At 44.8% G+C, this 260,689-nt stretch overlaps 1 protein-coding gene and 1 long non-coding RNA gene across 6 annotated transcripts; one reads left to right on the plus strand and one right to left on the minus strand.

Annotated features, from left to right (window-relative positions):
• Positions 1 to 105,832: 105,832 nt before the first annotated feature.
• Positions 105,833 to 121,691, plus strand: LOC121004685. The gene is made up of 3 exons (XR_005779809.1): positions 105,833 to 107,078; positions 111,558 to 111,562; positions 121,681 to 121,691. It is a non-coding gene; the product is annotated as an uncharacterized LOC121004685 (long non-coding RNA).
• Positions 108,356 to 219,442, minus strand: BMPR1A (bone morphogenetic protein receptor type 1A). 5 transcript variants are annotated; one of them, XM_040436971.1, is made up of 13 exons: positions 219,313 to 219,442; positions 175,659 to 175,717; positions 156,863 to 157,018; positions 124,654 to 124,816; positions 123,987 to 124,089; positions 121,768 to 121,867; positions 120,470 to 120,572; positions 120,065 to 120,203; positions 116,463 to 116,655; positions 114,075 to 114,372; positions 111,114 to 111,289; positions 110,779 to 110,909; positions 108,356 to 108,909 (listed from the first exon to the last, which is right to left on the minus strand). In XM_040436971.1, exons 3-13 carry the CDS (start codon positions 156,945 to 156,947, stop codon positions 108,784 to 108,786), a joined length of 1,617 nt encoding a protein of 538 aa, XP_040292905.1. In that variant the 5' UTR covers positions 156,948 to 157,018; positions 175,659 to 175,717; positions 219,313 to 219,442; the 3' UTR covers positions 108,356 to 108,783. The 5 variants fall into 5 exon arrangements, with proteins under 5 accessions (XP_040292905.1, XP_040292908.1, XP_040292904.1 ...); XM_040436974.1 differs by having other exon boundaries at positions 120,470 to 120,569; positions 175,621 to 175,717; XM_040436970.1 differs by having other exon boundaries at positions 175,621 to 175,717.
• Positions 219,443 to 260,689: the final 41,247 nt, after the last annotated feature.

Here is a 260,689-nt window from a genome sequence, read left to right on the forward strand (position 1 = left end):
GTGCCTGGAAGCCAAGAGTCACACCAGTCCTGCACTGCTTTCAGCTCTGCGGTCACAGGCCGATCAGTGGCTAACCCCGCTCAATTTGACAGTTGGTAAAGTGGTGTGCGACAACAGTGCCAATCTGCTGAGCGTGCTGAAACAGGGCAAAATGACACACGGGCCGTGCATGGCACACGTCCTGAACTTAGTCGTGCAGCGATTCGTTGACAAATACCCTGGGGCAGGGCCGGCCTTTGGGGTGTGCGAGCTGTGCGGCCGCACAGGGCGCCATGGCAACAGGGGCGCCCGGCCGTCAACACAGCTTGCAGTCGGTCTCTTACAGCAGACCGGCCCGAGATTGTGTGAGGCGAGCCTAGCGAGCTGAGCCGCTGCAGCTGCCAGGTCAGGTTCCGGAGCGTGAAGGAGGAGCTTAGGGGCGCAGCTCCAAGTGCTTCGCCTTCACAGAGAGCCGCGAAAGGATCCGCTCAATGTGTGAGGGCGGCGGCCGGTGCTCTGCAGACAGGAAGGGAGCAGAAGACTTCAAATAGTGAGTACCTGTTCTTATTGTTTTTTTTATTTTTTATTTACCAAATATCTTTCATTAAATGGGGGAAAGGTCTAATTAAGAGGGCAGGGGACAGGATAAGGGTGACAGACACTGGGTATGATTAAGGGGCAGGGGACTGGATAAGGATGACAGACACTGGGTATGATTAAGGGGGCAGGGGACTGGATAAGGGTGACAGACACTGGGTATGATTAAGGGGGCAGGGGACTGGATAAGGGTGACAGACACTGGGTATGATTAAGGGGGCAGGGGACTGGATAAGGGTGACAGACACTGGGTATGATTAAGGGGGGCAGGGGACTGGGTAAAGGTGACAGGGTATGATTAAGGGGGGCAGTGGACTGGCTATGGGTGACACCGGGTATGATTTAGGGGGGCAGGGTCTAATTGAGGGGGCAGGGGACTGGGTAAGGGGGACACTGGGTATGATTAAGAAGGGCAGGGGACTGGGTAAAGGTGACAGGGTATGATTAAGGGGTGCTGGGGACTGGCTCTGGGTGGCACTGGGTATGATTAAGGGGGCAGGGGACTGGGCAAAGGTGACAGGGTATGATTAAGGGGGGCAGGAGACTGGCTATGGGTGACACTGGGTATGATTGTACTTGTTTGCTCTTGCGCTTAAATTATCTGTAATAAAAAAAAAAAACAGTTTGTTACAAAGATTGTTTTCCTCTTTGTGTATGTTTACGTGAACCGGGAAAGGGGGGGGGGGGGGACAAGATTAGCTCGCACAGGGCGCCTGAACACTTAAGGCCAGCCCTGCCCTGGGGTCCAGGATGTCTTGCGGCAGGCCAGGAAAATCTTTGGCCATTTTAGAATATATTACACGGCCATGGCTCGCCTTGCTGACATTCAGCGGTGACAACACCTGCCCGTCAGACGTCTGATTTGTGACAGCCCGACGTGCTGGAACTCCACCTTGTATATGCTTGATAGGCTGCTCCAGCAGCCACGTGCCATTAACGACTACCTGTACGAACTCTGCAGCAGGACAGGTTCTGAGAAGCTTGGTTTCATTTCACAGGCCAGTGGCTGCTCAAGCGCGAGGCATGCAGACATCTGCGGCCATTTGATGAGATCACCAAATTGGTCAGTCGCAGCCAGGGCGCCATCAGCGAAATCGTACCTTACGCCTTTTTTCTGGAGCGTGCATTGCATCGTGTCATTGAGCAAGCCATCGAGGAGCCAGAGCTGGAAGATGAGGAAGTCGCAATGCTGAATGAATTCCCAGGGGGTGCTACTTCATCTGAGACAAGACACCAGGAGTCTGAAGAGGAGTCAGAGGAGGATGGTGCCTGGGGGGAGGAGGAGGAGCAAGACGAGCAGGCTTTAAACTTTTCGGGGATCCCTGGTGTTGTCCGTGGATGGGGGGAGGAGACCGAGGATGACATTCTCCTGGGCGATGAGCAGGAGCCAGGGCGCTCCACCGCTTCCAATTTAGTGCAAATGGGGGCCTTTATGCTCCAGTGTTTGAGGAGCGACCCCAGTATAAAAAGCATAAAGGGCAAGGACCAGAACTGCGTGGCAACTGTCCTGATTAAGGGGGTTATTCACCCCTGAAACGCGGAGACAATGAAGTCAGTGGATTTATACGTTCGACTTTTCTCAACCTACGTCTGACTTCAGCTCCAGCACCTGTATTTTTGGGCACAGGCAGGAACCCAGGCTGCAGCCAAGCCCCCGTTTGTTGGTCGGGATATATACCAGCAGGAGCCTGTATAGCTGTTGTGACTACCTCATAACAGTCTCTGGTAAGCGAATTAATTATGTATATACAATAATATTTGCAGCAACACCACACATGAGGCGCTGTCCTCTCTCTCTTTTTTCTCTCTTCTTGCATTGGGTGGCAATGTACATAGACCCCCGGTAAAAAAACGAAATGGCGGACATGTTACCGGGCTGTTAGATTCCAGCATTTCCAGGCCTTGCTGCGAGAGATGCTGCATTCTGCTGTTGCGGGCGCTGGCCAACAGTAAAATTGTTATATGGTGACCGCCTAATGTACCTCCAGCCACATAATCACTTGTTCTTTTCTGTACGGTGAATGCCTAATGTTTGGGCACGTACTCCACTGGCCTGAAGTAAAATTGTCATCCAATGACCGTCTAATATACCTCCAGCCACATAATCACTTGATCTTTTCTGTCCGGTGAATGTCTAATGTTTGGGGCCTATACTCCACTGGCATGTAGCAAAATTGTTATCAAATGACCGCCTAATACACCTCCAGCCACATAATCACTTGATCTTTTTTGTCCGGTAAATGCAAAATATTTAGGGCCTGTACTCCACTGCCCTGCAGTAAAATTTATATCCATTGACCGTCTAATATACCTCCAGCCACATAATCACTTAATCTTTACTGTACGGTGAATGCATAAATTTTGGGGCCTGTACTCTAACTGACCAACAGTAAAATTGTTATACGGTGACTACCTAATGTACCTCCAGCCACATAATCACTTGTTCTTTTCTGTACGGTGAATGCCTAATGTTTGGGGCCTGTACTCCACGGGCCTGCAGTAAAATTGATATCCATTGACCGTCTAACATACCTCCAGCCACATAATTACTTGATCTTTTCTATCCGGTGAATGCCTAATGTTTGAGACCTGTACTTCACTGGCTTGCAGTAAAATTTTATCCAATGATCGGCTAATATACCTCCAGCCACATAATGACTTGTTCTTTTCTGTACAGTGAATGCCTAATGTTTGGGGCCTGTACTCCACTGGCCTGCAGTAAAATTGATATCCAATTACCGTCTAATATACTTCCAGACACATATTCACTTGCTCTTTTCTGTACGGTGAATGCCTAAGGCCCCTTTCACACGGGCGAGTATTCCGCGCGGGTGCAATGCGTGAGGTGAACGCATTGCACCCGCACTGAATCCTGACCCATTCATTTCTATGGGGCTGTGCACATGAGCAGTGATTTTCACGCATCACTTATGCGTTGCGTGAAAATCGCAGCATGCTCTATATTGTGCATTTATCACGCAACGCAGGCCGCATAGAAGTGAATGGGGCTGCGTGAAAATCGCAAGCATCCGCAAGCAAGTGCGGATGCAGTGCGATTTTCACGCACGGTTGCTAGGAGACGATCGGGATGGAGACCCGATCATTATTATTTTCCCTTATAACATGGTTATAAGGGAAAATAATAGCATTCTTAATACAGAATGCATAGTACAATAGGGCTGGAGGGTTTAAAAAAAAATTAAAAAAAATATAACTCACCTTAATACACTTGCTCGCGCAGCCCAGCTTCTCTTCTGTCTTCTTTTTTGCTGTGTGCAGGAAAAGGACCTGTGGTGACGTCACTCCGGTCATCACATGGTCCGTCACATGATCTTTTACCATGGTGATTGATCATGTGATGGACCATGTGATGACCGGAGTGACGTCATCACAGGTCCTTTTCCTGCACACAGCAAAAAAGAAGACAGAAGAGAAGCCGGGCTGCGCGAACAAGTGGATTAAGGTGAGTTAAATTTTTTTTTATTTTTTTTTAACCCCTCCAGCGCTATTGTACTATGCATTCTGTATTAAGAATGCTATTATTTTCCCTTATAACCATGTTATAAGGGAAAATAATACAATCTACCCAGCACCTAACCCAAACCCGAACTTCTGTGAAGAAGTTCGGGTTTGGGTACCAAACATGCTGATTTTTCTCACGCGAGTGCAAAACGCATTACAATGTTTTGCACTCGCGCGGAAAAATCGCGCATGTTCCCGCAACGCACCCGCACCTTTTCCCGCAACGCCGTGTGAAAGAGGCCTAATTGTTGAGGCCTCTGAGGAATTCAATACCTATGACGACCACGTGTTATTGAATTTCACCTATTATCATTTGGGGTTTATTCAATAGGGGGATTTTGTTAGCCATGTTTTTAATCCTATTTTATATTATTAGTTCGTTTAAACATATGTATTTGACATGTATTTGTACTGGCCTGCAGTAAAATTGATATTCAATGACCATCTAATATACCTCCAGTCACATAATTACTTACATTTTTCTGTCCCATGAATGCCTAATGTTTGGTGCCTGTACTCCACTGGCCTGAAGTAAAATTGATATCCAATGACCGTCTAATATACTTTCAACCACATAATCACTTGATGTTTTCTGTCTGGTGAATGCCTAATGTTTGGGGCCTGTACTCCACGGGCCTGCAGTAAAATTGATATCCAATGACCGTCTAATATACCTCCAGCCGCATAATAACTTGATCTTTTCTGTACGATGAATGCTTAATGTTTGGGGCCTGTACTCCAGTGGGCTATAGTAAAATTGTTATTCAGTGACCGCATAATGTACCTTGAGCCACATAGTCACAATTTCTTTTATGTCAGGCCTAATTTTTAGGGCCCATACTCCCGTGGCCTAAAATAAAAGACACATAAAAATGGCCCATGATTAAAATACATATTTTTTGTGGGAATTTTTGTCATTGATTCCCCTCTAGTATGTCACTGTCCATGTTGTGGGACTATTTGTTCACTTCTAGTAAGTATTTAGTGGCTGCAAATATGACCTGAAGGTTTTTCAGGTTCGCCTGCCATTAAAGTGAATGGGGCCCACCGCGAACTTGCAGTTCGCGAACATTTGATCATGTTCGCGAATCGCCCCGGCCGATGTTAGTCCATCACTACCCCCCAATGACACTCTGAACTCTGCATAGAGCAGCACACATTCATAGATCTGTGTCTGCTATAAACAAATCCCCTATTTCCCACTTACAGTCTCCTACAGCTCATTACTGCCACACACCTGAGAAATCAGTCCAGTGCAGAGGAGTCCTTCTCTCCAGCAACCACAGTTTTCTGACAGCAGGGAAGGCAGGCGGAGGCAGACACCTTCTCTCCTCCTTCACAGCCAGCAGCCGAAGTAGTCTAGAAGATACTGTGGGGCCTCCTTTACAATGTACACCAGTAGGAGGCTGCATCACTGCGCAATACTGCCACCTAGTGGCTACAATAATTATCTCTCCTAAGAAACAAGAGAAATACTTACTCCTTTATCTTATCTCGGGCATAGGAGACTGGGGGCCCACCAAGGAATCCCTGCCTCTCCGGTGGGCCAGTCTGAGCCTAACAACATATGTCATATCTAATAGTCTAGTTTGAATTGAGAAATAATACAGTGTATTTTAGATTCCATTTATTCAAGAGGGGAGAGAAAACTTTCTATGAATGGCACTATGAGGGGCACACTATGGATGGCACTGTGGGGCACAGTGGATAGCAGTGTGGGACACTCTGGATGGCACTATGGATGTCATTGTTATGGAAGAGCAGGATGATATTCACACAATAGATTTTACGGCATGCATCCTTTCTGCCTTCCATTCACTTCAATGAGAAGCAGCGTTGAGGATAGCAGAGCGGCGGCTTTTAACGACGACCTTGCTAAGAGGGGATCCTTGAATGGGAGACAGAAAGAACGTGGCAGCTAGTGGGTTTTCTGTCAAATTTTGGTGCAGTTGTCCACACCCAAGGTTCAGCGATAAAACCTGCCCTGCGAACGGCCTCTAATAGGGCTCATGCACATGACCGTATTCATTTTGCGGTCTGCAAATCGTGGATCGGTGACATTCATGTGCTTCCAACATCCATATGTCTTTTTCGCAAGAGATAGAACAGGTCCTATCCTGGTGCTCAAAATGCGAACCACAAAATCATTAATGCTGATGATGGTATCCTTATTTTGCAGATCCACAATTTGCACACCACGAAACAGATACAATCATGTGACTTTTGGCATATAGCCTTTGTGTGGTTGTCTATTGTATGTCATAGATAATTGGAGTCCAAGACGCATCCAGCCATCCTCTTAATGCTGTTTCTAAACCATTTTGATGGGGTTTTCATCAATTTCTAACCTTTTTTTGAGAACCAGACACCCTCTCTTCTTCAGAGCAGGGGGTGCCTGGTTTGCTGCTTGGGTCTCCCATTGAATTTCATTGTATTAAATTATACTCGAGCACCTGCTTCGGCCAAGCATGCTCGCTCAACACTAGTAGTGATGTTCTTTGGTCACTGTAATGCCCCAGCTGTGTTCCAGAGTACCTGGGTCAATTTCTTGTTGTATGAAATGGATGATATTTTGTTATTTTCCACGAATTGGTCGTCTCATTTTATACATGTGAGGAAAGTCCTTCAAAAAATGAGGGACCATAATTTGTTTGTGAAATTTAGTAAATGTGAGTTCGGTGACAGAGAAGTCTCCTTCCTGGGTTATATCATGTCACCCCCAAATTTCTACATGTATCCTGCTAAAGTGTGAGCCGTAGTTGATTCGGTCAGGCCTACCTCTCTCAAAGCCCTTCAACGATTCTTTGGGTTTACAAATTATTATATGAAATTCATTTTAAAAAAAATGCAGTTATTGCCAAACCTTTGACTGGCATAACCAGGAAGGGGGCAGATCTTCTCCATTGGTCTCCACATTGGTCTCCTGAGGCTCTGTCCTCCTTTGATACACTTAAAGAAAGTTTCATACAGGCACCTGTACTCATTCAGCTGGATGTTACAAAACCTTTCATTGTTGAGGTGGATGCTTCTGAGGTAGGAGTCAGTGCTGTATTACCTCAGGGGTCGTCCTCCTTAACTAAATTGTATCCATGTGCATTTTTGTCCAGAAAACTCTGCTGAGAGGAGTTATGATATTGGCAATCGGGAACTGTTGGACATTAAATGGGCCTTTGAGGAGTGACGACACTTCTTAGAGGGGGCTTCAGCAGCAAATTATGATGCTTACGGAAATCAAGAACTTGATTTATCCGGATACTGCTAAACGTCTGAATCCTAGGCAAGCACATGGGGCCTTGTTCTTTACCTGGTTTAACTTTATTGTTACTTTTCATCCTAGGTCCTGTAATGGGAAGGCAGATGCCATATCACATAGTTTTGGGACTTGTGAGTCTATTGTATACTGAATCTGGTAACACTCTTCCCCCTGGTGTTGTCATTGCTAACGTTATTCCTGATCTTGCCGCCAAAATATGATGTTGTCAGAATCTGGCTCCTAGAAACCCTCTCTCTGGTAAATTGTTTGTTCTTACAAATCTTCACCTTTTGAAGGTTTTGGAGGAATCTCATTGCTCTGTACTGGCACGTCATCCGGGTATTGCTGACTAAATATCTGGTCTCTAAAGCCTACTAGTGGACTACTTGGTCACCAAATGTTGTTGCCTTTGTCTCGGCATGTGATGTGTATGCTAGGGCAAAGGTACCCAGGAGACATCCTGCGGGTTTACTTTGCCCCTCGCCCATTCCACAGAGATTTCATTATGAACTTTCCACACACCTGGCAAAAGATGGTTGTCCGGGAGGTCATTGATAGGTTCTCTAAGATGTGTCATCTGATTCTATTAATAATACTTCCTGAAGCCAAAGAATTGGCTGCTTGTCGACAATATTATTAAATTACATGGGATACCTGAGTACATTGTCTCCGACAGAGGTGTCCAGTTTGTCTTGAGATTCTGGAGAGAATTAATGAACAGGTTAGGGATCAAACTCTCCTTCTCATCTGCGTTCCATCCTGAGACAAATGGACAAACTGAAAGGGTCAACCAGATTTTGCAGTGGTTCTTAAGATGCTTTGTTTCTGACTGTCAGAACGAGTGGAAGAGGTTTTTGTCCCTAGTGGAGTTTGCTACTAACAATCACGTCAGATCCACTAATTACATTTCACCTTTTTATTGTAATTATGGCTTTAATCCATGCTTTTCTTCAATCACTGGGTCAAATTCTATGAATCCTGCTTTAGATGCTATCATAAATGATCTGTGCACAGTTTGGCCCCAGGCCCGCAAGAGCCCTGAAAAAGCTCAAAGCACCCAATCCAACAAGCTAACAATAAGCATTCTTTAGGTCCAAATTTTGTGTTGAGAGAACTCATCTGGCTTTCTGCAAAAAGTTTGCATCTCAAAGTACCAACTGGTAAATAGTGTTGAGCGCGAATATTCGAATATCGAATTTTTTTCGCGAATATCGGCACTTCGCTAATTCGCGAATATTTCGAATATAGTGATATAAATTCGATATTTCGAATATTCGTATTTTTTTTTTTTTTTTTATTGTTATATTTTTTTCTTCCCCACTTCCCTAAAGTTGTTCTTACCTGTCCTTTGGATTCCTGGCTTCCTGGCTGCTCCAGTCAGTGCCCGTTGCCGCTTCTGCCGACTTCCGTGCTCATGGAGCGTCCCCATCACCATGGGAACGTCTCCATATACTAGAATGTACTGTCGGATTTGAGAATTACGTGAAAAATCGCAATTCGATTATTTCAAGATATAATAATCAAATTTCGATTTTAACTTAGCACTGCTATATTTAATTCTAGCCTAATATGGAATAAAGCAGTGCTAAGTTAAAATCGAAATTCGATTATTATAACTTAATTTTTTTTTTTTTTTTTTATTGTTATATTTTTTTCTTTCCCACTTCCCTAAAGTTGTTCTTACCTGTCCTTTGGATTCCTGGCTTCCTGGCTGCTCCAGTCAGTGCCCGTTGCCGCTTCTGCCGACTTCGGTGCTCATGGAGCGTCCCCATCACCATAGGAACGTCTCCATATACTAGAATGTACTGTCGGATTTGAGAATTACGTGAAAAATCGCAATTTGATTATTTCAAGTTATAATAATCGAATTTCGATTTTAACTTAGCACTGCTATATTTAATTCTAGCCTAATATGGAATATAGCAGTGCTAAGTTAAAATCGAAATTCGATTATTATAACTTAAATATTTTTTTTTTTCTTTATTGTTATATTTTTTTCTTTCCCACTTCCCTAAAGTTGTTCTTACCTGTCCTTTGGATTCCTGGCTTCCTGGCTGCTCCAGTCAGTGCGAAATTCGATTATTATAACTTGAATTAATCGAATTGCGATTTCAACTTGGACCTGGTTTACTATGGTTGGCTTGGTAGAATTAGCGAATATGACGAATGTATTCGTCATATTCCACAAAACGAATATAACGAATGTATTCGTCATATTCCACAAAACGAAGATAACGAAGTATCCTGCATCTTCGTTTTAGCTACCTATTCATCAACTTCGCTAATTCTAGCAATCATATAGGAAAGTTTACTATAGAGACAGCTAAGTTTAATTCGCTATGCGATTATATGACTGCTTTTTAAAAAAAAAAAATAGAATAATTATAATACCTGATAATTATTATAATTATTCTATTTATAAAAAAAAGCAAAGTAATATAATCGCATAGCGAATTAAACTTAGCTGTCTCTATAGTAAACTTTCCTATATGATTGCTAGAATTAGCGAAGTTGATGAATAGGTAGCTAAAACGAAGATGCAGAATACTTCGTTATCTTCGCTTTGTGGAATATGACGAATACATTCGTTATATTCGTTTTGTGGAATATGACGAATGCATTCGTCATATTCGCTAATTCTACCAAGCCAACCATAGTAAACCAGGTCCAAGTGGAAATCGCAATTCGATTAATTCAAGTTATAATAATCGAATTTCGATTTTAACTTAGCACTGCTATATTCCATATTAGGCTAGAATTAAATATAGCAGTGCTAAGTTAAAATCGAAATTCGATTATTATAACTTGAAATAATCGAATTGCGATTTTTCATGTAATTCTCAAATCCGACAGTACATTCTAGTATATGGAGACGTTCCCATGGTGATGGGGACGCTCCATGAGCACGGAAGTCGGCAGAAGCGGCAACGGGCACTGACTGGAGCAGCCAGGAAGCCAGGAATCCAAAGGACAGGTAAGGACAACTTTAGGGAAGTGGGAAAGAAAAAAATATAACAATAAAAAAATAAAAAATAAAAATAAAAATTCAAGTTATAATAATCGAATTTCGATTTTAACTTAGCACTGCTTTATTCCATATTAAGCTAGAATTAACGAAGATGGAATATAGCAGTGCTAAGTTAAAATCGAAATTCGATTATTATAACTTGAATTAATCGCATTGCTATTTCAATAGGAGAGTAGCCTTTAAGTTAAAATCGCAATACGCGATTATTTAAATCGCATATTAATCGCGATAACAAGAATAATGACGAATATTCGATTTCGACGAATATAAAACGAATATTCTATCGAATATTCGCGAATTTCGTCAAAATCAAATATGGCACCTGCCGCTCATCACTAATGGTAAACTTTCTCCTAAGTTTATTGGACCATATAAAATAACATCTATTATAAACATAATATCTTTTCGCCTTCAATTGCCATCCTCATTCAGGATACATGATGTTTTTCATAAATCATTGCTTGACTCTTGGCCGGTTCGTTGAATTTTTCAGAAAAATTTGCTTTGATCCAAATTTATTTGTGGCAAGTCATCATTAAAAAATGGCCATTTCCTGGCCGCTGAGAGCCTGTATAGTGCTGTAGAACACTGTGCCTTGTAGTAACACGCATAGGTAGTCTGCTTTGGTAGTGAAATAACACTGTGAGTCTGTATGACATGCAGATAACAGGCGTCACTCTTAGAATCACTACACACTTCACTTATTAGGGCAGTCATGGGGCCAAAACTGACCAAATAACCAAGTATGAACTCGGCCTTACAGGTTGATGTTAGTGCCAAGAAGAAGCCCACTCCTTTTACACCATCGCCAGATGATTCCACATAGATGTTATCAAAACCTGTTCTATTAAATGCGTATACAAGTAGAGCCCCCCAGACAGAGTTGCTGATTAATTTGCCCTTCCTCTGATCTGTCAGAACATTAACCCACAAAAAACGGTTCCTGTCTGTGGAGCATATGCCTTCACTCTTTCAGCATTTGCTCAATAATCCATCAGCATTGCTAATGCCCAAAAAAATACGAGTGGATGTAAAACAAAGATGACATGTTAATGGAAAATTTGCAAGTCTTCTGTGTATTTCACCCACTCCTGCTTTTGGCTACCAAATCACAAGCCAATTCAGATGGGACCATACAGGCCTTAGAGCTGCACAGACCGGTGTGTCTCAATTTTCCTTCCTTCTGACAGATCAGAAGAAAGGTCAAATAAATGATGATGTCAGCCAGGCCGAAAGGCAAAATAGTGGACCAGTCATGAAGTAGGGAGGGAACAGCATGAGAAGTCCACAGAGTGGACCTATGACATGGTCTGGAGTTGGCAGAAGTATGAGGAGGCCACCAAATGGCACAATGACAAAGTCTGGAGTTGGCAGCAGTATGAGGAGGCCACCGAGTGGCACAATGACAGAGTCTGGAGGTGGCGGCAGTATGAGGAGGCCACCGAGTGGCACAATGACAGAGTCTGGAGGTGGAGGATGCAGCACCAGCATCAGGAGAAGGCCACTGAGTGGCACAATGAGAGTTTGTAGATGGCAGCAGTATGATGAGACCACCGAGTAGCACAATGACAGTGTCTGGAGGTGGCGGCAGTATGAGGCCTCCAAGTGGCACAATGACTGAGTCTTCAGGTGGTGGCAGCATTAGGAGGTTGTCATTGTTTTCATGTACTTTTGTATATTTTTTGTCTCATAATATATATTTTCCTCACACTTTCTGACGTCAAACGACCTCACACGACGTCATTCGGTCCATACAGTCACCCATCATTTTTACTGAAAAAAAAAAACACTTTGAAAGAGTGGCACAATGACAGAGTCTGTAGATGGCAGCAGTATGATGATGCCACCGAGTGGCAAGGGGACATATTTTGGAGGTGGCGGCAGCATCCGGAGACCACAGAGTGGCAAGGTGACATAGTGTGGAGATTATTAAGGTTCAAATAGCCTGGCGGCTAATAGGTTCCCGTTTAAGGTCTGTTTTAAAATGTAACATTTATTTGGTATTCTTTAAAAAATTACGGGAAAATAGAAAAGAAAAAGAATATAAAAATTCCAGTGCTCTGGTGCTTGGTGACAGTAATGATTCTATTTGATTTATTATTACTGCTTATATTTGCAGTCTCTATCCCTTATATATCTACAGCTCTGTCCTGAGGAATTGATCAAGTTGTATTGCCCTGCTTCAGTTTGACAGGAATATCTACAACCCAAGCCTGAGGTATAGATCTCTGTCAATCCTGCATCAGAGTGGATCGAGTCTATGTCGCTCTTATCCCTTAATTCCTCTTAAGAGATTGAGCGTAACTATTTGTCTCGGCAAACCCAGTGTCTGCAGCGCACCGGGGGCCGGACTCCAAGCACACCGCACTGTCTCTAAAACCTAAACTTGCAACTCCCCCGACATGTTTCACCACCGATGTGGCATCTTCAGGGGCTAAGGAGCTACTAACAACAAGATCGCCATGTAGTTTGACCTTTATATATCATATGGGTGGGTCGTTGTCTAACCATATCCCCTATGATTCGCCGGCGATCTGTTGATAGTCATTAAGGTTGGCCAATAGAAATCCATTTGGTACACAGTCAGTCGCGGACTAACCTGTGTTAGTAGCCAGTGTGCGCTTGCGTGTGAACTTGTGACTTTACCTTATCCTCTCCGTTCCGGGACCTGTCTCACTGAGGTAGATTCTCCGCACGAGCACTAAGTATAGGCGCGTGCGCACAGCTCACCAATTTTTATATTCTTTTTCTTTTCTATTTTCCCGTAATTTTTTAAAGAATACCAAATAAATGTTACATTTTAAAACAGACCCTAAACGGGAACCTATTAGCCGCCAGGCTATTTGAACCTTAATAATTTAAATCCCGGGTCCAAAGGGTCCTTGAAAGGAAATTTTGAAAGGAGGTTAACCCTCCGACGACTTTGACCCCTATACAGTGAGGAAACTCACTGATAGGTTTTCCTAAAACTGGATGAATGCTGACGGATGGAACATAATAATCATATCCGAGGGTAGTGAGCAGAGAGCTACCTTTAAAAGGGTTAATATATGACCTGATGGTATAATAGGAATTACTAGGGTATGGCAGGCTTTCTAAAACAGAAATTAAGCCTGGAAAACCTCACCATTGAGGCAAATCAGGTATTCTCGAATGCTCATATACCTCTGGGCCAAACAGACATAAGTGGTGCGTTCAGAAATCTAAATAATACGTACAGCAAACATATAAGATCGTGGTGGGAAATAGCCAGTCTGGAAACATACATCCAGCAGGGGATGATATATAGAGGACTACGTATTCCTCTAAGACCTAATGTGCATCTGGAGGATACACAGTTCACTAAGGGTTGGGAGAGCCTGTTAACTGAGTGCTCACTAAGATTGTTTAAATATTTGGCGGATTATGAGAAAGGCTTCTTTCAAAAAATAGATCAGCAGTTAGAGAAAGAAATTCAAGAAATACAAGACTTTAATCAACACCCTGAGTTCCCTGATCTTGAACAGAAAATAAAGAAAAATATAGATCTACTACAACACGAAATTAAAGAAAGAAAGCATAGGAAATATATCAGGGACCGTACCGATTTTGAGACGGACAGAGTATATATCTGGAGAAATAGAGGGACAAATAGGGCCCCACAACGCAGATATTTTGAGAACTCTGAAACAGAGACCTCAGGTACAGAGGGTTCAAATTATAGCTCAAGTACACAGGGAAATAGAGCTAAAGGTATCAAACGTAAAACTAAAAAAAGACAATATCCGCCAAAAAAACAATCGTTGGAGAGACGAGAATCGTTTCAATCATGCTCCGAAGGAGCAATAAGGAAACAGGCTACTGCAAATCCGAGTACCTCAACGGTCAACATAAATACAAATCCCATGTTAACCTATCCATCACTATCTTCACAACCATTCTCCTTTGGTTCGTCTCAGGGGGGGAACATGGGACAAAACCAAACGGCCTATCAGCCCCTTGGTATACCATGTCAGATCACTACCTCTCTGTCTCAGACCAACATGAGTGCAAAGGAGAGAGCCCCCCCTATTGCCCCCCTTTTTTTAGGACAACCAGGGGTACAGTTGAGGGACAGGGAAAAATGGGGTTACAGCAAGTAACTGAAATAATGTCAGAAACGGGTTCACAACAGACACTTTTAAGTAAGGGTCTTACCTTTGCGCCAGTCCCTCAGTGCGACAAGTTCCTTTGGATCAAGGATATAAATCTTTTCGCCCGGAAATTAGCCCTACACAAAGTACACAAACAAGAACAAAATGATGTACGCAAGACATTTGAAAATGAAAAAAGATGTGTAGAGACTCTAGAAGATCTATTGAAAGAGAGTGAAGGGCATCAGATTATCCCGGATCCACCCTTCTCGACTTTAAAACCTAAATCGAGGATTACTCCAAATTTTACACAATTTCAAGAGATAGAAACTTTTGTACATCTTGTGACCCAAGATATAAAATCCCTAAAAATGAGGAAGGGTCACATAAATTCCAATTTGAGTAATCAGGAACATGAAGCCCTAGAGACCCTAAAGAAAAGTGGAAATATAATAATAAAACCGAGTGATAAGGGGGGTAACATAGTCATACAAGACAAAAATGACTTTGTAGAGATGGTCTTGAGACTTCTTAGAGATAGGAAAACTTATAAAGTTTTTTCTCATGACCCTACAAAGGAATATATGAGTGAACTAAAAAATTTCCTCACAGATGCACTCCAGGCAAATATCATCTCCAAGGATGAATACCAGTATCTGTTTAATAAAAATCCTACCGTCTCCACATTCGATGCCTTACCAAAGGTACATAAGAATAAGAAACCCATCCCTGGGAGACCGATAGTTTCAGGGAATGAAAACCTGACGAAAGCTCTGAGCGAATACGTTGATCAAATAATGAGACCCTTTGTGACCGCCTTGCCCTCATATATTAGGGACACTAAAGATTTACTTTTAAAAATTAATGATATCACTGTCACCCCTAATACTATTCTAGCAAGTCTAGATGTCGAGTCACTTTATAGTAATATTCAGCACTCCTTAGGAATACACGCGGTGGAATCTTATCTGAATACAAAAAGTAAAAATTTCCAAAAACATAATGAATTTGTTTTATTAGCACTTAGATTTATTTTGGAGCACAATTATTTTATGTTTCAGGAACACTTTTATCACCAAATAAATGGGACTGCGATGGGGACGTCATGTGCCCCGACGTATGCAAATTTATTTTTAGGGTGGTGGAAAAATAATTCTGTATTCACAGATGAGATGTCGTCATATGTCTGTCACATTTTATTTTGGGGCAGATATATTGACGACATACTCATATTATGGGATGGCGGTCACATCTTGTTTCAGGAATTCGCTCAGAGACTTAATAATAACAATATAGGGATGAGATACACCTTTGAGGTTCAGAATGAGGAGATAGTATTTCTTGATCTCAAAATAAAAAAATCAGAAGATGGTCATCTTGTTACTGAGGTCCACAGGAAAGCTACGGCAACGAATAGTTATTTACACTGGAATAGTTGGCATCCACTCCCCCTGAAAAGAGGAATACCAACAGGCCAATACCTGAGGGCACGCAGGAACTGCTCGGATGAAATGGCCTTCAGGAGAGAGAGTGAAAAACTATTCCAGAGGTTTAAAAGGCGAGGTTACCCGACTAGACCCCTGAAGAAAGCTTATAACAGAGCCAAGAGCCTGAATAGGGAAGATCTATTGAAAACAACAATCCATAAAAAAAGTGAAGTCATCAGGTGCATTGGAACTTTTGATGGATATAATGATGAGATATGCCGTATAATTAAAAAATACTGGCATATAATACGATCTGATAGAGATCTAGGGATGGTTCTCACCCCATATCCATCTATAACATACAGAAGAGGTCCGAATTTAAAGGGTTTCTATCACTTGGTATGACATAATTAGCTGTCAGACACTAGCGATCCGCTAGTGTCTGCTCTGGCCAACCATCCTACTATAATCACTTGTGGGGCAGCGGTTTTGCTAAAAAACTAACTTTTATAAATATGCTAATGAGCCTCTAGGTGCTATGTGGGCGTCATTAGCACCTAGAGGCTCCGTCTACCTTCATACACAGCCGCCGCCCAGCGCGTCCCTCCAGCCCGCCCATGTCCTCCTCCGTGTGACGCAGCGGCCGAATTCTCGCGCATGCGCCGTGCGCGGCTGTATTCGGCGCATTTGAGATGTGAGCTCGGAGCGGTCAGACATTCAATGCGCATGCGCCGAATACATCCGCGCATGCGCATTGAATGTCTGACCGCTCCGAGCTCAGACATCTCAAATGCGCCGAATACAGCCGCGCACGGCGCATGCGCGAGAATTCGGCCGCTGCGTCACACGGAGGAGGACATGGGCGGGCTGGAGGGACGCGCTGGGCGGCGGCTGTGTATGAAGGTAGACGGAGCCTCTAGGTGCTAATGACGCCCACATAGCACCTAGAGGCTCATTAGTATATTTATAAAAGTTAGTTTTTTAGCAAAACCGCTGCCCCACAAGTGATTATAGTAGGATGGTTGGCCAGAGCAGACACTAGCGGATTGCTAGTGTCTGACAACTAATTATGTCATACCAAGTGATAGAAACCCTTTAAAGGACCAGCTGGTCCATAGTCACCTGATGGAAGAAAAAACTCAACTTACCAGTAAAAAGGAGAAGTATAAGGGGTCATCACCATGTGGGAACTTCTCCTTTTGCAAATACATACCTCGCATCAAGAGATTTACAAACCCTGAAATGAAACATGCCCGAAATTGTATGTGGGTAAAACCATACAAGAGCTGAGACGTCGAATCTCTGGACATTTAAGCACCATTGAAACAGATAAAGACACTCCTCTGGCCAGACATGTTAAATACATACATGGGAACCAGAGTTCGATACTAAGATTCTGGGGAATAGAAAAGGTATCCATGGGACCAAGAGGTGGTAATCTAGACAAAAAACTGTTACAATGTGAAGCCTGTTGGATTGACAGATTAAATACGATGAGTCCCTATGGACTGAATGAAGGGTTTTCATTCACAGCATTCATCTAGTATTAAATTATATTTGTATATAAAAAGGAAACCTAGTAGACTCAATTATTAGTATATATAAGTTAATGAATAAAAAATAAGGAATAAAAGGAAGATTTTTAGAGAAAACTGCTCTGGCCAATTACCATCTCGATCAGTGTTACTTATAGGATTTCCAGAGTGCAGTGTGCATGCCATAATCTATATCATGCAGAAGAAGAAAGAAGATGAACCTTTGGATGGCGCTGTCAGCAGGAGTCGGAAGCAGGTAGGTATTGGTAACAATACTTTTTTATTTTCAGTCAACGTGTTTCAGGGGCGGAGAGCCCCCTTCATCAGGACAGTATACAATATAAATTTGTATACTGTCCTGATGAAGGGGGCTCTCCGCCCCTGAAACGCGTTGACTGAAAATAAAAAAGTATTGTTACCAATACCTACCTGCTTCCGACTCCTGCTGACAGCGCCATCCAAAGGTTCATCTTCTTTCTTCTTCTGCAACTTACTTCTCCCCGACGAATGCCTCCAAGGCACGGGGCTGGAACCTAGGCAGCAGCGCAGGCACCCCGCACGCTGATCGGGAAAATCAGCACAAGCTTCATATAGGTGTTGTGACTTTTCACAACATCTTCTGGTAAGAGTTTTTTATCTACCTCTTGCACCTATTATTAGACAATACCACACATGAGGCGCTGCCTCCTATCTCTCTTTTATCTCCATAATCTATATCATATAAGAGCAAAGTGTATATTAATAGGTCAGAGTGGGGATCGGGATTATATGGGGGTACATTATATTCAGTACCATAGCAATAAGCTTTGGGAATTGATTTGATTGGTATATACTGAAGGACACAAAAATTGAATATCTGAGATAATAGTAACAATATCTCCCGTAAATAGGATGACTGTGATATCCTTTATGAGTATACTGTATCCCCAGGCTCTCCCTCCTTACTCTTTTTCTTCCCTTTCCCTTCTCCTCTCTGGGAAAACAGCATGAGTTTACACCTACATGCTGCAGTTCTCCCAATCCCTAAGTGAATAAAATGGATAATAAGTGCAACAATCCAGGAATACTGCATGAATTTACACCTACATGCTGGAAGTCGCCTATATCCCTATGTGAACGAAATGGATAATAAGTGCAATAAATCCCCTTAATACACATGAGGTGAAAACACACCCTGTAAAATCTCCAACAATAGGGACACCAAATGCACCCAAAAACATAGGTCTGGGAGAGTCCTGTAGAATCCTGTAAATTGACAGACTAACAGGCTGCACATGCGTAGGAGGAATCCCTCAGAGATATAATTAGAGTATGGACGCATGCGCCTCGATTTCAACCTGGTGAAATAAGTGGAGAGGATAAACGGATCTTAAGAATGGCTGAGTGTGGACGCATGCGCATAGACATCCGTATCGTGGGTTTTAGCAATTCACGAACTAAGTATGTAGGCATGCGCAGTAGGGATAACCTGTGGGCAAGCGAAGTGGTGAGCTGTGCGCACGCGCCTATACTTAGTGCTCGTGCGGAGAATCTACCTCAGTGAGACAGGTCCCGGAACGGAGAGGATAAGGTAAAGTCACAAGTTCACACGCAAGCGCACACTGGCTACTAACACAGGTTAGTCCGCGACTGACTGTGTACCAAATGGATTTCTATTGGCCAACCTTAATGACTATCAACAGATCGCCGGCGAATCATAGGGGATATGGTTAGACAACGACCCACCCATATGATATATAAAGGTCAAACTACATGGCGATCTTGTTGTTAGTAGCTCCTTAGCCCCTGAAGACGCCACATCGGTGGGGAAACATGTCGGGGGAGCTGCAAGTTTAGGTTTTAGAGACAGTGCGGTGTGCTTGGAGTCCGGCCCCCGGTGCGCTGCAGACACTGGGTTTGCCGAGACAAATAGTTACGCTCAATCTCTTAAGAGGAATTAAGGGATAAGAGCGACATAGACTCGATCCACTCTGATGCAGGATTGACAGAGATCTATACCTCAGGCTTGGGTTGTAGATATTCCTGTCAAACTGAAGCAGGGCAATACAACTTGATCAATTCCTCAGGACAGAGCTGTAGATATATAAAGGATAGAGACTGCAAATATAAGCAGTAATAATAAATCTAATAGAATCATTACTGTCACCAAGCACCAGAGCACTGGAATTTTTATATTCTTTTTCTTTTCTATTTTCCCGTAATTTTTTAAAGAATACCAAATAAATGTTACATTTTAAAACAGACCTTAAACGGGAACCTATTAGCCGCCAGGCTATTTGAACCTTAATAATTTAAATCCCGGGTCCAAAGGGTCCTTGAAAGGAAATAGTGTGGAGATGGCAGCAGCATGAGGAGATCACAGAGTGGCAAGGCGACATAGTGTGGAGATGGCAGTAGCAGCAGAATCAGGAGACCACATAGTGGCAAGGTGACATAGTGTGGATATGGAAGCATCAGGAGGCCACAGAGTGGCAAGGTGACATAGTGTGGATATAGCAGTAGCAGCAGGATACCACAGAGTGGCAAGGTGACATAATCTGGAGATGGCAGCAGCAGCATGAGGAGACCACAGAGTGGCAAGGTGACATAGTTTAGAGGTGGCGGTAGCATCAGGAGACCACTGAGTGGCAAGTTGACAGTGTGGATATGGCAGCAGCAGCAGGATACCACAGAGTGGCAAGGTGACAGGGCGTCGCTAGGTTAAAACATTCGGGGCACGGGCCCCTGATGTTTTTTCCCAGGCCCAGAATGTACTGTCTGCCAGATAGATCCAACTGTATTGCCATCCTCAGAATTGCAATACAATTGAATCTAATGCCTTGCAAGAGCTGAAAGACCTGTGATGACATCACAATCCATGTGATCAGTTCTAAATGCAGTAGCTGAAAAGGACCTGCGATGATGTCACCATTATGTGACCAGTGCAGGAGAGTACTGCTCAGCAGTGAAGAGAAGTCCTGGGAAGAAGCTGTGGTGAGGTCTGCTACATGAGGAGAGGTAAGTGAAGGGGTAGATTACTCAGTGTGAGAGGCAGAGCAATGTTGGGAGTTGTAGTTATTTAGCTGGGACTGTATGTTAGTGCTGAAGTTATTTACGTGGGACAGTGGGGTGGAGTGATGTTATTTACATGGGACTGTATATTGATGGTGGCTGGGGAGGGGGTGATGTTATTTACATGGGACTGTATTTTGGAGAGGGCTGTAGATAGAGAGGGATGTTATTTATATGGGACTGCATATTGGAGGGGACTGTATATTGGAGGGGTCTGGAGAGAGGGTGTGATGGTATTTACATGGGACTCTATGACGGAGGAGGGAAATAATATTATTTACATGGGACTGTATGGTGGAGGGGCTGAGGAATAATAATTTCTGAGGACAGTAAACGGAGGAATATAACTACAGGGGGCACTGCAGGTAGCATTTTGCATACTGGGGGTGCTTCAAGGCAAGCATTATAACAGTAGGGGCAATATAAATACTGGGGGCACTGTGTGGGCATTATAACAGTAGGGGGCGATATAAATACTGGGGCACTTCAGGGTGAGCATTATAACAGTAGGGGGTATTATAAATACTGGGGGCACTATGAGGACATTTTAAATCCAGGGAACATTAAGCGTTCTTATAACTACTGGGGGCTAGATAGGAGGGACTTATAGATCCACATTATTTCTATTACGAGCATTATGGGGGGCCTAATTACTATTGAGGGGTCTATAGAGAGCTTTATTACCACTGGGATAGCAATAGGGGTGCCTTATTTCTACTAGGGGCTCTGTAAGGACATTATTAATACCGGAGGGCTCTTCTACTAATGGAGCCACTCTTGGGGAGCACTATCACTGTTGGGGGCACTGTAGGGGGCAGTATTACTAATGAGAGCATTCTAGAAGGGGATTACTATTGGTGGGACTATGAGAAGTACTATTACTATGGGGGAAACTCATTTTTCTTCAGGATAGTATTTGGGGGGTAGAGAAAAGTAAGGAAGCTAAGATGTCTGTGTTTCACACTCTGCAGAGACGAGGCGCGGCTGAGAGAAGTTGTCCGACCGAATGGAGAAGATGATGACAGAGAAGATCTACATCAGAGGAGACGTCACCTGGGAGGCACTGGATGTGAAAGGTATGTGCTGCTGTATAACTGTATAGCAAGTACAGTAAAATATCTTCAGTGCTAGTGTTTGAAGGTGGAGTGGTTGGGGGGGGGGTCGATTGGTTGACTTTGGGAATTGGGCAATATTAATTGGGGCTTGGGCCCCGGATCTTTTGAGACCCTAGCAACCCCCTAGTGTGGAGATGGGAGCAACATGAGGAGACCACAGAGTGGCAAGGTGACATAATGTGGAGATGGCAGCATCAGCATCAGGAGACCACAGAGTGGCAAGGTGACATAGTGTGGATATGGCAGCAGCATGAGGAGGCCACAAAGTGGCAAGTTGACAGTGTGGTGATGGCAGCAGCAGCTGCATCAGGAGACCACAAAGTGACACGGTAACATAGTGGGGCGGTGGGTGGCAATAGCAGTACCCGCTGACAAAGGTGGGTGCAAGAAGGAACACTTGGCATCAGATGTGTGGATTCAGGCGGGTTGCAGCATCAGAATAGTAGCTGAGGCAGGTAGCTAGAAGAAACCAGTCTCTTGTCGAATTGTTGGTGTAGCACCATGGATGATCTAGTCTGATGCATCAGGCATTGGTCTGTGGAAATTCTGGCTAATCCACGCCTGATTCATCTTGATGCAGTGTCCCACTATGTGCAATATGTGGCCACTTTAAACTGTTGCTAAATGTCATATCAAATGTATTGTGGTATCATGCTCCAATTCCGTTTAACAGGCTGGCAGTGTCATTTACCTTTATTCGCCCCTAGGTGGTGCTGGCACCAATTACATATATAGCTGGGGAAGTGTCAAGTCAGTGTGTGTGCTGAGGATGAGAATGAAGAGAGGAGGAAGTTAATGGAGGAGGTGGAAATTAGTTTTTCCACCAAAATAATTCACAAAAGATTTTACCACATATAACTACAGCGCTTAACGCTGAATACAATTTTTTTTTCCACCGAAATAATTCACAAAAGATTTTAACGCATATAAGTGCAGCGCTTCACGCTGAATACAATTTTTATTTCTACCGAAATAAGTCACAAAAGATTTTACTGCATATAAGTACAGCGCTTAACGCTGAATGCAATTTTTTTCCCACCAAAATAAGTTGCAACACCCCAGAGTTGTGTTACTAAACTCTTCTACACCGCTACAATCTGTTAAAAGCCTCTATGTCATCTGATGTAATGTCACACTTTGTCATCTGATGTAATTTTACATTATATCTTCACAGATGTGCATAAAACCTTGTTAAAGGGAATCTGTCACCTGCTTTTAGCATTTTAAGCTGTCACCATCGCTATGTTCACTAAAGTACCTTATTTCCAGCAGTCTTCTTTTTACTTGATTTCGTTTTGTCCTTTTGATATAAAAGCGCTTTTTATGATATGCTAATGAGGGTCCAAGGTGCCCAGAGGGGCGTTTTTTTTCCCTCTCCGGTGCCCAGTGACCACCCCTGCAGTGCCCAAGAACACCTCCTGATCCTGAAATAACCTCCCACAGCCCGGCAAACGGTTCCGCCCCCTCCCCACGTCATAGTCTACCTTCTATAAATGCCCCGTCCTTCTTCCTGTCGGCAGCCAGAAAACTCGCGCAGGCGCAGTACCGCCTGCGGCCTGCGCGATCATCAACCTCCTGAGGGCAACAGCCTCAAAAGTCTCACTGGGCATGCGCCAAGCCCAGTGATGTAACCTGAGCGCTGTTGCCCTGAGGAGGTTGATGATCGCGCAGGCGCAGGCCGCAGGCGGTACTGCGCCTGCGCGAGTTTTCTGGCCGCCGACAGGAAGAAGGACGGGACCCACATTAGCATATCATAAAAAGCGCTTTTATATCAAAAGGACAAAACGAAATCAAGTAAAAAGAAGACTGCTGGAAATAAGGTACTTTAGTGAACATAGCGATGGTGACAGCTTAAAATGCTAAAAGTAGGTGACAGATTCCCTTTACCTCTAATTATTGCTGTCATTTTCCATGTTCACCAGCAGGTGGCAGCAATGGTCTGGTAAGGACTTAGGTTCAGTTTAGTATTTCTAAGGGCTCTTTCACACTTGCGTTGTTCTTTTCCGGCATAGAGTTCCGTCGTCGGGGCTCTATGCCGGAAAATCCTGATCAGGATTATCCCAATGCATTCTGAATGGAGAGAAATCCGTTCAGGATGCATCAGGATGTCTTCAGTTCAGGACCGGAACGTTTTTTGGCCGGAGAAAATACTGCAGCATGCTGCGCTTTTTGCTCCGGCCAAAAATCCTGAACACTTACGGCAAGGCCGGATCCGGAATTAATGCCCATTGAAAGGCATTAATCCGGATCCGGCCTTAAGCTAAACGTCGTTTCGCCGCATTACCGGATCCGACGTTTAGCTTTTTCTGAATGGTTACCATGGCTGCCAGGACGCTAAAGTCCTGTTTGCCATGGTAAAGTGTAGTGGGGAGCGGGGGAGCAGTATACTTACCGTCCGTGCGGCTCCCGGGGCGCTTCAGAGTGACGTCAGGGCGCCCCACGCGCATGGATGACGTGATCGCATGGATCACGTCATCCATGCGCATGGGGCGCTCTGACGTCATTCTGGAGCGCCCCGGGAGCCACACGGACGGTAAGTATACTGCTCCCCCGCTCCCCACTACTACTATGGCAACCAGGACTTTAATAGCGTCCTGGCTGCCATAGTAACACTGAATGCATTTTGAAGATGGATCAGTCTTCAAATGCTTTCAGTTCACTTGCGGTGTTACGGATCCGGCAGGCACTTCCGGCAAATGGAGTACACAACGGATCCGGACAACGCAAGTGTGAAAGAGCCCTAAGCTGGAATAGTTCATTCCAGCTTAGCTCCCCCTCTGTGAGCAGAGTGGACTGTGTCCACATCCTGCAGCATGGGGAGAGAAGGAAGTTAGAGGTGAGTGCAGCCCACCCCCTTCTAGGGGTAGGGTGTGCGTTAAGGAGCTCCCAGATATAGGGAACCAAACCAGGATCTTGTCTCGACTGAGACATTGATCCCCATCCCCAGCCTGAGCCCTTCAGCCTCAGCTGGATGAAGCAAGCAGACAAACTCCAGTTCCAGGAAGAAAGCATACCCTGAGAAGATAACTGTGAGTATAGTCCAGAGACCCAGGAGAAGTCATATTCCTCCTCAGCTAGTCAGTCCCCATACAGCAGAAGATAGAAAGTGCAGAAGCCAAATTCCTGCCACAGTATAGAGCTACAAAGCAGACATCCTTTCCTGCAAGCTCCAGGATGATAGAGCAGAAGATAAATTCCTGCCAACCATTGCCAATACCTGCTGGGACCCAAGACAAAAGCGTTACATTGCCTGGATGAAAGTTTGCAATCAGTAAAGACAAGTTTGAACTTCACCTAAAAGTCTGGATCTCAATTTCTGCTGCAAATTCCTCTATTACTCCTACTATCACTACACTCAATTTATTGCAAGTGAGCCAGGATCCAGGAGTCCAGCCGTACCAAGGTAAGAGACACTGTTGACACAATTACCACTACCATACAGAGACATTACACCACTCTGGCATTCCTAACCTGGGGCGTGAGTTATAACACCTTAGAGGGCCCTGTGACAGTACCCTGTGCACGCTGCAATTGGCGTCACAAACAAAACTATAGACTATTAGACCCATATCCTGACCCACTGCATAATTTGGCGTCAGTGCAACTATACCCCGCATCCTGCTCATTGCAAAGTCACAAAAGATTTTAACACATACTGTATAACTGCAGCGCTGAACGCTGAATGACATTTGTTTTTCCACCGAAATACTTTAATAAAGATTTTACCACATATAACGGAACACGGAGCTGGAAAGGGTCTTTGGATTCCCCCCGCATTATACAAACGTCTCATAAATGAACCGCTGCTCCAACAGCAGCTCCTGGGAAGGTCATGGAGCGTCCTGGTCATCCGGCATCTATTCGCTCCGCTGAAGGATTATTTTGAAAGTGTGTAGAAGCCACACGGGACCCCCACGCTTCAGACTTATCATGGAGACATCATGGAGATTTAACCGCATATAACTTCAGCGCTGAACGCTAAATAAATAAAAATTTTCGACCGATGGTCATCCGGCTTCTATTTGCTCCGCTGAAGGATTATTTTGAAAGTGTGTAGAAGCCACACGGGACCCCCACGCTTCAGACTTATCATGGAGACATCATGGAGATTAAACCGCATATAACTTCAGCGCTGACCGCTAAATAAATAACATTTTTCGACCAAAACAATAAATAATACAATAAAGATTTTACCACATGTAACCGCCGTACTGACTGATTGCTACCGCCGCTACTTCCGTGAACCCCTGCTACTTCCCGGGTAGGTAGGAGGCTGCTGCGAAGCAGGCGCGCTACCCCGGGCACGATTGGCTCCTGACCTCCCACTGCTGCCACCCTGATGACTCCCAGCCATGCTTTTAACACATATATAACCGCCGACGTGAACTGAGAATATATTCTTTTGTACTGAAATAGGCAAGTTAACACTTTCAGCAGAAATAAATGCACCAGTGAAGTGGCTGGGGACTGATGAAAGGCTAGGGACTGATAAGAGGCTAGGGACTGATAAGAGGCTAGGGGCTGATGAAAGGCTGGGAAGTGATGAAAGGCTGGGGTTCTAAAGATAAGAGGCATGGGGGTCTCATTTATTTTGGGGCTCTTATCTGAGGTCTGATTGGGGGTCATTCACTTTGGGGTCTGAGCTGAGATCTGATTGGGGGGTCTGATCGGAGGTCTTATTGGGGTCTTATTAACATTGAGGGGTATGATTAGGGCTGTCAGCTGAGGTCTGATTAATATTGGGGGTCTGATTGCTGGTCTGACCTTAGGTCTAATGAAAAATATTTTATTTCTTATTGTCCTCCTCTAAAACTTAGGTGCGTCTTATACGGTATATATTTTTTTACTGTAATACGCCCCTATATGCTTTTATCAGAAATAACTGCAACAGTGCAGTGCTTATATATTTTTCTTGCTGTACTATAATACGCCTCTATACGCTTTCTACAGAAAAAACTGCAGAAGTGAAATGCGTATATATTTTTCTTGTAGTACTGAATAAGATACTAAGACATAAGCCTCTAAAGGCTTTCCAACATAACAATTGCAGCCCAATAATAAAAAGCTGGAATGACAGAACTGTCTAATGACTATTTGGATCCCCAAATAATCGTTCCCTAAACTTGTAAATCACTTTCCTATCAATGTCCCTAGCTCCTTATGACATCTCTCCCTGCACTAAGATGCTGTGAAATGATTCCTCCCTATCCTTTCCCTGCACTTATAAATCGTTTTTACTGTCTTTTTTTTCCCACAATCGTTTTTCCAAATAGCTGTCCCTAGTGCCTTCACACGTCTGTCCCTGCACTCTGAATGCTGGAAAATGGCAGAATCTAATATGGCTGCCGTATTTATAGGGCTGTGGCATCACAGGGCTGACTGGCTGCTGATTGGCTGCATGTAGGCATGTCAATCTGGGTGATCCCGCTTTCCCAGAGCTCTTTGCCCCATGTCCTCAGTCCTCACATGTGTAGCCACCATTTTAGGAAAAATGTGCTTCGTTGCCACGAAGCGAGAGGAAATTAGCATTCGTTGCGAATAAAATTTTTCCTGAAATTCTAAACGAATTCCACTTCGTCAGCTTCAATTCCCTCATCTCTGTCGGAGAGTTCAGGGCTCTCTGCAGTACCTAATTCATTGGAAGGTATATAGTGCTGAGGAGAGAACATGGGTGCTCAGGATGTTTATGGCCCTCATTTAATAAGAAAGTTTCAACTCAAATTTCCCTCAAAGCCTGCTCCCCAGGTTGAGGGTCAGATGACCCCTCTTAAGAGGGGGGGTAATGTCACACACTCGCCTGACTTAGCTCCAGCGGCGCAATCTCCGGTTTGGCGTGGCCGCTCCGGTAGAGACACACTGCAAACCCACGCCCCTGGTGACACAACATCATCCATAGCAACAGGATGCAATGCTCTGTTTCTTCCCACAGCGGGTAAGTGCCTGAAGAGATTATCAGTGGGCTGATTGCTCAGCTGCTCTATTCCTATGTGCTAGTGCAGGTATGACCAACCTGCGGCTCTCCAGCCTACAGCAGGGCATGGTGGGAACTGTAGTTTCACAACATCTGTAGAGCCACAGGTTGGCCATCCCTGTGCTAGTGTTTATGACTAATGGAGCGTCGATAATGGGCGCCATACACCAGTGCCAATGATAGTCTATGACTCACTAGCTGTATTCCTGAGCTTATTGGATTGCTCACTCCTCTGTCTCTCCTTTGGTACTGCGTTGTCCGTCTGGTTCTGATCTCAGCTTGTCTTCTGACTAGTCTCTGTCTCTCATTTAGTACTGCATAGCCTGTCTGCTACTGACCCATTTACGTACAACCCTGCTTTTGTGTTGTTTTGTCTCTTGGTATTTGTCTGTCTCTGCATGTAAGTAGCGCAGGAGCTGTTGACCAGTTGCAGTCTTTCTACCTAGGGCTTCAACTTCAATGGGCATTCGGATCCGGAAACAAATGGATTTCCGGATCCGGTAGGCAGTTCTGGCAACGGAACTGCCTGCCCAAGACAGTATAGTAAAAGAAGACATTAGATACACAGCTCTGCAGGCAGTATCACACACAACAGGCAATGTTACAGCCACAGCAGGCTGTACCATATATAGTATATAGGATTATATACAGATTTAGTTTGATGTGCTTGCTGTTTATTGCACTTTGGAGATGGTGAAGGAAGAGCCTGTGGACTGTCAGTGATGTGATGCAGCAAGAGACAAGACACTAGCAGGATTCATGTGTGGGTGTAGTAACATGGCACAGGAGGTGTAGTGGGCATGGCTATTGCAGACTGAACAATATGGCAGACGGGGCCAGCCTGCAACTCATCACTCTGCAGAGCAGCTAAGCTTGTTTATGAATAAAGCTAGATAGTGAAGAAAACAGGAAGCTCTGAATGTAAACAGACCTGCCAAGATACTCAGATGCCCAGACAGGGGGAGGAAAGTACAGAGATGAAAAAAAGGAATTAGGGGCATATATGTCCATTGTGAGCACATAAAAATAGTTTTGATTTTGCGACTGGACAACCTCTTTAAATCTTTTGATTTATTATCCCTGGAATATGATCTTCCAAAGAGTATGAATTAGTATCAAATAAGATCTTGGTTAAAAGAAAATGGTTGGGATAAATATATTTATTTCAAGCTTTTGTGAAATTGGGTTTTCTTTTAAATAAAGTATATACTAAATCTGCTGCCTCAAAAATATATCAAATGTTGATGAGATCTGACAGCCTTGTTTCCTCTGACTGCTCTTTCTGTATTTTCAGGGCTTCTTGTCCAAGCCCATCTTCTTGCTCTCTCTTCAGCAGGAGACGACTCGTCATCACTGAAGTCACACGCTCTTGCCAGCCTTCCTTGTTCCTGTTGCGCATTCGATGGGACCGCCGTTCGTCTCTGACAGCCATCCGTCTGCTGATGTCAGTGTATAGGCTTCTGTGTCAAGCCTTTATTTTACTAACTCATGCACAGTACTATGTAAGTACTGCGCATGAGTCAGAACATAGCGATCAGCTTCTGTGCTGTCCCTATGCTGTGAATGTCACTGTGGGCCAGTTTGGATGCCACTGGGGCACAACAGATGTCACTGTGGGGCATCATACCTGTCACTATAGGGCACTGTGGATGTCACTGTGGGGCATTATAAATGCCACTGTGGGCCAGTATGATTGTCACTGTGTGGAACTGTGGATGTCACTGGGGCCCTGTGGGTGTCACTATGCGACAGTATGAATGTCACTCTGGGGCAGCATGAATGTCTCTGTTGGGGACTATGGATGTCAATATGAGACAGTTTGAAAATCCCTGTGAGGCTGTATGAATGTCACTGTGGGGCACTGTGGATGTCACTGGGGCACTGTGGATGTCAATATGGTACAGTATGAGTGTCACTGTGAGGCAGTAAGAATGTCACTGTGGGGCACTGTAAATGTCACTGTGGGGCAGTATGAATATTACTGTGGAGCACTTTCGTCACTGTGGGGCACTTTGGATTTCACTGGGGGTTTTGATATTGCATATTCAAGCTGTTTATTGCACTCTGGAGATGTGAGGGGGAGGCTTGTGGACTGTCAGTGATGTGATGCAGCAAGAGAAAAGACACTAGCAGGATTCATGTGTGGTTGTAGTAACATGGCACAGGAGGTGTAGTGGGCATGGCTATTGCAGACGGAACAATATGGCAGACGGGGCCAGCCTGCAACTCATCACTCTGCAGAGCAGCTAAGCTTGTTTATGAATAAAGCTAGATAGTGAAGAAAACAGGAAGCTCTGAATGTAAACAGACCTGCCAAGATACTCAGATGCCCAGACAGGGGGAGGAAAGTACAGAGATGAAAAAAAGGAATTAGGGGCATATATGTGCATTGTGAGCACATAAAAATAGTTTTGATTTTGCGACTGGACAACCTCTTTAAATCTTTTGATTTATTATCCCTGGAATATGATCTTCCAAAGAGTATGAATTAGTATCAAATAAGATCTTGGTTAAAAGAAAATGGTTGGGATAAATATATTTATTTCAAGCTTTTGTGAAATTGGGTTTTCTTTTAAATAAAGTATATACTAAATCTGCTGCCTCAAAAATATATCAAATGTTGATGAGATCTGACAGCCTTGTTTCCTCTCTATATGATAAAGAAAATTGGGGATTCTCAGAATAAAGGCTCATGCCTACGAATGTAAGGGCTCCGTGCCCATGCTGTGGACTGAAAATTGTGGTCCGCAATGCACGGGCACAGACCGTGGAGCAACCGCATGTGGATCGCGGACCCATTCACTTGAATGGGGTCCACGGTCCGCACTGCATGCACTACTCTTTTGCGGTGCAGAGGCATGCCAAGAAACACCAAGGAAGCACTCCGTAGTGCTTATGTGGGGTTCCGATCCGTTCCTCCGTTCAGCATCTCTGTGATTGCGGACCCATTCAAGTGAATGGTTCCGCGATCCGTGATGAGGAATGGACACGGCCGTTGCCCGTGTACTGGGGACCCGCTGTATGCGGGCCGCAATAGGGCCACGGAGGGCACACGGTCGTGTGCATGAGCCCTAACTGGAATAGGATATTGAATAATATCCTCGCTATGTATTTGTTTTTGTCGCAGAGCATTTTCTAGAAGTATATGGTGTATAGGGTTCACTTGTATTCCTCTAAGTAAAAAAAAAAATCATTTTCATTTTTCGCTTCCTGCCTACCCAGAGACATAACATTTTTATTTTTCTGTTCATATAGCCGTATGAGCGCTTGTTTTTTTGTGGGAAAAGTTGTTCTTTCTAATGACTTTATTATTGCATACGATGTAGTAGGAAGTGGGAAAAAAATTCAAAATGGCGTCGAATTTGAAAAAAAATTAAATTTGGCTACAGTTTTATGGGTTTTGTTTTTGCAGCATTCACTATGTGGTAAAGCTGACATTTTCCAGGTCAATACTGTTACAGCAATACCACATATGTATAGTTTTTCTTTTAGCTTTAATAATGAAAAAAAAAAAAAAACATTTGAAAAATTTATTTTTTCTGGACAATGCCGTAGTCTGACCCCCATAATTTTTTTTTATAGTTATGTCTATGAAGATGGGTGAGGGCTCATTTTTTTGTGGGACAATCTGTAGTTTTTGATAATACCATTTTGAGGTGTGCATAACTTTTTGATTACCTTTTATTAAATTTTTTGGGAAGTAAAGTAATGAAAAAACAGCAAATCGACCATTTTTTCCGTTACACCATTCACCGTATGGGCTAAGATTTTTAATATTTTAATAGTGCGGATATTTTCACAAAAGTTTATGCCCATGATATTTTTTTGTTTATTTTTGATTTTGATTTTGGGGAAAGGTTGTTGATTTGAATTTCGATATATATTTTTTATATTTTTTTATATTTTACAAAACTTTTTTTACTTTTTGTTAGGTCCCAAACTGGACCCTAACTTACATTCATCAGATTACAATTTGTATAGGATAATGGAATTTGCAACATTAAACTATAGAGAATCACCAAATTACAGTTCAGTGCTGCCACCTGCTGGACTGAACTGTAATATACAAGTAATGAGCCTGGAAGCCTAGTACAGGCTCATTACTATGTATGAATGCATTCCCCAATCTCCATCCGGTTAAGGCATTTATTACCTAGAAGCGCACTCTTCCAGGTTTTAACCCTATCAGACGCCGAGGTCACATTTCACCACAGCATCTGAGATGTTAAGTGTCTGCTGTCGACATTACCGCCGCTTACAGGTTTTAACTGCATGTGTTTGCTGTATGAAACAGGAGGCACACAACGGCTATGGCACTATCTCTGCTCCGGAGCAGGCACCATCTTTAAAGACTCAACATCCTCCATACATGTACATTGGATGTCGAGAAGAGGTTAAAGGAGTTGTCCCGTCCCAAAATCAAAATTATTTTTATGTGCTCCTAACCCCCCTCATGATGCATATATACCTAATACCTGTTTTTCATGTCTAGGCTTTCCCTTCCCCTACCTATGCCTTTGGGCATCTATATTCAGGAGAGCAGACCCTGCACATATAGTTTGCTGCTCCTAGTTACCTCTGTGTGCAACAGCAACCAATAAGAGGAGGAGCCCTCACAGCTATATGTACCACCTAATCAAAGTTGCATGTGGGATAGGTGGGGTGCACAAGAATGCTACTCCCCAGATAATAGGAGCGCATTCACATTTGAAGGTGCCACTCCTTCAAGCACATCAATTTATCAAAAATCACAGCAAAAGATACAAAACATCCTGCACGATATGATAACTAAATATGCTGCATGTACATGGCAACATTTATAAGGGAAAAATCACGGAAAATAATGCACTAAGTCAATGGATGCAAACATAATACAGTGAGGAACAGAGGTATTTGAACACCCTGCGATTTTGCAAGTTCTCCCACTTAAAAATCATGGAGGGGTCTGAAATTCACATTGTAGGTGCATTCCCACTCTGAGAGACAGAATAAAAAAATTAAAAAATCAGGAAATCACACTGAATGATTTTTAAAGAATTTATTTGTTTTGCACTGCTGAACATAAGTATTTGAACTCCTGGGAAACAGCAAGAATTCTGGCTCTCAAAGACCTGTTACTGTGCCTTTATAAAGTCCACCTCTACTCCACTCATTAATCTAACTTAGTAGCATCTGTCTGTGCTCTTTAAAGACACCTGTCACCCCACAGTCAGTCAGACGCCAACTACTACCATGGGCAGAGCCAAAGAGCTGTCAAAAGACACCAGAGACAAAATTGTGGACCTCCACAAGGGTGGAAAGGGCTACGGGGCAATTGCCAAGCAGCTTGGTGAAAATAGATAAACTGTTGGAGCAATTGTTAGAAAACGGAAGAGGCTAAAGATGACTCTCCGTCTCCCTCGGACCGGGGCTCCATGCAAGATCTCACCTCGTGGGGTATCACTGATAATAAGAAAGATGAGGAATCAGCCCAGAACTACAAGGTAGGAGCTGGTCAATGATATGAAGAGATCTGGGACCACAGTTTCAAAGGTCACTGTCAGTAGAACACTACGCCGTTATGGTTTCAAATCATGCATTGCAGGAAGGTTCCCCTGCTCAAGTCATCACATGTCCAGGCCCGGCTGAAGTTTGCCAATGACCATCTGGATGATCCATAGGGGGCATGGGAGAAAGTCATGTGGTCAGACGAGACCAAAGTAGAACTTTTTGGTCTAAACTTCACTCGTCGTGTTTGTGGAGGAAAAAGAAGGATGAGTTGCATCCCAAGAACACCATCCCTACTGTGAAGCATGGGGGGGGGGGGGGGGTAACATCATGCTTTGGGGGTGCTTTTCTGTGAAGGGGACAGGATGACTGCACTGTATTAAGGAGAGGATGAATGGGGCCATTTATTGTGAAATTATGAGCAACAACCTCATTCCCTCAGTCAAAGCATTGAAGATGGGTCATGGCTGGGTCTTCCAACATGACAATGACCCAAAGCACACAGCCAGGATAACCAAGGAGTGGTTCCGTAAGAAGCATATCAAGGTTCTGGAGTGGCCTAGCCAGTCTCCAGACCTAAATCCAATAGAACATCTTTGGAGGGAGCTGAAACTCTGTGTTGCTAAGCGACAGCCCCGAAACCTGACAGATCTAGAGGAGATCTGTGTGAAGGAGTGGGCCAAAATCCCTGTTGCAGTGTGTGCAAACCTGGTCAAGAACTACAGGAAACGTCTGACCTCTGTAATTGCAAACAAAGGATTCTGTACCAAACATTAACACTGATTTTCTCAGCTGTTCAAATACTTATATTCAGCAGTGCAAGACAAATACATTCTTTAAAAATCATACAATGTGATTTCCTTATTTTTTTTATTTTTTTATTCTCTCTCTCAGTGTAGGAATGCACCTACAATGTGAATTTCAGACCCCTCTATGATTTCTAAGTGGGAGAACTTGCAAAATCGCAGGGTGTTCAATTAGTTCTGTTCCTCACTGTATATGGACTAAGCCCTCATTCTGGTATGATAAAATCTGAGACTCTTAGCCAATATATTTTGATCAAAACACATCTGTGCCCACCTACCCCTGCTAAGGTGATCTCAGTCAGACAGGTCCTACTCTAAACCTACCTATGCCGTTGGGCATCTATATTCAGGAGAGCTGACCCTGCACACATAGTGTGCTGCTCCTAGTTCCCCTGTGGGGCATCAGACATTCCTGGCAGATCTGTTTACATCCAAAGATTCCTGTTTTCTTCACTACCTACCTAGCTGATGAGTTGCAGGCTGGCCTCGTCTGCCATATTGTTCCGTCTGCAATAACCATGCCCACTACACCTCCTGTGGCCATGTTACTACAACCACACATGAATCCTGCTAGTGTCTTTTCTCTTGCTGCATCACATCACTGACAGTCCACAAGCCTCCCCCTCACATCTCCAGAGTGCAATAAACAGCTTGAATATGCAATATCAAAACCCCCAGTGAAATCCAAAGTGCCCCACAGTGACGAAAGTGCTCCACAGTAATATTCATACTGCCCCACAGTGACATTTACAGTGCCCCACAGTGACATTCTTACTGCCTCACAGTGACACTCATACTGTACCATATTGACATCCACAGTGCCCCAGTGACATCCACAGTGCCCCACAGTGACATTCATACAGCCTCACAGGGATTTTCAAACTGTCTCATATTGACATCCATAGTCCCCAACAGAGACATTCATGCTGCCCCAGAGTGACATTCATACTGTCGCATAGTGACACCCACAGGGCCCCAGTGACATCCACAGTTCCACACAGTGACAATCATACTGGCCCACAGTGGCATTTATAATGCCCCACAGTGACATCCACAGTGCCCTATAGTGACAGGTATGATGCCCCACAGTGACATCTGTTGTGCCCCAGTGGCATCCAAACTGGCCCACAGTGACATTCACAGCATAGGGACAGCACAGAAGCTGATCGCTATGTTCTGACTCATGCGCAGTACTTACATAGTACTGTGCATGAGTTAGTAAAATAAAGGCTTGACACAGAAGCCTATACACTGACATCAGCAGACGGATGGCTGTCAGAGACGAACGGCGGTCCCATCGAATGCGCAACAGGAACAAGGAAGGCTGGCAGGAGCGTGTGACTTCAGTGATGACGAGTCGTCTCCTGCTGAAGAGAGAGCAAGAAGATGGGCTTGGACAAGAAGCCCTGAAAATACAGAAAGAGCAGTCACGAGACTGTGGAGAGGATCCTGGAAATGCCGCTGCTGCTAGTGATAAGTATGGCTCTCCCAATCTTCTCTTCACAGCTTGGACTGAGTCCACATTTTTCATCTTAGGGCCAGAGAACCCCTTTAAGGCTGCAGGTTTTAATAAATGGAAATTTAGATGGAATCAAGTATTGGTTAAATAAATTTGTGTCTCTCTCTTTCTCTTTCTCCCTCTTCTTAAAAGGGTGGGATCAGTTTGTGGATTTTTGTGGCTAAATATAACTATATTTGTATATTAATTATTGATTTATTGAGTTATTTTGATATTATGAAATAAAGAAAAGTTGAAAAGAAAAAAAAAAAGATTATCCACAAGAAACTGCTAACCTTCCTAGTTTTCAACACACTAGACAAATAGAACTGTTTTACTGCATCTTTCCCCTTGATATCACACTTTGTTGCCAGCAGAAAAAAATCTAGCCTTTCTATTAGGGACAGATCTCCCACTGCGAACACAAAGAACTTGTTTATAGATGTCTGGCAGAAATGGTCAAAGAAGAGAGAAAGCAGATAACTTTCAGACCTCATCACCACCCCTGACATGTCTGTTTTAGTAAAAAAAATAAAAAAAAATTTAAAATATATATATAGTAGGGATTTCCCAAATGGTAGCCTTCGGATAAATACACAGCAGCCTTTATTCGGTGAAAATTAAAGTAATAAATGTCTTTTATTGTTGGCACACAAGTCAACAGGCGGTAGTGATCGGCTTACTCCAACCGACACTTAAAGAAAAAAACAATTCAGTCCCGTATCTGGTAACATCACACAGGTATTATTAACCACCTCAGCCCCCAGTGCTTAAACACCCTGAAAGACCAGGCCACTTTTTACACTTCTGACCTACACTACTTTCACCGTTTATTGCTCGGTCATGCAACTTACCACCCAAATGAATTTTACCTCCTTTTCTTCTCACTAATAGAGCTTTCATTTGGTGGTATTTCATTGCTGCTGACATTTTTACTTTTTTTGTTATTAATCAAAATTTAACGATTTCTTTGCAAAAAAATGACATTTTTCACTTTCAGTTGTAAAATTTTGCAAAAAAAACGACATCCATATATAAATTTTGCTCTAAATTTATTGTTCTACATGTCTTTGATAAAAAAAAATGTTTGGGTAAAAAAAAAATGGTTTGGGTAAAAGTTATAGCGTTTACAAACTATGGTACAAAAATGTGAATTTCCGCTTTTTGAAGCAGCTCTGACTTTCTGAGCACCTGTCATGTTTCCTGAGGTTCTACAATGCCCAGACAGTACAAACACCCCACAAATGACCCCATTTCGGAAAGTACACACCCTAAGGTATTCGCTGATGGGCATAGTGAGTTCATAGAACTTTTTATTTTTTGTCACAAGTTAGTGGAAAATGATGATTTTTTTTTTTTTTTTCCTTTTCTTACAAAGTTTCATATTCCACTAACTTGTGACAAAAAATAAAAACTTCTATGAACTCACTATGCCCATCACGAAATACCTTGGGGTCTCTTCTTTCCAAAATGGGGTCACTTGTGGGGTGGTTATACTGCCCTGGCATTCTAGGGGCCCAAATGTGTGGTAAGGAGTTTGAAATCAAATTCTGTAAAAAATGACCTGTGAAATCCGAAAGATGCTCTTTGGAATATGGGCCCCTTTGCCCACCTAGGCTGCAAAAAAGTGTCACACATCTGGTATCTCCGTACTCAGGAGAAGGTGGGGAATGTGTTTTGGGGTGTCATTTTATATATACCCATGCTGGGTGAGAGAAATATCTTGGTCAAATGCCAACTTTGTATAAAAAAATTGGAAAAGTTGTCTTTTGCCAAGATATTTCTCTCACCCAGCATGGGTATATGTAAAATGACACCCCAAAACACATTCCCCAACTTCTCCTGAGTACGGAGATACCAGATGTGTGACACTTTTTTGCAGCCTAGGTGGGCAAAGGGGCCCATATTCCAAAGAGCACCTTTCGGATTTCACAGGTCATTTTTTACAGAATTTGATTTCAAACTCCTTACCACACATTTGGGCCCCTAGAATGCCAGGGCAGTATAACTACCCCACAAGTGACCCCATTTTGGAAAGAAGACACCCCAAGGTATTCCGTGAGGGGCATGGAAAGTTCCTAGAATTTTTTATTTTTTGTCACAAGTTAGTGGAAAATGATGATTTTTTTTTTATTTATTTTTTTCATACAAAGTCTCATATTCCACTAACTTGTGACAAAAAATAAAAACTTCCATGAACTCACTATGCCCATCAGTGCATACCTTGGGGTCTCTTCTTTCCAAAATGGGGTCACTTGTGGGGTAGTTATACTGCCCTGGCATTCTAGGGGCCCAAATGTGTGGTAAGGAGTTTGAAATCAAATTCTCTAAAAAATGACCTGTGAAATCCGAAAGGTGCTCTTTGGAATATGGGCCCCTTTGCCCACCTAGGCTGCAAAAAAGTGTCACACATCTGGTATCTCCGTACTCAGGAGAAGTTGAGGAATGTGTTTTGGGGTGTCTTTTTACATATACCCATGCTGGGTGAGATAAATATCTTGGTCAAATGCCAACTTTGTATAAAAAAATGGGAAAAGTTGTCTTTTGCCAAGATATTTCTCTCACCCATCATGGGTATATGTAAAATGACACCCCAAAACACATTCCCCAACTTCTCCTGAGTACGGAGATACCAGAGGTGTGACACTTTTTTGCAGCCTAGGTGGGCAAAGGGGCCCATATTCCAAAGAGCACCTTTCGGATTTCACAGGTCATTTTTTACAGAATTTGATTTCAAACTCCTTACCACACATTTGGGCCCCTAGAATGCCAGGGCAGTATAACTACCCCACAAGTGACCCCATTTTGGAAAGAAGAGACCCCAAGGTATTCGCTGATGGGCATAGTGAGTTTATGGAAGTTTTTATTTTTTGTCACAAGTTAGTGGAATATGAGACTTTGTATGAAAAAAAAAAAATAAAAAAAATCAGCATTTTCCACTAACTTGTGACAAAAAATAAAAAATTCTAGGAACTCGCCATGCCCCTCACGGAATACCTTGGGGTGTCTTCTTTCCAAAATGGGGTCACTTGTGGGGTAGTTATACTGCCCTGGCATTTTCCAGGGGCCCTAATATGTGGTAAGTAGGTAAATGACCTGTGAAATCCTAAAGGTGCTCTTTGGAATATGGGCCCCTTTGCCCACCTAGGCTGCAAAAAAGTGTCACACATGTGGTATCGCCGTATTCAGGAGAAGTTGGGGAATGTGTTTTGGGGTGTCATTTTACATATACCCTTGCTGGGTGAGAGAAATATCTTGACAAAAGACAACTTTTCCCATTTTTTTATACAAAGTTGGCATTTGACCAAGATATTTCTCTCACCCAGCATGGGTATATGTAAAATGACACCCCAAAACACATTCCCCAACTTCTCCTGAGTACGGCGATACCAGATGTGTGACACTTTTTTGCAGCCTAGATGCGCAATGGTGCCCAAATTCCTTTTAGGAGGGCATTTTTAGACATTTGGATACCAGACTTCTTCTCACGCTTTGGGGCCCATAGAATGCCAGGGCAGTATAAATACCCCACATGTGACCCCAATTTGGAAAGAAGACACCCCAAGGTATTCAATGAGGGGCATGGCGAGTTCATAGAAATTTTTTTTTTTTGGCACAAGTTAGCGGAAATTGATATTTTTAATTTTTTTCTCACAAAGTCTCCCGTTCCGCTAACTTGGGACAAAAATTTCAATCTTTCATGGACTCAATATGCCCCTCACGGAATACCTGGGGGTGTCTTCTTTCCGAAATGGGGTCACATGTGGGGTATTTATACTGCCCTGGCATTCTAGGGGCCCTAAAGCGTGAGAAGAAGTCTGGAATATAAATGTCTAAAAAATTTTACGCATTTGGATTCCGTGAGGGGCATGGTGAGTTCATGTGAGATTTTATTTTTTGACACAAGTTAGTGGAATATGAGACTTTGTAAGAAAAAAAAAAAATAATTCCGCTAACTTGGGCCAAAAAAATGTCTGAATGGAGCCTTACAGAGGGGTGATAAATGACAGGGGGGGTGATCAATGACAGGGGGGTGATCAATGACAGGGGGGTGATCAGGGAGTCTATATGGGGTGATAACCACAGTCATTGATCACGCCCGTGTAAGGCTTCATTCAGACGTCCGGATGCGTTTTGCGGATCCGATCCATCTATCAGTGGATCCGTAAAAATCATGCGGACATCTGAATGGAGCTCTACAGGGGGGTAATCAATGACAGGGGGTGATCAGGGAGTCTATATGGGGTGATCACCACAGTCATTGATCATGCCCCTGTAAGGCTTCATTCAGACGTCCGGATGCATTTTGCGGATCCGATCCATCTATCAGTGGATCCGTAAAAATCATGCGGACGTCTGAATGGAGCTTTACAGGGGGGTAATCAATGACAGGGGGGTGATCAGGGAGTCTATATGGGGTGATCACCACAGTCATTGATCACGCCCCTGTAAGGCTTCATTCAGACGTCCGGATGCGTTTTGCGGATCCGATCCATCTATCAGTGCATCCGTAAAAATCATGCGGACATCTGAATGGAGCTTTACAGGGGGTTGATCAATGACAGGGGTGTAATCAATGACAGGGGGGTGATCAGGGAGTCTATATGGGGTGATAACCACAGTCATTGATCATGCCCCTGTAAGGCTTCATTCAGACGTCCGTATGCGTTTTGCGGATCCGATCCATCTATCAGTGCATCCGTAAAAATAATGCGGACATCTGAATGGAGCTTTACAGGGGGGTGATCAATGACAGGGGTGTAATCAATGACAGGGGGGTGATCAGGGAGTCTATATGGGGTGATAACCACAGTCATTGATCATGCCCCTGTAAGGCTTCATTCAGACGTCCGTATGCGTTTTGCGGATCCGATCCATCTATCAGTGCATCCGTAAAAATCATGCGGACATCTGAATGGAGCTTTACAGGGGGGTGATCAATGACAGGGGTGTAATCAATGACAGGGGGGTGATCAGGGAGTCTATATGGGGTGATCACCACAGTCATTGATCATGCCCCTGTAAGGCTTCATTCAGACGTCCGGATGCGTTTTGCGGATCCGATCCATCTATCAGTGCATCCGTAAAAATCATGCGGACATCTGAATGGAGCTTTACAGGGGGGTGATCAATGACAGGGGTGTAATCAATGACAGGGGGGTGATCAGGGAGTCTATATGGGGTGATCACCACAGTCATTGATCATGCCCCTGTAAGGCTTCATTCAGACGTCCGGATGCGTTTTGCGGATCCGATCCATCTATCAGTGCATCCGTAAAAATCATGCGGACATCTGAATGGAGCTTTACAGGGGGGTGATCAATGACAGGGGTGTAATCAATGACAGGGGGGTGATCAGGGAGTCTATATGGGGTGATCACCACAGTCATTGATCATGCCCCTGTAAGGCTTCATTCAGACGTCCGGATGCGTTTTGCGGATCCGATCCATCTATCAGTGCATCCGTAAAAATCATGCGGACATCTGAATGGAGCTTTACAGGGGGGTGATCAGGGAGTCTATATGGGGTGATCACCACAGTCATTGATCATGCCCCTGTAAGGCTTCATTCAGACGTCCGGATGCGTTTTGCGGATCCGATCCATCTATCAGTGGATCCGTAAAAATCATGCGGACGTCTGAATGGAGCTTTACAGGGGGGTGATCAATGACAGGGGGGTAATCAATGACAGGGGGGTGATCAGGGAGTCTATATGGGGTGATCACCACAGTCATTGATCACGCCCCTGTAAGGCTTCATTCAGACGTCCGGATGCGTTTTGCGGATCCGATCCATCTATCAGTGGATCCGTAAAAATCATGCGGACGTCTGAATGGAGCTTTACAGGGGGGTGATCAATGACAGGGGGGTAATCAATGACAGGGGGGTGATCAGGGAGTCTATATGGGGTGATCAGGGGTGATCAGGGGCTAATAAGGGGTTAATAAGTGACGGGGGGGGGTGTAGTGTAGTGTAGTGGTGCTTGGTGCTACTTTACTGAGCTACCTGTGTCCTCTGGTGGTCGATCCAAACAAAGGGGACCACCAGAGGACCAGGTAGCAGGTATATTAGACGCTGTTATCAAAACAGCGTCTAATATACCTGTTAGGGGTTAAAAAAAACACATCTCCAGCCTGCCAGCGAACGATCGCCGCTGGCAGGCTGGAGATCAACTCTCTTACCTTCCGTTCCTGTGAGCGCGCGCGCCTGTGTGCGCGCGTTCACAGGAAATCTCGCGTCTCGCGAGAGGACGCGCCGGCGCGTCCAGGAGGAATAAATCAACCACCTCCAGGACGCGTCTGTGCGTACAGCGGTCCGGAGGTGGTTAAGGCACAGTACCATAATCCCCACGGAGTGGAGGGGGATCTTGCTTTGTCATCCATCTCTCGGCAGAGACCCTTCGGCTTTCACTCAGCTCAAAAAACACGCAACTATCCAGAGCTCCAACGTCAGCCAGGTAATCACACACACACACCACCTGACCCTGCTGGCTGACTTTTTGTAAGCCAGTCAAAACCTATCCTCGACCGTGGGGAGTAGCCACCCGTTCAGCACTATGGCTACTCCCAGTAAGAGCAGTCCCAGATTAGCTTTTCACAGCTATGCTAACTACCAAAGTGTCCATCAGCAATTGCTGCGGACATATGCACTACTGGCTCCTACTTCACCAGGGCCAGGAACCTCGGTGACACATATCTTCCATCTACGACGGTCCCTTGCTCCTTTCTACATACCCCCCCCCCCTTTGCCCAAAGCCGGGGGTCTGGGCAACTCCAGCAAACATGCAGTGTACTCTGGATAGGGCATCCGCATTTCCTTGTAGTCTGCCCGGCCTATGCTCTACCGAAAACCTAAAGTCCTGTAGGGCTAGAAACCAACGGGTGACACGGGCATTCTTACCCTTTTTCTCGCTTAACCATTGCAGAGGGGCATGATCCGAGACCAGTGTAAATCTCCCAGGAGGTAGTATCGGAGATAATCAAGGGTCCACTTAATGGCCAAGCATTCCCTTACAATTATAGAGTAATTCCACTCTGCCGGGGACAGTTTTCTGCTGAGGTAACACACGGGATGTTCCTCCTCATTTATGACTTGAGACATTACTGCCCCTAGGCCTACTTCTGATGCATCTGTCTGAACAATAAATTCCCGGAAGAAGTCAGGGGCTACCAAGATGGGCTGTCTACAGAGGGCGGACTTAAGTTTTTGGAAGGCCTCTTCAGCCTCTGGGGACCACTTGATCACAGCAGACTTCCCCCCTTTTGTAAGGTCTGTCAGGGGTACTGCTATTTCTGCAAACTTAGGAACAAATCTCCTGTAGTATCCCACAATACCGAGAAAGGCTTTGACCTGTTTCTTGGTAAGTGGGTGGGGTTATTTTTGGATAGCTTCCACTTTAGTTACTTGGAGTTTTATTATTCCTCTTCCTATGATATATCCCAAGTATCAAGCCTCTTCCAACCCCATGGCACATTTACTTGAATTTATAGTGAATCCGGCCTTTCATAGTTCATCTAGGATGCTTTGAACTTTACTGAGGTGACTCTCCCAATCTTGACGGAAGATCACTATATCATCCAAGTAAGCGGCCGTATATTCCCGGTGTGGGCATAAGATTTGGTCCATAGCTCTCTGGAAGGTGGCAGGGCCCCTTGCAACCCAAACGGCATCCTAACGTACTGGAAGGACCCTTACGGTGTAGAAAACGCTGTTTTTCCCCTAGATTCTCTCGACAACTGAATTTTCCAGTATCCCTTTTTAAGATCCAGGGTCGTTATGTATCGAGCTGGCCCTAGTCTCTCAATAAGCTCATCCACCCGGGGCATGGGATAAGCATCGACTTTTGACACCTGGTTTAATTTGCGGTAGTCATTTCAAAACTGCCATTCTTCATTGGACTTCGGGACTAGACCACCCACTTTTCGAATCCTCAATTACCCCCAGTTTTAAAATTCTCTGTACCTCTTTGGAAACTATCTCCCTTCGGGCCTCGGGTATCCTGTACGGGTTTTAAATTTACTCGCGCCTGAGGTTCCGTTAGAATGTCATGTTCCATGACCTTGGTTAAGCCAGGGGTTTCTGTAAACAAGTCCCTATTCTGCTGTAACAGGAGCTGGCATTGGTATTTTTGGTAAGGGGGCAGGGTTTTGGCAATTTTTACATTGTCAATGGTGGCGTCTGGTTGGCTCTCAGGAGGGTCCCTATCCTTCCATGGTTTTAGCAAGTTGATGTGGTAGATTTGATAGGGCTTTCTCCTACCTGGCTGATGTACCCAGTAGTTAACTTCGCCCACCCTTTCAGTTACCTCATAGGGCCCTTGCCACTTGGCCAGGAACTTTCTCTCTACTGTAGGGACTAAGACTAGAACCCGGTCCCCTGGACTGAACTGTTTAAGACGGGCTGTCCTGTTGTATATGTTCGCTTGCGCCTCCTGTGCCTGGAGCATATGCTCTTTCACAATAGGTGTTATTTGAGCTATTCGCTCCTGCAATGTAGTAACATGTTCAAATACACTTTTGTAAGGCGTGACCTCACTCTCACAGGTCTCCTTAGCGATATCTAATAGGCCTCGTGGATGCCTTCCATACAACAATTCAAAAGGCACTTGGGGTACCTCTCGGATTGGGAAAAGTAGATAAGGCAACAGGTAATCCCAATCTCGGCCATCTTTCTCGACAACTTTTTTAAACATGGCCTTCAAAGTTTTATTGAAGCATTTCACCAGGCCATCTGTCTGTGGGTGGTACACTGAGGTACGCAAATGGGTAATTTGTAATACCTTGCAGAGATCCTGCAAAAATCTGGAACAGTTCTCTGGCAATAACTTTAGAGGTAGCTTTCCTCAAGGGCCCCACCTCAGGGTATCGGGTAGCATAATCTATTACCACTAATATATATTAGTGCCCCCTAGCAGATTTTACCAAAGGCCTGACTAAATCCATCGCAATTCTCTCGAATGATGTCTCGAGAGAGGTTACTTGGCACATAGGGCAGGATTGGCAGTAATCCTTAATTTCTCTGTAACACCCGGGCGAATAAAACCTCTGCAAAACCCTTTCAAGGGTTTTATCAGCCCCTGAGTGTCCCCCTAATACATGGCTATGTGCTAGGTCCATTACCATGCATTAGTATTGTGGGGTTTTGCTCTGGTAAACAGGCTATCGGACACAGTATAGAGGCAATCACAAAGTCTTTAACTTAAACAGTTCGATGTTTATGCACACATAAGGAAAAACACAAATGACCGTTCACAGTCTTAGTGTTTGTTTACACCATGCAATGTCCATAGAACAAAATCTTCACCTAGGTAGCATTTTTCCACCCACAGTCCACAGCAGGCTTTAGGGGCCTGTTTCCCGGCATGCGGCTCTCAGCCCTTTAGCATGGCACAACTTTACAGGTCCCAAAACACAGAGACTCCCCAGCTGCTCTATCAGATGGAGGATAAACCACACCCAGCTGAGATTGCTGGCTGGGTTTTTTATATAAGCCAAAAAGACCCGGCCTGGAGCGTGGGGAGAGGCCACCCACCCAGCACTTTGACTACTCCCAGTAAGAGCCGGCCCGGATCAGCTTTACAGCCATACTAACAAAAAAAAAACTGTGTCAGTCAGCACTAGCTGCCGATGACACTTAATACTACTGGCTATTACCTCACCGATGCCAGGAATCTCGGTGACACATACCTTCCATCAATGACGGCCCCTTGCACCTTCCTACATACCTCCCCCTTTGTTCAACCTTGAGGGGGTGATCACCCGCCAGACAGTGTACCCAGCACAGGGCATCTGTGTTTCCCTGTAACCTGCCTGCCTTATGTTCCACGGAAAACTTTAAGTTTTGTAAAGATAAGAACCATCTGGTGACCCGAGCAGTCCTCTCTTTGGCTTGGATCATCCACTTGAGAGGGGAGTGGTTGGTCACTAGATGGAACTTTCTCCCCAACAGATAATAGCGGAGAGACTCGAGTGTCCACTTGATGGCCAGGCACTCTCTCTCCACTATACTGTACCTAGTCTCGGCTGGGGTAAGCTTCCGGTTTAGGAAAACAACAGGATGTTCCTCCCCATTGATGTCCTGAGAGAGTACAGCTCAGAGGCCTACTTCAGAGGCATCGGTCTGTACCACAAACTCCCTCTTGAAGTCAAGCGTCACCAATACCGGGGACTCACACAGGGCAGACTTCAAAGCTGAGAAAGCCTTTTCCGCCTTCTGATTCCGCTGAACCGTAACTGACTTGCGTCCTTTCAAAAGACCTGTCAATGGTGCGGCGACTGTAGAAAAAATGGGGACAAACCTCATATAGTACCCCACCATACCCAGGAACGACTTTACTTGCCGAGTAGTGACAGGTCGGGGCCAATTCCTAATTGCCTCAATTTTGTTCACCTGAGGTTTGATAGTTCCGCGCCCAATTACATACCCCAGGTACTTGGTCTCTTCTAACCCTATTGCGCACTTTTTTGGGTTAGCGGTTAAGCCAGCCTTCCTAAGGAAGTCCACTACAGCCTGTACTTTAGGTAGGTGACTTTCCCAGTCAGTGCTGTGGATAACGATATCGTCCAGGTACGCCGAAGCGTACTGACGATGTGGACGGAGTACAATGTCCATTAGCCTTTGAAACGTGGCGGGAGCGCCATGTAGACCAAAGGGTAATACCTTGTACTGATACATCCCCTCCGGTGTGATGAAAGCCGTTTTTTCCTTGGCAGCCTCCATCAAGGGTACCTGCCAGTACCCTTTAGTGAGGTCCAACACAGAAAAATATCGGGCTTGGCCAAACTTCTCAATAAGCTCATCCACTCGGGGCATGGGATATGCGTCAAACTTGGACACCTCATTAAGTTTGCGGAAGTAGTTACAGAACCGCAATATCCCGTTCGGCTTGGGTATTAAGACTATCGGACTGGCTCATTCACTTTTTGACTCCTCAATGACACCTAGCTGGAGCATTAGCTGCACTTCCTCTGTGATGGCTTGTCGGCGAGCCTCGGGTACCCGGTATGGTTTTAACCCTTTGAGGACAATAAGATTACTGTCATCAATATAAAAATAATTATATTTTTTTCCCTTTAAGAATGTATTTGAACAATAAATAAAGCTAGATCCATTTGTTGTTAAGAACTAATATTTTGACTCAAACCAAAAAAAGTATTTTAAGTTCTTATTTAGATGATACAGGCAATTAAAAACATGGGACAAATACGTCCCTTGGTCGGTCCTCAAAGGGTTAACCGGACTTTTGCCTGAGGCTCAGTGATAATTTCATGTCGGACAATGGAAGTGCGTCCAGGAAGGTCCGAGAACACATCCGTGTTCCGACTAATGAACTCCCTGGCTTCCTGAGCCTATTTAGAGAAGAGGCTGTCAGCAATTCTCACTGTGGCAGCCGCTTCCCTTGCTTCAGACAGAGGGGCCGAAACCACTTCCCCTAGGAACCGTGGTCGTGGGCTGTCTTCCATACAGGTTTCCCCATCTTTCCAGGGTTTGAGCAGATTTACATGGTACACCTGCTCCGGCTTTCCTCTCCCTGGCTGGTGTACCTTGTAATCTACCTCTCCAATTTTTTCAAGAACCTCATAGGGCCCCTGCCACCTAGCTAGGAACTTACTGTCTACGGTTGGTACCAGAACCAATATCCGATCACCCGGGTTAAAGGTCCGGACCCGAGCCTGCCGACTATAGATCCTACTCTGGGCTCGCTGCGCTGCCTCCATATGCTCCCTAACCAGAGGTAAAACTGTTTCCATCCGTTCTTTAAGTCCCCATGAATGCACACAACGCCGACCTTTCGGCCAGTATACTCGACAGGCCGCACCAGGGCAGCTCTTACCAGGGACACCAGAATCACTGAATTCAGCAGTGCCACGGCCAGAGTGTCCCCCATTTCCACCTGGCACAGGTGGCTATTGTCTACAGTCTCGGAGGTACCTGTGCCACACAGCTTCCTGGCATACAATGAGTGGCGGTAGCCATAGTTGGTATCCATGGGGACAGTCGGCCCTTATGTGTCAAGGCATGTGACACCGCCAGCAAATCACCGGGGCTGGGTCAGCAGGGGATACGTCCTGGGCGGGTTTGGCTGGCACAGGCCTTAGGGTCTGTGGTGGAGATTTCCGGGGTTTGATTGGCCCCCTGCCAAAAGAACCCCCCTGCAGATTTCATGTGGCCTCGTAGCGCTCCACCATGTCGACCATCTCTAAGGCATTACCTGGAGACACCTTGCCAATCCAGTGCTGGAGAGAGTATGGCAAAGCCTTCCAAAACACATCCGCCAGCAGACAGTCCAGCATAGTAGTGGGAGTCAATATGTCACGCTGCAGCCATTTCTGCAACCGTTGTAGCAGGTCATAATATTGTGGTCTGGCGGGTTCAGCTGAGTTAAATTCCCACTGGTGCACCCGCTGAGCCCGGACCAAAACATTTACCCCAGTTTCGCCAGGATCTCACCTTTTACGGACGGGTAGTCGTCCGCTTGATCATCGGGGAGATCAAAAAACACTTGCTGGGGTCCAGACGCCAAGGTAGTCTCAGGGTAGTTTCTCCCTCACGGCCACCTTTTAGAACATCGCCAGATAGGTCTCGACGTCATCCGAAGGGGACATCTTAGGGATCACCGCACGGACAGTTTTTCGGGCATTGTGGACGTTCTGGGACGCTCCAGCCGCTTGCAACACCATTACATGCCTCCACGAGGGCTTTCACGACCGCCTCCATTTTATCCGCGGACCAGGGTCGGAACTTAATATAGGACCCTGCCTCACTGCGTTTTGCTCTGGTAGACAGGCTAGCGGAAGCAGTATAGAGGCAATCACAAAGTCTTTTACTTAACCTCTTAAGGACTCAGCCCTATTTCACCTTAAGGACTTGGCCATTTTTTGCAAAGCTGACCAGTGTCACTTTAAGTGCTGATAACTTTAAAACGCTTTGACTTATCCAGGCCATTCTGAGATTGTTTTTTCGTCACATATTGTACTTCATGACACTGGTAAAATGAAGTCCAAAAAAAAATCATTTTTATTTATAACAAAATACCAAATTTACCCAAATCTTTTTTTAAATTGCAAATTTCCAAGTTTCAATTTCTCTACTTCTATAATACATAGTAATACCTCCAAAAATAGTTATTACTTTACATTCCCCATATGTCTACTTCATGTTTGGATCATTTTGGGAATGATATTTTATTTTTTTGGGATGTTACAAGGCTTAGAAGTTTAGAAGCAAATCTTGAAATTTTTCAGAAATTTTCAAAAACCCAATTTTTAGGGACCAGTTCAGGTCTGAAGTCACTTTGCGAGGCTTACATAATAGAAACCACCCAAAAATGACCCCATTCTATAAACTACACCCCTCAAGGTATTCAAAAATTATTTTACAAACTTTCCTAACCTTTTAGGTGTTCCACAAGAATTAATGGAAAATAGAGATACAATTTCAAAATTTCACTTTTTTGGCAGATTTTCCATTTTAATAATTTTTTTCCAGTTACAAAGCAAGGGTTAACAGCCAAACCAAACTCAATATTTATGGCCCTGATTCTGTAGTTTACAGAAACACCCCATATGTGGTCGTAAACCGCTGTACGGGCACACGCCAGGGCGCAGAATGAAAGGAATGCCATACGGTTTTTGGAAGGCAGGTTTTGCTGGACTGTTTTTTTTGACACCCATGTCCCATTTGAAGCCCCCTGATGCACCCCTAGAGAAGAAACTCCATAAAAGTGACCCCATCTAAGAAACTACACCCCTCAAGGTATTCAAAACTGATTTTACAAATGTCGTTAACCCTTTAGGTGTTCCACAAGAATTAATGGAAAATAGAGATACAATTTCAAAATTTCACTTTTTTGGCAGATTTTCCATTAAAATAATTTTTTTCCGGTTGCAAAGCAAGTGTTAACAGCCAAACCAAACTCAATATTTATGGCTCTGATTCTGAAGTTTACAGAAACACCCCATATGTGGTCGTAAACAGCTGTACAGGCAAACTGCAGGGGGCGCAGAAGGAAAGGAATGCCATACGGTTTTTGGAAGGCAGATTTTGCTGGACTGTTTTTTTTTACACCATGTCCCATTTGAAGATAAGATGACGGTTTTATTGGCACTATTTTGGGGTGCGTGTGACTTTTTGATCGCTTGCTATTACACTTTTTGTGATGTAAGGTGACAAAAAATGGTTTATTTAGCACAGTTTTTATTTTAAATTTTTTACGGTGTTCATATGAGGGGTTATGTCATGCGATATTTTTATAGAGCCGGTCGATACGAACGCGGCGATACCAAATATGTATACTTTTTTTTTTTATGTAAGTTTTACACTATAACAGCTTTTTTCAAACAAAAAAAATGATGTTTTAGTGTCTCCATATTCTGAGCCATAGTTTTTTTATTTTTTGGGCGATTGTCTCAGGTAGGGGCTCGTTTTTTGCGGGATGAGGTGATGGTTAGATTGGTACTATTTTGGTGGGCAAACGCCTTTTTGATCGCTTGCTGTTGTACTTTTTGTGATGTAAGGTGACAATTTTTATTTTATTTAGCACAGTTTTATTTTTAATTTTTTACGGTGGATAGATCATCAGCATCTGATCGGCGGGGGTCCGATACCCGGGACCCCCACCGATCAGCTGTTTGAGAAGGCAGCGGCGCTCCAGCCTTCTCACTGTTTACCGCTGGCCCAGTGACGTCACGACTAGTGTCACTGGCCTGGGGGCAGCTAAGCTCCGTTCCCTTGAATGGAGCTTAGCCCCGCCCAGGCCAGTTGATACAAGTCTTGACGTCACTCGGCCAGCGGTAAACAGTGAGAAGGCTGCGGCGCTGCTGGAGCACCGCTGCCTTCTCAAACAGCTGATGGGCGGGGGTCCCGGGTGTTGGACCCCCGCCGATCAGATGCTGATGATCTATCCATAGGAAGATTTCTATCTTTATTCAGCAGGACCTGCGCTGACGTCACCGAGCTAACCACGTGGTGAGCGCGATTACTTCATCAAAGGTCCTTTGGCAGGTCCTGAAAAAAGAAGAAAAATTAAGATGTCGGCTGTGCGAACAACAGGATGAGGTGAGTTAATTTTATTATTTTTTTTAACCCCTAAAGCCACATTTTAGTAAGCATTCTGTATTCAGAATGCTATTATTTTCCCTTATAAACATGTTATAAGGGAAAATAATAAAATATACAGAACACCTAACCCAAACCCGAACTTCAGTGAAGAAGTCCGGGTTCGTGTCTGGGTACCACAGTTTTCTATCACGCGCGTGCAAAACGCATTGCACCCGCACAATAAAAACTGAACATCGGAACGCAATCACAGTCAAAACTGACTGCAATTGTGTACCTACTCACACAATTTTCCCTGATCGCAGACGCAACACATCCGGACCTAATCCGGACACGCTCGTCTGCAAGGGGCCTTAGGGCTGCAATTTGCTCCGACAGTAGGCGGTTCGTCTCCTGCTGATGGGCATTAGCCTGCCGTTGAGCCTGCAAAGCCTCTGCATGAGCCCTTTGCTGTTGCTCCAAGGCCTGTCACTGCTGCTCCAATGCCTGTTGCTGCTGCAGATTGCTCTGCACCATCTGCTTGATAATATCCTCCATTTTCACCGACTGTTGTTGAAGCTCCGCTGCTGCTTTAACCCAAGACATCAATTGGAAAACTTCAACAAAAAAAAGTCCATTCAGTAATTTTGGCTACTGGCCCTTTAAGAGTCCAACCAGAGGAAAAAAAACTGCTTCTGACATTTTAACTTGTTACTGCTTCAAGCAATCCTGGGTGTGCCTGCCTCCGACACCAATTGTAGGGATTTCCCAAATGGTAGCCTTCGGATAAATACACAGCAGCTTTTATTCAGTGAAAATTAAAGTAATAAATGTCTTTTATTGTTGGCACACAACAAGTCAACAGGCGGCAGTGATCGGCTTACTCCAACCGACACTTAAAGAATAAAACAATTCAGTCCTGTATCTGGTGACATCACACAGGTATTATTAAAGCACAGTACCGTAATCCCCACGGAGTGGAGGGGGATCTTGCTTTGTCCTCCGTCTCTCGGCAGAGACCCTCCGGCTTTCACTCAGCTCCAAAAACACCCAACTATCCAGAGCTCCACCGTCAGCCAGGTAATCACACACACACCACCTGACCCTGCTGGCTGACTTTTGGTAAGCCAGTCAAAGCCCGACCTGGACGGATCCGTTTGGCTCCGCACGGCCAGGCGGACACCAAAACGACTTTTTTTTCATGTCCGTGGATCCTCCAAAAATCAAGGAAGACCCACGGACGATAAAAAACGGTCACGGATCACGGAAAAACGGGACCCGTTTTTGCGGACCGCAAAAAAATACGTTCGTGTGCAGGAGGCCTTAATGATATGAAAACTGAGTTTTTAAAATAATGTATATAAAAAAAATCATGTTGTGAAGAAAAAAACTAACTAGTAACATAGTATTATGAGCTATTTTTTATGTTTTGCCCAGTGTTAGAACATCATAAGTACTGTGATGTGAAAGAGGCCCTCTACTGGAACAATCAGGACACAGTAGTGTTAAACGGATTCTGTCACCAGGTTTTACCCCTGTCAGCTAAACATATGCTGATGTTCAGGGCGTCTTCACGATTCCTAATGTGGGCTTATAAATGTCATCTGTGGGCTTATTTAGCTAAAAAACAGCTATTACTAACCTGTCAGTCAAACAAATAAGGTGCCCAAGGGGATGTTAATGGGTGCAAGATGCCCGCCGCACCCACCGCTGTTTGTGCCCAGCGCCGCCTCCAAATCCTCTGTGCCGCCTCTCGCTCTCCCTCCCCTCCTTCTGCTGTAAGATCTTGCGCTTGCGCACAGGGCTCTGCCTGATGCGCCCGTGCGGACTTCTCCATTTGGCTTCTTACAGCGAAGTGCGCATGCGCCGGCACTTCGCTCAACCCCTGTATGCGCGAGATCTTGCAGCAGGAGGAGGGGGAGGGAGGGAGAGCGAGAGGCGGCACAGAGGATTAGGAGGCGGCGCAGAAGTCTGGAAAGGCGCCGCTGGGCACGAACGGCGGCGGGTGCGGCCGGCACCTTGCATCACTTCACATCCCCTTGGGCACCTTATTTGTTTGACTGACAGGTTAGTAATAGCTGTTTTTTAGCTAAATAAGCCCACAGATGACATTTATAAGCCCACATTAGGAATCGTGAAGACGCCCTGAACATCAGCATATGTTTAGCTGACAGGGGTAAAACCTGGTGACAGAATCCCTTTAACACTACTGTGTCCTGATTGTTCCAGTAGAGGGCCTCTTTCACATCACAGTACTTATGATGTTCTAACACTGGGCAAAACATAAAAAATAGCTCATAATACTATGTTACTAGTTGGTTTTTTTCTTCACAACATGATTTTTTTTATATACATTATTTTAAAAACTCAGTTTTCATATCATTAAGGCCTCCTGCACACGAACGTATTTTTTTGCGGTCCGCAAAAACGGGTCCCGTTTTTCCGTGATCCGTGACCGTTTTTTATCGTCCGTGGGTCTTCCTTGATTTTTGGAGGATCCACGGACATGAAAAAAAAGTCGTTTTGGTGTCCGCCTGGCCGTGCGGAGCCAAACGGATCCGTCCTGATTTACAATGCAAGTCAATGGGGACGGATCCGTTTGACGTTGACACAATATGGTGCCATTTCAAACGGATCCGTCCCTATTGACTTTCAATGTAAAGTCTGGAGTCCCTTTTATACCATCGGATCGGAGTTTTCTCCAATCCGATGGTATATTTTAACTTGAAGCGTCCCCATCACCATGGGAACGCCCCTATGTTAGAATATACTGTCGGATATGAGTTAGATCGTGAAACCTCATTTCCGACAGTATATTCTAACACAGAGGCGTTCCCATGGTGATGGGGACGCTTCTAGTTAGAATATACTACAAACTGTGTACATGACTGCCCCCTGCTGCCTAGCAGCATCCGAACTCTTACAGGGGGCCGTGATCAGCACAATTAACCCCTCAAGTGCCGCACCTGAAGGGGTTAATTGTACTATCATATCCCCCTGTAAGAGATCAGGGCTGCCAGGCAGCAGGGGGCAGACCCCCCCCCCCTCCCCAGTTTGAATATCTATTGTAATAAATCGTTGGTGGCACAGTGTGCGGCCCCCCCCCCCTTCCTCCCTCTATTGTAATAAATCGTTGGTGGCACAGTGTGCGCCCCCCCGCCCCCCCTTCCTCCCTCTATTGTAATAAATCGTTGGTGGCACAGTGTGCGGCCCCCCCCCTTCCTCCCTCTATTGTAATAAATCGTTGGTGGCACAGTGTGCGCCCCCCCGCCCCCCCTTCCTCCCTCTATTGTAATAAATCGTTGGTGGCACAGTGTGCGCCCCCCCGCCCCCCCTTCCTCCCTCTATTGTAATAAATCGTTGGTGGCACAGTGTGCGCCCCCCATCGGCCCCCCCCTCCCTCTATAGCATTAACAACATTGGTGGCCAGTGTGCGGCCTCCCATCTCCCCCCCCCCATCCCCCCCCGATCATTGGTGGCAGCGGGTCACTAGCAAAGATTCATACTTACCTGGGAGAGGCGATGTTCGTGTCCGGCCGGGAGCTCCTCCTACTGGTAAGTGACAGTTCCTTTAGCAATGCGCCGCACAGACCTGAGGCTGTCACTTACCAGTAGGTGGAGCTCCCGGCCGGACACGAACATCGCAGCAGCCGGTAAGTATGAATCTTCTACTACTGTACTATTGCTATGTAACCATGGCAACCAGGACTGTAGTAGCGTCCTGGTTGGCATGGTTACCGATCGGAGCCCCAGCGATTAAACTGGGACTCCGATCGGAACTCCGCTGCCACCAATGATGATGGGGGGGGGGGGGGAGAGATGGGAGGCCGCACACTGGCCACCAATGTTGTTAATGCTATAGAGGGAGGGGGGGCCGATGGGGGGCGCACACTGTGCCACCAACGAATTATTACAATAGAGGGAGGGAGGGGGGGGGGCGCACACTGTGCCACCAACGAATAATTACAATAGAGGGGGGGGGGGGGCCGTACTGGCCATCAATGATATTCAAACTGGGGAGGGGGGGGGGGGTCTGCCCCCTGCTGCCTGGCAGCCCTGATCTCTTACAGGGGGATATGATAGTACAATTAACCCTTTCAGGTGCCGCACCTGAAGGGGTTAATTGTGCTGATCACGGCCCCCTGTAAGAGATCGGGTGCTGCCAGGCAGCAGGGGGCAGTCTTGTACACAGTTTGTAGTGTATTCTAACTAGAAGCGTCCCCATCACCATGGGAACGCTTCTGTGTTAGAATATACTGTCGGTTCTGAGTTTTCACGAAGTGAAAACTCAGCTTTGAAAAAGCTTTATGCAGACGGATCTTCGGATCCGTCTGTATAAAAAGTAACCTACGGCCACGGATCACGGACACGGATGCCAATCTTGTGTGCATCCATGTTCTTTCACGGACCCATTGACTTGAATGGGTCCGTGAACCGTTGGCCGTGAAAAAAATAGGACAGGTCATATTTTTTTTACGGCCATGAAACACGGATCACGGATGCGGCTGCAAAACGGTGCATTTTCCGTTTTTTCCACGGACCCATTGAAAGTCAATGGGTCCGCGAAAAAAAACGGAAAACGGCACAACGGCCACGGGTGCACACAACGGTCGTGTGCAGGAGGCCTAAAGGGGTTATCCAACCCCCATAATGACCCCCAATTCCCGAGCCCCTCATATAGGTTATACTTACCCAGCTCCCCGTCACCCGTGTCACTTCTGATCCCTGCACGGCCGCCGCTGCATCTCCCTGTCGCATGGATCAAAACATCTGCTGAAGGGGGAGCATCCAATAGCAAGCCGTATCGGGCACGAGCCTCCCTAGCATCTCAGGGGGTCATTATAGGGGTTGGATAACCCCTATAAAGAGAACTTCTCACTATGAAATGCAGTGCAATCTGCAGGCAGCAGATTGATATACAGTTGCAGGAAAAAGTATGTGAACCCTTCGGAATGATCTGGATTTCTGCACAAATTGGTCATAAAATGTGATCGGATCTTCATCTAAGTCACAACAATAGACAATCAAAGTCTGCTTAAACTAATAACACACAAAGAATTAAATGTTACCATGTTTTTATATTGAACACACCATGTAAACATTCACAGTGCAGGTGGAAAAAGTATGTGAACCCTTGGATTTAATAACTGGTTGAACCTCCTTTGGCAGAATAACTTCAACCAAACGTTTGCTGTAGTTGCAGATCAGACGTGCACAACGGTCAGGAGTAATTCTTGACCATTCCTCTTTACAGAACTGTTTCGGTTCAGCAATATTCTTGGGATGTCTGGTGTGAATCGCTTTCTTGAGGTCATACCACAGCATCTCAATCGGGTTGAGGTCAGGACTCTGACTGGGCCACTCCAGAAGGCATATTTTCTTCTGTTTCCATTCTGTTGTTGATTTACTTCTATGCTTTGGGTCGTTGTCCTGTTGCAACACCCATCTTCTGTTGAGCTTCAGCTGGTGGACAGATGACCTTAAGTTGTCCTGCAAAATGTCTTGATAAACTTGGGAATTCATTTTTCCTTCGATGATAGCAATCCGTCCAGGACCTGACGCAGCAAAGCAGCCCCAAACCATGATGCCCCCCAGGGCTGGGACAAGGCCATTTGGTGCCCAGGGCGAAGATGGCAAACTGCGCCCCCCCCCCCCCCCCCCCCGTTTTTAAGAAAGAATCAATGTTGTTTCAAAACAAGAATATACTTAAAGCAATAGAACAAAGGACTGTGGGACTTTGAAAGTCACAGACACTATAAAGTTCCCCCCCATCATCATGTGCCAGTATAAAGTCCCCCCCATCATCATGTGCCAGTTTTGTAAAAAGCCCACCCAATGTGCCAGTAACACTATTCTAAAAAAAAACAAAAAAAAAACACTTATACTTACATAAGTGTCAGCGATGCGATGCAGCCTCTTCCTGTGTCCCACGCTGTAATGTAAGGCTCAGGCGGCACGATGACGTCATTGCGCCGGCCTCTGATAGGCTGCCGGCCTAGTGCCTGCAGCCAGGGGCGTACATAAAAATCACTGGGCCCCATAGCAGGAATCTAAATTGGGCCCCCATTCCCCTTTTATAGCCCCTCCCTTTGTTCCATGAACTATTCTTGCTGCTGCGTTTTATAATTTATGCCATCAGGGCCGGAATGGGATTACAAAACAGCCCTGGCACACAAAAGAGGTATAATAGATGCAGATGTATATTATATACAGCAGTGTACAGTTATGTGAGGTACGCGGTATAATAGATGCAGTGTGTACAGGTATATAGTATATTCCCTAGTGTTCTGATATGTGAGGTACAGGGTATAATAGATGCAGTGTGTACAGGTATATAGTATATACAGCAGTGTACTGATATGTGAGGTACGGGGTATAATATATGCAGTGTATACAGTATATACAGTAGTGTAATATGTGAGGTACGAGGTATAATAGATGCAGTGTGTACAGGTATATAGTAAATACAGCAGTGTATTGACACCTCGTACCTCACATATCAGTACACTGCTGTATATACTATATATCTGTACACACTGCATCTATTATACCTCGTACCTCACATATATAGTATATACAGAAGTGTACTGATATCTGTACACACAGCATCTATTATACCTCATACCTCACATATCAGTGCACTGCGGTATATACTATATATCTGTACATATTGCATGTATAATACTGTGTAATATATGCAGTGTGTGTGCATGTATGTGTGTGTATATATATATATATATATATATATATATATATACAGAGCAGTGTATTGATGTGACACATAGAAGGTATAATACTGTAGATGCAGTGTTTATAGAAATATGTGGTCAGTTATGCATTATAGTCACTGTGAGGTACATGAGGTAGTGGTAACTGTCTGAAGTAGTATACATGAGTGAGCAATGAGTAAAAACAGGGCATGGAGGGGGGGGGGGGTAAATGATGAAAAGTGGAGGACCTCCTCTTACCTCTCCATTCCAGTCTGTATGGATCAATACAGAGCTGCTTGTGAACTTTTAATACTTGCTGTTAGGGGTTGAAGGACCTGTGATGATGTCATCACAGGTCCTGGCAGATGTACCTTTGAAACCTAGGAACTACACCATTTTTGGTGCAGTTCCTTTGCTAGATTCTGCAGGACCTGTGATGTTGAAGATGATGTCATCACAGGTCCTGGCAGATGCACTGTTCTAACCTGGGAACTACACTTTACACTGTACAGTTCCCTTACAGGACCTGTGATGACATCATCAAAGGTCCTTTAGCTTTAGAAAGGTAAACAGGAGTAATTAGGGGGTGGGGCCTCTCCTCCACTTCGGTGCCTGCCTGCAGCCTATCAGAGGAAAGGGAAGGGACACGCCTCTCCCTCCCCTGCACCTCCGCTGGCACAGACAGTTTACAATGGAGATGAGCGCAATGGAAGCGCTCATCTCCCTGTGCCCGGCGGCGGCTGCTCACTTGGGGGGGGGTCATTTTAGTTGGGGGGGCACATGGGGGGGCACAGCATGATGTAGGGGGGGCCGTGGCTGGCACTTCACCTGCGCCCCCCCTCCTGTCCGCAAATGGTAGCGCCCAGGGCACCCGCTCCTTCGGCCCCTGCCTTGTACCGGCCCTGATGCCCCCACCACCATACATCACAGTTGGGATGGGTTTTGATGTTGGTGTGCTGTGCATCTTTTTCTCCACACATAGTTTTGTGTGTTTCTTCCAAACAACTCAACTTTGGTTTCATCTGTCCACAGAATATTTTGCCAGTACTGCTGTGGAACATCCAGGTGCTCTTATGCAAACTGTAAACGTGCAGCAATGTTTTTTTGGACAGCAGTGGCTTCCTCTGTGGTATCCTCCCATTAAATCCATTCTTGTTTAGTGTTTTACGTATCGTAGATTCGCTAACAGGGATGTTAGCATATGCCAGAGACTTTTGTAAGTCTTTAGCTGACACTCTAGGATTCTTCTTCACCTCATTGAGCAGTCTGCGCTGTGCTCTTGCAGTCATCTTTACAGGACGGACACTCCTAGGGAGAGTAGCAGCAGTGCTGAACTTTCTCCATTTATAGACAATTTGTCTTACCGTGGACTGATGAACAGCAAGGCTTTTGGAGATACTTTTATGACCCTTTCCAGCTTTATGCAAGACAACAATTCTTAATCGTAGGTCTTCTGAGAGCTCTTTTGTGCGAGGCATCATTCACATCAGGCAATGCTTCTTGTGAAAAGCAAACCCAGAACTGGTGTGTGTTTTTTATAGGGCAGGGCAGCTGTAACCAACACCTCCAATCTCATCTCATTGATTGGACTCCAGTTGGCTGACACCTCACTCCAATTAGCTCTTGGCGATGTCATTAGTCTAGGGGTTCACATAATTTTTCCACCTGCACTGTGAATGTTTACATGGTGTGTTCAATAAAAACATGGCAACATTTAATTCTTTGTGTGTTATTAGTTTAAGCAGACTGTGATTGTCTATTGTTGTGACTTAGATGAAGATCAGATCACATTTTATGACCAATTTGTGCAGAAATCCATATAATTCCAAAGGGTTCACATACTTTTTCTTGCAACTGTATAGTTTGATGGATAAAGATTCAGAAAAATATATTTAGTTCATTAAGATTTCTGCTCTGATTTCAGTGGTCAAGTGGGCCATGTTATCATTCAGTGACAGACATCTATATATACACTTATAGAGGGAATTGTATCAGTCGCTGATCAGACCTCATATGACAACTGAACGTACAAGTAAAAAAATGTGCAGAATTTTTTCTCACAATATCAGTCTGCCATAAAAAAGCACTAGAATTTTTCCACATCATTTTTTCTGGCTCTTAGGGTACTTTCACACTTGCGGCAGAGGATTCCGGCAGGCAGTTCCGTCGCCAGCAATCCTGACGCAAACGGATGGCATTTGTATACGGATCCGGATGCGGATCTGTCTGACAAATGCATTGAAATACCGAATCCGTCTCTCCGAAGTCATCCGGAAAAACGGATCCGGTATTTATTTATGCATTTTTAAAGGTCTGCGCATGCGCAGACCGGAAGAACTGATCAGTTTTAATAGAACACTTACCGTAATGCCGGATCCAGCACTAATACATTTCAATGGAAATTAATTCCGGCAAGAGTTCAGGATTTTTGTCCGGAGAGAAAATTGCAGCATGCTGTGGTATTTTCTCCGGCCAAAAAACGTAAGAGGGACTGAACTGATGCATCCTGATACATACTGAACAGAATGCTCTCCATTCAGAATGCATTAGGATAAAACTGATCCGTTTTTTCCGGTAATAAGCTCCTGTGACGGAACTCAACATCGGAAAAGAAAAACGCTAGTGTTAAAGTACCCTAAGGCCTCATGCACACGACCGTTGTGTGCACCCGTGGCCGTTGTGCCGTTTTCCGTTTTTTTTTCGCGGACCCATTGACTTTCAATGGGTCCGTGGAAAAATCGGAAAATGCACCGTTTTGCAGCCGCATCCGTGATCCGTGTTTCCTGGCCGTGAAAAAAATATGACCTGTCCTATTTTTTTCACGGCCAACGGTTCACGGACCCATTCAAGTCAATGGGTCCGTGAAAGAACACGGATGCACACAAGATTGGCATCCGTGTCCGTGATCCGTGGCCGTAGGTTACTTTTTATACAGACGGATCCGAAGATCCGTCTGCATAAAAGCTTTTTCATAGCTGAGTTTTCACTTCGTGAAAACTCAGAACCGACAGTATATTCTAACACAGAAGCGTTCCCATGGTGATGGGGACGCTTCTAGTTAGAATACACTACAAACTGTGTACAAGACTGCCCCCTGCTGCCTGGCAGCACCCGATCTCTTACAGGGGGCCGTGATCAGCACAATTAACCCCTTCAGGTGCGGCACCTGAAAGGGTTAATTGTACTATCATATCCCCCTGTAAGAGATCAGGGCTGCCAGGCAGCAGGGGGCAGACCCCCCCCCCCCCCCTCCCCAGTTTGAATATCATTGGTGGCCAGTGCGGCCCCCCCCTCCCTCTATTGTAATAATTCGTTGGTGGCACAGTGTGCGCCCCCCCCCCCCTTCCTCCCTCTATTGTAATAAATCGTTGGTGGCACAGTGTGCGCCCCCCATTGCCCCCCCCCCCTCTATAGCATTAACAACGTTGGTGGCCAGTGTGCAGCCTCCCATCTCCCCCCCCCTCCCCCCCATCATCATTGGTGGCAGCGGAGTTCCGATCGGAGTCCCAGTTTAATCGCTGGGGCTCCGATCGGTAACCATGGCAACCAGGACGCTACTACAGTCCTCGTTGCCATGGTTACTTAGCAATAGTACAATAGTAGAAGATTAATACTTACCTGCTGCTGCGATGTTCGTGTCCGGCCGGGAGCTCCACCTACTGGTAAGTGACAGTGACAGGTCTGTGCGGCGCATTGCTAAATGAACCGTCACTTACCAGTAGGAGGAGCTCCCGGCCGGACACGAACATCACAGCTCCCAGGTAAGTATGAATCTTGTACTATTGCTAGTAACCCGCTGCCACCAATGATCAGAGGGGGGGGGGGGGGCGCAAGATGGGAGGCCGCACACTGGCCACCAATGTTGTTAATGCTATAGAGGGAGGGGGGCCAATGATTGCCACCAACGATTTATTACAATAGAGGGAGGAAGGGGGGGGGCGCACACTGTGCCACCAACGAATTATTACAATAGAGGGAGGAAGGGGGGGGGGAGGGCGGGGGGGGGGCACACTGTGCCACCAACGAATTATTACAATAGAGGGAGGAAGGGGGGGGCGCACACTGTGCCACCAACGATTTATTACAATGGAGGAAGGGGGGGGGGGGGCCGCACTGGCCACCAATGATATTCAAACTGGGGAGGGGGGGGGGGGTCTGCCCCCTGCTGCCTGGCAGCCCTGATCTCTTACAGGGGGATATGATAGTACAATTAACCCCTTCAGGTGCGGCACCTGAGGGGTTAATTGTGCTGATCACGGCCCCCTGTAAGAGATCGGATGCTGCTAGGCAGCAGGGGGCAGTCATGTACACAGTTTGTAGTATATTCTAACTAGAAGCGTCCCCATCACCATGGGAACGCCTCTGTGTTAGAATATACTGTCGGAAATGAGGTTTCACGATCTAACTCATATCCGACAGTATATTCTAACATAGAGGCGTTCCCATGGTGATGGGGACGCTTCAAGTTAAAATATACCATCGGATTGGAGAAAACTCCGATCTGATGGTATAAAAGGGACTCCGGACTTTACATTGAAAGTCAATGGGGACGGATCCGTTTGAAATGGCACCATATTGTGTCAACGTCAAACGGATCCGTCCCCATTGACTTGCATTGTAATTCAGGACGGATCCGTTTGGCTCCGCACGGCCAGGCGGACACCAAAATGACTTTTTTTTTCATGTCCGTGGATCCGCCAAAAATCAAGGAAGACCCACGGACGAAAAAAACGGTCACGGATCACGGACCTACGGACCCTGTTTTTGCGGACCGTGAAAAAAAAACGTTCGTGTGCATGAGGCCTTAGAGTGCTGTTTTTGGATTACCATGTTTGCATGGTGTTTTTCCTGGCTTTTCCTATAGAGAAGGTGGATGAAATAATGCCTGAAAAAAACCTCCATTGCTTCAAAATGCTGCATTTTTGTTATTGCCACTAACAAAAAAAAATGCTTGTGTATCCTGCGTTTCATGTTTCCCACAGAATTTCAGCTAACAAGCAGAGCTGGCCTTTTTTTTCCCCCAGAAAAAATAGCACCAATAATCATATGTGCAAAAACATGACAAAAAGTACAAAAATGCTAGAAAAAGACACAAAAAAAACCTATGTGTGAATTCAACCTAAAGTTGGAAACTTAGTAAGGATCTCTCCCTGTATTCTAACAAGCATCTGTAACGATGTGCCCCTGTAGTATGGTGAATGTATAGTATCTCCAGCTACTATCATGTTTGTTTCATGGAGAAACTTTTGTCTTTTAAACAGTGAACGATATGGTAGATTGTGGGCAATGTCATGTGTTAGTCTACATACTGTATACTTGTTATGTCAAGTAGTACATGCCTGGACTTTTTATACAGTTACAAATTAATTGTTAGTATTACTGATATAGCAGTTTGGGGGGAAAAAATCTCTACACGTTTCCTATTGATCAGTATACATGTAAATATGTCCATATTGTATGGCCATTATTAAAAAGTGTCTCTTTAAGATTTCACAAACCTTCTCTAAGACGGCTCAATGCTGCCACTAACTGGTGAAATGTAAAAAATTCATCACATGGGATAGTCGTCTGTATTTAATGTCATCCTATCATTCCAGAAAATGTAATCGAATTCTACAAAATCCAAAAAATTTAATGAGGTTAAAATAAGTGGATATAAAGTAGAATGTGGGCATTGCTTAATAGAAACTATTGATTTTACAAAGCGTCAGCGTAATCATCCTCCCAGAGTTAGGGCAAGTTCACATCTTCAAAAAGACTAGACAAAGAAGTCCTGTATGCAGGACTGGTACAAAAACAGGATTCTGAACGGAAATGGACTCCATTATTGTCATTGGAGTCTGCTTAGCTCCATTGGTCTCAGTTATGTGCCGAAGCAAAACAATGGAGGTATAAAACTGTGGTGTGAAAGTGGCCTAAGAACTTTTTTCGTGAGCTAACCGGACAGCACATGAACCCATACAAGTCAATGCGCTATTCCCAATCTGTTTTTTTAAAGGATCAGTGTGATTGATTCAAGAAACATACTGCATGTCCTATTCTGGTCCATTTTGGTGGATCAGAACAGGCATTTCATTTGATGGGAATGAGAAAAGAAACTTAATATATTTGCTTTTCATGGATCAGTTATTTTGAGGTTGTAAAACTAGATATGTTCATTTGAATATGCTCTAAAAGCAGTCTTTATATTAGATAGCTGTTGGTCAAACAAGCATTTATCTGACAGCTATCTATCTCAACCCCCAGCTGAGCATGCACATATTCTCAATGGGGAGAGTGGTGTAAGCAGATGCAGACCGTTATGCAATGGATTATCTCTTGACAGCAAAAGGATCGGACATGTTGATCAAATGCAGGAGTGTGTGTGGACCGCCACATTCGGGACCATAAATGAAATTTTGGTGCCCGGGTACCGAACCCGAACACGGATTCTGGTGCTAAAGTCTGTGTCTGGGTTAGTTGCTCGTAGTTTAAATAAAGATTGTTGAAAGGCTGCAGCGCAGCCAATCAGCAAGTGTTCAAGCGGTGGGCATTTGGAAGCCATCACACTCATGCCTAGTATAAATGCTGGATCACATGGTGCGCCGCCATTCTGCTCTGACTGGTTTCGGGACAGGACGCTGCTGCAGGCATGGAGGGTGTTAGGCCTTTATTTTTAAAAAGTGTGCTAGTGACCTGTAGGCATTATTGATCGGTGCAATACAGCTTCTTTGCACCAGTGAGACAGAAATACCATAATTAATCATGCAGTTCAGTCTGAGGATGACCTGTTGGCATTTTTATTTGGTGCAATCCTACTCCTTTGCACCAGTGACAGGGAGATATAATAGTTAATCAGTCTGTTAATTGTGTGGGTGAGACATATCTATTTTTTTTTTGGGTGAAAAAACCTTTACTTGCCACTGTCACAGGGATATATACTAGTTAATAAGCCTGTTAATTGGGTTGGTGTGACCTACGGTACCTATTTTTTGGGGGGTGAAAAAAACTGTACTTGCCACAGTTACAGGGAAGTATGATAGTTTATCAGCCTGTTCATTGGGTTGGTGAGACTTACCTATTTTTTGTGTTTAAAAAAACTGTACTTGCCACTGTAACAGGGAAATATAATAGTCAATCAGTCTGTTAATTGAGTGGAATTAATTAATTGAGTGTAGTGTTTCTGTGAAAGTCATGAATTAAAAAAAAAATTAGGAACACCACCTTCATCCCTCTAACTATTGTTTTATTTTTATTTTTTAATTTAGAACACCCCTTTGGCATCCGTCTTACTGTAGTAGGAGAAAAATTCTACTAATATATAGTCCCCAAATAGGGGACGTATGAGATCTTAAACTGAGACAAAAATTTTTACCTAGTTTTAACCCAGGACATACAAGCACCAAACTGTCACGCCGTGGCCCTTAGCAACCTGACACAGAATTGACGGACACATGAAAAAAAACAGAAACAGTGTTGGCTTCGTTCCTGCCTCCTCCACCTACACATCTGCCTCCTCCTCCACTTGGACCTCCACCTCCTGGCTCCAGATTATTATGTCTTATATTGGCAGAGTAGAGAAATATACCGGCCAAACCCCCAAAAATGGCTAAAGGTCACACACAGAATTGACAGACACATAAAAAATAAAAAAACTGAGAGAGTGTTGGCTACCTCCTCCACCTCCTCTGCCTCTGACACCTACACCGCTATATCCACAGCCTCCTCAACTTACTACTTCATTTGGACCTCGGCCTCTTGGTTCAAGATTACAATTTTTTTATTTGATGTATTTTATGTTATTTTAAGTCATTTCAATATCCACATTTGTTTTCACCCACTTTGGAGCCTTTTGCAGACCTCTAGCCCTTTCTATGACTTTTTTACAGCCATTTTAGAGACCCAAAGTTCAGGTCCCCATTGACTTTAATGAGGTTCGTTCTTCAGGGATAAATTTGGGCCAAGTTCGAAACCCGAACTGAACTTTGAAACAAAGTTCGTCCGAACCCCTCAAAACCAGGAATTCGGCGGTCCGCTCATCCCTTCTTAGAACAAGAAGATATGATTTTTTTACCCATTAGGAGTTTTTTTGCCTTCATTTTGGCATGTTTCTGCCTCAAAATCAACTTCAAAAAAAGCCTTAAAACAGCATCCTATTCATTTTAATAGGAAGCAGCACTTGTTTTTTTTCCATGTGGAAAAAAGCAGCATGCCCTATCTTGGGTTGGAATCCGCACTAAATCTAGTAACATAGTTTTTTAGGCTGAAAAAAGACATCTGTCCATCCAGTTCAGCCTGCTATCCTGCAAGTTGATCCAGAGGAAGGCAAAAAACCCTGTGAGGTAGAAGCCAATTTTCCTCACTTTAGGGGAAAAAATTCCTTCCCGACTCCAATCAGGCAATCAGAATAACTCCCTGGATCAATAACCCTTCTGTACAGGAGTGGCTACAGAGCACCCGAGCACAATAGAAGCTAGTGGGAGAACCCGAGCATTAAACCAGGCACCCCCTGCTCTGAAGAGGGGAGGGTGCCGGGTCCCACTGAGGTCTATGCAGAAGATTGCTGTACATTGGGGGAATCCCCCGGTGTGAGTCCGCGCTTAGGAGTCCCTGCTCTGACTCCATATATAGCTATGTCCATATATGAAGTCAGTGCTTGGGGACACCCAGTGTGTTTAAATCTAATTTAGCCTCTATTTCGGAAAAGTTTCTGCCGGGATTTTAACTCACAACCTTCTACATAAGAGACAAGAACCTTAACCACTCAGCTATAAAGCTGAATGATAAACTGTGTCAGAAAAACCTCATAGTAGTTTCTCCTGTAGTAAGTATTCCTATACAGCAGAAGTATAATTTTATATTTAACTGCAGGTTAACAGAAACATTTCAAAAATAGAAGCTAAATTTAATTTAAATAGCTACATTTTTAGCCATAATATAATTACATATATTCAAATAAATGGGCCACAGCACTATTTCTAAGACTGGCAATGGTGGGTGCACGTCCGAGTTGTGTTCTGTAGCTCCACCTCAAGAACTGTAGATATCACACAAATGTTTAGACAGCACTCTGTGGTAATGATGATAATAAGTGATAATTTATTTCATATTATTTCAGCCGGAAACAGTGGTACATCAGTTGCTTGCAACGTTTCTGGCTAACATACGCCCTTCATCAGGCTGCAAAAAAACATAAAATACAAGAAATAGTATTTTAACAGTAGAATATTCTTAAGACAAGATTTTACAGCATTACAAAAAATCTGTTCCAATAGACATGATTAGTAAAGCGAGACATAATTCAATTGTATGTGCTATATACATAGTAACATGCTTCGTGGCATATACAGTCAGGTCCATAAATATTGGGAAATCGACACAATTGTAACATTTTTGGCTCTATACACCACCATAATGGATTTGAAATGAAAGGAACAAGATGTGCTTTAACTGCAGACTGTCAGCTTTAATTTGAAGGTATTTACATCCAAATAAGGTGAACGGTATAGGAATTGCAACAGTTTGTTTATGTGGCTGTCATGGCCCATGGACAGGTGGGAACAAGAGTTGGGGACCACTCAATTGAGACGGCCTTGACGCGGTGAGTGGCTTACTATGCTTTGGCCAAAATATAAACCAATGTCTCATCCAGCATGGAGGGCAGAATGCTGGATGTAGTGTGCGATCACATTTGCATTTTCCGTTTGTATATGTATTTCGCCATAGTGATCTGCACCTACAGGCAGGTTGTGCTGACTCAACCCCCTATTTTTTTAGTTTGTATATGTGCCTCCCACTTGTTAAGGAACCAAAAGTAATGGGACAATTGTCTTCTCAGATGTTCCATGGCCAGGTGTGTGTTATTCTCTCATTATTCCAATTACAATGAGCATATAAAAGGTCCAGAGTTCATTTCAAGTGTGCTATTTGCATTTGGAATCTGTTGCTGTCAACTCTCAAGATGAGATCCAAAGAGCTGTCACTATCAGTGAAGCAAGCCATCATTAGGCTGAAAAAACAAAACAAACCCATCAGAGAGATAGCAAAAACATTAGGCGTGGCCAAAACAACTGTTTGGAACATTCTTAAAAAGAAGGAACGCCCCGGTGAGCTCAGCAACATCAAAAGACCCGAAAGACCACGGAAAACAACTTTGGTGGATGACCGAAGAATTCTTTCCCTGGTGAAGAAAACACCCTTCACAACAGTTGGCCAGATCAAGAACACTCTCCAGGAGGTAGGTGTATGTGTGTCAAAGTCCACAATCAAGAGAAGACTTCACCAGAGTGAATACAGAGGGTTCACCACAAGATGTAAACCATTGGTGATTCTCAAAAACAGGAAGGCCAGATTAGAGTTTACCAAACAACATAAAAAAAAGCATTCACAGTTCTGGAACAACATCCTATGGACAGATGAGACTAAGTTCAACTTGTACCAGAGTGATGGGAAGAGAAGAGTATGTAGAAGGAAAGGATCTGCTCATGATCCTAAGCATACCACCTCATCAGTGAAGCATGGTGGTGGTAGTGTCATGGCGTGGGCATGTATCGCTGCCAATGTAACTGGTTCTTTTGTATTTATTGATGATGTGACTGCTGACAAAAGCATCAGGATGAATTCTGAAGTCTTTCGGGCAATATTATCTGCTGATATTCAGCCAAATGCTTCAGAACTCATTGGACGGCGCTTCACAGTGCAAATGGACAATGACCCAAAGCATACTGCAAAAGCAACCAAAGAGTTTTTTAAGGGAAAGAAGTGGAATGTTATGCAATGGCCAAGTCAATCACCTGTCCTGAATCTGATTGAGCATGCATTTCACTTGCTGAAGACAAAACTGAAGGGAAAATGCCCCAAGAACAAGCAGGAACTGATGACAGTTGCAGTAGAGGCCTGGCAGGGCATCACCAGGGATGAAACCCAGTGTCTGGTGATGTCTATGCGTTCCAGACTTCAGGCTGTAATTGACTGCAAAGGATTTGCAACCAAGTATTACAAAGTGAAAATTTGATTTATGATTATTATTTTGTCCCATTACTTTTGGTCCCTTAACAAGTGGGAGGCACATATGCAAACTGTTGTAATTCCTACACCGTTCACCTGATTTGGATGTAAATACCCTCACATTAAAGCTGACATTTTGCAGTTAAAGCACATCTTGTTCCTTTCATTTCAAATCCATTGTGGTGGTGTATAGAGCCAAAAATGTTACAATTGTGTCGATGTCCCAATATTTATGGACCTGACTGTACATAATTCAATTGCATGTACATAGGTTTTTTTTCCATGTGGAAAAAAGCAGCATGCCCTATCTTGGGTTGGAATCCGCACTAAATCTAGTAACATCGTTTTTAAGGCTGAAAAATGACATCTGTCCATCCAGTTCAGCCTGCTATCCTGCAAGTTGATCCAGAGGAAGGCAAAAAAACCCTGTGAGGTAGAAGCCAATTTTTTCTCACTTTAGGGGAAAAAATTCCTTCCCGACTCAGGCAATCAGAATAACTCCCTGGATCAATAACCCTTCTCTACAGGAGTGGACTAGGAACTAAAAGTGGCCCTGGAAAAAAAATCATAAAAGTGGCCCTATGTTGTAGGTAGGTCAAAACTGACAGAAGGTGGGGCAACATAATTGGGCAGAGCCAACAGAAGTGGACAGAGCCTGCAATACCATAGTGAAGAGCAATATACCACCCCAGCTGAACCAACTACCTTAGTGCAGCACAAAATATTGCCACCTCTGTCACACTATTCAACTGTATTGCTGAACTGAGGACATAGATGCAGTTTAATTAAGCAGGAACCTGTGGCTCCTGGCGAGGTGCATATGTACCAGGACGGCTGCTGTGAGGAGGGCTTGAGTGGCCTTCTTAGGCATCGGCCCACCGGGAGATTTCCCTGTAGGGTCTATGGCCAATCCACCCCTGCTTCTCTAGAAATCGAATAACTATTACCCATAACATTATTACACTCCAGAAATACATCCAGACCCCTCTTGAACTCTTTTAGTGAATTCACCATCACCACCTCCTCAGGCAGAGAGTTCCATAGTATCACTGCTCTTACCATAAAGAATCCTCTTCTTTGTTTGTGTACAAACCTTCTTTCCTCCAGACGCAGAGGATGTCCCCTCGTCACAGTCCTAGGGATAAATAGATGATGGGAGAGATCTCTGTGCTGACCCCTGATATTTTTACATACCGTATTTTTCGCCCTTTAAGACGCACCGGCCCATAAGACGCACCTAGGTTTTTGAGGAGGAATATAAGAAAAAAATATTTTTAACCAAAAGGTGTGCTTTTTGGTGGGTTTTGAACTAATGGTGGTCTGTCCATGACACTACTATGGGGGATCTGTGGGTGGTACTGTAATGGGGGGGATCTGTGGGTGGTACTGTTATGGGGGGGATCTGTGGGTGCCACTGTTATGGGGGGATCTGTGGATGGCACTGTTATGGGGGATCTGTGGATGGCACTGTTATGGGGGGGTCTGAGGGAGGCACTGTTATGGGGGGATCTTAGGGGGGCACTGTTATGGGGGATCTGTGGATGGCACTGTTATGGGGGGTGATCTGTGGATGGCACTGTTAGGGGGGGTGATCTGTGGATGGCACTGTTATGGGGGGGTGATCTGTGGATGGCACTGTTATGGGGGGGTGATCTGTGGATGGCACTGTTATGGAGGGGGATCTGTGGATGGCACTGTTATGGGGGGTGTATCTGTGGATGGCACTGCTATACATGTGTCACACACAGATCCCCCACCCCATAAAAGTGCCATCCACATATCCCCCATTCCATAATATTGACATCCACAGATAACCCCCCCATAACAGTGCCATCCACAGATAACCCACCCCCCATAACAGTGCCATCCACATATCCCCCACCCCATAATAGTGCCATCCACATATGCCCTAATATACCTGTGGGAGGGGCCGGTGTCATGCAAATGCGGCGGGGCCGGTGTGGTCACTGTACTCCGGCACCACCGCTCACTCACTGCTTTATTGTCTAAACATTTTATAATAATAGCTTTCATTGAAGTTCCGATCCCCAGCGCCATCTGTACTACTTACTAAATGTCCTGTAGCAGGCAGAGCAGGGCGGGTGGCCGTAACTCACTGACGTCACATGCCTGCGCCGCCTACTTCATTCATTAAGTAGGCGGCGCAGGCAAGTGACGTCTGTGAGTTAAGGCCGCCCGCCCACTCTGCTCTGCCTGCTACAGGACATTTAGTAAGTAGTACAGATGGGGCTGAGGATCGGATCGGAACTTCAATGAAAGCTATTATTATAAAATGTTTAGGCATTAAGGAAGTGAGTGAGCGGAGGGGCCGGAGTACAGTGACCGCACCGCCCCGCCGCATTTGCATGACACCGGCGGCACAGAGTTAGTTTTACTAAATGCCGAGCGCAGCGAGCCCGATGCGTGGCGAGCGAAGCGAGCCCGCGAGGGTACAAATTAATGTAGATGCTGTATTTTAATGGAGATGACTGTCACTTTAAGAAGTCTTTATACCCCCGCGAGGGTACAAATTAATGTAGATGCTGTATTTTAATGGAGATGACTGTCACTTTAAGAAGTCTCTATACCACACGCGCGGTGTGCGAACTACTGCAGTGGAGGCTGCAGGAATGATTCGAGGAAGTACGCTTGTGCGCTTGTGTGCTTGCGCAGCGCGCCACGTGACTTCCGCTATAGACTTTCGGCAAACTATAGACTTTCAGCAGAACACCGGCACTAACTAGGAGTGCAGAGCGCCATATTAAATACCCTTCAGGGAATGCCAATTGGTGGCTAAACATCACATGTCTGCCGAGATGGGTGGAACTATTCCAAACAGAGGCTTGGAATGCAGGAAGGGTTTAAGCCTGCTGGGCTATCTGAATCAAACGCAGGGGAGGCGTGTTGAGTGTATGCAAACAAGGTATGTGACGCGCACGTCACGTGATCGCGCCGTCCGATCAATTAAAATAAAGTAGGAAGGATCGATGAGCACAGAATGGGCATGTAAGTATACATGCAAATAGAGCATATGACGCACACGTCACGTGATCGTACCGTCTGATTTAACTACAGAAAGAGCCCAAAAAAAAGTATAACACGTCCTGGCCGACGTGATTAACTATAAGCAGGCGCTAAGCAGGAGAAAAGGGCATAAATGCAGCATCTCTGCAAAATAAGAAAAGAGATACAGGCCACACATAATAGCGCATGCGCCAAGTGAAGAGTGATCCACCAGCAGCCATCTTGGAAGATGGCAGAGTAAGGGCACCAGGGAGGGTTCATCATATAGCTAAGAAGAGCAAATTTTATAGGGATAAAGATGTCTAGAGCATGACAAAAATAGCCATATGATTACATATAGTTATGGGTATAACCATACATAATTCAATGACCATTCCCCATTACAAAAAGCCATCAGTACATATGGACAAAAATATTGCACAACACTTGCATTGTATTCCACATCCATAATAAACAATAGGTCACTCATATAAGACGCATGAAGTGCTTGAAGTTCTATTGGACCGTAGAATCTGCTTGGACCGTAGAATGTGATTGGCGGATGTCTCCACCCGCTACTGGACAATTCCGGACCTACAAAATGAAAACGAAAAAGAAAACAACATTAGAAATTCTCAGAAAGCAATATAGGCGACATTACTCATCCAAAAGATAGTCCCTATTGAGTCCAATAGGTTGTAAGGTACACAGGCGGCGAATCCACATCATCTCTCTAACTCGTAGCTTGACGGTCGCCTCCTCTTCTCAGGGGAGGAATCCAGTCCATCACCTGAAATCGGAGTTGGCTAATTGCATGTTCTGTACAATAAAGTGCTCAACTAGTGGAGCATCGTTTTTTTTAGTTCGAATATTAGACTTATGCTGACAAATACGCTCCTTGATTTTTTGGATGGTCTGGCCTACATAACCAAGGCCACAAGGTCATTTGATTAAGTAGATCACATAATTGGTTTGACATGAAAAGTGACCCTTGATGTTATATGTTTTCCCTAAAATGGGATGGGTTAAAGTCGGTCCCTTGGTGACATTACTACATTGGGCACATGCGAGACATGGGTACATACCATTAATAGAGGAGCCTGTGATAGTGGTCTGAATAGTGTTGCCCTTGCTACTCCCAAGATCTGATCTGACAAGCATATCCCTGATATTTTTAGCCCTCTTGTAGGACATCAGTGGCATTTCATGAAAAATATTAGGGAAATTGTTAGTAAGGATGTGCCAATGATTGTACACAATCTTTTTTATGTCCATACTCTGGTGTGAGAAGGTTGTCACACACGGGATACGTTTCTGAGTAAGTTTGTTAGTTAGTAATTAAGGCGTCAACAAATTACCTCTTGGAATCTCTGCTACTTTACGTATATGTTTATGAAGAATGTGGGCCGGAAAACCCCTCGCAATGAATTTTTGTGACATTTCATTCAACCTTGCTTCAACAATGGACGGATCCGACACAATACGCTCAACTCTCATCAACTGTGATCGTGGTAGCGACCAAATGAGGCCTGGGGGATGGAAACTGTTAAATTTAAGCAGGCTATTTTTGTCCGTTGGCTTTGTGTATAGGTCAGTAATAATGATATTGTCTCTTACCTTGAGACAAACATCCAGAAAGGAGATTTCCGACTGACTTAAAGAGGACCTTTCACTAGAATAAAAAATCTAAACTAAGCATACAGACATGGAGAGCGGCGCCCAGGGATCTCCCAGCACTTACTATTATCCCTGGGCGCCGCTCCGTTCTCCCGGTATAGGCTCCGGTAGCTTCATATGTTCAGTTCAACTGGGTGAAGCCTGCCGGCGTGTCCTTCTGCCAGGCTGTAGCGCTGGCCAATCGCAGCGCTCAGCTCATAGCCTGAGAGAGAAAAAAAAAACTGTTTTAAAAAACTGCTGAACCCCTTTAATGCCCTGGGAAGTCCTGCAATATTGATTCTATCCGAGTACACAAGTCTCACACAATGTAAACACTCACATACAGTCAGGTCCATATATATTTGGACAGAGACAACATTTTTCTAATTTTTGTTCTGTACATTACCACAATGGATTTTGAACAAAACAATTCAGATGCAGTTGAAGTTCAGACTTTCAGCTTTAATTCAGTGGGTTGAACAAAATGATTGCATAAAAATGGGAGGAACTAAAGCATTTTTTAAACTCAATCCCTTCATTTCAGGGGCTCAAAAGTAATTGGACAAATATAATATTTGTAAATAAAATGTCAATTTGTAATACTTGGTTGAAAACCCTTTGTTGGCAATGACTGCCTGAAGTCTTGAACTCATGGACATCACCAGACGCTGTGTTTCCTCCTTTTTAATGCTCTGCCAGGCCTTTACTGCAGCGGTTTTCAGCTGCTGTTTGTTTTGTGGGCCTTTCTGTCTGAAGTTTAGTCTCTAACAAGTGAAATTCATGCTCTATTGGGTTCAGATCAGGGGACTGACTTGGCCATTCAAGAATATTCCACTTCTTTGATTTAATAAACTCCTGGGTTGCTTTAGCTTTATCTTTTGGGTCTTTGTCCATCTGCATTATGAAACACCGACCAATCAGTGTGGCGGCATTTGAGCACACAATATGTCTCTGAAAACCCCAGAATTCATCCAGCTGCTTCTGTCCTGTGTCACATCATCAATAAACACTAGGGACCCAGTGCCACTGACAGCCATGCACGCCCAAGCCATCACACTGCCTCCACCGTGTTTTACAGATGATGTGGTATGCTTTGGATAATGAGCTGTACTGTGCCTTCGCCATACTTTTTTCTTTCCATCATTCTGGTAGAGGTTGATCTTGGTTTCATCTGTCCAAAGAATGTTCTTCCAGAAGTGTGCTGGTTTTTTAAGATTTTCAGTCCAATCTAGCCTTCTTATTCTTGAGTTTATGAGTGGTTTGCACCGTGCAGTGAACCCTCTGTATTTACTTTCATGCAGTCTTCTCTTTATGATAGATTTGGATATTGATACCCCTATATCCTGGAGAGTGATGTTCACTTGTTTGGCTGTTGTGAAGGGGTTTCTCTTCACTATGGTAATTATTCTGCTATAACCCACCACTGTTATCTTCCGTGGGCATCCAGGTATTTTTGCATTGTTGAGATCACCAGTGCTTGCTTTCTTTCTCTCTCAGGATGTACCAAACTGTAGATTTTGCCACTCCTAATAGTGTAGCAATTTCTCAGATTTATTTTTTCTGTTTTTGCAGTTGAAGGATGGCTTGTTTCACCTGCATGGAGAGCTACTTTGACCGCATGTTTACTTCTCAGCAAAATCTTCAAAATGCAAGCACCACACCTCAAATCCACTCCGGGCCTTTTAAGTGCTTAATTGAGAATGAAATAATGAAGGAATGTCACGACCATGGTTAACCACCTCCGGACCGCCTAACGCAGGATCGCGTTCCGGAGGTGGCAGCCCTGCGCAGAGTCACGCATATATGCGTCATCTCGCGATGGGCGAGATTTCCTGTGAACGCGCGCACACAGGCGCGCGCGCTCACAGGAACGGAAGGTAAGAGAGTTGATCTCCAGCCTGCCAGCGGCGATCGTTCGCTGGCAGGCTGGAGATGTGTTTTTTTTAACCCCTAACAGGTATATTAGACGCTGTTTTGATAACAGCGTCTAATATACCTGCTACCTGGTCCTCTGGTGGTCCCCTTTGTTTGGATCGACCACCAGAGGACACAGGTAGCTCAGTAAAGTCCCACCAAGCACCACTACACTACACTACACCCCCCCCCCGTCACTTATTAACCCCTTATTAGCCCCTGATCACCCCTGATCACCCCATATAGACTCCCTGATCACCCCCCTGTCATTGATCACCCCCCTGTCATTGATTACCCCCCTGTAAAGCTCCATTCAGATGTCCGCATGATTTTTACGGATCCACTGATAGATGGATCGGATCCGCAAAACGCATCCGGACGTCTGAATGAAGCCTTACAGGGGCGTGATCAATGACTGTGGTTATCACCCCATATAGACTCCCTGATCACCCCCCCTGTCATTGATTACACCCCTGTCATTGATCAACCCCCTGTAAAGCTCCATTCAGATGTCCGCATGATTTTTACGAATGCACTGATAGATGGATCCGATCCGCAAAACGCATCCGGACGTCTGAATGAAGCCTTACAGGGGCGTGATCAATGACTGTGGTGATCACCCCATATAGACTCCCTGATCACCCCCCTGTAAAGCTCCATTCAGATGTCCGCATGATTTTTACGGATGCACTGATAGATGGATCCGATCCGCAAAACGCATCCGGACGTCTGAATGAAGCCTTACAGGGGCGTGATCAATGACTGTGGTGATCACCCCATATAGACTCCCTGATCACCCCCCTGTCATTGATCACCCCCCTGTAAAGCTCCATTCAGATGTCCGCATGATTTTTACGGATGCACTGATAGATGGATCCGATCCGCAAAACGCATCCGGACGTCTGAATGAAGCCTTACAGGGGCATGATCAATGACTGTGGTGATCACCCCATATAGACTCCCTGATCACCCCCCTGTCATTGATCACCCCCCTGTAAAGCTCCATTCAGATGTCCGCATGATTTTTACGGATCCACTGATAGATGGATCGGATCCGCAAAACGCATCCGGACGTCTGAATGAAGCCTTACAGGGGAGTGATCAATGACTGTGGTGATCACCCCATATAGACTCCCTGATCACCCCCCTGTCATTGATTACCCCCCTGTAAAGCTCCATTCAGATGTCCGCATGATTTTTACGGATGCACTGATAGATGGATCGGATCCGCAAAACGCATCCGGACGTCTGAATGAAGCCTTACAGGGGCGTGATCAATGACTGTGGTGATCACCCCATATAGACTCCCTGATCACCCCCCTGTCATTGATCAACCCCCCTGTCATTGATCCCCCCCCCTGTCATTGATCACCCCCCTGTCATTGATCACCCCCCTGTCATTGATCACCCCTCTGTAAGGCTCCATTCAGATATTTTTTTGGCCCAAGTTAGCAGAATTTTTTTTTTTTTTCTTACAAAGTCTCATATTCCACTAACTTGTGTCAAAAAATAAAATCTCACATGAACTCACCATACCCCTCACGGAATCCAAATGCGTAAAATTTTTTAGACATTTATATTCCAGACTTCTTCTCACGCTTTAGGGCCCCTAGAATGCCAGGGCAGTATAAATACCCCACATGTGACCCCATTTCGGAAAGAAGACACCCCCAGGTATTCCGTGAGGGGCATATTGAGTCCATGAAAGATTGAAATTTTTGTCCCAAGTTAGCGGAACGGGAGACTTTGTGAGAAAAAAATTAAAAATATCAATTTCCGCTAACTTGTGCCAAAAAAAAAAAATTTCTATGAACTCGCCATGCCCCTCATTGAATACCTTGGGGTGTCTTCTTTCCAAAATGGGGTCACATGTGGGGTATTTATACTGCTCTGGCATTCTAGGGGCCCCAAAGCGTGAGAAGAAGTCTGGTATCCAAATGTCTAAAAATGCCCTCCTAAAAGGAATTTGGGCACCTTTGCGCATCTAGGCTGCAAAAAAGTGTCACACATCTGGTATCGCCGTACTCAGGAGAAGTTGGGGAATGTGTTTTGGGGTGTCATTTTACATATACCCATGCTGGGTGAGAGAAATATCTTGGTCAAATGCCAACTTTGTATAAAAAAATGGGAAAAGTTGTCTTTTGCCAAGATATTTCTCTCACCCAGCATGGGTATATGTAAAATGACACCCCAAAACACATTCCCCAACTTCTCCTGAATACGGCGATACCACATGTGTGACACTTTTTTGCAGCCTAGGTGGGCAAAGGGGCCCATATTCCAAAGAGCACCTTTAGGATTTCACAGGTCATTTACCTACTTACCACACATTAGGGCCCCTGGAAAATGCCAGGGCAGTATAACTACCCCACAAGTGACCCCATTTTGGAAAGAAGACACCCCAAGGTATTCCGTGAGGGGCATGGCGAGTTCCTAGAATTTTTTATTTTTTGTCACAAGTTAGTGGAAAATGATGATTTTTTTTTTTTTTTTTTTTCATACAAAGTCTCATATTCCACTAACTTGTGACAAAAAATAAAAAGTTCCATGAACTCACTATGCCCATCAGCGAATACCTTGGGGTCTCTTCTTTCCAAAATGGGGTCACTTGTGGGGTAGTTATACTGCCCTGGCATTCTAGGGGCCCAAATGTGTGGTAAGGAGTTTGAAATCAAATTCTGTAAAAAATGACCTGTGAAATCCGAAAGGTGCTCTTTTGAATATGGGCCCCTTTGCCCACCTAGGCTGCAAAAAAGTGTCACACATCTGGTATCTCCGTAATCGGGAGAAGTTGGGGAATGTGTTTTGGGGTGTCATTTTACATATACCCATGCTGGGTGAGAGAAATATCTTGGCAAAAGACAACTTTTCCCATTTTTTTATACAAAGTTGGCATTTGACCAAGATATTTATCTCACCCAGCATGGGTATATGTAAAAAGACACCCCAAAACACATTCCTCAACTTCTCCTGAATACAGAGATACCAGATGTGTGACACTTTTTTGCAGCCTAGGTGGGCAAAGGGGCCCACATTCCAAAGAGCACCTTTCGGATTTCACAGGTCATTTACCTACTTACCACACATTTGGGCCCCTAGAATGCCAGGGCAGTATAACTACCCCACAAGTGACCCCATTTTGGAAAGAAGAGACCCCAAGGTATTCGCTGATGGGCATAGTGAGTTCATGGAAGTTTTTATTTTTTGTCACAAGTTTGTGGAATATGAGACTTTGTATGAAAAAAAAAAATAAAAAAAAAAATCATCATTTTCCACTAACTTGTGACAAAAAATAAAAAATTCTAGGAACTCGCCATGCCCCTCACGGAATACCTTGGGGTGTCTTCTTTCCAAAATGGGGTCACTTGTGGGGTAGTTATACTGCCCTGGTATTCTAGGGGCCCAAATGTGTGGTAAGGAGTTTGAAATCAAATTCAGGAAAAAATGAGGAGTGAAATCCGAAAGGTGCTCTTTGGAATATGGGCCCCTTTGCCCACCTAGGCTGCAAAAAAGTGTCACACATCTGGTATCCCCGTACTCAGGAGAAGTTGAGGAATGTGTTTTGGGGTGTCTTTTTACATATACCCATGCTGGGTGAGATAAATATCTTGGTCAAATGACAACTTTGTATAAAAAAATGGGAAAAGTTGTCTTTTGCCAAGATATTTCTCTCACCCAGCATGGGTATATATAAAATGACACCCCAAAACACATTCCCCACCTTCTCCTGAGTACGGAGATACCAGATGTGTGACACTTTTTTGCAGCCTAGGTGGGCAAAGGGGCCCATATTCCAAAGAGCACCTTTCGGATTTCACTGGTCATTTTTTACAGAATTTGATTTCAAACTCCTTACCACACATTTGGGCCCCTAGAATGCCAGGGCAGTATAACTTCCCCACAAGTGACCCCATTTTGGAAAGAAGAGACCCCAAGGTATTCGCTGATGGGCATAGTGAGTTCATAGAACTTTTTATTTTTTGTCACAAGTTAGTGGAATATGAGACTTTGTAAGAAAAAAAAAAAAAAAAATCATAATTTTCCGCTAACTTGTGACAAAAAATAAAAAGTTCTATGAACTCACTATGCCCATCAGTGAATACCTTAGTGTGTGTACTTTCAGAAATGGGGTCATTTGTGGGGTGTTTGTACTGTCTGGGCATTATAGAACCTCAGGAAACATGACAGGTGCTCAGAAAGTCAGAGCTGCTTCAAAAAGCGGAAATTCACATTTTTGTACCATAGTTTGTAAACGCTATAACTTTTACCCAAACCATTTTTTTTTTACCCAAACATTTTTTTTTTATCAAAGACATGTAGAACTATAAATTTAGAGCAAAATTTCTATATGGATGTCGTTTTTTTTTGCAAAATTTTACAACTGAAAGTGAAAAATGTCATTTTTTTGCAAAAAAATCGTTAAATTTCGATTAATAACAAAAAAAGTAAAAATGTCAGCAGCAATGAAATACCACCAAATGAAAGCTCTATTAGTGAGAAGAAAAGGAGGTAAAATTCATTTGGGTGGTAAGTTGCATGACCGAGCAATAAATGGTGAAAGTAGTGTAGGTCAGAAGTGTAAAAAGTGGCCTGGTCTTTCAGGGTGTTTAAGCACTGGGGGCTGAGGTGGTTAAAACAATATCTTTCTTTTTTGTGTACGATAAATATCTGCAGAGAAATATGCATTTTTATTCATATGCAAATAAGCAATTGGAGCACCAGGAGGCAGGGCTGAATCGTCTGAGCACTGCTATGTAACACCCCCTGTGCACTGCACACTCCCCCCTCCAGTTGATTGACAGAGCTAGACATGCTGAGGGCAGAGCTGTGTGCTAGTAGGTAAATATCATATACACCAGGGATCAGCAACCTCCGGCACTCCAGCTGTTGTGAAACTACAACTTCCAGAATCCTCCTTTCACTTCTGTGGGAGTAACAGGAGCAACCAAGTAAGTTTGCATGCTGGGAGTTGTACTTTCACAGCATCTGGAGTGCCGAAAGTTGCTAACCCCTGATATACACTATGTACTATAGCTTCACTACACTGAGATCTGCTCAGAAAGCAAATCTACATATTACTGCTTTATTCACAGGCACAACATATGATTCTAAAGACCTCAGAAATATGTGTTAGTTTATAAGTATAGAAAAAACATTAACTCCATGTTGTGATGCTATAGCTTAGTGGTATAGTGCTTTACCATGCATGTAGAGGTCCTAAATTCAAATCCCACAAGAGGCATACATTTTCTTTCTCTTATTCAAAACCATATTAAAAAGCTATATTATAATAAATAATATATTAGTAATATGTAGATTAGCTTTCTGAGCAGATCTCAGTATGGAGAAGCTATGGGGAATATATACTGGTGTACATACAGGGGTCGCAGTTGTGACAGGGCCCGGCTGCCTGTGGAACCCTCCCCAGGCCACCCTAAACCATGTTAAAAACGGCCGCTGGCAGGGGCCCTGCTATAATCACATGTAATGGAGTGCTCTGATGGGGCCCGACATGAAGTACAGTGGCAATTTCGGGCCCCATCAGAGCACTCCAGGCCTCCATTACATGTATAATATGTGGGAGTGTGGGAGCCTGTCATCAGGGAAGAAGGTAAGTATGTTTTTTTTTTTTTTTCTAACGCTGCAGACTGGGGGCAAGGGTGGGAGGGGGGTTTGATGGTCACAACTAGAGTGAGGGGCACAAAAGTGGGCATCTCTACTGAGGGGCACCTAATCTGCCATAACTAATTTGAGGGGGCACCTAATCTGGCATAACTACTGTGAGGGGGGCACATATGAAGGCATAACTATGAGGGGGCACATATGAAGACATAACTACTGTGAGGGGGCACATAATCTGGCATAACCACTTTGAGGGGCATATCTAATGTTAGGGGCACGTAATCTGGCATAACTACTGTGAGGGGACACATAATCTGGCATTACTACTGTGAGGGGACACATAATCTGGCATTACTACTGTGAGGGGCACATAATCTGGCCATTACTACTGTGAGGGGGCACATATCTGGGCATTACTACTGTGAGGGGGCACATATTTGTCATTACTACTGTGAGGGGACAAATAATCTGGCACTACTACTGTGAGGGGACACATAATCTGGCATTACTACTGTATGGGGACACATAATCTGGCATTACTACTATGAGGGGGCACATAATCTGGGCATTACTACTGTGAGGGGGCACATATCTGGGCATTACTACTGTGAGGGAGCACATATTTGGCATTACTACTGTGAGGGGGCACATAACTGGGCATTACTACTGTGTGGGGGCACATATTTGGCATTACTACTGTGAGGGGGCACTTAACTGGGCATTACTACTGTGAGGGGACACATAATCTGGCATAACTACTGTGAGGGGGCACATATCTGGGCGTAACTACTGTGACAGGAATAAAGGTAGCCATAACTACTGTGAGGGGCCACAAGGTTGGCATTAGTACTGTGTGGTTGCATTTAGGGTAAATGTCCTAGATTACCCTGCTATACATTGGCATGGCTCAGTCTTACAGGCCAGTACATCGCCCCCTGCTGGTGATTTCACAGGGGCAGTCACCATCCCTTCCTTATGTGATTATTCTTTTTTTCTCACCACAGGGACCTTGTTCTGGATCCAGCAGACATCACGCCGACGCCAGTGACACCCTGGATGAGATAGGACCAGATTTTATTAGGACTGGGTGAGTGTAGCCATGCATTGGGTTTAGGGCTCTTTAACACAGGCGGATCCCCTGCGGGTAATCCGCTGCGTGAAAGAGAGCCTCGTCCCGTTCCGGACAGCAGAGACACGGAGCATTAACATGATTGATAATGCTCCGTGCCTCTCTGTGATCTTTTTACTACAAAATCACAGTGAGATAAAGTTGTCAACGTGATTTTGTAGCAAAAAGATCACAGTCAATCATGTTACTGCTCCGTGTCCCTGCTGTCCAGAATGGGGCTTGGCACTCATTCACGCAGCGGATTAGCTGCACGGAAAGAGCCCTTAGTAAGAAAATCTGGGGGGGGGGCCCAATCCAAAGTTTGCACTGTGGCCCATAACACTATAGTTACGCCACTGGGAATATATATGGGGTATATAGGGTAATATATATATAGGGAAAGTATATGGGGAATATATGATATTTACTTGCTAGCACACAGCTCTTTGCTGCCCTCAGCCTGATGTTTAGCCCTGTCAATCAATGGGAGGGGAGGGGTAAGCAGAGCACAGGGGTCATGTGACCAGTAAAGCAGGCAGTGTTTGAGAAGGACCTGCGATTATGTCACCATCATGTGACCAGTGCAGGAGAGGACAGCAGTGAAGAGGAGAAGTCCTGGGGGAAGAAGCTGTGGTGATGTCTGCTATATGAGGAGAGATAAATGAAGGAAGAGGCAGAGCAATGCTGGGAGTTGTGATTATTTAACTGGGACTGTATGTTAGGGCTGAAGGGAGGGATATTACAGTGGGATGCAAAAGTTTGGGCAACCTTGTTAATCGTCATGATTTTCCTGTATAAATCGATGGTTGTTACGATAAAAAATGTCAGTTAAATATATCATATAGGAGACACACACAGTGATATTTGAGAAGTGAAATGAAGTTCATTGGATTTACAGAAAGTGTGCTATAATTGTTTAAACAAAATTAGGCAGGTGCATAAATTTGGGCACTGTTCTCATTTTATTGATTCCAAAACCTTTAGAACTAATTATTGGAACTCAAATTGGCTTGGTAAGCTCAGTGACCCCTGACCTACATACACAGGTGAATCCAATTATGAGAAAGAGTATTTAAGGGGGTCAATTGTAAGTTTCCCGCCTCTTTTAATTTTCTCTGAAGAGTAGCAACATGGGGGTCTCAAAACAACTCTCAAATGACCTGAAGACAAAGATTGTTCACCATCATGGTTTAGGGGAAGGATACAGAAAGCTGTCTCAGAGATATCATCTGTCTGTTTCCACAGTTAGGAACATATTGAGGAAATGGAAGACCACAGGCTCAGTTCAAGTTAAGGCTCGAAGTGGCAGACCAAGAAAAATCTCGGATAGACAGAAGCGACGAATGGTGAGAACAGTCAGAGTCAACCCACAGACCAGCACCAAAGACCTACAACATCATCTTGCTGCAGATGGAGTCACTGTGCATCGTTCAACCATTCGGCGCACTTTACACAAGGAGATGCTGTATGCGAAAGTGATGCAGAGGAGGCCTTTTCTCTGCCCACAGCACAAAAAGTGCCGCTTGAGGTGGGCTAAAGCACATTTGGACAAGCCAGCTTCATTTTGGAATAAGGTGCTGTGGACTGATGAAACTAAAATTGAGTTATTTGGCCATAACAAGGGGCGTTATGCATGGAGGAAAAAGAACACAGCATTCCAAGAAAAACACCTGCTACCTACAGTAAAATATGGTGGTGGTTCCATCATGCTGTGGGGCTGTGTGGCCAGTGCAGGGACTGGGAATCTTGTCAAAGTTGAGGGACGCATGGATTCCACTCAGTATCAGCAGATTCTGGAGACCAATGTCCAGGAATCGGTGACAAAGCTGAAGCTGCGCCGGGGCTGGATCTTTCAACAAGATAACGACCCTAAACACTGCTCAAAATCCACTAAGGCATTTATGCAGAGGAACAAGTACAACGTTCTGGAATGGCCATCTCAGTCCCCAGACCTGAATATAATAAAAAAATCTGTGGTGTGACTTAAAGAGAGCTGTCCATGCTCGGAAGCCATCAAACCTGAATGAACTAAAGATGTTTTGTAAAGAGGAATGGTCCAAAATACCTTCAACCAGAATCCAGACTCTCATTGGAACCTACAGGAAGCGTTTAGAGGATGTAATTTCTGCAAAAGGAGGATCTACTGAATATTGATTTCATTTGTTTTTTGTGGTGTCCAAATTTATGCACCTGCCTAATTTTGTTTAAACAATTATAGCACACTTTCTGTAAATCCAATAAACTTCATTTCACTTCTCAAATATCACTGTGTGTCTCCTATATGATATATTTAACTGACATTTTTTATCGTAACAACCAACGATTTATACAGGAAAATCATGACGATTAACAAGGTTGCCCAAACTTTCGCATCCCACTGTATTTACATGGAACTGTGTGTTGGAGGTGGTTGGGGAGAGGGTCATGTTATTTGCATGGGACTGTATGTTGATGGTGGCTGTAGGACGGAGTGATGTTATTTACATGGGACTGTATGTTGGAAGGGGACGGTGGAGGGAGTGATGTTATTTAAGTGGGACTGTATGTTGATGGCGGCTGTGGGAGGGAGTGATGTTATTTACATGGGACTGAATGTTAGAGGGGGCTGTAGATAGAGAGGGATGTTATTTACATGGGACTGTATATTGGAGGGGGCTGGAGAGATGGTGTGATGTTATTTACATAGGACTCTATGGCGGAGGAAGGGAAATAGTGTTATTTACATGGGACTATATATCGGAAGGGGTGAAGGGAGGGGATTGATGTTATTTACATAGGACTATATTTTGGAGGGGGCAGGAGAGATGGTGTGATGTTATTTACATGGGACTGTATGGTGGAGGGAGGAATATAACTACAGGGGGCCCTACAGAGGGCATTATAAATACTGGGGGCACTTCAGGGAGAGCATTATAACAGTAGGGGGTGATATAAATACCGGGGGCAACGTAGGGGTATTATAAATCCAGGGGCACTATAGGCATTCTTATTACTACTGGGGGCTCTATAAGAGGGACTTATAGATCCGCCTTATTTCTACTAAGAGCACTATGGGGGGCCTTATTTCTACTGAGGGGTCTGTAGAGAGCTTTATTACCACTGGGGGAACAATAGGGGGCCTTATTTCTACTGGGGGCTCTGCAATGGTATTATTAATACTAGAAGGCTATTCTACTAATGGAGGCACTCTTGGGAGCGTTATTACTGTTGGGGGCAGTATTACTAATGAGGGCATTCTAGAAGGAAATTACCATATTATTGGTGGGACTATGAGGAGCACTATTAATATGGGGACACTCATATTTCTTCAGGATAATATTTGGGGTACTGGAGAGCACAGCAAGCAGCAGGATAACACGGTGGGGACTCCAGGTTGGGAGATGATGAAATGTGAGGAAGCTAAGATTGTCTGTGTGTCACACACTGCAGAGACGAGGCGCGGCTAAAAGAAGTTGTACAGACCAAATTGAGAAGATGATGACAGAGAAGATCTACATCGGAAGAGACATCACCTGGAGGCCCTGGATGTGACAGGTATTTGCTGCTGTATAGCAAGTACAGCAAAATGCAGTGTGTGTGGGGGAGGGTTGGCTTAGAGAACTGGGCCATATTTATTGGTGCTTGGGCCCCAGATCTTTTGAGACCCTAGCAACGCCCCTGCTTGTCATCATCCTCACCCCACCTCACTTGGTTACCTGCTTAGATGGCTCCTCTGCTGTGTCGTCTGTCATTGATAATAGAATGTGGGGCCAGAAAACAACTAAACACACTCCACAAGCCAGTTTTGAGCAAGTTGATCTCTCATCTGACCAAGTTGCTGGCAATGCGGTTGCTGTTGTACCCCTTTAGGACTCCAGATGGCGACCAAAATGGTCGCCAATGTGACTTAGAATTGCAAAATTGCACCTAGAATCTCCGCTGCTCTGCCTCTTTAAGAAGAAAAGGCTTTCATCCAGCAGACACACGCTGCAGACGTCTGCTGGGTGAAGATCCGCCCCTCACACTACCCGGCATAGAGGGTGGGCGTGGCTTGGGTTCCTGCATCTTGGGCTCCTGTCTGAAAGGATTCTGTTTCCTGCCGGCCAGTTTAATTTACATAGGTATAAAACTGTCTTTTTTGTATACCCTCCCTTTGGCCCCAACAGCTAACTTTATGTCTGTTACCGCCAGTGCTTGACTGCTATTCCCCCATCTTTTTATATCCTTATCTCAGCTGTCTCTGAGTCCTGATAGTAATGGTGAAGCAGGGAAGCAGTCTGCTTCCCTTTCCACCATTTGCCTCAACCAGCGATCCCCAGCAGCAGCGCAATGTAGTGTCAGACATGGTGCTGCTGGTCTGTGTAGCAGGGAATCAGCTGTGAGCTCGTTCTCCTATACAGCAGCCCCATGTGTAACTGTACACCGCGCTGCTGCTGGGAGGTCTGTGCTGGAGCTGGGATTGTGAGGAACTAGGTGAGTATTTAGAGTTATTTCTTTTTTTTTCTTTTGAGAGGACACATGGCTGCATAAATAGTATATAGGGGGGCACTTGGCTGCATAAATAGTATATAGGGGGCACCTGGCTGCAGAAATAGTATATGGGGGGGGCACCTGGCTGCAGAAATAGTATATGGGGGGGCACCTGGCTGCAGAAATAGTATATGGGGGGGGGGCACCTGGCTGCAGAAATAGTATATGGGGGGGGGGGCACCTGGCTGCAGAAATAGTATATAGGGGAGCACCTGGCTGCATAAATAGTATATAGGGGGGCACATGGCTGCATAAATAGTATATAGGGGGACACATGGCTGCATAAATAGTATATAGGGGGGCACCTGGCTGCAGAAATAGTATATGGGGGGGCACCTGGCTGCAGAAATAGTATATAGGGGGGCACCTGGCTGCATAAATAGTATTTAGGGGGCACATGGCTGCAGAAATAGTATATAGGGGGGCACCTGGCTGCATAAATAGTATATAGGGGGGCACCTGGCTGCAGAAATAGTATATGGGGGGGCACCTGGCTGCAGAAATAGTATATAGGGGGGCACCTGGCTGCATAAATAGTATTTAGGGGGCACATGGCTGCATAACTAGTATATAGAGGCACCTGGCTGCATAAATAGTATTTAGGGGGCACATGGCTGCATAACTAGTATATAGGGGCACCTGGCTGCAGAAATAGTATATAGGGGGCACCTGGCTGCAGAAATAGTATATAGGGGGCACCTGGCTGCAGAAATAGTATATAGGGGGCACCTGGCTGCAGAAATAGTATATAGGGGGGGGCACCTGGCTGCAGAAATAGTATTTAGGGGGCACATGGCTGCATAACTAGTATATAGAGGCACCTGGCTGCATAAATAGTATTTAGGGGGCACATGGCTGCATAACTAGTATATAGGGGGCACCTGGCTGCAGAAATAGTATATAGGGGGCACCTGGCTGCAGAAATAGTATATAGGGGGCAACTAGCTGAAGAAATAGTATATATGGGGGTCACCTGGCTGCAGAAATAGTATATAGGGGGCACCTGGCTGCAGAAATAGTATATAGGGGGCAACTGGCTGCAGAAATAGTATATAGGGGGGGCACCTGGCTGCAGAAATAGTATTTAGGGGGCACATGGCTGCATAAATAGTATATAGAGGCACCTGGCTGCATAAATAGTATATAGGGGGGCACCTGGCTGCATAAATAGTATATAGGGGGGCACCTGGCTGCATAAATAGTATATAGGGGGGCACCTGGCTGCATAAATAGTATATAGAGGGCACCTGGCTGCATAAATAGTATATAGAGGGCACCTGGCTGCAAAAATAGTATTTAGGGGGCACATGGCTGAATAAATAGTATATAGGGGGGCACCTGGCTGCATAAATAGTATATAGGGGGGCACCTGGCTGCATAAATAGTATATAGAGGGCACCTGGCTGCATAAATAGTATATAGAGGGCACCTGGCTGCATAAATAGTATTTAGGGGGCACATGGCTGAATAAATAGTATATAGAGGCACCTGGCTGCATAACTAGTATATAGGGGGCACCTGGCTGCAGAAATAGTATATAGGGGGCACCTGGCTGCAGAAATAGTATATAGGGGGCAACTAGCTGAAGAAATAGTATATATGGGGGTCACCTGGCTGCAGAAATAGTATATAGGGGGCACCTGGCTGCAGAAATAGTATATAGGGGGCAACTGGCTGCAGAAATAGTATATAGGGGGGGCACCTGGCTGCAGAAATAGTATTTAGGGGGCACATGGCTGCATAAATAGTATATAGAGGCACCTGGCTGCATAAATAGTATATAGGGGGGCACCTGGCTGCATAAATAGTATATAGGGGGGCACCTGGCTGCATAAATAGTATATAGGGGGGCACCTGGCTGCATAAATAGTATATAGAGGGCACCTGGCTGCATAAATAGTATATAGAGGGCACCTGGCTGCAAAAATAGTATTTAGGGGGCACATGGCTGAATAAATAGTATATAGGGGGGCACCTGGCTGCATAAATAGTATATAGGGGGGCACCTGGCTGCATAAATAGTATATAGAGGGCACCTGGCTGCATAAATAGTATATAGAGGGCACCTGGCTGCATAAATAGTATTTAGGGGGCACATGGCTGAATAAATAGTATATAGAGGCACCTGGCTGCATAAATAGTATATAGGGGGGCACCTGGCTGCAGAAATAGTATATATGGGGGTCACCTGGCTGCAGAAATAGTATATAGGGGCACATGGCTGCATAAATAGTATCTAGGGGTCACCTGGCTGCATAACTAGTATATAGGGGGGCACCTGGCTGCAGAAATAGTATATAGGGGGGCACCTGGCTGCAGAAATAGTATATAGGGGGGCACCTGGCTGCATAAATAGTATATAGAGGGCACCTGGCTGCAGAAATAGTATATAGGGGGGGGGGCACCTGGCTGCATAAATAGTATTTAGGGGGCACATGGCTGCATAAATAGTATATAGAGGCACCTGGCTGCATAACTAGTATATAGGGGGACACCTGACTGCAGAAATAGTATATATGGGGGTCACCTGGCTGCAGAAATAGTATATAGGGGCACCTGGCTGCATAAATAGTACACAGGGGGCACCTGGTTGCATAACTATTATATATAGGGGGGCATAACTAACATATAGGGGGGCACCTGGCTGCATAACTATTTTCGCCGGCCCCATAGAAAATGAATGGAGGGCGGCTGCGCAAGCGCAGTGTGCCCTCCTTCACCTTCAGGGCTCGGTTCTCGATATAGGTGCGGGTCCCTTAAAGGGTTTGTATACACTAATTTCTTAGACTGGCAGGACCTTTGTTGGTGATCATACTTACATGATCCCCAGTGCTGGGTCCTGGCTCCTTTGCTCCCCAGCCCCCGTTTCTTGTCTTGAGTCCCTTCATGAAAACGTCCTGTTTGACGCCGTTACAGCCAATAACTGATCACTGCTTCCCTTGCATTATGTTAAATGGTCTTGTCATGTAAGGGGAGCAGATCTCCACTGTGGCCAGTGATTGGCTGCAGCGGCATCAAGATAAAAGTTTTCATGGAGAAACCCAAGACAAGCAGCGGAGGCCTGGAAGCGAATGAGCCAAGGCCCAGCACCTAGGGATCAAGGATGCATGATCAGCAATGCAAATCTGGCTAGTCTGAGAGTTCATAGAAATTTGTGCACAACCCCTTTAAAGAAGACCTTTCACCAGAATCAAGTATGTAAACTGAATATACAGACGTGTAGAGCGGCGCCCAGGGATCCCCCTGCACTTACTCTTATCCCCGGGCGCCGCTCCGTTCTCCCGTTATAGCCTCCGGTATCTTCATAGTTAGGCTCCACCCAGGGGAACCTGCTGGCGTCTCTTTCTCCTATGCTGTAGCGCTGGCCAATCGCAGCGCTCAGCTCATACCCAGGCTATGAGCTGAGCGCTGCGATTGGCCAGCGCTACAGCATAGGAGAAGGAGACCGCGGCAGGTGGAGCCTAACTATGACTATACCGGAGGCTATAACGGGAGAACGGAGCGGCGCCCGGGGATAATAGTAAGTGCAGGGGGATCCCTGGGCGCCGCTCTACACGTCTGTATATTCAGTTTACATACTTGATTCTGATGAAAGGTCGTCTTTAACTGTGTGGGCTGTAGCCTAGAAAACCTCATGCTCCTAGGCATCCCTGTTTTTTTAATTTTTTTATTGGAACACTACAGTAGCCATGTGGGTGAGAGTAGGTGGGGGTTTTAATGGAGGAACAGTGAGGGGGTGTAATGAAGGACGGTGAGCCTGAATATTGATGGGGTTAGAAGAACGAATCAAAAGGAGAGACAAATGGGCAACTACACAAGGTAAGACATGTCTTTTTTTTCTATTTTTTATTTTAACGTAATTATATGTATTTTAAATTTTGCGACTAGAAATTGAGTTTGGCTCCTAAATTTTTCAGGTTAGGAGCCAATGGCTCCTTGATATTTTTTTTTTCTCTGGAGCACTGCACTTATTGTGGTAATTGTGGCACAATCTCGCTCCCTAAATGTAATTCTTCTTTGCCATCAATGACATTATTTGCCATATTCCATCCTTTGGACTTTTGCGCCTTCAACAGACTTTAATTCTTCTCTAAAATGTAATTATTCACTGTGCCATCAGATTCAGTTTTTGCCATATCCAATCCGAACGACTTTTGGTCAGGTGACCCTAGTGGCGCTGTTTGGCACTTTCAACAAAATGTAATTCTGGTTAACTGCCTGATTAAATATTGCTAAAAAAACTTTTATTAAATAACTATTAAAACTGAGTGATAGTTCACAAAAATATACCTTTCAGGCTGGGAACAAGATATGCAAGGGTGCAATATTAAAACGTGATATCACTTGCACCTCCAATGTTATCTGTATCCCACTAATATGTTAATGTTAAAATTTAATTCTGCTGTATGATATTTGTATTTCAGTCCAGCTGTCCGTTTTTTTTTTGTTTTTTTTCAAAAGAGTTGTTTAAAATTTCCCATTTTTTAAATGACTGTGGCCTTTCCCAGCACATAGTGTGTTCCCTGATGCCATTGACTTCTGGGCAAGCAGATTGGAAAAGAGGCCTGAACTGGCCCAGTTTGCTCTTGCTATACTGTCTTGTCTAGACTCCAATGTCATCTCAGAGATGGTTTTTAGTGCAGCAGGTGGCGGTGTTCCAACCAAATGGACAAAGTTGTCCTCCACCAATGTTCAAAACATCACTTTTTGTCAAAAGGAATCAGGCATAGATTAGTGAGGATTTTCATACACTTCCGACTAAGGTCAATGAATAGGCCAACCACTGCTGACTATAGCTATGAATCTCTGGACCCAACACACCACTGCCAGTCATCATGTTCTGTCACTGGTCCTACTGCCACTTCCACTACCCTTACACAGCCGTTACTACTACGACTACTAACCAGCCGCCCACACATCTACTTGTTCCATGCTGTGCTGCTACTGCTAGCACTACTATTTCTGCCACTATTACTCCTTCACACCCTACCCTTTCCATATCTACAGGTGCATCTCAATAAATTAGAATATCATTAAAACGTAATTTTCTTTCAGTAATTCAATTCAAAGTGAAAGTCATATATTATATAGATTCATTACACACAGTGATCTATTTCAAGCATTTATTGTTTTAAATGTCAATTATGGCTTACAGCTAATGAAAATCTAAAAGTTAATATCTCGGAAAATTTGAATATTATATACCGTAACACCAATTCAAAATTATTTTTAATACAGAAATATCAGTCTACTGAAAAGAATGTTAAGTTTATGCACTCAATACTTGGTTGGGGCTCCTTTTGCATGAATTACTGAATGAATGCAGCATGGCATGGAGGCGATAAGCATGTGTGATAGAAGCCCAGGTTGCTTTAATAGCGGCCTTCAGCTCATCTGCATTGTTGGGTCTGGTGACTCATCTTCCTCTTGACAGAATCTATGGGGTTTAGATCAGGCGAGTTTGATGGTCATTAAGCCACATTGACAGTGTGGCCAGGTGTCAAGTCCTACTGGAAAATGAAATCAGCATCTCCATAAAGCTTGTCAGCAGAGGGAAGTATGAAGTCAAGGGGGGGCGGATCCGTTTTGGATCGTGTTAATGAAAACGGATCCGCCCCCATTGAATTACATTATGTGTCAGGACGGACACCAAAACGTTGCAAGCAGCGTTTTGGTGTCCGCCTCCAGAGCGGAATGGAGGAGGAACGGAAGCAAACTGATGCATTCTGAACGGATCCTTATCAGCATTAGGGCAAAACTGATCCGTTTTGGACCGCTTGTGAGAGCCCTAAAACGGATCTCACAAGCGGAAACCAAAACGCCAGTGTGAAAGTAGCCTAATTCACAATTATCGTTAGGAAAGGCTAGGTGATGCAAATTTCAAAGCTCTATAAATACCAAGACTCCTCTAACCTTGTCCCAAAAAACAGCAGCCATGGGTTCTACTAATAAGCTGCCTAACACTCTGAAAATGAAAATTGTTGAGGCCCACAAAGCAGAAGAAGGCTATAAAAGAAGATAGCAAAGCATTTTCAGGTTGCCATTTCCTCAGTTCGAAATATTAAGAAATGGCAGTTAACAGGAAAGGCAGAGGTCAAGAGAAGGTCTGGATGACCAAGAAACATTTCAGAGACATCTGCTCGTAGGATTGCTAGAAAGGCAAATCAGAACCCCTGCTTGACTGCAAAAAACCTTCAAGAAGATTTATCAGACTCCAGAGTTGTGGTACATTGTTCTACTGTTCAACGACACCTGCCCAAATATGGCCTTCATAGAAAAGTCATCAGAAGAAAACCTCTCCTGTGTCCTCACTAGAGATGAGTGAATCAAAGCTGACAAAGTGGAATTTGATCCGAATTTCAGGAAAAATTAGATTCGCAATGAATGCGAATGTCCTCGCGCATCGTGGTAACGAATCACAATTTTCCTAAAATGGCGGCTACACATGTGAGGTCTGAGGACATGGGGCAAGGAGCTCTGGAAAGGCGGGATCACTTAGATTGACATGCCTGCATGCAGCTAATCAGCAGCCAGCCAGCCCTTTGATGTCACAGCCCTATAAATACGGCAGCTATTTTAGATTCTGCCATTTTCCAGCTTACAGAGTGCAGGGACAGACGTGTGAAGGCGCTACGGACAGCAAGTAAAAAAAACTTTATATAATATATACGCACTGCACTGTTGCAGTTATTTCTGGTGAAAGCGTATAGGGGCGTATTTCAGTACTTCACGAAATATATATACTCAGTTCACTCTTTAATTTTTTTCTGGTCAAAGCGTACAGTGGCCTAATTCAGTCGAACAAGAAATATATATTCTCAGTTCACTACTGCAGTTATTTCTGTTGAAAGCGTATAGGTTACATAGTTTTATGCATGTACTATCATTATTGTGATTATATTAAATTTAACCTGTTGGTTCCGGATATTAGAGTGCCCATCTTCTTTTTTGATTTACTATTTTGGTGCCTTGAGTGCGACATCAGATAGGTGCACCTGGCCACCCCAAACCAGGAGGTAGAGCCGTCCTTCATTTGTCATTAAGAAATATATATTCTCAGTTCACTGCTGCAGTTTTTCTGGTGAAAGCATATAGGGGCGTATTTCAGTACTACAAGAAATATATATACGCACTTCACTCTTAAATTTTTTTCTGGTCAAAGCATATAGTGGCCAATTTCAGTGCAACAAGAAGTATATATTCTCAGTTCACTGCTGCAGTTATTTCTGGTGAAAGCTTATAGGGGCGTATTTTAGTACTTCATGAAATATATATACGCAGTTCACTCAAATATTTTTCTGTTCAAAGTGTACAGTGGCCTAATTCAGTCCAACAAGAAATATATATTCTCAGTTCACTACTGCAGTTATTTCTGTTGAAAGCGTATAGGGGCGTATTTCAGTACTGCAAGAAATATATATACGCACTTCACTCTTTAATTTTTTTCTGGTCAAAGCGTACAGTGGCCTAATTCAGTCCAACAAGAAATATATATTAAATCAAAAAAGAAGATGGGCACTCTAATATCCGGAACCAACAGGTTAAATTTAATATAATCACAATAATGATAGTACATGCATAAAATTGATAAGATATATTAGACTGTTCCCACTCGGGGATATTTATAAGGACAATCGATAAATATCTATAAAATACAGGCCTGTCGCTACACAATATAATATACAATAAAATAAAACTGGTAGTGGCTACTAAGGATACACAATAGCCTATTGTAGATTGAATGGAGCCGCTAATGATGAACCTGGTCAGGTCCGTCCAATGTGTGAAACATAAAAGCTCCCGCTGGAATAGAATATTTGGCTGGGCAAATATGATCAATACATATAATACCTTGCAAAATGTGAAAAAATGTGGAATCAACACAAATACCCAATGTGCTATTAATAAAATACTTCTAAATAATATCAAAATATCGATTATATTAAGGGTGAAAAGAAAATCCAGAAAAAAATCCAAAAACCAATCACTTGTGATCCAAATCCATGTGTAGATAATTGTTCAACATAAATGAAAATCCTATAGAATAAGTCAAATTCCGTTGTGTTGCTGTGTTTAGAATAATAAATGAGTGTTTATTTGCCGCAGGATTATATTGCCCACAGCCGGCAGAAGTTCAGCGGTGTTGGCGGCAGAATACTATTGAATCTGTAGCCGCTTACATGTGGATGTGGATATAACTTTGTGTTCAAATATTGCGGTTGCAGTAGTTTACTAAAGCCACTGAGGAAGAAGGTAGCCTAACCTTCGAAACGCGTCTGGCGTGGAAAGATAGAAGTATTGGACCCTGGCAACGAACCGGCAAAACTAGAGAAAGTGCTTTCTCTGAACAAACAAGTTCCAGATCTATTGGCCATAGTCTGGTAAACTTGCGGACAACATAACACAGCCGGTGCCATTAAACTAGCTGCTTGGGCGGTGAGAGAAACGCTGATCGCAAATGGAAGTGCAGACTGTGAATTAACTACGGCGCAAACAGAGAGAGACCTGTGACCTGCTACCGGACCTCTACAAAGCGGACTATATAGAAACCGGGATATAACAGTAAGACAGTCTCGTAATTTGCGCCTATAAGGTAAGCGTGCCTTGTACTCACACTACAGACTGGACACTACCAAGCGTGAGTACTACTGCACCGCATGATACCTTAGAGAGTAATGAATATCATCGAAGATTTGGTACTGCAGTCCTCTGTTAATTGATTGAGATTAGCCCATAGTGGCAAATTGTAACTACTGCAATCGCAATATTTGAACACAAAGTTATATCCACATGTAAAGCGGCTACAGATTCAATAGTATTCTGCCGCCAACACCGCTGAACTTCTGCCGGCTGTGGGCAATATAATCCTGCAGCAAATAAACACTCATATATTATTCTAAACACAGCAACACAACGGAATTTGACTTATTCTATAGGATTTTCATTTATGTTGAACAATTATCTACACATGGATTTGGATCACAAGTGATTGGTTTTTGGATTTTTTTCTGGATTTTCTTTTCACCCTTAATATATCGATATTTTGATATTATTTAGAAGTGTTTTATTAATAGCACATTGGGTATTTGTGTTGATTCCACATTTTTTCACATTTTGCAAGGTATTATATGTATTGATCATATTTGCCCAGCCAAATATTCTATTCCAGCGGGAGCTTTTATGTTTCACACATTGGACGGACCTGACCAGGTTCATCATTAGCGGCTCCATTCAATCTACAATAGGCTATTGTGTATCCTTAGTAGCCACTACCAGTTTTATTTTATTTTATTGTATATTATATTGTGTAGCGACAGGCCTGTATTTTATAGATATTTATCGATTGTCCTTATAAATATCCCTGAGTGGGAACAGTCTAATATATCTTATCAATTTTATGCATGTACTATCATTATTGTGATTATATTAAATTTAACCTGTTGGTTCCGGATATTAGAGTGCCCATCTTCTTTTTTGATTTACTATTTTGGTGCCTTGAGTGCGACATCAGATAGGTGCACCTGGCCATTCCAAACCAGGAGGTAGAGCCGTCCTTCATTTGTCATTAAGAAATATATATTCTCAGTTCACTGCTGCAGTTTTTCTGGTAAAAGCATATAGGGGCGTATTTCAGTACTACAAGAAATATATATACGCACTTCACTCTTAAATTTTTTTCTGGTCAAAGCATATAGTGGCCAATTTCAGTGCAACAAGAAGTATATATTCTCAGTTCACTGCTGCAGTTATTTCTGGTGAAAGCTTATAGGGGCGTATTTTAGTACTTCAAGAAATATATATACGCAGTTCACTCAAATATTTTTTCTGGTCAAAGCATGTAGTGGCCAATTTCAGTGCAACAAGAAGTATATATTCTCAGTTAACTGCTGCAGTTATTTCTGATGAAAGCTTATAGGGGCGTATTTTAGTACTTCAAGAAATATATATACGCAGTTCACTCAAATATTTTTCTGGTCAAAGCGTACAGTGGCCTAATTCCGTCCAACAAGAAATATATATTCTCAGTTCACTGCTGCAGTTATTTCTGGTGAAAGCTTATACTATTATATTACAGTATTACAGTACTTCAAGAAATATAGACTCACCTAAAGAATTATTAGGAACGCCTGTTCTATTTCTCATTAATGCAATTATCTGGTCAACCAATCACATGGCAGTTGCTTCAATGCATTTACGGGTGTGGTCCTGGTCAAGACAATCTCCTGAACTCCAAACTGAATGTCAGAATGGGAAAGAAAGGTGTGATTTAAGCAATTTTGAGCGTGGCATGGTTGTTGGTGCCAGACGGGCCGGTCTGAGTATTTCACAATCTGCTCAGTTACTGGGATTTTCACGCACAACCATTTCTAGGGTTTACAAAGAATGGTGTGAAAAGGGAAAAACATCCAGTATGCGGCAGTCCTGTGGGCAAAAATGCCTTGTGGATGCTAGAGGTCAGAGGAGAATGGGCAGACTGATTCAAGCTGATAGAAGAGCAACGTTGACTGAAATAACCACTCGCTACAACCGAGGTATGCAGCAAAGCATTTGTGAAGCCACAACACGCACAACCTTGAGGCGGATGGGCTACAACAGCAGAAAACCCCACCGGGTACCACTCCTCTCCACTACAAATAGGAAAAAGAGGCTACAATTTGCACGAGCTCACCAAAATTGGACTGTTGAAGACTGGAAAAATGTTGCCTGGTCTGATGAGTCTCGATTTCTGTTGAGACATTCAAATGGTAGAGTCCGAATTTGGCGTAAACAGAATGAGAACATGTATCCATCCTCTGATGGCTACTTCCAGCAGGATAATGCACCATGTCACAAAGCTGAAATCATTTCAAATTGGTTTCTTGAACATGACAATGAGTTCACTGTACTAAAATAGCCCCCACAGTCACCAGATCTCAACCCAATAGAGCATCTTTGGGATGTGGTGGAACGGGAGCTTCGTGCCCTGGATGTGCATCCCTCAAATCTCCATCAACTGCAAGATGCTATCCTATCAATATGGGCCAACATTTCTAAAGAATGCTATCAGCACCTTGTTGAATCAATGCCACGTAGAATTAAGGCAGTTCTGAAGGCAAAAGGGGGTCCAACACCGTATTAGTATGGTGTTCCTAATAATTCTTTAGGTGAGTGTATATATGCAGTTCACTCTTAAATTTATACTGCCCAGCCAAGATGTGGAGGAGACTTCCGCCACTCCCTCCGCTAGGCGGGCAAGTAGTGATGAGGAGAGTGGCATGGGAGCTTGTGTTGCGAGTGGTCAGGCTCCTGACCCAGAGGCCTCCATGTTGTCATGCCGTTGGTTCTGCGACAATGTCCTCCTATTGCTCCTCATCCTCCACCATGTCCTCAGCCTCCACTGCAGGGACAAGTCACAGTGCCCCTCCAGCATACCATATGTGCAGGGCTCAGCGGTGTCACGCTATTCTGCACCTGGTTTGCCTTGGTGAATGGAGTCACGCAGGGGAGGAAGTGCTGCGTGTGAAGCATCAAGAAACCGAATCCTGGCTTTCTCTGCGACAACTGAAAATCGGAACCATGCTGACTGACAACAGTAAGAACATGGTGTTGGCGCTGCGTCACGGAAGGCTGAGCCATGCGCACTGCATTGCACATGTGTTCAATCTGGTTGTCAAGCGGTTCCTGAAGTCTTCCACCCATCTGCAAGACATCCTAAAAATGGCCAGGAAATACAGCCACTCGTATACCGCAAAGCACACCTTCCTTGAGCTGCAGCGCCAGAACGGCATCCCCCAACATAGGCTGAAATGCGACGTTTCCCCCCGTTGGAATTCCACCCTCCATATGTTGGACCGACTATACGAACAGAGAAAGGCCATCAGCGATTTCTTGATGATGAAAGCAGATAGGAGTACTCCACTGTGTAACTTCGATGTCAGCAAGTGGCAGCACATGCGTAACACCTGCCGTTTGCTCAGGCCCTTGAGGACGCCACATTATTTGTCAGTTGCCAGGACTACGGGACGATCGACGTCATTCCACTGCTTCATGTCCTGGAACAGATGCTGGTAACAATGGCTGGTCAGGGGACAGAAGACATGGTGCCTCGATCTCACGGCCATATGAGCAAACGGCAGGACTGAACTGGAAGAGGAGGAGGAGGGGGAGGAGGACATTGGAGCACAGGCAATGTGTTGAGAAATGGGTGGTTTTTCTACTTCGCTGACAGGACAGGAGGAGCAGGAGCAGCCAGAGGGGCTACAGGGTGATGAGGAAAATGAGGCAGAGGACCCAGACACACCGTGGCAGTATGCAGTGGAGATGGAGGTAGGGGGTCCCTCCAAATCACTTGCACAAATGGCACGATGCATGCTCACTTGCTTGCGTAGTGACAGCCGAATTGTCACCATTCGGCAGAGGGATGACTTCTAGCTCCCCAGCTTGTTGGACCCTTGCTACTGGTCCAGAATGGGGGCCTTTTTTACACCCACCGAGAGGGAGTACAAACTGAACTACTACAGAGACATCTTATGTAGTCAGTTGGCTGCTGACTATCTGCGCTATCGTCCATCGTCTTGCAGGTCTGACCGGGGGGCCCTGTGCGTTCACGTTCCACTGCCATGGCTGCTGGGGAGGCATGGGGTGACAGGAGCAGTACCAGCTCCATCAGCAGCAGCCTGAGTCTACAGTCGCTGATGAGTAGCTTTCTTCACCCGAATAGTGAAGAAACTACTCACCAGCAGCAGGACCTGAACAAGCAGGTGGTAGCATACTTGGACAGCACCCTGCCACCCCACAATGAAGATCTGCTGGACTACTGGGTAGCCAAACCGGATTTGCTGCCGCAACTAGCAGAGTTTGACCTGTAAAAGCTGTCCTGCCCGGCCAGTACTGTGGCATCAGAGTGGGTGTTTAGTGCGGCGGGGGCCATAGTTACCCCAAGGAGAACTCACCTGTCCACCCAATATGTGGAGAGACTGACCTTTGTCAAGATGAATCAGGTGTGGATTAGCCAGGATTTCCAATCACCAATACCTGATGCATCAGACTAGATCATCCATGGTGCCACACCAACACTTTGATAAAATAGACCGGTTTCTTCTGACTACCTGCCTCAGCTACTACTCTGATGCAGCAACCAGCCTGATGCCACACATCTGATGCCAAGTGCTCCTTCTTGCTCCCACCTTTGTCAGCGGGTACTGGTATTGCCACCTACCGCCCCACTCTGTTTCTGGGTCACTTTGTGGTTTCCTGATGCAGCTGCTGCTGCAATCTCCAAATCATGCCACCTTGCCACTCTGTGGTCTCCTTATGCTGCTGCCATATCCACACTATGTCACCTTGCCACTCTGTGGTCTCCTGCTGCTGCCATATCCACACTATGTAACCTTGCCACTCTGTGGTCTCCTGATTCTGCCACCACCTGCAAACTATGTCACCTTGCCACTCTGTGGCCTCCTGATGCTGCTGCCATCTCCACACTATGTCACCTTGCCACTCTGTGGTCTCCTGATGCTTCTGCTACCATCTCCACATTATGTCACCTTCCCACTCTGTGGTATCCTGATTCTGCCACCACCTCCAAACTATGTCACCTTGCCACTCTGTGGTTTCCTGCTGCTGCTGCCATATCCACACTATGTCACCTTGCCACTCTGTGGAATCCTGATGCTGCCGCCACCTCCAAACTGTGTCAACTTGCCACTCTGTGGTCTCCTCATGCTGCTGCCATCTCCACACCATGTCACCTTGCCACTATGTGGTCCCCTTGCTGCTGCCATATCCAGGCTACATCACCTTGCCACTCTGTGGTCTCCTCATGCTGCTGCCATCTCCACACTATGTCACCTTGCCACTATGTGGTCTCCTGCTGCTGCCATATCCAGGCTATGTCACCTTGCCACTCTGTGGTCCCTTCATGCTGCTGCCATCTCCACACTATGTCACCTTGCTGCTTTATGGTCTCCTGATGCTGCTGCTGCCATGTCCACAGTATGCCACCTTGCCACTCTGTGGTCTCCTCATGCTGCTGCCATCTGCACGCTATGTCACCTTGCCACTCTGTGGTCCCCTGATGCTGCATCCACCACCTCCAGACTGTTTTTTTTTCCAGTAACGTTGGGGGGTGACTGCAAAACTCATTTTGCTGTACGAACCGAATAACGTGGTGGTGAAATTTTTTCTTTCAAATTTTTTCCGCTAAAAATTATGGGTGACTGAAAAACTCCTTTTGCTGTATGGACCGAATGACGTCTGAAAGTGTGAGGAAAATATATATTATAAAAACAGCAAATATACAAAAAGTACATGAAAACAATGACATCCTCCTGATGCTTCCGCCACCTCCAGGCTCTGTCATTGTGCCACTCAGTGGCCTCAACATACTGCTGCTATCTACAGACTGTCATTGTGCCACTCGGTGGCTTTCTCCTGATGCCGCCACCTCCAGACCCTGTCATTGGGCCACTCTGTGGTCTTCTCCTGCTGCTTCCACCTCACCACTGTCATAAGTACACTCTGTGGACTTTTCATGCTGTTCCCACCCTCCCCACTTAATGACTGGTCCACTATTTTGCCTTTCGGCCTGGCTGACATTTATTTGACCTTTCTTCTGATCTGTCAGAAGGAAGGAAAAATGAGACGCACAACAGATCCTGTCTGTGTAGCAGCTGTAAGGCCTGTATGGTCCCATCAGAATTGGCAGGAGTGGGCAGAAAACACAGAAGACATGGAAATATTCCATTCACGTGTCATCTGTGTTTTACATCCACTCCTGTTTTTTTGGGCATTAGCAATACTGATGGATTATTGAGCAAATGCTGACTGAGTGAAGGCGTATGCTCCACAGACAGGATCCATTTTTTGTGGGTTATTGTTCTGACAGATCAGAGGAAGGGAAAATTAATCAGTGACTGTCTGGGGGGCTCTACTTGTATACATGTTTAATAGAACAGGTTCTGATAACATCTATGTGGAATCAGCTGGTGACGGTGTAAAAGGAGTGCGCTTCTTTTTGGCACCAACATCGACCTGTAAGGCTCAGTTCATACTTGAGTTATTTGGTCAGTTTTGGCCCCGTGACTGCCCTAATAAGTGAAGTGTGCAGTGATTCTAAGAGCGACGCCTGTCATCTGCATGTCATAAGGGCTCACAGTATTATTTCACTACCAAAGCAGACTCCCAATGCGTGTTACTACAAGGCAGTGTTCTACACCACTATAAAGGCTCTCAGCGGCCAGGAAATAGCAATTTTTTAACATGATTCGCCATGAATAAATTCGGATCGAAGCAAATTTTTCCAAAACATTTGAAAAAATTCGCTCATCTCTAGTCCACACCACAAAATTTTGTGTCAGAAGTTGTCAAAAGAACATGCATTTTGGAAAAAAGTCATGCGGACTGATGAGGTTAAAATAGAAATATTTGTCCACAAAGAGCACAGGTATGCTTGGAAAAAAAAAAAAAAGTGTACAGAATTTCATGGAAATAATGATCCTAAACACACCTCAAAATACACAATAGACAACCTTAAAAGGTGCAAGCTGAAGGTTTTACCAAGGCCCTCAGTCTCCTGATCTGAAAATCTGTGGATAGACCTCAAAACAGCAGTGAATGCAAGACAGCCCAGGAATCCCATGACAATCGTCAATGGCGACAAAACTGAACAGAACGGAATGCTCAAAAAATGCATTCCTTTCTATTTAGGCGTGTTCCCAGACCAGAGAGCAAACCGCAACATGTTGTATTTTGCTTTCAGTCCTGGGGATGCGGAGCAAAGCGGTCAATGCAAGTCAATGGGGATGGATCAGTTTTCTCTGACACAATCTACCACAAAACGAAAACGGATCTGTCCCCCATTGACTTTCAATGGAGTTAATGACTGATCCGTTTTGGCAATGTTAAAAATATGTTACAGATTAGGCTACTTTCACACTTGCGTTCGGAGCGGATCCGTCTGATGTTTCATCAGACGGATCCGCTCCGATAATGCAGACGTTCGCATCCGTTCAGAACGGATGCGTCTGCATTAAAACTTAGAAAATTTTCTAAGTGTGAAAGTTGTCTGAGCGGATCCGTTCAGACTTTACATTGTAAGTCAATGGGGAACGGATCCGCTTGAAGATTGAGCCATATGGTGTCATCTTCAAGCGGATCCGCCCCCATTGACTTACATTGTAAGTCTGGACGGATCCGCTCGCCTCCGCACGGCCAGGCGGACACCCGAACGCTGCAAGCAGCGTTCAGGTGTCCGCTCACTGAGCGGAGGCTGAACGCTGGCAGGCGGATGCATTCTCAGTGGATCCGCCTCCACTGAGAATGCATTGGGGCCAGACGGATGCGTTCGGGGCCGCTCGTGAGCCCCTTCAAACGGTGCGCACGAGCGGACACCCGAACGCTAGTGTGAAAGTAGCCTAATACAACCGGATCCGTTCAAATGCATGCAGATGGTTGTATTATCAGTAACGTTAGCGTTTTTTGCTGGACCCTGCCGGATCCAGCAAAAACACTAGTGTGAAAGTAGCCTTATTCAATTTCATAACAAGCCACTGTTTCTTCAGACAAATGACACTTGTGTGTATAAATACGGGCAGACATTCTGCCCCTCTAAAGACCTGGGGGCTAGTCTCGTAGGCTTCCGTAGCTGATGCGGCACAAAAAAAAACCAAAACATTCCCACATGTACATGAGAATGCGTGAAGGGGTCAAAGATGCAGCAAATTTATCAAACATCCTGTGATATTTAATAAATTTGGCCCAAATTACTGCAATGCAGAATCCTGCAAAACTGACTTTAAATAAGACTCCCCCTTTTTATTTTTAGTTTGCATTAGGAAAACACATGTATAATACTCTACTGCCATTTATAACTTGCACTCGTACTTGTACTGCAGGTTGTTTGGGGCAGATACCTTTGTCTCTTGTTCCATGAATAAAGAAAAGACAACAGTTTACTAAAATAAGCTTATTTACTTAGAAATGATACATTGAACATTGTATACAGAACAAAGCAATTTATGGTAAACTTAATATAAGGCACCTTTGAAACCAGATGCTGTACAAAATACATTTAGTGTTACATTTTGAAAGGTTATTCTACAGTTCTGGCATATATATATATCATCATAGTATAGTCACTGCTTTATGATAGATTCTTAACTATTTACACTTGCTACATTGCCTATAGTGTTACTTTATTGTACATTTTATCATACACAAATCAGATCAGACCTTGGTACATATGACAAAACATAGTCATAGGTTGCACAATATTTCCTTTAATCTTCAGGAAAAGAGTACAGGAACAAACAAAACAGGGTTTTGGGGGAAGCAGAACTTCAAATTTGTTAAGTTATTTTTTTGGTAAAAGCAAGGCAACCAAAACATGTTCGGCACTTTACGTGGTAATTATATTACAAAGGTCACTTAGTTTTATGTAGGATTCAGATGGAACATTTCTGATTAAATGGGTTGTGTAGGTTCTGGTGAGACAGTGGGACTGATTATTATTGGTTTTTTTAAAATTAAAACTCATTATTATCCTTCTCATTTTCTAAAGGAATTTGTGGAAAATAAAAACTAATAGTTGCTATTGGCAACTAGGCCAGTTAAAGTATTAGATAGCTTTGATAAATGAGATCCATTTCATCAAAATTCATCATCTTGTCCATGGGCAGGAAATATGGCTATACCCCACTTCCATGCACTAGAGGTACTTAAAGGGAACCTGTCAGCACGATACTGAAGTGGTATCTGCCAGCAGTATGTTAAAGAGAAGGAGTGGAGCAGATTGAAACATAGTTTTATGGAAAAAGATTCAGTATAACCTGCAATGTATTTAAATTCCTGTTCGTTCTCCACTTTGAAATCAAGGATGTGGTCCTACCAGTGAATGGCAGCTCTCTGCATACATAATCATAGAGGGAAGGCTGTCAATCACTGATCGGATCGATCAGTGACTTCAAAGTAAATACGTTTTACAGAGTCTACTCCCATAAAACGATATATCCATCTGCTCAGAGAGTCCTGCTCCATAACATGACGCCTGCAGATTGCACTATATTTTCATGGCACAGGTCCCCCTTAAAATCTGTTTCCAGTTAAGCCATTGCCCTTTAAGAATGCAGATTCTGGCCGAGTACATGCTGCCATTTTTTTTAACTTTTGTAGAAATATCCTATCCTAGTCTGCATAGGATAGGAATGGACACATGGATGCGGACAACACACTGTGTGCTGTCCACATGTCTTGTGGTCCCATTAAAATGAATGGACCTACATCCGATCTGCAAAAAATGCAGACGATGTGGAAAGAACATGCAGTTGTGTGCAGGAGGCCTTAGAAAGCAACAGAGCCAGGATCACCGCACTCAGACACAGTAAGCTTACACATCATATTAAACACTGCAAGTGTCACATTATTGCATCTGATGATAACCATTATTCTGTAGTCTCTTGCTGCTGTAAATAGTTGGTGTCATTCTCACTTAAGTTTTTTTTAATTTTTAGTATGGATCTGTTCACACACAGATAGTGATGCATTAAAACAAATGAAATGGCGAGTTGTTACATAAGGCAACTAATTGCAGTTCCTGTCTCTTCAGAAAATTAAAGTAGCTGATGCTGTACGTTTTGATTGCACTAGTGTTAATACAAGCTCTCCTATCATCTCTTTTCTGCGGTGCCATTCCTGTAATGTCAAGTTTACATTTTAAAACAAATAGTCTGATATCTCAATATTTTAGTCTAGGATCCTGAAGAAATGGGGGCCGGTGAACAGCGCCTAAGGGGCCTTTCACAAGAGCAACGATCAGGGAGAACACTCGTTCTTGATCTTTGCCCCATGTAAGCATGCCACCTATCAGCTAACAAATGAGCAAATGCTTGAATGTTGGGTGATCGTATCTTTTACGTATACAAGGGATGTTCTGCAGACAAAGTAAAACTGTATGGGACAACAGATTGTATTACCGCTCCTTCATCCCCTATACCAAGGATAAATGCAAGATAACAAGAGCTGTCATAAATCTGTAACGTGTACCAGGCAGCATATCTGGCCATGCAATTGCAGCTCTTCCCTCCACTGATGAGCAGGCCGTTATCGGAAAGGAATGATAAACTGTCTGCTCAGTCAGATGTTCAAATCCAACTTTACTCTGAGGCCGGTTTCTTAAGAGAATTCTGGTCTGGAATACACGCTCTGTGTAATGGCTGCCTTTTCTGGATCAACCATGGCTTGACAGACTGCAACTCACTGCATCAAAGTCGCTTATGATGCCGAGTCCGTGCCCGACCACAGGTCTACTGTGCTGTCCCACAAGATGCTCTGAGTAGGGGGACAGAAGACCTGGGCCTGGGCACTATGACCTAGTAAGTTCAGGTCAGCCAAGCAGTTATCCTTTTGGGAAATGTGGCCATCAGAGAGTAAAGGCCAGACCAGACAAACTCGTGTGTGGCCTTTGCCTGAATGAACATTGAGATAAACTTTTAAGTCTTTCACAAAAATGGATTCCTATAAGCAAATGTTAATATCAGTTATACCCCTGACACACTAGGACAAGACAGAACCAGAGCCGGCAATCATTAGATACTGGATTCCCTGTCAGTTAAAGGGCATTTCCATCGAGCACATTGCTGGCATATCGCTAGGATGTGCAATCAGTGTTAGTAGTGGGTCTCTAGGACCTGCACCTGTATCTCCAGAATGAAGCCCCCAAAGTGACGGAGAGCAGACCTCACATACGAGGCGTGCTCTCCATTCACCTCTTTGGGCATTCTGAAAATAGCCGTGCATGCTTGGAAGTCCCATAGTACCGCCGTGGGACTGCCAGAAATAGCCTAGTGGTGAACTGAGTGACTGGGCATGTACAGCTGCTTTTTCTTTACTCCAGGGACCTCATCCTGGAGACAGGAGCGGGTCCCAGATGTGGGACCTGCACCTGACACTGATGGAAATTGAAATTTTCAGGTACAATTTTTTTTCCATCATCATGTACAAAAACCTATTTCCTTAAAGGGTTTGTCTCATCTCGCCATTACTAAGGTGACATGAGACCTAGCAGCTGGTCGGAAAACAGTAGAGCGCTCTGACACTTGTTTCAGTAGCTCCCAATGAAGTGCATGAGAACTACAGAAACAACGTAGCACAGCAAGCTATATTGTTTCCCTAACTCATAAACCCCATAGCTTGCTGTGCTACGCGGTTTCCATCTTTCATGCACCACAATGGGAGCTACTGAAACAGAGAGCACAGGAGCACACTGCTGTTTCCCAGCCAGCTGGTGGTTAGTAATGGCGAGATGAGACAACTCTTTAAAATAAAAATTAAAGCTTGGAATACATGTAAAACCAGCTTTATGCTCTAATACAATTAAATTCCTGAATTTATTATGATAGGCCATAATATAGCTTAGTATTGTAAACGAAGGCAGGGACTGATCAATTAGCCGCACGTTCAGAAAAATTACCTAATAGAAAATACTACGGTCACACACAGCACATTTAGTAAGTATTTCTGTTCATTTCATTTTTATTCTTAGGAACCAGCTAAAGCTGCTCTCGTGTCAGGGTTTTCATGGGCAACTATTAGATGCCCTCTTATAGCCTAAACTGGACGTGGACCACTGGAGCCTGGTCTAGGTTTGGTTCAGAAGATTTGTGAGGAGGTCCATGGACTGCAGGCGTTACCATGAAAGTGGCTTTAACGGTCATAGATATGTTGTATTTCTAACATGCTAATGACCTATGCACCTTAACAATAGTGCGGCCATTAAAAGCGTTGTCAGAGATTCGCTCGGATGGGACTGACTTGCAACACCAGAAGAGTGGAGTTGTTACTTTTCCAGTCTAATCTAAATTAACAAAAAGGCAGATATATCTTCATATAAAAGGACATTAGTTAGGCCGAATTCATAGTACTGCAGGGATAGGAAATTTGAGAATAAGGCCTCATGCACAAGACCGTATGTTTGGCAGTCCATGTTGCATCCACATTTTGCGGACAGGTATAGGACATGGAATGGACGTATGCATGCGGGAAAACACACAGAGGATCTGTGTGCTTTTTGCATGCACATGTCCGCAAAGAGACAGGCCAAGGATCCATTGAAAACAAACGGGTCCACAAATAAAATGTGACGGCACACGGACTGCACACCTGTATTTTGCAGATCTGTGCATACAGGGCCTTAACTGAAGAAGGCCCATCACCAAAGTGAAATATGTGAGCTGTTTATATAGTTAAAATAGCCCTGCTTCCCTGAACATGGCATACTTAGATTTTTCTGCCCGACCCGTTTGAGTTATGCCCCTTAAAGTTATTGGGCAAGACATGCAAATCCAAAGTGGTTAGCCACAGAAGCGTGGCAACCGGTTCAGATTCTTTACAAGGGGGAAGTCTCTCCCTTGCTCCATCAGGAAAATCAAAGCAGCATGCCATACCGTGGAAAACATGGCTATTTTCTCTAGTTAACCGCTTTAGTTTGGCAGCAGGTCCTCTAAGGCCCCATTAGGTCCTGTAAAAAAGAATTTCAAACTAATACTCCTAGCAGGTGCAAGAGACTGAGCAACTGAGGTTCACGGGGACATACATATTCCACTAATACAGAATTTATTTTAAAAAAATATTTCTAGCTAATAAAATACTGAGGTAATTCTTTGCAATGGATTCGCTCCTTTTGTGTTTTTCCATCCTAATTTCAGAATTATATGATTTGGCAGAACACTGGAAATAAAAAATCAGGTCTGTTCAGATTATTTTTTTTGGGCCTTGAAGTGGACCGGTCAGATTTCCTGGCAGGCACGTTTTAGTAACTACTTGCATTTGTTGTGCTGTAGCCCGATTCTGCTATTACACATTCTATATGGTTGTCCAGGTGGACATAGCCTTTAACTCCTATAAATGTAGGAATAAATTGCCAACCACTACCATTGTGAAAACGGTGTGTCCTTGCATAATCGGTCACTGCCTTCACGGACAGGACTCCGAGACTGTGCAGGGACCCCCACAACTAGCCACACACCGCTGGCAATTCACTCCTAAACTTCTCGTATAAATAACAGAGGAACAACATAAAAGCATAACAGATGCCCCAGAGTGTTCATGTCATGGGAAACAGACATGGCAGAGTGCTGACAGGTCCTCTTTAAAGGCTATGTGCACCTGGACAACCATGTAGAATGGGTAATTGCAGAATCGGGCTACACAGGGTTTTAGGCCACATGAGAGCAGGAGATGCACCAAGAAAATACAAATGTAGTTGCAAAGATAGAAATGGCACTGAAAAGACCTGTTAGAAAGGTACTATTACGTGGGGGAGGCACATAGTGTGGTAGCAGGAATGGCGATTTGGGGCACTCATACTACGGTAGGTACCAGCTATGGTTGGTAGGTGCATAGGATAATGATACTTAGGTCATAATATCAACAACATGTTTGGCATTTTACATTTAAAAAAAATATGGCAAACAATAACTGGTGGCACACAAAAAACCTTGCTTTAGGTACATATAGTAAAAAGGCAACGCTGACATGTTTCTTCTCCACAAGGGTGCGTAAGCAAAATCTTAAAATAACTTGCTTTCATAGAAAGCAATATAGCTTGAACATGCAATTCAGTAATCATAAAACTGGAACTTTGAAGTCTGTCATAAAAGTCTTGATAAAATATAAAAACAAAAATATTCTGTTCTGACGCACACAGCGGCTCCCAGCGGTGAGGAGACGCTCCCGGCACAATATTCTACATAGTACTGAGTTATGTCTTTAGATAGCAGCCTGCAAAATGAATACGGGAGGCCGTTGAATCTTCAGTTGCCTCTTCTTGCACTTTGCTTCCTCTGTCTAGAGTCCCTTTTTTGAAGCCGGATATTTCCACTGTCAAATCTTGACATCTTGTGACTCCACCATTTTTGCAAGTGTCTTTTTGATCCTTAGAGCTGTCAGACGGGAAGCTGGATTTTGGGCCCAACACTCAGCCATTAGCTTCAAAATTGCCCGCAAGCACTGGAGAAGGAGACAACGTATTAAAAGCATGTTCTGAAACGTAAAGATGGCAATAACATATCTATTGACCAGGATTTGCATAAGGCCATTCCTGCACTCACCCTCACCACATTAACGGCGCATTTACATGCACGGATTGAGCAGGCAATTACGGAGAAGGAACCATTCCTTCCTGATAATAACACGCTAGTCAGAGGAAGCAAGAGCTACATTTACATGCAGCAATCGCCTCCACTGGACGGAGAAGTGATCATTGCTGCAGTCATTCGTCCCCATACAAATTCAGTGTTTCTAGACAGCAGATCACCGATTTTAGTGTCGGCATAAACAAATATTGCACTCAAACTTGATCATTTATCAGTTACACATTTACAAGAGCCAAGTATCAGGAATGAGAGATTGTATAAACGTTGGTTCCTGATAATCTGCCAGATAATAGTCCTGCAAAAAGGGACCTTAAAGAGGTTGTGTCACTTCAGCATTTATGAATTATGTAGAGAAAGGTAATACAAGGCACTTACTAATGTATTGTGATTGTCCATATTGCATCCTTTGTTGGCTGGCTTAATGTTCCCATCATATTATACACTGCTCCTTTCAATGGTTACGACTGCCCTGCAGTCCATCAGTGGTGGCCGTGCTTGCACACTATAGGAAAAAAGCGTCAGCCCATGCGAGATCCCACAGTCCCGGCCACCAGAGAGATCGGCACTTTCTCCTATAGTGTGCAAGCTCAGCCACTGCTGCTGGATTGCAGGGTGGTCATAACCATGGAAACGAGCAGTGTATAATGTGATGGAAAAATTAATTTAGTCCGCATATGGACAGTCACAATACTTTAGTAAGTGCCTTGTATTAACTTTCTCTACTTGATAAATGCCACTTGCTGAAGCGAGACAACCCCTTTAGCTTTCCCTGAATCTCCAAGATCACCTTCTCATGTTTAATAATCAACATAAAAAGTAGACACATATGTACAAGTGAGGTGGGCAATTCTGATCTTTCTGCAGCTCTGAATCTCCACGAGACCCAGTTTTCAACATTGCTTGGCATAAAATCCCAACCCTGGGCTACATGACCGTATGTGTTTTGCAGTCTGCAAATTGCTGATCCGCAAAAATAAATAAATTTTTGAGGACACATTGAAATGAATGGGTCCGCATCCTAATCGCAAAAAAAAACAAAAAAAACGGACCGGACACGGAAACAAACAACGTTGGTGTGCATGTAGCCTTAGACTAAGGTTGGCTAAAGCAGCAGATTTTTGGTGGGAATGGCCAACAATATATTTGATGTACTGCCAATATTCTTCCAGCAAATTGTGTGCGTGCGTGGGGGAGAGAGGTTGTGGTAGGGGTTAATCAATGTTGAATTCCCCAAACCGAGCATACATGTATATGGGATGGTCAGGAGGAACAGCTTTTGGGCTGGAAGCCATGAAGGAATATGGCCACTTTTAGCCCCATTTATAATGGGAGAGAGCATGGGTTGTCCTTTGTATGAGCAACAGGTAAACTTCTCTTCACTGTTGGCCATTGCAGTGTCGACAGCAAGCAGTGTAATTAAAGCTCCTCCGTCTCATTCACGTGTAGGAGCTGCAATTACAGTGGTCGCTAACGCAGTGTCGACGACAAGCAGGTAAACACCAAAGAAAACACAACGCTTGTACAAGCGTTGCATGCTCTTCTTACGGCTGATCGGTAGGGGTGCCAGTAGTCTACCCCCACAGATTTCATATTGACGAGCTAATCTGAGCATGGGTCATCAATTTAGACTACGTGGAGAACCCCTTTAAGTCCTTTGTAAAAATGTGGTGTTGTAAGCAATCCAAATAAACCTCAGAGCAATAGAAGAAAACGAGCCCCTTACCTCATCACTGTTCCACCTATTTGACACAGTGGGCCGTAGGCACTTAATGCACACAACTTCTCTCATGTCCTCAAAGGATGGGTCACTTGGCACCATATCATAATATGGCAACTGATATTCTTCAACAATACCTGAAAAAATTGAGAGTAGGTTTACTATAAATATTATCTTACAAGTACTTCAGCAATGCACCATCGGAATACAGGCTGCTGTAAAAGGCACTGTGATTCTACTTAACAGCCGACCTGACAGTTTATTGCTTGACAAATAACTTTAAGAAACTGCAGATATTCCCTAAGTTTCTCAGACTATCAATGGTTTATATGACGCCTTACCACCAGTGATGCAGCGACGGGTCATTTCCCAAATGATTAGGCTAAAGCTGTAGATGTCAGCCATAATGTAAGCCTGGAAATGGTTCTTATTCAGACTTTCATCCAGGACCTCAGGTGCCATGTACCGTTTTGTGCCGACACGAGTGTTCAGGGGAATATCTACTTCATGTGTGTCACTGAAAGGAAGGAGAAGCAGAAGGTTTTTGTAATGTTACATACTAAGGTTGAAATCACATGCGCAGTTTTTCATCCAACAGAAAAAAGTTTAAGTCCCTCTTTTCCAATACCGCTTGTATCCATTCCTTGCTTTCATTCAAGCATAAAGCTGCTTTTGGCATAAAAAAATCTTGAAATTAGTTTTTGCTTTTAGATTTCTGCTCACTACCAAACAAATGAGCTATAGTATAAAATGGGGCACATTTCCTAATACTATATAATACTCAGGCAGTGTAAAACTGACAGATTTCGCAGTGTCTGATGGTGGATGATAAATAGGATGCCCCTTTAAGGCCCCTATCACACAGGCGAGTATTCCGCGCGGATGCGATGCGCGAGTTGAACACATTGCACCCGCACTGAATCCTGGCCCATTCATTTTTATGGGGCTGTGCACATGAGCAGCGATTTTCACGCATCACTTGTGCGTTGCGTGAAAATCGCAGCATGCTCCTCTGTGCGTTTTTCACGTAACGCAGGCCCCATAGAAATGAATGGGGTTGCGTGAAAAACGCAAGCATCCGCAAGCAAGTGCGGATGCGGTGCGATTTTCACGCACGGTTGCTATGTGACAATTGGGATGGGGACCCGATCATTATTATTATCTGAATACAGAATGCATAGTACAATAGGGCTGGAGGAGTTAAAAAAAATTATTTAACGCCCCTTAATCCACTTGTTCGCGCAGCCGGCATCTCTTCTGTCTTCATCTGTGAGCAATAGGACCTTTGATGACGTCACTAAGCTCATCACATGGTCCATCACATGATCCATCACCAGGGTGATGGATCATGTGATGAACGCAGTGACGTCATCAAAGGTCCTATTCCTCACAGATGAAGACAGAAGAGAAGCCGGGGTGTGCGAACAAGTGGATTAAGGGGCGTTAAATTATTTTTTAACCCCTCCAGCCCTATTGTACTATGCATTCTGTATTCAGAATGCTATTTTCCCTTATAACCATGTTATAAGGGGAAATAATACAATCTAGACTACAACTAACCCAAACCTGAACTTCTGTAAACAAGTCAGGGTCTGGGTACCACAGTCGTTTTTTTTATCACGCGCGTGCAAAACTCATTGCACCCGCGCGATAAAAACTGAACGGAGCGCAATCGCAGTCAAAACTGACTGCAATTGCGTTCCTACTCGCGAGGGTTTGCCACAATGCACCGGGACGCATCCGGACACGCTTGTGTGAAAGAGGCCTAAGGCTCATTCACACAACCCTATGGTTGCCGTGCTCGTGCTATGGACCACAAATACCGGTCCGCGATGAACGGGCACAGGCTGTGTAAGCTCCGTGCTGCGGTGTGGACCCAATGTCCTCAATGGGTCAGTGATGCGCAAAATACAGTAAAAGATAGGACAAGTCCTCTTTTGCAGTGCGGAGGCCCGAACTGAAAGCCTACGGAAGGGATTCCAATCTATGCCTCCGCTCTGCCAAAGATTGGACATTTCCTATCTTTTGCAGATCGCGGACCCATTCAAGTCAATGGGTCTGCATCCACTGCACACTGCCAGCACCCACGTATTATGGACCTGCTGTTTGCGGTAAGCAACAGTGGCACAAGGGCCATACGGTTGTGTAAAATTAGCCCTTAGACCATTGATGATGAACTGTTTAGAGGCCGTGTGCCCAAAATGGAACCCAAAACCCACTTATTTATCACAGTGCCAACACAGCAATTTACCCTGAATACCAATATAGTATATCTTCCATGTACTTTATCATTTAGCTATAATAACCTGCCTACATTCAATGTGTTTATAGTGCGCCCTGCGCTGATGAATGGCAGGAAAAGTCTAAGGCATATTAGTACACCATAGACTTCTTCCAGGGCGCGGGTGCCCAGAGGGGGCTATGAGTGCCGCCTCTGGCACCCGTGCCATAGGTTCGCCACCACTGCCTTAGACTGTATAGTATAACTTTACAACACCTAATGGATGGTTACTTTACAACAGAATCATACAAAAGTTTCGCACAACCCCTTCTTGTGGCAGCCATGCCCTATTGTCATAAGTCAGAATAACCATCTAAGGTTGGTGTCAGTTATTTTTTGGGCGTTTTGAGGGGGTTTTACAGTTTTGGGAGTGCGTTAAAAAAAAAAGCAAAACTGATTTCATCCATATTTCCATTGCGGATCCGTGTTTTGCAGACTGCAAAATACATACGGTCATGTGAATGCACCCTTAGGCCACATGCACACGGCCGTTGTGCGGCCGTTCCGTGCTTTGGGGACTGCAATTGCGGTTCCCAATGCACGGGCAACATCTGTGCAGCAGGCTGGACCCATTCAACTTGAATGGGTTCATGGTCTGTCCGCACCGCAAAAAAATATGATGTCATTTATTTCTGGTGCGGAACAACGGAAAGAAAAACCACGGAAGTACTCCGTAGTGCTTCGTGACCCCGTTCTGCATTTCCGTGATGCATACGGCCAGCGACTGGATTGTCGACCCGCCGTTTGCGGGTCGCCCAACGGCCGTGTGCATGAGGCCTTATATTGAAAACTGACACGATTGGTGCATGATCTGAGTTTCTCTGTATTGACCAACAGTTGGTGCAGAAAAAAACTGAAGTGTAATTGCACCATTTACTTTAATGGGTTTGTGTGCTAGGCGGGTGCAGTCTGGACCGCACATGGACGGAAATGAATGCAGTCTGAATTGGGTGTAATACTAGTAACTGTGTAATAATGTTGGCAATACTTTCTGGGAAATCTGGCAAGTTTTAAGAATTACCTGTTAAATTTCACTGCAAGTCCCAGGTCAGCAATGCAACATGTCCAGTTTTCCTTGATCAGGATGTTTTTGCTCTTCAGATCCCTGTGTGCGATTGCTGGCTTTCCCTGAGTACCGTAAATTTCAGTGTGCAGGTGGCAGAGACCACAGGCAGCAGAAAAAGCCAATTTAAGAAGAGATCTTGTATCCAAGGTGGCACACTTGAGAAAGTCGTAGAGAGACCCATTCTCGTGATATTCTGTTATTAAATACATTTGTGTCCACGATCCAGTCCCTTTAATATCTGCAGCTATGAAACCTAAAAAAACAAAACAAAAAAAAACAATGTCGGATTTACTTTCTTTCCGTGTACTACGAGCTGTTTAAGGGCAAGTATGGGAACAGGTCTGCTCTATTAGTCACTGCAATTTCTTTTGTGCTATTTGGGCTGACTGTCGTGTTCCTGCAAGTCTTCATGGCAGACTGTCAGTCACTGGGATGTGGCTCATAACTAGGAGCCTATTGTAGCCTTTGTAAGGTTCTACAAGTCAAAATGTTTGTGCTGTCCAGGTTCATGGTTAAAAGACCTGTTCCAATATTATGCTACAGGGCAGCACAAGTTATTGACAGATCAGCTTCTAAGTCAGAGTTTTGGTTAAATTGGGTATAGACATTGGGCAGAGCCGTTGCATGAACAGGTTGAAACTTTTAAGATCCTACTTAAAGGGTTTCTGTCATGAGAAATAACATTATGTAGCTGACTGATCGATGTGCTAATGTCAGCAGTACATGACAGTGTGCTTTATAACTCCCTGCCTGCTGCCGTTCTCTTACAATAAACACTTAAAATATGCTAATGAGCCTCTAGGTGCTACTTCAGCACCTAGAGGCTCGATCTACGCACCCTTTGGCATACCCAGGTCCAGTTGATTGACTTTAGATTTCTCCTAATCATCCTGTAAATCCCACGCCTGCGTAGTCCCGTTTAGTATTCGGCACAGGCAGTGTAGGACGTGCTCCTGCTGTCGGCTTCCTCACTGTGCCGAAGGAAGGTAGCCGGCAGCAGGAGCGCGTCCTTCACTGCCTGCGCCGAATACAAAACGGGACGGCGCAGGCATGGGATTTAATGGACGATGAGGAGAACTCGGACGTCAATCAACAGGACCTGGGCATGCCAAAGGGTTCATAGACCAAGCCTTTAGGTGCTGAAGCAACGCTCTCGTAGCACCTAGAGGCTCATTAGCATATTTTAAGTGTTTATTTTAAGAGAACGGCAGCAGGGAGTTATAAAACATACCTTTATGTACTGCTGACATTAGCACATCGTTAAGGTCAGTCAGCTACATAATGTTATTTCTTATGACAGAAACCCTTTAAAAGGGTTTTCCAAGACTTTAGTACTGATTCACCATCTTCTGGATAAGTCATAAGTATCTGATTGGTGCTACTGTGAGCGCTGCGGCTTTCTCTGTGCTTACCAAGCACACAGCCGTACATTGTACAGCGGCTGTGCTTGGTGTTGTGCTCAGCCCCATTCACTTCTATGGGGCTGAGCTGCAACTAGGCCATGTGACTGACGAACGTGTCGTCACTGGCCTAGAAAAAGCTGAGAGAAGACTGCCTTCTCGAACAGATGACCAGGTGTCAGAACCCACCGATCAGATACTGATGACTATCCAGAAGATAGGTCAACAGTATTAAAGTCTTGGAAAACTCATGCATACGAGCGAGTGTGCCCCGTGCTGCGGACCACAAATCGTGGTCCGCAATGCACGGGCACCGCCCTGCGGCACACCGTTTGCGGATGCGGCCCTATTGACTTGAATGTGTCCGCAATCTGCAAGAGACCTTCTGCAACAAAAAAAATAGGACATGTTTTTTTTTTTTGCGGTGCAGAGACAAGGACTGAAATCCCACAGAAGTGCTTCATAGTGCTTCTGTAGGCTTACGATCCATGCCTCTGCATCTTGTGGACCCATTCAAGTCAATGGCGATTGCAGTCCACAATATGGGCACGGACAGCCTACAGTTGGGTGAATGAGTCGTTAAAAGAGAAAAAAAAAATATTGAAAAGCCCTAGATGCAGAATGGTGATATTAGCACTGACCCTCATGTATCCCAGTATGATTCAGACCTGCATTGAGTATTTTTATTTTTTTTGTTTAAATGCCCCAAATTAGATGCCCAAATTTCTACAAGTCTTTCTGGTTCAGTCTCAGTACAGAGAATGTCCAGCTCAAATACAGTCCTTCAGCTTGCAAAGCATTTTTATCAGTTTCATTAGGCTGTTAGGGGTGGGAAGCAACCATAAGAAATGTAAATGCAGCCCAAGGCTATGTTAATTGCCTTAACTACTGTATAAGTACAGACGAGAAGACTACTTCTTGAGGTGGCTTGAGTTTTACTTACCTAATATATTCTCATGTCTCATCAGCACAGTCTGGTAGATTTCAGTCTCTCTGAACCAGCTGGCTTCCTCAGCAGTGAAGAAGACTTTCACGGCCACTTTTTCTCCTCTCCACTTTCCCATCCAAACCTCTCCATATCGTCCCTTTCCTATCTGCCTCACCATTTGGATCTGCTTTGCAATTGTTCTCTGGACCTGTAAGGCCAAAACCATAGGTTAATCCACTTCAAAACGTGTCATAATGGTTAAGGTTTTTCATTAAGTTAAAATAGAAAAGGCAAAAGCAAGACTTTATAACCCACTACCCATGTACAATGCATTGGGAGAGTCTTCAGACCATTTCAGTTTTTTTTACATTTTGTTATGTTACGGCCTTGTGCTAAAATAAAAAATAAATCAAGTTTCCCAAAGTTCCCCATAATTTTTGCTAATTTATTAGAATTTCACATGGACATAAGTATTCAGACCCTTTGACGCTTGAAATTTAGCTCTGGGGGCTTCTCATTTCCCTTGATCATATTTTTGAGATGTTCCTACACCCCGATTGGAATCCACCGGTGGTAAATTCGTTTGATTGGACAAAATTTGTAAAGACACACCCCTGTCTATATAAGGTCTCACAGCTGACAATGCAAATCAGAACAAAAACCAAGCCATGAGGAGGAAAGAACTGCTGGGAGAGCTTGGAGATAGTATTGTGTGGAGGCACAGATCTGGAGAAGGGTAAACTGCTACACTGAAAGTTTCCAAGAGCACAGTGACCTCCATAATTCTTAAATGGAAAAAGTTTGGAACAAACAGGACTCTTCCTAGAGGTGGCTACCCCTCCAAGCTAAGTAATGGGGAAGAAGGGCCTTGGTAAGGCCTCTTTCACACGAGCATGTCCGGATGCGTTGCAGCAAACCCGCGCGAGTAGGTACGCAATTGCAGTCAGTTTTGACTGCGATTGCGTTCAGTTTTTATCACGCGGGTGCAATGCGTTTTGCACGCGCATGATAAAAAACTGAATGTGGTACCCAGGCCCGAACTTCTTCACAGGTTATAAGGGAAAATAATAGCATTCTGAATACAGAATGCATAGTACAATAGGGCTGGAGGGGTTAAAAAAAATAAAATAAATTTAACTCGCCTTAATCCACTTGTTCGCGCAGCCCAGCATCTTTTCTGTCTTGTTCTGTGAGGAATAGGACCTTCGTTGACGTCACTGCGTTCATCACATGGTCCATCACCCTGGTGATGGATCATGTGACGGACCATGTGATGAGCGTAGTGATGTCATCAAAGGTCCTATTCCTCACAGAACAAGACAGAAGAGAAGCCGGGCTGCGCGAACAAGTGGATTAAGGGGAGTTAAATTTATTTAAATTATTATTTTTTTAACCCCTCCAGCCCTATTTTACTATGCATTCTATATTCAGAATGCCATTTTCCCTTATAACCATGTTACAAGGGAAAATAATAATGATCGGGTCCCCATCCAGATTGTCTCCTAGCAACTGTGCGTGAAAATGGCACCGCATCAGCACTTGCTTGCGATTTTCACTCAACCCTATTCACTTCTATGGGGCCTGCGTTGCGTGGAAAAACACACAAAGAGGAGCATGCTGCGATTTTCACGCAACGCACAAGTGATGCGTGAAAATCACCGCTCATGTGCACAGCCCCATAGAAATGAATGGGTCCGGATTCAGTGCGGGTGCAATGCGTTCACTTCCCGCATTGCACCCGCGCGGAAAACTCGCCCGTGTGAAAGGGGCGTAAGAGAGGTGAGCATATACCTAATGGTGACTCTAGCTGAGCTCCAAAGATCCTGTGTGGAGATGGGAAAAGTTTCCAGAAGGTCAGCCATCACTACAGCACTCCAAAAATCTGGGCTATATGGCAGAGTGGCCAGAAAGAAGCCTCCCCTCAGTAGGAGACACATAAAAGCCTGCCTGGAATATATATTGTCTATCTAAAGGACCAAGAGTTCAGATATATAGTAGTTAAGTGTATACAGTGACTAGCTGCAGTTATATACACCTCCTGATACTGCCTGTCTATACCATGTATGATGATTCTCCATTGTAGTTCTCTGGGATGGAGCTTCACACTGGTCACCCTGCCTCCTTTATGTAAGAGCTGACAGGGCAGAGGGCAGACAGGTCAAGCTGTATCACATAGGACAGGGATCAGCAACCTTCATCACTCCAGCTGTTGTGAAACTACAATTCCCAGCATGCTCCATTCATTTCTATGAGAGATCTGAGAAGAGCAGAGCAAGTATGCATGCTGGGAGCTATAGTTTCACAACCGCTGGAGTGCCAGAGGTTGCCTACCCCTGACATAGGAGAACACTGAGACCCTGCAATGTGAGGGGACAGCAGTTGTGTCATGGCTGCCCTTACACAGTACAGTGTGGCGAGACCCACCCCCTCTGCAAAGCCAGGCTTGATGGGAAACATAGGATTCATTAGGAAAATAATATCTGAGGGGAGAAGGAATCAAGATGGCTGCCAACCCACAAATTAGGTTAGGGTAGGTCATCAATATCGCTTATCAGTTTTATGAAGAGAAGGCATGCGCTGTGCGAGAGTGCCGGCTCCTTCCTTCTTGCTTGCCATAGACATAGCAGCAGCAAGCAGGAAGAGGCACGGCACGTGCCTTCTCTTCATACAGCTGATCAGCGGGAGTGCTGGATGTCGGACCCCTGCCGATCTGATATTGATGACCTACCTTGAGGATAGCTCATCAATATTAAAAGCCTGGAAAACCCCTTTAATGGGAGGTACATGGTGTTATTAAATTTAAACCTCCATGCGCCTCATTAATAGTGACACCATAACTAACCCCATGTAGCCTATTATATGATAACACGATGGGGTCACTTGCTATTAATATAAGGCACATAGAGACACAGCATAAAGCACACACCTGTAAAACTGCAGGAAACCTCCTGCAGTAAGATCTGCCTGAATGCTGATAAGTTAAAGGACCTTTGATGTCATCACCATGCGACCAGTAACAAGTGGATGTTATTGGTCATATGACTATGACATCAAAGGTCCTTTACTTTATCCACATTCAGCACTGCCAGAACGCAGTGAGTTTCCCTCTCGCCTGCCCTCCTATTCTCTCCTCTCCTTCCCTGACACTTCTCCATCGGGCCACTGGGCTTTTTCATTGGTGGCAGTGGCCGGCAGTATCCCAGTGAGGAGGGAACCACAGAGCTTAGAGGGAACACTGCTACCCGACACCATATCATGTCTCAAAAATCAAACCGAAAAAAATGACATAGGCAAGGTGCTGTCTTTGAATCAAGCCGATGGTCAGTTTTTTTGTTTTGTTTTTTCGATTAGTGGCCCAGACCTACATGTGCCTCTACCGTATTCTGTAATAATGGCCTATTTTGCACTAAATACAGTTAGAAAAGAAAAAAAAAAATCCTGGAGTGCTTCTTTAAGGAAGTATTAACATTTAATATGATGCTATGTGGAGCACGATATTACAGCACATTGAATGCCTACAGCTATGTGTGCATGACGTCTAAAACGGATATCTACAAGAAACTGTTAGTAGTTGGTCAATTTCTAAACAGAAAATACTTGATAACGTTGTGCTTTACCAAGAGGGGAAGCCCAGATCCACTGCCAGAACTTTGGGACAGGTCAATGAGAGCCTTTAGTGACTCTCCAGTTGGTATAAAAGCATCATCTTGTTCCAGGTCTCTATTGTACAGCATTCTCTGGGTTGCCAGCTTGTGCCTGCAAAAAACAGAGTGGTTGCACATGCAGGTTAATTTTTAGTTCGTTTTTTTGGGGGAGCAAAAACACGACAGCCAGTGTTACATGTTGGTAAATAGGAAACTATATAACGTCCTGCAAACACCGCGTTATGACCGTTTCCTGGTGGGTTTTTTGTCCCTTGGTACTTTTTACAAATCACAGCAAAAAACCACACTAAAGTCTGATATTTATAAGGTCACATGCTAAATATACATTGGTAAATATATTTTTTATAAAGATCTTACTTGTACATGCAGGTAATGAAGATGAAGACCACCATGATTAATAAGCAGACCACAATGGATATAATCAGCGCTATGACGTGGACACTTCTGCCAAATATTCCTTCTGAAAAGAATGACCCTGTTATTCGGAACTTTGTAACAGAAGGCAGGTTAGTTACTCTGACTGTTCTGTCTAACATTATTAACTCCAATATATTCACAAGCAAGAAAAAGTGTGGACCCACTCCACTGATGCTGCACTATAACTGCTGCACGGTCTGGGGCCATCAGACTCCCGAGTAAAGTCAGCTAAGGCCCAGAATACGTTCAACACAAAAAACAAAGATATTCACCTAACCTTTGGGGTTCCAGAGCTGAGGGTCTCTACTGCTAAAGTCCACTGTGGACTGTAAGTGTGATGTCCCATCTGTTGTAACAAGCACTGCTGCTGCCATTTCTTGGCTTCAGTAGTGATGTGTCCCAAAGCAACACATGACTGATAGGACGTCGCACTTCTGGTCCACAGGAGGATGGAAGCAGTGGAAATGGGACTCTCAGAGCTGGAACAGATGACTGCATTTTTTTTTTTTTTTTTAATACACATTCCAGGTCTTTCCCAGCATTCATACGGTTTAAAAAGGACCTCAGCTAAAACCAGCCATACACGAGATACTGACTGGCTGCATTATGACCCATCAGTTGTCCATGAAATCATTCAAAAGATCAAACAATAGTCCCATTCAGTTGAATGGCACAGAACAGCTGTAATTACACTGCACTGCAATCTACTTCTTCAAACAGCTGACCGGCAGGGGTTACCTCTGCCAATTATATATTGACCACCTATCTGGAGGATAGTTCATCAGTATTGTAGTACTGCGCATCATTGTCAGGAAAAGATCATATCCTGTACATCTAGCACACCTTTAGACTTCTACTGGCTGAAGTATGTTAAAAGAATATTCTTCTGACAAAAGTAAGGATGATATGTGTCGGGGTTCCTATTTTTCAAGTCCAGTCAACTACACTTAAGTACAGCTAAATGGCAAAAACCCCTAATAATAAAATATAGGGTGAAGTCACAAGTGGCAGATTAGCTGCAGAAATTTGAGGCATAATAAAATTCCGCAAAACGGACAATAGGACATGCTATATTTTTTTGCGGGGCCTCGGAACGGAGTGCTGTCTGCATCTTTTGCGGCCCCATTGAAGTGAATGGGTCCGTACCGGAGCCGCAAAACTGCGGCTCGGATGCGGACCATAACTACGGTCGTGTGCATGAGGCCTAAGTATAATATGTAAACGCCGAGAAAAATTACCTGGTCTCCCATCCGGTGGTAGTGTGGGTTGCAAATCTTTATTGCAAAAGTCAGTCCGACAGCACTCAATTGTCCTTCGTATCTGGGCTTTGGGAGAATCCTACATTTTTCAAACAGAAGAAAAAAGGGTTACTGCCTTTCAAAAAGTGCATATGACAAATATCATACGAGACCTCTTCATATAGAGGCTCTGAAGAGGCTTGTAGATAGAGCTCTACACTTATCCATGGCCTGTGTCTGGTAGTGCATATCCTTATTAATGGGTCTGTCCAACGTGTCTGTTGACCAATTTCAGTAGCACTAGCAAAAGCTATGGAAGTAGGTCTTCTAATGCTTAAAGGGATTCTGTCACCAGGTTTCACCCCTGTCAGCTAAACATATGCTGATGTTCAGGGCCTCATCAGGATTCCTAATGTGGGCTTCTAAATGTGATCCGTAGCCTTCTTTTGCTAAAAAACTGGTTTTACTAACCTGCCACTCAAAGAAATAAGGTGCCCAAGGGGATGTCAAGGGATGCAAGGTACCGGCCGCACCCACCGTCGTTCGTGCCGAGCGCCGCCTTTGCAGACTTCTGCACCGCCTCCTAATCCTCAGTGCCACCTCTCACTCTCCCTCCCCCCTCCTCCTCCTGCTGTAAGATATCGCGCGTGCGCACAGGGCTCTGAGAGGCTGGCGCCAGAGTGCAGGTCATACCTGGGTTGAGCGAAGTGCCGACGCATGCGCACTTCGCTTTAAGAAGCCAAATCGAGAAGTCTGCACGGGCGTATCAGGCAGAGCCCTGTGCGCACGCGCGAGATCTTACAGCAGGAGGAGGGGGGATGGAGGCAGAGCGAGAGGCGGAACAGAGGATTAGGAGGCGGTGCAGAAGTCTGGAAAGGAGGCGCTGGGCACGAAAGGCGGTGGGTGAGGCCGGCACCTTGCATCCCTTGGGCATCTTATTTCTTTGAGTGACAGGTTAGTAAAACTTTTTTTTTTTTTGCAAAATAAGGCTACGGATCACATTTAGAAGCCCACATTAGGAATCCTGATGAGGCCCTGAACATCAGCATATGTTTAGCTGACAGGGGGGAAACCTGGTGACAGAATCCCTTTAAAGGGGATATTCAGCATTTTACAACAGATGGCCTAGCCTTAGGATGGGCAATCTAATGTTAGAAAGTTGGTAGTTGGACTTATGGCACAATGTTGATCAGCTATTTGAAGGTGCCCTGCAGCCAACTCCGTACTTTTAGCAGTGGCTGTTCTGGGTATTGTAGTATGACAGAATGGGACAAAGACCCTGATTTATGAACAGCATTAGGACCGATGTAAACAACAAAGAGGCTTCAGTGCTCTCCAGAGCGATGCTACCCTTCCAAACACGTGCCGACAGTTGGACCCCTCTGAACTAATTTATTGCCTACCATAACTTTAACAAGCTTAATAACCTCTGTAAAAGGGTTGGCCACCTTGAATATAATTAGTATAGGGGATATATGCAACTTAATAATCTTCAGAAGTTCTGTAACATTCTCTCAGATTTTTTTTTTTAACTACTCACTTGTCTCCAAGTCTTCCCAGACAGCTCCCATCCTATAAATGGCCACTGAGGAGGAGTACATGTTACTCCCGCTGAAACACGCTGCACCTGTGCCAGTTTCCTGGTCTTCTAGGACCTGCCTCCAGGAAGGAAGCTGCCACAGGCACAGGGCATTTAAATGGGGAGCACTGATTACTAGCCCCTCCATCAGCAGCCATTTTCAGGACAGGAGTGGAAGGGGAAGTCATAGGAAAAAACTTGGATGGTAATGGGAAGTGCCTTCATAATGTCAGAAACATTGCAGAATGGCTACCCTGGGGCAGATAATATTTAGACATCATAAAAGTCGATGAAATCCATCACAGTGGTGTCTTGGGTGGTAAGCTTTAAACCATAACTAAAAGGATGTTGCTCACCTGTACTACATCTTGTTCATTTTATGGCTCCACAAATTTGAGCCTCCTTTACTAAAACACTGGAGTTCTGGTGCAATAACACTAACCCGGCCCCAGTTACCTTCACCCACTCTTCTGTGCCGATTACATATAATGAGGCAATAAATAAGCACCGCTGTGTTGTCGCTTGCAGTTGACAGTACGCCAATGGGCACATATAATCTATGTACTAAAGCCTTATAAGTAAAGGCCAGCACACTTGTAATGTGTGGTCTCAGCAGAACATCTACTCTCAGAAATGTTACCTTGCACTGAAAATCCGAGCCTTCCAGCTTCATGCAGCCAGATGTAAGTGTAATTTCCCCATGCTCATCTTCTTCAATAATAGCAAAGCAATGTCCATTTGTACTACAAGATATAAAGGAGATGGTTACTTTTGAAGAAATAACATAGAAATGAAGAGTGTCTTGTAGCAGAAACGAATAGCTTTCTATAGAAAACAGTGAAACATTAAATATTTATTCATGCTTAATAAATGTTGAATGCATTATAAGCAGATAATAGTTGGATATTATGATAAAAAAAAATATTACAATGACATACTCCAGTTATCCAACCTGTCCAGCACAAACCTGTTCCAGGATCTACATTCCAAAGAAGAACTGGGGTGCAAAACCTGTACTGAACACTAGATGGCAGCGTATGCCTGTATTTTAGATAATGGTTGCACAGAAGAATTCAGAATATTTAGGACCGACTCTAGGGCCTTGTAAAAGGATCACTATTTCAGACATCAGTCTGAATGTCTGCCATTCTGCTTACAAGAAAATTGTATTTTAACCAATACAAATGGCACACAAACTGGTTATGAAACAAAGAGCAATAACTTTTTATATTATAATTGGGGTTGGGGGCAAGTGTTTCCATTGCCCAATACATCAAAACAGAAAATGTGAGAAATCCCCCACTTACATGCATGTATTATTTGTGGCATCTTCTGGGCAATACCCATAACAATAACAGTTTAAGAAGGGTAACGTGTCCTCGGGAGCCAATGTTACCCCATTTTCTTGCTTCTTAGGGTCAGAGTTAGATTTCATTCCAGTTCTGTGTGGCAAGATGTCAAAGTGTTGACCTAAAAATAAAGGAAAAAGCAAATACATTGATATGTATGATATATACAGAATGAATAAAATAATATTTAGTGGTTTCCAAGGGAACAAACTAGGCACCTGAAAGGGGCTGAGCTGCAGAAACAGGAACAGCCCCAGGCCCACAGCACCTACTAGAAGAAAAAATATTTACGCATCTCCGTTGCGCTTTATGTTCTTTTGCGCCATCAAGAAATCCTGTCTGTTGTACTTTTTCTTCCATCAAAATCCAGATGCAAACGGGGCACAACTGATGCTCAAAATAAAACGGATCAGAAAAACAGAAAGCTCAATACAGATCTGAAGGAACCCTAATCTACAAGCGCTTTCTTCTGTTTCAAAGTTTTTAGGGAAAAACCTAAAAAAAAAAAAACCTGAACCATTACCAATCACCAATATGTGAAACCAGACTTTGGATGGGTTCACACACTGATTTTAGTAAAGCTTTTCTTTAATTTTGCACCTGCTTTCTGATGCATTTTTGCCCTAAAAATGCTGGCTTGAGATATTAGCTGAAGGTCCATGGGAAACCTGAAATGCGGGACTCCAATAATTTAAATTTTTTTTTTTGAAAGGGGGGGGGGGGGGGGGGTCCTCTGGGGTTTGTTTAAGAATGCAGCATGTCGAAGCTCTGGTATTCTATAGGAAATAAAATGGTAGAAAAAGTGTTCAGAGTTACTTGGAAAAAAATAAATAAAAATAATAAGACATTAGAAAAGCCATCAAAACTTGTGCAGTATATAAAAAAAAACTTGGGGGTTTCTACGCCAGTACAAAGTCATGTGTGTATTACTGGCCCTTAGAGAGTACTCCAAACAAACGCAGAAAACCCAAAAAGTTATGTTTAAAATAACCAAAATCATAAGAAAGCATCAAGTAACCTCGACTATTAGCAAAAGTGTAAAGAAATCCTCTGGCAGCTAGACAAGCAGACAGGTTTTCCAGACGTACCCGAACTTCCTGCTGAAAGCATTTGGATATAAAGAGAGCATAGCGTGGAGTCCTGAGCTGTAAAGCATGTGCCAGGGGAGGACAGCTAACATCACCCTAACCACATCCATGGAATGGCACATCCACGCCGCAGGCATTAGCACATTCACAAGGACAAGCAGACCGGTTTTCCAGACGTACCCGAACTTCCTGCTGAAAGCATTTGGATATGAAGACAGCATAGCGTGGAGTCCTGCCAGGGGAGGACAGCTAACCTCACCCTAACCACATCCATGGAATGGCACATTCACAAGGGCAGACAGGTTTAAAACCAACAGCACAATTTGCTAAGGTGCGTGTTAAAAAGTACAGAAAAAAAAAAAAGGGGACTTATTTAGGCTGAAGATTGTCCTATGTTACATCAATAAGTCATATGATCATGCTCAAATGACTTACATTTATTAAGACTTTTCTACATATCACTAATAAAAAATGAGCTCACCGTCAGTGATATTGTGTGGCGTCATTTGACAGTGCCAGCAATGTGGTAAAGCGCTCATTATACATCTGTGACCCAAACAGCAGTCACCTGCTTTCTAGAGTCCTTTTATAGGGGGCTATTTCAGCCACTTGACAATGGCATCTTCTTCTGATAGACCACGGGTCTGTAGTCACTGGGGGAGGTCTAATCTTATGGGAGCCACCACCAAAAGTCCATGCGGCTACTCCGCTGAGTGCCATGTTTCAGTCACTGTTTTTCCATCTGCAGATGTATCTGGTACCACGGCTCACACCAGGTGTTAAAGGGGTTGTCTCACTTAAGCAAATAGCATTTATTACGTAAAAGGATGGTAATACAAGGCACTTACTAATGTATTGTGATTGTCCATATTGCTTCCTAGATTAATTTTTCCATCACATTATACACTGCTCGTATCCATGGGTTATGACCACCCTGCAATCCATCAGTGATGGTTGCACTTGCACACTATAGGAGAAGGCACTGTGTCTGGGACATTGGGAGTGCATATAGACACGCATGCGCAGCACCTCCCATCTTAGCCACCTCATATCTGCGCTGCAGCAGTGGCCCTAACCCCTGGATTAGAGCAGTGTATGATAGGATGGAAAAATGGATCGAGCCAGCAAAAGAGGCAATATGGACAGTCACAGTACATTAGTGCCTTGTATTACCTTTGGCCATTTGCTGACACGAGACAACCCCTATAAGTGGGCCTATTACTTTGTGACCACTGCAATATATTGGTTACAATCAATTACTTTTGCACTATAGACATAATCAGTATTACCATTAATGAAGCAGACATTACTGCAGGACTCCAGGAGTCAGATTCATTCTTACTCGCTGTCAGGCAAATAGAACTAGCTCACACCGAAATATAATACACACTAAATAGTTCCACACCATCAGCAAAATTCTAGGGGCACTTGATACCTGACCAGCGTTGCTTTGATATTTACTCAAGGATTTCACTGATGGCTTCTCAGGATAAAGAGCTGGTGCTGCGGCGTGGCTCCCATTCACTTCAATGGGAATAGTGATGCCGTAAAGAGTTCTGTCCACTACACAGTGGAAATGTGTACATCCAATGCAGATATCTGGTGCTGGAGCTACTGCAGAAATGCTGATCAGCGGGGGTCTGGGGTTGCCGGACCCCCACCAATCAGATATTGATGGCCTATTGTGAAGTTAGGCCATTTATAGTAAAATGCTGGATAACTCATTTAAAACATGAGGGCTATGAACACCTTAAGGGTACATGCACACGTTCAGGATTCATGTGTGGAGAATCCACACTGAAATCCACAGATGTTCGCAGGCAATCCGCATCAATTGGTGTGGATTTTACTAGGTAAAAGAAGAAAATCCGGTCAGGATAAAAAAAATTGACATGCTGCGGATTAAAAAATCCGCACCGCAGGCCAAAATCCGCGTGGGGAAAAAAAAAAATGCATCGTGTGCATTGAGAATTTGAAATTCTTATAAAATACAATGTACATTACCTACGGTACAGATTTTCCGCACGCAATCCTGATAGTGTGCATTTAGCTTAATTTTTTTTTTTTTTTTTTAAGGAAGATTGCATTAGACTGTTGGTCTGAGTCTCTGCCGATCAGCCGGTACCTTCCCGATTTATACTACTCTGTACAATACAGCTCAGTATTTTTAGTAGTGGATGTATCTGTTATTGCAGCTCAGTCCCATTCACTTTCATGGCACGAAGTTGTAAAGTCAGGCATAGCTGTTAGCAAAAGTCCTGAGCCGTACGTGGTAAAAGATGAAGACGCAACACTCACTGGAGCACCAAACAATTCAGAAGCAGAGAACTCCTTTCAAGTGGTTGTTCAATATGGCATATGGTTAGCAGAGTGGAAGGCTGCATCTCAAGGACCACTGTCATCAGCCATGGGAATTCTCAGAAGGGTTGTTGTGATGTGATAACTCCTTCAAAAGGGTCACTACTAGGGATGAGCGAACACAAACTTTGTGAGTTCGGGTACCCAGACCTTTCACTGAAGTCTGGGTTCGGTGTTTGGGTGACTTATTTTCCATTAAAATATATTGGATATATTGGAAAATAACAGCATTCTCTAGGCTACTTTCACACTAGCGTTTTTCTTTTCCGGCGCCGAGTTCCGTCCTAGGGGCTCAAATCCGGAAAAGAACTGATCAGTTTTATCCCCATGCATTCTGAATGGAGAGCAATCCGTTCAGGATGCATCAGGATGTCTTCAGTTCAGTCTTTTTGACTTATCAGGCTTTTCAGAAAACCGTAGCATGTTGTATTTTTACCTCTAGCCAAAAATCCGGAACACTGACTGAATGCATTTTTCCCATTGACTTGCATTAATGCCGGATCCGGCGCCGTGTGTTCTGTCAAAACGGATCCGGCTTTTGCATGTTAAACTCGAAAAATGTGCAAAAAAAGTTAAAGTCCATAAATGGCGGATCCTTTTTTTCCAATGCATTTTTTCATTGTCAACAAAATCCTGATCAGGATTCAAATGTAATCAGTTTTCACAGATCCAGCGACGCAATTGCCCGCCGGATTCAAACAACGCTAGTGTGAAGGTACCCTAAGACAGAATGCAAAATATGGCCATTTAAAAAAGGTAAAAAAAAACAAAAAAAAAAAAACAAACACACACGTCACCTCATCCACTTAATCGTGCTGCAGCTCCCCTCTCTTTGGCAGGTACTGTTCAGTGAAGATAGAAGAAGCTGCTGCAGCATGATCAAGTGGATGAGGAAGTTTTTAGTTTTTTAACCCCTGAATGGCCATATTGTTTAGCATTCTGTCTTAAGAAGCTATTATCTTCCGATATACCCAATGTTATAACTGAAAATAATAAAGTGAAGTTCGGGTCCCCGTTGACTTCAATGGGGTTCGGGTTCCGATTTTATAACTGATGACCTGACCCTTGCATTAGTACCAGATCTCCACTGAGCGAATATTAATTACCTATACTAGGGATGGGTTATTAGTTGTTTAAAGAGGACCTTTCACCAATTATTACACTGTGAACTAAGTATACAGACATGGAGAGCGGCGCCCGGGGATCTCACTGCACTTACTATTATCCCTGGGCGCCGCTCCGTTCTCCCGCTATGCCCTCTGGTATCTTCGGTCACAAAGTTATGGTAGGCGGAGTCTGCCCTTGTTCTGCTGTAGAGCTGGCCAATCGCATTGCAGAGCTCACAGCCTGGGAGAAAATAACCTCCCAGGCTGTGAGCTCTGCGCTGCGATTGGCCAGCTCTACAGCAGAACAAGGGCAGACTCCGCCTACCATAACTTTGTGACTGGTATCTCCGCCTACTATAACTTACTGAGCGAAGATACCGGAGGGCATAGCGGGAGAACGGAGCGGCGCCCGGGGATAATAGTAAATGCAGTAAGATCCCCGGGAGCCGCTCTACATGTCTGTATAGTTAGTTCACATTGTTTTAATTGGTGAAAGGTCCTCTTTAATACAAAATGATCTTAGAAGGTTTACATTTTGCAATGCCATGCTACTTAATACACATATATGGCCTCACAAATAAAAGCAAACAAATCTTTGATAAAATAAATCAACCCAAAAAAATGCAAGATTAAATTTATGCAGCTATACAAATACAATAATGCTGAAAAATCATAACCCATCAGGGCACCACAAAGTATTCTATACAAACAATATAGATAGGGCCTGATATTACACTCCCTATTTAACCACTTACCGTCACGCTAACGCCGAAAGGTGTCATTTCTGCGGCGCTCCCAGGTCACACTAACGCCAATAGGCGCCATCTCGCGTGAGCCGAGATTTCCTGTGAACGCGCGCACACAGGAACGGAAGGTAAGAGAGTTGATCTCCAGCCTGCCAGCGGCGATCGTTCGCTGGCAGGCTGGAGATGTGTTTTTTTTTAACCCCTAACAGGTATATTAGACGCCGTTTTGATAACAGCGTCTAATATACCTGCTACCTGATCCTCTGGTGGTCCCCTTTGTTTGGATCGACCACCAGAGGACACAGGTAGCTCAGTAAAGTAGCACCAAGCACCACTACACTACACTACACCCCCCTCCCCCGTCACTTATTAACCCCTTATTAGCCCCTGATCACCCCATATAGACTCCCTGATCACCCCCCTGTCATTGATTACCCCCCTGTCATTGATTACAGGGGGGTAATCAATGACAGGGGGGTAATCAATGACAGGGGGGTAAAGCTCCATTCAGACGTCCGCATGATTTTTACGGATCCACTGATAGATGGATCGGATCCGCAAAACGCATCCGGACGTCTGAATGAAGTCTTACAGGGGCGTGATCAATGACTGTGGTGATCACCCCATATAGACTCCCTGATCACCCCCCTGTCATTGATTACCCCCCTAGAATGCCAGTGCAGTATAAATACCCCACATGTGACCCCATTTCGGAAAGAAGACACCCCCAGGTATTCCGTGAGGGGCATATTGAGTCCATGAAAGATTGAAATTTTTGTCTTAAGTTAGCGGAACGGGAGACTGTGAGAAAAAAATTAAAAATATCAATTTCCGCTAACTTGTGCCAAAAAAAAAAAATTTCTATGAACTCGCCATGCCCCTCATTGAATACCTTGGGGTGTCTTCTTTCCAAAATGGGGTCACATGTGGGTTATTTATACTGCCCTGGCATTCTAGGGGCCCCAAAGCGTGAGAAGAAGTCTGGTATCCATATGTCTAAAAATGCCCTCCTAAAAGGAATTTGGGCACCTTTGCGCATCTAGGCTTCAAAAAAGTGTCACACATCTGGTATCGCCGTACTCAGGAGAAGTTGGGGAATGTGTTTTGGGGTGTCATTTTACATATACCCATGCTGGGTGAGAGAAATATCTTGGTCAAATGCCAACTTTGTATAAAAAAAAATGGGAAAAGTTGTCTTTTGCCAAGATATTTCTCTCACCCAGCAAGGGTATATGTAAAATGACACCCCAAAACACATTCCCCAACTTCTCCTGAATACGGCGATACCACATGTGTGACACTTTTTTGCAGCCTAGGTGGGCAAAGGGGCCCATATTCCAAAGAGCACCTTTAGGATTTCACAGGTCATTTACCTACTTACCACACATTAGGGCCCCTGGAAAATGCCAGGGCAGTATAACTACCCCACAAGTGACCCCATTTTGGAAAGAAGACACCCCAAGGTATTCCTTGAGGGGCATGGCGAGTTCCTAGAATTTTTTATTTTTTGTCACAAGTTAGTGGAAAATGCTGATTTTTTTTTTTTTTTTCATACAAAGTCTCATATTCCACTAACTTGTGACAAACAATAAAAACTTCCATGAACTCACTATGCCCATCAACGAATACCTTGGGGTCTCTTCTTTCCAAAATGGGGTCACTTGTGGGGTAGTTATACTGCCCTGGCATTCTAGGGGCCCAAATGTGTGGTAAGGAGTTTGAAATCAAATTCTGTAAAAAATGACCTGTGAAATCCTAAAGGTGCTCTTTGGAATATGGGCCCCTTTGCCCACCTAGGCTGCAAAAAAGTGTCACACATCTGGTATCGCCGTACTCAGGAGAAGGTGGGGAATGTGTTTTGGGGTGTCATTTTACATATACCCATGCTGGGTGAGAGAAATATCTTGGCAAAAGACAACTTTTCCCATTTCTTTTATACAAAGTTGGCATTTGACCAAGATATTTATCTCACCCAGCATGGGTATATGTAAAAAGACACCCCAAAACACATTCCTCAACTTCTCCTGAATACAGAGATACCAGATGTGTGACACTTTTTGCAGCCTAGGTGGGCAAAGGGGCCCATATTCCAAAGAGCACCTTTCGGATTTCACAGGTCATTTTTTACAGAATTTGATTTCAAACTCCTTACCACACATTCGGGCCCCTAGAATGCCAGGGCAGTATAACTACCCCACAAGTGACCCCATTTTGGAAAGAAGAGACCCCAAGGTATTTCGTGATGGGCATAGTGAGTTCATAGAAGTTTTTATTTTTTGTCACAAGTTAGTGGAATATGAGACTTTGTAAGAAAAAAAAATAAAAAAAATCATCATTTTCCGCTAACTTGTGACAAAAAATAAAAAGTTCTATGAACTCACTATGCCCATCAGCGAATACCTTAGGGTGTGTACTTTCCGAAATGGGGTCATTTGTGGGGTGTTTGTACTGTCTGGGCATTGTAGAACCTCAGGAAACATGACAGGTGCTCAGAAAGTCAGAGCTGCTTCAAAAAGCGGAAATTCACATTTTTGTACCATAGTTTGTAAACGCTATAACTTTTACCCAAACCATTTTTTTTTTACCCAAACATTTTTTTTTTTATCAAAGACATGTAGAACTATAAATTTAGAGCAAAATTTCTATATGGATCTCGTTTTTTTTTGCAAAATTTTACAACTGAAAGTGAAAAATGTCATTTTTTTGCAAAAAAATCGTTAAATTTCGATTAATAACAAAAAAAGTAAAAAATGTCAGCAGCAATGAAATACCACCAAATGAAAGCTCTATTAGTGAGAAGAAAAGGAGGTAAAATTCATTTGGGTGGTAAGTTGCATGACCGAGCAATAAACGGTGAAAGTAGGGTAGTGCCGAATTGTAAAAAAGGGCCTGGTCTTTAGGGGGGTATAAACCTGTGGTCCTTAAGTGGTTAATATATCACAAACATATACAAGGTGCATAGTGCTTCAACCAGGGTTAGGTTGGATAAACTACATCATAGGCGCCCTGCAAAAGAAAAACTTCCTAGCGATACAAATGGCAAACTACAGGCCAAGAAGAGGCTCCGTGGCCAAATGCGCGTTTCACTGACCCTTTTTTCCCATGTCATGTAAATTAGACCTTTCTATCTGTAGAAAAATCTGATGTGACCCATGCTTTGTTGTAGATCTGATAAAATGATCTTACGTGAGCCCATTAAAATCCTTTGTATTGTTAAAAACAAAAAGCCAACACAATTAATAAACGAATATAAATTTAGAGACAATTAGCCATATCTAAAAATGTCCTCTACTGAATGCTGGACTTGATCCTTCCTAAGGATATAAGACTGCATAACCTGCCACTGGAGACAAATCATCTCATGGCTAGACAACGTATAGACAAGCAAAATGCTCCAGTAATACAGATCAATACTCTTGAGGACACAAAGGCAAAGTCTTCATTTTGAGACGAATACACACTTAACCGTGTTAATGACCTCATATGAAATCACTGGCAGCTAGTAATTCACACATTCAAGAGCACATCATACAGGCTAGCTCCACACAAAGGGGAAAACACAACAAATGAAGGGCCCTTCTACTCAGACTAGGGACGAGTCAATTATCGAGAGCAAACAATCATACGATCACTTGGCCTTGAATATCACCGATCGGCGTTCATAATGGGTTCAGCATTGGCATGTGGTAAGACTGCTAAGGACTTCTTTACACTTTTGCTTATAGTCAAAGTTACTTAATGCTTTCTTATCATTTTGGTTATTTTAAACATAACATTTCGGGTTTCCTGCGTTTATCGTTAGGAATAGTCTCTAAGGGCCAGCAGTAATGCACACAACTTTGTTCTGGTGCTTTAGAACTGCCGTAGAAACCCATGTTTTTTTTTCTTCTATACTGCACGTTTTCATTGCTTTTTTAATGTCTTTATTTTCCAAGTAACTCTTAAACAGCACAGCGTACATGTTTTTACAATGTGAGCGATGGTTGCCACCCTATGGCTGCACACCAGCGTAAATCGAGGTTAAGCATCACATTTTGTATGCAAAGCCCCAAACTATGTGTACAATTGTTCTACTATATAGACTCTAAGCTATTTGACCTGCAGCTACACACAAGCCATCTTTCCTGGATAAATATCTATTTAGAACTACAGTCTTTCTGCGGTAAATGAATAAAAGGAAATGCAATTAAAAAGGTGAAGTAAAGATGAAAGACAATTGGTGTGTTGGAGTTAAAAGAAGAATACAAGAAGCCTGAGCACGTGGCAAGGAATTCTGGAAAACACATCACACAACTTGTGTCCACATGTTTTCCCCCCTTGTTTTATTGCCTTAGCAGTCACAAAGGAGTCTGAGGTCTGGCAATGCGTTCTGAATCAGCCTTTTTTTCCCAACAGCTGCTTTTATTTCCTTTCTTGATGTTTTCTTAAGTGAACGACTTTATCCAGCCCCGCCCCCACACCCGGCTTCTAAGCTCCACATCGAGACCATGAAGGTCCACAGAGGGCAAGAGATAATAGCCTCCAGCCTCTCCACTGTTCTGATACTCTACAGTCATTTGTGCATAGCTGTTCAATTGTGGTTGCTCCTTATTGATCCTCACATCTTCAAATACTACTGTTAAAGGGAGGCTTCTAAAACTGGAAAAGATTTCAAGGCATGGTCAAATAAAAAAAGAAAGTTGTTTCTGAAACAAAAAAGCTAAGCTAAATGTGTTATATAAAACCCTAATATTCTTACTGGGCAGTACATTGTTGCAGGGCAGTCTTTAATATTGACCAGACCACCATTTTTCAGCCATTTCTCATCTCCGCAGTTTGACAAACAAAATCTTAGTTTACTACTTTTCCATCATCCTCCCATCTTCTGGACAAATCATCCTACCACCCCCAATACTGTGCTCCCCAATACTATACTGCAGAAAAAGTAATAATAATAGTACCATGCAGATAGTGTCCTTCAATAATTATTGGCACACTGCGCCCTAAAATAATTGCACCCAATAGTGTAAACAATGTCCCCCAAAAATAATTGTGGTAAGCTGATACTGTGCCAAGGTGCCCCCACAGTAATAGTGCTCCCAAAAGTCCCAACAATGGGAATAATTCTCTGCTAGAGCACACATGGTAGTAATAGTGCTCCTACAGTGCCCATACTAGTAATCATGTTCCCATAGACCCGCAGTAGTAATAAAGCCCATCATAATACCCCCCAGTTGTAAAAATTCTCCTTATGTGCCAGTGCAAAAAAATAAAAATCTTTAATGCCCCCAGTTGAGCTAATGTACCAGTATAAAATGCCCCATATAGTGCCCCAGTAGATGCCCTCAGTGTCCCCTATACTTTGCAAGTATAAAATACCCCTTCTTAGCGCCCTCCATAGATAAGCCCATAGTACTCCTCTCTTCCCTTCCCCATACGGTAGTACCCATAATGTGCCCCAGTATAAAATGCCCCTGTACAGAGCCCCCCCATTTAAAATACCCCTTCTTTGTGGCCCCAGTAGAAGCCCCCATAGTGTCCCTCTCCTCCTTCCCCCATATAAAATACCCCTTTGTGACCTCAGTAGATGCCCCCAATAATGTGCCACTAAGTGCCCTCAGAGCCACCCAATGTGCCAGTAAAAAGTGCCACCAATAATGTGCCAGTAAAAAGTGCCCCCATAGATGCCCCCCCACAGTGCCCTCCAATAATGTGCCCCCAAATAATGCTCCAGTATCAAGTGACCCATAGATGCCCCCCATTCATGTGCCAGTAGTAGTACCCCCCATAGATGCCCCCAATCATGTGCCAGTAGTAGTACCATATAAAAAAATAAAAAATAAAACACTTATACTTACCTCCATCAGGCTGGCAGCGATGCAGGCCTCTTCCAGCCTGTGCCCCGCACTGTACGGCTTAGGCGGCGTGATTAAGTCATCGCGCTGCCTGCACCGGCCAGCCTATCAGAGAAACGGGGAAGGGAGACGCCTCTCCCTCCCCTGCCGCAGCACTTCCATCTGTATTGCCATCTGTATTGCTGACCGGTACCCATTAAAGTGAATGGGCCCGCGATCCGATGCGGCTGACCTACGGCCGGCGATCGTGCATTGCAGCCCGCTATTTGCGGGCCGCAGCACAGGCACGGGTCACACACGTTCGTGTGAACTCGGCCTTAAGTTTGCAAAAGACCATAAGGATTAGACCAAAGATGACTGGAGAAGGTCATCTATTCTTATGAGCCCTAATTTCCGCTTTGCCCAATACTTGGTCAAGTAATAGTGAGACTGAGACCTGGAGAGGCCTTCAAGCCACAGTACTCTGTAAAAATGAATATCAACTTGTTTTCTAAGCATGATTTGAGGTCTGATAACTGGAACCATTTTTTTATTTTGACAATTTGTCATTTTCTAAGATGCTTCAAAATACTACATTTTTATCTGAAATTTGGGAGCGTTGTCAGAATTTAAACACATGTAATTGTAAAACTAGAGAGCAATATCTATTCTATCCATCCTATCTATTCGTTCTTTGGCCGACTGCACGTGTCCTGAACAGGACGGCATACAGCTAGAGGCCTAAATAAGGCATGATAGCAATTCTGTACATACAGATATGTCGCTCAACTGGTCTCTATGGGAGAAGGCTCTTCATCACTTCCATGAGACTAAGGCTACTTTCACACCTGCGTTAGGTGCAGATCCGTCTGGTATCTGCACAGACGGATCCGCACCTATAATGCAAACGCTTGTATTCGTTCAGAACGTATCCGTTTGCATTACCATGAACAAAAAAAAATAATGCAAACGGATCCGTTTTGACTTGCACTGAAAGTCCATGGGAGGCGGATCAGTTTTCAATTGCACCATATTGTGCAAGTCAGGACGGATCCGTTTGGCTCCGCATCGCCAGGCGGACACGAGGCTGAATGGAGGCACACTGATGCATTCTGAACGGATCCTTATCCATTCAGAATGCATTGGGGCTGAACCGATCCGTTTTGGGCCGCTTGTAAGAGCCCTGAAACTGATCTCACAAGCGGACCCAGAAACGGCAGTGTGAAAGTAGCCTAATCTAGGATATTTCTATCACTTAATTTCCATTCATTCCAGCTACATAGAGAACACCCACCAGCTGCACTATCTATACAGATAAAACAGATACAGTAATCTGCTGAGCAAGCATTTCCTGTCTGTCGTGAGGGACCAGGGAAGTGTCACAATGGTAGCAGCATGGGATCACTGGAGGGGTGCACGATTAATTTTTTTTTTATTACACTCAGTCTTTAAAAACATGATCTGCAGGACAACCCTTTTAAATCGAATTAATGACAGTAAAATTAAATACATGATCCATTATATAAATTAGGGCTGCACGATATGGGAATTTTGTGCGATTGCAATTAGGGCCCTAAAAAATTGCGATAACGGTATGCGATGCGATATTTTAAAGGGAATTGTGCTAGAGGTCTATTTGCTTGGATTTTCCCATATGAGCCGCTGACGCAGCTGGGGAGGACACCGTTATGGGGGACCGGCGGAGGACACCGTTATGGGGGACCGGCGGAGGACACCGTTATGGGGGACCGGCGGAGGACACCGTTATGGGGGACCGGCGGAGGACACCGTTATGGGGGACCGGCGGAGGACACCGTTATGGGGGACCGGCGGAGGACACCGTTATGGGGGACCGGCGGAGGACACCGTTATGGGGGACCGGCGGAGGACACCGTTATGGGGGACGTGTGCTATGACACATGGGGCCACGAGGGGGGTCAGCATAAGACACATATAGCATCTTATGCTGGTCCCCCTCATGGCCCTGTGTGTCCCCTCATGTGTCCTAAACTGCGCACATAACTCTCCTATTCATAAAATGGCCAGCCTCTGTACTTTCACTATGAATGCACTGCAGAGAGCGGCAGCGAGCGAGCCGGCCGGCGCGTGACTGACTGATCCATGTCACGCTCCTCCCACTTCATTCAGGAAGCAGGAGCGTGACTAAGTGACGTCAGTCACGCGCCGGCCAGCCACCTCGCTCGCTGCAGTGCATTCATCGTGAAAGTAAGTACAGAGGCTGGCCATTTTATCAATAGGACAGAGGACATTTTATCAATAGGGGCCCTTTCATATATAATCGCAGCATTTTCGGGTCGGCCAAATCGCATTTGCAGATTATCGCGATTCGATTATTTTTGCGATATATCGTGCAGCCCTAATATAAATAGCTGCGTCATGGGCACTGAAGTGTTGTAACCAATAAATGCCGTGCAGTGCATTGAGGCAACTAGCGGTAGCTGCGGCTTAAACTCGCATAATAGCACCCTATTTTTCCCTGTGCAAACTGTTGACAGGATACTGGTCAGTGTTAGCTACTTTTAAACTTGGATATGAACCGCTTTACAGTCAGTCACTCTTAAGGTCCTTTTACATGGGCCAGTGCCCAAGTGAATATCAAGAATGAACCAAACATTCCCAATAATTGCCCTGTTTACACATAGCAATCATCTCCTCTGTATGGTTTGGGTATCATTAATAAAACATGTCTAGCTTGCATTAGGGCTTAGACAGGTTGAATTTGCACAATTAAAGCCATTATCGCCCATTACTTATAAAGCAAAGCTATGACCTAATTGAAGCCATGTGTTACTGGTCTGCAATTTCATTTTACACAAACCTCTGCTTTGACAAGCTTTTCTGTCCAGTGCCATGTTCCACTAAGAGAATACACATCTCGGGGGCAGCAGCAAATTAGGAGTGTGAGCTTACAAGGGCTTCCAAATGTCGAGGAGAAAGAGCGTGTGTCCATGAAACTAATCATTTTCTGTGTGTCACAGGTGAAGTAGAAGACTAAGCAAATAAACAATATCTTATAGTCGAACAAGTGTGCATTTATGTTTGTCAAGGTGATAAAGTGAACTTTCCTTTGGGTCTGATTTGCTTGGCGCCATTGGAGGAACTCTTTATTTTCTTAGCATAAGCTTGAAATGAGACCTGGACCCCAGCACCAAGTGCCATTGAAAACATGTGACTGGCAAAGAAACAGGATTGAAAACCAGAAGACATCCTGGAAAACATTGCTGAGATGGGCAGAACTCTGTAGCATTTTGAAGGCATTTAGGATGTAACCTAGCCTGTGTGAAACTGGTCAGAAGCTGGTAATTGTCATATGGTGAGCAACTTGTTGTTAATAGTCCGTTTACAAGGTTGTCGCCTTCAGTACATTACATCAAAAGATTGCCAACAAGGCCTCCATCAATCTCTGCGTGAAGAGACAACCAATGTTGGTCACACCAGACAATGCTAACTATTGGCACATGCCCATAGACCCAGTCTATAGTTCGTAATAAGCAACTTTCCAAGGATGCCAGTTCACACCTCAACTAAAGATACCCGCTTTTAATTAACACGTCACCTCTTGTCACAAAAAGGCAGAAAAAAAAAATGGTCTGCCTCATTCTATTCTATATAAATTCTACAAAAATGGGTTTACTGGAAACTAGTTTCTTAGTGATTATGCACTACCTCAGAAAAAAAGGCAGGACACATAGGGCAAGTATACACTTAGCATTCACAAGGCATTCTGGTTTTCAGTCACATTACAGCTGCATCATGTGACCTTGCCCATATATTAAGTGCTCCCAACCTAGTGAAGATCAAGTGGCCGGTAGCACCCATGCCCACACTTGCTGGTGGTGAATAGCCAACTGCATAGACACTGGGGCAGATTTATTGTTGGAAATGTGCAAGAATGCTAGCGCAACTGGCGTACATGGCTTGTACCACATTTATTAAAGAGAACCTGTCAAGAAAAAAATGCAATGCAATCTGAAAGCAGCATGTTCTAGAGGAGAAGCTGGGCAGATTTATATACTGTATTTTTCGCTTTATAAGACACTTTTTTCCCCTCCAAAGCGGAGGAGAAAGGTAGTGCGTCTTATAAAACGAATGTGGCCCAAATGAGTAACTTAATGCGGTTCAGGAGCTCACACTAACTGCTACTGAGCTGCCATAAAACAATGGGAGAACAGGCAGGAGGACGGACGGGGAACGCACTTACGGCACTCTTCAGTGAAGCCGCCAGCCCGTGCATACAGTGCAGCACTAAGCAGCGGGCTGGCGGTTTCACTGATGACCAAGTGCTGTGCCCGATCTCCATGTGAGCTGGTCCTGGAGTGTCCGGACCAGTACCGTAACTGTCTGCAGGCTGGCGGCATCTCTGTATGCCATATAGTGCCGCCAGCCTGCATTACCGTAGTACAGCGTCGTTTATGTGCGTCGCCCCAGTGTCGTCGCCCCACACACTTTCTCCTCTGCCCCCCAATTACAGAACAGTCCCTGGACAGTGTTCATTTTAAACATACTGTAACTATAACCCCCCTTTTAATTCAAACTTGTAATTTATACATTTATATCTGCAGCCCTGTAAAGTGCTATCGGTACAGGGAGGAGGAGTTATCAGGGACTGACAGCTATTTTGATGGTGAGCTTCTCTACTGTAGCGGGTTGATATGTTCTTGCAAACCTTTGGAGCCGATGTTTACCTCTAGCATGAATGGCAGGTGGTGGCCTGCAGTTTCCACATCACTTCTTCGCAATGGTACCATTTTTCCACTGACTATACACTTTCACCACAGCTGCATGTGAACAGTTCACAAACTGCAGTTTCAGAAATACTGCCACCCTTGGACCAAAATCCATCCCTTTTTGCAACTCTTTTACGCATGACAGCAATGTGCAGACAGCTGTGTGTGTGTATGATATACACTCACCTAAAGAATTATTAGGAACACCTGTTCTATTTCTCATTAATGCACTTATCTAGTCAACCAATCACATGGCAGTTGCTTCAATGCATTTAGGGGTGTGGTCCTGGTCAAGACAATCTCCTGAACTCCAAACTGAATGTCAGAATGGGAAAGAAAGGTGATTTAAGCAATTTTGAGCGTGGCATGGTTGTTGGTGCCAGACGGGCCGGTCTGAGTATTTCACAATTTGCTCAGTTACTGGGATTTTCACGCTCAACCATTTCTAGGGTTTACAAAGAATGGTGTGAAAAGGGAAAAACATCCAGTATGCGGCAGTCCTGTGGGCAAAAATGCCTTGTGGATGCTAGAGGTCAGAGGAGAATGGGCCGACTGATTCAAGCTGATAGAAGAGCAACGTTGACTGAAATAACCACTCGTTACAACCGAGGTATGCAGCAAAGCATTTGTGAAGCCACAACATGCACAACCTTGAGGCGGATGGGCTACAACAGCAGAAGACCGCACCGGGTACCACTCATCTCCACTACAAATAGGAAAAAGGGGCTACAATTTGCACGAGCTCACCAAAATTGGACTGTTGAAGACTGGAAAAATGTTGCCTGGTCTGATGAGTCTCGATTTCTGTTGAGACATTCAAATGGTAGAGTCTGAATTTGGCGTAAACAGAATGAGAACATGTATCCATCCTCGGATGGCTACTTCCAGCAGGATAATGCACCATGTCACAAAGCTCGAATCATTTCAAATTGGTTTCTTGAACATGACAATGAGTTCACTGTACTAAAATGGCTCCCACAGTCACCAGATCTCAACCCAATAGAGCATCTTTGGGATGTGGTGGAACGGGAGCTTCGTGCCCTGGATGTGCATCCCTCAAACCTCCATCAACTGCAAGATGCTATCCTATCAATATGGGCCAACATTTCTAAAGAATGCTATCAGCACCTTGTGGAATCAATGCCACGTAGAATTAAGGCAGTTCTGAAGGCAAAAGGGGGTCCAACACCGTATTAGTATGGTGTTCCTAATAATTCTTTAGGTGAGTGTATAATGTGACGTGACTGTATATTAGAGGATACATTACTGGCTGTAAAGTTAAGTGCTGTATTCTCCTGCATGTTTGGTAGCACGAAATGCAATTCAAAAAGTAAATCCTTATGTGGTGCTGCACTATTCTTTCTGCAAATCTGAAGGAACTGCTTGCTGACAGAGGCTTAGAACACAGCGTACAACAGTGGAACGAGACTAGCCTTAACAGTTTGCTTCTTTGGGGCACCCTGCTCAAACCTCTACTCACTAGGGGATACTTGGTGTGAAAAGTTTGAGAATCACTGCATTAGACCACTCTTTAGAGCAGACCACCATTTCTGCAGCAGAGACATGAATGGAATGACAAGTATGGGTGAACCAGACTCCGCTGTCTTCCACTCAGGACTTCAGTCTTGGCTTTAACACATTACTTTACCCCCAGTCAAGGACAGCCATTTCTCTGCAACCAGGTCCTATAGGAATAAAGTATATTTTTTGTCTCTACTCCATGGTGTAAGTTACCTTCTGACAAGGACCAACAGTATGCTTCCACACATACACAGTATGTGACCCAAACTTTATCATCTCTTATGGCATGTCATACTGTCACTACAATCAGAAATACACGACTTCTGTTTTTGCATTCTTACCACATCATGCAGGGGTTCATTTCATTCTCCTTTTGAGAGTTGTGGATGACAGAATGATAAGATGACAATTGTGGCAGAGAAAACTCTAACATTTCACTTTAATTAACGGGGAAAGAATTTATGATGGGAAATCATACAGCATGACACTGACTGATGCACTGAACTGTCATGAACTATAATAATTTCATGGAAAAGCCACATGGGATTATCTGAACAGAAATTTCCTACAACAGGCAGGAAAAACTGAGGCTTAAAAACTCAAAAAGAATCTCCCAGCTCCGAAACCCCCCAAAAAAGTGGAGTATAGTGTAAGTGATGCCGAGCGTGGTTATGAAATCTTTATTTTCACACTTACATTCTGATGCTGAGGTCCCATTAACCTGCAGTAAAATGCACTCTGAGGACTACAGAGCTCACACACTGAGGACTCAGAGGAGTCCTCTGCATTTTACTGCTGGTTTGTCAGAACATAGCATCAGAACACAAGCAAGCATGAGGATAAAAATTGCATAATTGGGAGCACCGCATCAGAATGTGAGCGTCAGGCCTCATGCACATGGCCGTTCAGGTCAGCATCTGAGCCGGGTGCGGACCCATTCACTTCAATGGAGCCGCAAAAGATGCAGACAGCACTCATTGTGCTATCCGCAGCCGTTGCTCCATTAGGTAGCCCTACAAAAAAAAAAAAACACAACATGTCCTATTCTTGTCCGTTTTGCGGACAATAGGCATTTCTACAATGGGCCGCCTGTTTCGTTTCGCAAATTGCAGAAGGCACACGGGCGGCTTTCGTATTTTGTGAATCCACAATTTGCGGACCGCAAAAAAAACCTGAACGGTCATGTGGAGAACACCAACACCATGATCTCCATTATAGTCCCCATATTAGAATGCTGCTTACCATATAGCTGTTCGTCGCTTATTTTCGCAAAAAAAAAAAAACAACCTTTATTCAATATGTTAATTAGGTTCGAAGGTGCCCAGAGGCAGCGTTCATGTGGCCGGTGCCCAGGCCGCTTCGCTTTTCATATGAAACCCCTCCCCTTTCACCCCTCTGGCCCTCCTGAGGTTCTTCAGAAATCCAGCGCCATTCAAAAGATTTTCCACGCCTGTGCACTTCATTCCCCATTATGGGCAGAGGCAAAAGAACGTTTAATGCGCATGTGCCTGCCCGTACATCTAGCCGGCCGTGTGCCTCTGCCCATAATGAGAAATGAAGTGTGCAGGCGAAGCAAATCTTTTGAACGGCGCTGGTGCTTGATTTATGAAGAACCTAGGGTGGGCCAGAGGGGTGAAACGGGAGGGGTTTCATATGAAAAGCGACGAGAGGCCCAGGCACCGGCTGCATGAACCCTGCCTCTGCGCACCTTCAGAACCTAATAACATTGAATAAATGTGTTTTTTTTAAGCAAAAATAAGCAACGGACAGCTATATGGTAAGCAGCATTCTAATATAGGGACTATAATGGAGATCATGGTGTTAGTGTTCAATAATGGTCAGTTTAGGTGAAAGACTCCCTTTAAAGATACAAAATCACACACCTGAACTCTGCAACACTCGGTCAGGTCCATAAAGATTGGGACAGACAATTCTAACATTGTTGGCTCTATACACCACAACGGATTTGAAATTAAACGAACAAGATTTGCTTTAACTGCAGACTGTCAGCTTTAATTTGAGGGTATTTACATCCAAATCAGGTGAACGGTGTAGGAATTACAACAGTTTGCATATGTGCCAAAACAACTCTTTGGAACATTCTTAAGGATGAGCGCACTGGTGAGCTCAGCAACACCAAAAGACCCGGAAGACCACGGAATACAACTGTGGTAGATGACCGAAGAATTCTTTCCTGGTGAAGAAAACACCCTTCACAACAGTTGGCCAGATCAAGAACACTCAAGGAGGTAGGTGTATGTGTGGCAAAGTCAACAATCAAGAGAAGACTTCACCAGAGTGAATACAGAGGGTTCACCACAAGATGTAAACCATTGGTGAGCCTCAAAAACAGGAAGGCCAGATTAGAGTTTGCCAAACGACATCTAAAAAAGCCTTCACAGTTCTGGAACATCATCTTATGGACAGATGAGACCAAGATCAACTTGTACCAGAGTGATGGGAAGAGAAGAGTATGGAGAAGGAAAGGAACTGCTCATAATCCTAAGCATACCACCTCATCAGTGAAGCATGGTGGTGGTAGTGTCATGGCGTGGGCATGTATGGCTGCCAATGGAACTGGTTCTTATATTGATGTGACTGCGGACAAAAGCAGCAGGATGAATTCTGAAGTGTTTCTGGCAATATTATCTGCTCATATTCGGCCAAATGCTTCAGAACTTATTGGACAGTGGTTCACAGTGCAGATGGCCAATGACCCAAAGCATACTGCAAAAGCAACCAAAGAGTTTAAGGGAAAGAAGTGGAATGTTATGCAATGGCCAAGCCAATCACCTGACCTGAATCCGATTGAGCATGCATTTCACTTGCTGAAGACAAAACTGAAGGGAAAATTCCCCAAGAACAAGCAGGAACTGAAGACAGTTGCAGTAGAGGCCTGGCAGAGAATCAGCAGGGATGAAACCCAACGTCTGGTGATGTCTATGCGTTCCAGACTTCAGGCTGTAATTGACTGCAAAGGATTTGCAATCATTAAAAAGTGAAAGTTTGATTTAGGATTATTATTCTGTCCCATTACTTTTGGTCTCTTAACAAGTGGGAGGCACATATGCAAACTGTTGTAATTCCTACATCGTTCACCTGATTTGGATGTAAATACCCTCAAATTAAAGCTGACAGTGTGCAGTTAAAGCACATCTTGTTCATTTCAAATCCATTGTGGTGGCATATAGAGCCAAAAATGTTAGAAATGTGTCGATGTCTCAATATTTATGGACCGACTACTATACACCAGTACTCTCTCAAGCAGGTACAGATGTGGAACATCAACATTCGTGCAGATGTCACAAAAGGCAAAACGTAAACTCAAGATGTTAAATACTTATTAAGCTGTGCATTACTGATATGAATGAAGCAGGTGAAGTAATTATAGGGTTTTAGAGATATTTAGAGTGAGGACTTTACATTCATAGAGTACAACCAAAGCAGTCAAACTGCAATGACTAGTTGGTTCCTGGGATTTTACCAGTCTTTGCATTCTTAGGGTCCATGGTGCAAAGATCAAAGAGGGAACCTCCGATTCTATTCATCTAATGAGAAGTTTTACAAATGACGTATGAAAGTAGCTGATGTAACAAATACAAAGCTTTCGGAAAGTCTTCAGACCCTTTTACTTTTTCACATTTTGTTACGTTGCAGCCTTGTGCTAAAATTTATGACAGTGAAAAAGGTTAGAAATCTCTGCTAATTTATTAAGATGTATTAAAAAGGAAAAATGAAAATGTTGCATTGACACAAGTTGAGCGAAGCTTAATCCGAAGTCACTTCGTACAGTATGCTGAAGTTTTGAACGGAGTAGGCATCGGCTGATATAGATTTTTTAGGGCCGATACAGATACTTTGTGAACTTTCAGGCCGATAGCCGATAATTTATACCGATATTCTGTGAAATTTCATTTTTGAAAAAGAAAAAATTCCTACACAAATCTGCTGAAAATGAATATTTTTATTGTTAATGTTTTTATTGTTTATTATTATTATTATTATTTTTTTTACTAACTTTTAGCCCCCTTAGGGACTAGAACCGTTGTCCTATTCACCCTGATAGACCTCTATCAGGGTGAATAGGATCTCACACTGTCCCTGCTGCCCTGTGCTTTGTGCACACAGCAGCAAGGGAGCTGACTATGGCAGCCAGGGCTTCAATAGCGTCCTGGTTGCCATGGTAACTGATCAGAGCCCCAGGCTTACACTGCTGGGGCTCCGATCGGAGGGGAGAGGGGAACCTGTGGCCACTGCCACCAATTATTAAAACTGGGATGGCTTGGGTGGGGCGGCGCACTGCGCCACCAATGTTTTTAATATGGGGGTGGGGGTGGGGGGCGCACTGCACCACCAATGAACATAAATCTCTCATTTATTCATATACACTAGGCGGGAGCTGGCTGCAGAATCCCAGCTGGCTCCCGACCTCTATGAGCGGTAGCTGCGATCCGCGGCACCTGAGGGGTTAACTATCGCAGATCGCAGCTACCGCTCATAGAGGTCGGGAGTCGGCTATGTGATTCTGCAGCTAGCTCCCGCCTCCTGTTCAATTTGAATGAATGAGTAAGTTAACATCATTGGTGGCGCAGTGGCCACAGCCCCTCCTCTTCCCATCTGTCTCTTTATTCGCGGCAGCGGCATCACAGGGGGGAGGGAGACACCGCTTCCTTCTCTCCTGTGCTGCTGAGGGAACACGGAGAGCGCTGACAGCAGCGCGATCCTTGTTCCCAATAAGTTATCGGAATATCGGCAAAATAGATGCCGATAACTGTCAAAATCCTGAATATCGGTAAAACCGATTATCGGTCGATCCCTAGTACGGAGGTCCATCTCCGTACAGTATTAGAATGTATGGGCTCTGATGAGTCGAAGTAAGTTATTCACTAGGTCGCGTGTGACTTTAAAAATCAACTACCGAAGTTATTTAACAAAGTGGAAAACCACTTTAAAACTTGAAACCGAACTCTGCTTCGGTTCCAACTAGTACCAGTTTCAAGTTTTAAAGTGGTTTTCCACTTTAAAGGGAGTCTGTCACCAGCATCACACTTTAACCCTTACCATAGCTCCCTAGCATGCTTACAGTTAATAAAAACGTTACCTCTGGCATCAATCCTGGACTTATAGAACCATCAAAAACGATCTTTATAAGATATACAAATGAGGGCTCGCAAGTGCCCAGGGGCGGCGTTACTCTCTTAGGTGCCCTGCTTGCTCAGCCTTTTCATTGCGTCCGCCCGCCCATCCTTTCCCTCTGACCGCCTATCTACCAACTTGTTGTTCTGCCGATATCCCGCGCCTGCGCACTCATTCCTTTGGCCGGCGCATGCGCACTGCAATGCCCATTCCTTGTACGGCATCACAGTAATTAATGCGCATCCGCCGATGGACCGCCTCCTTTGTTGTGTTTTTGCGTCGTTAGCCGGCGTTAACTCTGAGGCATAAAATCAGGGCTGTGGAGTCGGTAGATAATGGTCCGCCTCAGACTCCTCTGTATTTAATATGCAAATGTATTTTATACATTCCTTGAAGGAAAGAAAGGCAACATACATGTCATTACCAGAGAACTACTGGCTAGGAAGCTGCTGCCTTCTCCTTTGTGTGCTGATCTTCTGCTGAAGATAGGGCAGTGGGGGGATACAGGAAGGGGCATTTATTGTAAAACATGATTTCCCTAGTAGAATCCCATAGTCATGTTTAAAGTTTAAAGGGCTTCTGTCACCCCACTAAACTTTTTTTTTTTTTGTGTACTTATAATACCTATTCTGCGATATATCTATACATTATGTTATTAATCATTTTCGTTCAGTAGATATGTCAAAAAACGTATTTTTATAATATGCTAATTACCTGTACCAGCAAGTAGGGCGTCTACTTGCTGGTAGCAGCCGCAAAAAACCGTCCCCTCCTCCTGTTGACTGACAGGGCCAGCCGCGATCTCCTCCTCCGACTGGCCCTGTCAGCATTTCAAAAATCGCGCGCCTGTGTTGATTCGGCGCAGGCACTCTGAGACGCCCTACTTGCTGGTAGACAGGTAATTAGCATATTATAAAAGTACGTTTTTTGACATATGTACTGAACGAAAATGATTAATAACAATGTATAGATATACCGCAGGATAGGGATTATAAGTACACAAAAAAAAATAATAATATGAGTTTAGTGGGGTGACAGAAGCCCTTTAACCACCTCAGCCCCTATAGTTTAAACACCCTTAAAGACCAGGCCACTTTTTACACTTCTGACCTACCCTACTTTCACCGTTTATTGCTCGGTCATGCAACTTACCACCCAAATGAATTTTACCTCCTTTTCTTCTCACTAATAGAGCTTTCATTTGGTGGTATTTCATTGCTGCTGACATTTTTACTTTTTTGTTATTAATCGAAATGTAACGATTTTTTTTGCAAAAAAATGACATTTTTCACTTTCAGTTGTAAAATTTTGCAAAAAAAACGACATCAATATATAAATTTTGCTCAAAATTTATTGTTATACATGTCTTTGATAAAAAAAAATGTTTGGGTAAAAGTTATAGCGTTTACAAACTATGGTACAAAAATGTGAATTTCCGCATTTTGAAGCAGCTCTGACTTTCTGAGCACCTGTCATGTTTCCTGAGGTTCTACAATGGCCAGACAGTTAGAACACCCCACAGATGACCCCATTTCGGAAAGTAGACACCCTAAGGTATTCGCTGATGGGCATAGTGCGTTCATAGAACTTTTTATTTTTTGTCACAAGTTAGCGGAAATTGATGATTTTTTTTTTTTTTCTTACAAAGTCTCGTATTCCACTAACTTGTGACAAAAAATAAAAAGTTCTATGAACTCACTATGCCCATCAGCGAATACCTTTGGGTGTCTTCTTTCCAAAATGGGGTCACTTGTGGGGTAGTTATACTGCCCTGGCATTCTAGGGGCCCAAATGAGTGGTAAGTAAGTAAATGGCCGGTGAAATCCGAAAGGTGCTCTTTGGAATGTGGGCCCCTTTGCCCACCTAGGCTGCAAAAAAGTGTCACACATGTGGTATCTCCGTATTCAGGAGAAGTTGGGGAATGTGTTTTGGGGTGTCATTTTAGATATACCCATGATGGGTGAGAGAAATATCTTGGCAAAAGAAAACTTTTCCCATTTTTTTATACAAAGTTGGCATTTGACCAAGATATTTCTCTCACCCAGCATGGGTATATGTGAAATGACACCCCAAAACACATTCCCCAACTTCTCCTGAATACGGAGATACCACATGTGTGACACTTTTTTGCAGCCTAGGTGGGCAAAGGTGCCCAAATTCCTTTTAGGAGGGCATTTTTAGACATTTGGATACCAGACTTCTCACGCTTTGGGGCCCCTAAAATGCCAGGGCAGTATAAATACCCCACATGTGACCCCATTTTGGAAAGAAGACACCCCAAAGTATTCAATGAGGGGCATGGCGAGTTCATTAAAAAAAAAAAAATTTTGGCACAAGTTAGCGGAAATTGATTTTTTTTGATTTTTTTCCTCACAAAGTCTCCCTTTCCGCTAACTTGGGACAAAAATTTCAATCTTTCATGGACTCAATATGCCCCTCAGCGAATACCTTGGGGTGTCTTCTTTCCAAAATGGTGTTATTTGTGGGGTGTTTGTACTGCCCTGGCATTTGAGGGTCTCCGCAATCATTACATGTATGCCCAGCATTAGGAGTTTCTGCTATTCTCCTTATATTGAGCATACAGGTAATGAGTTTTTTTTTCCGTTCAGCCTCTGGGCTGAAAAGAAAAAAATGAACGGCACAGATTTCTTCATTCGCATCGATCAATGTGGATGAAAAAATCTCTGCCAAAAAAAGAAAAAAAGGAGGGGAAAGGCGTCTGCCAGGACATAGGAGCTCTGCCCAACATCCATACCCACTTAGCTCGTATGCCCTGGCAAACCAGATTTCTCCATTCACATCAATCGATGTGGATGAATAAATCATTGCCGGGATTTTTTTTTTTATATATATATATATATACAAAGTGTTTGCCAAAGTATATGAAACACCGCCACCTCCCCAGCTCATATGCCTCGGCAAACGTATCTTTTACTGCAGAGGAGAAATCTCGTCTTGCAGCGCTGCATACACCGACTTGCGTGTAATCTGACAGCAGCGCAATGCTTCTGTCAGAATGCACATCAGTGCTGCAGCTAGTCGATCGGTTGGTCCACCTGGAAGGTAAAAAAAAACAAAACAAAGAAAAAACCAGGCCGCAACGCAATAAATTTATTAACTTTTGAACAGAACATATAAACTTTTTTTTAACTTTTTTACTTACCGGTAATTTTTTTTTTTGTTTAGTTTTTTTTTACCTTTATAGAACAAACCTCTCCTTCCCCATGGGACAATGTGCAAAGCGCAAATCGCCCAAAGATGTGGCGAAGTACGTTATGCACTTTATCCCAGGTGAAAGGAGAGGTTTGCAGCAGCTGTGAGTAAAAGAGCCCTAATAGCCCTGTGTGCCTGTCCTGTGAGATGCAATTCCTATGCTAGGTGTACCTGTGTGTGGTACTTCCGGAAACACTCTCCTAAGCATAGGGCAGGGTGGTCAGGACAGAAATAGCGGGTGTCACGCCTTATTCTACTCCTGCTACAGACACGATATTTTTTTCGGGGTGGCGGTTGGGTTGAGGTACCAGGAACGACACTGGGGAAATGTCGCTCGTGTAGACGGCTAACTACACTGGTGGTTGGGGCCACGGAACCTCCTGGATACAGGAGGTTCTCGATGATCTCTTCCTGGAATTTGAGGAAGGATCCTGTTCTCCCAGCCTTACTGTAGAGAACAAAACTATTATACAGAGCCAATTGAATTAAATATACAGACACCTTCTTATACCAGCGTCTGGTGCGTCGGGAAACTAAATAGGGAGCCAACATCTGGTCATTGAAGTCCACCCCTCCCATGAGCGCATTATAGTCGTGGACTGAGAGGGGCTTTTCAATGACACGGGTTGCCCTTTCAATTTGGATTGTCGTGTCTGCGTGAATGGAGGAGAGCATGTAAACGTCACGCTTGTCTCTCCATTTCACCGCGAGCAGTTCTTCGTTACACAAGGCAGCCCTCTCCCCCCTTGCAAGACGGGTGGTAACGAGCCGTTGGGGGAAGCCCACGCGACTAGTTCGCACGGTGCCACAGGCGCAAATCTGTTCTAGAAACAAATGCCTAAAGAGGGCCACACTTGTGTAAAAATTGTCCACATAAAGATGGTACCCCTTGCCGAATAAGGGTGACACCAAGTCCCAGACTGTCTTCCCACTGCTCCCCAGGTAGTCAGGGCAACCGACCGGCTCCAGGGTCTGATCTTTTCCCTCATAGATCCGAAATTTGTGGGTATAGCCTGTGGCCCTTTCACAGAGCTTATACAATTTGACCCCATACCGGGCACGCTTGCTTGGGATGTATTGTTTGAAGCCAAGGCGCCCGGTAAAATGTATTAGGGACTCGTCTACGCACATGTTTTGCTCAGGGGTATACAAATCTGCAAATTTCTGGTTGAAATGGTCTATGAGGGGCCGAATTTTGTGGAGCCGGTCAAAAGCTGGGTGGGCCTCTGGGACGGGAGGTGGTGTTGTCGCTAAAATGCAGGAAACGCAGGATGGTCTCAAATCGTGTCCTGGACATAGCAGCAGAGAACATGGGCATGTGATGAATTGGGTTCGTGGACCAATATGACCGCAATTCATGCTTTTTAGTTAGACCCATGTTGAGGAGAAGGCCCAGAAAAATTTTAAGTTCGGAAACTTGGACTGGTTTCCACCGGAAAGGCTGGGCATAATAGCTTCCCGGGTTTGCGGTTATAAATTGTGTGGCATACCGATTTGTTTCTGCCACAACTAAGTCTAAGAGCTCCGCAGTCAAGAACAGCTCAAAAAATCCCAGGGCCGAACCGATCTGAGCCATCTCAACCCGAACTCCAGACTGGGCGGTGAAAGGGGGAACTACTGGTGCGGCTGAAGTTGGTGACTGCCAATCAGGGTTTGCCAACACCTCAGGGACTCTAGGGGCTCTACCGGCCTGTCTGTGCGGTGGCTGCGACGGGGTAACTACTGCACGTGCCACCGTACCAGCTTCAACTGCCCTTCTGGTGCTCGCTACTTCACCATGTTGTACGGCAGTGCTGGTACTAGGTCCAGGAAGGGCTGCGCTGCTGGTGTATGCCTCACCACGTGATCCGGCAGCGACAGCCCCACTCTGCTGCTCTTGAAGCGGATCCTGCGCAACCTGTGGTCTAGCGACACGGGGCCGGGTATGCCTGGTTCTATCAGGGACCTCCACCTCCTCGTCCGAACTTTGGGTCAGAGAGCCACTGCTTTCTACAGGTTCATATTCTGACCCGCTAGATTCATCAGATGAGGGTTCCCACTCCTCATCCGACTGGGTCAGAATCCTGTAGGCCTCTTCAGAAGAATACCACCTGTTTGACATTTGGGCAACTAAATTTAGGGGTATTCCCTGAGACTACCCAAAAAAAAAAGCAAGCCTGTCTTACAAAGGGGAGGCTAGCGAAGTACCGGAGGCCGCTGCGGTTGATAAAAAAATATCAAAACTGATTTTTTTTTATCGCCGCAGTGCGTGTAAAATGAATGTGCAGTGATCAAAAAAAATAAATTTTTTGTCACTGCGGTGGGGCGGGCATGGGTGAACGCACGTGTGGGCGACCGATCAGGCCTGATCGGGCAAACACTGCGTTTTGGGTGGAGGGCGAGCTAAGGTGACACTAATACAATTATAGATCTGACCGTGATCAGTTTTGATCACTTAGGGCTCTTTCACACCTGCGTTATTGTCTTCCGGCATAGAGTTCAGTCGTCGGGGCTCTATGCCGGAAGAATCCTGATCAGGATTATCCTAATGCATTCTGAATGGAGAGAAATCCGTTCAGGATGCATCAGGATGTCTTCAGTTCCGGAACGGAACGTTTTTTGGCCGGAGAAAATACCGCAGCATGCTGCGCTTTTTGCTCCGGCCAAAAATCCGGAACACTTGCCGCAAGGCCGGATGCCCATTGGAAGGCATTGATCCGGATCCGGCCTTAAGCTAAACGTTGTTTCGGCGCATTGCCGGAGCCGACATTTAGCTTTTTCAGAGTGGTTACCATGGCTGCCGGGACGCTAAAGTCCTGACAGCCATGGTAAGTGTAGCGGGGAAGCAGCATACTTACCGTCAGTGCGGCTCCCCGGGCGCTCCAGAGTGACGTCAGGGCGCCCCAAGCGCATGGATCATGTGATCGCATGGATCACGTCATCCATGCGTATGGGGCGCTCTGACGTCATTCTGGAGCGCCCCGGGAGCCGCACGGACTGTAAGTATACCGCTCCCCCGATCCCCACTACTACTATGGCAACCAGGACTTTAATAGCGTCCTGGGTGCCATAGTAACACTGAAAGCATTTGGAAGACAGTTCAGTCTTCAAATGCTTTCAGTACACTTGCATTTTTCCGGATCTGGCGGGCACCTCCGGCAACGGAAGTGCATGCCGGATCCCAACAACGCAAGTGTGAAAGAGGCCTAACAGATACTATAAAAGTACAAATGCTGATTAGCGATACGCTAATCATCGAATAAGGGGTGCGGTGCGGTGGGCTGGGCGCTAACTGATCCCTAAACTACCTAACCAAGGGGCCTAAACTAATCCTAAAACCTAACAGCCAATACTAGTGAAAAAAAAAAGTGACAGTTTACACTGATCACTTTGTCTTTCACTAAGTGATTGACAGGGGGCGATCAAGGGGTTAATTTGGATGATGGGGGTGATGGAAGGTGATCTGGGGCTAAGGACAGTGTTTGGTGTGTACTCACAGTTCAGTCTGCTCCTCTGCTGGATCCAACCGACGAAAAGGACCAGCAGAGGAGCAGAGAAGCCATATAACAGATCATATTTACTAATATGATCTGTTATATGGCTTGTGATTCGATTTTTTAAAAATCAGCAACCTGCCAGCGACGATCATTGGCTGGCAGATTGCTGATGCAATTCTCCTCGAACTTTTGCCGGCCCGCGATGCGCATGCGCGGGCCGGCTGTGACCGAAATCTCGCGCCTCGCGAGAGGACGCGCAGGCGCGTCCAGGCGGAATGAATCAACCACCTCCAGGACGTGTCACTGCGTTCGGCGGTCCGGAAGTGGTTAAGCTAACAATCTGAGTTTACAAGTTTTTATAGCCTTAGCGGAATGACAGCAGTTTTTCAAATGGTTTACAGCTTCAGTCTTGAACTATTGACTATCCATTCCCGTCACTTATACAAGTGTCTCTAGTCCTGCAAAAAACAGTTACTTAATCAGTTATCAGTGAGAGGCTAGGTTAACCATGGGCGTTGCGTTCCCTGTAACAGCAGAACACAACACAATGGAAAGTATAAGTATCGCCGCTCCTTCATGGTCACTTAACGTGTTCGTTTTGCGGTAACGTGACGCACTGCATGCATTGGCCTTTATTCTTACAGTAGAGAAGTACCGTATTTTTCGCAAAAGTGGGGGAAAAATAGAAGTTCGTCTTATGAGGGCGAATGCTGCGACCGTCCGGTGAATAGGCTGAGAGGAAGGAGGGGCTGGGGGCCGGCATCTGTTTCTGTAATGGCAGCGGGGCCCGGTGCAGTCACTGTATTCTACTACACCGGGCCCCACTCACTGTATTATACGGTAATCATATCTAACTTGTGGGTATTGTTAAAGTATTCCAATCATCTTAAATCTAGCGCTGTACTGCTTACTACTAACTTCTTGGCAGTCAGGAGGCCGGGTGGGCGCTCGTAGCGTAGCTCACTACGTCATGCGCCTGCCCTTCCCACTTTATGAATGAAGCAGGCACCTGGCCCCGCTGCCATTACAGAAACAGATGCTGGCCCCCATTCACTACACAGGGACACTGTTATGGGGGGGTGGGGTGGGGATCTGTGGATGCCCCCATAACAGTGCCACCCACAGACGCCCCCATAACAGTGCCACCCACAGACGCCCCCATAACAGTGCCACCCACAGACGCCCCCATAACAGTGCCACCCACAGACGCCCCCATAACAGTGCCACCCACAGACGCCCCCATAACAGTGCCACCCACAGACGCCCCCATAACAGTGCCACCCACAGACGCCCCCATTAGTTCAAAACCCATCAAAAGCACACCTTTTGGTTAAAAACATATTTTTTCTTATTTTCCTCCTCAAAAACCAAGGTGCGTCTTATGGGCAGGTTCGTCTTATAGGACGAAAAATACGGTAATTAATTATAACTTTTTGTGAATTGGGACATTTAAACTTTTTTTTATTCCAATTTAAATCTAGTATGAGTCTGAGTCAGTTCATTTTTTGCCGACTCCAGGTACCCAAAATTGCCTCCGACTCCAACTCCACAGCACTGTATAAAATAATAAAGGAGCTGTACAAATCTGATAACCTTTGACGTAGTTTGTGTCTCTTACTAGCTGGTGGACTAACTGCATACAGTATAGATTTTTTTGGGTAGCGAAATTTCGATACCCAATTGATACTTTTGTACTGCTTTCGATATGAAACCGGGATTTCCATTTTTTTCTATACTGGGCTGTGCAGTCTAGTATCACAGAACTTGTGCCACCCCTGAGGGGTTAACTACCGCTGCTCGCAGCTCCCCGTCAGGGGCAGGGTGCCGGCTATGTGATTCTGCATCTTAAAAGGTTAACTATTATTGGTGACGCAGTGCCCCCTCCCCCCCAGTATTAAAATCATTGGTGTTAGTGGTCACCAGGTCCCCTCCCCTTCTTCTCATTGGTGGCAGTGGCAGCTTCTGATCGGTAAACTCCCTGCTGCTGTGTGTACTATGCACAATGCAGCAGGGAGAGAGTGTGAAGTCCTATTCACCCTGATAGAGATCTATTAAGGTAATTAGGACAAGGGATGAAAAGATCCCAGGTTCTAGCCCCTAAGTGGGGAAATAGTTAAAAAAATAAAAATAAACCACACCAAAATATTTAGTATAAATCACCCCTTTCCCCAATATTACATATAAAATACATAAACATATTACATATTGCCACATCCAAAAAGTCCAAACTATTAAAATAGATTTTTTAAAAATCTATGCGGTGAATGCCAAAACAGTAAAAAAAAATTTTGGGGAAATTGCGTGATTCGCCATTTTTTTTATTCACCTTGTCTCCTCCCCCCGCAAAAAAAAATAGGATTGGACTGTCGATTACGAGCAGGACGTTCCATAAAATGCGGAATGCACGCTTTTTTGGCGTTTAATTTTTTTTGCATGGTATTGAATTGCATCAAGTATCGCAATACTTTATGGTATCGAAACAACCCTAATAGAGTATGCATGAACATTGTTGATCTTTTCAACTACGAGCATTGTGTTATCTTCTTATACAGTCATGTAAAAACTTGCATCAAATCCATGTTGTGACCCTGGACTAAAATGGAAAACTTAAAAAAAAAAATTTTAAATTACATTATAAAAGAGGACACATCTATAGTGCAATCTGCTCCCTGTTACAATTCTGTATTTTCTCCACACTGTGCCATGATTGTGCAAACCTTGCCAAAGTAGTGACCACATGTATGTGACCAAAATCGGTAGAAGTGGTTGGAAACAACACTACATGCTCTATTTGTTGGATAAAGTATCAGGAGCTGGACGTATCGTTACAATGGCAAAACGTCATGGCAGTCAGATATTTTAGGTTGTATTCTGCAGAGAATGGATCTATCCCAGAAAAGCATGCAGACTCAGAAAGTATTCTTCTACTTCTATCAAAGTGACAGGAAACAGGATAACTCACCTTGAATGTGAACTGCTAATACAATACATCCGACCAAAGTGGCTAGAACACGTTCTACCAGTGGCATGTTCTTCAATGGCGGCATTTCACAAAATCACAGAAAATGGAGATGAGGACCTAAGCGCAATGACCCATAAATTTTCTTTGGTAGCGAATCTGTAAATAAAAAAAATTAAAAAAAAGTCAATCATGAGTGTGATGCCACAAAGTCATGAGCCCATGGTTGTCTATTGTATAACCGGATATGTTATCATGGTACCCTATCTGTGGACACTTCTGGATATAGTTTTGGGGAAGCATTTTAATGCCTGTCCACTTGTGTAGTGATTCACAAAGTGTGAATACAGAGATCAATCTAAGGCTACTTTCACACTGGTGTTTTGGTTTCAGTTTGCGAGATCCGTTCGGGGCTCTCACAAGCGGTCCAAAACGGATCAGTCTTGCCCTTGATGCATTCTGAATGGATAAGGATCCGCTCAGAATGCATCAGTTTGGCGCCGTTCCATCTCCATCCCACTTTATAGGCAGACTAAACTTAGCCAAACGGATCTGTCCTGACACACAATGTAAGTCAATGGGGACGGATCCGTTTTCTTTGACACAATCCGTACCCCATTGACCTTCAATTGTGTTCAAGACGGATCTCTTTTGGCTATGTTAAAGATAATACAAAAGGATCCGTTCTGAACGGATGAGTTTGTGCAGATCCATGACCGATCCAGATCTGCATCAAATGCGAGTGTGAAAGTAGCCTATATCACCAGTTAGGACCACCCACCGATACACTACATTTCATCTGGAACTTTTACCATACAAAACCACACACTAGTTTGCTCAGTTCCTTCTGTTCTGGAGCCCAAAGATTTGGCAGAACATTCTGCCCAATGTTATACGGATTAAGATTAGAGTTGAGCTTTGGCAAATGCGACCTTACGACAACACACAATTCTGCATCAACTTCATGTAATCACTATAATAGACATTTCCTGAATTTCTAGTGCAGAGGACAACTAAACCAAAGAATTGCGGCACAACGCAAACACCTAAACAGTTAATGCAGACAAAGGAGATCTGTACTAAGATGAATGGAAGGCACATTTTGGCTTTCATTGGCCTCTTGTTTCGGTGAGCTTGACCTGCACGACCCTGTCAGCCTGGCGCTACTCCTGAATGGAATAATTTGTATTTGTTCAAGGATGGGCCTCAATTATGTTTGGGGCTGCTTCCACCATAAATAACTCAATCTGTCTGTTCATCAGAACCCAAGAACTTTTCTTTTTAATTGGGGCTCCGGAGCCATTTAACACACAAGCAAATTAGTGGTGGAGCAAAAGGATTCCTGTCATTTTCAATTTCACTGGGTAAGGGGCACGCAGCCTTCGACCTGTGGCCTACTTTTCACACATCTGTGACTTCTCAGTAATTAGGAAACAAAAAGGATTCATTACCGCAAGGGAAGGGAGACAGGCTAGCAACAGGGGGGAACTATATTAAAAACAAAAAAAATAAAACTGCAAGACGGTCATGTGCTGCAAGATAGGCTACAACATACAGCGTACTTGGCACCCATAAGAGAGAAGATCTGAGACTAGGGTGAACGCGCACGTGAAATATTCTGCAAAATACATCTGTAAGCCCTGGGCTTAGTTGTCACATGACTGCAAATAATCCCAAATAAAAGTAAATCTAATCTGTGAATTCGTTTTTTATTATTGCATTGTACTTATTTGGTGTAAAAAAAAAAAAAAAAAAAAAAAAATTTTAAAAAACCTAACTTTTCCTCCATCAGCCTGCATGCTTTTACATACAATGTAAGTTGCTCTGGCCTGTTTTAAGGTGACGTTCCGTCAGACTGGCTGCCTCGGTCTGTAGCCCTTACCTCTCCTTTCCTGAGGGTCCTTTACAGCGGGCAGACTTCTAACCTGTAATGAGTGCCCATCAAGCATAGAGTCACTTTGCTCTATTTACATGGAGCATTCAGCAGTGCAGTATGTGACTGACGTCCGTGTCCCGTGAGAACATTCTTGAGAAGATGGTCGTGGTTCAGTAATTAAGAAGTCCGTTCAACTTTGATTTGGTCATAATCATTTCAGACCATTCAGCAGAGGAAGGAGAGGGGATGGAGACCAAGCCATCACACAAGCAGGCTGACAGATGTCATTCTTACATATGCACTCTCACCAACATTTCTACTTATGGCCTGTTATAGGCTACACTTGTGTTTGGTGCGGATCCGTCATGGATCTGCACAGACGGATCCGTTCAGATAATACAACCATCTACATCCGTTCAGAACGGATCAGTTTGTATCATCTTTAACATAGCCAAGACTGATCAGTCTTGAACACCATTGAAAGACAATGGAGGACGGATCAGTTTTCTATTGTGCCAGTGAAAACAGATCCATCCCCATTGACTTACATTGTGTGTCAGAACAGATCCGCTTGGCTCCGCTTCGTCAGACAGACAGCAAAACACAAGCGCATTAGAGCATTACAAGTTTGTCATTAGCTATATCCTTTAAGGTCCTCATAATACCATCATCTCGGAGTGATCCCTACCACCCCCTACGGTTTTTTTTTTATTGAAAGAAGTTCTATAAGATTCAACCGAACAGCGTTAAAAGGGTTTTTTAACTAATGGCCTAGCCTCTTGATAGGTCATCAGTATCGGATTGGTGGGGGTCTGACATACGCCAATGAGCGCTCACAGTAACGCCACAGGCTTCTCTCTGCTCACCAAGCACAGCACCTTCCATTGAAGTGAATGGAGCTGCGACTAGGCCATATGAACAGTGAAAGTGACATCACAGCGTAGGAAAAGCTGCTACTATGAGGGTTGCAGACAGATCTCCACCAGTCCCCATTATACTTAATGGGGCCGGATGGCAATGCCCAAATACAGAGAGATCTGACAGATTGTTCCCTGCTGGGTCCTAAGCGCTAGTGTGAAACTAGCCTTACAATGGATTCACATCACCATTCAGCTTTCCATTCTTCTGATCAGTCAAAAGTATAGAAAGAAAAAACAAAAGATCAGTTATTTTGAGTAGGGATGAGCGAAATAGACTTCAGATGAAACATCCCAAGTCAATTTGCATAAAACTTCGTCCCAAGCTGCGTACAGTATTAGAATGTATTGGGCCAAAGTTATTACTTCCCGAACTCAGGTTCGCTTCCAAGGTACGACTCATCGGAGCCAATACATTCTAATACTGTACGGAACAAAGTTTTATGTGAATCAACTTTGGATGTTTCATCCGAAGTCGATTCGCTCGCTCTAATTTTGAGCACCAGTTATGCTCAGTTAGCACTACAAATAACTGATGCATCTTTCTGAGCATCAGTACTGCGGAGGACTGCATGGAGGACTTTCAACAGTCAAAAATAACGGATCTTTGACGGAAGTGACAAACTGATCATAAATGATGCTCAAAATAAATTTATTTTTTTATTCCGTTTTTCTGACGGGTCAACGGTGATGTGAACTTAAGGGTACTTTCACATTAGCGTTTTTCTTTTCCGGCATACAGTTTCGCCACAGGGGCTCTATACCAGAAAAGAACTGATCAGGCATATCCCCATGCATTCTGAATGGAGAGTAATCCGTTCAGGATGCATCAGTTCAGTCATTTTGACTGATCAGGACGGAGATAAAACCGTAGCATACTGCGGTATTGTCTCCGGCGAAAAAAACTGAAGACTTGCCTGAATGCCGGATCCACCACTTTTTCCCATAGGAATGTATTAGTGCCGGATCTGTTTTTTTTTCTTATATTTTTACCGGTCTGCGGATGTGCAGACCGGTAAAAATATAAGAAAAAAAAATAAAAAAAACGAAACAAGACTAATCCGTCTGTCCACATGACAAGCGGAGAGACAGATCAGTTCTTGCAATGCATTTGTGAGATGGATCCGGATGAGTCTCACAAATGCTGTCACATCCAGCTCGGCGGATCCGGCGGTCAGTTCCGACGACGGAACTCCCCGCCGGATCACACTGCCACAAGTGTGAAAATAGCCTTAACCCAATTTTGATTTTCTGCTCTCCACCTACTTACTACTGTTTATATAAGGTTCAGCTCATGTACTTGTTTACAGTGTTGGACCTTTAATGTATACATGATTCATAGCGATATGATGAACCCTTTTTCGATGGATCCTATAAAAATATATTGGGGTCATTTATCAAACTAGTGTGAAGTAAAACTGGCTGAAGTTGCCCATAGCAACCAGATTCCACCTTTTATTTTGGACAGCTCCTTTGAAAAATTAAAGGTGGCATCTGGTTGCTATGGGCAACTAAGCCAGTTCTACTTCAGACTAGTTTGATAAATGACCTCCTCCCCCCCAAATTATATTTTGACCACACGCGCAGACAAGGGTAATCTCATATCAAGGGAAGCAAGGGTCAGATGAGCTGGATTTTCATCTGCCCAACAAAATGTTTGCCTGCAAGACAACCAGCAGCACAGAGGCCTGGCAATGCTCATAGGGGACCTGGGTAAGTAGAGACGACGTGACAAAGTTTACACCTATGAAATTGCTGCAGCAGTAAAGGAACCAGGAACAAAAATACTAAAGAAGCCGTGCACATTAATAATTATTATTTTCAGCTCACAAGTCTATTTAATGGCACCAGCTTGTGAATGTTCCACAGCTGATCACCCAGTAATCCCTTCCTGACAATGGAAGGTTACACACTAGAAATGTAACTGTTGCACTTCTTATGAATGCTTTAAAAAGCTTCAATGTCACAAAAAAAAGCATTCATGAGATGGGGCCAAGATGCCCAAACGTGGGAGGCGAAAAAATGAAAAATCCTCAATCATGGAAACAGCATAAGATGCCATTGTTTACACAGTGAACCATCGCCCCAGGACAGGAAGTGCTGGTGACAACCAAATTGTCAGACCGAGTGCCGAGTCAAGTCAGGCTTTGTTTGGCCAAACGTCCTCAACAGCAAGCAGAGATGGGCAACCTCCTGCACCAGAGGATCTGAGCCATGGTGGTGGACCATTCATCAGGGCTAATCTACACTTGTGCGTGGAATCTGCAAAAAGAAAATGGTTGTTTTTACTGCGGCTGACAAAAATCCACAAGGATTCTCTTGGCGTATGTCAATGCGATATAAAATCGGACCCAGTATGTTCATGAATTTGATGAGGACACAGACAGGTTTGAACTGACTTTAAAAGCTCAGGTTAGAGCGCTCCTTTCAAATATTAGTCATATGTTATATAATTAATACACGTATAATGTGCTCACATTTCCAACCGGAAAAGGAAAATGAACAATCCCACGTGGTGCAGGAGGAACTGTGGCGACTTCTGTGAGGACAGACAGAATCCATGAGGAGCCAGGCCATCATATAGGACGTGATTAATCACACCCCTCATGTTTGCTTTGTGGTGGTAAAAACGCACACACCACCATTGCCACCTTTTTTAGAAGGTGAAAGCAGTGTCTCACCCCACATGGACGGGTCATTTACAAAATGAATACCGCTCCAGAAAACCTTTAGGGTTAAGGCCTCTTGTGCACAGCGGGTCAGCAATACACGGGCACCGGCCCTTGTGCACTACGCATCACGGATGCAGACCCTTTCACTTGAATGGGTCTGCCATCACGGAGGTGCGGTACGGAAGCACGGATCGGAACCCCATGGAAGAGTCGGTGGCGTTTGTCTGTGCCTCCGCACCGCAAAAAAAAATATAGCTCTTGTTCTATTTTTTTTGCGATGTGGACGGATCACAGACCCATTCAAGTTGAATGGTTCTCGATTCGTCCCGGCCGCTGCACGGACGTTGCAAAATGCGCTCCCCAATGTACAGAATGGATGCACAACGTTCATGTGCAAGAGGCCTAAACGTGACATTTTACAGATATGCGGAATGGTGTACCAGGCCAAACGCTGCTCCTGTGCCTGTAGTGAAATGGTTAATAAGTCTTATTAAACATGTGGAATCACATTAAAAATAAAAAGGACTTCCTTTCTCCGACATTTTCCACTCCTGGGAGGAATCGCTCGGTTTCTGCTATTACAGATGTGGCATACGGGGTGCTGTTTATTTGGTCTCGTTTTCGTCATGCGAACCATAGGAGGCCAGGTAACCGTGTATCATCACCGGAGCAACTTTCTGAATTTAACTGCGTTTCTGCTCGGACATGAATGTAAATAGTTTCTTCATGGAAAGGGTTACACACACAAAGAAAACTGAAGCCAGAAGAGTGATCCAGGGTCCTGCGTTTCTTGAATTAACATCTGCAGTCTTTCCTCCTGGCCTGGTGCCAGCACACTAAAGAAGCAGGGACCCTCCTCTTCCTTGAGCTCCTGCCCCCAAAGGCAGCCTCAGGCGCCCTGTCTGACATGCTTTCCAAGGCGCGCTCGACTACAGGCCAGACATCCTGGCTCCACTTCCATTGTGTGCAGGGGGCTACTCTGCTCCTTATCCAAGGCCTGGATTAGCATAAGAATACCACCCTCCCCTAAATCAGGCAAACCCAAGCAGCAGCAGCCTTCCCCCGCTCTGTCCTTTAACACAAGGCAAGTGTCTCTACTTTTCCCCGTTGGTATAATTTCTCCACAAACCATTTCAACCCTTTCTGAAAAGCTAACACTTAGCAGGCGATGACAGCTCGTCATAACGCATGCCTATTTTAAGCCTTCACCAGGGAACTGCCGTTTGGAGGCCTGGTTGGAGACGGCACATTTAGGAAGGCTGCACGGTAGATGCCCTCTCGCCAGATTACTTCCTGTTGACAGTCTTGAATTACGCACAAACAGGCAAGCAAAATGGACAAAGTCAGGTTGAAAAGTCAACCATCTAAGAACTATACTTAACTCCTTAAGGACGCAGCCAATTGTGACTTCGTTATCTTCAGACATAATATCCCCCCCCCCCCCTTAAGCTGATGTTCACATCTGCGTTGGAGGCTCTGTTCGGGGTCTCCGTTGCTGGTTCTGCCACAGAGCAGACAAATAGTCCTGCACGTCATACAAAGTGGACACCTGAATGAAAGCCAACCGGACTCTATTATAGTGAATGGGAATGTGCAGAATCCAGCACTTCTGATTGTTCTGCTGCTCTGACAGAGCGGAACAATGGATATAAGTGGCCGTGACCTAAGGCTAGGTTCACATCTGCAGCAGAGGAGAGAAGAGTGACAAAAAGGAGCAGTAAAACAGAAACCGTACCAGAAAGCTGATGGACCCCACTATGGTCTGTCTGGCAGTGGATCTGCTGCTTATGGATTTCTTCCTGTGCTGCAGATGTGAAATCAGTTTAACAGAGTATAGATTTTTTTTTTGTTTCGTGGGATGACCTATATTTTCTGGAGTGCAGATAGTTGGGAATGTTATGGCTATGGGCACACCAAACGTGTTGATGTCTTGTGATAATCTGAAAATGCAGCCTTGAGGAGTCTGTTAGGCTCCAGGCCTCTGTATATAACAGTCAGCACTTGGGTGACAGAAAAGGAAACCCTTTGTTTATACAGCACAGGCGTTACAATCAGCACCTAAGGGGTTAAATGCCTGGGTGTCTTCTATAATCAAAGCCTTAGGTCATTAGGGTACGGCCACATGGTCCGATTTCTCCATGCAGTTTGGAAAGACAAAAATCAGGAGTGAACAATAAAAGGAGAGAAAGTATTAAAGTGGATGTGCAAAGAACAGAGGGGGGAATTGGGGGCACGGGGGCATTTGGGCAACCCCCCCCCCCACACACACACACGCTTGAAATGAACGGGTCCGCACCCTGACCCTGAACGACAGATGTCTGAATGGACCCCAAGGCTAGTTGCACACTAACGTTAAAGACCGGCAGGGAACAAACTGCAGGATCTCTGCGCAGTCTGGCATTGCCGTAGGTTGGTAAGGCTCCATCCAGTCCCATGCAGCAGTTGTCTTCCAGTCTAAATCTATGGCAGCCTCCTTGCTGGTGTAGATTTAGACCATTTTCTATGCCGGAGTAGAAAATGATAAATGAGACGGGCCTGCCAGCCCGCCCCCACCACCTTTTACAGACATGGCGTGAGCGGAGAAAAGTTGGGCCGCAATTAATGGCAGAAATCTGGTGTATATCGGATGGTAAATAACCCCCTATGTTGCTGTGTATAAGCATGCATGCTGGGCATGGCCAAGTATGCATGCATGTTTACTTCAACAGGTACAGTGGAAGGAGCTGCTCCCAAAGTCTCCTTCAAGAATAAAAGACCAGGGGGGTTAATTACTGAAAAAAATTTCACCACTTTATGGCAGAGAAAACGCTGTCCTCGCCACCTGAGAGTGGTGGGAGGTGGAACATCAGCCCTGCCAAATTTATTAACATTTATGCCTGTAAACTGAGTAAATTCTGTAAAAAATACAAATACTCCAGTCAAGGATTGGAGTCGTTTTTACACCAGGCATTCAGATTGCTGAAGGTGCATCTAACTTACGACAAGTTGCATCCTTTCGGCAGCAGAGGGTCTCTGTAAATGACCCCCAGGCATCTGTGATCTGGGTAGAGTCAGGAGAACCACATACAAGTAAGATCTTTGTCCAACTCCAGTAATATAGCCAGTTTTAGCCATCTTTAGACATAATCCCATAATTAAACACTTATCTTCGATGGAATGCACTGAGAGGACTAGTAAAATTATCTGTCGTTACGCAGACCAGCAGCAGATAAAGTAGGACAAATGCATTACGAGTGAACACCTATTACAGCACACATACTGCAAAATACCAACACGAGAAAGAAGACTAATAAGGTGCAGGTAGTATTTACTAGTAGACGTGTGATAAAAACCATATTAATTACGGAGGGTTACACCTGGCTCCACTGCCACTGTCTGTAGCCTAAAGCACAGAGCCACATAGATGGGCAGAAACAGGTTCAAATTAGAACGTAATAGTCCACATTACATACACATATATACATATGTATGAGACATTCCAAAGCTTCACCACTGTATGATAACTGAGGACAATTGGCACAGATCTCAACCACTCAATAACCTAAACAGAGACATCAGCTAAACCACAGATATAGATCAACCGTCAACATAGTATATAAATAAATGTATAGGCTGCAAGAAGGAAAACATCTAGAATACTTAAAGGGGTTGTCTCACTTCAGTAAATGGCATTTATAGTCTAGAAAAAGTTAAAGGGGTTATCCAATTTCACAAACAGCTCCCCCATGTGCCAGGCGCCTCAGAGGTAATATACTTACCCCGATCCCTGCACCGTTGCTGCCGCTTCTCCCTGTACACGGATGAAAACATCCAGCCAATGGAAGGCGGGGGAAGAGCCTCCCTAGTATCGCGGGTGACACGGATGCTTTCATCTGTGTACAGGGAGAAGAAGCAGCGACAGTGCAGGGACCAGGAGAGGAGAGCGGGGTAATTATATTACCTCTGAGGGCCACGACACATGGGGGGCCGTTTGTGAAATTGGATAACCCCTTTAAAGGGGCTGTCCGGGTTCAGAGCTAAACCCGGACATACCTCCATTTTCACTTAGGCAGCTCCCCTGACTTGAGCATCAGAGCAGTTCATGCACCGAAGCGCTCCTTTCCCCTGCGCTAAATCGCGTGATTTCCGGTGACGTACCAGGCTCTCCATGGGGCTGTCAGGAAGCCCGGTGACGTCACCGGCACTGATGGGCGGGCTTTAGCACTGCCCTAGCCCGTAAAACAGCTAGGGCAGCGCTAAAGCACGCCAATCAGAGCCGGTTAAGTCACCGAACACACTGTAGGGTGGAAGCCTCCGCCCGGCAGTGTGTTATTGTAAACAAAAGAGCCTGTGCCCTGCACGATCTAGTGCAGGGCAAGGGAGCGCATCGGAGCACGAGATGCTTCGATGCTATCAGGGGTGCTGCCTGGGTGAAATTATGTCCAGATTCAGCTCTGAACCTGGACAACTGGATTCACTTTTCCATCACATTATACATTGCTCGTTTCCAGGGATTACGACCACCGCTGCAGTGCAGATACAAGGTGGCTGGAAGGGGTGCTGCCACAGGCACGCCTATGTGCGTTCCCAAACACGAGAGGCCGTTACTTTTTCTTAGTGTGCAAGCACGGCCACTACTGCGGGATTGCAGCTGTGACTGTCCAAAACTGTGTCTAGTCCCAAAAAAAAAAAAAAAAAAAAAAAAAAAAAAAAAGTTCTGACTATGGCTGCAGCTATAGATTATTTTTGTAATTGAGCATTCTACCGATTAATCCAACAATTGAGTACTCCAACAAAAAAAAAAAAAAAATTTAAAGAACATTTTCCTTTATAAAAACTCATCAGCCCCCCAGTGCCATCTTCCTAATGCCAGTGAAATAAAATACTTACCTCTCCTGTAAGGGTGCTGCCGACACTCCAGAAACCTTCCATTCACCGCCTCTTCACACGCTGCACTGGGATCTGACTTCACACAGCATCAGGTCATAGTGCACGTAAGCGCGCACTATGTCCTGCCGATGTGTGTACATCAGCTTCTAGTGCAGGGCGGGTCGAGCCGGCGGAGGACCACAGAGCACGAGCGACAGGAAGTGCTTCACTCACGCTCCGTGGTCACATGACAATCGAATTCGCGATGCAAAAAATTTGCATTGATAAATTTTTGTGTCGAGTTACTCAATTCAATCGAGTAATCGTTTCAGCACTAGTTCTGACAATTAGTTTTTTGTACCATGATTTAGGATGTCTACGGTGGGGAATAACTAGTTATTCTATAGGTAAAAACAAATCAAAGATACTGAATATGAGCTTTTATTAGCATTTTTGCACAATATCATGCAAAAACAATAGTTTATGTTGTAGCATTCCAAGAGCCATACTAATTCTCTTTTCCGCCAACGTAGCTGTATACGGGCTTGATGTTTTCATTGGCACCCTTATAGGGTACATGGGACAGTACCTTGTACATTAATTCATTATAGCTAGGGATAAGCAAATCGACTTCGGATCAAACATCGGAAGTCGATTCGCATAAACCTTTGTTCTAATATTATACGGAGCAGGAGATCTGTACAGTATTAAAATTTATTGGCTCAGATGAGCCAAAGTTATTGCTTTGCAAAGTCTCATGAGATTTGTACTGCAAAAAAACATTTCCCGAACCCTGGTTCGGTTCCAAACCTATCAATGTCGCAGTATATTAAAGTGTAATTTTTTTTTTTTTGCTAGTTTATTAGAGCTAGAGTTAGTATATCAATGATTGTCAAAATATCTGTAATTACACTAATACCAGCTTTCATTAATGTCATCTGTCCCTTAAAAGACCATTGCTATGGCTTGTCTGCCTCCTGCAAACAGTAAACAGAAGACAGGAGGACAGTCCTTCACACTGCATGCGGCTTCAGAGTACGGAGGAGTGTCTCAGTAATCCAATCGGATTACTGTCGGATTGGCTGTCAGGAAATGTGTATGTGAAGCGAGGGAAGGCAGTGTTTGCCTCAGAGAACTGGCAGAGGAGCCATCTTGAGAAGATACTCATATTGAAGACGTTAAACAGCCGTATCTAAAAAGGGGGGGGGGGGGAAAACTCAAGGAAAAAAACAGTGGTATGTGAAGAAACTAAAGATTGTTTTTTTTTTTTAATGAAAACATGACAGACTTTAAGCTGAGCCTGTGGCAGTCTAAAAAACAGTCAAAGCAGGATTGGGGGATTTTGTTAGGCCCTAGACTGCAAATGCAGCACATCAGCACTCTGCAATTGGAGTTCTCTCCACTCTGGCCGTTACAGTTAGTGCTGGGCTCCCACGGTGATCAGCATCAGCACAGCCTTTGTGGGGTCTCTTCAATCCCTGCCACCTGCATCAGGGTGAACCGTGTAGACGGTAGGGACTGAACACAACACACAGCCTGAGCTGATACAGCAAGTATAAAAATAAAATTAGCCTCAATATAAAAAATAAAAAAAAAACATTGTTGGGCTCGGAATGAGTAAATTAATGAAATTCCTCATCATTCATTAATCCCCCAGCCCCATCAGTGAGGGTTCATTTTTGAGATTGGATGGATTTTGATACCATTTTGGGATACACGGGACCTTTTAATAATTTTTTATTTAGTTTATTCTGGGAGGTGAGAAAACGGCATTCACCATGTGGATTAAATAATGGAATATATTAATAGGCAGGGTTGTTGCGGACATGGAGAAACCAAATGTGTTTACCGATTGGGGCCAGGACACGGCAGAGCTGGGGTCCTTCAGAAGGAAGTACTCGGAACCCCATTATTGCTTTCACGGGGTACTGACTAGGACAGCGCAAACTCCCTCCCTTGGTCTAATCGCTCAGATGTTGCAGTCGCTATGGACTGTGGAATCTGAGGGATTAAACTGCCAGTATCACAGTTATCTCCAATTGCAGCAGTGATAGGCCTGCTGTAAAATAAAGCTTGGGTGGGCCATGCTCCTAAGACCATGCCATCACCATGATGTACCATTAAAGCACGGAGCAGGAACAAACTTGCTGCCATGACGCAATTATCCCGTTACGCCATATGGGATAAAAATTGTAATAGAATGGGAGATTTTGGCTGTGGCGATGCCCATGAGGTTTACTTTATTGATTATGTATTTTTTTTCCTAAGGAAAAAGGGAGTGATTTAATATTTTCATTTTTTCACTGTTTAACTTTATGTAGTTTTTGCTAGTTTGAAAAAAAAATGTAGACTATTTTTCGGGGGAAACTCCTCTAAAGCTCAAACAATGAGAGTTTTGACAAATATGCATTTTTTCAAGTATAGTGTTAATCTAATAGTCAACTCAAGCAATTCTTATTTGGCGTCTGTTACAGTAAACCACAAACTTGACAATTGACTGCAGCATTTTTCTAGGAGGCTCTTAAAGGGAATCTGTCATCATGTACCCTGAAATAAACCCAGCTGACATGAGAGATGTGCACTTCTCAGTGGATTCAAATGCTCTTTGTCCCATCTTGAGATGTGGCTCAAAACCAGAGAAATAAGCCTTTCAAATTTTATGCAAATTAGCCCCTTGGTGCAACATGAGTGTTGCCGTTCCACCCAAGGCTCCCGATCATTATCTTTTCCAGCCGCACCCCCAGCTCTTTGACTGACAGGGTCAGGCAGCGTAGATGCAATCATGGCTGGCTCTGAATTCTCTCTGATCAGTGCATGAACAGTACAGGTACTGCGTGTGCGCTGATCACAGAGGTGCACAAGCAGCTGTGAGATTTCAGGGCCAGGTGTCATTATGTCTATACTGCCTGGTCATTGCAGTCAAAGCGGTGGGAACATGGCTGGTAAAGAAAATGCACCGAGCCTCAAGTGTAACGATAACATCTTTGTTGCCCCAAGTGGCTAATTTAAAAAAAAAAAAAAAAAAAAAAAAAAAAAAAAGTTCATTTCATCTGATTTGAGCCACATATCAAGATGGGCCAAAGAGCATTAGAAACTTCTGACAATCGCACATTTCCCATGTTAGCTGGGTTTATTTCAAAGTAAATGGTGACTAATTTTCTTTAAATTTCCATGGCGATACCCAAGATTGGGGCAGAAAACGTAGGTATTCTTTTACACTGAGCTCTCTGCCATACAATACACAGAACATTGCGACTGTTACAGCAGAACATTTTAGGGGCCTATAGACAGATCTAGTGTTTCCTGCAACAGACAACCAGCTCAATTTATCCTGCAGATTATTAGGCCACACGTGGAGGAGATTAGCTAATCCGCTGCGTTTTACCCCACCAACAATGTGGGTGAGATTTACAGAACTCACTCACTGTAAATTGACCTGCGATGTGATTACATTTAATGCTGTGGATTTCAACCTTTGCAATAAACAGGGTGAAATCTGCAGCAAAACCCCCAATAAATCTATTTCCAACACATAGCCTATGTGAGCTTAAAAGGAAACCTGTCACCAGGATTTTGTGCATAGAGCTGGGGACACGGGCTGCTAGATGGCCGCTAGCACATCTGCAATACCCAGTCCCCACAGCTCTCTGCGCTTTTATTGTGTTAAAAAAACTGTTTTGATCCATATGCAAATGAACCTGATATGTGTCCTGTGTCCGGAGATGAGTCCAGCGCAAAGGAGCCCAGCACCGCCCCGCGTCCTCCGAACCTCCTCCTTGCTGGCGTCAGAGAGCTGGAGCGCCGAAATCTCGCAATGCGCGAGCTAGCGCATGCGCAGTGTCGGCATCATGTTCATTCCCTACGCTGGCATCAGCACAGGGAACGAACTACGCATGCGCTAGCTCACACATCACAAGATTTCGGCGTTCCAGCTCTGTGACGTCAGCCAGCAAGGAGGAGATTCGGAGGACGCGGGGCGGTGCTGGGCTCCTTTCCGGACACATCAGGTTCATTTGCATATTGATCAAAACGGTTTTATAACACAATAAAAGCACACAGAGCTATGGGGATGGGTATTGCAGATGTGCTAGCGGCCATCTAGCAGCCCATGTCCCCAGCTCTATGCACTAAATCCTGGTGACAGGTTTCCTTTAAAGGGGTTGTCCAGGTTCAGAGCTGAACCCTTCTTTTCACCCAGGCAGCCCCCTGAAGCGAACATCTCATGCTCAGATACGCTCCCTTGCCCTGCGCTAAACCACGCAGGGCAAGGTCTCTTGTTTTCAATAACACACGGCTGGGTGGAAACTTCCGCCCGGCAGTGTGTTCGGTGACGTCACTGGGCTTCCTGGCAGCCCCATGGAGAGCTCCGGTACGTCACCAAATCTCCAAAAAATGCCTTTGTCCTGCACGATTTAGCGCAGGGCAAAGGAGAGCTTCAGTGCATGAACTGCTCCAATGCTCAAGTCAGGGGGGCTGCCTGGGTGAAAATGGAGGCATGTCCAGGTTCAGCTCTGAACCCAGACAACCCCTTTAACCTACATAAAGGAGGAAACTAAATGCACCGACGGCAGAGAGCTGCACTTTGACCAGGCGGACGTTAATGGCATATATTCTTTTGCAGACACACCTATACAAGAAATCGACACCATTTTTTCAGACGCAGAACATATGTATGTCACACTAATTTTACATAGAAAAAGGGAAGGACGAGCTCTGCTACACGAGGAGTGCCAGACAGGTGGACGGGGGGAATGGGAAGGATTAGCTAAAGGTGCCTGCAGCCAGACCATTCCTAAAAGTGCATATCATAATAAGCAGTGTGACCCTGCACAGGCATTACCTATTAAACAGACCTAAACAGGGGGGGGGGGGGTATTTGACAGTGCCTGTACACTGCGTGCAGAATTATTAGGCAAATGAGTATTTTGACCACATCATCCTCTTTATGCATGTTGTCTTACTCCAAGCTGTATAGGCTCGAAAGCCTACTACCAATTAAGCATATTAGGTGATGTGCATCTCTGTAATGAGAAGGGGTGTGGTCTAATGACATCAACACCCTATATTAGGTGTGCATAATTATTAGGCAACTTCCTTTCCTTTGGCAAAATGGGTCAAAAGAAGGACTTGACAGGCTCAGAAAAGTCAAAAATAGTGAGATATCTTGCAGAGGGATGCAGCACTCTTAAAATTGCAAAGCTTCTGAAGCGTGATCATCGAACAATCAAGCGTTTCATTCAAAATAGTCAACAGGGTCGCAAGAAGCGTGTGGAAAAACCAAGGCGCAAAATAACTGCCCATGAACTGAGAAAAGTCAAGCGTGCAGCTGCCAAGATGCCACTTGCCACCAGTTTGGCCATATTTCAGAGCTGCAACATCACTGGAGTGCCCAAAAGCACAAGGTGTGCAATACTCAGAGACATGGCCAAGGTAAGAAAGGCTGAAAGACGACCACCACTGAACAAGACACACAAGCTGAAACGTCAAGACTGGGCCAAGAAATATCTCAAGACTGATTTTTCTAAGGTTTTATGGACTGATGAAATGAGAGTGAGTCTTGATGGGCCAGATAGATGGGCCCGTGGCTGGATTGATAAAGGGCAGAGAGCTCCAGTCCGACTCAGACGCCAGCAAGGTGGAGGTGGAGTACTGGTTTGGGCTGGTATCATCAAAGATGAGCTTGTGGGGCCTTTTCGGGTTGAGGATGGAGTCAAGCTCAACTCCCAGTCCTACTGCCAGTTTCTGGAAGACACCTTCTTCAAGCAGTGGTACAGGAAGGAGTCTGCATCCTTCAAGAAAAACATGATTTTCATGCAGGACAATGCTCCATCACACGCATCCAAGTACTCCACAGCGTGGCTGGCAAGAAAGGGTATAAAAGAAGAAAATCTAATGACATGGCCTCCTTGTTCACCTGATCTGAACCCCATTGAGAACCTGTGGTCCATCATCAAATGTGAGATTTACAAGGAGGGAAAACAGTACACCTCTCTGAACAGTGTCTGGGAGGCTGTGGTTGCTGCTGCACACAATGTTGATGGTGAACAGATCAAAACACTGACAGAATCCATGGATGGCAGGCTTTTGAGTGTCCTTGCAAAGAAAGGTGGCTATATTGGTCACTGATTTGTTTTTGTTTTGTTTTTGAATGTCAGAAATGTATATTTGTGAATGTTGAGATGTTATATTGGTTTCACTGGTAAAAATAAATAATTGAAATGGGTATATATTTGTTTTTTGTTAAGTTGCCTAATAATTATGCACAGTAATAGTCACCTGCACACACAGATATCCCCCTAAAATAGCTAAAACTAAAAACAAACTAAAAACTACTTCCAAAAATATTCAGCTTTGATATTAATGAGTTTTTTGGGTTCATTGAGAACATGGTTGTTGTTCAATAATAAAATGAATCCTCAAAAATACAACTTGCCTAATAATTCTGCACTCCCTGTATGTGCAGTGGTGGTATTATTTCCAAGGCCTGTATGTAATCAGGTCTGTGAATCTGTAACAGGAACCCCGGCTCCAGCACAGGGTGTTAAATGCAGTGCTATTCTGTTCCCGTGTAGACAAAGCACGAGTCACGTGTGACAAACTGACAGATTTAATAGGAGGCAAGATACAAATCAGAATAAAAATGCTGCATCTGCCTACGTGTAGATTTTCCAGAACAACCATATATTTTTTTTTTTTTTTTTTTTTTTTATTATAAAAAAAATAAGCACATAAAAGCAAGCTTACTAGAGTTGTCAGATTGCCAGAAACAACACCAAAACTATAGGCTGTGTCTGGAATTGCTGCAAATCCTCAAACACTGCCATGGGGCTAGGCTGCAATACCACAACCCATGGAAAAGGGTGGCACTGTTCTTGGAAAACAATCTCAGACAACAACTTTATACAAGTACAGGTTCAACCCGTTACGCCAGAAATCTAACTTTTATAATATGCTAATTAGCCTCTAGGAGCAGGGGGGGGGGGGGGGGGGGGGGAAGGGGGGGGTTGTTCCTGCTCCTAGAGGCTCCGTTCTCCCACCTTTGTCGCCTCCCTCCAAGTCCTGATTGACAGGGTCAGGCAGCGCTCTCATCTGTCTGTCAGCCCTGTGCTCTGGTGAAATCTCGCGCCGTTCAGCATTCGGCACCGGGGCGGTGAGGGAAAGACTCTCGCAGGCTCGCAATACTCCAGAGCACAGGGCTGACAGACCGATGCGAGCGCTGCCGGAGAACGGAGCCTCTAGGAGCAGGAACAACGCCCCCCCCCCCCCCAGATGCTAATTAGCATATTATAAAAGTTAGATTTATGGCGTAACGGTTGCATAGATAAAAGTAGGAATAGGCTAGTTAGGTTTAGCTGACATTAGCACATCGCTAATGTTAGCTAGCTTAAATGGGGTTAAATCTGGTGACAGAAACCCTGTAATAAAGCCCCCGTTCTGGCGGTGGATCCGCTGCAGAAATCTGCTTCACAGGATGTAAATCTATTCCACTGCTCATGAGACTATTAAGCTGCAATATGTGTTTCTTCACCCATAACATGGGGAGCAACTTTTCGTGTATGCCTTTAAGTCTTGACGTCTATTGCCACAGCTTTAGTGTTGGGGTCCAGCCACTAGGACTGGAGAAAGCAGGAAACCTCCTTGTACTCAGTGTAGATGTGACAGAATGTGCACTGACCTAACAGGCTATTATTGGGAATGAACCAAACGTTCCCAATAATTGCCTGATTGTCAGTGGAGATGAAGCTGCACTTACAGGCGGCTATCATCTTCTCTGTATGGGGATGAGGGATCTCTACTGCCACTGTTCATCCACATAGAGAATCATTGTTTCTGAGCAGCAGATTCTTGCTTAAAAAAAAGACGATCTGCTGCTCAGAAATGATCTTAAGGAGGGTTTACACTCCAAAATGTTATAGCCGATTGTTGGGAAGGAAGTGTTCCTTCTCGGCAGTCGGCTGCTCATTCAGAGAAGGAGACCGATGCATTTACATCTCCTTCCCCATACAGAATCATTGTTTCTGGACAGCAGATAGCGGTTAAGACCGCACGATCTGCTAGCCAGAAACAATAATTGATGTGCCTGGTGGGAGTTGCAGTTTTACAACAGCTGGAGGGCCACAAGTTGAGCATCCCTGGTGTAAAAGGACCTTTAGGTTACATTCACATAGCTGTGCCTGTTTTGCAGCCCGGAAAATAAGGAGACAGGACTTTCTGCGGGTCTCATTGTAAAAGTGCCTATTCTTTTCCACAAAACTGACAAAAATAGGATATGTCCTATAATTTGTGGCATGGATGCAGAGGACATCCATGTGCTGTCCACCTTGTGTGCCCCCATAGAAATGAATAAGCCTGCATACGATCTGCAAAAAACACGGATCGGACTGAAAATATGGTTGTGACTGAGGCCTTAAGTGTTACTTATAATGACACCGACTCAGTTTACTTTACCTAATTCTTCTGTTCTGAGAGACAATTGGCGATTTTACCCGTATTTCCAGTTCATTAACTCCAAAACAGTGTGAAAATGACGCATATTTTTGCAGACCTAGAAAGAGAAAAACAAGGCATTGTATGAACGGAATAAAGACACGTTAACATGACAATATAAAGCCCCTACCTGTCGGATCTTGCCTACAGCAGACACATACAGTTCACTATGTTAACACTGGGCGAATTTCATTCGTTACAAGTAAATATCACTGAAAGCATAAACTAAACCGGACAAAACACTTGGGGAAAAAAATAAAGGAAGTTTGCAATAATCCCAGTTACACCACCCAGTGGGTAATCTTATCTACTCATAGCCGTACCAAAGAAGAATTCCAGGATCCGCGTGACCTCCTCCCAAGGTTACCAATCTCCTCTCTTCTCCAATCCATTAGAATAAGTCATTTGTAATGTGCAATTGTTTACTCTGAGGTAGACACTGGGGAACCGAAACCCTGCCGGGCAGATCAAGTAACATCAGCTCCTATAGAACATAGTCACATTCACACACAGCCTTCGGATCACAGCCTCAGGTCCATTCCCTGATAATCTGCTGTAAATAACTACTATTGCTGACGCACCATTAGATTCTCTGCTATGATCATAGAATACCTTAACGGGCATAGTTTTACAATCAGTTTCTTATACAGGCCCACTTAAAGGGGTTGTCTAGGTTCAGAGCTGAACCCGGACATATCCCCATCTTTACCCCTCCGACCTGGATATTAGCATCTTTTTTGTTTAAATTGGCACACTGCTAGGTGGAGGCCATTTTACAGCTTAGTGCCAGATGCATCCGCCTAGCAGTCCCTATGGAAACCAAGTTACGTCACCGGATGTCAAAAAAAAAATGCCTTTGCCATGCGCCGAAGATGGGGATATGTCCGGGTTTAGAGCTCACCCCATAAAAAAAAAAAAAAAAAAAGACCTTTCATTTATTTTTTATTCTAAATAAAATACCTTTACTTGCAGGGTACAGGGAGGAGACACCAAGGTTTTTCAATCAGTGTCTCCTTCTCCCTGTCAATCACAGCGGAGAGAGTCACAGCCAGGGAGAAGGTGAGTTTTCTCTTCTCCTTGGCGGTGATGCTCTCCACTGTGATTGGACCGCGGCACAGCCAGGGAGAAGGAGACGCCCATTGAGAAACCCTGGTGTCTCCTCCTCCCTGTACCGATGCTCAGGATTAACATACTGAGCGGGAAAACCACAAGGGGGCACAGGAGCCATATTTTAAAACAAACAGGCAGGGTGGCAGCATCAGCAAGATATTTATCTAGAATAAATAAAACATGAAAGGTCCTCTTTAAGCACTTATGAGAGTAGGGCATATTTTACCTAACTAGCAGTTTCTGCTTGTCAGTACTATGGAAAGCTGGGTGACATGAAAGAGCTTGTAAAGTCGTCATTTAGTCAAAATTCTGCCTTTTGTTTGTGGAAAAGCTGGGTGACTAGTGCAACTTGGAGTTTGTACATGGGGTCTACCGATCCTCGATATGACGAGCTCCTATAGAGAGGCATATGAAAGAATGCTTCATTGGACACCATATGAGAGAGATTCTATCCATCAAGCACTGCAGGGATAACCCGGCCTACAGCATTGTGTTGCTTGAGGCCTAGGAGGCCACACACGAGATACAAGTTGGTTGATGGTTGAACATCTGGTGAACATTCATTTCACAGACAGCGCCATATACATGTTTAGTCCACACCGGCCGTTACAGTTGTTCAAACCACCCATTCATGATCAATAACACTGGGCGATGGACGAAAGATCTTTCTGAGAACTATTTTTGATCACGAACAATCTTTCTTAGCATGGAGGATCTTTCATGCAACTAGCAGATGAAAATACACAAGGGCAACTTCTTTTCAAATGATAAGTCTGTCAGCGGTCAGCAAAAACAGTAGTTTGTTAAACTTCGTCGGGTGAAGTTTAACAAACTACTGTTTTTGCTGACCGCTGACAGACTTCTCATTCGAAAAGAAGTTGCCCTTGTGTATTTTCATCTGCTAGTTGCATGAAAGATCCTCCATGCTAAGAAAGATTGTTCGTGATCAAAAATAGTTCTCAGAAAGATCTTTCGTCCATCGCCCAGTGTTATTGATCATGACCAGTGGTGGTCGTGCTTGCACACTATAGGCAAAAGTGTCAGCCTCTCTGGTGGCCGGGACCATGGGAGCACACATAGGCTGGTGCTTTATCCTATAGTGTGCAAGCACAACCACCACTGATGGATTGCAGGGTGGTCTGTAACCATGGAAACGAGCAGTGGATAATGTGATGGAAAAATGAATTCTGCCAGCAAAGGAAGCAATATGGACAATAAGAGTATATTAGTAAGTGGCTCGTATTAACTTTCTCTACATGATAAATGCCACTTACTGAAGTGAGACAACCCCTTTAAAAGGGATTCAATGAGCATTATGAAACATACAATTATTCCTCAGACCTGTGAAAGAAAGATGGTTTTGTTAATGCTTACCTGTCCGCTGCACCCTGTGCTAATGCAGCAGAGTCATCAGGGGCCCAGGGGATGGGAAAGTATTAACAAAACCATCTTTCTTCCTTCCACAGGCCAGTATTTTTTATAATGCCAGTGAACCCCTTTCAGTTTTCTGGAACACTTCAAGCATCCTGTATACTAGAGCCTCTTTCTCCAGATACCTTTGGTTTTAGTTCTGGGACCCTAACTTACTATAGCCTGTCCTGAAGATACATTGGACAAGCTATGTAATGTGGGAATACTACTGGTCCACAATACATACAGAACAGAAACCAGTAAAACTGGTCGCAGACATAACATTTATCCTTAACAGTCCATCTACTGATCACGAAGGATAATTGGTCTGCTGAACTCAGATAAGTTGTGCTTTCTCCATCACTGGTAACAGGAGGGACAAAGCAACAGCCTGAGCATAGCTGTAAAACTGTATGGTAGCTCTTCCTTAAAGGGGTTGCCAGAGATGTCTCCCCCCCCCCCCCCCCCCCCCTCTAAAACACAGCATATAAAAATCATTTTTTTACCATCCCGAACTAGTCTATTCCAGCACAACTGCAGCCATGACAGTGCTTTCGCTGCAGTAAAAAAAGAAAATGACTGGCCTCAGTAGTAGTGTTGAGCGCAAATATTCTAAAAGCTATCGAGAATATCGGCACTTCGAGAATTCGTGAATATTTAGAATATAGTGCTATATATTCGTAATGACGAATATTCGTTTTTTTTTTTGTTTGTTTTTTTACACATCAGGTGATTATCCCTCCCTTCTTCTAGCTTGTGGGCCAATGAGAAGGCTTTGTCACAGCTTAGCAACCAATAGAAAAGTTGCCTACACATTACTAAATAAGAAGCTCCCCAGCAGCCATTTTCTAAAGTTTATTGCAGTTATGAAGAGACAGCAGTGTCATTGCTGTGCGCTATTGTATTACATTAGACAGTTAACACACATTAACTGCCGTGACAACCATTTGCTCCAGTCTCAAAACTTATACCAGCTTGAAAAATGTAGCATAAGTGAATATTACATTGCCGATTATCGCAATCAAGAATATAATCTCGACTTTGCGTATGATGAATATTTTACAATATATTTGTGAAATTGCCCCTGCCGCTTATCAATACGCAGTAGTAAACTGCACAAGACCACTGAAGCCAGTGATTGGCTACAGTGGGATAGTACAGTATATCGGCAAGTCACAGCTGTAGTCCTGAAAACAAAGCCTGGCCAGGAGGATGGAGGGGTATTTTTTGTATTGTAATTTTTTTGTATTCCACTTCTGGAAACATCCAACAACCACTAACATCCATGTACACAGCCAATGATTGGGTACTTGCAGCAGATGCTGCTGCACATGTGTGGTTATGCACGATCCCACGGCCCTGACCACGAGAGAGGCTGTGGCTTTTCCCTATGGATTGCAGCACCACCACTGCTGGATTGTAAGGTGGTCGTAACACCTGGGAATGGAGCAGTGTATAATGTGATGGAAAAATAATTCCTGTCAGTAAAAGAGGAAATATGGATAACAATACAATACATTATTAAGTGCCTTGTATTAACTTGCTCTACATGATAAATACCACTTACTGAAGTGAGACAACCCCTTTAAATACAATATCCATCACATTCTGGCACGCAGAGGTTTTTTTTCTCCTTAGATTCTTTATACAAAGTGGTATTCTCATGGTGCCTCACATAGGAATCATACATGACCATGCCAAGTCCCTAAGGCTGTGTACATGACCCGAGAGCAGGAAGGTGAATCCGGCTAGATTTTTTTGGGGCATTTCCTCAACCAGGGCTGTGGAGTCAGTAGATAAATGGTCCGACTCCTCAGTTTTTGGTACTTCCGACTCCTCTGTATTTAATATGCAAATGTATTTTATACATTCCTTGAAGAAGAAAGGCAACATACATGTCATTACCACAGAACTACTGGCTAGGAAGCTGCTGCCTTCTCCTTTGTGTGCTGATCTTCTGCTGAAGATCGGGCAGTGGGGGGATACAGGAAGGGGCCTTTATTGTAAAACAGGATTTCCCTAGTAGAATCCAGAGCCGTGGAGTCGGAGTGGGAGGCAATTTTGGGTCGTCTGAGTCGGAAAAAAATGAACCGACTCCTACTAGACTAAGGCTACTTTCACACTAGCGTTCGGGGCTCCGCTTGTGAGTTCCATTTGAAGGCTCTCACAAGCAGCCCCGAACGGATCCGTACAGCCCTAATGCATTCTGAATGGATGCGGATCCGCTCAGAATGCATCAGTCTGGCTCCGTTTGTCCTCCGCTCAGCAAGCGGACACCTGAACGCAGCTTGCAGCGTTCGGGTGTCCGCCTGGCCGTGCGGAGGCAAACGGATCCGTCCAGACTTACAATGCAAGTCAATGGGGACGGATCCGTTTGAAGTTGACACAGTATGGCTCAATTTTCAAACGGATCTGTCCCCCATTGACTTTCAATGTAAAGTCAAAACGGATCCGTTTGCATTATCATGAACAAAATTTTTTTTATTTTTTTTTATTTTTTTTGTTCATGGTAATGCAAACGGATCCGTTCTGAACGGATCCAAGCGTTTGCATTATAGGTGCGGATCCGTCTGTGCAGATACCAGACGGATCCGCACCAAACGCAGGTGTGAAAGTAGCCTTAAATTGGAATAAAAAATAAAAAAAAACAGCAAGTTTAACCTCTTAAGGACATAGGGCGTACAGGTACGCCCTGTGTATTTTCGATCACTGCCGTGCGGCTGGCAGTGAGCGGAACCCGATGCCTGCTCAAATCATTGAGCAGGCACCTAGGCTAAATGCGCAGGGGGGTCCCGTGACCCCCCCCCATGTTGGCGATCGCGGCAAACCGCAGGTCAATTCAGACCTGCGGTTTGCTGCGATTTCTGCATTTTCTGATCCCCGCGGTCCCTGACCGCAGGGATCAGAAACTTTATATGCCTAAAATAAAGTTTTATTCACCCCCCCCCCCCTGCACCCCCGAATGATTTTATGGTGGCGGGAGGTGCAGGGGGAGGGTTGCGGGCGGTGGGGGCGGTGCGGCAGGCGGGATCGCGATCCCCCGCCTGCCTCCCCTGGTATAATCGTTGGCTTCTAGTGGGTATACCAGGGTGCCAGCACATTGCTGGCACCCTGGTATAAACAGCTGACATCTGCGATGCGATGTCAGCCGTTTAACCCTTTCCATACAGCGGTCCGTACGGACCGCTGTATGGAAAAGGTTAACAGCGCAGGGAGCTCCCTCCCTCTCCCATCGGGGGGCTGCTGTGCCTTTGCAGCCCCCCGATGGGGAGGGAGAGAGCCCCCAGACAGCCCCCCGACAGATCCCCTCCTTACCCTTCCCCGTCTGCGCAGTTCTGACCAGTACTGAGCAGACGGGGAAGGTTCTCATGGCAACAGGACGCAGTCTCAGGCGTCCTGCTGTCCATGGTGCTGAACAGATCTGTGCTAAAAGGCATAGATCTGTTCAGACAAAGTGTAAAATACAGTACAGTACAATATATATTGTACTGTATTATACAGACATCAGACCCACTGGATCTTCAAGAACCAAGTGGGTCTGGGTCAAAAAAAAAGTAAATAAAAGTGAAAAAGTAAAAATCAAAAAACACATTTATCACTGATTAAAAATGAAAAAAAAAAAATTCCCTACACATGTTTGGTATCGCCGCGTCCGTAACGACCTGATCTATTAAACGGTCATGTTACTTTACCCGAACGGTGAACACCATAAAAATAAAAAATAAAAAACTATGATGAAATTGAAATTTTGCCCACCTTACTTCCCAAAAAAGGTAATAAAAGTGATCAAAAAAGTCGCATGTACGCCAAAATTGTAACAATCAAACAGTCATCTCATCCCGCAAAAATCATACCCTACCCAAGATAATCGCCCAAAAACTGAAAAAACTATGGCTCTTAGACTATGGAAACACTAAAACATGATTTTTTTTGTTTCAAAAATGAAATCATTGTGTAAAACTTACATAAACAAAAAAAAAAGTATACATATTAGGTATCGCCGCGTCCGTATCGACCGGCTCTATAAAAATATCACATGATCTAACCCCTCAGATGACCACCGTAAAAAAATAAGAAAAACGGTGTAAAAAAAGCCATTTTTTGTCATCTTACGTCACAAAAAGTGTAATAGCAAGCAATCAAAAAGTCATAAGCACCCCAAAATAGATGCCAAACAGTCATCTCATCCCGCAAAAAATGAGACCCTACTTAAGATAATCGCCCAAAAACTGAAAAAACTATGGCTTAGACTATGGAGACACTAAAACATTTTTTTGTTTTAAAAATGAAATCATTGTGTAAAACTTACATAAATAAAAAAAATTGTATACATATTAGCTATCGCCGCGTCCGTGACAACCTGCTCTATAAAATTACCACATGATCTAACCTGTCAGATGAATGTTGTAAATAAAAATAAAAAAAACGGTGCCAAAAAAGCTATTTCTTGTTACTTTGCCGCAAAAAAAGTGTAATATAGAGCAACCAAAAATCATATTTACCCTAAACTAGTACCAACAAAACTGCCAACCTATCCCATAGTTTCTAAAATGGGGTCACTTTTTTGGAGTTTCTACTCTAGGGGTAGAGTTGTTGCGATACCAAATTTTTGATTCGGTTTCGATACCATGAAAAAGTATTGCGATACTCGATACCATTCGATACCACGCGAAAAAAATAAACAAAAAAAGCCACGTGCATTCCTCATTTTTAAAAATGGCGAATCGCGCAGTTTTTATTTTATTTTTTCTGTTCCGGCATTCACCACCTAGATTTTTTTTTTATATTTTAATAGTTTGGACTTTTCTGACGTGGCGATGTAATATGTTTATTTATATATTTTATATGTGAAATTGGGAAAAGGGGGGTGATTTATACTTCATATTTTAGTGGTTTTTTTTTTTTCACTTTTTATTTAATAACTATTTCCCCCCTTAGGGGCTAGAACCTGGGATCTTTCATCCCTTTTCCTATTCACCCTGATAGATCTCTATCAGGGTGAATAGGACTCCACACTGTCCCTGCTGCTCTGTGCTTTGTGCACACAGCATCAGGGATGTTACCATGGCAACCAGGGCTTCTGTAGCGTCCTGGCTGCCATGGTAACCGATCGGAGCCCCAGGCTTACACAGCTGGGGCTCCGATCAGAAGCTGCCACTGCACCACCAATGAGGGGGAGTGGAGAGGTCCCTGTGGCCACTGCCACCAATGATTTTAATACTGGAGGGTTGAGAGGGGCCGGCGCACTGTGCCACCAATGATTTTAATGGGATGGGGGGATTGAGGGGGGGGGCACACTGCACCACCAATGATTTTACCCCTTTATACAGGAGGCGGGTACTAGCAGATCAGCGGCAGTTAACTGCCGCTGATCGCAGCTCCCTGTCAGGGGCAGGGTGCCGGCAATGCGATTCTGCTGCCGGCACCCGCCTCCTGTATGTGTTAAAGACTGACTACTGTATATGAGTCCAGACTTTCACTATTAGGCCACACAGAGCGGCGCCCAGCGATGTCTCAGCACTCACCATTTAGTCCTGGGCGCCGCTCCGTTCGCCCGCAGTGCCCCATTACTGTCTCCTCTCCTGCTCCACATGCTGCTGATTACTATCGGAGCGATGGGAGGAGACATCAGCTTCACTAGTGGGCGTTCCTTCTCCCTGGCTGTAGCGCTGTCCAATCGCAGCGCAGGGAAAAGGAACGCCCACTAGTGAAGCTGATGTCTCCTCCCATCGTTCCGATAGTAATCCTATCATTGGTGGCGCAGTGCGCCCGCCCCTCCTCCGCCCCTCTCTTCTCATTGCCGCCCCTCCTCCACCCCCTCTCTTCTCATTGCCGCCCCTCCTCCGCCCCTCTCTTCTCATTGCCGCCCCTCCTCCACCCCCTCTCTTCTCATTGGTGGCAGCAGCGGCAGCAGCACGGGGGGGGGGGGGGGGGGGGGAGGACAGCTTCCTTCTCCCCGTGCTGCTGAGAGAGAACATGAGCGCGCCGATAGCAGCGCGCTCATGTTCAGAGATACTAGACTGCGCAGAAGCGCAGCCCAGTATCGAAAAAACGGAAATCCCGGTATCGTATCGATACCGGGACAAAAGTATCGATTGGGTATCGAAATTTCGATACCCGCAACAACCCTATCTAGGGGTGCATCAGGGGGGCTTCAAATGGGACATGGTGTAAAAAAAAAACAGTCCAGCAAAACCTGCCTTCCAAAAACCGTATGGCATTCCTTTCCTTCTGCGCCCTGCCGTGTGCCCGTACAGCAGTTTACGACCACATATGGGGTGTTTCTGTAAACTACAGAATTAGGGCCATAAATAATGTTTTGTTTGGCTGTTAACCCTTGCTTTGTAGCTGGAAAAAAAAATATTAAAATGGAAAATCTGCCAAAAAAGTGAAATTTTGAAATTGTATCTCTATTTTCCATTAAATCTTGTGCAACACCTAAAGGGTTAACAAAGTTTGTAAAATCAGTTTTGAATACCTTGAGGGGTGTAGTTTCTTAGATGGGATCACTTTTAGGGAGTTTCTCCTCTAGGGGTGCATTAGGGGGCTTCAGATGGGACATGGTGTAAAAAAAACCAGTCCATAAAAATCAGCCTTCCAAAAACCAAACGGCGCACCTTTCACTCTACGCCCCGCTGTGTGGCCGTACAGTAGTTTACGGCCACATATTGGGTGTTTCTGTAAACGGCAGAGTCAGGGCAATAAAGATACAGTCTTGTTTGGCTGTTAACCCTTGCTTTGTTAGTGGAAAAAATGGGTTAAAATGAAAAATTAGACAAAAAAATGAAATTCTCAAATTTCCTCCTTATTTGCCAATAACTCTTGTGCAACACCTAAAGGGTTAACGACGTATGTAAAATCAGTTTTGAATACCTTGAGGGGTGTAGTTTCTTAGATGGGGTCATTTTTGGGTGGTTTCTATTATGTAAGCCTCGCAAAGTGACTTGAGACCTGAACTGGTCCCTAAAAATTGAGTTTTTGTAAATTTCAGAAAAATTTCAAGATTTGCTTCTAAACTTCTAAGCCTTATAACATCCCCAAAAAATAAAATATCATTCCCAAAACAATTCAAACATGAAGTAGACATATGGGGAATGTAAAGTCATCACAATTTTTGGGGGTATTACTATGTATTACAGAAGTAGAGAAACTGAAACTTTGAAATTTGCAAATTTTTCAAAATTTTTGTTAAATTAGGTATTTTTTGGTGCGAAAAAAAATAATTTTTTTGATTTCATTTTACCAGTGTCATGAAGTACAATATGTGACGAAAAAATCTTAGAACGGCCTGGATAAGTCAAAGCGTTTTAAAGTTATCAGCACTTAAAGGGACTCTGGTCAGATTTGCAAAAAATGGCCTGGTCCTAAGGTGTAAAAAGGCTGTGTCCTTAAGCGGTTAAATGTCCCAATTCACAAAAAGTTATAATTAATTACCGTATTTTTCGCCCTATAAGACGCACCTGCCCATAAGATGCACCTAGGTTTTTGATGAGGAAAATAATTCAAAAAATATTTTGAACCGAAAGGTGTGCTTTTGAACTAATGGTGGTCTGTGGGTGGCACTGTTATGGGGGATCATTGTGGGGGCATCTGGATGACAAATATATAGCATCTCATCTTATGTGTCATCCACAGATCTCCCCCCCCATAACAGTGTCCCTGTGTAGTGAATGGGGGCCAGCATCTGTTTCTGTAATGGCAGTGGGGCCCGGTGTTTGCTTCATTCATAAAGTGGGCGGAGCAGGCGCGTGACGTAGTGAGCTACGCTATGAGCGCCCACCCGGCCTCCTGACTGCCAAGAAGTTAGTAGTAAGTAGTACAGCGCTAGATTTAAGATGATTGGAATACTTTAACAATACCCACAAGTTAGATATGATTACCGTATACTACAGTGAGCGGGGCCCGGTGTAGTAGAATACAGTGACTGCACCGGGCCCCGCTGCCATTACAGAAACAGATGCCGGCCCCCAGCCCCTCCTCTCTCTCAGCCTATTCACTGGACGTTCGCAGCATTCGCCCCCCATAAGACGCACTTCTAGTTTTCCCCCCACTTTTGCGAAAAATACGGTCCTTCTCTACTGTAAGTATAAAGGCCAATGCATGCAGTGCGTCACGTTACCGCAAAACGAACACGTTAAGTGACCATGAAGGAGCGGCGATACTTATACTTTCCATTGTGTTGTGTTCCGCTGTTACAGGGAACGCAACGCCCATGGTTAACCTAGCCTCTCACTGATAACTGATTTAGGCCTCTTTCACACTTGCGTTGTCCGGATCCGGCGTGTACTCCACTTGCCGGAATTACACTCCGGATCCGGAAAAACGCAAGTGTACTGAAAGCATTTGAAGACGGAACCGTCTTCCAAATGCTTTCAGTATTACTATGGCACCCAGGACGCTATTAAAGTCCTGGTTGCCATAGTAGTAGTGGGGAGCGGGGGAGCGGTATACTTACAGTCCGTGCGGCTCCCGGGGCGCTTCAGAATGACGTCAGAGCGCCCCATGCGCATGGATGACGTGATCCATGTGATCACATGATCCATGCGCTTGGGGCGCCCTGACGTCACTCTGGAGCGCCCGGGGAGCCGCACGGACGGTAAGTATACTGCTCCCCGCTCCCCACTACACTTTACCATGGCTGCCAGGACTTTAGCGTCCCGGCAGCCATGGTAACCACTCTGAAAAAGCTAAATGTCGGATGCGGCAATGCGCCGAAACGACGTTTAGCTTAAGGCCGGATCCGGATCAATGCCTTTCAATGGGCATTAATTCCGGATCCGGCCTTGCGGCAAGTGTTCCGGATTTTTGGCCGGAGCAAAAAGCGCAGCATGCTGCGGTATTTTCTCCGGCCAAAAAAACGTTCCGTTCCGGAACTGAAGACATCCTGATGCATCCTGAACGGATTTCTCTCCATTCAGAATGCATTAGGATAATCCTGATCAGGATTCTTCCGGCATAGAGCCCCGACGACGGAACTCTATGCCGGAAGACAACAACGCAGGTGTGAAAGAGCCCTAAGTAACTGTTTTTTGCAGGACTAGAGACCCTTGTATAAGTGAAGGGAATGGATAGTCAATAGCTCAAGACTGAAGCTGTAAACCATTTGAAAAACTGCTGTCATTCAGCTAAGGCTATAAAACCTTGTAAACTCAGATTGTTAGCTTAAACTTTAAACATCTTTCTACTAGGGAAATCCTGTTTTACAATAAAGGCCCCTTCCTGGATCCCCCCACTGCCCGATCTTCAGCAGAAGATCAGCACACAAAGGAGAAGGCAGCAGCTTCCTAGCCAGTAGTTCTGTGGTAATGACATGTATGTTGCCTTTCTTTCCTTCAAGGAATGTATAAAATACATTTGCATATTAAATACAGAGGAGTCAGAGTCAGAAGTACCAAAAACTGAGGAGTCGGACCATTTATCTACCGACTCCACAGCCCTGGTAGAATCCCATAGTCATGTTTAAAGTTTAAGCTAACAATCTGAGTTTACAAGTTTTTATAGCCTTAGCTAAATGACAGCAGTTTTTCAAATGGTTTACAGCTTCAGTCTTGAGCTATTGACTATCCATTCCCGTCACTTATACAAGTGTCTCTAGTCCTGCAAAAAACACAGTTACTTAATCAGTCATCAGTGAGAGGCTAGGTTAACCAAGGGCGTTGCGTTCCCTGTAACAGCGGAACACAACACAATGGAAAGTATAAGTATCGCCGCTCCTTCATGGTCACTTAACGTGTTCGTTTTGCGGTAACTTGACGCACTGCATGCGTTGGCCTTTATTCTTACAGTAGAGAAGTACCATATTTTTGCAAAAGTGGGGGAAAAATAGCAGTGCGTCTTATGGGGGGCGAATGCTGCGACCATCCGGTGAATAGGCTGAGAGGGGGGAGGGGCTGGGGGTCAGCATCTGTTTCTGTAATGGCAGCGGGGCCCGGTGCAGTCACTGTATTCTACTACACCGGGCCCCACTCACTGTAGTATACGGTAATCATATCTAACTTGTGGGTATTGTTAAAGTATTCCAATCATCTTAAATCTAGCGCTGTACTACTTACTACTAACTTCTTGGCAGTCAGGAGGCCGGGTGGGCGCTCGTAGCGTAGCTCACTACGTCACGCGCCTGCTCCGCCCACTTTATGAATGAAGCAGGCACTGGGCCCCACTGCTATTACAGAAACAGATGCTGGCCCCCCATTCACTACACAGGGACACTTATGGGTGGGGGGGGGGGGATCTGTGGATGACACATAAGATAAGATGCTATATATGTGTCATCCACAGATGCCCCCATAAAATACGGTAATTAATTATAACTTTTTGTGAATTGGGACATTTAAACTTGCTTTTTTTATTTTTTATTCCAACTTAAATCTAGTAGGAGTCGGAGTCTGTTCATTTTTTGAGGACTCCATGTACCCAAAATTGCCTCCGACTCAGACTCCACAGCCCTGTCCTCAACTAAAGCAGATTTACAGTTTAACAGATTCTAACAGTTTTGTTCATCAGAACAACATAACGGAAACCTGATTGACCTCATTATCATCAATGTTCCTAGATAGGAACAGAGAACCAATAAATATTCCAGTGCCTTGCACATGAAAGTTGGCCAGACGGGTTGATTTTGGAGGAACGGCTGAAACGGTGATGCTGAGGGAAAGAAGGATCGGGTTTCTGGCAGGGGCTTACCACTCCCCACTGATTCGGAAAGAAGGACAGTGGCAAGCATCCATTACGGAGGAGCCATGTGGTCAAGTTTCAAAGCTTCCTAATGTGTCTGTCTTTGGCTTACAAGGAAGACCCCTTATAGGGAGACAGTTGTCTTCCTTTTGGAGAAAGCCATTTGCATGCCCTACCCAGGGAGCGTTGCCTGTAGGGCACCTTCTAATAATTGCACTACTGAAGTGACCTAGTGTTGTCAGGAATAGAATATAAAAAATATACAAACATCCCCTTTAATTGTGCGTTTCCTGTGTGAAGAGACACCACCGACTATCCATGTAACATTCCTACCAGGGAGGCTAAACCTATTCTTCAAAGCATAGTGAATTCAGAGTAAGAAGAAACGGGTATTGCCATCTTGGACATATAAGAAGTGAATGGAGAGAGACACGTGTGGTCACATCAGGGGCACCACCAGGCCGGACGGGGGACAGGACAGAAGAGATTCCTGCCTCTGAAATAAGCATATCCAGTGGTGAACTAACCGCGTCGGACAGTATCAGATCGTGACCATGTTCAGCATATCATGCGGGTAAGATTTATGATCCATCATATAATCCTAACCCATTGCAGAATTAACCTTTGCAATTCTCCACTCTTTTGTCCCTTGAATGTGACTGTACATTTAGGATCAGAGCATTTAATACTAATGGTTGGAAAGGTGTGTCTTCTAACACTGCCAAACCTTCCAGGATCCCAAGCCACGGGTGCTGACAGACACCAACCTCGCCCTCCACTGATGATTGATACCAGGATTCAGCTCCAACACCTGCAATATAAATAGAGCTTGTTCCAAATGCTGGCTTCTGCAGTGGGATAGAAGTCTGTGGACAGCCACCATGCCAGAAGAGAACCCTTAGCCACCTGCACACGGTACAGATTAGTGAGCACAGAAAAATGCACATAAAGCTATAAAGCTGGTTTTGTTACTTTTTTGTTGCAGGAACAGACACGGAAAGAAAACATGTTAGTGTGCAAGAGGCCTTAGGCAGTGGATTTTCCGAATGAAAACCCTGGTGTGATCCACACTAAGTGCAGCTAGGCCACATGGTGTAAATGCTATAGACTTGCGTTCAGCAAATCTACGGTGCTGTACTGCAGTGGCAAAGTGGAGGAGATTTTACAAAAAAACACAGCATCCGCACACAACTTGACGTACAGCGTAGATGTTAAATACACAGCATGTAAACTTACAGAATATCTCAGCTACCGACTGGGGAGTTCACGTTTTGCAATGCAGAGGATGAAATACGCGGAAAATCAGCAGCGTTTCCCCAATTAAATCCACAGCAAAAGCTGACGGATTTGGTGCAGATTTTGGTCAGATCCGCTGAGAAACATCTGCTGAAGACTTGCCATGTAAGAGTATTTTCACACTTGCGTTTTGCTTTTCCGGCATTGAGTTCCGTCAAAAGGGCTCAACGCCGGAAAAGAACTGATCAGTTTTATCCTAATGCATTTTGAATGGAGAGCAATCCGTTCAGGATGTCTTCAGTTCAGTCTTTGACTGATCAGGACAGAGATAATACCGCAGCATGCTACGGTTTTATCTCCGGCCAAAAAACACTTATGGTATTTTGAATGCATAATACATTCCTAAGGGGAAAAATGCTGGATCGGTCCTTCCGGTCTGCGCAGACCAAAAACAAAGGTGAAAAAAATAAATGCCGGATGACACCGGAAAGACGGATCTGGCATTTCAATGCATTTTTCTGACTGATCAGGCATTTTTAAGACTGATCAAGATCCTGATCAGTCTTACAAATGCCAGTTGGCATACGTTTTGCTGGATCACTCTGCCACAAGTGTTAAAGTAGCCTAAGAACATACTGTGAAGGAGGCGATTTTCACTTGTCACCCATGCTGCCTTTTCTCAGGATAGAAGATATGTGCGTCAGATATTTGTTTCCTAGGAGGTCAGTGTTTTTTGTGATGGAAGCACTTCATGTGCTCCACATTGCGAGTATTACGGCGATTAACCAGTCTTCTGCCCAGTGCCATCTCAAAACTATGACATACACATGCAGCCCTGTCTATAGGAAAGATGAAGAGGGATAGCGAAGGGTGAATCCAGTTACATCATGGCGGTTTCAGCTCTTGTATTGGGATCATGGCTGCATAGTGGCCCCTGAATCATCTGCAGTACGCAGCCCTGCAGGGTATTGTGATGGAGAGGTCACGGTTAATAGGCAAAACGAGGGTTGCTCTTGGTTACTCACAGTTTATGAAAGAACCTGGGCAGGCGTACAGCAGTAATGGAGGCTGGCACTTGGATCCTATGGGGCACTCTGTATATAGGGACCAGGCCAGGTGAGGTGCCCTAGGTGTTGTAGGTTTAATGTGCCGGTGGCAAGATCCCTTAAAGAGGACCTTTCACTTGTAAAAACAATGTGAACTAAGTATGCTGACATATAGAGCGGCGCCCGGGGATCTCACTGCACTTACTATTATCCCCGGGCGCAGCTCCGTTCTCCCGTTATGCCCTCCGGTACCTTTGCTCTTTAAGTTATAGTAGGGGGCGTCTCCTTCTCCTAGGCTGCAGCGCTGGCCAATCGCAGCGCACAGCTCACAGCCTGGGAGGTTTTTTCTCCCAGGCTGTGCGCTGCGATTCGTCAGCGCTGCAGCCTAGGAGAAGGAGACGCCCCCTACTATAACTTAAAGAGCAAAGGTACCGGAGGGCATAACGGGAGAACGGAGCGGCGCCCGGGGATAATAGTAAGTGCAGTGAGATCCCCGGGCGCCGCTCTATATGTCAGCATACTTAGTTCACATTGTTTTTACAAGTGAAAGGTCCTCTTTAAAGTTCGTGATGCCAGTGCCGGTAACGGTGGCACACCGATTTGTTGCAGTAATAATGGAGGAGCACAAGTTGCAGTGAACCAAAACTTCCTTTTACTGAAACAGTTAACTAAATAGAGTTCTTTGTTCAGTTCCACATGTACAAGGTGGTAACAGGCAGGCTTTACATCCACTGGCAGGCACAATGTTCTTGCAAGATACTCAGAGGGTTAAACACCTACAGATCTGGCTGCACTTTTCCTCAGGATCCTGTCTTTATCCCAAGGCCCGTATGCCCTATTGCTGGCTTTATCCTTGGTTAGGGAAAACTTCCTCTCGTATATATCTCCTTGCTTTGCACAAATCCTTCTGCCCTTCAGCTCTGTTTAGCTGGAATGATGGCTCTGCACTGTACTCTTGTGGACACTGGGTATCTCAGGAGCCAAACCCCTCTCCTGGTGGCAAGCTAGAAGCCTGGGCTATCTAGCTGCATGTCAGAGGCTACTCTCAGCTCCTCTCTGGCTGAAGTCACCCTGGGCTTCTGACTACACAACCCTGACTGACTCCTCCCTGTCTGAGCCCAACTATTTATATAAAGGGCTTCCCTAGCTCCCTCTACAGTCGAGGAGGAACTACACCCTTAATAGGCCTGGTACAAAGGAGATAAACATAGATAACATGACAATATACATTAAAATGCCATACAAAATACAATAACCATGTTCCACAGGAGGTGGAGAACAACGTGACCCAATAGACCCTTGTGTAGTGCCCACATTTACAGAGTGGGACACTACACATCAACCTGTGACTAAGGAATAAAAGGAAAAGGAATTTGGTCCAATATGAGGCATGTATACACACAGTGTACAAGCAACTAATGAGGACATCATCTGTCTAGATCCCAGACCAACCCATTCAAAAGTGCAGGGGGGGGGGGGGGGGGGACTGGAAAAATATGACATTAGTGAGAAAAGCCTTTTCCTCTCCTGATTGGTCTGCCTTGTATGAATAATTGGGCAAATATTTTCCATCTGGAATTTGTGGGCACTAAATCAGCAGCAAACTGGTCGACTTTCCAAACCGCAACCACGCGGTGGGAAACAAATCCATGCAGACTCTGGGTGGAAAGAGCTGTGATGCAGACCTTAAATCTGCAACTTGTCTATTTATGCTCCCTATTTTCTCGGTTTTCACCCTTTTGCCGAATTTTCGTCCACTTGGAACAAGCAACGGCCAGATAATTGGTAACAAGCATTCGTAGGAACACTTGCCAGTGTAAAGGTGGTGCAGATTACCCGTTGCCTGGCAAGATGCTCATTCATCGGGTAATAAGATTATTTGTGCGGTCAGCTAAATCATTTGGCGACGGCGGCATATAGTGACGTCTAAACAGCCTCTGTTGTCAGCAAACAATGTGGAGGAGAACATACTGTGGAGGAGATCGCTGCATGTAAATACAGAGGTCACTCCACTGACGAGCAGACAACTGTCGGAAGGAACATTTACCTCCTGACAATGTCTGATAAATCCAGCAATGTAAAATGGCCTTTACATGCAGACTTGACAGATTTTGCCTCAGATTTCACCAGATTTAAAAGCTGCACTTCAGTGCTTTTTAGTAAAATTTCCTCCACTTCTGCTACTGTAAGGCCTGATCTGGAAGGGAATAGCCTGCCGGATGGCTCTGCATTCCAGCATTGGCAGAAGCTTGCTGTAAAGCTCCGTCCGGTCCCATCCACTATAATGGGGCCTGAAAGAGAACCATCTGCATATCAGCAGAGAATCGGCTGGAAGAAAACCGCTGCCGCTAGTGTGAATCTGTAGGCAAGTTGGGACAGAGAATCCTCAGCTTATCTGCCCTATGTGAACATACTCTTAGTATTAGTAGGCTATAAACACAACAGGTATCATTAACTAGCCACGATATTGGAACTTCATATTGATGACTTATCAGGATAGGTCATAAGCCATATTGACAAGGGTCCGACGCCCAGCATCCCCGCCGATGTTTGAAGGTCCGTTGAACGCTGCGGTGTCTTTACAGCTTACCAAGCCGTACATTGTATAGCGGCTGTGCACGATATTGCAGCTCAGCCCCATTCACTTGGATGAGACTGAGCAGCTCCTAGACCTCAGACTTCCAGGACATGTGGCAATTGAATACCGCTAAGCTATCGTGAGGATCAAAAGTAACCCCTTTAAAGGGATTCTCTCAGCTTGTTTTCGGTTATAGAGCTGCGGACATGCACGGCTAGATCGCCACTAGCATGTCTGCAATATACCGGTCCTATAGGGCTGTGTGCTTTTATTTAAAACATGATTTCAGAGATATGTAAATGAGCCTTGTAAGGAGCCCAAGGGGCTGTATGAACCTTCCTGGTGCCCAGCCATGCCCCCTGTGAAGGAGCCCAGCACCGCCTGTATCCTCAGAATCTCCTCCTTTCGTCACAGTAAGATTGCTGTAATCTCGCGATGTGCAGTGCCGGTAATCTAACTGAAGAAAGGAGGAGATTCGGAGGACGCAGGCGGTGCTGGGCTCCTTCATAGGGGGCGTGACTGGGCTCCAAGAAGGTTCATACAGCCCATTGGGCACCTTACAAGGCTCATTTACATATCTCTAAAATAATTTTTTTAACTAAATAAAAGGACACAGCCCTATAGGACCGGTATATTGCGGACATGCTAGCGGCGATCTAGCCGTGCATGTCCGCAGCTCTATAACCGAAAACAAGGTGACAGAATCCCTTTAATACTAACAGGTTACAATGTATGAATGTTTTAGACTTCTACAATACTAGAAACATAATATACAAAAAATGTCAACAAACTCACAAAGCTCTAGTAACAAGCAAAGAAACAAGCGAGGAGGGTAAAATCAGGTGGGTACTGCAACTTCTTTTCATTTCTGTGCACGGGAAAAGAAAGCTCTGGTAAGCCCCATGCTCCCCCTGTCCAGAGTGGGGGCAGGGCGGTAATGAATGCAGAGATTGCATACCCTCTCCTAGTCAGCATGGCTCCAGTCTTGAAGTGTAGCTGCAAACTCTGGAACGCAGAACGTAACTTGATCCTGCTCCCCCTCCTCTTCCCTCAGCCACATTTAGCAAGAAATATGAGCTCTCTCAAAGAATGGCGCAGCAGACGGATCAGCCTGGACAAGAAGTCAACCTTCTTACAATCACAGAGGGGGAATACCAGGCATATATATGGATATACGCAGGGGCCTGGTGAGGGTTAATTCTAGACAGTCACAAGTTCCTGCGATATGGCTATATGCAAAACTATGAACTATAGGGGCGGCTGTATATCAAACCAGCCAACATTTTTCTATTTCTATTGTAATCAACACTACCATTTACTCCATCAGAAGGGCTACTCTACCCTTGCCATAGTGCCACTGACCATACCATGTGAGATCCCCATAGACAGAGGGAGACTGGTTATACTGGAAACCACCACAGCAGTGATGACACCCAACGGGCCCCACTGACTTTGGAAGGGTTCATCGTGGTTCCATTGTCTGTTGTATTGGAAAGAAGAATGGCACAGACCTATAGGCTTCAATGGGCCTGTATGGTCTGCATCATGGATCAAGGTATTGCTCGTCTCAGTGATATTTCCACTCACCCGCGGTCAGAGGAAAACCAGAGATGTGTGAACAAACATTAAAGTCAGTGGGTATGTGAACTATCTGTGGAGAACGCGGACCGCACACATCCGTGAAAAACAGAAATGTGACCAATACTTTAGGCCTCTTTCACACTACCGTATGGCCATTTTAGTGTTTCGCGGTCCGTTTTCCACGGTTCCGTTTTTCCGTATGGCATATACAGTAATTACATAGAAAAAATTGGGCTGGGCATAACATTTTCAATAGATTGTTCCGCAAAAACGGAACGGATACGGAAGACATACGGATGCATTTCCGTATGTGTTTTTTTTTTGCGGACCCATTGACTTGAATGGAGCCACGTAACGTGATTTGCAGGCAATAATAGGACATGTTCTATCTTCCAATGGAACGGAAAAACGGAAATACGGAAACGGAATGCATACGGAGTACATTCCGTTTTTTTGCAGAACCATTGAAATGATGGTTCCGTATACGAACGCAGAAAACGGCCTGCAAAACGAAAAAATTAAATAAAAAAATAAACGGTAGTGTGAAAGGCCTTAATCTAACGATCTGCTAATGAGGCCAAGAACCCAGTCTAAGGGTCCTTCTATAAGGAAGATCTCTGCCTGTAACAAACGACAATATAGTAACTCAATCAGTGCTGGTTTCCAATTATGCAGGCATAAATCGCTAGAACAAATGGTCGCATGGCCAATCAGTTATGGGATTATCTTCTCCGGCACATCCTCCTTTTACACTGGGTGATGTGCCAACAAAGGACAATTTTTATGCCCGCTTAAAAGATTTAATCAGCCTACAAAGCAGCATTTGCCAGCTATAATCAGGCAAACATTTCTATGAGCGTTTGTTTCAGGTCATTGGCCCCTAAGAGGGTATTGTGGTTTAGTAATGGTGAGGACCTCTCCTTGGGATACGTCATCAGTCTGAGATCAGTGAGGGTCTGACTCTCGGCACCTCTGGCAAAAAGCAGTTTGCAGATGCTGTGAATCTCGCGTGGGTAATTACAGCTGCTTAACCTATTCAAGTGAATGGGAGAAGAACTTGTAATTACTCTGCACCGCCACTACAATGTAGACGTAGGCTCAGCGGCAGGCAGGGTGGATTTGATTTAAATCAGTTTTTTTTACATCAAGACTAATTCTTGCTGGTATAACTTATAATATGCAAGTAGATGAAGATTTTTAGAACAACTTTTCATATTAGTTTGATTCTGTATTCATAGGTTTGTAGAAGTTAGGATTAAGGTCTTTTTCTCAACTCTGTTCATGTTATAAAATTGTTTGCTGTGAAGAGGCATGTGATCTCTGCTGAGTCAAATTCAGTTTTGAGAACTGCAAAAGTAAACCAAACATCTGTGATAATATCTTGTAGGCAGAGAAACTGCCCAATAATCTTACAAAAACCTCTGGAAGAGCATGACATTGCGAATGGAAAAAGGGGGAAACTAACTCTCCTTAGGCAGAGAGCACCTTAATCAGTGTGAGGAGACTTAGGTCATACATGCTCCTCTGGAATTCTGGGAGGGAAGAAATGCAAATGAGCTCTTAACAAGCTTTTCCTCTAATGCCACCAGATGTAAGGCAGCTATCCTATAAGTCAATATTCAGCTCTTAAAAAAGCATTGAGACATGACTTGGATATTCAGAGGTCGCAATAACGCCTGTACAAGCGTCAGACGCCTGTTCAGGCCATTTTACTCCCTGGAAAAAGTCTAAGGTGTACCGATACGCCTTAGACTTTTCCCTGCCATTCATAAGTGTAGTGAATGCTGTGAACGGCGCAGGCAGCGCATCGATGCTGCCTGAGACAACCAATAACAAGGCTCCTTACAGTAAGGAGCTTTGTTATTGGTCAGTTTGAGCAGGCTGCCGGAGCTTAGGACACACCGCTCTGAAGAGGGAGGAAGGAGGCGCGCGATCCTTACTGGCGGGGTAAAGTGGTGGTCTGAGCGCCTCGTTTTTACCCTATATAGTGATGAGTCTGAAGCGCTCAGCCGAGCGCTCCTCCCTGCTGAGCGCGGTAGTGAAGACGGCCTCAATAGAAGGTCTAGGGGACCGTCTTCACTACCGCGCTCAGCAGTGAGGAAAAGTGGCTGAGCGCTTCAGACTCCTGCTTATAGAAGTCAGCAGGGGTCCCAGCGCTGGACACGCCAACAGGAGACCTCCATAACGACAGACCTGTCACCCGTAGACCTCTGTCACCTTTCTTATGAATCCATCAAGGATTCATTGCAGCCTGTTCCATCAGATGCTTATAAGGATTTCTTCTGTAATGCGGTGCTGCATGTGGCCATTTACAGCCTCCAGGACATAGTCCCTCTGCCAAGCACATGAAGTACTTCACTGTAAAACTGTATAATCCAATATCCACAGCGGTGGTGGCTTTTTTGTGGAATGAGATAGGGCAATGGGTCATGGAAGACAAACTCCCCTTTATAGCAAGATCAAGCATAACACAAAATGACAGCCTCTAGGTCAGGGATAAGCAACCTCCGGCACTCCAGCTGTGCTGAAACTACAACTCCCAGTATCCTCCTTTCACTTATTTGGGGGTTACAAGAACAGCTGAGCAAGTGTGCATGCTGGGAGTTGTAGTTTCACAGCAGTGCTGGAGTGCCAAAGGTTGCTGCTCCCTAGATCAGTGGTTATCACTGCGTGATGTCATCATCCAGATCCACAACATGTGACTGTGGCCCTGCAAGGTATGTGCCCGGGTCTTTCGCTTGTGCCCTTGGCACCAGCATGCACCACCATCCATTGTACCCGTGTCCTGCTCCGCCAGTGCCTCAGGTCTCTTCAGAGTCTACCAACAGCCCCGGTGGCACCGACATACTCACCTGAGAGCACATTTACAAGGACGTAACTTTGGTGGGCAGCAATGGCCACGTGAAGGATGGCAAACCCCAGTGACTAGCAGCACAGAAACAGCAGGAAAAATTCAAGGGATTGTCCCAAGATCAACAGTATTTACCTATCCACACTTGACCCAGAGAACACTAGAACATGGTAACCAAGGTGTGACCCCCAGCGATCATGTACTTGAAGGGGACATGTCTGTTTTAGTAACGACTTGCATTTCCCATGCAATAACAATTCTGGGGAGTCAATTCTTGTGACTCTATATTGTACCATTACTCTATTATTCCTACTAGAACTTATGAACGAATTGCTAGTAGTCTGCAATAAAGGTCCAGCTGGATGTTACCAGTTGACAGCACTGATTGAATAATATCAGGCTGTGCGGTGACACCCCCATCTGGACCTTCACTGCAAACTACCAGCAAGTCATTCATACTAATAACAGGAATAACAGAGGAATGGTGCAACATAAAGTCATAAGAATAGATCCTCCAGGATTGTTATTACATGTGGGGGTGCAAGTAGTTACCAAAACAGACAAATGAGGAGAGGCGAGGGGTCCTTTTTTAACGACAGGTGATAAATCTTGATCTTAGGAAAAACCCTTTAAACCTCATAAAATCACTGCAACAGTGACCTCAGCGGTGCCGACCCCTCAGAGCAACAGGGACCTCAGCTAAATGTATAATGGTCTAAATTTGCCATTTATGCATGGAAGACAGTTCTAGAGTACTAGTAATGGTTTTCATGCATAAATAGCAACCCCTTAATGTTATGTAGGCATTCGTATTAACCATTTGAATTACTGTAACTTTCGTACTCATCGGCTGAAAATACTCCTAAAAAAGGGTAAGAGAAGTATTTTTACTCTTCCAGAAAAAATGTAGTGCGGCCTCTGTGGATATTAAATAAGCCAGCACCTCATCTGCAGACAGCTGTTTCGGACACAGGCCTCCTACCCAGTACTCTCTGCTCTGCACTGATTAGGGGAAATCACCCCAAAACGGCTGTCTGCAGATGAGGTGCTGGCTTATTTAATATCTAGTCATGTCTCAAGGCTTATTTTAAGAGCTGAATATTGACTTCTAGGATAGCTGCCTTACATCTGGTGGCATTAGAGGCAAAGCTTGTTAAGAGCTCATTTGCATTTCTTCCCTCCCATTGTGAATGGATTAATGGAATTTATTTACCAAAAAAATTAAACATATACAGTCTTATTCTACATAATTAAAAAACGAATCTTTATTTCATGATGGAATAACCTTTGGATGGTAATATATTTTCCTCAAAAAGCATTTTATATAAAATAAAAAAAATCAGATTTAAATAAAAAAAGAAGAAGATTTTTTTGATTTAAAAATAAAAATCATTGATTTTTATCCACCCTGGCGGCAGGTGCAAAAAACTATGCGGCAGAGGTGCCAAGAGTCCAACCCTCAATGATCTTAAATTGAGGACATATCACAAAGGGGTCATCAATTTAATGAACGTAAAACAGGAATCTGTCAGCACAATCTTGGACTATTACCTGCAGTAATACATGAGAAGTACTGCAGATAAAAAGAGTCCACTTATTTTTACTGCCCCGTTTCTGTGCTGTCAGCTTTTGAAGCTTCTTCGAAATACATTGTAAGGACTGCTGCGCACGTGCACAGGAGTCCTCTCCATTATGTCAGCACCGCACAGCAGTCCTGACTATTTCAGTGCGGCTTTGACTGCTGACAGTGGGGGTAACAGGAAAATAAAAGAAAGTAGATCTGGACTCCTTATCTGCAGTACTAATGTTCTAACTGATCATACCAGGTCACACATACTGAAATTGGTCTGAGCTGGCTATGTACACAGCTACCTAACAAGTGCCTGGTGCAGAAGGTTTACATTGATTTTCTCAGCTCTCACACTGAACAATTAAGAGAGTCTTCACACTTTCCAGTTTGGAAGGGGGGGAGGGGGGATGGTTGCAATCATTTGTGCAAAGAGATTATTACAAGGTTTAGTGACAAAGCTGCTCTTAGGCTACTTTCACACTAGAGTCGATAGTTCCCGGTATTGAGATCCATCATAGGGCCTCAGTACCGGGGAAAAAAAGCTTCAGTTTTGTCCCCAATCATAGTCGGTGGGGACAAAATGTAACTGAACAGAATGGAATGCTCCAAAATGCATTCCGTTCCGCCATGACCCACAATGCAAGTCAATGGGGACGGATCCGTTTTCTCCGACACAATCTGACAATAGAAAACAGATCCTTCCCCCATTGACTTTTAATGGAGTTCATGACTGATCAGTTTTAGCCATGATATAGATAATACAACCGGATACGTTCATAACGGATGGAGATGGTTGTATTATCAGTAACGGAAGCGTTTTTGCTGAACCCTGGCGGAGCCAGCAAAAACACTAGTGTGAAAGTAGCCTAAAGGACACAGTTGTGCGCCATTGTAAAAGCGCTGCAGAATATGTTGGCGCTATAGAAAGATCAATATACACAAGCACAGCATTTTTTTTATGGTCACAATTTTACACACAAAGCAGAAGATATTATAAAGGAGCACAGAGCGTGAGTAGAGCTCAGGCGCCTGAAGAATGCGAGCAGATAATCTTACACATGGTGTCCATCTATCACCATACAGACCATGACTAACCTAATAAAAAAGGTACCTAGAACGTCATACTACTAGGAATGCTTTCCACTAGTCACAGCCGCCGTATAGCTTTACATCCCTTCCTTCATTTACGGCAGGGCCACCAAAATAACAGCCATAAGGGCTTATGTAGTCTCCCACAGAAGAGTCCTCCTAGACAACACTGCACATGGCCTTCTACTAGGCTCAGCAGAACGGTTCATAAATGATGGCTCCTTACCACAGACAAGTAACGCGAGACCGCTAACATTCAGCTCCTACGGTTCCTTTAAATGCCTCCGGCTTCCTTTCTTGCCCCCAAAAAGCACTGTAATACAACTCCATAACCTGGTACTGTGTGCATGACGACTTACCAGCTTGTCCAATTCAAACAACCCACCACCAACTGTCACCTGTCCGCCTGCCCCTACTATATAATACGTACTAGCTATTCAACACACGTTTCAGTTATCCATTAGTTACACGCCATACCCTACAATTCCAAAGAACCAAACAGTGGAGGATCCAAGAGGCAGAAAATCCAGGAGACGGCAGGATATTTTCTCTAATAACAGACTTAAACCAAAAGTTTCCAGTGATATTGCATTTCATATGTCTGGGGAACAGAGCGGGAACCTAAACTGTATCTGGAAAGGAGACAACCAGACTTCCGTGTCTCGGTTTATGTGTGAGACAACCCACCCTTTATTTCAACTTAGCAAAGTGCGTTTTTGCAGATATTCTTCAACTAAGGATTGTTAGGAAAAACGCCCTTCTACATTCAGAAGAAAGTGCTTATCTCCTTACAATGAATGGCCCCTTTATACTCACAATCCAGCAAACGACTGTCGAGAAGGAAGTGTTCCTTCCTAGCAATTTGCTGCTTGTCCATGGAGGTGACCTCTGTATTTACATGCAGTGATCTCCTCCATAGTACGGGGAGGAGCGATCGCTAATGCAGTCACTCATCCTCATACAGAGTCACTGTTTTCTGTGTCGGCACCATCTGCTGCCAGCAAACAATTGAGGTGACCGCACAAAATCTTATTACCAGATGAACAAGCATTTCACTCAATCGTCGGCAGCACTTTTACACCGCCACAATCGCTAACGAGCGTTCCTACAAAAGCTTGCTAGGGTGGACCTGCCCAATGTTAAGGCCCTGTAAAGGGGCCATAACAGAATAAGTTCAGAAAAATTAGCTTAATGGTGGCGTAGACTTCAAGACCCTATCACCATGATACGCAGTGCAGTCTGTAGGCAGCAGGTTATAGAGCAGGAGGAGCTGAGCAGATTTATATATAATTCTGTGGGAAAAGATTCAGTAAAACCTTTAATTTATACATGGGCTTTCTGAAACTAAAACTGCCCCCTTACACAACTGTGACTGACCGCTATCCCTGTATACACACTTACCTTTTCCTATGAAACTATATATACTTTCTGCTCAGCCTCTTCCACTCTGATGAATGGTTCTCTATCAATTGTGTCTCTAATGTTTAAGGGGGCCTTCCACCGCTTGACTGACAGGGGAAATAAGAATCGGACTGTTGGACTTCAACATGCCAAAGCCTCTTGGAAGTGAGCTAGAAATGTATGAACACAAGCTTAGGTCCATTCCACACCTGCACATGATTGGGCCAGAAATGACCAGATGTACAAGGGCTCGCCCACGGTAGTTGGCCTATATAAACCGGGTGCCTGCCACATATGGTCAAAACCATACATTTACAGTTCTATAGGTAAAGCCAAGACAACTGGCTACCATGGGTGGCGTCAGTCATAGGTGGTAGCTGCCTATACAAACTGGGTCCAGTTGTGCTTTCAAGTGACACCAAAATTGGGCATTTACTGGCTACAAACTCAATGGAAAATGAAATGTAATAATTGTTCATAAGGCTTTTTCTTTGCGTCAGGTCGTGTGAAAATGGCCTCTAAAAAAGTGTACAAGTTTAAATGTATCTGCTGTTTTGTGAAATCTTGGTTTTAAAGAGAACCAGTCATCAACTTTATGCTGTCCATACTAAAGACAGAATAAAGTAGAGACGGCGAGTTAATTTCAGAGGTCTGTCCTTTCTAAGTTACAAGTAAGTGGTTGCCGAGAACGAACATCACAATCATTGCAGACTGGGCCTGGAAAAGAGTCACGGCCACCTGAGAAGAGTCCTGGGTATTCATGATCTCCTGCTCTCCTGCCCACCTGCTGATGATGACAGTCTTCTACCTAGTTTCTCCCTTTCTCTCTAGGAGAGAACTGCCAACCATCAGTAGATTGGCAGGAGAGCAGGAGATTAGGAATAACCAGGACTCTTCCCAGGGAGATTTGACTCTTTTCAAGGTCTGGGCTGCATTCATTATGATGCTGGTTCTCAGCAACCACTTTTAGCTGATGAGTGACACACTGCTGAAATCAGCATTTCTGTCACTATTTTATGCTGCTCTCAGTGAGGTCAGCATAAGGGTGCATTCACACGACCGCAAGTGTTTTGCGGTCCGCAAATCGCGGATCCGCAAAACACAGATACCGGCCGTGTGCATTCTGTAATTTGCAGACCACACATGGCCAGCGCTATATAGAGAATGCCTAAGCTTGTCCGGACATGCTCTATTTTTTTTTGCGGAGCACAGGAACAACGGATGCGGACAGCTGTCCGCCTCTTTTGCGGCCCCATTGAAACGAATGGGTCCGCACCCGTTCCACAAATTTGCGGAATGGATGCAGATCCATTTATACGGTCATGTGAATGCCTATAGCTGATGACAGGTTCCCTTTAAATAAGGAGTTGAAACCATAGTCTGAAAAAAAACAGATGTTTAACAGATGAAACCGTAATGTACAGAAACACAGCAGCAAACTGAATGACAAATATGCATTTTTTTATTATCTTTTCCCAGTTCTAACCTATGGGCACATGAAGCAATAAAGCTGCAATACATTTTTACTGTATTACATACACACTCCAAAAACGTGACGTGAACAGCGCCTTATGGATGCAAAGTGATGCCCATTCAACCCAAGAGGGGTTAAAACGGATCCGTTCTATCTTTTTCTGATGGATAAGAAGAACGGAAAATTCAATGCAGTTGTGAAGGAACCCTTCTTACCCCTACTGTGATCCTAGCAAAGCTATTGGTCAAGTTTAAAGCTTCTGTACAGAAAAACTGCAGCAGTTCTGAAAAAAATACCCCGGTGGGAACAGACATCCTCCACATTAGAAAAGTTACCAGCACATTTAGAACAGGTTTAAATAAAGTTATTAACATAGAAACATAGAATGTGTCGGCAGATAAGAACCATTTGGCCCATCTAGTCTGCCCAATATACTGAATACTATGGATAGCCCTTGTCCCTATCTTATATGAAGGATGGCCTTATGCCTATCCCATGCATGCTTAAACCCCTTCACTGTATTTGCAGCTACCACTTCTGCAGGAAGGCTATTCCATGCATCCACTACTCTCTCAGAACTTTTAGGGACAATTTAAAAGAACACAGATATACTGCAGCAATTTTGCTTTTGAGACATACGCAAGGATATTAGACACTTGAGATCATTATCAGATTAGGTAGTGCAAGGCGACCATTTCTGATGAGAAATTCTACAGCAGTCAGGCTATGCCCCCCAGTCTGCCTTTGAAGGCACAAGCTCTGTCCAGGAGCAAAAGGGTTAAAAATGCCTGTAAACTAAGATGCTTTGGCTGGAGAACACTTATTTTTATCTGGTTGAGGGAGATCTTGGGAAACCCTTCACATACAAAGAGATGCATCCAAGCTGTAAACTGGCTGGCTTTCCCAGATGTTATCAGCTCTGCTCATTATTCACACTCGGCTGGAGAAGTAGTACGGTATTTATTTGCTTTAGTTCTGTCTACGGAAGGCGAGCTCACCGCCCCAGCAACACGGAAACCTCTGTCTCCAAGTGTTCCAATTCATGTGTACTGGCATCAGAAAAAGACCCATTATGTTAAACACTTTACCACTTTTGGCCATTTTTTTTCATGTCACTATATCTTAAAAAAATAAATGTGCATAATCCTGTATTTTTCACACTGGCCACTGATTTCCTGTTCTGTTTAGGTAACTTAAAGGGGTTGGAAAGGTTCAGAGCTGAACCCCGACATACCTTTATTTTCACCCAGACAGCCCCCCTGAGGCCAGCATCGGAGCATCTCATGCTAGCATCTCAGGGGGGCTGCCGGGGTGAAAATGGAGGTATGTCCGGGTTCAGCTCTGAACCCAGACAACCCCTTTAAATAGCGCCGCTCCCATTTACTAGAATGCCCGTGGGACATGTTGACCACCTTATGTGGATGGGGTATCCGGATACACTCTCCACAGAAGAAACTGGTTTCAACATACAGTACCCTGAAGTGTCTGGCAGCCATTTATTCCCTACTTCCTACTAAGAGAACATGCGCTGCTGGCCAAGCCAGGCTCAAGAAGCCACGATTGTCATCTGAACCTAAATGCTGCCTACCAGAGGTCACAATAACGCCTGTACAAGCGTCAGACATCTGTTCAGGCCATTTTACTCCCTGGAAAAGTCTAAGGCGTACCAATACGCCTTAGACTTTTCCCTGCCATTCATCAGCGATGCTGCCTGAAACAACCAATCACAAGCTTCTTACAGTAAGGATCGGTTAGTTTGAGCCAGCTGCCAGAGCTTATGGCACACAGCTCTTAAGTGAGAAAGGAGGCGCACGGTCGTCACAGGCGGGTAAGTGGCCATGCGGTGTAGTGGGGATCCCGGAACTGAGCACCTTGTTTTTCTCCTATAGTGATGAGTCTGAAGCGCTCTCAGCTGAGCGTAGTAGTGAAGACGGCTTCAATAGAAGGTCTAAGGGACCGTCTTCACTACCGCGCTCAGCAGTGCGGAAAAGTGGCTGAGCGCTTCAGACTCCTGCTTATAGAAGTCAGCGAGGCTTCATGCACAAGGGCGCGTCATGGCTCCATACAACCTCCATAACGACAGACCCATCACCCGTAGACCTCTATGTCACCTGTCAGCTTTCCGATGAATCCATCAAGGATAACTCATTGCAGCATGCTCCATCAGATGCTGAACTAGAGATATTGTGTGCTATAAGGATTTCTTCTGTAATATGGCGGCACATGGTGCTACAAGGACTGCATGTGGCCATTTACAGCCTCCAGGACAGAGTCCCTCTGCCAAGCGCATGAAGTCTTCGCTGTAAGACTGTATAATCCAATAACCACAGCAGTGGTGGCAATTTTGTGGCATTATCTGGTGGCATGAGATAGGGCAATGGGTCATGGAAGACAAACTCCCCTTTATAGTAAGACCAAGCACAACACAATGACAGCCTCTAGATCCAGCACTCCAGCTGTTCTGAAACTACAACTCCCAGTATCCTCCTTTTTCTTTAGGAGTTACAAGAACAGCTGAGCAAGTTTGCATGCTGGGAGTTGTAGCTTCACAGCAGCTGGAGTGCCGAAGCTTGATGCACCCTAGATCTACAGCCGAGCCTGGTGGTTATCACTGCGTGATGAGGTCATCCAGATCAACAAGTGACTCTTTAACGATCAATATTTATTACCCATCTTAGGACAACCCCTTTAAACCTCATAAAATCACTGCAACAGTGACCTCAGTGGTACCCCCCCCCCCTGAGAACAACAGTGACCTCAGTGGTACCCCCCCCCCTGAGAACAACAGTGACCTCAGTGGTACCCCCCCCTGAGAACAACAGTGATCTCAGAGGTACCGACCCCCCCCCCCGCCCCCCAGAGCAACAGTGACCTCAGCTAAATTTGAAATGGTCTAAATTTGCTATTAATGCATGGAAGAGAGTTCTAGAGTTCTAGTTATGGTTTCCCTGCATTAATAGCGACCCCTTAATGTTATGTAGGCCTTCGTATTAACCATTTGGATTACTGAAACTTTCGTACTCATCGGCTAAAAATACTCCTCAAAAATGTTAAGAGTATTTTTACTCTTCCAGAAAAAAAATGTAGCGCAACCTCTGCTGTCTACAATAGGAGGCCTGAACCAGTAGACCCCACAGTTGTCCAAAAATTTAAAATGGAAGGGATCATGAGGAATCAGAGTCAATGTTCTTTGCAAGATTCCTACATGACTATTAAGGCGCATTTAGACAGGCCAAGCAGCAGGTTGTCGGGAAGGAAGTGTTCCTTCCCAACAGTTGGCTTTTCGTTAAGTGGAGGAGATCACCTCCACAGAATGAGGACGATCTGCTGCCCAGAAATGATAAGTTAGGTGCCTGCACGAACGGCAGGATCTCCCAATGAACGAGCATTTCGCTTGTTCATCAGGTGATCGAGAACCTGCCTTGTAAATCCACAGGATTTTCTGTATCCTTCTGAAGAGTTTACCTTTTGTTTCCCTTTACAACACACTGGTGTACTGTTCCAAAGTCAGGAGGAACAATGCCGCGCCGATGCCTTCAGCGGTAACAATTATAAAGCATAACTGCTGTAGCAGACAATGAGCGGAATAATGGATGAATGCTGAACTTCCACCCAAATTCTGAAACATTTGACACAAGCAGTGCAGAGCCAATGCTGGGGAAGGGAGGAAAATGAGATCTTAGCAAGCTCTTCCTCCAATGCCACCAGATGTAAGGACTGCATTAGACAGCCATATCAGGCAGGCGATTGTCGGGAGGGAAGCGTTCCTGCCCAGCAGTCACCTGCTCACTAGCGGAAGAGACAGTGGCCATTACATGCAGTGATCTCCTCCACAGCATGGGGAGGAGTGATCATTATACCATCGCTCATCCCCATGCTGTCCAGTTGTTTGCTGGCAGCAGATCATGATTACACAGCACGATCTGCCGGCAGCAAGCTTAAAAATCTGGATTGTCTGATTTGTTCATCGGCAGCAGTATTACACTGCCAGATCATCGCTAAGGAAAGTTCCTGCAAACGCTTTTAACGATGAACTGGCCGACAATTGGCAAGTCTAACACAGGCTTAAGGCAACTATCCTGTAAGTCAGTGTTCGACCTTGTAAAACAGGCCTTGAGACACGACTTGAATAATAATTAGGCCAGCATCTCATCTGCTGACTGCTGCTTCAGCTGGCATGGAGGTGGGTCTGAAAGTAAGGAGATGACACTAGCAAATACTGCAGAGACCTCTCAATGCAGTGCTCTGGACCAACATCGTGGTACAACTGTCAGAAAATGCTCCATCTATCATCTATACAGTACACTGTTCTGTAGGGCTAAGAACACAGGTATTTTGTGGTGTTTTCCAGCACGTTTGAGGTTTTGGTGGTGTTTGCACATGCAGTTTTAGGTGCGTTTTTGCTGTAATACCAGCTCCATGAAAGTCTATGGGAAAGATGCAATGCAGGGCAAAAGCTTTTTTTGGGCTTGGTGGTGTTTTTTGCTAACATATGCAACTTTTGGTGCGCCTGCAATGCAACTAAAAATATGCAACTTTTGGTGAATGCAACTAAAAATGCAATAAAAACCACGTGATATTGAAAAAAAACACAAGTGGTTTCCATGGTGGTGGAAAAAAACTAGACCAATTTCATGTGTGTTGAGGCACTAAAAGTACATTCAAAATATTCTGCCAGGATTTAGCTATATATATAGTAGGCTTGTCTGCGTAGAAGCGCAGATGGTTTACTTCAAAACCAGACTAATTGTATTAGTCTAGCCAGAGTCGTGATTGCAGAATTTTAGCTTCCTTAATTGCACTCCTGGATCTTCAGAAGGAAACGCTGACCTATTACCCTTCAAAATGAGGCAGGAATGACCGGACCCCTGCAGTAATGCAAGGTCAATGGCTTTGGAGAAGACCAGAACATGGCTGAAATATAATGCGGTCCTTTTTATATAGGGATAAGGAAAGAAAGGCTTAAAGGGGTTTTCTGGGAATTTTCAGTTATGCCACAGGATGTATGACATAATGAAAGTCAATGACTGGCTTCAGCGGTGATGTGCCCTCAAGAGCAGCAGTGACATGTTACCTCTGAAGCCAGTCATTGGCTGCAGCAGTACATGTGACCATGCTCATATCCTGGCCAGAAGTAAGCAAGTGTGGGACCAAAAGATGTTTAAACAGGCGCCAGAGCACAGGACTGGAGTGGCGGGGAACAGGCGAGTCTTTCATGCTACAGAACAGAACTAAAATCAGCAGAATTCTCCTAGAAACCATAATAATTGTAGAAGAGAATAATAAAATGTTCATTTTTAGAAATTCCACAAATATGCACCAAAAAAAGCTGTGTGTTAACAGTCAAGATTTAGAGCGCATGTACAGGGGCCTATACAAATAAGGAGCAAGAAGTACGGTGTTCAATCAATCCGATGCGACAATCAACGGTTGGGGGATGAACAATCACTGCGGCCAGCACATGCCTGCTTACATAGGGTGATATGCTGCCAAAAAACAAGGAATTTATGTGCCACATAAAGATGGCTCGCCTGACAAACGTTCTGCTCGTCTGTGAGGTGATTAGCGGCACATTCACACCGGGCAGGTATATGGAACATAGGAATGTTTATTGCTCATAACTGTCCCGATAATCTGCCCGTGTAAGGCTACTTTCACACTAGCGTTGTTTGAATCCGGCATTCAATTCAGTCACCGGAACTGCCAACCGGATCCAGAAAAACAGGTGAAAACTGATTACATTTGAATCCTGATCAGGATTTTGATCACAATGAAAAAATGCATTGGAAAAAATGGATCCGCCATTTATGGACTTAAACCCGAAAAATGTGAAAAAAAAAAAAAAAAGTTAAACATGCAAAATCCGGATCCGGTTTGATGGAACACACGGCGCTGGATCCGGTGTTAATGCAAGTCAATGGGAAAAAGGCCGGTTCTGTCAAAGTGTTCAGGATTTTTGGTCAGAGGTAAAAATACAACATGCTATGGTTTTCTGAAAAGCCTGATCAGTCAAAAAGACTGAACTGAAGACATCCTGATGCATCTTGAACGGATTGCTCTCCATTCAGAATGCATAGGGATAAAACTGATCAGTTCTTTTCCAGATTTGAGCCCCTAGGACGGAACTCAGCGCCGGAAAAGAAAAACGCTAGTGTGAAAGTAGCCTAAATGGGCACTTAGAGTGGTTGACCCATAACTGACACTCCATCTATCCACACTATGGATCTGACCAAAGCGCTACCCGCCCGTTCTGATGATGTGCAGGTCTCATTGTCCTCTTAAAGGGCTTTCCAGGATAGATCATCAATATAGGACTGTGGGGGTCTGTTTAAATAGGCCGCAGTGCTCCAGTGATCAGATATTGATAACTTATCTGGAAGGTTGGCCATCAGGATGCAAATCTCGGACAACACCTTTAATTCACAATGAGGAATATATCTGCAGTTAAAGAGCATCTGTCAGAAGATTTCTACCTTCTGAAACGTTTTATTTGCCTCTAGGAGCAACGGGGCGTTGCCATTACACTTAGAGACTCTGCTCTCTCTGCAAATGCTGATCCTTCACATGGATTGACATCACACCTGGCCCTTACTTCTCCTAAGGCCTCATGCACACGAACGTTTTTTTTCACGGTCCGCAAAAACAGGGTCCGTAGGTCCGTGATCCGTGACCGTTTTTTCGTCCGTGGGTCTTCCTTGATTTTTGGCGGATCCACGGACATGAAAAAAAAGTCATTTTGGTGTCCGCCTGGCCGTGCGGAGCCAAACGGATCCGTCCTGAATTACAATGCAAGTCAATAGGGACGGATCCGTTTGACGTTGACACAATATGGTGCCATTTCAAACGGATCCGTCCCCATTGACTTTCAATGTAAAGTCCGGAGTCCCTTTTATACCATCAGATCGGAGTTTTCTCCAATCCGATGGTATATTTTAACTTGAAGCGTCCCCATCACCATGGGAACGCCTCTATGTTAGAATATACTGTCGGATATGAGTTAGATCGTGAAACCTCATTTCCGACAGTATATTCTAACACAGAGGCGTTCCCATGGTGATGGGGACGCTTCTAGTTAGAATATACTACAAACTGTGTACATGACTGCCCCCTGCTGCCTAGCAGCATCCGATCTCTTACAGGGGGCCGTGATCAGCACAATTAACCCCTCAGGTGCCGCACCTGAAGGGGTTAATTGTACTATCATATCCCCCTGTAAGAGATCAGGGCTGCCAGGCAGCAGGGGGCAGACCCCCCCCCTCCCCAGTTTGAATATCATTGGTGGCCAGTGCGCCCCCCCCCTTCCTCCATTGTAATAAATCGTTGGTGGCACAGTGTGCGCCCCCCCCCTTCCTCCCTCTATTGTAATAATTCGTTGGTGGCACAGTGTGCCCCCCCCCGCCTCCCCCCCCCTTCCTCCCTCTATTGTAATAATTCGTTGGTGGCACAGTGTGCGCCCCCCCCCCCCTTCCTCCCTCTATTGTAATAAATCGTTGGTGGCAATCATTGGCCCCCCTCCCTCTATAGCATTTTCAACATTGGTGGCCAGTGTGCGGCCTCCCATCTTGCGCCCCCCCCCCCCCCCCCCCCCCCGATCATTGGTGGCAGCGGGTTACTAGCAATAGTACAAGATTCATACTTACCTGGGAGCTGTGATGTTCGTGTCCGGCCGGGAGCTCCTCCTACTGGTAAGTGACGGTTCATTTAGCAATGCGCCGCACAGACCTGTCACTGTCACTTACCAGTAGGTGGAGCTCCCGGCCGGACACGAACATCGCAGCAGCAGGTAAGTATTAATCTTCTACTATTGTACTATTGCTAAGTAACCATGGCAACGAGGACTGTAGTAGCGTCCTGGTTGCCATGGATACCGATCGGAGCCCCAGCGAATAAACTGGGACTCCGATCGGAACTCCGCTGCCACCAATGATGATGGGGGGGAGGGGGGGGGGAGATGGGAGGCTGCACACTGGCCACCAACGTTGTTAATGCTATAGAGGGGGGGGGGGCCGATGGGGGGCGCACACTGTGCCACCAACGATTTATTACAATAGAGGGAGGAAGGGGGGGGGGGGGGGGGGGCGCACACTGTGCCACCAACGAATTATTACAATAGAGGGAGGGGGGGGGGGCCGCACTGGCCACCAATGATATTCAAACTGGGGAGGGGGGGGGAGGGTCTGCCCCCTGCTGCCTGGCAGCCCTGATCTCTTACAGGGGGATATGATAGTACAATTAACCCTTTCAGGTGCCGCACCTGAAGGGGTTAATTGTGCTGATCACGGCCCCCTGTAAGAGATCGGGTGCTGCCAGGCAGCAGGGGGCAGTCTTGTACACAGTTTGTAGTGTATTCTAACTAGAAGCGTCCCCATCACCATGGGAACGCTTCTGTGTTAGAATATACTGTCGGTTCTGAGTTTTCACGAAGTGAAAACTCAGCTTTGAAAAAGCTTTTATGCAGACGGATCTTCGGATCCGTCTGTATAAAAACTAAACTACGGCCACGGATCACGGACACGGATGCCAATCTTGTGTGCATCCGTGTTCTTTCACGGACCCATTGACTTGAATGGGTCCGTGAACCGTTGGCCGTGAAAAAAATAGGACAGGTCATATTTTTTTCACGGCCAGGAAACACGGATCACGGATGCGGCTGCAAAACGGTGCATTTTCCGATTTTTCCACGGACCCATTGAAAGTCAATGGGTCCGCGAAAAAAAACGGAAAACGGCACAACGGCCACGGGTGCACACAACGGTCGTGTGCATGAGGCCTAAAGCTAAGCAAAGTGCAGAGGGTGGAGCAGATGCAGAGAGAGCAGAGCCTCTAGGTGTAATGGCAACGCCCCCGTTACTCCTAGAGGCTTAGGCTACTTTCACACTTGCGGCAGAGTGATCCGGCAATCTGCATGCAAACGGACAGCATTTGTAGACTGATCCGGATCAGTCTTAGAAATGCATTGCAAGAACAGATCCATCTCTCCGGATGTCATCTGGAGAAACTGATCCGTTATATATATTTTTTTCACATTTTTACCGGTCTGCACATGCGCAGACCAGAAGAACGGATACGGCATTGCGGTATTTTTAATGCCGATCTGGCACTAATATATTTCAATGTAGATTAATGCCAGATCCAGCATTCCGGCAACTGATCCGTAATTTTGGACGGAGATAACGCAGCATGCTGCAGTATTTCCTCCGTCCAAAACGCCATTCAGTGACTGAACTGAAAACATCCTGATGCAACCTGAACGGATTTCTCTCCATTCAGAATGCATGAAGATATACCTGATCAGTTCTTTTCCGGTATTGAGCCCCTAGGACGGAACCCCGTACCGGAAAAGAAAAACGCTAGTGTGAAAGTACCCTTATTTACATTTTTCTCAGCAATGCAGGAACTTACAGGGCTCCAGATGGTGACCAAAACAGTCACCAATGCGCCTTAAAATTTGCAGATGGTGACAAGACTTTAGTCTTGTCGCCATTTGCGACTGGACTGCCGCGCAGCCTAGTATCAGTTAAAGAACATGGCACATGCCATGTTCTCTTCACTAGCACAGTGGAGAAGGAGGGAGTCCCTCCCTCCCCACTGATGCGGCCGCCCCTGCCACCAATGGGGAGATATCAGGGAGGAGCTGTGGCCACTGCTCCACCAATGAATGGAAAACATTAATACAAGAATAGGCAGCGGTATCACAGACCCGGCCTCAATAACAGGGCATGCGATACGCTGCAATTAACCCCTCAGGTGCCACAACTGAGTGGTTAATTGCCACGGACTGCATGCCCTGTTATTGAGGCCTGGTGCCGGGTCTGCAATACCGCTGCTGACACTTGTATAAATGACCTACACCAAAAGAAAGAGGCTAGCACAAATTACAATGAATAGAACCTTTATTATAGTCTCAAAAAGAGACAGAGAATCCAATAAAATACAATACAATGGTGAGGGTCATACACACTTCCCCCCTGAAGAAGCTTACGCGAAACGTGCGTTGGGGCTCTTTGGTTCACCACTCAGGTATCTATGGCTTTTCAGTAACAGTTCAGTATATATTATTTATGCATTTTGCACTCTGCACTTTATATATCTATGTATTATATTAGATTTTAATATTTTTCTGACAGCCCTGACTGGATTTGTATACTATACACCTATTTTGGGTTATTCATATACTATGCTGTACCCTCATGACCTTGCCAGTATTGATAAGTGGATTGCCTAGTGGTGGCCCATTTTTATCCTGTTTGTTCTCCACTCACCAATGTATTGTCTTGCATTGTATTTTATTGGATTCTCTGTCTCTTTTTGAGACTATAATAAAGGTTATATTCATTGTAATTTGTGCTAGCCTCTTTCTTTTGGTGTTGGACTTTGCGTGCAGGCCTAGCACGGGTACTCACATTAGTTAATTATTGGTGTATATATATACTTGTAAAAATGAGTTAAATAGGACCTTTCATGGGTCCAAACAATATGAACTTAGTAGCAGGCTGCATATAGCGGCGCCCAGGGATCTAAGTGCACTTACTATCATTCCTGGGAGCCGCTCCGTTCGCCCACTGTGGCCCCTGGTATTTTAAACATTCAGAGCAAGGAGGAGGAGACGCCAGTGTTTCCCCCTCTCTCTGACAGCAGCGCTGTCCAATCGCAGCTCAGAGCCAGGGATATTTTTATTTTTTTTTATCTCCCTGGCTCTGAGCTGCGATTGGACAGCGCTGCTGTCAGGGAGAAGGGGAGACACTGGCGTCTCCTCCTACTTGCTCCATTGGTGGCAGTAGCAGATTACACTGCTGGGGCTCCGATCGGTTACCATGGCAGCCAGGACACTACTGAAGCCCTGGCTGCCATGGTAATCCCCCTGCTACTGTGTGTACTATGCACAGGGTAGCAGGGAGAGAGTGTGAGATCCTAGTCACCCTAATACAGCTCTATCAGGGTGAATAGGACAAGGGATGAAAATATCCTAGGTTCTGGCCCTGAAGGGGGGAAATGGTTATTAAATAAAAAGTAAAAAATAAAAATACTAAAAAAAGTTTAAAAAGTTTAAAATTTCCCAATTTTACGTATAAAATTTACAAACAATAAAAAATAAACAAATTGCCACATCCGAAAAAGTGTGAGCTATTAAAATATTAATATTTCCGCTCTGGTGAAGGCTGTAACAAAGAAGGGGGGGGGACACACAATTCTCCATTTTTAGTCACCTTGTCCCCCAAAAGAGGTCACTGGATGTGAGGTTATGTAGTGCTGTATTCTCCTATATGTAATGCTGGCTCACTACTGACCTGCATCTCATCTTCTTCGTCAAGTCCTTTTTTTATTTATTTTTTTATTCTATGCATTTTAAATTTGGCAACTAAATTTTTTCGTTTAGGAGCCAATGGCTCCCGTTTTTTTTTTTTTGTCTGGAGCACTGACTTATGAACATGGTGCCAACACAGATGCCTTCAACTGCCAAGCACAAATGCAACAGGTTATCCAGTTTTAGAGGTACCAATCTTCTGACAAATACCCATACTCATTTGTATTACTATAGCTACTGTTGACAAGGCCTAACTTTCGTCAAAATAAAAGTAGAAAGCCCCGCACATACGTGGCCACCTCACCCGATGGGGCAGGGGGTCAGGGGACAAGGTTTGAATACCTATTTAAGCAACTAAGCAAATAGTCAGTTTACAGCTCAGATACACTTTCGTGATATGAGAAAACTCAATGTGCAGTTTGTAGTCCGCTCCTACCCAGACTGTGCCCACTCCCCTTGGTAAGACTGGGGCCAGCCACACACACACACACACGACAGTTGTCAGTTCCAACCTCCTGAACATGTGCCCGCATGATTCTCTGACGGGAGGAAGCCCCTGTCAGACTCTTCTTCCTCTCCGCTCTGCCCGTTAACAGTACCAGGACAGTAGACAGGAACATCACTGCCTCGCTGCTGCTTTCCACTTCTGAAAAGCAGCAAATTAGAATATTAGGAAACTGCTCTCAAAGCAATCCTCCAAATATATGAGCAGGAAGCCACGGAACAAAGGGACCAGAGAAGTTAGCGAGTCCTGCAGATAGAAATGTCAGACTTTTACCTTTGGACTGGATTATTCCTCCTCGCTCATTCTTTCGATGCCACAGACTAAGAAAAATGTCAATGAGCAGAGCGTGGGCGTTTGGCTATTTAACCCCACCGTCGAGCAGCACAAACACTTCCAGCCTCTGCAATAAGTAACGCATTTCCACATGAGATCAAAAGATTGGAATTTTTATTATCTGTAGCTTTCTACACTGCTAGGCCTCATGCACATGACCGTATGTATTTTGCGGTCCACAAAAAATACGGATGACATCCGTGTGCACTCAAGGATTCGTTTGTGTCATGTGACCACGGAGCGGGAGTGAAGCACTTGCTATTACTTACAGCTCTGTGGTCACCCGCCAGCCCGCACCGCGCTGGATCCCAACACATCATTAGGTCATAGTGCGCGCTTACGTGCACTGCACTATGACCAGACGTTGTGCGACGTCAGGACCCAGTGCAGCGCGCGGAGAAGAAGAAGGAGCGGTGAAATGGCGCCCCTATAGGAAAGGTAAGTATTTTATTTCACTGGCGCTGGGGGACATAGCACTGAAGGGGGACAGCCGGCACTGGTGGGACATGGAGGGGCTGATCTGATGGCACTGGGGGACATGGCAATAGATGGCATGGAGGGGCTGATGGCACTGGGGAACTGGAGCTGAAAACACTGGGACTGGAGCGGTAGTCCGGGGCCCGCGTACACTAGCGGCAGCACGGATCTGACAGGCTGTTCACCGCTGGAACAGCCTGCCGGAGTTCCTTGCTGCTAGTGTGAAACTAGATAGTGTGGTCTAAACAGCAATCTGCTGCTCAGAAGCCATGAATCTGTATGAGGACAAGGGATCATTATAGTTATCCCCTATCCTCATACTGTAGAGGAGAGCGCTCTATGTAAATGTGCAGTCTCCTTCCTTGAACGAGCAGCCGACTGGTAGGAACGCTTCCTTCCTGACAATCGGCCATTGCATCGCCAGGTGTAAAGCCAGCTTTAGTGGCAAAAACCACACGAGGTTGTGCAGCGAGCACATGGAAAGAACATTAAAAGTGCAGCAAACAGTGGTGCAGATTTTGATAGACTATTCATCTGTGCGAGCCTTTTAGAGGTAAATTCTCTAGGGTTCTTCTTACTCGGGCCGGTTGGGCAATAAATGGCCACAAATCAATGACGTACAAGAAAATTAGTGGTCATCGAGGCTACCTGCACAAATGGTTGATTACTTGCAGTTTTTCAACGTGGATCTGAGTGTGAAAAAAATAAAATAAAAACGCAGCGAAATAGAGTACCAGCAAAGTAGATGAGATTTGCCAAAGTTCGGAAACTGACCAGGCATGCGGAGTCTGAAATCCACAGCATGTCAATGTTTGTGCCCTTTTACCCCACAGTCACTCTGCAGATCCCGTTTAGGGCACATGTCTATGCAGAAAATCCGCAAACCTTCTGCACTAAAAAGAAAGATGCACTATGTATGGTGGTCTTGGTGCGGATTTTCCCTTTATACAACAACCCCACTGAAGTCTCTGTGGAAAACATAATTAGCGTCCAGTCACTAATTAATAAGCGTGGCAGCACGTCACGGCCATAGGATTTACAAACAATAGGCTTCCCCCAACAGGACATTTCCTCAGAGAATTGCCCAGGATGTAATCAATTGCAGAGGATTCTCCCATAAAGGGCCGTTTTTGGTCAGCAGATCATACACAGATTGTTGCCATGGCCGGTCACTAACCGTGGTGATTGTCCACACAACTGTCACTTGGGGCAACTTGTAAGAGGTTTCTAGTGGAGCACCTCCGGGCGAGCAATGCCCCAAGAGTAGAACAGACTGAGCGGGCTGAAACAACCACAGCCTCCTTCACGTTTCCGTGTCCGTTTGAGTTTTTTCTGTGAAGAACCCGACTTTTTGCCCTCCGTGTGCCACCCATATTCCACAGACTCTGCTCAGCTGAAAAGTAGTTCCTACAGCATCTCCGACCAACTGTACTTGAGAAATCATTGACAATATTGGCGGTCATTTATCAAAGGTGGATGCGCCTAATTTAGGACGACACACTCCTCCTTGTACGTTAGGCGCATCCTTTGGCGGTCCGTGCACCTAGACCAAAATCTACTCATTTACATAAATTATGGCATAAATGTTAATGAATTTATTTACAGTAAAATGCCTTTCTACTAGTGACAACTTTCTTTAGATGAGGTTTTCTTTGCTGAAGTTTTAGGCAAATAAAGGCCAGTTCCAGATGTTGCATGGAAGTCTAGGGGAAATATTACAGGAAGGACGAGCTGCATCTCGTGTCCATTTCCAGCTCCGAGGTGAGTTTTCTTGGTCAATGGTGTTCGATGGTAGCACGCTCTGGGTCTGGCGTTTTTTCCTTATTGCCTGGCGCTTTTCTCCCATACGCCACAATTGGGTTGTTTGCATTTTCACAAAAACACATGCAATGTATGCTGACCCTTTCTCGTTTTTTTTTTAACCATTTTTTCCCAATACAGAGGTGACATTACAGGGGAGTGCAAAGACAAGCATACAAAATGACACCATTTAAAACCACCAGGTGCTAAAACAAAAAAACCCTGATCGAGTCAGGCTTTAGACAGTACGGGATATCCTCCAGCATATGAAGGGGCAACACGGCCCGACCACGTCCTCCCACTAAGGGGGCACAATATGAAGCCATAGACTATGGATGAAGCATCCGAGGTCCATTCGCTCATCCCTAACCAGAACAAATCATCCAGCCCTGTTCTAGGGATTATTGGGGCTCAACACCAGAACCCCAAATACCAGGGAAAGACACAGAAAGCTGGGATCCCACACTCGGGGGGTCTTATTGTAAAGGGAAGACGCATATACAGACTGAGTCTTTAGGAGTCCAATCCTGACTGAATACATAAGCGATCTTCACCTCCATCACCGTACACAAAGTTCAACCTGACGTCACAAATGCCTATTTAATAACTATACAAAACGAACCAGCCCCATCATCAATCCAAACCAATCAAAAAGTGGGGGGCCCCCGTCAGCCCTCTAAGAGCCCAGGCAGGAGGCAAGTGTGTATACAAGCAGCCTGCACGGACACTGGGACCGGGCTGTAATCAGTCCTCAATGACCGGGGCACAGGCAGGAGGTAAGTCTGTATACCACAGGCAGGAGGTAAGTCTGTATACCACAGGCAGGAGGTAAGTCTGTATACCACAGGCAGGAGGTAAGTCTGTATACCACAGGCAGGAGGTAAGTCTGTATACCACAGGCAGGAGGTAAGTCTGTATACCACAGGCAGGAGGTAAGTCTGTATACCACAGGCAGGAGGTAAGTCTGTATACCACAGGCAGGAGGTAAGTCTGTATACCACAGGCAGGAGGTAAGTCTGTATACCACAGGCAGGCACATAGATGTGCAGAGTACAGGCCGAGCCCGCGGAGGTGAGGAGAACCTGAGCTCTGCACAAGTCTATACGGGAAAATCACAGTCCCCTCCTCCTCCGCCCGTACAAGGCAATCCGTCTACGGATAACACAACTTCTACCCCGCGTCCCCTCTCCCTACAGAGGCGCAGCGCACTCACCCGACTCTCCCGGCCTCCATACTAGTAACGACACCGATAAATCCTCCGCAGCCGTCCGCTCACTTCGCAGTTATCGTCGCTCCTCCTCAACCCACTTACACCTTCCAGCGCGCGCTCCCGCCACGCACAACACCGCGAGAGAGAGGCGGAGACGCGCGTGCGGTGACGTCATCAGACTATACCTCCAATATAGGGGGAGACGGTTAACCCCATCACAGCCAGGGCGGAAGTGACGCAGTGCGAGCCGCAGACACCGCACACATGTGCAGATATTGCGCCACAATCTTCTAGTTCCTGTGACGGGGCCGAGTTATCGATGTATTGTGAAGCGCTGCCCTGTGCCACCTTTTCTGACAGGAGAAGCGCCAGACAACGTTCTGTGCCCTCATATTCATCAACAGGACACAAACTGTGCCTATACTTCATAGAGCAGACGTACTGGCACATGCCCAGACCAATATATGCGCTCAGAATGGGAGCCTTGCGGATTCTGTGACCTGTGTCAGGCCTCATTCACACTAGGACCTGGTTTCACTTTGCGTCACAGTTTCTGCACAGTATTCATGCGTTTTTCACGTGTGTGCATCAGAAGGGGCATAGATGCCCCTGATAAGAACTTAGTCCTACCACTTTACAGATCACTAGTCAGACCACACATGGAGTACTGTGTACAGTTCTGGGCTCCTGTAAACAAGGAAGACATAGCAGAGCTGGAGAGGGTCCAGAGGAGGGCAACTAAAGTAATAACTGGAATGGAGCAACTACAGTACCCTGAAAGATTATCAACATTAGGGTTATTAACTTTAGAAAAAAGACAACTGAGGGGAGATCTAATTAATATGTATAAATATATCAGGGGGCAGTACAGAGATCTATCCCATCATCTATTTATCCCCCGGCTGATTAGATTTCTGGAGTTAGGGCGCATTCACACGCAGCAAATTGTGTGGCAGAAAATTATCCCATATGCGGAACTATTCCCAGTCAGCATGGCCATTCCACAAAAAAATAGAACGTATTCTATTATTGTCTGCATTACGGACAAGGATAGTATTAGTACAGTTTTATTAAAGGGATTCTGTCACCTCTTTTTACCCTATAGAGATGCGGACATGCACGGCTAGATCGCCGCTAGCATGTCCGCAATATACCTGTCCCATATCTCTAAATGGTTTTATTGAGTGTAAAAAATGATTTTATATATAAGTAAATCAGCCTGGTCAGGAGCCCAAGGGGCTTCACAAAGTCAGATCGCCGTAATCTTGCGATGCGCAGTGCCGGCATAGTGTTCCTTCCCTGTGCTGCGCCTCAGGGAAGGAACTGTGCATGCGCGAGCTCACGGCGATCTGACTTTGTGAGCGAGGAGAAGATTTGTGGATACAAGTGGTGCTGGGCTCCTTCACAGGGGGCGTGGCTGGGCTCCAGAACGGTTAGTACAGCCCCTTGGGCTCCTTACCAGGCTGATTTACATGTATATTAAATCATTTTTTATACTCAATAAAACCACTCAAATATATGGGAAAGGTACCGTATATTGCGGACATGCTAGCGGCGATCTAGCCGTGCATGTCCGCATCTCTATAGGGTAAAAAGAGGTGACAGAATCCCTTTAAGGGGGAATGTAAACGGCCAGTATCCGTGTTTTGTAGATCCACAAATTGCAGACCGCAAAACATCCAACAGTCGTGTGCATGACCCTTATTCTGACTGGAGTCGGGAAGGAATTTATTTTCCCATAAAATGAGGAAACTTGGCTTCAACCTCATCTGGATCAACTTGAAGGATAACAGGCTGAACTCGATGTACAGATTTCTTTTTTCACTATTACAAACTATGGGGGTCATCAGGCTCGGACTGGCCCACCGGGGAGGCGGGTGATTCCTCAGTGGGCCCCCAGGCTCCTGCGCCCGGAGATAAGACAGAGGAGTAATCTTTTATCTTGTTTCTCAGGAGAGATAATTATTGTAACCACTAGGTGGCAGTATCACACAGTGATGCAGCCTCCTACTGGTGTACATTGTACAGGAGGCCCCGCAGTATTTTTCAAGCTTCCCGGGCTGCTGGCAGTGAAGGAGGAGAGAACATGTCTGGCCATCCTCCTGCCCTCCCTGCTGTCAGAAAACTGGCTGCTGGAGAGAAAGACTCCTCTGCGGTGCTGGGCTGATTTCTCAGGTGTGTGACAGTAGTGAGCTGTAGGAGACTAAGGGGGGAATAGGGGATTTGTTTATAGCAGAAACAGATCTATGAATGTGTGTTGCTCTCTGCAGAGTTCACAGTGGCATTGGGGGGACTCAGCTCCAGATGCCCCCACTCTAAATGCACCCCAAATATTGCCTCTTCTCCAGTTGCCCCCCTAATACCTCTGCTCCAGGATCACCACTATTACCCTACCTCAGGCAACCCTAATACCTCTGCTTTAGGTGCGCACCCATAAGTGCCCCAGCTCCAGATGCCCCCACTCTAAATGCACCGCTAATATTACCACCATGTAATCCAGCAGCGGTGGCCGTGCTTGCACACTATAGGTAAAGGTGTTGGCCTATACGCACTTCCAGCCTTTCCCTATAGTGTGTAAGCACGGCCACCGCTGATGGATTACACAGTGGTAATAACTACGGATATGTGCTGTGTGTAATGTGATAGAAAGAAGGGAATATGGAGTATCACAATACATTAGTAAGTGCCTTGTATTAACTTTCTCTACATGATAAATGCCACTTACTGAAGTGAGACAACCCCTTTAAGTGTGTTACACTTAATAGGGTTAGGCATAAATGTCTTGGTGTGTGCATTGCGTGTTTCCTATGTGTGATTGGTGTGTGCTATATATGTTCTATGTATCAGTGGTGTATGTGCAGTATGTGACATATGCATCAGTGGCATGTGAGCCACGTATAAGTGTCTTGTGTCCCACATGTGTCCAGTGAGTGATTGGTGTGCGCTGCATGTGTCTTGTTTCGGACTGACTTAAGTGCAGGATATCCTTATATGTGTAAATTCTGCCACATGTATGTTTGTGCATTATGCTGCCATCATACTTCTGTTATCACTGTAAGGGCTCATGAACACCATTGTTGGATGTTTTGCAGTCTGCAAATTGCGGATCCGCAAACCATGGATACTGGGTGTGTGTGCGTTCCACATTATGCGGAACAGAACAGCCGGCCTCTAATAGAACAGTCCTGTCCTTGTCTGTAATGATGACAATAATAGGACATGTTCTATCATTTTGCAGAACGGCCATCCGGACATACAGACACAGAATGCACACGGAGTAATTTTTTTTTTTTTTTCTTTTTTTGCGGCCCCATTGAAGTGAAGTGAATGGTACGGACATGGAAAAAAAATAAGTTACTGTGCAGGATCCCTAAGATGGGCCCCCAGAAACAGTTACACTGGGGGTCATTTATTAAGACTGGCGTTTTAGACACCGGTCTTAATATCCCCTATAGCTGGCGGTGGATCTGCCAGAGTTTTGTAGATGTGCTGGCCTCTACATAACTATGACATATCCACCGCCGATTGTAAATGTAAGACAGCTTCCCTCTTTTTTAGACCTGGTGTGAGCAGGCAAAAGTCACAGATTGCGGCACAAAGGACCTAATATAGGTGTATTTCTGGTTAGTAAATGACCCCTATGTTCCTGTAGTAAACAAATTATGGTTTGGTAAATGGCACATTTTTTCCTTTTATTTTAGTCATATACTTTTTATTTAAAGAGGACCTTTCACTGGAATATTCTAGTTTAATTAAATACCTTTCCTTGCGGGGCACCCCCCGCTGATGCTGACACCCTGGTTGTTGTTTTTTTAAATACAGCTCATACGTCCCGCTGTGCCCCCTGGTGGTTTTCCCGCTCAGTATGTTAATCCAGAGCATCGGTACAAGGAGGAGGAGACACCAGGGTTTCTCAATGGGCGTCTCCGTCTCCCTGTCTGTGCCGCGATCCAATCACAGCGGAGAGCATCACCGCCAAGGAGAAGAGAAAACTCACCTTCTCCCTGGCTGTGACTCTCTCCGCTGTGATTGGACCGCGGCACAGACAGGGAGAAGGAGACACTGATTGAGAAACCCTGGTGTCGCCTCCTCCTTGTACCGATGCTCAGGATTAACATACTGAGCGGGAAAACCACTAGGGGGCACAGCGGGACGTATGAGCGATATTTAAAAAAACAACAACCAGGGTGTCAGCATCAGCGGGGGGTGCCCCGCAAGGAAAGGTATTTAATTAAACTAGAATATTCCAGTGAAAGGTCCTCTTTAGGCCCCTTTCACACGGCGAGTATTCCGCGCGGATGCGATGCGTGAGTTGAACGCATTGCACCCGCACTGAATACCGACCCATTCATTTCTATGGGGCTGTGCACATGAGCGGTGATTTTCACGCATCACTTGTGCGTTGCGTGAAAATCGCAGCATGCTCTATATTCAGCGTTTTTCACGCAACGCAGGCCCCATAGAAGTGAATGGGGTTGCGTGAAAATCGCAAGCAAGTGCGCATGCGGTGCGATTTTCACGCATGGTTGCTAGGTGACAGTCTAGTCACTGTATTATTTTCCCTTATAACATGGTTATAAGGGAAAATAATAGCATTCTGAATACAGAATGCTTAGTAGGTGATCAATTGAGGGTTAAAAAAAAATAAAAAAAATTAACTCACCTTCTCCTCTTGTTCGCGTAGTTCCCGGTCTCTTCTTTACTTCTTTAATGATGAACTACCGGCTAGGACCTGTGGTGACGTCAGATCACATGCTCCAATCACATGGTCCATCACCACGGTGATGGACCATGTGATTGGAGCATGTGATCTGACGTGACCAAAGGTCCTTTAGCCCACAGCTCATCATTAAAGAAGTAAAGAAGAGACCGGGAACTACACGAACAAGAGGAGAAGGTGAGTTAATTTTTATTTATTTTTTTAACCCTCAATTGATCACCTATTAAGCATTCTGTATTCAGAATGCTATTATTTTCCCTTATAACCATGTTATAAGGGAAAATAATACAATCTACAGAACACCGATCCCAAGCCCGAACTTCTGTGAAGAAGTTCGGGTTTGGGTACCAAACATGCGCGATTTTTCTCACGCGAGTGCAAAACGCATTACAATGTTTTGCACTCGCGCAGAAAAATCACGGGTGTCTAGTGTAAAGTAAAACTGGTTTAGTTGTCCATAACAACGAATCAGATTCCACCTTTCATTTTTCAGAGCTCCTTGGGAAAATTAAATGTGCAATCTGATTGGTTGCTAGGGGCGAGTTTTCCTTTACACCAGTTTGATAAACTCCCCCTATGTGCTAGAAGAGGACCCCTCACCTAACCCATACCCAACGCAGCTTCATTAGTATTCACTGAAGTGAATACTAATGAGGCTGCCAGTCCTGCTTGGATCTGTGACGTTCCAGCTGGGAGGGGAAGGAGAGGCAGAAACTTGATGCTGCAGACATTCCCCGTGAGTCTTGCACCGGGATGTAAACAAAAGGTGTGGTCCGCAGATTGCAATTATGCTGGAGGAGTCAAAATGTACTCAGAACCGCATCATATGATTTATATAATGCAGTAAGGTTCAATGGTGGTGTTATTTATCATTTTTAGTGCAACCGGAAAATCTCTTTAAGATGATTGGCCAAACCAGCCAAAATCGTCAGTTTTGACTGACCTAGATCTATGGTGCGACCCCCTTCTTCACCTAGGCAACCCCTCTGCTCCGATGCTCTCCCTTGCCCTGCGCTGTTTTACAGGCTAGGGCAGCGCTAAAGCCCCCCCATTAGTGCCAGTGGCGTCACCAGGAACACTGCTAGGCGGAAGCCTCTGCCTAGCAGAGACCAGGTACATCACCGGATCCGCTGAAAAAGCCCTAGCCCTGTGCGATTCAGAGGGGCTGCCTGGGTGTGGAAGGGAATATGTCCAACCCCTTTAAATCTGTAGTGTCGGATTTTGTTTTTACATGTTCTCTCTGAAATGAAGATGCTGGTGCTGGATGAATAAGGATTATTATCAAGGTACCAGTCCGGAGAGGGATGACTAGCAGCAGAGGTAGGGCTATCCTTACCCCTATTATTTCTTTATCTCCTGTATTTCTATTTCTAAGAGCTCCCAGAAACATTTCCCTACATATCCGTCCCTGAAGAATTGCTGCCTGACTAGAATACACAGTGTTTAATGGTGTTCTGTGCAGATCAGGACATTATCCCATTGTGACCAAGGCCACTGAAACACTCTATCTCCGTGACAGTTCTGTTACCATCATTTACTGTATAAGGTACAAAGTCTGGCAGCTCGGCTATCAGAGCCTCTGGTAGCGATTAGACTTCTGCCATTTCTGCAATTTATATTTGATATGGTTAATAACACCCTGTAAATTCTCGTAAATTCCAGGAAATATATTATGTTGTATTACTAATGACAGATTTCATGCAGTTTGGTAGCCTCCATAAATCAGCAGCATACAATCTGGTTAAACGCTTTTCATTTTTATTTTCCGTAAATTTTCTTCCCCAAGGGTAAACTCAGACATAGCGATATTTTCCACAGTGCATCTCGCTGCGATCCTGGTGAATCTGCATTGATTATACATCTGCAAGGGTTACCTGCGGATTGCGCTGCGGATTCACAGAATATTCCTCCTTTCCGTATTGAAGGGGGGAAATCTGCACGGAACATCTGAAGCTGGATTTGCTCGGCCAGTTATCGCATACAAACGTTCCTTTGAACACTCGTTCCCAATAATCTGCTGATGAATGAGCGAAACACTCGGGTTAAATGCTCGGAGGGGCAGTCGCCTAAATAATTTCTGGACAGCGGATGTTGCTGTGTGTAAACAGCGATGAGGGATAGCACTGGAGGTGATCGCTGCTTCACCTGCACTAACGAGCAAGCAATTGTCAGGAAGGAAAGCTTCCTTCCCAACAATCCTCCGCTCATTGGTGCAGCATGAAAATGCATTTACACTGCGCGGCTGCGCCAATGAGCAGACGACTGTCAGGAGGAAAGCTTTCCTTCCCACAATTGCCTGCTCATTAGTGGAGGTGAAGCGCTGCTCGTTCATCAGATGATCTGCGCCACCTTTAGGCCTGTTTCACACTTGCATTTTGGGTTTCGGTTTTGAGAGGTTCCATTTGGCGTAAACACATCCGTATGTATCCGTTCCCTTAGGATGCAGTTGTGTTACATCGAAATGGAACAAACCGGATCCGGCTCTAAAATCATTGTAAGTCAATGGGTGACGGATCCATTTTTATTTCGGATCTGAAAAAAATTGATCCAGAATTATTGACTTACATTGATTTTACTGTCAGATCCGGTTTGTACTTTTTCGCAGACCGGACACAAAACCGCAGCTTGCAGCAGTTTTGTGTCTAGTCAAAAAAATGCAACAAAACAGAACGGAATGAATCCTAATCAGTTTTGTACCCCATTGACAATGAATGAGGACAAAATGGAACAGTTTCCTCTGCTGGATCTCAAAACCGGAAAGCCATAACACAAGTGGGAAACAGGCCTTAGATGGGCAGATTATTGGGAACAAGCATTCGTAGGAACGTTTATTCCAGATAATTGGCCTGAACTTTAAACTCCAGCTTTAGGCCTCATGCACACTACCGTTGTGTGCATCCGTGGCCGTTGTTCCGTTTTCCGTGATTTTCTGCAGACCCATTGACTTTCAATGGGTCCGTTGAAAACTCGGAAAATGCACCGTTGTTCATCCGCGGCCGTGATCCGGATGCACACAAGATCCGACAGTATATTCTAACACAGAGGCGTTCCCATAGTGATGGGGATGCTTAAAGTTAGAATATACTAAGAACTGTGTACATGACTGCCCCCTGCTGCCTGGCAGCACCCGATCTCTTACAGGGGGCTGTGATCCGCACAATTACCCCTCAGGTGCCGCACCTAAGGGGTTAATTGTGCGTATCATAGGCCCCTGTAAGAGATCAGGTGCTGCCAGGCAGGAGGGGGCACACCCCCCTCCCTCCCCAGTTTTAAATTCATTGGTGGCCAGTGTGCCACCCCCCTCCCTCCCCTGTATTACATTCATTGGTGGCCAGTGGGCCCCCCCTCCCTCCCCTGTATTACTGTACATTCATTGGTGGCCAGTGGGCCCCCCTCCCCTGTATTACTGTGCATTCATTGGTGGCCAGTGGCCCCCCCTCCCTCCCCTGTATTACTGTACATTCATTGGTGGCCAGTGGGCCCCCCCTCCCTCCCCTGTATTACTGTACATTCATTGGTGGCCAGTGCGGCCGCCCCTCCCTCCCCCTCCTAATTAAAATCCCCCCCCTATCATTGGTGGCAGCGGAGAGTTCCGATCGGAGTCCCAGTTTAATCTGCAGTCCTGGTTGCCATGGTTACTTAGCAATTTTTAGAAGCATTATACTTACCTGCGATGTCTGTGACCGGCCGGGCGCTCCTCCTACTGGTAAGTGACAGGTCTGTGCTATAAGCAATGCGCTGCAGTAGCGTCCTGGTTGCCATGGTTACCGATCGGAGCCCCAGCTATTAAACTGTGACTCCAATCGGAACTCTCCGCTGCCACCAATGATAGGGGGGAAGGGGGATTTTAATTAGGAGGTGGAGAGAGGGGGGGCCGCACTGGCCACCAATGAATGTACAGTAATACAGGGAAGGGAGGGGGGCCCACTGGCCACCAATGAATGTACAGTAATACAGGGGAAGGAGGGGGGGCCCACTGGCCACCAATGAATGTACAGTAATACAGGGGAGGGAGGGGGGCCCACTGGCCACCAATGAATGTACAGTAATACGAGGGAGGGGGGGCCCACTGGCCACCAATGAATGTACAGTAATACAGGGGAGGGAGGGGGACCGCACTGGCCACCAATGAATGTAATACAGGGGAGGGACGGAGGGGGGGGCACACTGGCCACCAATGAATTTAAAACTGGGGAGGGAGGGGGGTGTGCCCCCTCCTGCCTGGCAGCACCTGATCTCTTACAGGGGGCTATGATACGCACAATTAACCCCTCAGGTGAGGCACCTGAGGGGTAATTGTGCGGATCACAGCCCCCTGTAAGAAATCGGGTGCTGCCAGGCAGCAGGGGGCAGTCATGTACACAGTTCGTAGTATATTCTAACTTGAAGCGTCCCCATCACTATGGGAACGCCTCTGTGTTAGAATACACTGTCGGATATGAATTTTCACAATCTAACTTAAATCCGATGGTATATTCTAACATAGAGGCATTCCCATGGTGATGGGGACGCTTCAAGTTAAAATATACCATCGGATTGGAGAAAACTCCGATCCGATGGTATATTAATAGGGACTCCTGACTTTTCATTGAAAGTCAATGAGGGACGGATCCGTTTGCAATTGCACCATATTGTGTCAACGTCAAACGGATCCGTCCCCATTGACTTGCATTGTAAATCAGGACGCATCCGTTTGGCTCCGCACGGCCAGGCGGACACCAAAACAACTTTTTCCTTCATGTCCGTGGATCCTCCAAAAATCAAGGAAGACCCACGGAAGAAAAAACGGACACGGATCACGGACCTACGGACCCCGTTTTTGCGGACCGGAAAAAAAACCGGTCGTGTGCATGAGGCCTTAGGCTGCATGCACACATCCGTGCTCTGTTGCGGACCCGCAAATTGCGGATCCGCAACACACCCGCCCGGCACCCCTATAGAAATGCAGCTGCGGACAAGAATAGGACAGGCTCTATCTTTTTGCGGAGCTGCGGACCCAAAGATTGGGGCCGCGCTCCGCGGATGCGGACAGCAGAGAATGAATGGGTCCGCACCCGTTCCGCAAAATTGCGGAACGGATGCGGACCCATTTTGCGGACGTGTGAATGGAGCCTTAAAGTGGTTTTCCTCTGTATAGGTCATCAGTATCTGACCGGTGGGCATTCAACACCCTGGACCCATGCCAATCAGCTGTTTGAGAAGCACCAGCACTCACAGCTGCCTTCTCTCAGTGGCCGTGCTTGATGTCTCAGCTCAGCCCCATTCACTTCATTGGGGCTAAGACCATGTGCGAGCGCCACTGCCTTCTCAAGCAGCTGATTGGTGGGGGTCACAGGTTGTTGGATCCCCACCGACCAGATACTGATGACCTATCCAGAGGCTAGGTCACTGACGGACATATGCCTTAATGTGCAATAAATGTGTATGCCACAGAGGTGAAATCCATAGAATGTTCATTTTTCTGGATTGCAAATGCGGACGGCGTTTTTAACATCCCACATGTCCTGCAGTAGAATTTACAGTTCAAAATCCTTACGACAAATCTGACACATCTGAACTTGTATCCTTAGGGTGTCACTGAACCTTGAAAAAAAAATCAAGGGTTTTAATCAGTGGGGGTCTGAGTGTGGAGATCTCCACCGATCGCTAGGATGAGGAGAGAAAAGTGCTTAGCAGACACTCCTCTGCAGGAGCCGGGTTCAATAGAAAGTCTACGGGCCCATCTCCTCCAGCGAAGAAAGAGAGCGCTATGTGAGCATTTTTCTCGCCTGTTCTAGCGATCGCTGGGGGTCTTAACACTCAGACCACTAAGAAAGGAAACTTTTCATGTGTTACTATGACATACTAAAAGTTTTTTCAGTGTCTGAATCCCCCAGCCCACTGTATCAGAATTGGGTGGGCAGGCAGATTTTGGGTAGTGACATCACTAAACTTTGCTGACATCAGTGTGACATGTCCCTGCACGAGACCCACCGATGAGACATCACACTTCTAACCCAAAGGGGACCGGAAGAAGTGGGCACAGGACCCCTGAGCGCTGGAATGAAGCGGCAGTGACTAGGGCGGGTTTCTTTATTTTAAACACATTCCAGCCCTTAATTAATTTCAGCTTGGGGGGGGTCAGACAATGCCTCTAATCCGCTTCTCGTATAGACAGAAGTATGAAAACACAGCCGCACCATCGCCCATGTTTTTACATTATCCATCATAACTTTAGCTGCTTGTCAAGCAATTGTATGAGCCACACGTCTGTTAACATGACACCCGTGGTGGACTGAAGGGCAGGTCCTATTGTATGGAGAGCAGCAGGAAATACAGCTGCCTTCCTTTCTAGCTCAATTAATTATTTCCTTTCTACATAAAACTGTAAGTATTGGTCACTTTGGGAAGGTAAAAGGATTTCCTGCAATACTTCTCTTATTTCCTCTGAAAAGTATATTAGCAAATGCTTAAAAATGATGAGTGAAGACAGAAGGTAGTGTTGTTAATGATGCGGTATACACACTGCTTACTGCGGTATGCTTATTATGCTATAGATCCACTATTCATGACATTTTGCAAGAATTAATTTATACTGTCCATCAAGTTTACCCAGTTATTTAACATTGATCCAGGAGAAGACACACAAAGTCTTCTATTATGGAGAAGGAACTCCTTCCAGACGTCAATATGGGAATCTTAGATAAACCACTCAAAACCAACAAACTACTTTATATAACTTGTGATGACTATTTAAAAGAAAAAAATCATTATCGCCCCTTCAAATCTCTTTTAATCAATCATCCAGCATCCTATGGCATAGAATTCCCTAGACTCATTGCTCTTAGGCCTCGTGCACACGGCTGTTGCCTGGTTGTGGCCGTATTACGGCCTGAAAACAGCAGGTCCGCAATACACGGGCACCGGCCATGTGCACCCCGCATCAAAGATGTAGACCCAGGGGCACTGAACCCTATGGAAGCTCTATGGCGTGCTTTCGTGGGGTTTCTGTCCGTGGCTCCGCACTGCAAAAAAGTAGAGCATTCACTACTTTATTGTAGTGATGAGCGGCATGGGCAATATTCGAATTTGTGATATTTTGCAAATATTTGGGCGAATATTTGCCAAATATTCGAGAATTCGTTATCTCCAGTCATTATTTTCTTGATTGCGGAAATCGGCAATTAAAAAATTTGCAGATGTTGCAGCCTTCTCATTGGCCCACAAGCTAGAAGCAGGAAGGGATCATGTGTACTGATTAAAAATACATTACGAATTACGAATATATATCACTATATTGTAAATACGTCTTTAGACAAACTTTGTAGCCACCTGCTTGTTTGGCTGTGGATAGGGTTCCCAGCCCCGTCAACTTATGTAGTACAAATCACAGCAAGAAAATTTGTATAGGTTGGTTGTGTTTTATTCTGAAAAACGTGAAATGCGGCTTTCCTTGTGCAAACGTTTTTGGCCGATAATTCAGCCTTCGTCAGGCACTACAATTGTACAATAGAACATAATCAAAGTAAGGCTTGTGTTGTCATACATCAAGAATAATGTAAAGATATATAGCGTAAAAAGTCACATGGAAAGCACATATACATTCAAAATATGCCGCCATATAATAATATTTTGCGCTTATTTCTGGAGGAATAAAACTGAGAAAAACAACAGCATGTCATCTGTGCACAGTTATTAAGGTAATAAAATACATGAGATTTCCTCAGTAACCAATTATCCTATGTGGTAAATGGTTGTTGCTTGATATAGAAGTATAATAATGCCACTAATTGCATTTCAAGAGGTATTGCAGTTATTCTCACATAACCTTCAAACTGGTTTAAGGGACCCCTGTTTTCAATGATCCGAAAAATGTGCTATAGTTGGTATCTCTAGCTTACCTGTGCCGCTGGAGGGTAGAAGAAGGAGTACACCAGATGTGGGAGAAGGGGGCATAAAGACCGCCTGTAGTAGATGGTGTAAGGAGGTCGCCGAGCTCCCGCTCTTAAAAAAGACTGCGGGACCGGCGTGCAGCGGTGGGTGGGCGGAACGCACCCTGCAAGGCGGCAGTGCGTTCCAAAGACCGCACTTATACATCATTATATACATTCTTTTGTTTTTAGACGCTTATTGCATTTATTAACAAAGCTTTTCCAAGAACTTCAGTAGACACATTTATTTGTGTCTTGCATGTATCCGGTCTTTTTTGTGAGATAGTGGATCCTTTCTGTACGTTTGAGCACTGAGCGCAGTGTAGGCAGGGGAAAGGGCCCGTCTTTTGTGTATGGAGAAGTAACTGTTTTGAAGGAGGTCTGGATGGTCCAATGTCTGCCCTTACAAGGAAGTCCCTGAGGTTTTTGGGTCTTCGATTGCATGCCAGAATGGGATTATTGAATTTGTCCACTTCCGGAAATGCCTTTCTACGGAGTGACCAATGGGATTTTATTATGTTCACTACTGTTTTTTTTATTTTCTTGCTGTGATTTGTACTACATAACTAAATGCAAAATATTCACAAATTCTCGAAGTGCCGATATTTGTGCTAAAAATTCGCAATTCGAATATTCGTGATCAACACAACTTTTTTGCAGTGCAGACGTCAGATGCCGATTGCGACCCCATTCAAGTCTGCATGCGGCGGCCCTATGGTCGGTGCCTGTGCCGAGTGCATGAGGCCTTAAGGTGGCCATACATATTAGATCATACTCGGCTGAACCCAGCAATTTCAGTGGTACCACCTGACCATTTAATGTGCATGGAGGTGTCCAGACATTAGGGAGGAGGAATATGAAGGTTCTTGCCTGCTGATCTTTTGTAGGCAGATGAAATAAACAGCTTATTCCTCTGTACTCATGGAGAGCACATGCACACTTTCCTGAACCAGGCATGCACCTGTATAAGGGTTTTGAGAAGAATAGCTGTCAGCTGAAATAGCGTTAGGAAGCTTTTTACAGTGAGGAAATCCTTCTATGCTGGTTGAGAAGTTTTCTTTCCTCTAGATGTAGTAGATGACTCCTTATGGTCTTAGACCTAGCTATGAAAACTACATTGCACAGCTTCTTATATTATCCATTACAGATGAGCAAATTTATTGAAAATTCGATTCACGAAGAAATTCGCTGCATGATTAATTACTTTGTTATGAAGCACATTTCTTTTTACACAACGGCGCAATGATGGGGAAAAGCGATTGTACCGCCCCTATCATTGAACGTCACAGATACAGTGTTCATCGCTGATAACGGCATTTGAGATTAACATTAAAGCCTTTCAGGGGTTAATCCAGTAAAAATAAAAAACTGAAAAAATAAAAAATATGATTGTGTAGAGGCCGCCGCGGCCATCTTGATTGAAGACACTGCGCAAAAACTCACACAGCGACGTGATGAAATATTCACTCCATACATCACCCCTCGTGAGATTTTGCGTGGTATCTTCAATCAAGTTGGCAGTGGCAGCCTCTTTGTGTGCAAATGGATGAGGGGAGTATAATTGTTTTTGTTTTTTACCGCCACTTTTGATTTGTTACCACAGTTTTCCATTTGGGATAAATATTTTTGTATTTAAATAGTACTGGCATTTTTGCTCGCGGTAATGCCCATGATGTATATATTTTTTATCTTTTTTGTTTTTTATTTTCATTTTAGGGAAAGGGGGTAATTAGAATTTTTTTATTTTTTAACTTTTTTATTTTTAAAAGGATTTATTTTATTTTTTTACACTTTTTTTTATAGTTCCTATAGGGAACTAGAACAAGTACCGTAATCATTATTATGCTTCTTTCATGCATTGGAGTTTATGGGAATTATACTTTGTTCTTATAGAGCCCTGCCACAGGCTCCCTACTAATGGGCAGCAGCCTTCTGTCACAATTCCAGGTTTTAGCGTGTACAGATGCCGTGGTCACTTTTGACCATGGCATCTGAAGGGTTAAATGTCCGTGACCGACATTACCGCTGGTTGCGGACATTAGCCGCCTGTGTCTGGTGTATGAAACATCAGGCACCCGGCTAGGGTGGCCAGACATCCGGTTTTAGGCCGGACAGTCTAGTTTTTAGACTCCTGGTCCTCCGTCCGGTGCAATTCCAGGACGGATGGCCAGAAATCCTTCTTTTTTGTGGTTATGGGTGACAACGGGTCAGGCTCCGGCATGGTCACTTTAAGTATCCCTGACCCCATGGCAGGACAGGAGGCAGGACCTGGCAGCATGTCTGGCTAGCACAGTGCACTGTATAACATGATGTCACTGTGACATCAGTGCTGCTGCGCCGGCCCATTCTCTGAACCATTCACTGCAGGCAGGAACGGAGGAGTGTGGGTACCACTGCCCAGTGCCCACTCTTACTCACTCACTGGTCCAGCCATCCACGATCCCACGGTGTTAAAAGTTGAAACCACTTTGCCCTCACTCTCTCTCTCTGACTGCCAGCCAGGCATAGTTTAGTCAGCTTCAAGTCAGCCTGAGCCAGCCCACTATGGCCTAGGCCCAGCCAGGTACTACTAGTTACCATCTGGATTAATTTTCTTCTGTATAGCTGGAATAAGTTGTACATCTTCAGGTATATAATATGCCAGAAGATGTATAACTTATACCAGCTGTACATGTATAATAATATACAGAATGACATCTGACATATGTAAGTATATACCAGACTGGTATATACTTACATATGTCATACGGTCATCTTCCTGTATATGCTGGCCTTGGTATCTTCTATCATACATGTGCCGCGCGTCTCTGCTATTTAAAATAGCAGAAACCCGGCGGCCATGGTGCCCGCTGCGCGCGCGAGCGGGCGCCATGTTTAAAGACCGGACCAATGACGTACATGTAAGTCATCTGTCCTTAAGGGGTTAATATGCAAACTAGTTGAAAACAGCCCAAAAGGTGGTCCTTATAGCGAATGTTGCATAGGCACTTCCAACTGAATCAAGCCCCATTCCTCCCCTTGGTGCCTTATCGCTGCCTGCTTCTAGTTCCGACATTATCGAGCCACTGGCATTGACTGTACACAGGGGTTAACAGAGTTGAGCTGTATGTCTGCGCAAGATTTTAACCAGTGGCTCAATGACACCTGGACCAAAAGGAGGGAGGGAGGTGGGACTTGGCTCAATTCAGATGGAAGTGCCTGGGTACAGTTAGCGATGGGGACTACCCCATGGGCTCCTTTCACCTAATTTGCATATAACTCAAAAGATGTTTTTCAGGGCTCAGAATATCAACAAATGAGCATAAAGGTAAGTTTGGGATATGTGTATGTCAACTACAGGGCACCAGGAACAGTTTCATCTGAGAATTTGCAGTGCCCATTGACAAATGATTTGCATGGAGGCAAAACCATGTTGTCAAGGGCAGCACGGTGGCTCAGTGGCGAGCACTGGTGCCTTGCAGCGCTGGGGTCCTAGGTTTGAATCCAACCAAGGGCAACATCGGCATGGAGTTTTTATGTTCTCTCCGTGTTTGCGTGGGTTTCCTCCCACACTCCAAAGACATATTGTTAGGGACCTTAGATTGTGAGCCCCATTGGGGACAGTTGGATGCTATTGTCTGTAAAGCGCTGCGGAATATAGTAGCGCTACATATACATAAAATAAATAAAATCTATGACTTCAGCTGTCCTCCTTTATCAGAGGTAGGGCTGCATTATTTATTACACAGACAACATGGGGAGAGGTGTGCCTGTCTTTCCCTTAGGGCAACGTATGATAGATTCATTCAAAGGGCACATGTTCTTTAGATGTATCTATTATGAGGGAGGAAAATATCAAGGCTGGATTCACAAATATGTACTACGCACGTGTATCGCCCGTATGGGTGATATGAGAAACCGGCGCTTCCCAAAGTGGATTCACAAATATCAGTTACATCTGGCCTCTTATCCTATGCCTGAGCCAGACACAACTGCTAGGCTATCTGGTGTTGTATGTGGGGCACTGTATCCTCAAATCCGGTACAGCAGATCACAAGCCTATCTGAAAGCACCCTTCTTTGCCGTTGTTTCCTGACAAATGGTACCCAGAAGCCTTATCTACTTTTCCAGATATATTTGTATGCGTCATAAAAAGTAGGGTGAGGGCTTCCCAAGTATGTTAACCATCCCAAATGCTGTAATTTTAAAGGGGTTATCCCATGACGTATGTATAAAATGAAAATCAAAGATCATATAATACATGACAATCTCTTTCTAATAAAGCTAGAACCAGCCCTGTACCTCACATGGATCCAGAGATCTCCACATTCATTGCTCTGCTAGATTTATATCAAGCAGACAGCTCAAAGGGAGTGTCTGCTCTGCTGCAGCTCAGGGGGTGTGTCCATTCTCTCCCTATCACAGCTCAGGAAGCAGTTGAAGGATGGAACTGAGCATGTGCGGCCATCTCAGTGAGCAGGACAAAGAAATAAGAAATAAAACAAACAGCAGTGGTGCTATACAGATACATTTTATTGAATAACTCAGTGGCCATTCAAAAGTTTTAATTACATGCAATTACAAAAGTGTTCAGATCCAGGAGCTGGCTTGAAAAATATAGATTATTTTTTTTGTGGGACAACCCCTTTAAGAACCAGGATTCCATGATATATGTCCTGTGCAAGATCCTGTCCTGCTGAAAGTGCCTTCTTGGAGAAGTTGTTCAGCACCCAAAACACACGAGCGAGATTCAGATGGCCATTCCGAAATATCCATCTTCAAAATGAGGACTTGTAAGAACATCTACAGGTGAAACTCGAAAAATTAGAATATCGTGCAAAAGTCCATTTATTTCAGTAAGGCCTCATGCACACGACCGTGGTGTGTTTTGCGGTCCGCAAAACACGGATGGCGACCATGCGAGTTCTGCAATTTGCGGAACGGCACAGACAGCCTTCAATATAAATGCCTATTCGTGTCCGCAAAGCACGGACAAGAATAGGACATGTTATATTTTTTTAGCGGGGCCACGGAACGGAGCAACGGATGCGGACAGCACACGGAGTGCTGTCAGCATCTTTTGCGGCCCTATTGAAGTGAATGGGTCCGCATCCGAGCCGCCAAAACGGAGGCTTGGATGCGGACCTAAACAACGGCCATGTGCATGAGGCCTAATGTAAATTAAAAGGAATTGCATTAATGCAGCTTAAAAATTTGAATTTTGTGAAAAGGTTCAATATTCTAGCCTCAAAGTGTCACACTCTAATCAGCTAATTAATCCATACCCTCTGAGCAAAGGGTACCTCAAAATTGTGACTTTGGGGTTTCATAAGCTATAAACCACAATCATCCAAAAGCTTGAAATATCTCACTTTGCATGTAATGAGTCTATCTCATGTATTAGTTTCACCTTTTAAGTTGCATTACTGAAATAAATGAACTTTGCACAATATTCAAATTTTTCGAGTTTCACCTCTATATGGCACTTAGGTGCATCCTTTTGTAACTGACAGCTGGCTGTTGGGCAAAGGCAGCCGAACTCTTGTGCATAAGCGATGTCAGTCACAGTGAAGAGGGAGCGGTTACCGTGACTTGAAGCAAGGAGGCCGCTGCCTCCTTGACTTCAAGCATGTGTGGAGTAGCGCGCCGGGCAGGGGATAAAACAACGTTTTCAGTACTTTTGCTGCATCTGCCTTCAGGAAGAAAGGCATCATCAGAAACACACTGCTGGCTACACGCAGGTACTGCTGGCGGGTTGGGATGGTTTTGGGAGGTGACAGATTCCCTTTAACATATTAGTGGAGAAATTCCAGGTTGGGTTCAGAACAGAGACTTGAAAGTAGAAACATCTGGATTATGTAGGGTCCAACAACCATAATAATAGCTGATCAACATGGGTTCTATATAGGATATTTCTATAAGGATTATTTCTGAAACATAAAAAGGGGAAACAGATTTTCAAGAGATTTCATAGCAATGTTTTTCCTTTGTCTCCGGGCCATGCTTGATGCATTTCTGGCTAACAATCAGCTGTTTCAACATGCAGTGGTCCTCACTATGTTCTCTTACAATTGGTTTGGCCACATAAAATGTGTTTATCAGAATTCTTGAGAACAAAAAAGGTTGATCTATCCGACACAATGTTTCAAAAATGTGTGCTGTAAAGCGGTAGCCCTACCCAAAGGCCAAAAGTTCAGTAGTAAGAAAGTAGTAAGTACAACAAATGGTTTCCCTGGGGACATGATCCAAACTCTGCCCTCTAGCAAAACTGGGTAGTCCTGTGTTCAAATGATGGTATTTATCTAGCACTGGTTTGAGGGGCAGTTCAAGTGCCTTTCATTAGTGCTATTCATTGAAGGGTAATTCGTTTCTCAAATTCCCTACAACTGTTTAGCATATCATTTATTGTGCTAAGCTTTCTGGAAAAACCACACTACATAGCTCCCACTGTGCATTACATTACCACTTTCCAGCTACAAATTAATTTGAAAAGATTTGACGCTATTGTTAAAGGAAATTAGTTATCAATTTTTTATTTCAAACATTTTTTAGAAATTTTTGGTGATTTTGTTTATTTTTTTCATTTATATATTACTCTACAGTCGTGGCCAAAAGTTTTGAGAATTACATAAATATAGGAAATTGGAAAAGTTGCCGCTTAAGTTTTTATAATAGCAATTTGCATATACTCCAGAATGTTATGAAGAGTGATCAGATGAATTGCATAGTCCTTCTTTGCCATGAAAATTAACTTAATCCCAAAAAAACCTTTCCACTGCATTTCATTGCTGTCATTAAAGGACCTGCTGAGATCATTTCAGTAATCCTCTTGCTAACTCAGGTGAGAATGTTGACGAGCACAAGGCTGGAGATCATTATGTCAGGCTGATTGGGTTAAACTGGCAGACTTGACATGTTAAAAGGAGGGTGATGCTTGAAATCATTGTTCTTCCATTGTTAACCATGGTGACCTGCAAATAAACGCGTGCAGCCATCATTGCGTTGCATAAAAATGGCTTCACAGGCAAGGATATTGTGGCTACTAAGATTGCACCTCAATCAACAATTTATAGGATCATCAAGAACTTCAAGGAAAGAAGTTCAATTCTTGTTAAGAAGGCTTCAGGGCGTCCAAGAAAGTCCAGCAAGCACCAGGATCGTCTCATAAAGAGGATTCAGCTGCGGGATCGGAGTGCCACCAGTGCAGAGCTTGCTCCGGAATGGCAGCAGGCAGGTGTGAGCGCATCTACACGCACAGTGAGGCGAAGACTTTTGGAAGATGGCCTGGTGTGAAGAAGGGCAGCAAAGAAGCCACTTCTCTCCAAAAAAAACATCAGGGACAGATTGATCTTCTGCAGAAAGTTTGGTAAATGGACTGCTGAGGACTGGGGGAAAGTCATATTCTCCGATGAAGCCTCTTTCCGATTGTTTGGGGCATCTGGAAAAAGGCTTGTCCGGAGTTAAAAAGGTGAGCGCTACCATCAGTCCTGTGTCATTACAACAGTAAAGCATCCCGAGACCATTCATGTGTGGGGTTCCTTCTCATCCAAGGGAGTGGGCTCACTCACAATTTTGCCCAAAAACACAGCCATGAATAAAGAATGGTACCAAAACACCCTCCAACAGCAACTTCTTCTAACAATCCAACAGCAGTTTGGTGAAGAACAATGCATTTTCCAGCACGATGGAGCACCGTGCCATAAGGCAAAAGTGATAACTAAGTGGCTCGGGGACAAAAACGTTGACATTTTGGGTCCATGGCCTGGAAACTCCCCAGATCTTAATCCCATTGAGAACTTGTGGTCAATCCTCAAGAGGCGGGTGGACAAACAAAAACCCACTAATTCTGACAAACTCCAAGAAGTGATTATGAAAGAATGGGTTGCTATCAGTCAGGAATTGGCCCAGAAGTTGATTGAGAGCATGCCCAGTCGAATTGCAGAGGTCCTGAAAAAGAAGGGCCAACACTGCAAATACTGACTCTTTGCATAAATGTCATGTAATTGTCGATAAAAGCCTTTGAAACGTATGAAGTGCGTGTAATTATATTTCACTACATCACAGAAACAACTGAAACAAAGATCTAAAAGCAGTTTAGCAGCAAACTTTGTGAAAACTAATATTTGTGTCATTCTCAAAACTTTTGGCCACGACTGTATATGTAAAAAAAAAGTTGAAAGCCTGTAGTTTTTGCATTGGCCACTAAGGCTAGCCATACACATGATATTAAAGTCACGAAAAATGGACGTTTTCCACCAACCATCATTTTAAAAAGCTATCATGAGCTATCTAGTAGGCTGACAGCAGAATTTGGTCTGGCAAAAATGTGATTAGCCAAGTTAGAAAATTTCAGTTGTTAGCCGAAACTGCATGTGTAGGGCATGACTGCCAAATACAGCCGATCATTGGCCTTTTTGCTCAAGGATCAGGAAGTTAGTTCTTTAAATTAGAAAACTTACTAACTGGTTGGACCAGGGAGTAAGTTTGATCCCACAGATGACTGATTTGCAAAAATGCGGCCAATCATTGTCTCGTGTATGGCCAGCTTAATAATATGTGCAGACTTTCTGCTCTGTGGCAATCACTTTTCAGCAGTCATTTCATTATTCTCATGGGTAGGATTACAAATAGGTGACAGACACAGTTTATCTAATCCCTCCATCACATTGGCACAGGTCACAAAGCTCTAAAAAATACAAATAAAAGTCTGCTTCACTGTTTTTTCATCGCTTCATCTCCCCAAAAAATTAAATAAAATGATCAAAAAGTCATGCACACGCCAAAATGATATCAACAAAATCTAGAAATTGTTCTGTAAAAATTGAGCCATCACACAGTTCCATAGATTTTACTATGGGGGTCAGAATATGGAAATGAAAAGAAAAAAATATCTTTGTCCGAAGTTTTTTTTCTGGATAAAAACTACATAAATGTGGTATATTGTCCTTGTACTGACCCAGAGAATGAAGGGAGCAAGTCAGTTATACCAATACTACTATCGGTATGACCATATGGAAACAGATTTTTATCAGAAAACAATTTCTTGCGCTCTTCTGATGGGCTCCAATCCCAGTTCTAGCATCAGGCATTTTGCATGTACTGTTCATAATACATGTGATCTAAGCCTAAATACTTTGGGGGTGTAATATAAACCTGCATATGGCCTAAACTTAGACTGGCAGTCTGAATATGCTCCAAATGTATCACAGTAGCTCAAGTGTGATAAATCTGGTGTATGGCTAGACACATTTGCCACCCAAAATTGTGCCCAAAATGCAACCATATGTTGCAACCACATTTTGTTACAAGATCTAGGCGCAATCACATAAGTAAATGTGGGTCTCCATGTAAAAAAAAATTCTGAACATCAGCAGAACCTATTTTCCATGTCTTTATGTGCTTATACAGGTAGAGGGAATACAGGTGCACCTTATAAAGTGGTCCCTGAATCCAGATTAGAGATGGCCTTGCAGTTAGCCTGGCGATCGTTTCACGGCGAACGAGCAAACATTTGGCGAACATATGGCGATATTTGCGCCTGCCATATTCTTTTACATTGTGAAGAACTTTGGTTGTACAGGACAGCCAATTGAGACGTTTAAGCACATGGACATACCCCCTACCTTATAAATAAACCTGATCTGGGCGCCATTTTACATTGAGTCTTTTGCCAGTGTAGGGAGAGGTTGCTGTGTGGAGCAGGGACAGACTGTTAGGGACACCAAACGCTAGCTAATAGGCAGGGGCGTACATAGAAATCACTGGGCCCCATAGCAAGAATCTAAATTGGGCCCCCATTCCCCTTTTATAGCCCCTCCCACTACCCATTCCAGGCCTCTCTCTTTGTTCCATGAACTATGCTTGCTGCTGCGTTTTATAATTTATGCATCAGGGCCGGATTGGGATTACAAAACAGGCCTGGCAGACAAAAGAGGTATAATAGATGCAGTGTGTACAGATGTATAGTGTATACAGCAGTGTATTGATATGTGAGGAACATGGTATAATATATGCAGTGTGTACAGGTATATAGTATATACAGCAGTGTATTGATATGTGCAGTACAGGGTATATTATATGCAGTCTGTACAGATATATAGTATATACAGTAGTGTAATGTGAGGTACGAGGTATAATAGATGCAGTGTGTACAGATATATTGTATATATAGCAGTGTACTGATATGTGAGGAACGTGGTATAATAGATGCAGTGTGTATAGGTATATAGTAAATATAGCAGTGTACTGATATGTGAGGTATAAATTACAGCTCATACCTCACATATCAATCCAATACTGTATATACAATATACCTGTACACACTTCATCTATTATACCTCGTACCTCACATATCAGTACACTGCAATATATATTATATATCTGTATATATTGCATCTATAATACTGTTTAATATATGCAGTGTGTGTGTATATATATATAGATGTGAGGCATACAAGCTATAATACTGTAGATGCAGTGTTTACAGAAATATGTGGTCAGTTATACATTATGGTCACTGTGTGTGTGAGGTACATGAGGTAGTGGTCACTGTACCTGTCTGAAGTATTATACATGAGTGTGCAATCAGTAAAAACAGGGCATGGGGGAAGGGGGTAAATGACAAGAAGTGGAGGACCTCCTCTTACCACTCCATTCCAGTCTGTATGGATCAATGCAGAGCGGATTGTGAACTTCTAATACTTACTGTTAGGGGTTGAAGGACCTGTGATGATGTCATCACAGGTCCTGGCAGATGTACCTTTCAAACCTAGGAACTACACCATTTTTGGTGCAGTTCCTTTGCTAGATCCTGCAGGACCTGTGATGCTGAAGATGATGTCATCACAGGTCCTGGCAGATGTACCTTTCAAACCTAGGAACTACACCATTTTTGGTGCAGTTCCTTTGCTAGATCCTGCAGGACCTGTGATGCTGAAGATGATGTCATCACAGGTCCTGGCAGATGCACTGTTCTAACCTGGGAACTACACTTTTCACTGTGCAGTTCCCTTACAGGACCTGTGATGACATCATCAAAGGTCCTTTAGCTTTAGAAAGATAGACCGGAGCAATTAGGGGGCGGGGCCTCTCCTCCACTGCGGGCCCCTCTTCCTCACGGGCCCCATAGCAGCTGCGTGGTCTGCCTATATGGTAGGTACGCCACTGCTAATAGGGACACAAAAGTCCTTTTAAGGACTGGTATAGGTGTGCTATCGATAGGTGTGACTTACTGAGGGGTGTAAGTATATTATAGTGCAATTGTATTGTGCAGCAGTTGTTTGCGGTTCTGCTGTGTTACTGCAGCTACACAGAGTGCCAAACGCTATTGGAACAAATAATTTATACTGGTGTGATTTACCAGACGTCCCCTAAAAAACCTAATTACGGCAGGGGTGTTTTATACCAATAATATACTTTCAATATACAGGGAGTGCAGAATTATTAGGCAAGTTGTATTTTTGAGGATTCATTTTATTATTGAACAACAACCATGTTCTCAATGAACCCAAAAAACTCATTAATATCAAAGCTGAATATTTTTGGAAGTAGTTTTTAGTTTGTTTTTAGTTTTAGCTATTTTAGGGGGATATCTGTGTGTGCAGGTGACTATTACTGTGCATAATTATTAGGCAACTTAACAAAAAACAAATATATACCCATTTCAATTATTTATTTTTACCAGTGAAACCAATATAACATCTCAACATTCACAAATATACATTTCTGACATTCAAAAACAAAACAAAAACAAATCAGTGACCAATATAGCCACCTTTCTTTGCAAGGACACTCAAAAGCCTGCCATCCATGGATTCTGTCAGTGTTTTGATCTGTTCACCATCAACATTGCGTGCAGCAGCAACCACAGCCTCCCAGACACTGTTCAGAGAGGTGTACTGTTTTCCCTCCTTGTAAATCTCACATTTGATGATGGACCACAGGTTCTCAATGGGGTTCAGATCAGGTGAACAAGGAGGCCATGTCATTAGATTTTCTTCTTTTATACCCTTTCTTGCCAGCCACGCTGTGGAGTACTTGGACGCGTGTGATGGAGCATTGTCCTGCATGAAAATCATGTTTTTCTTGAAGGATGCAGACTTCTTCCTGTACCACTGCTTGAAGAAGGTGTCTTCCAGAAACTGTCAGTAGGACTGGGAGTTGAGCTTGACTCCATCCTCAACCCGAAAAGGCCCCACAAGCTCATCTTCGATGATACCAGCCCAAACCAGTACTCCACCTCTACCTTGCTGGCGTCTGGGTCGGACTGGAGCTCTCTGCCCTTTACCAATCCAGCCACGGGCCCATCCATCTGGCCCATCAAGACTCACTCTCATTTCATCAGTCCATAAAACCTTAGAAAAATCAGTCTTGAGATATTTCTTGGCCCAGTCTTGACGTTTCAGCTTGTGTGTCTTGTTCAGTGGTGGTCGTCTTTCAGCCTTTCTTACCTTGGCCATGTCTCTGAGTATTGCACACCTTGTGCTTTTGGGCACTCCAGTGATGTTGCAGCTCTGAAATATGGCCAAACTGGTGGCAAGTGGCATCTTGGCAGCTGCACGCTTGACTTTTCTCAGTTCATGGGCAGTTATTTTGCGCCTTGGTTTTTCCACACGCTTCTTGCGACCCTGTTGACTATTTTGAATGAAACGCTTGATTGTTCGATGATCACGCTTCAGAAGCTTTGCAATTTTAAGAGTGCTGCATCCCTCTGCAAGATATCTCACTATTTTTGACTTTTCTGAGACTGTCAAGTCCTTCTTTTGACCCATTTTGCCACAGGAAAGGAAGTTGCCTAATAATTTTGCACACCTGATATAGGGTGTTGATGTCATTAGACCACACCCCTTCTCATTACAGAGATGCACATCACCTAATATGCTTAATTGGTAGTAGGCTTTCGAGCCTATACAGCTTGGAGTAAGACAACATGCATAAAGAGGATGATGTGGTCAAAATACTCATTTGCCTAATAATTCTGCACGTAGTGTATATAGAAAGTATATTATTGGTATATAACACCCCTGCTTCAATCAGTTTTTTTGGGGGGCAACTGGTATATCACACCAGTAGAAATTATTTCTTCAAATAGTGTTTGTCACTGTGTAGATGCGGTAACGCAGCAAAACCACAAACAAATGCTGCACTACCTAAATGCACTATATAGAAAGTATATTATTGGTATATAACACCCCTGCTTCAATCAGTTTTTTTAGGGGCCAATTGGTATATCACACCAGTAGAAATTATTTGTTTCAATGTTGTTTGTCAGCTGTAGTAAAGAGCAGCAAAAAAACGCAAACCAAAGCTGCACTACCCAAATGCACTACACTGCGTGCAGAATTATTAGGCAAATGAGTATTTTGACCACATCATCCTCTTTATGCATGTTGTCTTACTCCAAGCTGTATAGGCTCGAAAGCCTACTACCAATTAAGCATATTAGGTGATGTGCATCTCTGTAATGAGAAGGGGTGTGGTCTAATGACATCAACACCCTATATTAGGTGTGCATAATTATTAGGCAACTTCCTTTCCTTCGGCAAAATGGGTCAAAAGAAGGACTTGACAGTCTCAGAAAAGTCAAAAATAGTGAGATATCTTGCAGAGGGATGCAGCACTCTTAAAATTGCAAAGCTTCTGAAGCGTGATCATCGAACAATCAAGCGTTTCATTTAAAATAGTCAACAGGGTCGCAAGAAGCGTGTGGAAAAACCAAGGCGCAAAATAACTGCCCATGAACTGAGAAAAGTCAAGCGTGCAGCTGCCAAGATGCCACTTGCCACCAGTTTGGCCATATTTCAGAGCTGCAACATCACTGGAGTGCCCAAAAGCACAAGGTGTGCAATACTCAGAGACATGGCCAAGGTAAGAAAGGCTGAAAGACGACCACCACTGAACAAGACACACAAGCTGAAACGTCAAGACTGGGCCAAGAAATATCTCAAGACTGATTTTTCTAAGGTTTTATGGACTGATGAAATGAGAGTGAGTCTTGATGGGCCAGATGGATGGGCCCGTAGCTGTATTGGTAAAGGGCAGAGAGCTCCAGTCCGACTCAGACGCCAGCAAGGTGGAGGTGGAGTACTGGTTTGGGCTGGTATCATCAAAGATGAGCTTGTGGGGCCTTTTCGGGTTGAGGATGGAGTCAAGCTCAACTCCCAGTCCTACTGCCAGTTTCTGGAAGACACCTTCTTCAAGCAGTGGTACAGGAAGAAGTCTGCATCCTTCAAGAAAAACATGATTTTCATGCAGGACAATGCTCCATCACATGCGTCCAAGTACTCCACAGCGTGGCTGGCAAGAAAGGGTATAAAAGAAGAAAATCTAATGACATGGCCTCCTTGTTCACCTGATCTGAACCCCATTGAGAACCTGTGGTCCATCATCAAATGTGAGATTTACAAGGAGGGAAAACAGTACACCTCTCTGAACAGTGTCTGGGAGGCTGTGGTTGCTGCTGCATGCAATGTTGATGGTGAACAGATCAAAACACTGACAGAATCCATGGATGGCAGGCTTTTGAGTGTCCTTGCAAAGAAAGGTGGCTATATTGGTCACTGATTTGTTTTTGTTTTGTTTTTGAATGTCAGAAATGTATATTTGTGAATGTTGAGATGTTATATTGGTTTCACTGGTAAAAATAAATAATTGAAATGGGTATATATTTGTTTTTTGTTAAGTTGCCTAATAATTATGCACAGTAATAGTCACCTGCACACACAGATATCCCCCTAAAATAGCTAAAACTAAAAACAAACTAAAAACTACTTCCAAAAATATTCAGCTTTGATATTAGTGTTAAGCAAAGAAGTTTGCTGAATTTGTGGGAGGGGAGGGTCATTACAAGGCTACTTTCATGCACCTGTGAGCCCAGGCTGGCTGGTTACTAGGCTATTTATAGGCACCTGTGGGTCCAGACTGACGCCGATTCAGCTGATTTCACTAACTCTGGCTCAGCTCTAAGATACAGCAGCATGGTGTGGAGGCTCCTTACGGCTGGGCGACGGCAGGAGGGCGCTGGTATCCATGGTAGGATCGGAATTGGTTGTACGGGACCCACGCTGCGGCCCGCGATATGTTAGCGCTCTGGGATACAGCAGAGTATGGGCGCTAATGGTCAAACCATGGTTGTTTGTATTGTTTGTCTGGCTATTCAGAGGCCTGATGGGGCCATTGCATACAGTTATTGGGGTAGCATGTGCTTAGAGTGGGCATGGTTGTATGTTTTCTGATACCTGGTTTACATGCGGGGCGCGTGTCTGCAGTTGGTTCAAGCTACGCGTGCTGGGTTTAAGTGATGGTAAATATGGATCAATGGTCGCTGATTTAAAAAAAAAAAAAAAACACCTGCAGCATCATGTGGAGGTTCAGTTGCGCCTGGGCAATGGCAGAAGGTGCCAGGCGAGTGCTGGCATTCACGGTAGGATTGGACTTGGTTACACGGTCCGTGACTTGTAGCGCTCTGGGGCAAAGGGGGTTGGGCTTCAATGGTCAAATGATCGTGGCTAGGATTGTTACCTTCAAAGCTACGTCCGTGTGTCTGCATTTACATTTTTGTCTTATACACCGTTCACTACTAGAGCTGCGTTCATACGTCCGCTGTTGCATTACATTAATACTCTGCTCACTTTCAGATTGCATTCATATGGCTGCTCTATACCATGCTCCTCATATTCATACACAGAGCTGTGCCCATAACATGTTTTTAGGCACCACTCACATCCAGAGCTGCATTCACCCACTTGTTCTTACATCATGTGTTATACTCTGCTTCCACTTAAAGCTGCATTTCTTTTCAGTGCTACATAATGGTTACTCAGTATTCTTACTAGGGCTATCAGCACACCGCTCTGATACGGCTCTTCCGATAAAGATAGCCGCTTTCTTTTCAGGCTTACATTTTGATATCTGCTTAAAAAAAAAAAGTGTGGGGTTTCTGTTACCTGTTTTACATGTGGGGGCACATCCGCAGTTAACGCCAGACATGCTAGGTGTGGGGGTTTGTATATCAGTGGTCTGTATATGGGTACTCAAGCAGATCGGTCTAGGTGTCTGTATTTGAGTTCTGATGCTCTTGTATGGAAGTGTGTTTAATCTATAAACCGTATGTTATGGGCACGCATGTGTCAGCGGTTTTGTGCTAGGTCATAGGTGCACTATATGTTGATTAATTGGCGTTGCATCAGGGTTTACGTTCAAAACGCATTTGTTTTCTTGGGTGGTGGTGATGACCATAAAAAAAAAAAAAAACCTACAGCATTATGAGGAGGTTTCATTCGCACCTGGGTAATGGCAGAAGGTGCCAGTCGAGTACTAGCATTCACGGTAGGATTGGACTTGGATACACCATGGGGGTCTTGTAGCGCTCTGGGGCGAGGGGCGCTAATGGTCGAATGATCATGGTTAGGTTCGTTACCTTCAAAAGCGACGTCCATGTGTCTGCATTAACAATGTTATACTCCATTTACTACTAGAGCTGCGTTTTATGAGTTGCTGTTGCATCACATCAATACCCTGTCACTTCAGGTTGCATTCATACAGCTGCGTTATACCTTGCTCTTCATGCTCAGAGCTGGGCCCATTAGTGTCTCTTGCGCATGGCCCCGCCATTAGTGTCTCTTGCGCATGGCCCCGCCATTAGTGTCTCTTGCGCATGGCCCCGCCATTAGTGTCTCTTGCGCATGGCCCCGCCATTAGTGTCTCTTGCGCATGGCCCCGCCATTAGTGTCTCTTGCGCATGGCCCCGCCATTAGTGTCTCTTGCGCATGGCCCCGCCATTAGTGTCTCTTGCGCATGGCCCCGCCATTAGTGTCTCTTGCGCATGGCCCCGCCATTAGTGTCTCTTGCGCATGGCCCCTTTCGCGCTTGGTTCCACCATTAGTGTCTTTAGTCCCTTTCGCGCTTGGTTCCGCCATTAGTGTCTTTAGTCCCTTTCGCGCTTGGTTCCGCCATTAGTGTCTTTAGTCCCTTTCGCGCTTGGTTCCGCCATTAGTGTCTTTAGTCCCTTTCGCGCTTGGTTCCGCCATTAGTGTCTTTAGTCCCTTTCGCGCTTGGTTCCGCCATTAGTGTCTTTAGTCCCTTTCGCGCTTGGTTCCGCCATTAGTCTCTCACGCATGTCTTTAGTTTACATTTTACTCACACAACTCCGCCATTCGAGGTTGGCTGCGTGGTCCCACCACAGTAGGTTCATGCCTTTTCTGCATTCAGGCCGCTCGCATGCCTCGGTCAGCTGTGGCTCGCGTTACAATTCTTCTCGTGGTGGCTCGTAGGCGCGGCTTTGCCATTAGAACCTCACTCACATTATTGTTGTAGGTCGTTGGGTCTTCATTGTTTCTTTTCAAGCAGTCATCCCAAGCCTTCCTTTCGGACATCACCCTCTCCCGGGTTCGCATTTTCTCACATTTAATCTCTCTAGGTTCTTGAATTATAGACCTATTCTCCCAGGGAGATGACCCTGGGGTCTCACAATTCCGCTTCTCAAGGGGTTAATAAAAAAAAATAAAAAAAAAAGGGAAACAACTATACTGTGGCATCAGGTTCGTCCACAGGGAGTCCGGTCACCACTACAGGTGATTACGAAGTCTGTCACGACTACAGACTAAGAAGTCCTGTCACGACTACAGGCGATTTACGAAGTCTGTCACGTTTACTGACACGATAAGTCCTAGCACGACTACAGGCGCAGCATAGGTAGTCTATCATGACCTTAAGCTCGTCCTGTCATAGCAGTAGGCATTGTGTGTACATTATGTCTTCATTATAGGCACGCTTACTTCATCTTCAAACTCGGGCTGAGGGTGTTGGTGTTGGTGTTGCACCTTGTACCGGTCCATCTTCAAGTGGGAGGTACAACAATAAGGCGCAATATATATAGTCTGTCACGTCTACGGACACAAGTCCTATCACTATCACAGGCGCAGCATACATAGTTATCATGACTTTAAGCTTATTTCCTGTCACAACTGCTAGTATAGTGGGTATGTTTTTTCCTCAGTGCAGGCGACATTAGCTCGTTAATTTCAACCAGCCATGTATTCGTGCTTATGGTTCCCCAGGCCTGGTGAGTCTACACATTTCACTTGATCCATTACTAGAGTTAAACGGCATACGCCATCTTCTAACTTTTGGGTCCTTTATATAATAATAATAATTAAAGCGGTCGCCTGGGGAATAAGTATAGGGGAAGTATTTGCCACCAGTAACAGTTGGTGTCCAAGCAGGACCCTTAGCGAATGGTTGGACTTAATTTAAGCCCTTCCATCAGATTCACCATTGTTTCAGTCTGCAGCTCTCGGGATTCAGACCTCCTCGTAATATGTTCATATGTTTGTCAACATAGGAGTAAATCGTTCCTGATTACCGACCACTCTTTCAAAAGCATCAACTTTAGCTACCTTCAAGAACAATGTGCCGTCGCACGTGACAAAGAGGTAACATATATAGAAGTCTCTGATATGTACGGTATATTCCGCACCTTCATCATGTAGTGTCTTTTGAGTGCAAAGCGGGTGTCGTAATGGTATGTATATGTTTTACTCTAAACTAAGGTCTACGCTTTTTGGCCACTTTAGGCTGCCCTACCGCAGCAGTTATGGCACAATTCTACTGCTTGTTGTAGATGGGTGTACCCATCCTATCTAACCCTTTCTGATAGCCGATCCGACCACAAGTGTTAAGCAAAGAAGTTTGCTGAATTTGTGGGAGGGGAGGGTCATTACAAGGCTACTTTCATGCACCTGTGAGCCCAGGCTGGCTGGTTACTAGGCTATTTATAGGCACCTGTGGGTCCAGACTGACGCCGATTCAGCTGATTTCACCCACCCACCCACTCCATCTTACAGTCACTTCATACTAGGGTGGCCCACTTTAGGCTGCCCTACCGCAGCAGTTATGGCACAATTCTACTGCTTGTTGTAGATGGGTGTACCCATCCTATCTAACCCTTTCTGATAGCCGATCCGACCACAAATGAGTTTTTTGGGTTCATTGAGAACATAGTTGTTGTTCAATAATAAAATTAATCCTCAAAAATACAACTTGCCTAATAATTCTGCACTCCCTGTAGTGCGTTTAGGTAGTGCTGCATTTGTCTGCGGTTTTGCTGCGTTACCGTATCTACACAGAGTGAAAAGCACTATTTGAAGAAATAATATCTACTGGTGTGATTTACCAGTGGCCCCACAAAAAAACTGATTGAGGCAGGGGTGTGATATACCTTCTTCCACAAATGCTGCTCTTCTATAGGGACTTTTGTCACAGGGTCATTTTGAAAATGACAGGCAGAGGAAGAGGCAGGCCATTCCGCAGGGGTGATAGGGGTCGGGCATGTGCACCAGGCCGGAGCCTAAGTGGGAAGTTGCAGAAGGTGCGTGCAATTAAGTCAAAGGACGCACCAGACTTGGTTGAGTGGTTCACTCCGCCTTCCGCTTCTGCACCCTCCTCATCCTCTCTATCTGAACCCTCTTCACTCTCTGCTGTGTGCACCCCCAAAGACACCACCACCATAGAAGGGTGGTCCCCGATGTTGATGCCTACCCCAAGATCTCTAATGTCAGTAGTGGTGAAGGTGACGAATCCGATGATGACGTGTCGATGGACGTCACGTGGGTGCCCACAAGAGAGGATGAGGAGCGGAGTTCAGAGGGAGAGACGGAGCAGCAGATGAGAAGGAGGAGAAGCAGGCAGAGCTTACATTGCACAGGAGGAAAAAAGCAGACTGCTAATGTATCTGGAACGAGCCATCCACTATGCAAGGTCACATCTGGAACTCCCAGGACGCCGGCACATGGCTTCGCAGTGTGGGCTTTTTTTAACGTGTCAGCTTCTGACAATAGTGTTGCCATCTGCAGCCTGTGCTGTCAACACATAAGTCGCTGTAAGCCCAACACTCACCTAGGGACGATCGCCTTAAGAAGGCACCTGGCCTCCCATCACCAAGCCCAGTGGGAGCAACACCGTCAGAACCCACAAAGCCACACTCCCGGCGCCCCCCGTCCTGCCTCTTCTCCATTTCCTTCTCCTCTCTCCTCCCAGTTGTCCTCCACTCCACCTTCCACCGTGCCGTCATCGCGTTCATCTGGCAAAAGGCAGGCTTCCTTGCCCCAAATTTTCAAATGAAAAAAGATGATGACGCCGGATAACCCTCTTGCCCAACGGCTGACCGCTGGCTTGTCAGAACTGCTAGCCCACCAACTACTGCCATATAAACTGGCTCAGAGGTCTTTAAAAAATTTGTGGCCATTTGAACACTGCAATGGAAGGTCCCCTGAAGGAAATATTTCTCCCAGAAGGGCATCCCAGAGCTATATGTCGGCAAGTGAATGCATCTCTGGCACACAGTGTCGGTGCCAAGATACATCTGACGACAGACACGTGATCTAGCAAACACGGGCAAGTAAGGTACATAACTTTTACTGCCCACTGGGTGAACCTTCTGACAGCCGTCAAGCATGCAACCCGTGGCACCCATGTAGATTTGGTGTTACCGCCACGGATTGCATGCAGGCCTGCCTCTTCTTCTCCTTCTACTCCATCCTCTCTCTCCTCCTCGGCGATTCGTTGCCAAATACCCCAAGGTCCAGGAAGTCTTGCGGCAGGTCAGGAAAATCTCTGGCCATTTTAGAAGATCTTACATGGCCATGGCTCGCCGTGCGGACATTCAGCAACGACACCACCTGCCCGTCAGATGTTGATTTGTGACTGCGCGACACGCTGGAACTCCAACTTGTATATGCTTGATAGGCTGCTACAGCAGAAACATGCAGTTAACGACTTTCTGTAGGAATTCTGCGGCAGTACAGGTTCTGGGGAGCTTTTTTTTTTTTTCACCGCGCCAGTGGCTGCTCATGCACAACGCATGCAGACTTCTGCGGCCATTTGATGAGATCACCAAACTGGTCAGTCGCAGCCAGGGCACCATCAGTGACATCATACCTTTAGGCCTTTTTTTTTTGGTGCGTGCATTGCGTTGTGTCATTAATTAAGCCATCGAGGAGCAGGAGCAGGAAGATGAGGAATGCTGGATGAATCCTCAGGGGGGGGCTACTCCATCTGAGACAAGTTAACAACAGGAGTCTGAAGAGGAGTCAGAGGAGGATGATGCCAGGGCGGAGGAGAAGCAAGAAGAGCATGCTTTTAAATTTTCTGGGATCCCTGGTGGGATCCACAGAATCCAAAGTTCTTTACTGTCAGGTGAATGCCTATTGCCTAATTTTTGGAGCCTGTACTGGCCGACAGTTACATTTTTATCCTGTGACCGCCTGTTGTACCTCCAGTCACAGAATCCAAAGTTCTTTGCTGTCAGGTGAATGCCTATTGCCTAATTTTTGGAGCCTGTACTGGCCGACAGTTACATTTTTATCCTGTGACCGCCTGTTGTACCTCCAGTCACAGAATCCAAAGTTCTTTGCTGTCAGGTGAATGCCTATTGCCTAATTTTTGCGGCCTAAACTGGCCGAAAGTTACATATTAAGGCTACATTCACACGTCCGTTGTGTGTTGCGGACCCGCAAATTGCAGGTCCGCAACACACCAGCCCGTCACCCCCCATAGAAATGCCTATTCTTGTCCGCAAGCTGCGGACAAGAATAGGACATGCTCTGTCTTTTTGCGGAGCTGCGGACCCAAAATCGGGGCCGCGCTCCGCAATTGCGGCTGCAGACAGCACACTGTGTGCTATCCGCATCCATTCCGTCCCCATAGAGAATGAATGGGTCCGCACCCATTCCGCAAAATTGCGGAAAGGATGCGGACCCATTTTGCGGACGTGTGAATGGGGCCTTATCCTGTGAAAGCCTAATGTACCTCCAGCCACAAAATCCATAAATTCATGTCAGCAGAGAATCAGTCTTCATGTCATAGCAGAGAATCAGGCTTCACGTCACCCACCACTGGAACAGGCCACTGTCACATATTTAGGCCCAGGCAGAGGAGAGAGGTCCCGTAACAGAGATTCAGGCTTCATTTCAGCAGATAATCAGTCTTCATGTCATAGCAGAGAATCAGGCTTCACATCACCCACCACTGGAACAGGCCACTGTCACATATTTAGGCCCCGGCACCCAGACAGAGGAGAGAGGTCCCGTAACAGAGATTCAAGCTTCATGTCAGCACAGAATCAGTCTTCATGTCATAGCAGAGAATCAGGGTTCACGTCACCCACCACTGGAAGAGGCCACTGTCACACATTTAGGCCCAGGCAGAGGAGAGAGGAGAGGTTCATTCAACTTTGGGTTGCCCCGCAATATAATGGTAAAATGAAAATAAAAATAGGATTGAATGAGGAAGTGCCCTGGAGTACAATAATATATTGTTAAGGGGAGGTAATTAATGTCTAATCTGCACAAGGTATGGACAGGTCCTGTGGGATCCATGCCTGGTTCATTTTTATGAACGTCAGCTTGTCCACATTGGCTGTAGACAGGCGGCTGCGTTTGTCTGTAATGACGCCCCCTGCCGTGCTGAATACACGTTCAGACAAAATGCTGGCCGCCGGGCAGGCCAGCACATCCAAGGCATAAAAGGCTAGCTTTGGCCACGTGGACAATTTGGAGACCCAGAAGTTGAATGGGGCCGAACCATCAGTCAGTACGTGGAGGGGTGTGCACAGGTACTGTTCCACCATGTTAGTGAAATGTTGCCTCCTGCTAACACGTTCTGTATCAGGTGGTGGTGCAGTTAGCTGTGGCGTGGTGACAAAACTTTTCCACATCTCTGCCATGCTAACCCTGCCCTCAGAGGAGCTGGCCGTGACACAGCTGCGTTGGCGACCTCTTGCTCCTCCTCTGCCTTCGCCTTGGGCCTCCACTGGTTCCCCTGTGACATTTGGGAATGCTCTCAGTAGCGCGTCTACCAACGTGCGCTTGTACTCGCGCATCTTCCTATCATGCTCCAGTGTAGGAAGTAAGGTGGGCACATTGTCTTTGTACCGGGGATCCAGCAGGGTTGCAACCCAGTAGTCCGCACACGTTAAAATGTGGGCAACTCTTCTGTCGTTGCGCAGGCACTGCAGCATGTAGTCGCTCATGTGTGCCAGGCTGCCCAGAGGTAAGGACAAGCTGTCCTCTGTGGGAGGCGTATCGTCATCATCCTGTGTTTCCCCCCAGCCACGCACCAGTGATGGGCCCGAGCTGCTTTGGCAGCTCCAGTGGTACTAGTAAGGAAGAACGATGGGTCCATTTGGTTTTGCGTAGACTATCGAAAGTTGAACACCTGCACCGTACGAGATTCCTACCCCTTACCTCGGATTGAGGAGTCCCTTTCTGCACTAGGAAGAGCCCGGTACTTCTCCTCGCTAGATCTGGCTAGTGGGTATTGGCAGGTGCCAATGGCCGAGAAAGATAAGGAAAAGACAGCCTTTATCCTGCCCATGGTACTATACAAATTTAACCGGATGCCCTTTGGGTTGACAAATGCACCTGGAACGTTTCAACGATTGATGGAGAAATGTCTTGGTGACTTCAACTTTGAGTTCACTCTCATCTACTTGGACGACATTATAGTGTACTCTGCAACCTTTGAGGACCAACTCCACCAGTTGGGACAAGTATTTCAACGATTGCAGGAACATGGGCTCAAACTGAAACCCAGTAAATGTCGGTTGTTTCAATCTGAAATTGATTACTTGGGTCATTGTGTATCAGGAGAAGGGGTAAGGCCGTCGAGGGACAAGATTGCAGCTGTTCAAGATTGGCCAACACCGACTACCCTGCGAGAGGTGAGAGCGTTCCTGGGAGTAGCCGGCTACTATCAACGGTTTATTAAGGACTTTTCTAGGGTAGCAGCACCACTTAATGGTCTCCTACGAGGCACCTCCCGGGGTCCGAAGAACCGGTCCGTGAAATGGGGCCCTGAACAGGAACACGCCTTCCAGGCATTGAAGGATGCTCTTACAACGGCCCCAATCTTGGCGTATGCTGATTACCACTTGCCCTTCCAGCTATATACGGATGCAAGCCTGTATGGTCTCGGAGCGGTGCTCTCTCAATTCCAGGATGGCCAAGAGCGTGTCATAGCGTATGCCAGACGATCTTTGCGAGATTCTGAAAGAAACCCTGACAATTATAGTTCATTTAAGTTAGAACTGTTGGCACTGGTATGGGCCATGACTGAGAAATTCTCTAAGTATTTGACCGAAGCTGAAGTCTTAGTACTGACTGACAACAACCCATTAGCTCACCTGGAAAATGCCAAGCTCGGGGCTTTGGAGCAGAGGTGGATAGCCCGAATGTCTAAGTTCAATTACCGCATTAAGTATCGGTCCAAAACAGAGAACCAAAATGCTGATGGACTTTCTAGGGTCACTACCCAGGCCCCCAGCGGAGACGTAGATCATGAGTTAGAGCATGTAGAGGCGCCTGACTTCAGAAGATTTTCACAAGCCTTGGTCATTGCTATGCAGTGTGCAGTGGAAGGGACCGAAACGGCTCCTTTCTTTGGCCCTTCACGACAGGAATGGGTGCAAATACAGCAGGCCCATGAGGGGCTGGCGAAAATGATCAAGTGTGTTGAGAAAGGCAAGAAGCCCTGTAAAGAGGAAAGAGAACGACTGACACGTGAAATGCTATCAGTCCTGAGTCAGTGGGAAAAGTTAGAGATGAAAAATGAAGTGCTATGCCGAAAGGTATATCTACCTTCTGAAATCGACATTCGTTACCAAATCGTAGTGCCTAGTGAACTGGCTCAATCATTGGCTCTTGAGGCTCATAATAAGAATGGACATTTTGGTCATGAGAAGACCTTTCATTGGCTACAGCGACTGATTTACTGCCCAGGCCTCCGTCAAATGGTTGTCATAGATGTCGAACTTGTGAGATCCATAAGGCGATAGAACAAAGAGCTCCCCTGCAAACCATAGTGACCCAGGAACCTTTGGAGATCATCATAATAGACTACCTAATGGTGGGCCCATCCAACAGTGGGCACCAGTACTGCCTCGTAATAGTGGACCATTTCACCAAATTTGCGGTGGTGACCGCCACCAAGGACCAGATCGCTGAGATCGCTGAGTCGGCAGCTCGAGCCCTATGCCAAGATTTCATCAGAGTGTACGGGTGTCCACAACACATCCACTCTGACCAAGGGGCTTGCTTTGAGGGACATGTAATGAAAGAGGTTCAACGTATCTACGGGATAAAGAAGTCGCACACGACTCCATACCATCCCCAAGGAAACGGAGCCTGCGAACGATTCAATAGAACTTTGCTACAGATGGTGCGGACTTTGGAGGAGGACAAGAAGTTACAGTGGCCTCAGTTCTTGTCTGAGATGGTGTGGGCCTATAACAATCAGGTCCATTCTACAACAGGGTATTCTCCTTATACTCTCCTCTTTGGACGGTCTGGGCGAAGTGTCGGAGAGTTACAGTTAAAATATGTGGATGGGTTCCCTCCAAGAGATCCAGCCTCCTGGGTGTGGGCACACCGGCAGAGACTTGAGACAGTTCATCGATTGGTGCGGCAGCGTCTGCAAGAAAATTCTCATCCTGATAAGACCCCAGTGCAAAGGGCACCATTGCAGCCAGGTGACCTGGTGCTGGTACGTGTCAAGAAGCCTCAAGGAAAATTGGAAAGCAGGTGGGAGGCTGTGCCGTATCGTGTAGTTGCCCGCAAGTATGCTATAAGAGTACAGCCCTCTCACCCTGAGATGTGTCCTGTACGTGAGATGAGTCCAGCGTGAAGGAGCGCAGCTGGCTGTCTGACATCGGGGAGGAAGGAGAAGATTCTTAGGATGCGGAGCGGTGCTGCGCTCCTTCTCACGTACAGGACACATCTCAGGGTAATTTGCATATGGATCAAATCGTTTTTTTTCCACAATAAAAGCAAACAGAGCTATGGGGACTGGGTATTGTGGATGTGCTAGCGGCCATCTAGCAACCCATGTCCTCAGCTCTATACATCAAATCCCGGTGACAGGTTCCCTTTAATTGTCATTTGGTAAATCCCTGACTGTAAATGCGCTTTCAGTGCGGTTTTTCATATGTTGATAGATTTAGACATTCATAGGGTGTGCATTTATTTATCATGCTGGTATGTGATGTGTAAATGTGCTGTGGTCATGGTTCCTCTATTTTATTGGTATTTCTTATCTGTGTGTTTCCATAATTTATTATTCTTTATGTTTTCTTCCGGACTGTGTTTATATATATATATGATGTTATGTGTCATTTTTGATTTATTCACTCTTTATTTCATATAACAACTCACATACTTGGATGTTATTTGATAAATTCCTGGGAGTGAAGTGCGTTTTTAGTGTGGTTTTTCATGTATCGGGAAATTGGGCATTCTTAAGGTACACTTGGTGATGTATACATGTGTTATGGTGGTACTCCCTCTATTTTATTTAACCCCTTGAGGACACAGGGCGTACAGGTACGCCCTTGTGCCCTGGTACTTAAGGACACAGGGCGTACATGTACACCCTGTGTATTTTCGATCACCGCCGCGCGGCGGGCGATGATCGGAACCCCGTGCCTGCTCAAATCATTGAGCAGGCACTTGGGGCAAATGCGCCGGGGGGTCCGGTGACCCCCCCCATGTATGCGATCGCAGAAAACCGCAGGTCAATTCAGACCTGCGGTTTTCTGCGTTTCCGGGTTATTCGGGTCTCTGAAGACCCGATAACCTGGAACAGAATGGTGATGGTGGTGTGATTTCACTCCACCAATCACCATCCAGCGATCCTGAGTGGTGATGGTGACATCACCACTCAGGATCGCTTTCTGATTGGTCTGTGGGCGGTCCGGCAGGCAGATTCAAAAGAGGCAGGCGCTCCTCTCCTCCTCCTTTTGTGTTCCGGAGCCGGAGGAGAGAGGAGCTGCCTGCACGTGTGTCCGCCATCGCTGCCAGCACCCCCAGGAGCCGATCTCTGCCCCCAGGACCCGATCTGTGTCCCAGCACCCCCCATCAGGTACATAGGGACAGCATAGGGAAAAAAAGGGAAAGTTAGTTTCTGAAATTTGATTGCATCACCCTAAGTTAGGGTGTCTGGGGTCCACAGCACAGCTGTGTGACCCTAGACCCCCCAGGGGTGCTCCCAGTGAGGATGAGGATGACCCCACATTCCTGTTGTCATCCGCGTCCTCATCTAGCGATGATGATGAGCCCCCAAGGCGGCGGAGACGACGCCAGGCGGAGCAAGGGGACCGCCATGTTAGGGACCCTGTGGCCCACACTAGTACGAGCAGCTCTGGGGCTCGTACTGGTTTCCCGGCCCACCAGTTAAATCCACCGGAGCACCCTGCTGGTGAACTAGTCTGGTGTAGCCCAGAGCGATACGAGCCCGTGATTCCTGATTTTGTAGGCCAATCAGGAATCCACATTTCTACAGTGGGCTACACTGAATATGACTTTTTTTGTAATTTTTTTTCAGTGACCCACTGGTAAATCTGATGGTGGAGCAGACGAATCTGTACGCCCAGCAGATCGTCGCTCAACACCCGGGCTCCTTTTTGGCCAGGCCCGGTGGCTGGACGCCGGTCAGTGCAGCCGAAATGAGGATATTTTGGGGCCTCGTGCTGCATATGGGCCTGGTCAAGAAACCCAGTGTCAGGCTGTACTGGAGTGGGGACGTCCTATACCAGACCCCACTTTACAGTACGGCCATGACACGCTCCCGTCCCGGTTTGAGGCCATCCGGAAATGTCTGCATTATTCCGATAATGCAGCATGTCTTCCCCGAGGTGATCCTGCCCATGACCGTCTGTATAAGATACGGCCAGTCATCGATCACTTTGGGGCCAAATTCATGGAGGCCTATGTACCTGGCAGGAAGGTCGTGGTTTATGAGTCTCTCATTGTGTTCAAGGGGAGACTCATTTTCCGCCAGTATGTGCCCTCCAAGTGGGCGAGGTATGGCGTGAAGCTATACAAAATTTGTGAGAGTACCTCAGGGTACACTTACAAATTTTGTGTATACGAGGGGCGAGATTCCTGGGTTCAATCCCTAGAATGTCCCCCCACTCTGGGTGTTACCGGGAAACTTGTGTGGGACCTTATGCACCCACTGCTGGATAAGGGTTACCACCTTTACGTGGATAACTTTTATACCAGTATCCCCTTGTTCCAGTCTCTTGCCGCCAGATCCACGTCCGCTTGTGGGACCGTGCGGAAAAATCAACGCGGCCTCCCTGCCCACCCCCTCCAGGTACCTATCCCCAGGTGTGAGACCCGTGCCCTTACCACTGGAAACCTGTTGCTGGTCAGGTATAAGGACAAGAGGGATGTCCTTATGCTGTCCACTATTCATGGTAACGGCATCACCCCTGTCCCTGTGCGAGGTACCGTGGCAACGGTCCTCAAGCCCGATTGTATCGTCGACTACAATCGGTATATGGGAGGAGTTGATCTCTCGAATCAAGCCATATAACACCATGCGCAAAACGCAGGCATGGTACAAAAAAGTTGCGGTCTACTTGGTACAGGTTGCCATGTACAACTCTTTTGTACTATCCCGAAGCGCTGGCAGCACAGGGACATTCCTCCAGTTCTATGAGGCAGTCCTCATGGCCCTGATCTTTTCGGACCGGGAAAGAGCAGGCCGGAGTACCTCGGGAACTGTAGGTGCCCGGATCGTCCCTGGCCAACACTTTCCAGGTGTGGTCCCCCATACTGGAAAGAAGAGACGAACCCAAAAATACGACGGAAGGACACGACTACTCAGTGCGACACGTGCCCCGATCATCCGGGCCTCTGCATTGACTGTTGCTTCAGGGAGTATTACACTTCCATGGAGTACTAAATTTATATCCCAATTTAGCACTGACATCGGA

Source organism: Bufo bufo, chromosome 6, assembly GCF_905171765.1.
Source record: "Bufo bufo chromosome 6, aBufBuf1.1, whole genome shotgun sequence".
Taxonomy (NCBI): Eukaryota; Metazoa; Chordata; class Amphibia; order Anura; family Bufonidae; genus Bufo; species Bufo bufo.

Excerpts from the sequence above, each read along its gene's own strand:
- BMPR1A (XM_040436972.1), bottom strand. The coding sequence starts at position 156,947 with ATGCCGCCATTGAAGAACATGCCACTGGTAGAACGTGTTCTAGCCACT. Across the intron at positions 121,868-123,986 it reads GCTCGGATTTTCAGTGCAAG|GATTCTCCCAAAGCCCAGAT; the intron begins GTAACATTTCTG and ends TGAAAAATGTAG. Across the intron at positions 116,656-120,064 it reads GATCTGGGCTTCCCCTCTTG|GTCCAGAGAACAATTGCAAA; the intron begins GTAAAGCACAAC and ends TTGGCCTTACAG.